Source organism: Poromitra crassiceps (genome assembly GCF_964638095.1).
Source record: "Poromitra crassiceps genome assembly, chromosome: 2".
Taxonomy (NCBI): domain Eukaryota; kingdom Metazoa; phylum Chordata; class Actinopteri; order Beryciformes; family Melamphaidae; genus Poromitra; species Poromitra crassiceps.
The window spans coordinates 49,186,253-49,452,006 of record NC_139624.1 but is presented as its reverse complement, the minus strand read 5'-3'; the positions used below and the strand labels follow the sequence as shown (position 1 = coordinate 49,452,006).

General features: G+C 43.9%; 3 protein-coding genes and 1 pseudogene across 5 annotated transcripts; 1 reads left to right on the top strand and 3 right to left on the bottom strand.

Annotated features, from left to right (window-relative positions):
- Positions 1-70,914: 70,914 nt before the first annotated feature.
- Positions 70,915-207,618, bottom strand: ttll12 (tubulin tyrosine ligase-like family, member 12). 2 transcript variants are annotated; one of them, XM_083653744.1, is made up of 14 exons: positions 207,451-207,618; positions 206,583-206,746; positions 192,245-192,443; positions 183,676-183,835; positions 152,431-152,564; positions 128,200-128,276; positions 126,237-126,353; positions 120,444-120,638; positions 117,106-117,217; positions 105,694-105,857; positions 105,462-105,543; positions 86,618-86,686; positions 72,589-72,727; positions 70,915-71,291 (listed from the first exon to the last, which is right to left on the bottom strand). In XM_083653744.1, exons 1-14 carry the CDS (start codon positions 207,598-207,600, stop codon positions 71,140-71,142), a joined length of 1,914 nt encoding a protein of 637 aa, XP_083509870.1. In that variant the 5' UTR covers positions 207,601-207,618; the 3' UTR covers positions 70,915-71,139. The 2 variants fall into 2 exon arrangements, with proteins under 2 accessions (XP_083509870.1, XP_083509871.1); XM_083653745.1 differs by having other exon boundaries at positions 105,706-105,857.
- LOC310791150 (prefoldin subunit 1 pseudogene) lies at positions 76,611-83,182 on the bottom strand (annotated as a pseudogene). Its single transcript has 2 exons — positions 82,900-83,182; positions 76,611-76,708 (listed from the first exon to the last, which is right to left on the bottom strand). The product of its transcript is annotated as a prefoldin subunit 1 pseudogene (transcript).
- Positions 207,619-216,861: 9,243 nt separating the features above from the next.
- pnpla3 (patatin-like phospholipase domain containing 3) lies at positions 216,862-238,709 on the bottom strand. Its single transcript, XM_083654705.1, has 9 exons — positions 238,499-238,709; positions 237,114-237,346; positions 235,740-235,805; positions 230,769-230,978; positions 228,237-228,297; positions 225,565-225,741; positions 224,046-224,178; positions 219,797-219,901; positions 216,862-218,626 (listed from the first exon to the last, which is right to left on the bottom strand). Exons 1-9 carry the CDS (start codon positions 238,683-238,685, stop codon positions 218,395-218,397), a joined length of 1,404 nt encoding a protein of 467 aa, XP_083510831.1. The 5' UTR covers positions 238,686-238,709; the 3' UTR covers positions 216,862-218,394.
- A 2,212-nt stretch (positions 238,710-240,921) lies between these two features.
- On the top strand, positions 240,922-264,125 carry sult4a1 (sulfotransferase family 4A, member 1; the record flags this gene model as incomplete). The annotated part of the gene is made up of 7 exons (XM_083632291.1): positions 240,922-241,090; positions 250,313-250,443; positions 251,660-251,740; positions 255,245-255,371; positions 255,488-255,582; positions 258,139-258,277; positions 264,013-264,125. 7 exons carry the CDS (start codon positions 240,922-240,924, stop codon positions 264,123-264,125), a joined length of 855 nt encoding a protein of 284 aa, XP_083488417.1.
- Between the last annotated feature and the right edge of the window lie 1,629 nt (positions 264,126-265,754).

Sequence of the window (265,754 nt, the reverse complement as noted above, 5' to 3'; positions counted from 1 at the left end):
GAAAATTGGCACTGAGGGCGGTGCATGTGGGCCCTGAATCCAGTCATTTTGGGCCTGAAGAGACAATAAGCCGCATCCGTAGAGTTTACTACTGGGGAAAACAAAAGGAGGACGTGCGGCGATACTGCAGGGAGTGTGAGGGCTGTGGACCGTGCTGAGTTACACTGCAGAGGACTAACCCCACTGGGGGTTGAGCGGGACTAGTGTGCTTCAGGTGGGACAGAAGCTGTGAAAGGGGGGATGGAAATGGGGTTTAAATGAAAAATTAAGAAGTTGCTGGGAAAAGAAAAGTTAAGGAAAATGTGGGGGCTTGTGTTTAATTGAAATGTGTGTAAAGAAAAGAGGGAAAACGTAACGGGCCATTGTGTTGAATTTAAATGAATGTGTGAAAAAAGAAGGAAATAATGAAAAACTAGACATTATGGAGTGCCTAATGGGAAACTAGACATTATGGGGGTACCTAATGGAAAACTAGACATTACGGAGTACCTGATGCAAACTGGACATTATGACGGGGGTGTTGGGAAAAAAGAAGGGACTAATTGTGGGGAATTGAAATGTTGTGGGGTTTGTGGGAATTAGATTTTGATGTGGTGATGGGAAAAATGTTGTGTTGGGTGTGTTTTGGTACAGGGGGATATGTGTGGGTTGTGCATGTCGCGTGGAAGCGACATTAAAGTTGGGTGGGGGAAATGTAGCGTTTCAGGTAATCCAAGTATTACCTGTAATGTGATGTGCAATAGAAGTGTCTAGATTGCACCTAGGAACTAATGTGTGTGGGTGTGTTCCTAGGGGGAAGGGGGTATATAGGACCAGCGGCCGGGGGCCGGGAGTCAGTCAGGCCATGTGGGCGAGCTGACCGGGTGGTTGCAGAGCTAGCAGCGAAGCTAGCTGCTAGGAGCTATATTGTGAAGACAAGAATAAAAAGCCTGTACCAACTTCAAGTCTCCAGTTCCTTGGACGAATATGCACTTCGTTACAATACTTTACTTTACTTTATTGTTTATTTAGACAGGATAGTGCACATTAATAAGACAGTTTTACACATAGCCTACAGAATCATCCATATGTGACAACGGTAAATGTGCCGGGATTAGCCGAAGCTAATTGTCACCCGCAGTCCTCGGGACATAGACAACTAAAAACTACAAGATAAATAGGCTACAGGATACGGGAATGAAAAAAGCAATAATAAAAATGCACAAGGGATAACAATAGGCTACATACACAAGGGATAACAATACATAGGCTACACAGGATAAAAGCAATACACACAGACAAGATAAACAGATAAAATAATAAAATGATAAAAAGATTAAATGTCCAAGAGAAGGCTACTGATTATGGGTGCAGTGTTGTTTCGTTTTGAGCCATTCCTTGAGTTTGACTTTAAAGGTAGGGTATGTGGGGCATTCCCTATATAACCGTTCCAGACCTTTCCGCCCACAATGGACAGGACGTTTTTTCTGAATGCGGTGCGTCTGTGGCCTAACTCACAGTCTCCTCTTTGACAAGCCCTGGTAGTCATGCCCTCCACAGACCTCCGCTTATACACACTTTACCAATAAAGTAAAACACCAATCTACAAAAACATGCAACATAAAACCTAGATAAAGTTAAAAACACAACCAATAAAACCAAAAGTATAAAGGCTATAATTATATATAGCTACACTAATAAAACTGTTGGGAATGGGAATGGGAATAGACAGGTCACAGCATCCATCTCTGGGGAGAGGAGAGAGGTAAATTACATGAGGAAATATAGTCTTAGTGGATAAATAGAAACATTTTACATTTAAAACTATACTTACTGTGTCTTATCAGTGATGCAGTTAGAGAGCTCACAGGGAGCAGCAGCAGGTGATTTCAGGCAGCATGGCTGGGACAATATGGGAGGAGAGGAAAGGAGTGGAGAGAGGGAAGAGGACAGGCGGTAAATTACACGAGGAAATCATCTCAGTGAATAAATGGAAACTTTTACATTTCAAAGTATACCTATTCAGACGAAGAGGCCCAGTCGCGACGGCAGCAGAAAATGTTTCATTTTGGGTGGCTTTTGCGAGCTGGTGCTCTGACCCTCTTGGCTGGCTGGCTGTAAACATGATCAGGTCCTGTTGTGACCTTTGTGGGGCGTCCAGCGGCAACGCGGCGTCTTCCCCCCCAAGGGTACCCTCCGTCTTGCCACTGCTGTTGGCTGTGCATGGATAGCAGGGCCGGCATGCCTGGCAGCTCTACGGATGGCTCTAGATCTAACAGATGCCAAACCGTTGTTTGTGTACCGGCCAAACATATGTAAGGCTGTGCTGATCTTGGATGGATTGTCTTTGATTTTTTTAAAGGCCTTTACTGCAGCCAGTAATGGGGCTGTGAGAGACAGGTTGCTGTTGACCATTAGCCTGGGTAAATTATATTTACCCAGGCTATGCTATCAGTCACAAGTCTTGTGACTGCACATAAATAACAAAATGTGAAGATTGATATATAGGCCACAGTTGAAAGCGCACATTCTGACTCAATACCTTCCTGTGATTCAGCCTGTTGAACCTCTTCAGCTATCATCACCAGATCTGTCTCTTCTCGCCAGGTGTCATCGGCAGTGTCCACGTCTGCAACTACATCTGTCCCTCTGGATGGCACCGCCTCTTCCCTCAACGGCTAAACTGGAGGGGAACATTATCCTCTGAAAATGAAACAAGATATCAAAATTTATGTCACGCCCCTCCATTAAGTACAGTTTGTGACTATACTACACTGCCATAGCCTGTACTTTGTATTTTACTTACTACCAGTTGCTATGTACAGCTGTTTTGCCTTCATGTCTGCTGTTTGTGGCAGGAAGTTGGTGCTGGGGACACTGTACTGGAGGACGACACCTGCCTGGTGTTTGCAGGGCCCACCACTGCTACCCATGGGACAGGTGCACATATCCAGCTGTATGTCAACGACATAGACCTTTCCAGGAGTGGAGTGGCTGTCGTCAATCTATGTGGATAAGTGACAGCGAAGACGGATAACATAGACCGGAAGCAAACATTCGTATTAAATAACTGCCTGGACATTTCTTTCAGTCTCAAACTTTGCCAGGAGAAATTATTCACATTTACTATCCAATTCTGCTTTGTAAAAAATTTAAATCTAATAAAAGTTTTACCTTGTGAATGTTTCACGCCGTTGTCCTTTACCAGGAACCTGGACTTCTGAAAGCCTTCCCAATGGCCAAGGGCAGCATCTGTTATTCTGGCCTGATAATATGCAGTGAGGCCGGTGGTCAGAAAGTCAAATAACTGTGGACATTGTATGCTTTGGTGCGATGTAGGATTTTGTCTTTCAATATGCGCATTGCAGCCTCGCTGTAGTTGTTGGTGTTGTTGCTTCTCACAGGAATGGTGTCCCTGTAACAGAGAGCCCAACATTCCCTCCGGCTGTACAGCTTCTCCAAATAGCCCCTGAACTTCGGATACCTTTAGAGTCAAACACAGTGCATGGATATTAAAAAGTATTAATAGGTACCATTCCAGTAACTCCAATGACAAACAGAACTGTTCTGAAGTGAAAAAATGCTATGGAAATATGGAGACTAGCTGTCAGCGTCACAGAATTGACTAACCTGTTGAAAGCAGAGCTCTCTAAAGCCTGATGGTAACGACTGTACAGTGAACTTTCTATATGCCCAGGAGGGGCATATAGAAAGTCTTTGACGAGTGCAAACAACGTAGCCCTGTCTCCCATGCTGATGTCATTCTCTTTGCACCACAGCCATCTCCATGCAGCTTGCAGCAGGTGAAAGGAACAGAGGAGAAGTTTGGCTTGTGGGAAGTCACAGCACTTTATTAGAAACACCTGTACACCTGCTTATTCATAAGATCATGCAGATACAGGACAGCAGCCTCAGTTCATGACCTTACATCAAACATCAGAGCGGGGAAAATGTGATGTCAGCATCTGAGACTTTGACCTCGGCGCGACTGTTGGTGCCACCCTTCTGAAACTGCTGATCTCACAACAGTCTCAACACTGTACACAGAATGGTGCGAAAACAACAACTTTGGTCTGCAGAAAAGTATCTCAGAATGCTTATGTCAGCATGCATTTTCAGTTAACTGCTGAGCTGTTCTTGTTGAGTGCAAAGTGGGGGTTTTCTAGGGGTGAAAAGGGCAGAGGTGTTTAGGCCTTTTTGGCAGCAGAGATAGGCAAGTTTCCTCTTGAAGCAAACAGCAGTTGTTGTTGGCAGCAGTTGCCTTAAATGAAAGCTAAGAAAATCCCCTTTAAAATAGATTGAAAAATGCCCTGACCATGTGCCTAAACCAGGATATGCACCAGCATCTAAAATTAGGGATGTACCGATATAGGCACCGATAAAATGGCTGGGTATGTGTGAGTTTGAGGAGACTGTGGTTTATACAGGGCTATACTACAGGGGGTGGTATAGGTCATCAGAAGGCTCTGCTTAGTCCTGCTCTCTCTGCCCGGCTGCCATCTGTGAGGAAAATCATGGGCCCTGACTCTCCCCTGCCTGAAAAAGAGTCTTGATCAAGGAGGCTCTTCAAAAGTTGTAGGCCCTCGAATATGACCTGCTCTTCCTCAGACTGGCTGATGATTATTCCAAGCGGCAGGCCACCAGCACAACTGTGGGTCAACAGCAGGAATATTCGACAATGATGCCGGTCCATGTTACCTGAAGCATCCATGAAGCACATCTCCCCACTGTGCTTGAGGTTGGCGTGCACTCTTTTCATCAAGGGGGAGCAGATGGCAATTAAAAGCTGCTTGCCACTGGATGTTGTTACTTTAGCACATTGGTCCTTGCACTCAGTGTTGTACTGCTCAATCTGCCTCTCCAGAGCCGCTACCATCTGTACTCCATCAGAACTGCCATACTCCTGACTGAATATCTGATGGTAAAGTCTGTCCAAAGACAATAAATTAGTAAGGCAATTGTATACTCAACTTTCAAAATTAACTAATGGTGCTTTTTATTTAGTAATGATATATAGTAAGTATATTTCATTCTACTTTTCATATTTTGTGTAATATTCTATATCTGTTATTGACTGGAAGGTTCTCATTCTGAGTCTGGGCTAGAATGAGATCATTGTTTTTCACTTCTTACACAGGCATATAGGTATCAGATAAAGTCCCTAGAGGAAGGGGGACTCTCTCAGAGCTGGATTGTTTCCAGATGTGTGCAGGGTCTTTGGGCTGTAGGTCCTGCAGGGTACCCTGGAACTGGAGGCAGAGATGGTAACATTGGCACATAGTGAGTAGTGGTCACATTGCAGACCAAATGTGTGGGTTGGACTTCTCAGAGGCCCTATAAAGCTAGCCTGTTTTCATAGGGAAAGCAGAAATGACCTTTGGCTGTTCGTTTCTCCGAATGCCTGCAGACATTCGCTTAACACCACTTGCATTGAGAATAAAGTTTTCTTTGTTACACTCCAGCTCGGTGTTCCAGACTGATCATTTATTATCTCCAGGACTATGAAGAACTCAGCTGAATAAACAACAATATCTTCCTTTAAGAATAAAACATTTCTCTTTCACAGGTTCTGACAAGGTGAATGAAGCAGAAGGATGAAACATTATTCTTTGAAGGTTCTACACAAGTACTAATCCTGTTTCTGGAATGGCAACAAGTGACAAAAAGAGTACATTTATATAGGAGAGTTTAATAAATTACTTTTATCGTGCATTTATTTGAAAAGAAAAAAGTATCAAACATCTTTACCTGTAGCAGTGGATTAGAGTAGGACAGAGTGCTCTGTCTGCTGTGGCGAACACATAATCATCCCCATGTTCCACCTGAAGATCATGCTTGAGCACATCTAAGGCTGAACTTCAAAAAGCTTGGTCAGTTTCTTTTGCCTTGTCCCCCACATCGCGGTGCCGCAGTGCATCAGGCACATAAATGTTGTGGTTGTGGTCACTGCGGATGGTTACTATTGTAGGAAAGGTAAGCATGTGAGGGTCCTTGCTTCTGCGGAGAAATTTATCGACAAAAATGTCATGTTCTTTAGGAAAACAGTGCCAAACCGCATCCTCAATGTCATATTTAGAGCAAGCCTTACCTTACTTACCTAGTCTGTTTGCCTCTGCAGCGCTCAGTGCTTTGGATTGACACAGACATCTGCGCAGGGCAGTTTATGTTCTTGCTCCTGCGTGGCACTGCATTTTCTTTGCCACGAGGTCGTATCTTCTTAAGTCCACTTTAGGACAATACAGGTGTTATTTTACATCAGCTTATAGGTCTTATAATAGACTACCTGCATTTACCCCACCAAAAATGTGAATTTTCCTTCACACACACACACACACACACACACACACACACACACACACACACACACACACACACACACACACACACACACAATTCTTTTTTACTAGAACATCAACCTATAAAAATAGGATTGTAGGATGTTCAATGCAAAGTGTCTTAGCTGTAAAGAACTTTTTGGCCCTTTACTCGACGTGTTTGGTCCACCCTCCAGGTGAATGTGTGAGATTTCAGCCATGCCATCAACTCATCCTTTGTTGACAAGGCCATCCGAAGAGTGGCCCTGAAGTTAACATGGTCAGCTGTCTCACTAAGGGTGTCGTAACGGCACACATGATAAGAATAGCTGTCTGGCATGGAGGCCTATCAAACACAAGAGTAAACCATTTTAATCAAATTAAGTCAAATGAAGCTTGTGCAAAAGACCAGCATAAATGTGCTGTAGCGTAATGCAACCCAAGATATTCTAAATTACATTTAAAATGTATTTACTTTATCTTGTGTACATATCAATATTGAAATCATACTATTTAGCCTATAATATACCATTAGCCTTTTCCACTTCCCACCCAATTGACCCATTTTGTGTCTAAGATGCAAGCAAAACACGAGGGCCCTGGCACTGGACCACCTGTGTTACATAAACTCAATGGGTGAATTGGGTGGGAAGTGAAAATGGCTAATTTATCTATTCAAAGCAGACCTTCAAAACAGGAAACCCAAAATAGTAGACTACTATGACAGTTGACGGTCGGAGAGACGGCATCCGGTACGGGATGGGTTTTAGCACCCCAGCCTGGCTCTCTCGTGAGGGAGAAATCCACAAACGCTACGGATCAGCCTCCTGAAAATCTGCGTAAACAACGGCGCGGCCTGGGGTACTTCAGGCTAGAGCGAGGTGCTCGGCGCAGGTGAATGACGTGCAGCGCACAGGCCTCCTTGAGGCATCCTCCCTGCCCATGGTACGGCATGGTAGGATTGCCTTTTTCCGCGGGAGGTTCTGGTGAGACGAAGGAGGTGCCCGGCCTGGAATCACCCCACAGGGCCTTAAGCTTCTGGCATACTCCTTGCGCCCAGCCAAGCGCATAGAGCGCACGACGATTATGACGTCATCGCACGGGGCGTGTCGGGGGCGAGGCCTGAGCGCAGCGCGGCGCGTCCACGGAGATTTTCTATCAGCGCGTCGGGTTTTGCTGCCTGTGCCTGTGAGATCTCCGTGGTAGGCTATCAGCGGATATCTGCTGTGATTGAGTCCTCACCGTCGTACAGTCGCCTTCAAAAGCATAATGTTCGATTATAACGAACTAGTTGTGTGGCTTAGCCTTCCCAAATGTTGAGGGTCGTTTTTTAGAATTTAATATATAGAATTGGGAACGTTACATTCAATTTCATTCAGACTGCCTTTCACTGATCGCCGCCATTTCTGGAGCACTCACTATGTTGTGTTTTGGCCTGCGCAGAGTGCGCGCGCCCTCCGTGGAGCCCCGCCTCCAGCGCGTGCGCGAAGAGTATGCCAGAAGCTTTAGACCTCCATGCACCGAAGGTCTCTCAATACTGCGGTGTAGCACTAAACTCTATTGCAGCGGATTGGGTGTGATCAACCCTTCCGCGGGCAACGTAGCAGACAGAGTAGGAAGGCTGATCCGTGAGCGGCTGCTTCTGGGATGCGGGTCGGGGTCGTAATCGGCCTCGGCTGGGTCTACTGGGCGAGGGTGTATGATGTTGTCAGACCCGAAACACCCCACGACCCCAGTCAACATCACTGATGACGCGTCCCAGCGCATGCTGTAGCATGTATTCTGAACCTGGTATTTATTATATAGGCTACTATTCAAAGCATACCTTCAAAACAGGAAACCCAGAGATATTACTCTTGGGGTTGATGCAGGTTGATGTGATTTTTTCACAGGGCTTTCTGAGGAGAAATATCATTATTGGCTCAAATATCAGATTAAGAAGAGATGAAAAATAAGAACAATCTAACTGTGTTAGTTTTGCTAAGAAGTTTTGGTAACACTTTACAATAAGGGTACATTAATTAAGGGTTAATTAATGCTTAGTTAATGCTTAATAAGCATGAATTAACATGAATTAACAGGGTTAGTAAAGCTTAGTAAGCCTTAATTAACCCTTAATTAACATTAACTAATGTGCATTAAGTAAGGGTTGGTTAATGCTTAATAAGCATTAATTAACACACCGTAATTAACATGACTAGTAGTGCTTAATAAGCATCCATTAACCCTTAATTAACATTAATTTGAGGTTTGCTGGTTCCGTTTCTTCATGTGGCCCTAATTTATATGCATGTTCTATAAGCATTACTTAACTGTAATTAACCATATATTAATGCTGTTTGCGACCCTTATTGTAAAGTTGCAAACATATATCCCTTAAGTAACACTTAATAAAAGCTTGAGTGTGCCTAATAAGCATTACTTACCTGTAATAAACCATGTATTAATGCTCTTTGTGACCCTTATTGTAAAGTTGAAAACATGTATGCCTTAACTAACACTTCATTAATGCATTAATGTGCTGAATAAACATTACTTATCTGTAATTAACCATTTATTAATGCTCTTTGTGACCCTTATTGTAAAGTTGAAAACATGTATGCCTTAACTAACACTTCATTAATGCATTAAAGTGCTGAATAAACATTACTTATCTGTAATTAACCATTTATTAATGCTCTTTGTGACCCTTATTGTAAAGTTGAAAACATGTATGCCTTAACTAACACTTCATTAACACATTAAAGTGCTGAAAAAACATTACTTATCTGTAATTAACCATTTACTAATGCTCTTTGTGACCCTTATTGTAAAGTTGAAAACATGTCTGCCTTAACTAACACTTCATTAACAGATTAAAGTGCTGAAAAAACATTACTTATCCGTAATTAAGCATTTATTAATGTTCTTTGTGACCCTTATTGTAAAGTTGAAAACATATATGCCTTAACTAACAGTTCATAAACTTATTAAAGTGCTGAAAAACATTACTTATCCGTAATTAACCATTTATTAATGCTCTGTGTGACCCTTATTGTAAAGTTGAAAACATCCCTTGAATAACAACAAGCGTAAGAGTGCTGAATAAGCATTACTTAACTGTAATAAACCATTTATTAATGTTCTTTGTGACACTTGTAAAGCTGAAAACATGTATCACTTAAGGAACATTTCATAAAAGCACAAGAGTGCTGAATAAGCATTACTTAACCGTAAATAACCATCTATTAATGCTCTTTAACAATAACAGCGCCCTGGAAGCCGAATCAACAGCCCTCGGAGCAGAGCTTCCGCAATTCCGTTATGATGCGTTGTGATGTGAAAAGCGTCACAGCTGAACGTTTTGCCAGAGGATGAACTGGAAGCTCTCAGTCTTGAAAACATGTAGCAAAGGTAAACATTGCCCATCTGCTTATATCAACAAGCATTATAATGATACAAAGTGAGTTGATAATCGGTAAATGAATGCTCTTTGATGACTGTAGCATATGTACTGTAATTCTGAATAATAATAATAATAATAATAGAATATTAATATAAATGAGCATGGACAAGTACCAGATTTTCAGAATGACCAGAGCCCTTAAAAATGTATGACAGCAATGAAATTAGACAACACAGAGTTTTGGCTTTTAGCAAGATTATCTTAGTAAGAGTTAGATGAATTTAAAGCCTTTTGTTTGTAAACATGAATTCAGTACTTCAGCTTTTCACAGTTGACAATTTATAATTCCCCCAAAATAATAAAGTGCGCCCACAAATAAAATATGTTGTCCCTTCAGTCCAAAAAAAAAAAAAAAAAATTGTTTGGGGCCAAAAGTCGATGGGTGTCTGTACGCGTCCCGATGAAGTTCATCCGCTGGACTGTGTGTGTAACGACCGCTCCAGTCATACAGCAGGGTAGTCCTTGATGCTACTGCAGTGAATGTGTGGATTGCTCTTCTAGATGCTCAGTGGTGGCTCGCCATCCCAGTCGACTGGGAGATCTGTAGTCTCGCTGTATTCCCCTGAATCCTGGGATTCATCCTGGAAGTCCCCGTCTACAAAAATCTGACAAGGTCACACCATTTCTCTCAATTACTATTCTGTAATCAAATCAATTGGTACAGGCTACAATATTTATAAAATGTGTGTAATATCCCAGTAAACCAATAGTAATTCAATCTACAAGCTACAGTGTAGGGATGTTCATCAATAATCGATAATTGATAGTTGAGGAATGAATTCGATCACGTGGAATTTTTATCGATTTTTGTTTTGTTTTTTGTTTTTTGCGGACTAGGTTTGGGTGGAATTCGTTCCTCCTCGCCCCACTCCATTGCACAGCCGACTAACGTGAGGTGGAGCTTCATATAGCCTCTAGTTTAAAACAAAACTGTTTTAAACATGGGGAATTCACAACGGCATGCGCCGCGGACACAAACAAACGCACCCAGTGGTCTGTGGACCTCAGCGAGGCTGTTATAACTATGACACTTTGCACACTTCTCTCCTAATTTTCAACAAAGTGTGAGTAGCGGTACACGTGTTTAAGTGAATTCAAGTCGTTTTATATGTTTATAATGTTATGAACTATGAAGTAGCAGCAGTCAGCATGGACTCAGCTAGCCTTTAGCTGCTAACGCCCACCTGAATCAATTCACACACATCTCGGCAAATAATAATATCCACGCGTCGGACTCTGAGAGCAGCTGGATGGAACTCGACCATCAGGACAGATGAGGTTTTTGTCGCGAGTTTATAAGCCTGGAAGCCGCAGCCGGTTAGCTGCCTGAGTTCTACTTTCAAAATGTGAGTACAGTAGCCTAGCTAGCTAGTGTAAGGCTGTGTGACTGTGGTTGTCAACGTTACCGCAGGCGCGCTCATGACGTTATAAGGACGCGCCGAGCTCAGGCCTGTTGATTTGACTCTTGTGCTGTCAGCTAAGCTGGAAGACGCCGATTGCCTTACATCAGGGGTGGCCAAACTTTTTTGGTTGTGGGCCGCATACAGAAAAATATAAGGAGTCGCGGGCCAAACACTATTAACACGTTCACTGCCAATGGCGAGTTGACTCGTCAAACACAATCCAACCGTTCACTGCCAACGACGAGTTGAGACGTCAAAAAAAAATCGATTTTTTTTTTGACGGTGGGATGTGCATCTAACCCTTTTACATCTCTTATATAAGTATTGGACGTGTACAACGTGTACAACCCATTCCACCGACCCACTAAGTGGCGACAGTGCTTTCCTGACTAGAGGAAGGCAAGCAAAAAGCAGTGTGACGAAGCCATTCTCATGAAAATGGATTGGCGAAAACGCTTTCGTTTTCGCGCTGATTGCTGGCGGTGCGGGTTTGCACATTTGCATAATAGATTACCGGTGGAACACACTTTGAAACACGCAGCATAAATATGACCAGAATCGCAAAAGCTTCATCAAAGCTCTCAACCAAAACTCCAAGAAGCGAGCGAGTCCATCCAGACTTCCTCAATGAGCGGCCGCGCAGACAGGCAGGAGCAGCAGCAAAGCAGTGAGACTGGTGACAAGCTTGTGACATGCCCGCTGCAGCCAAGAAGAACGCCCACGGAGGGAGGAGTTGGAAGCAGAGGGGGGTTTCCTGCTGTTATGGAGGAAATTACTGTTCAAAACTATTGTTTAGATGTCTGACGTCTTACTGATGCCAAAAATGAATGGTTAATGTGACTGTTCTATCGAATTTCACAAAAAGCCGTTTATCTCAAAATAATTTTTCTGACGCTGAAACCATGCTGTATTCAACTGCTAATGCTTACATAACTACTAACTCTACAAACTAACTCTTTTAGACAGAGAAAGCACACATTCTATTAGTTCTTTTGAGATATTGTGTGTTCACAAAATCTTAGCAGAAAAGAATCCTCGGGTCTTGAAAGATGAGCCCGAATCCTCAAAAAAAACCTCTGGCAGAACCTACCTACAGTAAAAAAAAAATGGCTGGCAGTGAATGTGTTTTCGCGTCAGTTTTCGCGGCAAAAAAATTGGACCAGAAAACCCTTCAAAAATTTTATTTCTACCTAAATAAATATATGACACATAGTTTATTGATGCGCTCACCTATTACAATGGGTATTTCTGTATGTTATCAAATTTTATTTTCCTGTGCCAACAGGTTAAGACAGAGATAATTTAACATAACATTAGTATTAAACATGAATTCAGTATATATATATATTTTTAATAAATAGACCAGGTCAGGGTGCCCAAGTATAACCCATTTTCAATGGTTTTAAATTGAAAAAACGAAATGGGGGGAATCAGTTTTTTTGTTTTTGTTTTTCAGTTTCTTTTTCTTAATGTTTTTGTTTTTCCGTTTTTTCTCCCGTTTTCGTTTTCGTTTTCCGTTTTAAACTTTGAAACAGAAAAACGGAAAAACGTTTTTAGCAAAAAATAAAAAATAAAATAAAAAACGTTTTTTTTTTTTTCTAAATTCATGGCGGGCCACTTAAAAACGGGCAGCGGGCCGCAGTTGGCCCACGGGCCGTAGTTTGGCCACCCCTGCCTTACATCATGTAACCCAGGGGCACTCAATTAAAATTCATAGAGGTCCAGTTAGAGAAAATGTCCTGATTGCAGTAGCCTAATGGTACAATGTCTGTATGTAGTCAACAACTATGTTAAATCAAAATAAACATCAACAATGTTTATTTAGTTTTCATATTTAACTGGATTAATTATAAATAACTAGCCTACACTAATAATAAATACATGTTATTTTCTCATTTCAAGTAAAATAATGGCTGCATTTAAAAATAACATACAACCAGTGATGGGCAAGCTACTTGGAGAATGTAGTAAGCTAAGCTATCAGTTACTCTCGATTAAATATAGCTAAACTACATTGAAGCTATCCCCAGAGAAATGTAGCAAGCTAAGCTACGAGCAACATGGCAAAAGCAGCTTGCTACATCAAAGCTACTTTTTTTTCTCACATTGAATCAACGTCATGTCAAAGAACAACTTTCCACCAAACAAAGGCAGGCAAAAAAAAATCTAATTTTGATTGTTTATTATATTATAAAACACTCACTGGCACAATATTCAAAAACAGACAATAAAACCTGAACGTCTTCTTCACTGCCAGTGGCTCCCTCTGGCTCTGCCATCTTTCAAAGTTAATTGCTGATGTGACTTCGCCAGTACAATGACATATTTTGCCCTACCCTTAACCAATCGTCAGTCTTCATTGCCTAAACCCAACCCAATCAGAGGCAGAGTAGTGCCGGGTCTTGCTGCAAGAGAGGCAAGGATGCTAAAAGGCAAGGATGAGACAACAACACTTGTTGTCCGTCATAATGGAACTGGAAGTGCTTTATTGGCTACACACAGGCACACTTGACATATGCAATGTCTCCTCCTGTTTAATCCAAACCGCAGCAGAAATCTCCACTGCGTGCTTTGCTCATGGCTCTTCTCTGGCAAGTAGCTTGTAGCTTTTGCGGGAAGCTACAAGCTACTTGGGTATGTAAATAGCTTAGCTACTGAAAAATCTACTTGGTTCAAAAGTAGTGAAGCTACCACCAAGCTACTGAGAAATGTAGTTAAGCTATGTAGCTTTGCTACTTGTAGCAAGCTACTGCCCAACACTGCATACAACAGAGTGCTTTGGGAAAATGTGCATCTTAAAAGTGCTTTAATTTGAGAAAGAAAATCTTTTCTTCCCTCAACTCCACCTTTTCTCTTGAGAGAAGTGAGCTCCCTATCTATCTATCTATCTATCTATCTATCTATCTATCTATCTGTCTGTCTGTCTCAATGTCTGTCTCTATGTATCTATCGGTCTGTCTGTCTCTATGTATCTGTCTGTCTGCCTGTCTGTCTATCGATCGTTCGCAATGCAAACGTCACATGCCGTTGGGCAGTGAATGTGTGAGTGTGCCCTCAGTCTGGATTTGAGTGTGTTTGCTCGTGTGACGCTTTCATAGACAGGTTAGGATCGCATCGCACTTCATAATGAGACATACTGCCTGGTTTTGAGCTGCCCGTGAGAACAATGAATGAACATCTAAGAGTCTGCCTGCTCCGGATTAAAACAAAATCTTTGTTTTTGCGGTCTACTCGAGCACGCCATGTGAAATGACTTATATCTCTCGCATATCTCCGAGTCTCTCGTCTCTACTTCGTCCATGTGTCACTGACACTCTCTCACCTGCAGCACTGGAACCGACTGGAACAGGCAATATCGAATCGGATATTTGATTGGCTGAGTAGCATCACGTGTGATGATTTACAGCGCATGCATTGGTCTGTGAGCTTCCTGGCAGATAAACCAGTACCGTAAAGGGTAGAAAAGCATGTGCCGGGTTAAAAAAGAAAAGCTCCGTGAAATGTAACAATTCTCAATGATTTATAGGTTAGGCTGGGTTCACACCAGCGACCCAAGCCTTGCCTATGCCTTGCCTTTACACACGCTTTTAAATAGGCGTCCGTTTTTGGCAACGAGGCTGTGTACACGGGGCGCCTCAGCGTGAACTAGGGATGGGCATCGAATTTCGAATTTTCGAATAATCGTTGTTATTATCAAGGTCGACTTTTATTATTGAAATTCGAAATTCAAAAAAAAAAAAAAAAAAAAAAAAATTGGAGTGAAATGTTGCATTGTCTCCCCTGATTCTAAGTATAGTCAAATCGCTTGGTTTGAGCAAGTAAAACAATTGTTATAAGCATTTTAAGCAAGGTTTATGGAAAAATGAATGGCGGATGAAATCCCATGAAGAGGGAGAGGGGGTGACTTTGGCACCCCTTTGGCACTCAGACCTGAGCCTACTAAATATTTAATGAATCACTCATGATTGTCAAAACTGTTTTTTATTTTCGAAAATGTCAATGTCATGTAACATGTTCTTTACTTCAGTGGTGCAATGCTTGTTTGAGCTAAAAATCCACAGCAGAAGCTTTTTATATTAATTAATAAAGCCGTAGACTTAGAATCAGGGGAGACAATGCAACATTTCACTCACAAAAAAAAAAAAAAAAAAAAAAAAAAAAAAAACATTTTTTTTTTTTTTTTACATTTTTTTTTTTTTTTTTCGAATTTCGAATTAAATTCGAATTTGGCCAGCGAATTTCGAATAGTGTTTTTGCTAGAAATGCCCATCCCTAGCGTGAACCCTGCGTGTACCCACGCCTTGCCTGTGCCTTGCCGATTTTATCGTTTAGGCGTGAGTTCTATTTTCAAGCCGACTAGGCGCGTGCAGGCAGGCTTCTTCTGTCAAGCTTCTTCTGTCAAGCCATGAAAGAAAAACGCGACAATATCCGTGGGAAATGGCAAAGTCAACTGAATTTCAAAATAAAATGGAGTTACTACAACCGTGTTGAGCAGAGAGAGAGAGAGAGAGAGATTGACGGGTGGCTATCACGTGGGGCTTTCTCCCTTTTTTTGCAAACAAATCTTCATGAGAGAGAATAGCGACCGAAGAAGCAAGATGGACAATGTTGTTGTGCCAGCACATATTCTTGCAAGATCATCTCTCTAAAATGTCTCACTATAGTCAGACCTGGTTATACATATCCAGCATCAATAGAACATTAAATATATCAGATTTATTTTACCTAGGCTACCCATGACAATTCTGGACAACACGTGAAAAAATACAGTCGGGAGAGAGGAGAGGCGCTTGAGACTCGGCTCCAGGTTCGGCGTGCAAAAGGCGTGCGGTGTGATCGCAAAAGCGTGTAACAGATTCACGCCCAGCTCGGCGTAGGCGTGGGTTGAGGCAAGGCAAGGCGTAGGTTGTCTGTGTGAACTAAGCGTTATAGGGCTCGGTCCGGATAGGACGGCGTCTGGGTCCGGATGCGGACCGGAGTCCGGACTTTGAGGATCGCTGATGTAACCTGACATGTAACATGTTTGTTTACCTGGCCACAGCGCTAGTGTCTGATATTCTTACTACACAGCGGCATCGCCATTATACCTGGCTGAGAACGCGCAAAGTTATTACCAGACCAGAATTTAAAAACAAAACAAAAAAAAAAACATTATTATTATTATTATTATTATTATTATGCTATCGATAATCGATAATTGATCGTTTATTTTCCCGAATTTCGATTATGGAAATTGATTCAAAATGAACATCCCTACTACAGTGACAATAAAAGGAATGTATTATTGCAGTAAACCTACATATAACTTACATTTGAATCTCATTTTAGTTGTACAACAATGTGTGGATCTATACTCTCAGGTATCAAAAGTGCACTTACATTAATTCATAATTTTATAAAACAAAATGTAAATTGTGTAAATGTAATTAAAGTATCAGGAACTGTAGATACAGAGTAACTTTATAAACAAAATATAAGCATTAGATAATGTGCTTAGTCACAGAACCATAGTTAGTACTGTAACTAGTAACTCATATAAACAAAACAGAGGCATCAATGTGCTTAATCACTCCTTGTACCACCACAACAAGAGGAAATACACCAAAAATTAGCCTCAAACAATCACCACAAACAGTGACAGCTATACCAACATTAGCATGCTAGCTAGCTAGCACATTAGCACAACACACACATGTATCAGACAGAAACTAACTTAAAACTCTAAACGTACCTGGTAGGCTGCTTGTTACTAAAGGGGATAAAACGTCTTGCTTCTAGGTCCTCCTTCCTCTAGGCTGCAGGTTCGGAGTTTAATCTTTTATTTGCTTTCTTTGGTGAGCTCTTGGCTCCGTGGCGCTCAGTTTGCAATGTGGTGTGTGTGTGCTACCGTTAATCTCGCAGTCTAGAGGCGGAACTAGTCTGACGCACCCGTGTTTATCGGACAATTGAGAACGTAACACACACACAGACCACATTGCAAGCTGAGCGCCACGGAGCCAAGAGCTCACCAAAGAAAACAAATAAAAGATTAAACTCTGAACCTGCAGCCTAGAGGAAGGATGACCTAGAAGCAAGACATTTTATACCCTTTAGTAACAAGCAGCCTACCAGGTACGTTTAGAGTTTTAAATTCGTTTCTGTTTGATACATGTGTTCTGTGTTGTGCTAATGTGCTAGCTAGCATGCTAATGTTGGTATAGCTGTCACTGGTTGTGGTGATTGTTTGAGGCTAATTTTTGGCGTATTTCCTCTTGTTGTGGTGGTACAAGGAGTGATTAAGCACATTGCTAGCTAATGCATCTGTTTTGTTTATATGAGTTACTAGTTACAGTAACTATGGTTCTGTGACTAAGCACATTATCTAATGCGTATATTTTGTTTATAAAGTTACTCTGTATCTGCAGTTCCTGATACTTGAATTACATTTACACAATTTACATTTTGTTTGATTAAATTATGAATTAATGTAACTGCACTTTTGATACCTGAAAGTATAGATCCACACATTGTTGTACAACTAAAATTAGATTCAAATGTAAGTTATATGTAGGTTTACTGCAATAATACATTCCTTTTATTGTCACTGTAGTAGGGATGTTCATTTTGAATCAATTTCCATAATCGAAATTCGGGAAAATAAACGATTGATTATCGATAGCGTAATAATAATAATAATGTTTTTTTTTTGTTTTTTTTACTCTAGTCTGTTGCGCGTTCTCAGCCAGGTATAATGGCGTTGCCACTGTGTAGTAAGAATATCAGACACTAGCGCTGTGGCCAGGTAAACAAACATGTTACATGATGTAAGGCAATCGGCGTCTTCCAGCTTAGCTGACCGCACAAGAGTCAAATCAACAGGCCTGAGCTCGGCGCGTCCTTACGTCATGAGTGTGCCTGCGGTAACGTTGACAACCACAGTCACACAGCCTTAAGCTTCTGGCATACTCTTAGCGCACGCGCTGGAGGCGGGGCTCCGAGGAGGGCGCGCGCACTCTGCGCGGGCCAAAACAGAACATACTCAGTGCTCAGCTCGCTCCTCCAGGCAGTCTGAATGAAATTGAATGTAACGTTCCCAATTCTATGTATTAAATTCTAAAAAACGACCCTCAACATTTGGGAAGGCTAAGCCACACAACTAGTTCGTTATAATCGAACGCCATGCTTCAAAGGCAACTTTACGACGCTGAGGACTCAATCATTCATTCTCAAATACACTGCTACCGCATGCGCTAGGACGTGTCATCAGTGATGTTATCTGGGGTCGTAAGGTGTTTCGGGTCTGTCAACATCATACACCCTCGCCCAGTAGACCCAGCCGAGGCCAATTAAGACCCCGACTCACGTCCCAGAAGCCGCTACGGATCAGCCTTACTACTCTATCTGCAACGTTGCCCGCGGGAGGGGTAAGAGAGAACCCAATCCGCTGCAATAGAGCTAGTGCTACGCCGCAGTATTGGCCCTTCGGTGCATGGAGGATCTAGGCTCTGTGGGTTTCTCCCGGCCGTGCTCCTCCTTCGTCTCACCAGACCCCCCTCATGACAAAGGCAATCCAGAGGCTGAAGGGATGCCTCAAGGACGCCTCAAGAGGGCCTGTGCGCTGCACGTCATTTACCTGCGTCGAGCACCTCGCTCTAGCCTGGAGGACCCCAGGCCGCGCCGATCTTGCGCAGATTTTCAGAAGGCTAATCCGTAGCGTTTGTGGATTTCTCCCTCACGAGAGAGCCAAGATGGGGTGCTAATCCCATCCCGTACCGGGTTGCCGTCTCTCCGGCCGTCAACTGTCTCTCCAGCTCGTCACCAAACTATACTTGGTTGTCACCTAGTCTTTCCTAAGTGTCACTGGCCAGAGGCAAGCCAGGATTCTACATTCTCAAATACACTGCTACCGCATGCGCTAGGACGTGTCATCAGTGATGTTATCTGGGGTCGTAAGGTGTTTCGGGTCTGTCAACATCATACACCCTCGCCCAGTAGACCCAGCCGAGGCCAATTAAGACCCCGACTCACGTCCCAGAAGCCGCTACGGATCAGCCTTACTACTCTATCTGCAACGTTGCCCGCGGGAGGGGTAAGAGAGAACCCAATCCGCTGCAATAGAGCTAGTGCTACGCCGCAGTATTGGCCCTTCGGTGCATGGAGGATCTAGGCTCTGTGGGTTTCTCCCGGCCGTGCTCCTCCTTCGTCTCACCAGACCCCCCTCATGACAAAGGCAATCCAGAGGCTGAAGGGATGCCTCAAGGACGCCTCAAGAGGGCCTGTGCGCTGCACGTCATTTACCTGCGTCGAGCACCTCGCTCTAGCCTGGAGGACCCCAGGCCGCGCCGATCTTGCGCAGATTTTCAGAAGGCTAATCCGTAGCGTTTGTGGATTTCTCCCTCACGAGAGAGCCAAGATGGGGTGCTAATCCCATCCCGTACCGGGTTGCCGTCTCTCCGGCCGTCAACTGTCTCTCCAGCTCGTCACCAAACTATACTTGGTTGTCACCTAGTCTTTCCTAAGTGTCACTGGCCAGAGGCAAGCCAGGATTCTACATTCTCAAATACACTGCTACCGCATGCGCTAGGACGTGTCATCAGTGATGTTATCTGGGGTCGTAAGGTGTTTCGGGTCTGTCAACATCATACACCCTCGCCCAGTAGACCCAGCCGAGGCCAATTAAGACCCCGACTCACGTCCCAGAAGCCGCTACGGATCAGCCTTACTACTATTATTACTACTATTCTATGACGTCATAATCGCCGTGTGCCCTATGCGCTTGGCTGGGCGCGAAGAGTATGCCACAAGCTTTAAGCTTCTCGCATACACTTTGCGCCCAGCCAAGCGCATAGGGCGCGCGGCGATTATGACGTCATCGCACGGGGCGTGTCGGGGGGCGAGGCCTGAGCGCAGCGCGGCGCGACCATGGAGATTTTTCTATCAGCGCGTCGGGTTTTGCTGCCTGTCATGTGCCTGTGAGATCTACTCCGTGGTAGGCTATCAGCGGATATCTGCTGTGATTGAGTCCTCACCGTCGTACAGTCACCTTCAAAGCATGATGTTCGATTATAACGAACTAGTTGTGTGGCTAAGCCTTCCCAAATGTTGAGGGTCGTTTTTTAGTATTTAATATATAGAATTGGGAACGCTACATTCAATTTCATTCAGACTGCCTGGCACTGATCGCCGCCATTTCTGGAGCACTCACTATGTTCTGTTTTGGCCTGCGCAGAGTGCGAGCGCCCTCCGTGGAGCCCCGCCTCCAGCGCGTGCGCGAAGAGTATGCCAGAAGCTTTACACTAGCTAGCTAGGCTACTGTACTCACATTTTGAAAGTAGAACTCAGGCAGCTCACCGGCCGCGGCTTCCAGGCGTATAAACTCGTGACAAAAACCTCATCTGTCCTGATGGTCGAGTTCCATCCAGCTGCTCTCAGAGTCCGACGCGTGGATATTATTATTTGCCGAGATGTGTGTGAATTGATTCAGGTGGGTGTTAGCAGCTAAAGGCTAGCTGAGTCCATGCTGACTGCTGCTACTTCATAGGTCATAACATTATAAACAAATAAAATGACTTGAATTCACTTAAACACGTGTACCGCTACTCACACTTTGTTGAAAATTAGGAGAGAAGTGTGCGAAATGTCATAGTTATAACAGCCTCGCTGAGGTCCACAGACCACTGGGTGCGTTTGTTTAGCCTAGGTAAACCCAGCCACCACGTGACCTGCTCTCTCAGTTCCCAGTCACTATCGTCTAGCGAACGGGCCATTCAGAACGATTTCCGCGGCGGTTTAAAGACTCCCGCAGACCCGCAGCCACCCCGCAGCCAATGAGTGACGGCGTGACTGCCAACATCAGTCCTGCCGTGATCGGCCAATCAGAGAGTGCGTCTTTGTCAATGACGTGTAACAGCTGCAGCGGCTTAGCACTACCTAGCCGTTAGCATTTGGCCTCTCTAAAGCATAGCTCCCGAGCTAGCTACTAGCTGGCTAGCTATATGGCTATGCAACTACGTGAGGAAATTCAAGTGAAAACAGCTGTTGAGGTTGAGGTCTGTTGATCAAAATAACACCTAGCGTTATCGAAATCGGATTTTAGCGGACCATACAAGCCAGGGCTTCAGAGCTGATCACCTGGACACATTTTATGGCGAAATTATCTGATAAACTTGTCTGTGCTGCTCTGTGGTGATCAGCTAATGTCTTCATAGCATTGTGATTATGATTTAATGCATTATGGAAGATAAACGCTGGTTTAACATAATTAAAATAATTCCCTACCAAACATGTAAAGTGACGCTTCTGGGCAGTAGACCATTTGGGCATAACATTATGTAATGTGACATGAGATCACCACATTTCAATAAATATAACGTTTTTGCACATTTGAATGCTGCTGGTCGTTTGTTTAATGCTGTATATATTGGATATTTAAAGCTGATACACAACACAATTGTGTTGAGGTAATTCTGCAAAGCTCAGTTAAAAATATAACATGTAACACTTTACACAATCAAATCTAACTTATTCACAGCAATACACAGTCCAGTAGTACAGTGGGCTAATTGTTTGAATTATATCGAAATATATTTGCATGGTGTACGTAGCATGTAATGCAGATAATGTAGCTAGATACTCTGACACAGAAAGGCAGACAAGCTAGCAGCAGGGATCTTGTCACACTGATTCCAGATAAACTCCTCTGTCTAGCCAGCTATACAATATTGATCAAAATAACACCTATATCGAAATCGGATTTTAGCGGACCATACAAGCCGGGGCTTCAGAGCTGATCACCTGGACACATTTTACGGCGAAATTATCTGATAAACTTGTCTGTGCAGCTCTGTGGTGATCAGCTAATGTCTTAATTGTGATTATGATTTAATGCATTATGGAAGATAAACGCTGGAAGGCTGGGTAGCATTAGCTGACGTCATCCAGGCTACAGTAACATTAGGCTATTATAGTTATGAAACGCTGATTCAAACGTTACAATAATAAGACACAATAGGAGCCAGTTACCCTACTGTAGATAGAGAGTAATTTCAGACCACCAGATATCACCATATTTATGTTATTAAATGCTGTAACGTTAACGGTAATTCTCATGTGTATGGTTTATTTATAAGCATTCATTGATTGAAGCAGAGTGCTGGTCGGTTAAGTTTCTCTGTAGTCAATGTCCTCTGCTCCAATCTTCGTTCGTAGTTTCTTCTGTCTCTCGTCCAGCAGCTGCAGATGTCATCATTATCCACGTTATTGATTATTATTTATAAAAAAAATCTCGTGTAAATATTTTGTGAACGCACCAATAGTTAGAGAAGGAAACCTCTCTTTGCATTTTATTTTTTAATAAAAGTAGGCTACTTGTGATATCTCACGTGGTCGATCATCATTGCAAATTTATGTGAACAGCTAGGTTTAATGACAAATATGGAATATCACCCAAGGAAATACCACGGTTTAATGCCAACAGATAAACCATACAGATTTGTTGTAATTGTGAACACATAAGGGAGCAAAGACATGGTTTTCAAGTATAACACAACTTTTATTCAAAGACAGGATTGAAAAATATAGGTCACTTGTATTCACTTCAGTAATGTCAGGTCTCAGTCGCATTCACGCTAACCTCTTAACGTCTAGCTATAGCTAGGTTACATCTGGATTATGTATAATATACAGAATTGCACAGTACACAGTTGCACAGTTACTGCACAGTAACGTGTACAAATATTGAACGCAACAGTCTCGTTCTGGAGCGAACCCCTCAGCTGAATTCACGTTGGAATATGATATCAAGGCTTGATACATTTGATTGTAGCTACTCATACAGCCGTGTGGAGCTTATCTAGCTAGGTTGCATCTGGAATATGATATCAAGCCAGTAATGTAGCTAGCTAGCGTTAAATAGGTTTATCTGTAACCACGCTGAAATGTGAGGGCATTAACGTTAATATTTCAATTAGGTCAAACACACCTTACCGTTATGACTGCGGCCGTTTTGGATTAACATTAGCGTTAAGTCCATGATCAAATCTAGCATTTCGGTATATTCAGTGTGTGTGTGTGAAAAGGATGTTAGCATGCTAGCATTATTAGCACAGAATGTATACAGTCCATGGTACAACGTTAGGCCTTCAAGTCCTGAGGCGAACAGCACTGGAGGATGAAGTCTGCAGACTGGCATTCAGTGTCCAGCATAACAAGCACGCCTGTTTCCTCATCAGGTTGGCAGCAGCTGTATAGATGATGACTGTTCTTCACAGCCACAAATATCTCTCCAGATCTGCGGCCATCTGCAGCAGGGATCGAGGTTTGGGTCCGTGTAGACTAGGGCTGCCAACATTCCATCCCAGCAATACGGGACGGTCGGACCAACGGGGTGGGGGGGGGAGTTGTCCTGTTCCTCTTTCATTCCCTGACCACCGTCACGCGATGTTCTCTCTTCTTGTAGCTGGTTGTAACCATTTGCGTGCTAGCAGTACTGAAATGAAAAGTGTTAGCTCATGCGCTAACAACAAAGGTCGCAGAGTGATGACGCCATCTGCTGCACTGCGCATGTGCTCAGTGCACTAAACTGGTTGGATGATGGTTGCGTAATGGAGTGGTCTATCGGGGGGGGGGCAACAACCGCAGGAAATCGTTTAACAATGGTGGGAATCCAGACCATAGTGACTGAGAACAGGTCTGAGAGCAGGTCACGTGGGGGATGGGTTTACCCAGGCTAGCGTTTGTTTGTGTCCGCGGCGCATGCCGTTGTGAATTCCCCATGTTTAAAACAGTTTTGTTTTAAACTAAAGGCTATATGAAGCTCCACCTCACGTTAGTCGGCTGTGCAATGGAGTGGGGCGAGGAGCAACAAATTCCACCCAAACCTAGTCCGCAAATAACAAAAATCGATAAAAATTCCACGTGATCGAATTCATTCCTCAACTATCAATTATCGATTATTGATGAACATCCCTACACTGTAGCTTGTAGATTGAATTACTATTGGTTTACTGGGATATTACACAAATTTTATAAATATTGTAGCCTGTACCAATTGATTTGATTACAGAATAGTAATTGAGAGAAATGGTGTGACCTTGTCAGATTTTTGTAGACGGGGACTTCCAGGATGAATCCCAGGATCCAGGGGAATACAGCGAGACTACAGATCTCCCAGTCGACTGGGATGGCGAGCCACCACTGAGCATCTAGAAGAGCAATCCACACATTCACTGCAGTAGCATCAAGGACTACCCTGCTGTACGACTGGAGCGGTCGTTACACACACAGTCCAGCGGATGAACTTCATCGGGACGCGTACAGACACCCATCGACTTTTGGCCCCAAACAATTTTTTATTTTATTTTTTGGACTGAAGGGACAACATATTTTATTTGTGGGCGCACTTTATTATTTTTGGGGAATTATAAATTGTCAACTGTGAAAAGCTGAAGTACTGAATTCATGTTTACAAACAAAAGGCTTTAAATTCATCTAACTCTTACTAAGATAATCTTGCTAAAAGCCAAAACTCTGTGTTGTCTAATTTCATTGCTGTCATACATTTTTAAGGGCTCTGGTCATTCTGAAAATCTGGTACTTGTCCATGCTCATTTATATTAATATTCTATTATTATTATTATTATTATTATTATTATTCAGAATTACAGTACATATGCTACAGTCATCAAAGAGCATTCATTTACCGATTATCAACTCACTTTGTATCATTATAATGCTTGTTGATATAAGCAGATGGGCAATGTTTACCTTTGCTACATGTTTTCCAGACTGAGAGCTCCCAGTTCATCCTCTGGCAAAACATTCAGCTGTGACGCTTTTCACATCACAACGCATCATAACGGAATTGCGGAAGCTCTGCTCCGAGGGCTGTTGATTCGGCTTCCAGGGCGCTGTTATTGTTAAAGAGCATTAATAGATGGTTATTTACGGTTAAGTAATGCTTATTCAGCACTCTTACGCTTGTTGTTATTCAAGGGATGTTTTCAACTTTACAATAAGGGTCACACAGAGCATTAATAAATGGTTAATTACGGATAAGTAATGTTTTTCAGCACTTTAATAAGTTTATGAACTGTTAGTTAAGGCATATATGTTTTCAACTTTACAATAAGGGTCACAAAGAACATTAATAAATGCTTAATTACGGATAAGTAATGTTTTTTCAGCACTTTAATCTGTTAATGAAGTGTTAGTTAAGGCAGACATGTTTTCAACTTTACAATAAGGGTCACAAAGAGCATTAGTAAATGGTTAATTACAGATAAGTAATGTTTTTTCAGCACTTTAATGTGTTAATGAAGTGTTAGTTAAGGCATACATGTTTTCAACTTTACAATAAGGGTCACAAAGAGCATTAATAAATGGTTAATTACAGATAAGTAATGTTTATTCAGCACTTTAATGCATTAATGAAGTGTTAGTTAAGGCATACATGTTTTCAACTTTACAATAAGGGTCACAAAGAGCATTAATAAATGGTTAATTACAGATAAGTAATGTTTATTCAGCACATTAATGCATTAATGAAGTGTTAGTTAAGGCATACATGTTTTCAACTTTACAATAAGGGTCACAAAGAGCATTAATACATGGTTTATTACAGGTAAGTAATGCTTATTAGGCACACTCAAGCTTTTATTAAGTGTTAATTAAGGGATATATGTTTGCAACTTTACAATAAGGGTCGCAAACAGCATTAATATATGGTTAATTACAGTTAAGTAATGCTTATAGAACATGCATATAAATTAGGGCCACATGAAGAAACGGAACCAGCAAACCTCAAATTAACGTTAATTAAGGGTTAATGGATGCTTATTAAGCACTACTACTCATGTTAATTACGGTGTGTTAATTAATGCTTATTAAGCATTAACCAACCCTTACTTAATGCACATTAGTTAATGTTAATTAAGGGTTAATTAAGGCTTACTAAGCTTTACTAACCCTGTTAATTCATGTTAATTCATGCTTATTAAGCATTAACTAAGCATTAATTAACCCTTAATTAATGTACCCTTATTGTAAAGTGTTACCGTAATAACTAATGTAATATTTTTTTCACTGAGCCTCCCCTGAAACTGCTTGGAGCCCTCCTGGGGAGTCCTGCCTCCCACTTTGAAAACCTCTGCTACAGACCCCTTTCATGTTAATGTCAGTCTGATAAATTTGCCAGAGTGAAGGTGTTTGGGGGGGGGGGGATGTTATTGTCAGGAAAAGCTGATAGCCAAGTGACAAAATGACACAAGACCGAGCTCAAGCTTAAGATTTTGTGTGTTTCAAAACACATTAAAGCAAATTGTGGTACGGTACTTGTTTTCACTAATACAACTCAGTACTCAGTACTTCAGTACAAGTTACCAAGTTTTAGTTTTTAGTTTTATTTATTTACAGTACATAGTAAAATCATGAACAAAACGAAAGGTTCAGGTTTTGAATCACGTTTTATGCAAGGTCTATGAAACCAAACCAATGTTAACAATTATATCAAGAACATACCGTAAACAAATCAAATGAAAGCAAACAAAAAGTATATTTTTCATTAGATTTACCCATATTGTAAGAAAACACCCATATCACTTTTAATCTATCAATATTTTAATGTCTCTACATTAATTGTTAAATGTGTATGATACATAGCTGTTAAAATATGTCCCTTAGCTATTGTTAGTTTTCCTTTTGATACAAAATATAGTCATCATTATTGTTAGTTAAGGACTGATCTTCTTGGGCATCAGTATAACAAGCTTTTGTTGAACACACAGATTCAAGTATATCTTATATATTTTATTGAGAAGATGGCATTGCATGTTAAAAACTTATGGATAAGATGCTGGCAGAAGGGAGGTACGGTGGTGCAGTGGTAAGCACTATCGCCTCACAGCTCGAAGGTCGTGGGTTCGTGCCCGTCCGCATGTCCTCGAGTGCTCACCGCCCGGGTGGGGTCGGCAAAAGGGCCTTTCTATGTGGAGTTTGCATGTTCTCCCCGTGCCTCCCGGGGGTTTCCTTCATATAGGAACCCCCTTCACAAAAACATGCAATATCCTGGTTGCTAATGTGGTTCCTCCTCTGGTCGTTAAGGGCGCCTGTTCAGAGGGAGGGGAACTGGTTGGAATAGCGTGAACCTCCCACGTGCTATGTCCTACCGGTGAAGCTTCCTCTGTCAGGTGAAAAGAAGCGGCTTGCTGACGGCCCTGTCTCGGAGGAAGCATGGAGCCAGTCTCGGCTCTCCCCAGATCGGCAGAGGATGGAGTAGCAACCAGGATTGAGAAATCAAGTGAGCGCTAATGGGGGATAAAATTGGATAAAAAATCGGGGGGGGGGGGGGGGGGAGAAAAAAAAAAGATGCTGGCAGATGTACGGTAATTTGTGTCAGTATAAAAATACATTTGTTTGATACATCTGCATTTTGCAGACATGATTCAGTTTTCCAATGAATCAGAATCAGCTTTATTGGCCAAGTATGTACACATACAAGGAAATTGGCTCCGGTTCGCTTAAAAACCGGAATCACATAAAACAAGAATCACAGAGGATAATTAAACATTAACTACTATATACAATCTAATAATAAGTGTATGAAAGAGTGTCTATTTTGAAAAAGTGTGTGTATGAAAGGAATATATGTACAGTACATGTAGATATATACAGATATACGTATAGGCTACTGTTATAGGCAGTTACGTATATGAGATGGGTCAACACTCTTGACTATAGGTTAATTAACATTAAGTTGGATTTATGGTTCTGGGCATACATTGTCTCTTTATTAGTTATTAACTCATCAGCTGAAACTGATCAGCTGTGTTTGTATTTAAAAGTATTACGGTACTTCATTTTGGAACAATTTGAAAATGTTGTACACTGAAACAAAAATGTATAGGTCTAATGCAGTACCCTTTTAAAAAAACTTTGGGAAACTAAGACTTGTTTTGATAAGGTGTCCAAAACAATCATGTATGCTTTAATATGTATAGTTAAAATAAAATAGGCTTAGCATCAGCAGTAAAGCAAATCTCAGAAAATACAAAGTAAACACCAAAAATCAAATGTCTGTGCTTTTTAAATGTTACTTTATTTATATTATGAATTTCATCTTACAAACTACATTGCAAAATCATTACTTACTTTTATAAACAATAAAACAAGTATGGGAAATATTACATTAATTCTCATAATGCGCCTTCTCATATTATCAATACAACGTGGCGTATGAAATACTTGTGATCATCACTGTGTCCTTTGCTTCAGGCCCACTTATGATGCTCAGTATGGTGTCTGATTTAGTTACAAGGAGTTTTCCTTTCTTCCCTCTGAGGTCAGGGCAGATACAGTGTGATGAGATACAGTATTCACACAATGGACAATAACCATATAATTTTCCCTGTCATTACTGACCTCATATACATTGTAACCCACTGCTCTGTAATTTTCAGGCTTTTGTTACAATTAATGCAATTATGTTATAATAGCATTTTGTTTGTCTTATATTGAAAGTGCTTTATTCGCCATCAAGTCTTAGGTCTAAACTTTGCAGTTTTCCAAGAAGAACATCTTTAACAACACCTTTCACAAGCGGAAAAAATGCGTTAAAGACAGAGTTGAATGGAGTTAAGGAAATTTGGTAGGTTAGGTCTGATTCTAGTTGCTGTACATTTAAATTATAAATTTAAAATGCTCAAGATTTCTTTTGTTGAATATTATACATTTCTACAGTCCCATAGTGCTCAAACACACACCCACACAAGTAAAATGTAAAACAAAATAACTTCAGTATAAACATTTCAACAAGTCAGAACATGAAAAGTCATGTTTGACTATACGAGAAAACATTTACCGGTACCTACAGACTGGGCAAGCCTTTACACAAAATTCTCACGCATATTATTTGCGCCCCTTTTAGTTGCACATTAGAATTTGTTTTGTGTACCATGAAATGCTGACACCAATTGTCATAAACTGACAAGTCCAAGTATGTTGGTTTGTAGATACGTTGTAGCATTAGCTGTCCTAATATTTGTCCCATGTTGCAAAGGTTGACAAAAAACAATGACAACACATCAAGAGGTATAAAACATGTCATAAGTTAACTTATCTAACTTCAGATTCAGAAATTCATTGACACATCCAAGTTATATGTATGCTGTGGTAATGTCACGCCTCCATGACAAGGTTTTGCACAAGCCAATAAAAAAACAACCCGCTTGAAACACTGTACAAACAAACGCCCACTCAACCTTTTGAGTTGGGATAACTTGCAAGTATGCAAATCTTTGCCTTGTATTTAAAATCCCTCATAACACTGCTCCATTCCTTTACAAGACACCTGAAATTACACATTGTGAAATTAGTACTGCAAATCACCTGCCAAATCCATCTTGCCAAATTATGAATAATGCTTTTTATTGTAGCTGTGTGTGTTTTACGTGATGCGTGTACGCTAATGTAACTTTTGGGTCAGTCAAAAACCTTTTTGAACAAACACCTACATCTACAAATAAACATCTCAATATTGTAACACAACTCATGTACAAACTGAATCAGCTATTGTAAGAAGAGATGTGGCTAACATTAGTGTTACAGGTGCCCCCTTGTGGACACCATGATAAGAGTTTTGTATAAAAATCTGAGACGTTAGTGCTTTTCACCGGGTAGGCATAGTTGCTGTTTTATTAAACAGTTCACGTATGCCCTCATTACTATAGTCTGTTTCCTCTTGTCTTTTCATTAAAATAAACAATAACAAAATACAGTGACCCTTGAATCACATATTTTCACGTTGTCAGGCATCTGAATCAATTAACAATCTCTGTAGTTACTATGAATTTCAATCAAGTGCTTGTGTAAATTCACTCTGGTAGCTAACACACATTCAGTCATTACCCCTTTTTGGCATAGAAATGGTCAAAGTTGAAACTGATCCAAAACAAAATGAACGCTCAAAGTGTTTGCTCCCTTCTGAGTGTGACTACAATGTGGATTAACACATGAAGGTAAAGATTAACACATTGTAACAATGACACACATTATAGCATTTTATATCTTAGATTTCCATTACTTAGAACTCAATCTTAACCATTTGATCAAAATAAAAAGTTTCAATGAGTCTTTTAGTTATTTCCATAAAGTGTGAGGGAAGTTGTAATAATGACAAAGAAAACTACTGACGGCACGAACGCCGTTTTATCACACACTACATTCACCCCATAGTGAATATAAAACTGTAACTCATATCTAATTTAATGCCTGTTTAACTGGGACAGTAAATTAATGTAAATTCCCTGCACATGTAATGCCTATTTAACTCAGTCTGTAAATCTCATGTAAATTCAATGTAAATTCATATTTATTATCCACAGAACACTTCACCACACATGTACACTGTATATATTTACTCGATTTGATTGCACTTGCAACTTTGTGAGTGTCTTTAGTTATCTTCCAACTTCTTATCTCTGTATATTGATGTGACCACTACGCTGCATACAGACACTAAGACAAATTCCTTGTATGTAACTTGCATACTGTGGCAATAAAAGTGATTCTGATAGGCTAACGTGAATGGATGAGGCAATACGTTTTCTAAGTCACTAAACATGTATTTATACCAAACGATTCGACGACCTCAAACGTAATGCTCAGCAAGTTAGACATGTTATCTTGACATTCTGTGCACTGGATGGGCGATAATATCATTACTAACCTTCATGGCTAGCTTGTACACAACAAAGAGTTGTATCCATGGTGACCACTACCCATTATGCAATACACCGTCGTGTCTGACTTTCCACAAAGGATGGCCAAACATTAACATTAAATTATACAATCAACAATTTGTGCCGGAGTTGAATTAAGTTATACAATGTTATTTAGAATGGTGCTATTATTGTCAAACGTATTTTCTTTTAATAATAAGCTACAACAGTCACATTGTTTGAAATCCCTTATCTATAGGCTTGTAATTTTCATCTTAATTTTCTGGTTACTGTAATCCATTAGTCTCCAACCCTCAAATCAAATCTCCTCCTGGAATAACCCATTTTCAATTCAGATATATTATCACCCTAAATCTCATGCAGTCCAGTATGTCACTAACTGAAAGACTATATTAAAAAAAAAAAAGAGGGTCACGTATATTTTGAGAGACAAGCCGAGGGCCGCTTAAGATCGGTCAAAGGGCTGCATCTGGCCCCGGGCCGGACTTTGGACATGACTGCATTAGGCCTTCACCTCAATCTGTACAAGCCCAACAGAATTTGGGCTGGGTCATATGGACCAAAATCATATTTGTATTTTAGGTTGAATGGCGATACACAATAGCCTATATATCAGTGCAACCTATCTCCAGCTGATCAATCTTCACCTGGGTCTGTTCTAAGCAGCTGCTGTCTGGTGGCTCTTTCCATGGGCCGCACAGGAAGTGATGTGTTTTATTTGTTTGTAATAAACAGCAGAAGAAGAGCATGAACAGTGATAGCCACCATGGCTAAACAGACAGAGAAAGGAGATTGGTTTGCTCAAGGGCACCTCAGTGCTGGTAATGAGGGAGGGCCAAACTCTGTTTTTTCACTTTGTCCACCCAGATTTACCCTGTCGGTCTTGAACCGACGACCTTCTGGTCACAAGCTCGCTTCTCAAACCTTTAGGCCTCCACTCTCCCCACAAGAAAGTGTCATATCATTCTTTTATTTTCTTTTATTTTCGAAGTGATCGGAAATGTGTTCCTATAGACACACCATTTAGGCTAACTGTTCAACGCATTAAGGATTTTTTTTTTGGGTCACAAAACCTTAGCACTTTACTTGCTATGAGTTACGAAGCGCTTCACAATTAAAAGAATAAAAACACACAATGAAGAGACATCCATGAGGAAAGGAAAAGTTGCAAGAAGCATTTGAGAGGAAAATGAATTAAATACAATTAACATAAATAATAAATAATATAATATAATGTAAAAATATAAAATAATGACGATAATAATATAATTCATAATACAACATAATAAATAAATAAATAAATAATCAAAACAATACATACATACATACATACACACGTACGTACGTACATACAAAGAAAAATTACCTAAAAACAAAATAAGCAAAACATCACACAAGTTTCTGACTTTTTTATTATGTTTTCTTTCTTATCCTTCATGACCCTGCCTCTCTCTATCAGCCCTCCCTCCCTGTTCCTCTCCTGCTAGTTCTCCTCTAAACAACCAGGATCCAAACAGTTATCTCTCCATCACTCTCTCACCATCTCTCTCTCTCCATCCATCCCACTTCTTCCACTTCAGCCGTTATTCTTTCTGCCTAGGTTTCCATTTACACCTCTCTCTCCCTCCCCTTCTCTCCTCCTCTCTGTCCTTGTCTCCCATCCATCCTACTTCGCTCCCTCTTCTATTTTCTCTGCTCATTGTCCCTTCCTGTTACCCACCGATGTGAGTGGAAATCAATGATATTTTCTGATAAACATGAATTGATGCATTGTTTAACTTAGACAAATCATATTTTCATGTAACTGATCAGTTTTATACTATTCACTGTGTTGTATAGGGAATATTTCTAAGTTATAAGCTGTATTTTTTATGATTAAAAGGAGGGTAGTGAAGATTGCAGCTAAAACAGGGTGTAAATGATGCCTCAAGTCAACTTGGCATCTCAGGGCTTGTGGAGACTTCTTATCAGTTTTATACTATTCCCTGTGTTGTATAGGGAATATTTCTAAGTTATCCACCTTATTTTTGGTGGCCATTTTTGCCTGATCTGCCTGATGGGTGCTTCTTCCGGTGTAATAGACTATAACTTGACAAAAAAAACGTCTATGAGGATTTTACAGCCGTTCGGGTGCTGGGATAATGTAATGCATTATGGGTAGTCGGCTAGTGTAGCTAATGCTAGCGGCTAGCGTTAGTTACTTTACATGGCAGTAAAACGCCACTGAATGACCAAATTGATTTAACTTTTAACCATTTCGAGTAACACTGTTTCCATACGGACCCCCAGCGTCGGTTAATTGTTTATAACGTGACTATATTTATAACTTTTATAACGTGCTCCAGCTTCCGGTTTATAATTCGGTATTGCAGCATAGGTCTGCAGCCGAGTATAACAAAGGAAATGGCAAGCTGCAACAATAAGTCACGTTAAACCAGACCTTGTACCCACAATTATTTTTTTTACAGTAGGGCATTCAAAAATAAGGTGGATAAGCTGTATTTTTTATGATTAAAAGGAGGGTAGTGAAGATTGCAGCTAAAACAGGGTGTAAATATGCCTCAAGTCAACTTGGCATCTCAGGGCTTGTGGAGACTTGATTATGCTAGGAGTATGGAGGCTTTTTTCTTCTTCTCCTGTTGTTGTTATTGTTGTTGTTGTTTTACATTTTTGAGGAGAAAAGGCTTTTGCACACCTACGCGACAGGTGCGTCGGAGAAGGGCAAAACCCGACACAGTGAGAAAGAAGTTACTCCCGCACACTGTCTCCAAATGCAAATAAAAGTTTAATAGAAACAGAACAGAGTAACTTCTTTCTCACTGTTTTACATTTTTGAAAGTTGGTCACCATCCACTTCAATTGTTTGGGAGAATGCTGCATCAGCGTTTTGCTGGACTAAAAAATGTCACCGGTTCCCATTGATCGGGTGTGTAGATAAGACATACTCATTACTCATTTTTGGGTGAACTTATCCTTTAAGATAGTATATGCATCCTTTCCTTCCTCTCTCACTTTCTCTCTCTCTCCCTTTCTGTAACTTCGAGCCCTTTATCATCCTTCTCCTCCCTCTGTCTCTCTACATCTCTCCACATCTCTCTCCCTCTCCCTCTCTCAGACACACACACACACACAGCTTAAAGCAGACAAGCAGACACACACACACACACACACACACATGCATCAGGGTTTTATAGCAAAAAAAGAATTTGGACACGGTTTTGGAATATATGTTCCCGCTATTTTTCTTGGACACGGTAAAGCCGATGCAAACAGCTGCAAATGTATGTGATGGTGTCATTGTTCACTCAGGTCGTCTGAGGACGCATTTCTGCCACGCAGCATAGGCTCTGATCAAAGGACCTAGGGGGAGGGAGGTGGAGGGGGCGAACAGATCCATACAGAACATTCTAGAACATGGAACAGAGCCATAGAACATTCTAGAACATACTGACCACTTCCGGTGACATAATCAGTTCCACGTCTCCGGAAGGAGGCGGGACTTCCGGTTTGGGTGTCTGCCAAAAGCAATCAATCAAAAAAGTGACATATTGTGTATCCCTCATTCTCTCTAAGGACAAAGCTAAGACGGCATTCTGCACACCTTTCGGATTGTTTGAATTCAATCATATGCCATTCGGCTTATGTAATGCCCCTGGAACCTTCCAGCGCTTGATGGAACGGATCTTTGGTGATCAAAGCTTCACGTCTCTGCTACGGTATCTTGATGATGTTATTGTGTTCTCCAACTCTGTCCCACAACACCTACAGCGGTTGGAGATGGTCCTGCGGCGGCTGGAGCAGACAGGGCTGAAGGCTAAACTTAGCAAGTGCCACTTCTTCCAAGAAGAGGTAAAATACCTCGGTCACCTGGTGTCAAAGGAGGGAGTGTCAACGGACCCAGAAAAGGTATCCGCCGTGGCCAACTGGCAGCAACCTCATAACCTCACCGAGGTACGGTCCTTTCTGGGTTTCAGCAGTTCGTACAGGGGTTTGCAAAGCTGGCGACGCCGCTCCATCAGCTGGCTGCAATTCTGGCCAAGGCTCCCACTAGCCGCCGGACCCCTACCATCACCCCTGAGCACTGAACCACAGAGTGTGAGAAGAGTTTCACTCAGTTGAAGTCAGGCCTGGTGAGTGCCCCTATACTCGCCTTCGCAGATTTCAAAAAGTATTTTGTTGTGGAGGTTGATGCGAGCCATCTGGGGTTGGGGGCGGTTTTGTCACAGGAGCATGATGGGAAGCTAAGGCCCATAGCGTTTGCCAGCCGAGCTCTCAGAAAGTCTGAGAAGAACATGGACAATTATAGCTCTATGAAGTTGGAGTTCTTAGCTTTAAAGTGGGCTCTCTCCGACAAATTCCATGAATATATATTGGGGCATAGATGTATCATTTATACTGATAATAACCCACTGAGTCATTTCCAGACCGCCAAGTTGGGGGCGGTAGAGCAAAGGTGGGCCGCCCAGCTGGCAGCGTTCGACTTTGAGGTACGTTACCGGCCTGGCCGAAATAACGGTAATGCTGATGCACTTTCTCGCCAATATACAGTCTAAGCCGGGGGAGTTGGAGAACATCCCGCCAGGGAGCTTCGTGCCACTGGATCTGCAGTTGGCATCCCCCCATCCACAGCCCCTCCCAGTTAACACTGAGTGTACTACCCTCCAGGTCCCGCAGTGACTTGGGGACCCTGCAGCAGGCCGATCCAGCCATCAAGGCGTTTCGACCATTTTGGCAGCGGGGGGCCAACTTAGTTAATTTCTCTTATTGCAGATCAGTGGAATTTCCATGATATATCCAGATATAATCCATTTTTCACAGTTCAAATTCACTGACCGCCCATCTCAATTTTCATGACGTCACAGCCTAGGGTCAATCGCTGTTGTCTTCCCGTATCCCGCGGCGAAAGGCTTTTATTGTTGGGTCGAATATTTCCAGTGTTGCAAATTATTCTGTGATTGCTATATTGTTATTAGACCATTGTTTTTACAGCGCCAGTGCTGTGGTTGTGACCTAAACATTGTGTCAGCCTTTTGTACTCCTTTTTGGTCGACCACTGACTCGCAGCTGGGCCGGGCCAGCGCGTCCTGACTCTGGGTGGGCTGTCGGGTGTCCGCCTCCACCTTCGTCGCAGCTGCCGGTGTGGGGCACTGGTGGGGGGAGCTCTTCTTCATTCTTCCACGTCAGGTGGTATAGTGATACGTCTTAGTCTTAAGTGTGCACAGGGTTGGCGTGTAGTCGATTTTGTTTGTAGTGGTACAACAGGGGAGTGCATGCTTCCCATTTTACTGTAGTGGTTTTTGCATGCTGGCTTGTAGTGCTGTTTTCCCTCCTTCTCATAGGCGGGGCGTGGGAGCGTGCTCGGGCACCCCGGGGGTTTTCAGGCGGAGATGGTAGAGGTGGTTGGCCAAACTGGATGGCTACAGGCAACTGTGCTTTTAGTGATAGGCAATTTTATTTTAACTTTGTAATAAAGCTGATGATTGTTATAATACAAGTTCATGCCTCAGTGGTGATTCCATTTGAAACAAGGTCATTTATCCTTTTTGTCATTGGGTCGAGCTCCTTCCGCTCGTTAAACAGAAGGTGGCGTTGTCATACTGGAAATTCTTAACAGGTGCATGTACAAACTCTTAAAAGGTGCATCCTAAAGTGCGGGTTACCACATTAGGGACTCCAGTATGCAGAAATATTCAAATAAAATGTGGGGGAAATAACATACTGCAGGCAAAAACGGCATTTTCTTTATTTTTTCTATGTTTTTGCATGCAATTACCATAAAGTGGGCCTGTCTGTAAAGGGGAGACTTGTGGGTACCCATAGAACCCATTCTTATTCAGATATATTGAGGTGAGAGGTCAAGTGCCCCCTTTGAAAATGGCCATGCCCCGTTTTTCCCTTGCCAAAAATGTCACCTACATTTTGAGCATTATTTAGCCCCCTTCCCGACAAGCTAGCATGACATGTTTGGCACCAATGGATGACTTAGGTCTTGTAGTTTCATCTTAAATCTAGGTTTAAAAATTAGCCCATTACAGCCTCCGAAAGACAGTAATGTCGGCCCACGTCCACGATTTTTGCAGTGAAAAAGCGGGGGGGGGGGGGACAAAATCTGGATTTGAAATTTCACCCTTGAGTGGTGAGCGAAATGGTACAGGTAAACGCTGCTGTTTCATGAATGATTAGTACTGTATATCCCCAGACCTAGGTCTCACGCAGGCGCACAACGTACGTGCTAGTTGACCGTCGGCATATAGTCAACTTTTTGGCTCTGACAAAAGGCTACATAAGGCGACACAAGAGTCTGCCTTTGATGCAGCCCGGCCGTGACCCTTGTTTGATGTAGGCCGCCGCACAGTGTGGCTGTGGCCTCATGTTTAGTTTGGCATGTGGCTTGTGTGCTGGTTGTTTGTCTGGACTGCAAGGGACCTTTGCTATTGACTAATAGCCCACTTAGTATAATGGCCCATTTCCACGCTGGTATCAGCCCAGCCCCGCCCAACTCGTCTCGCTTTTTTGTCTCATTCCACCGATCAAAAACCTGGACAGTCGGGGTTGAGTCGTGCTGCTTTTGGTGCCTGCTCTGTTGAGGTTCCAGCGCTGTGGACCCGGTACCATACGGTGACGTGAAAACACTTTAGACGACTGATTGGTGAGGCAGAATCGTGTTTACTGTATCTACTGTCAATGCTGGATACCAGTTTAGTGGGGCTTACCTTCTCTTCTGTTATTTCCATCAGTCTTTTGTGTTGCTGCCTTCGGTTCTGGTGAAATAAAATCGATCTCCTTGCTCAGCTTTAACATGACGGTGGTTTTCAATTGTTTTGAGAGAGAAAAAGTCCGCTCCTCGGGAAGCCCTTTGTAGTTGTGTGTAACGTCTGCTCCGCTAGGCCGGAGGCGGGGATTTAGCGAAGCCGCGGTCTGGTGAGTTGCCGCCGGGGTAGAGGCTTTCCTTCTCCCCGTAGCGCAACTCCCGTCCCCCGCGCAGTGCATGCATGTGAGTTTGAGTAACAACAAAGTGATATCCATTCTCCTGGCCGATTGTCACATTAGCTGTTAACCATATGCCCTGTCTAATGTCAAGTCAAGTCTATTTGTATAGCCCTAATTCACAAGCATGTCTCAGAGGCCTTCACAGAGAATTATGTCCAGCTAAATCTAGCTGACACAACAATAACAATTACAGTAATAATAATAATAACATGGTTGAACAATCTTAAGATAGAGAGAGACAGGGGGAAGGGGAGGGTCTGGTTTTCTTTCATCCCTTTCTGCAGCATGCTGCTACGACTGCTAATGCACCTATTTCGCATCCTACCCCAATCAGCCATTTTGTGTCTAAAATGCAGGAAGTAACAGTAAATTAGAGTGCTGGGATGGACCAGCTGTCCCAGCACTCTAATTAGTGTCTTGCTTGCACCCATGTTACTTCCTGCATTTTAGTCCCAAAATGGCTAATTTGGGTGGGATGTGAAATAGAGAGCCCAAGGGATGACGTATTTTTGTAGTCAGAACGCGGAAGTCCCGGACTTCCTGGTTCTTCACTGTTTCTGTCTATGGGATTTTTGAATGGGTTTTTGCCGCGATGCTTCAAATACGGTCTCTGGGCAACGCAAGATTAATCAAACGCGAACCAGAGTTCAGTCGGATAATCTTCACACATGAGGACCACTTTCATGAGTTTTGTAGCGTAAATGCGCAACCCGTTCTCACTCTGAGCGCGTCGCATATTGACGCTTTGTCCTGTCCCTTGTGCGTCGCTTGTTACTAACATGGTACCCTTGAGCAACACATGAAACGACTTGGGCTTTCCGACTAAACTCAATGCAAACCCATGGAAGTCATCTTTGACGCTTATGGCAACTGCTCCCCTATTAGCCTAACTGCTCCACCATTAGTCAACTGCTCGCCCATTAGGGTCTGGAGGAGCTAACCTCTCCCAGACCCTAACCCTAAACCTAACCTCTCCCACCCCATGCCTAAACCTAACCTCTCCCAGACCCTAACCCTAACCCTAACCTCTCCCACCCCATGCCTAAACCTAACCTCCCCCAGACCCTAAACCTAACCTCTCCCACCTCCCACGCCTAAACCTAACCTCCCCCCAGACGCTAATGGTGAGCAGTTGACTAATGGCCGAGCAGTTAGGCTGATGGGGGAGCAGTTGCCATAAGCGTCAAAGTTGACTTCTATGGGTTTGCATTGAGTTTAGTCGGAAAGCCCAAGTCGTTTCATGGGTCGCTCAAGGGTACCATGTTAGTAACAAGTGGCGCATAAGGGACGGGACAAAGCGTCAATATGCTACGTGGTCGGAGTGAGAACGTGTTGAAATGCGAGCCCTAGAAGTAAAAAGCTTGAGCTAAGCTAATCCAGAACTACACACTGTCGCATAGGCTTCCACGTCATGTCAGCACTCAACCTGGACTGTTGTTGATGTGTGCACTGATTACCCCGGGCTGAACGGGGCTGAACCAGGTGAGGGAAAGATCATTTCCGTGTTCGTCCTTTGAAGTGGTGATGTTATTGACATATATATCCCCATCGACTCCAACAGTGTAGTCTCATTTAGCCGTTTGCTAGCTAGCCGCCCTTTTAACGGCACGTAAAAGCTTCAAAACTCATAAAAGTGGTCCTCGTGTGTGAAGATGATATTACTAAACACTGGTTCACGTTTGATTAAGCCAGCGTTGCCCAGAGAGATTATTAGAAGCATCGCACCAAAAACCCATTCAAAACTCCCATAGGCGAAAACAGTGAAGAACCAGGACTGTTAGCATCGATGATTTCCGGACTCGTTCCTGCGGCTCTCTATAGGCTAATTCAGTGCAGAAGGTGTCTCCCCACTAATGGGGCTGGGTGTGGCAGAGGGAGGTACTTTATTACCTCCGCCAACAGAGTTGGTCGGGAGGTTAGAGTTGGCCCCCGTTTGTTTTTGTCTGTCTGTCCGTCTGTCTGTCTGTCCGTCCACAGGATAGGCCTATCTCAAAAGGTTATGGGCCAACTTATAAGTTATTAACTTTATCCGCCCCATAACCAAACCGGAGTGTGGCAATGGGCACGTCCAATCACAAAAAGGTGGCTTCCAAACCGATTCACGTAACGCCACGAAAGTTTGGTCATGGGTCATGGACAAACTGATGAACTGTACACATCTGCTAGCCAAAACAAGGGGGTGTGGCAATGGCCATAGCCAATCACAAAGATCCAAAAGCCCACTGACCAAAAAAAAAAGAAAAGTATAGTGTCAGTCACCATTATCAGGATATGTGCAAAGATGCAGTGACAGTTAAACCACAGAAGTGTGTTCATCGGGCGGTTCAAGGTTGTTGGGGAGTCAAACCACAGGATGTGTTTTCGAAGCAGTTTACTGAGAAGTGTTGTGCAGACAATCAGGTTGGGACATGTAGGGGTAAAGCATAGGTCCTGAAGAGAACAAGGGGGCAAGGGGCATATACTTAATGTACTGTCAGACGTACTTAATGTACTGTCAAAGCATGGATTAATATTACACTAGCTGCTTTAGAGCAGAGGTTCTCAAATGTTTTTCAGCCAGGGCCCCCTCATTCTGATTTGTGATTTTGGGGTAAGCTTAATTGTTTCCACGGTAACGTGCTTGACTTTTAAATTGATAGGTTTGAGATGAGAATGTAATCCATGAACCATTTTAGATTTAAAGTATAAAATATTTTTGTTGAACTATGAAGCTTTTGCACACAAAAAAAAGTTTTTATTTTTATTTTCCTGAAAACTTTTTGCGGACCCCTTGGCGAAATGCCACGGACCCCTGGGGGTCCCCAGACCCCCATTTGAGAACCACTGCTTTAGAGGACATAAAACCAGCGCATTTAATAACCCTCATACTTAATTCATTCCTCATTCATATTTAATTCTTACATTCACAACTGTACCCCACTAAGAGTAGACATGGCTATACTACAAGACAGGCAGTAGATGCTCAATTCACTCTACCTCTACCAAAAACCAATGCTCTGAAAAGAACGGTAATGTATAGAGCAGTTGCGTATTGGAATAATCTACCAAGTAATATAACGGTGGCAAGTAACAAATTTTTGTTTAAGAAAAAGTTAAAACATGCAGTGATGAATAATGTGATAACTTTGGGTTATTAATTATTGTACACATATGTTGAATTGTATTGTATTGTACTGCAATATGCTATGTTATATTATATAACACTACACTGTACTAATTCATGAACTTCTAAAAATGTTTGATTTGTAATAGAGTGAGGTGATTCACTCTCTTTTTGTCTTTGTTGTTATAATTATCAGCAATGTTACTGTATTATGTTTTCGTTTTTATGTTATGTGTTTGGACCCCAGGAAGAGTGGTCTCACCTTGGTGCAGACTAATGGGGATCCACAATAAACAATAAACAATAAACACTTCCTAGTTATCACTCCTCATATTCGTGTATACTGTACATATTGGCTGCACTTGCAATGTTGTGATTGTCGGATATTTTTCCTATTTCTTTATCTCTAAATATTGATATGACCGCTACGCTGCACTAAGCCAAATTTCTCATACTGTATGTAATGCTTGGATATTGTGGCAATAGAAGTTATTCTGATGATCTTACTGTACTAACCTTTATGAAAATGCAGAGAGCAAACAAACATGAACAGTGGTAGCTTGGCGAAAGTGATGTTTTTGCGTCTGACCGCTGCTTGGCCATCCGACCATCCAACGCCTCTTTGTTCCTACCATCCATGGCCTTTTTCCAGATGGGAAACTTGAAAAATCTTGCCTGGCTTGTAGTCAAGTTTCGTGGGACTTATTATTGCAGCTTTTCACACAACACGGTACCATTTTGACAAAGATAAATTACTAACACAAAGAAAAAGCTCTGGCTTGACAAGTCTGCAGATGCTTTGCATTGACCAGGGCTTCAGCTTACTTGTTTTTTATTTACTCATTACTCATTTTATTTACTCATTAGCTCAGCATAAAAGGCCCTATAGGATCTTGCGAGAAATAAAATGTTTTGTTTCATTCTCATATAGAACTAGAGGGCACTCGGTAGAGTGCATAACTCCACAACGGCGTGTTACGTGAAATCGTTTGGAAACTTAGGAGCCTTTTTGTGATTGAACACGCCCATTACAGTGTCGCCTCTTGGCCAGTGGGCATGGAAAGTTAATCACTTCCAAGTTGGCCCATGGCCCAACTTTTTGAGCTATCCTGCTGACAAACGGGGGAGAAAACATAACTTCCAGCCAACTCCTGGCCAGCAAACAACTCTGTTGCGGAGATAAACATGATCTCTGCTCTGTAGGGAGACACTTTCTTTTTTCTGTCTTGCATACCAGAGCACAGGGCTTCTACTGTATATCTTATAGGCCTAATCAGGGTGGGATTTTTTTTAGGGCACAAGGCCACATGCCAGGGCACAAAGGCCATTGCTCTATTGACATGAAGGGATTTTTCTGAAATGTGTGTTAAAATGAGTACATTTCACATCCTTTGCATAGGGCAGGCTACATTAAACTGAGATGACTGATGCTTTTAAAGCAACTGACAGTAGCAGGCTGCTAGCAGGGCACTGCCAAGGTGGCCTTAGAGATTTCAGGGCATCACGGCCAGAGAGAGTGGCAATGGCGGCCATGGCCTCCATGTAATTCCCACCCTGGGCCTAATGGTTAACTTATGAGGTAGAAAATAGCATGCTCGCATTTTCCATACGTGTTTCTGTGTTCCATAATGTCCAAGTAATGTAACATTAGTGGCTGCAGTGTTGTGAAAGTTGCCAGTTGGATGTCCTTGATGGCACTTGTTTACAGTGTATATTAGTGAGTCAGTGCACTGAGCTCAAATATCTTGTCTCTCTTTCGCTCTTTTCTATCCATCGAGGAGGATGGGGAGAACCATTGTTGGATGAGGGTGATAAAGAGAAAGGCCTCAGGCTCCAATGGAAGTTCTCCTTGCCCCATGTCTTATCCTCAGCATACTTGAAGGAAGGGCGCATATTGAAGCCCTAAGCGTGAGACCTTTTACAAGTATTAACATATCATGCTTAATTGTGTTTTTGCAAATTTAACGTGTTATGCTTACTTGTGTCTTCACAAATGTGAAGATCTTGACTGTCACAGTTACAGTCACCGTGACTTGATACTTAGCAGAAAAAACATTACTGTGGTTTGTTTTCATAACTTTGTATGCATATGAAACTATCTAGGCCCATCAGGACTTCCCGTTATGTACACATTATGAAAACTGCTGTTCATGTTTTTATAACTTAGGGATGCATGAGAAAACTGCTTATATCAGAGAGACAGTGCAGGTTTTGTAACTTGTTATTGCATATATGAAACTGCTTGGGTCAGAGGGACTTTCCATGTTCCATAACTTTGTATGCTTATGAAATTTGCTTATATCAGAGTGTTATTGCATGGCTAACGCCCATACTGCTGATTTATGCTGATGATGTTATAAAATGATGTCACATGACCATGACTGTACTAAGGCACGTACACTCGTGCGTGGGTGGAGGCTTAGCTCAATGTGTATGAATAAAACCTTATTTTTGCCCTATTAGTCCATGAGCCAGACAAGATGTCGGGCTCAACTGAGTGGGCAAAACTTTACCTATGCTAAATTGTTTATAGGGTCAATATAAGTAAATGAATATATGATAACATTTCCACAGGAGTAGCTTTTCATATTTCTTTGGACAATTTGTTATTTTCACCTCAAGCCACTATAGGGGTATGGGGTAAAGAAAACCTAATATATATCACAATGAAACTTCCCCAGTTGATTACTTACATTAAGACAATTATTTATTGTATTACAAGTTTTCTGAAATGTCATGTTTAAATATGCAAATGAGACATTATTTAATTAAATATGCCCACATTTGCATAATTTTCTAGGAGATAAATCTGAACATTGGATAAAGCCAGATTCACTAGTCACTAGCCATTAAAAAACATTTGCCATGTATTTAGGAATAAAATGCTAATAAATCAGGCTATGAGTGATATATGAACAAACAGCTGTAAGAAAACCTTCAGAATATAGATATAAAAATAATAATTATTAGGGGTTCAAGCGCCGAAGGGGCTGAAACCCTATTGCTTTTGTGCCGGTTTATTATTCTTGTTCATCTGCCTCAACGCAAATTCCCGTGAGTTGATAAATGGCAGAGACCTCAAATTTGGCACAATGACAGATATTGTTGGCTGGTAGCTGCTCAAGAAAGATTTTTCGAATCAGCCTGAAGGTGGCGCTATAATCGACAGTTTTACGTTAAAGGCCATAACTTCCACGCCGTGGGTCCGATTTTCAAACTTTTTTTTCCCAGATGTTCAGGTGAACCTGCTCTACAAATTTGCCTCAAGGACCCTCAAGGTCCGCCCGGAAATTTTTTGAGATATTTGGAAAAGTTTGGAAAACACATTTTTGACATCTCCTCCTAGACCGTTGGACAGATTTGCACCAAAATCGCCAGGAAGCATCTAGGGAGCAAGCTCTACAATCGTAATATTTGGATTTTTTAAATCTACTTTAGTTTCGGAGATATTGATCGTTAAAGTTGTGAGAGGGCGTGGCCTCACAGCTAAATTGTCATAACTTCATGAGAGATGAACAAATCTCCACGAAACTTGCTGGAGATGTTCGGGGACCATCATAGACCATGCATGTCAAATCTTGTGCAATTTGACCAAAAGTGGGCGCCATAAACCCCAGAAATGTGCGTGGCTTAACACAAAAAAGGCAGTAACTCCGCACCTGTTTGTCCAATGATCTCGAAACTTGGCAGATATATCAAGGAGGATGTCCTAGTCAAAATCAGAAGTTTTGTCATCATTGGTGAAATTGGGCGGGGTCTATGGTCTAAGCATGTAATAGCCGTAAATCAAGTCCATTTGCATCATCGGTTGCAAACTTCTCAGCTTCATCTGGAATGGCAATTCTGGCATGCTATTTCGCAATTTGACCAAAAGGGGGCGCCACAGATCTGAAAAGTGGGCGTGGCCTAACAAAATATGCTATAACTTCACACCCGTTTGTAACTCCCAGGCTGTTTCTTCAATTTTCAAGCAACTTTTTTCCACATGTTCACCTGAACGTACTCTACAAATTTGCCTCAAGGACTATTAGGTGGTCAATTTGCGCAAGGCTTGAACCCCCGCCATTGCCACTTGCGGCTATATTTATTCTCGTTCTTGTTGTTCATCTGCCCCGACGCAAATTCCCGTGAGTTGGTAAATGCCTGAGACCTGAAATTTGGCACAATGACAGATATTGCTGGCTGGTTACTGCTCAAGAAATATCTTTCGAATCGGCCTGAAGGTGGCGCTATAATTAGAGGTTTTACCTTAAAGGCCATAACTTCTACGCCGTTTGTCCGATTTTCAAACTTTTTTTCCCCACATGATCAGGTGAACCTGCTCTACAAATTTGCCATAATGACCCTCAAGGTCCGTCTAGAAAATTTTTGAGATATTTTGAAAAGTTTGGAAAACACATTTTTGACATCTCCTCCTAGACCGTTTGACCGATTCCCACCAAAATCGCCAGGAAGCATCTATGGAGCAAGCTCTACAATCCTGAGTGTCAGATTTTTGAAAGTTTCGGAGTTATTAATAGTTAAAGTTGTGAGAGGGCGTGGCCTCTCAGCTAAATTGTCATAACTTCATGACCGATTAACGGATCTTCACGAAACTTGCTGGAGATGTTCGGGGACCATCACAGACCATGTGTGTCAATTTTGTGCAATTCGACCAAAAGGGGGCACCATAAACGCCAGAAATGGGAGTGGCCTAACACAAAAAAGGCAGTAACTCCGCACCTGTTTGTCCAATGATCGCGAAATTTGGCAGATATATCAGGGAGGATGTCCTAGTCAAGATCAGAAGTTTTGTCATCATTGGTGAAATTGGGCGGGGTCTATGGTGTAAGCATGTAATAGCTGTAAATCAAGTCCATTCGCATAAGCGGTTGCAAACTTCTCAGCCTCATCTGGAATGGCATTTCTGACATGCTATTTCGCAATTTGACCAAAAAGGGGCGCCTCAGATGTAAAAAGTGGACGTGGCCTAACACAAAATATGCCGTAACTTCACACCCGTTTGTAACTCCCAGGCTGTTTCTCCAATTTTCAAGCAACTTTTTTCCACATGTTCACCTGAACGTGCTCTACAAATTTGCCTCAAGGACTATTAGGTGTTCAATTTGCGCAAGGCTTGAACCCCTGCCATTGCTGCTTGCGGCTATATTCTTTACTTACATTTTTACCCAGCAGATACAGAACCATTGCACTTACAATTCGTATTTGTTTGTGCCACTATATGGATACATCTACAGTAGTAGCCTGGGTAAACCCAGCCCCCACGTGACCTGTTCGCAGAACTCTGAGAGCAGGTCACGTGGGGGCTGGGTTTACCCAGGCTACTACAGTAGATGGAACGAGGGAGAACATCAGTTTTGAACCAGTTAATTCTTTGTCATTTGCAGCGAGCCATGTTATTGCTAAGTTACAGTGTCTTCCCTCCAGGGACACGGCAAGTCTTGCCCTTTAGATTTACAAGGACACTAGCGAACGACAAATTAGGTTCTTGTTAACTTGACCCCCCCGCCCCCACACACACAACCAAAACTGGTCCGAGGACAAACCATTTTCTCCTTTTAGACCCTGCATGGTGGCTAACCAGAAACTATTATCAGGTGGCCATCCCTGTTTAATAGTGTCACTTTTACTGGCTAGCCCTCTAAATGCTTACAGTTCCCTCCAACAAGGCTCTTTACACACACACACAAGACTGCAAAATCATTAATTATTACACTATCACTATCATATACTCACATTACATTACATGTGGCAAACAAACAATTGTTAGAATTACTGTACATGTCAGCAAACAAGCGATTGTTAAACTGTACAAGCAAGCAGGGGCGGACTGGGATCATAATTCAGGCCGGGCATTAGATACCAAGCAGGCCAGGCCGATACGGGCCGACGCGTGTGCCGGCGTCCGAAGGGCAGCGGCGAAACATTTGGGCCGTTTGAAGCCCAATTTGGGCCGTTTGAAGCCAGATTTGGGCCGTTTGAAGCCAGATTTGGGCCGTTTGAAGCCAGATTTGGGCCAGTTGAAGCCAGATTTGGGCCGGTTGAAGCCCAATTTGGGCCGAGTCCAATTTTACAATGAGATCCACCCACTGTAACCCTGAATAAAGTAATAAAACCACTAGTAAACCAGTAGGCGGCGCCTAGCCTGCTGTTCAGTGAGTGGCCTGACTGCGGGTACCAATTTTTTTTTTTTTTTGCGCAGGCCCTTAACACGTTCACTGCCATTGGCGAGTTGACTCGTCAAAAAAAATCCAAAGGTTGACTGCCATTGACGAGTCAAGTCGTCAAAAAAAAAAACTAAGTGGCGACAGTGCTCTCCAGACTAGAAAAAGCCGAGCCAAAACTGCAGGGGAACGCGTGAGGAAACCATTCTCATACTGTAAAATGGATTGGCGAAAACTAGGGGTGTCACAATATATCGTCCCACGAAATTTCGCGATAGTAAAACGTCACGATATGTATCGTTGAGATGAAATCTCATATCGTGGGGGGGGGAAAAAAAAAAAAAAAAATTTTTTTTTTTTTTTTTTTCTCTCCAAAAAATAGACTAAGAAACGTCTTTGTTTGTTGAAGTTCAATGTGTGGAAAGTAGTTCAGTTGAACAAGTCTCTGAAGAGACACATGAGAAGTTATACAGGAGAGAAACCATTCAATTGAGTTTCTGGCAAAACTGTTTACTTGACAGGAAAAACTGAAGATGCATAAAAAATAGATTAAGAAAAGTCTTGTTGTTTGAGTTTGAAGAAAAACTGAAGATGCATGAGAATTTATACTGCTGAGAAACCTTTTAGTTCAAAGTAAATCTAAGTGACGGTGTAACTCATTCTATTTCAAGATAAGCCTTATCTCCAATCTCATGTTTTTTCTAGTTGTTATTGTAATAACAATTTCCCACAACAGCATGTTTTGTATTTGTGCATTTCAAATAAAATACTACTTTTCCAGTCATATATTGTCATTATTCAAGTTTAAAAAAGATATTGTTAAAATCGTATCGTATCGTATCGTTATCGTGAACCCAGTATCGTGATACGTATCGTATCGTGAACTGAGTGTATCGTGACACCCCTAGCGAGAACGCTTTCGCGCATTATCGCGCTGGGAGCTGGCGGTGGGGGATTGCAAATTTGCATAATAGGTTATGCGTGCAACACACTTTGAAACACCGGCAGAAAGCCCACAATCGCACGCAGCTTCATTCCAGCTGAGCTCACAACCGAAACGACTCATGCAGACTCGCCCAAAGAGCAGCCGCCAGCAGCCAGGCAGCACAGACAGGCAGAGCCTCGCTTGTACCGCTGCAGCCACGGAGAGAGGAGAACACACACGGAGGGAGGAGTTTGAAGGAGAGGGGGGTTTCCTGCTGCTATGGAGGAAATTACTGTTCAAAACTATTGTTTAGATGTCTGACGTCTTACGCCAAAAATAAATGGTTAAAGTGACTGTTCTATTGAATTTCACAAAAAGCCATTTATCTCAGCATAAATTTTCAGACGCTGAAACCATGCTGTATTCTACTGCTAATGCCTACATAACTACTAACTCTACAAACTAACTCTTTTAGACAGAGAAAGCACACATTCTATTAGTTCTTTTGAGATAATTTGTGTTCACAAAATCTTAGCAGAAAAGAATCCTCGGCTCTTGAAAGATGAGCCAGAATCCTCAAAAAAAAAACTTGGCAGAACCTACCTACAGTATTGAAAAAACGGCTGGCAGTGAATGTGTTAACACGTTCACTGCCGTCAACTCGTCAAAAAAAAATCCAACGGTTGACTGCCGTGGACGAGTTATCTCGTCAAATTTTTTTTATTTATTTTTTGACGGTGGGACGTGGATCAAACCCTTTTACATCTCCTATAAATATATGGGAGCTATTGAATGTGTATAACCTATTTTACCGACCCACTAAGTGGCGACAGTGCTCTCCAGACTAGAGGAAGCCGAGCAAAAACACCAGGAAAAAGCGTGAGGAAGCCATTCTCATGAAAATGGTTTGGCGAAAACGCTTTCGCGCTGGCGCACAACGGTGGGGGATTCCAAAAATAGACTCTGGGTGCAACACACTTTGAAACACCAGCAGAAAGCCCAGAATCGCACGCAGCTTCATCCCAGCTCACAACCGAAAACCCAGAAACGAACGAGCCCCATCCAGACTCGCCCGACGAGCGGCCGCCAGCAGCCAGGCAGCACAGACAGGCAGCAGAGACTCGCCTGACGCCTGTGACAAACGCTGCAAAGCCACCAGAGACACACCCATGGAGGGAGGAGTTTGAAGGAGGGGGGGGGGGGGGTGCTGTTATATTGGACTAAACTATTACGGTAGTTTAGTCTCTCTCTCTCTCTCTCTCTCTTTCTCTCTCTCTCTTAGCTTATGCTTACTGTGGAATAAGTGTACGCACGCACGCACGCACGCACACACACACACACACACACACACACACACACACACACACACACACACACACACACAAACACAATACAGTATACACACTTGCCCAAGGGCACCCATAATCACAGGCACGTGAGGTGGTTCTAAAAATCCATTTATCTCAAAACTCTCTGAAAATCTCTGAAACGTTAGGGTTGTGCTACAACCCGGGTTTTACGAGTGAGAACGAGAGCTCTCACTAGTGCCTAGTTCGCTGCGCACGCAGCACTATGGAAGACTGTCATTTTTGCTCCAAAAATTACTTTACATTAAAACCTGACCACGCCCCTTTAGGTGACGTGGTGCCCCCCTGGGGCTGACTGGGCCACCCACCTCACCCCCGTGACTACGTCACGGCCAGTCAGCCCAGGGTCCGCCACTCATTTCTTCCAGCCAGCTGAGATCCGACGCACCCAGAGACGCATCGACGCAGCAAGGCTGGGTAGTGAGAGCTCTCGTTCTCACTCGTAAAACCCGGGTTGTAGCACAACCCTAACGTTTTACTTCGTTTCGAACTCAAGCTCTCACTAGTGCCTCAATTCAACCGACCTTGCTGCCGGGAGCACCCACAGGGCGACCCGAAAGGCACCGGTGAACCACGGCTATATGGCAACGTTTATGCCTAACCGAATGACATATTAGAGTGGCAACGATACTACTTTCTTGCCACCGACAGCACCGCGTGCGCGAACTGCGAACCGGACACGTCGAGACTGTAGTACCTGACAAAAGTGTGATGAGAGGACCATGAGGCCGCGGCACACATGTCCTCCACCGACACACCACGCAACAACGCAGAGGATGTCGCAACACCTCGCGTAGAATGCGCCTTGATACCCTCCGGGGGAACCTTGCCCACGGCAGAGTATGCCAACGCGATCGCCTCCACTATCCAGTGTGATAAGCGATCCTTGGAAAGGGGTCTGCCCTGGGCCCTTTGCCCAAAGCAGACCAACAGCTGATCTGTAATGCGTAATGAACGCGTCCTGGCCACATAGGCCGAGAGCGCCCTTACGGGGCACAGCATGTGCAAACGTCTCTCCTCACCCGAACTGAACGGCGGGGGACAGAATGCCGATAAGTCTATAACCATAGACCTATAGCTGGCATTAATATTCTTGGGCTGGTACGCCGGGTTAGGTCGCAACGTAACCCTGCGCCCATCGTCCCCAAAAACCATACAGGCCTGCTGCACTGAGAGGGCAATCAGGTCACCGACTCTCTTTCCTGACGATAAGGCCAGCAGCAGCGCGGTCTTTAAGGACAGAAACTTCAAATCGGCGGAGTCCAAGGGCTGAAACGGATGACCCGTTAGCCCGTCCAGCACCGTAACCAGGTCCCATTTGGGAAAAACGCACCGCACCGGCGGGCGCAGTTTACGCGGCCCCTTCATGAAGCGCGAGACCAAAGGGCACACCCCCACGGGGGTCCCTTCAATCCCCATGTGGCAAGCCGAAATCGCGGCTACGTACACCTTCAGCGACTGCGGGGACTGGCCCGCGTCAAGCAAGCTTTGAAGGAAACAGAGAACTGGACGCACGCCGCAGTTCACTGGATCCACACCCTTACTTGTGCACCATCGCGGAAAAACCCGCCACTTGTACGCGTACTGAGTGCGGGTCGAAGCAGCCCTAGCACTCTGAATAGTGCGCACCACATTGTCGGGCAAGCCCCGTGCTAGCAACTGGTCCCGTTCAGGAGCCAGACTGCTAACTTCTACCTGCCTGGGGAGGGGTGGAACACCTCCCCCTCCGCCTGGGATAGGAGATCGGCCCGCACCGGCAATGCCCAAGGCGGGCCCTGCGCCAGGGAGACCAGGTCCGCAAACCACGTCTGCCTGGGCCAGAACGGAGCCACTAGAACGAGCCGGAGACGCTGTTCCTTCACCCTGTCCAACACCTGACGGATCAGGGGGATCGGTGGAAACGCATAAAGCCCCTCCCGTGGCCACGCGTTCGCCAACGCGTCGTGTCCCAACGGGGGGCTGTCCTCCTGGATCGAGAACCACAATGGGCAGTGCGTCGCGCGCCGCGATGCGAAGAGATCGATGCGGGCACGACCGAACCTGGCCCAAATCTGTTCCACCACCTGAGGGTGGAGGCACCACTCCGTATGACGGGGGTAGCCTCGAGACAGCAGGTCGGCGCCGTAATTCAGCCGTCCCGGCAGATAGACCGCCGACACTGACAGGAGACGGGGATACGCCCACAGGTGAATCTCCGCCGCTAACCGGTTCAAAGTCTTCGACCGCACACCGCCCTGTTTGTTCAGGTGGGCGATCGCCGCCATATTGTCCGAGCGAATCAGCACATGGCGTCCATGTATGACTCGCTGGAAATGAAGCAGAGCGAGGCGGATCGCCTCCAGCTCCAATACGTTTATGTGGCGATGCTCCTGAGCCTCCCACCGGCCGTTCGCCGACAGAAGCCCGCACACCGCACCCCAACCCCAGAGGGAGGCGTCGGTGCGAATCACTAGCCTGAGCGGGACCGGGCCCAATCGAGTGCCCCTCGATAGGTAACGGGGGTCTGCCCATATGGCCAAAGCCAGGCGGGCCTGACCTGTCATAGGCACCCTGCGATGACGGTCCCTGGCTGGATCCAAGCGCAACGCAAGGAACCAGATATGGAACGGACGCATGTGTAGCCTCCCCAGGGGGAGCACATGCAGTGCCGAGGCCATCAGGCCCAACATGACTGTGCACTGAAGCACTGACACCGAGGAGCATCGACTTAATGCCCTCGCTGTCCGCACCGTGCGCGCCTGTCGCTCCTGCGAAAGGCGGGCTCGCATGGCCCGGGAGTTCAACTCGAGCCCCAGGAAGATCGCCGTCTGCTCTGGGGCGAGGCAGCTCTTTTTCCAGTTCACCAGGAACCCTAAGGTTTGTAGGTGATCGGTCACCACCTTGGTATGTTTCATGGCACCGATCCTCGAGCCGGCCACAATAAGAGCGTCGTCGCGGTAAAGGAAGATGCGAACCCCTCTCGCGCGGAGGGGGGCCAAGGCCGTCTCCACGCAAGCCGTGAAGGTTCGCGGGCTCAAAGACATGCCGAAAGGCAAGACACAGAACTCGTAAGCCTTCCCCAGGAAGGAGAACCTCAGGTATTTCCTGTGTCTCTTGACCACGTGGACATGGAAGAGGTGGGGAAAAGAGAGCATTCGGAACGGGAGCTTCCTCAGCGTCTTGTTGAGGCGCCGGAGGTCCAGAATTGGACGCATGGAGCCGTCCTTTTTGGGCACGACGAAGTACCTGTGGTAGAAGCCCGAGCGCACCTCTGCCTTGGGGACCGAGCGGATCGCCCCCTTGGCGAGGAGCGAAATGACCTCCTTGTGGAGTATGTCCATGGACTCCCCTTCCACGGCCGTATCGTGGGTCCCGTCGAACCTGGGTGGGGCCCTGGCAAATTGCAGGGCGTAACCCTTCCGAAGGGTGCGTCGCAGCCACGGGGACGGGGAACACAGACGCTTCCAGGCCTCGAGCCTGTCGGGCAACGACGGTCTGAGTATATTGTTGGGCACCGGGAGACCCCGGGACAAAAGAGGCTAAGCCCCCCTGCCGGTTTCTTACGCGGGCTCCGCCTACTGACGTGCCCTGTGAGCGTGTTGAACCGGCGAAACCCCCCAGCCGTGCGGCTTTCGCCGGCTGGGGGGAGTAAGGAGGCAAGACTCTCTTTTGACCGCCGGATGCGGACTCGTCCGCTCGTGCGGTCCCCAGGAGAGCTCCCGACCAACAATGGGCCCATGGCACCATCGATGGTGGGCTTGTCCCGGGGGCCTCCTGACGGCGGATAAGCGATCCTGGGAGAGCTCCCGACCGAACTCGGCCAGGCAGTCTACCATACGCATGGCGTAATCCGTGGCCATCCTGAGCTCTGTAAACAGCTCGGGGGCAGGGTCACCTTGCATCTCCCGCAGGAGCACCGCCTGGTAGCCCTGCAAAATGGCCAGGTTGTTGGTCATGGCGGCGGACTGCCCCGCCGCCAAGTACGCCTTTTCGGCCAACTTGGCTGTAAGTTGGCACGCCTTAGAGGCCAAAGCGGGCCTCACGGGGTTAGGGGCCAGGTGTCTGGCCACCATATCCTCGAGGGGAGGCATCGCGGTTAACGCAAGTTTATCCGCCCCCTCTACGGCCGACCACGGAGCCATGCCCGCGCAGAGCGGCTTGGCCTCCTGAGGCCTTTCCGATCCTGACTGCACCGCGCGCACCACGTCTATACAGACGGGCAGCCGGGGCTTCGGGCGGGGTGCCTGTGGTGCCTGGAGTGGCTGGTAATAGCAACCCCGCAGCACTGATTCGAGGGGCGGAGGTGGTTCGGCCCGAGCAATGCCGAGCTTCGCTGCAGCCCTAAACATTACCCCCAGAAACTGCTTCTGATAGGGCTCGTTGAGGCTAGCCTCCGAACGGGTCCCTACCAGAGAGGTGACCGTGGTAGCGCGGTCCCATTCCTCCCCGCCAGACAACTCCCCTTGGGGGGCGTCCTGGGGGGGAATAATGGGGTCGTAGGGGAAGAGCCCCCCCCTGTTGTAACACAGGGTCGATGGGCTCGTCCCCCCAGTTTAACACGTTCACTGCCAATGACGTGTTAATACGTCAAAAAAAATCCAACGGTTGACTTCCAATGACGTGTTAATACGTCAAAAAAATTAATTAATTTTTTTTGACCGTGGGATGTGCATCTAACTTTTTTACATCTCTTATATAAATATTGGAGCCACCGAACGTGTACAACCCATTCCACCGACCCACTAAGTGGCGACAGTGCTCTCCTGACTAGAGGAAGGCAAGCAAAAAGCAGTGTGAGGAAGCCATTCTCATGAAAATGGATTGGCGAAAACGCTTTCGTTTTCGCGCTGATTGCTGGCGGTGCGGGATTGCAAATTTGCATAATAGATTACGGGTGGAACACACTTTGAAACACGCAGCATAAATATGACCAGAATCGCAAAAGCTTCATCAAAGCTCTCAACCGAAACTGCAAGAAACGAGCGAGCCCATCCAGACTTGCCCAGCGGCCGCCAGCAGACAGGCACAGTAGCAGCAAAGCAGTGAGCCTGGTGACGCGAGGTTACAGCAGCAACAGAAACGAGCTTGTGACACGCCCGCTGCAGCCAAGAAGAACACACACGGAGGGAGGAGTTTGAAGGAGAGGGGTGTTTCCTGCTGTTATGGAGGAAATGACTGTTCAAAACTATTGTTTAGATGTCTGACGTCTTACTGATGCCAAAAATGAATGGTTAAAGTGACTGTTCTATCGAATTTCACAAAAAGCCGTTTATCTCAGAATAAATTTTCAGACGCTGAAACCATGCTGTATTCAACTGCTAATGCTTACATAACTACTAACTCTACAAACTAACTCTTTTAGACAGAGAAAGCACACATTCTATTAGTTCTTTTGAGATATTGTGTGTTCACAAAATCCTAACAGAAACGAATCCTCGGCTCTTGAAAGATGAGCCAGAATCCTCAAAAAAAAACCTTGGCAGAAGCTAACTACAGTATTGAAAAACGGCTGGCAGTGAATGTGTTAAAACCTGCTGCTCGTCAGGTAGCTCCTCTTCCTCCGAGCGGTCAGACCCACCGCATGCGCCTCCGTCGGGAGGTGCATGGCTAAGCCGCGGGCCCACCTGGACAAAGAGCATAGCTCTTTCCCGTAAAACGGCCAGGGTAAAGCCTTCGCAGGCCCGGCAGAAATCTGGCTTAAGCAGGGCGTCGCTAGCATGGTTATGCCCGAGGCAAAACACACACTCCCTGTGGCGGTCCTGGATCGCCAATGTAGCCTCACAGCTAACACAGCTCTTGGCTGTCTCCCCCTGTCTCATGGCAGCCGCCCGGTTCATAGTGCGAGTAAGCAAAGCTAACCCGCCAACAAGCCCCGCCGACTGTACCAGAATTAGCGGGAGTTAACCGTGTAAGCTGGCTAATTACAGTAGCTTGCAACGGTGAAGATGCTGGAGTGCTACAAGCTAGCTGCTAGCTGCACGAGACAACTAGCTAGCTATCTATCTAACGTTACTCCAGCCGGAGAAACGCGCGCGCTCTAACGCTAGTAGCTGGCGCCTAAAGTACCTAGCAAACAGAAGCAACCGCACGGATGCAAGCAAGCTATCTGTGACAACTGTGCTAATTAGCCCGTTGTTCTAGTGCTAACGGTACAAGCTATTCTGCACGTATGCAACCCAGCTAAGAGTTTTGAGTGCAGACCTGAGTCAGCGCCCAAGCCTAACACAACGTTACCCCAGCCGGGGAAAAACGTTCACATGAGCTGCACGGCGGCAGCTAAACAACAGTTAACAATGAAAGACACTCTTAGCTTTGGATGGCTTGATCCGATGCCGCTGGTGAAGAGTACAGGAACGGGTCCCCGAATCCTGATTTATCTCGTCCACGCGAACCTCTTGAGGTGGGCAAATCAACCGGAGCGAGTCTATTTGTCCAAGCTATGAAGAGCGCTAATTTCAGAGCTAACCGCGGAGCTTAAGAAAACGACGTCCTCACACTGGCTGGAAGAAATGAAGAGTGGCGGACCCTGGGCTGACTGGCCGTGACGTAGTCACGGGGGTGAGGTGGGTGGCCCAGTCAGCCCCAGGGGGGCACCACGTCACCTAAAGGGGCGTGGTCAGGTTTTAATGTAAAGTAATTTTTGGAGCAAAAATGACAGTCTTCCATAGTGCTGCGTGCGCAGCGAACTAGGCACTAGTGAGAGCTTGAGTTCGAAACAAAGTAAAACCATGCTGTATTCAACTGCTAATGCCTACATAACAGAACATGATAAAAACTAACTCTTTTAGACAGAGAAAGCACACATTCTATTAGTTCTTTTGAGATATTTTGTGTTCACAAAGTCCTAGCAGAAAGGCTAGGACTAGGCTCTTGAAAGATGAGCCAGAATCCTCAAAAAAACCCTTGGCAGAAGCTACCTACTGATTGGAAAAAACTGTTGGCAGTGAATGTGTTAAGAGCACATGATGCCCTACGCAGTCTGCGTACTCTGCGTATAGGGTGCGGCGGCCCTGGCCGTGGGATATGCTCATTATTCCACACCTAATCTCTCGAAGACAGACTTTGGACTTGCATCGAAAATCTGTCGGCAGGCTCTATCAAAAGGGGTGTTAACAGCGCTCGCACGCATGCTGCATTTTACCCGATCAAAATGAAGTGAACGTGACCAGTTTGTAGTCAAAATTGACCATTTTCAGCGTATAGCAAGTTGCTACTTGCTACTAGCAACGAGCTAGAGTTGTTATTGTTGTTTCATAGCGATGGACTGATTTGAGAGCGACACACAGGGAGCGGAAAATAAATCCATTAATGGGCAGAGCCGGTCGGTTGGAGCCAATGGCAGAGCTTGCAGGGAGTGGAAAGGGATTTCTTCCTCTGTTGACCACGCCTCTTGAGTTCCTGTTGCACCACATTGAAACGGGGCTGCCCCCAGAGGTTAGAGAATTTTTTTTTTGTTTAACCGATGGGTTCCCAGATTGTACCACACCTAAGGGTTGTATGGCATTGGGCGAAAACACCCGGCCTTACGTGTGGAAAAATAAATAAACAAACTTGACCACTATTCCTTCAGAAGTTGTAGCTGTCATAGACTGTGTTGCATAGTTGATTTCTCTATTGCTGACAAAAATGTGTTATTGTAAGTTCGATAAAAGCGTCTGCCAAATGACTAATGTAATGTGTGGTATAATGAGCATACAGTATATCATGGTCTGAAGTGATCTATTGGTTTTATAAAACGGTTACCAAGTATGGCAATATGACAATTATTATTATTATTTAAATGTCTTAAATCACTGTTTAAAAAATGAGAAGAGCAAAAAATCAGATGAGCTGTTGCCACTCACTTTAAAAATATATATAGCCTATATGCCAATATAGGGCCAGGCTATAGCCATTTTCAGGGGAGCTGTGTGGACAAAGAGAAAGATTAGTGTAGATAGAACACTCAAATTAACATATTCTGCCCGTTTTCTGGAAAACGACTTAGTGAAGACTAATCCCCTCTGGCTCAGGGGCTTAAGTGAGTGGCTGTAACTGTGGTACAGTATATTGACTGTGGTATATGCTCAATATACCACAGCTGTGAGCCAATCAGATTGCTTGATTTGAGAGAGCTATTTTATAAAGGCCTATATATCACACTTCAATCACAAATATTTAGAAAAAAAAGCTATGCACAAAATATGTGCATTGTGTGTATGGTGGTATGAAGCGCTGTCAGTCCAATCCTTTCGTCTAATGTGTTTAACCATAGGCCTAGTTGTCTTCTTTTTACTAAGTGGCAGCTGGTATGTGATAAAATTTCAAGTTTGCGCTGTTACTCCTTAGATTCTGGCACCCAACAAGAGGACATTTTCGGTAGCATTAGGTGATAAGGAGATCCGTGTTTGCAGCTGGTTTTTGCCTCCAGCTGACACCGTGACATAGAATGATAGAGCCATTTCTACAGCAGACTAAACAAGTCGTTGGGAAGATGAACAAGTGAGCTAAAGCGAATTAGAACCTGTGTGTGGTACTGACTAAGGGGCCCTTTACACGAGGACAGTTTCTGCAAGAAACGACACAATAGACTCTTTTCACAGCCACCATTTTGTGTCTAAAAGGCAGGAAGTTTCACAGGTGTACCAAAACCTTAATTAGGGTGTCCAACTTCCAGTCCATTTAGGTGTTCCAGTGCTGGGGCCCTAATTAGTGAGTTGGTTGCACCTGCGTTTCCCCTGCCTTTTAGACACAAAATGGCAGCTGTGAAAAGGGCTAATAGCGTTTCCTTCGCACCTTCTCCCTCTTTACATGAGCGCTGTTGAATTTTTAAAACGCCGTAATGTACATGCCAGGTCGCTAGGTGGCAGTGTGATGGTCAATGGGGCGTTGCTCGTCGCTCCACAACTTAGACAAGTTTCCTGGGCACTTCCGGTTTGCTTCCGGATTAACGTTAGGTTACAGTCCTCTCCTCTCTCACAGTCAGTCAGACTAACGTTAGGTTACAGTCCTCTCCTCTCTCACAGTCAGCCAGACGAACATTAGGTTACTGTCCTCTCCTCTGTCACAGTCAGCCAGACTAACGTTAGGTGTCTCTCCATTCAAAAACAACACAGTTTGCCTTGATCACTGCAAAACATGACATGCCGTGTGTAGCCTCCACACAATAGGGCTACACAGGTAAATAAGGGTACGCGCAGCACAATACCCGCCGTGGTAAACAGAAGAAGACTGGGATATTAACTTTAAGGCGACTCACTTCTAGACTTGAATGAAATTATATTCACTTACTATCTGCTCCGTGGATTACCATTTTACAATTTCGGAGCCGAAATTGTAACATAGCAACGTCTACGGCTATGGCGTAATCGCAGGCACGTCAGAGTTTCTGAAATGAGCCGTCTCAAAGCGATTACATGGAGCGATCAGCGGGGAGCGTCACCAAGAATTTCACTCTGGAGGGTGGTTTCAAAATGTGTCGTTTCCTAAGCGCGAATTCGCCGTCGCCGTCTAAAAGGGAGGCACTAACGATAAAATAATTCCCCGTCACCATAGGAAACCGTCCTCGTGTAAAGGCCGGCCCCTTAATGTTACGATGACCCAAAATACAGAGTGAACAGTGGAAATTAATGGAAAAAACTACTGAGTCGAGAGTATAAGCTAAGCAGTATATGTAGGCTACAGGTTTGTCTCAGATTAGGTGGCCTGACACACAGCTAGGGTGACCAGATCCCAGCAAACCAAATGTGGGACAAAGAGTATGTTTGTGTGGGACAATGTGGGACACGTTACCAATGCGGAGTAGGGCTGCAACTAACTATTATTTTCATTATCGATTAATCTGGCGATTATTTTAGAGTCAGACTAATCGATTAATTGTTTGGTCTATAACATGTCACCAAATTGTGAAAAATCTGGATAATTTTTTTCCCCAACGCCCAAGATGACATCCTCAAATGTCTTCTTTCATCCTGACCAACAGTCCACAAACCAAAGATAGTCTGTCATAGAAGACTACAGACATCAGAAAGCCAGAACAAGAGAGAACTTCTTTTTATGAAAACTTTGTCTCGGTCTGTCACTTTCTCACTCTCCCTCTCTCTCTCTCTCTCCCTCCCTCTCTCCCTCTTTCTCTCTCTCTTTGTGATTTCGCTTTTGAAAACTAGAGCCAATCAAAAAAGAGAGATATGCCTCCAAGCTCATAGGGCTCTTTTTCTGTTTTTGTGAGTTTTTATTAAAGCACTATACAAATTTAATTTATTCATTGTAACTAATTAATAACTGTAATACATTATTGAAGCACTATAAGAATCTCACGCTCTCCTGTTATTGAGAAACTAAAGAATCTCTGTTAAAAGACTGTAGGCAGACTAAACTAAAGAATCTTTGTTAAAAAACTGTAGGCAGGCAAACAAACTATCTTTCAATTGTTTCTCAGTCTGCAGCCCTTTCAGAAGAGCTGTGTGTGTCTATTGTGAGCCCATGCACACTCGGCTACTATTTCCTAATAGACATTGGCACGCTAATGACTCCCCATAGGGTGCTGATCATCTGTTGGACAGAAACACTTTGTTCCAATATTTTAATATTCGCTAACCTATTCACTAATTTGAATAATTATTATATAATATATAATATTTGCTAACCTCCCAGATCTTACACCCTTTAAATTTAGTATCATTGGGAACAAAGTGTGTCTCCTCTCCATACAGTACCTGAGCTCTTCTGCAAGAAGGCCCCTTGTCCACAGTAATGACTAATGTTTTGCAAGGTCACAGTGCACATAGCCAAGCCGTCCTCCCCTCCCTTACTCTCTTCCTAAGAGACAAACATAAGATGTGTGAGGAGTGGAATGTAAATGAAAATAGTTTATCTCAGCCTAACTATAGACTTTGCTTTCTCTTCTCCAGACTGTGCAGCTTTCCTTGCAATATTGTGATATTTAGCTAAACCACTACTGGTTTGTAGGCTTCCAATGGGACCTACAGACAGTATACGGACCTGAACTAAAATAATTGTGTTTCATTCTCATGTAGGATCTCTGCTCTGCAGGTAGAAGTTTTTTGTTTTTACTTTCGTCCTGCATACCATTGTATACCATACTGCCCCAATCTATATGGTTATGAGGTAGATTAGAAAGCAGTTGCAGGTCTATCGCCTCCCTTCACCACAACTAACGAGAGTGAAAATGTAGAAAAATGGTCACACTTGTCTTAATATGAGGTAAATTGTGGTGTGTATGTGTGTGTGTGTGTGTGTGTGTGTAAAGAGCCTTGTTGGAGGGAACTGTAAGCATTTAGAGGGCTAGCCAGTAAAACTGACACTATTAAACAGGGATGGCCACCTGATAATAGTTTCTATAGTTAGGCTGAGATAAACTATTTTCATTTACATTCCACTCCTCACACATCTTATGTTTGTCTCTTAGGAAGAGAGTAAGGGAGGGGAGGACGGCTTGGCTATGTGCACTGTGACCTTGCAAAACATTAGTCATTACTGTGGACAAGGGGCCTTCTTGCAGAAGAGCTCAGGTACTGTATGGAGAGGAGACACACTTTGTTCCCAATGATACTAAATTTAAAGGGTGTAAGATCTGGGAGGTTAGCAAATATTATATATTATATAATAATTATTCAAATTAGTGAATAGGTTAGCGAATATTAAAATATTGGAACAAAGTGTTTCTGTCCAACAGATGATCAGCACCCTATGGGGAGTCATTAGCGTGCCAATGTCTATTAGGAAATAGTAGCCGAGTGTGCATGGGCTCACAATAGACACACACAGCTCTTCTGAAAGGGCTGCAGACTGAGAAACAATTGAAAGATAGTTTGTTTGCCTGCCTACAGTCTTTTAACAAAGATTCTTTAGTTTAGTCTGCCTACAGTCTTTTAAAAGAGATTCTTTAGTTTCTCAATAACAGGAGAGCGTGAGATTCTTATAGTGCTTCAATAATGTATTACAGTTATTAATTAGTTACAATGAATAAATTAAATTTGTATAGTGCTTTAATAAAAACTCACAAAAACAGAAAAAGAGCCCTATGAGCTTGGAGGCATATCTCTCTTTTTTGATTGGCTCTAGTTTTCAAAAGCGAAATCACAAAGAGAGAGAGAGAAAGAGGGAGAGAGGGAGGGAGAGAGAGAGAGGAAGAGTGAGAAAGTGACAGACCGAGACAAAGTTTTCATAAAAAGAAGTTCTCTCTTGTTCCGGCTTTCTGATGTCTGTAGTCTTCTATGACAGACTATCTTTGGTTTGTGGACTGTTGGTCAGGATGAAAGAAGACATTTGAGGATGTCATCTTGGGCGTTGGGGGAAAAAAATAATCGCCAGATTAATCGATAATGAAAATAATAGTTAGTTGCAGCCCTACTCCGCATTGGTAACGTGTCCCACATTGTCCCACACAAACATACTCTTTGTCCCACATTTGGTTTGCTGGGATCTGGTCACCCTAGCTGTGTGTCAGGCCACCTAATCTGAGACAAACCTGTAGCCTACATATACTGCTTAGCTTATCGACTCAGTAGTTTTTTCCATTAATTTCCACTGTTCACTCTGTATTTTGGGTCATCGTAACATTAAGGGGCCCTTTACACGAGGACGGTTTCCTATGGTGACGGGGAATTATTTTATCGTTAGTGCCTCCCTTTTAGACGGCGACGGCGAATTCGCGCTTAGGAAACGACACATTTTGAAACCACCCTCCAGAGTGAAATTCTTGGTGACGCTCCCCGCTGATCGCTCCATGTAATCGCTTTGAGACGGCTCATTTCAGAAACTCTGACGTGCCTGCACACGTGACACAGGCGATTACGCCATAGCCGTAGACGTTGCTGTTACAATTTCGGCTCCGAAATTGTAAAATGGTAATCCACGGAGCAGATAGTAAGTGAATATAATTTCATTCAAGTCTAGAAGTGAGTCGCCTTAAAGTTAATATCCCAGTCTTCTTCTGTTTACCACGGCGGGTATTGTGCTGCGTGTACCATTATTTACCTGTGTAGCCCTATTGTGTGGAGGCTACACACGGCATGTCATGTTTTGCAGTGATCAAGGCAAACTGTGTTGTTTTTGAATGGAGAGACACCTAACGTTAGTCTGGCTGACTGTGACAGAGGAGAGGACAGTAACCTAATGTTCGTCTGGCTGACTGTGAGAGAGGAGAGGACTGTAACCTAACGTTAGTCTGACTGACTGTGAGAGAGGAGAGGACTGTAACCTAACGTTAATCCGGAAGCAAACCGGAAGTGCCCAGGAAACTTGTCTAAGTTGTGGAGCGACGAGCAACGCCCCATTGACCATCACACTGCCACCTAGCGACCTGGCATGTACATTACGGCGTTTTAAAAATTCAACAGCGCTCATGTAAAGAGGGAGAAGGTGCGAAGGAAAAGGTGTGAAGGAAACGCTATTGTGTCGTTTGTTCCAGAAACTGTCCTCGTGTAAAGGGCCCCTTAGTCAGTACCACACACAGGTTCTAATTCGCTTTAGCTCACTTGTTCATCTTTCCAACGACTTGTTTAGTCTGCTGTAGAAATGGCCTTGCTCTATCATTCTATGTCACGGTGTCAGCTGGAGGCAAAAACCAGCTGCAAACACGGATCTCCTTATCACCTAATGCTACCGAAAATGTCCTCTTGTTGGGTGCCAGAATCTAAGGAGTAACAGCGCAAACTTGAAATTTTATCACATACCAGCTGCCACTTAGTAAAAAGAAGACAACTAGGCCTATGGTTAAACACATTAGACGAAAGGATTGGACTGACAGCGCTTCATACCACCATACACACAATGCACATAATTTGTGCATAGCATTTTTTTCTAAATATTTGTGATTGAAGTGTGATATATAGGCCTTTATAAAATAGCTCTCTCAAATCAAGCAATCTGATTGGCTCACAGCTGTGGTATATTGAGCATATACCACAGTCAATATACTGTACCACAGTTACAGCCACTCACTTAAGCCCCTGAGCCAGAGGGGATTAGTCTTCACTAAGTCGTTTCCCAGAAAACGGGCAGAATATGTTAATTTAAGTGTTCTATCTACACTAATCTTTCTCTTTGTCCACACAGCTTCCCTGAAAATGGCTATAGCCTGGCCCTATATTGGCATATAGGCTATATATTTTTTTAAAGTGAGTGGCAACAGCTCATCTAATTTTTGCTCTTCTCATTTTTTAAACAGTGATTTAAGACATTTAAATAATAATAATAATTGTCATATTGCCATACTTGGTAACCGTTTTATAAAACCAATAGATCACTTCAGACCATGATATATGCTCATTATACCACACATTACATTAGTCATTTGGCAGACGCTTTTATCAAACTTACAATAACACATTTTTGTCAGCAATAGAGAAATCAACTATGCAACACAGTCTATGACAGCTACAACTTCTGAAGGAATAGTGGTAAAGTTTATTTATTTATTTTTCCACACGTAAGGCCAGGTGTTTTCGCCCAATGCCATACGACCCTTAGGTGTGGTACAATCTGGGAACCCATCGGTTAAACAATTTTTTTTTTCTCTAACCTCTGGGGGCAGCCCCGTTTCAATGTGGTGCAACAGGAACTAAAGAGGCGTGGTCAACAGCGGAAGAAATCCCTTTCCACTCCCTGCAAGCTCTGCCATTGGCTCCAACCGACCGGCTCTGCCCATTAATGGATTTATTTTCCGCTCCCTGTGTGTCGCTCTCAAATCAGTCCATCGCTATGAAACAACAATAACAACTCTAGCTCGTTGCTAGTAGCAAGTAGCAACTTGCTATATGCTGAAAATGGTCAATTTTGACTATAAACTGGTCACGTTCACTTCATTTTGATCGGGTAAAATGCAGCATGCGTGCGAGCGCTGTTACACCCCTTTTGACAGAGCCTGCCGACAGATTTTCGATGCAAGTCCAAAGTCTGTCTTCGAGAGATTAGGTGTGGAATAATGAGCATATCCCCACGGCTTGTCGTGATCTATTGCTTAAATATAAATTGGTGTGATTAATTGTGATTAGAATTTAAGAACATGGAAAGAAAGAATAGTCAAATAAAGTTTAAAAATCAAGCCTCCACCTAAGCTCCGCCCACCTGAAAACGTCATTGTGTTTAGAAACAGTGGTGGCCCAACGGTTAGAGAAGCGAGCTTGTGACCGGAAGGTCGTCGGTTCAATCCCCGGGACCGGCAGGATAAATCTGGGTGGGGAAAGTGAAAAGGCAGCGCTTGCCCCTCCCTCATTACCACCACTGAGGTGCCCTTGAGCAAGGCCCTTAACCCCAACTGCTCCAGTGGAGCTGATCAGTGGCCAGCAGGTCAGACTGTGGTTGTACTGGTCAGCTTCCAGGTATGAATGTGTGTGTGAATGTGAACAGGGCACTCCTGAAAAAGAGAGCATTGCTCTCAGTGAGACTCCCCCTGTATAAATAAAGGTAAAAAAAGAAAAAGAAAAAAGAAACATGAAGTGGCCCATTCAGACAGACTAGTTCAACCTCACTGATCAACATACTGTACTGTTATTATGCAATAATAACACTTGAATACTAAACACAAAAACACAGCTACTGTAGGAGCATTTCTTTCCTAAACACCTCATGGGTGTAAGTTTGTGTTTGTAATGGATCCAGGTTTTGCTTGTATAATAGGCCTACAATGCTATTGCTAAATGATTGCTAATGAAATCATAATCATGGGATGGCAGGTTGCATCCGATCACCTTCTCAGCACAGCGGACGATGTGCTGCAATCGGTTGATGTCCTTGAGTGTCAGCAGCGTACCAGACGGTGATGGAGGTGGTAAGGATGGACTCAACGATGGAGGTGTAGAAGTGCACTATTGCTGCCTTTGACACATTGAATTTCTTCAGCTGCCGCATAATCATAATCATTCGTTTCATATTGATGTATTCCTATCATATAGTATATGGAACAAGCAGAGTATGAAACACAAGCTAGATGCTGTTGACAGAGTGATGTGAATATTATGTTGCAAAAGACAAGCAAGATAGACTGTCAGACAGAATCTTCAAAACAGCAGTATGTCCCCATTCCACATATACTGTAGTACCCAATGAGGAGAAGCCCTGTCAATCACTCCTGTCACTCACTAGGAGCAGCGGGAGGCTTCTTATTCCTTGTGTTGGTTTGAATTCCCCCAAACTTGCCCACAGCAACTTTAAATGCAGGCAGGACACTAATTCACAGAGTGATTAGTTCCATATGTATTTTGGGTCCATGTGTGAGCATACGTATGTATGTTTGTACAAGTGAGCTACAGAGGTCAGATGTCATGAAGTTCTCAAGAGAAGAACATTTTACCAAAGAATGAGGCCCTGTTCTAGATAATCTAGTTATCTAAGGATTGGTGATACAATTAATACTACTACTATTACTACTACTAATAATAATAACAACAATAGATTGGATTTAAAAGCACCTTTCACGAACTCAAGGACACTGTACAATTGTAGTTAAAAAAAGAAGCATGAAAGTTGAAATAAAAAGGGACTAAAAACAGGGAGGGATATCACTACTCAGGACCCTGGCTGTGCTGTGGGAAGGCGAGGCTGAAGAGGTGTGTTTTGAGTCTGTTCAGAGCCCTGTACCACGAAGCTCGATTAGTGGTTTAGCGAGGTAACTTCAGGTTTAACCCTGGTTTGGCCGTGCTACAAAGCTAGTTAACTTCTTACCGACATATATTTCCATAGCAACTTATGCTTCACACTTAACCTGGTCCGCAGCAGGTTAAGTTGCAAGGATAAGATTAGACCTTAAATACACCGCCCACGAACCAATCGAATCAGCAGCAGCAGCAGCAACCCATCGAGGAAGGAGCACGAATTGTAATGTTGAATTAATCAAGGACTAAAGCCTTGCACTTGTTGCAGGCTACATTTTAATTAAGCCCTACTTACCACTTTGGAATATGTTTTTATATATTCATTTTTGTGCTCTCAAGTAGCCTAGATACGTTGTTTGACCCCGCTGATCGATTGCAGCTGAATAGTGAGTGGAGAAATATCACTAAACTGGCATAAAAAGGTTACATAAACGTCTCCAAAGCGCACGGTGCCGTGTGCGCAACGGAGCTGAGACTGACGTTGGGTTGGAATTGAAATGGTCATACATGCTAGAATAGCCTACTACATCTAAGCAATTTAATATGGGATCACCTGCACACAGGCGATCCCATATTAAGATGATTCATATCTAGGCTACTCCTGCATTTTGCAGCTGCAACTGTGTTGCTTTTGGCCTGTATGATGTGATTGAACTTCATATTTCCCACATCATTATATGAAATATGGAGATATGCGACTCTGCTGACAATAGCCTATATATGTGACCACAAAATAGGCTATTTTTTATAAATGAAATCTATGCCCGCACGTACCGTGTCGATTCAGTTCAGAAGCATTTTTTTATTTTATTATCATTCTTTTTTTTATTGATTAGCCTATAGGAATTATTCAATCAGTGCGACTAAACACATCATGAGATCATTATTATTCATTGAGCCTAAATGGTCTATACATACGGATTTTGGACTGAGATAGATTACACATTGCTTCCACAAAAGACATGCCAGTTTTGAGTTTATTGAGAGGGTGAATTGAGCTGCTGTAGATAGCCTACGTGGAGGTAGGTCTTCAAAGAAATTACTGGTGTGGATAAAAGTGGTCACTTTAGACAGTCATTCGGGAACAGACTAATAATATCCAACGCGGATTTTTATTTGCATTTTTTCATTCAATGAGGAAATAGGCGTGTCTGGCGCTGTCGGAGTTGGAGCAGTCCATATTGCATTGTGATTGGCAGTTGTTAAAAACCACGCCTCTTTTGCGGGCACGAGCTCCAGTGCACGGGCATTTTCATGTGCACGAGCTCTCAGCTTGATTAGAAAAACCTGGTTCGAGTTAACGAGTGGCAACCGAGGTTCGTAGTACAAGTTAACTACAATCGAGCTGATCTGGTTTAGACAAACCAGATCAAGGGACAGATCCTGGATCTTCTTATAGAACATTCGTGGTATAGGGCCCAGGCCACATGAGCTTTCTGTTTGTTATTCAGTGGATACCACATGGTTTTGGCTATTTTAATCTGATGATCAGGGTCAGGGCAGCCGAAAGGGGGGGACATCAGGATCAGTTGTCCTCTGCCCTGCAGGGCCATATCTAATTTATTTGGATGAAGGGTTTGGGCCATATGGGATCATTTTGTCCCAGGCCCGGGCCCGATACGTGACGGGCCTGCTTAGGGTGAAAGGCTCCATTATGCCCTGATGATCAGGGTCAGGGCAGCCGAAAGGGGGGGACATCAGGATCAGTTGTCCTCTGCCCTGCAGGGCCATATCTAATTTATTTGGATGAAGGGTTTGGGCCATATGGGATAATTTTGTCCCAGGCCCGGGCCCGATACGTGACGGGCCTGCTTAGGGTGAAAGGCTCCATTATGCCCAAGAAGAAAGTGGAGGTTTCAGTCATAATATGAGGGATCAGCCTAGCAGCATTTTAGTAAACAAACCACGTTTCCGGGGGGGAACTGCAATGGGACCCTATGGGGCCACCTTGAATGTCTCACTCTAGCTCCGTCTATGTTGTTTACATTTTAAAAACTGCGACAGTTCACACAACCTTAACACAACATGCATATATTATACATCAAACTCTTGAGCTACTTCTGCTCTCACTCAGAATGTCAAAATATAAGCGATGTCATGTATAGTTTTTGAGATATTAACAACTTTATATCATGTTCTTTTGTACTCCTAATTGATATAGTTGCCATGTTCTTTCCTGTTTTCCCTTTTTTGGTGATGTATGGGCTAAGCCCTCTGATTGGCTAAATGCACACAGTCTGTGGGGGTGATTGCTTGCCAGCTGAATCCCTGATTGGCCTCATCTAATGAGGTGTAGGCTATATCTACCTGTGTTGTCATTGTGTTCTTCATTTCACCTGATGAAGGCCCTGCTCATCTGCTCCTGTATTGTATAATATTGAAGTGTGCCTTTATTACTTTTCAAATTAGTAATAATGTGATTTCTTAGTTATTTCATTTAAATGCTTTGTCCAATCCAAATTGCTGGCGCTGTTCAATGGCGACCCGGTTTTGCTCGCCGACTCTTGAGAGGGAACCAAGCAGAATTTCGCTCGTGATACTTGTACCATGTAGTGACAATAAAGTTGATCTCATCTCATCTCAAAAACACCCTCTCAAAAGTTCATAACACCACCAGCCCAAACATCATCATTGACGGCTTCCCTGTTCCCTTCTCCACCCAAGTCAAGAGCCTCTGCGTCATTCTGGACAGCACCCTCTTCTTTGCACCCCACATAAAAAACATCACCCGGGTCTGCTTTCTTCCACATCCGCAACATCTCCAGACTCTGCCCATCCCCATCCCAACACAGCACTGAAGTCCTCATCCACACATTTGTCACATCCCGGATTGATTACTTCAACTGTTTTCTCTCTGGCCTACCCACCAAACTGCTCAACAGACTCCAAATCATTCAGAACTCAGCTGCACGGATCATCACCCACACTAAATCATCAGATCACATCACCCGTCCACTGGCTCCCCATTCCCCACTACCGGATTGACTTCAAAAACCTTCTGCTCACTTACAAAGCCCTACACAACCTAGCCCCGACCTATCTCTCTGACCACCTCCATAAATACACACCTTCCTGCTCCTTCCTGCTCCCTCCGCTCTTCCTCAGCTGGCCTCCTGACATCCACCCTCCCGCCTCAGTACTATGGGTGCTAGGGCCTTCAGTTGCTCTGCACCCAGACTTTGGAACTCCTTGCCTCTACACATCCGACAGTCCGACTCCATAACCACATTCAAATCCCACCTCAAAACCCACCTGTTCAAACTGGCCTACTCACTTTACTCGCATACAGCACTCTATCTGTCATCTGCCTCCCCTGTGTATCTCGTGTATTTTCTTTTATCTACGGTTGTCATATTTTAATTATGCTTACCATGCCTGTTGTTTTTATCCGAGTATGATCTTTTAGAATATTTGTCTATTTTATGAACTGTACGATGACCTTGGGTGTTTTGAAAGGCGTCTCAAAGTAAAATGTATTATTATGATTATTATTAAGGACCGAAACGTTTGTTAATAACGTTTTTTTGCAAGTAAAGGACAGTGTGTGGGAATCCTCTTTTCTCTGGCCTATGAACTTCTCCTGTCCACAAGAAACTGAAGGTGGCATTAGTTTCTATTGTCAAATCAAGGAATCAGAAAGCAGCAATCGGCCCATGCCGGACAGGCCCGTTTGGAACAGGCAAAAACACACAAGCCGTTTCCTTTAACAAAGGATTTGGGAAAGTCCTGTTGTCGTGTAACAGGTGGTGGAGGTGTAACTGTGCGTTCACACTGGGGCAGTTCAGATATTTGCGTGATGAGATGACATACAAAGTCAAAGCAAACGCGCGAGTCGATGAGATTTTTTTTACCACAGGCGGCGCGAATAAAGCGAGAGACGTGAATTTTTGCAATGCAAATAAGGTGATTTTTGCCTCATTAACTCGAGTGAGTGAAGAGTTCCTTTTACCTTGGTGTGAACTTACAGTAAGAGGACATCTATTCAGGGCTGGCAAAGAGGAAGTAACATTAATTTCCATATTACTTCCACTTGTAAACATCTGCTCGCTTCCACTTCCCCTTTCCACGACCACCTTACCACCTCTTCCAGTTGGACACCAACCACCATAAGTTGTTACAGATGGATGCACTCTGAAGGTCTGCCCCTTGGTGGATCAGGAGATCTTGAGGCGCTACACTTTCCTCAAGACAACACAACCAACATGCCAAGCAACTGTCACGGTCAGGGTGCTCAGTTTTATCAATAACAATAGCGAGGCTCCTGTCTAGGGGTGAAACTAGCACCAGTGATTGTGTAACATGTAAAGTAACAAGAAACAAGGCTGTCATCAACTGATCGACGTCTACTCACCTGTAGCCGACATGCGTATCTCATCGGTCGAGGCTTCTACGTCCTCTCGGACGCTCCGTCGGTTTGAGTTCGAGGGCTCCGTGATGATATCCCTCGGAAGTTTAGGTTGGGACGAACAGTTGACAAACAAATAAATTGATAAATCGGCTAACATGCACACCATTGCGGCTCGGCCCGCCATCTTGGGTGAGGGCAAACGGAGAGATGCCCACGTGACTATGGGAGCCCTACATAGACAGAAAGGCTTCTGTTCTAGAACGTCCCCTCCTTCGATAGACAGCCAAACATAAATACCTGTCCTACAAGGGCCTAGAGGGGTGACTGTAACACAACCAACAGAAAGAAGTGTCGGGAAAACTTTGAGCCAAGGAGAGAGTAAATGTTGCAAACATTAGTTACAACGAAACATGTATTATTTGTTAAAAAATGGAAATGCAAGTTGGTCAGCGATTTGCGATTAAAGCACACCAGAGATAATGTTTAAATAATCAATTCAAATTGTATCCAAATTACTTTTTAAAGGGGCTACATTACATTTCATTTGTACATTACAGGGGTTCACAGTTTACAATGCTGAATGTTGTGTACAGTAGCAACCTACTCACTTCATCTGTAATGAAAGAAGGGAACTGGCTGTGTGTGGGGAATTCAGCGAGAGAGAGAGAGAGAGAGGGAGAGACAGAGAGCGGGAGGGAGAGGGGTGAGGCAAACATCACATAATTTATATTCTCCATTTTTCTTTTTTGGAACGTACTGTAGATGTAAAATGTATAAGAGATACAAAATAATGGATCAACGACTCTCTCAACTTCTCAGAGGATCTGTGTGACCAGACATTCCTCGGGCTGATCCAGGAACAGCGTCTGGAACATGTGGTTGTAGAAGGAGGGGTGGTAGAGGCAGGCCCGGGCGCAGTCTGGGCTGAAGTTCACCTCCAGAATCTGAGGCTTCATGGCCCGCTCACCTGACCCAGGAGAAGAGCGGACACCGGTTAAAAAGTGGCACCAATTGCATTGACTATATACAGTATATATATATATATATATATATATATATATATATATATATATAAATAATACATTTGTGCAATATTTTCTCTTTCAAATCCAATGCGCTCTCCCTGTGAGTGGATGTCATGAGATGACATTAAAGTCGAGCTGAATCCAAAAATGATTCCCCCCCCCCGTTTTAGTTCAAATACCTGGGTATTCAGTGCACCTATTTATTAATTAACAACACGCTGAATCCCACTCGATTTGGGGGCGGAACATCCCAGGATTGGCCAAAGCCCAATCCAGTCCCCAGAATTGTAATATAAAATCATCGACATGACCATGGCCTGCCTCTTAACCTGTCATCTCAGACAAGTTATGTTTTCAGTCTGAAACGTGACTCCGACCCACGCGCCACTTGGGCTTCGTTGGGTTCATTTCGTCTTTAAAGTCATAAGGAGACAATATTTCAGTGGTGTCTTGCTTCCATAATTCATCTTATTTCCAGTTTAAACATATTTTTTAAGTGTTAAAAATGAAGCATAGCAATAGCTGCGACCAGATATGCGAATTTCCGAAATGCACTTTTTGTGGACCAACCAACCAACCAACCGAGTGGCTTATAGAGCTGCTGAAAAATCTGATAATCTTATTAGTTGGAAATTTTATGTACACAATGAAATAAAACCTAAAACATTTTTTTTTCAAGAGGGAAGATTTATGGTATTTTGAAACTCAGTAAATGTTTTGTGCATTTATTGTTCACAAATAAAAAATTGTCAATTTTGATCTCTACAGACGTAAAACATAAATGGCATTGTAATGAACACACCCTGGGATTAGAGTTGATGGAGTCAGAGTTTTGCCTTATTTGAGTATATATTCTAGTGTTGATCAATTACAAAAGCGATGTAATTATAAAAAAAATATTACTATAGTGTCCATCTGTATATCCTGTATTTTGTACAATATTATTTTGTATGTCCTACTTGTTTGTGTTATGTATGCATGCCTACTGGGTAAAAGAATTCCGTCCTTGAGGACAAATCTATATACGTATCTGTCTGTCTATCTTTTGATTTTTATTATTATTCTTGTGTCACTGTTCATCATTTTCATATCGTAAGTGGGCCGTATCTTGTACCAACCAACGCATATTATGACTTTTGAAGACAACAGATATTAACACATAATATTATTTCATGCCGCGTACACGTTAGCGGATGTTCCATCCCCGCTGACGAACTAAGGTATAGACCCCAGGCTCACCATTCTCCCCTGTGCTCCAGCTGAGCATGAGGTCCACAGCATAAATGGCCCGAGACGACGGGTAGGCACAGAGACCGTACGGAGGAGGACGGGACGAGGCTGCCTGGAACAGCTCCCCAAACGCCTTCAACAGCTCCTCCTGTGTGTGTGTGAGAGTGAGAGAGAGTGAAGAAGAATGATCAGTTTGATCTACATGTATAGAGTTAAATACAATTAAGCACTATCATCAAAAATGTGTACCAAGTGTTGGCCACACTCTGGGTGTGGCTGACACAGGCTTTCTCAGAGTGAAAACAGCCTCAGACCAGAGCCTCCAAGTAGCTGTCAAGACTGTGATTTATCTTCCTCCTGTGGTCATGTTTAGCTGGGTAGTAGTGACCTTTTTGCCCTCACACAGGCTGACATGGTTATAAAGTGATTTTTTGGTATGCCAGAAATCCTCACAACAGGGTCGGAAATTAGCGGGGGCTGGGGCCTTTTTGCCCCTACAAAAATCGAATTACCATTGGAATTGGGATGACGGGGGCCTTTTCTGCCCCTGTACAGGGCTGGATGAGAAATCATATGAAGAGAGGTTAAGATATTTACAATGACCAACTCTAGTATACAGGAGACATAGAGGCGACATGATCGAGGTATACAAACTTGTTCATAAAATATATGATTTCACAGCCGAGCCTATTATCCATTTTTGGAACAATAAATATGTGTTAAGAGGGATTTCCCTGAAGCTATTTCCAACAAACTGTCGCTCTCAAAGGAGGAAAAACTTTTTTACAGTTCGTGCTGTAAGAGAATGGAATGAACTACCAGACGAGGTGGTGCAGGCCCCTTCAGTTAACACGTTCAAAAACAGATTAGATAAACACTGGTTAACAAAGGATTTCTTGTATAACTATAGGGCAGGCTGTTGATTTATTATTAGACCACGTATTTGGCTCTGGTACTTTGTTTTAATGTATGTTATATGTTGTTGTGTTGTTTTGTTTTTTAACTGTATATTACAACGTGACTTCTTTTTATTATTGTACTGAGTGTGAGTCTGGTGTAGACCAGAAACTTTCAATAAACTTCAATAAACTGTAAAATAAAGTAACGTGTGGCTCGAAATGGCCAGCAAGGCATCCATCCGCAGCTGCAGCCCGCCCCGCAGCCCACACCTCCTCCTCCTAAGCTAGCATTAACGCAGGTAGCATAAGCTAGCTGGCCAGCTAGTTTGAACATGGAGCATTTTGTAATACGAAACCCACATGTTGAGTCACAGCTAGAAACAGAAATTAAAATGGAAACAGATCGTGATGAAATACAGTCGCCGAGCCTCTCCCGGTCATACAGAGGATTCTCAGCAGACTAAAGAAGGAACCAAGCACATAGCATTTTATAACAGTTTAACAGTTCTTGCCCTTCTACAAGCAGTAGTAGTCATCACCCATAAGATAAAAATAGTGACAGTTGGGGTAGCAACTGTCTGGAACACAATAAGAGGAAGAAAATTCAGATTAGCCAAGGTGGTTAGGTCAGGACTTTCACTCAGGAGGTCTGCTTCTTATCAGTTGGGTCAGGACTTTCACTCAGAAGGTCTACTGACAGTGTGCTTCTTATCAGTTGGGTCAGGACTTTCAGTCAGGTCTACTGACAGTGTGCTTCTTATCAGTTGGGTCAGGACTTTCAGTCAGGTCTACTGACAGTGTGCTTCTTATCAGTTGGGTCAGGACTTTCACTCAGGTCTACTGACAGTGTGCTTATCAGTTGGGTCAGGACTTTCACTCAGGTCTACTGACAGTGTGCTTATCAGTTGGGTCAGGACTTTCACTCAGGTTTACTGACAGTGTGCTTATCAGTTGGGTCAGGACTTTCACTCAGGTCTACTGACAGTGTGCTTATCAGTTGGGTCAAGACTTTCACTCATCAGGTCTACTGACAGTGTGCTTCTTATCAGTTGGGTCAGGAATTTCACTCAGGTCTACTGACAGTGTGCTTATCAGTTGGGTCAAGACTTTCCCTCATCAGGTCTACTGACAGTGTGCTTATCAGTTGGGTCAAGACTTTCACTCATCAGGTCTACTGACAGTGTGCTTATCAGTTGAGTCAGGACTTTCACTCATCAGGTCTACTGACAGTGTGCTTCTTATCAGTTGGTCAAGACTTTCACTCATCAGGTCTACTGACAGTGTGCTTCTTATCAGTTGGTCAAGACTTTCACTCAGCAGGTCTACTGACAGTGTGCTTCTTAACAGTTGCATAACAGCAAGGCATGAACTTAATATCAGTACAGAGTGCAGACCTCATTAGCATACTTATGCTAACTGGTGCTAATGAGGTCTGTACTGACAATAAAGTTCATCGCTTTATGACATCACTGATGATGAATTGTGGAGGGCTGTGTGAAGTGTGTGAAATATGTAATACTAGCAATCGATTCATAGGCTCGACCCCACTGCGCATCACCTCTGACATCACTGATGACATCATCACTGAACTTATATAGCCTCAGCCAGGAATGATGGAACTCTCTTCCTCCCCATATTTGTACACTGGACTGGATTTCTGAATTTGAAACTGCTATCAAAACACCTCTCTTTAAACTTGCCTATTCCCTCTAATCCCATTAACTGACCTTACTGATCTCACTAAGCTCTCCACTCATAACTGCTGTTTTATTACTGTTCATTGTTGTTTATTATATTACTATTGTATATCTTGCTGTTTTATTATGTGTTCTGTTGTTGATGTAAGGTGACTGACAGTGTCGTGAAAGGCGCCATCATCAAATAAAATTTGTTATTTATTATGACATCACTGATGACATCACATCATTAGGTAATTAAGGCAATCACCTAATTAAAAAATCCGGCTCCGTCAGGTCACCCGCACGGGTGCTCTTTACACTTCTTGAAAGTTTCAGCCCGATTGCACGAAAAATCGCATAGCTGTGGCCGGACAAAATTCTGCTCTCACACAGACGGACACTTCTCATTCTTATAGCAAGACAAGATACTGCTGGTGCACACTGGGCACGCTTTATTTTTGTGTGTGTGTGAGCCCACACATGTCAGAGCCCTGAACAGTGAGTGGTTTGGCAAATTTTGGAACCGATCGGCGCAAGGGTGCACACTTCACACAGCCCTTCCTCCTTATTATCATCATTCAAATTGCTCAAGTGGGCGGGCGGTGTTAGTCACGATTTTGCGGGCTGTGTCTGATGTCATAAATCAGTGAATGTCATCAATTGTGATATCATTAGTGATGTCACTCAAGCAATTGTGATGTCATCAGTGATGTCACTCAAGCAATTGTGATGTCATCAGTGATGTAATAAATCCTTCTGTGGTGTTTTACGGCAGTTGGCATCCTTTATATTGCATTACCACCTCCTTCTGGATTTATCCTTCCCTACATTCTGTCCCTTTCTTTCCTCCGATAGGCTGAGAGGCACTCTCCAGTCTTTCTGTCCCTGCTCCGAATTTTTTTTTTTTTTATGTGTTTTTGTTCAAGGGATCGATTCCTAGGCTCACCCGCTACGCGGCCTCGCTCGTCCTGCAGCTTGCCGAGCTCGCATTCGCAGCTCGGCCGCTGCGCGGCCTTGCCCCCTGCTCGGCTGCTGTGTGGCCAATAAGACCAGCATCACTGATGTCAGATTTGACATCACTGATCAGTGGGATCAGTGGGATTTTGTCAGTGGGATTTATGACATCACTGATGATGTCACAGTGGGATTTATGACATCACTGATGTCACAGTGGATTTATGACTTATGACATTGGGACAGAGACACAGAGCCCCAGCTCCCATTTACTGTATATACTGATGATATTTAATTCTGTACTCATTGACTTGTTTATTGTTTTGCATTGTATTATACGTCAATGGTTTGTATACTTGGCTCCACCGAAAACGAGGTTCTCCCTCAGTGGGCTCACAGTTGAAATAAAGGGTTGAAATTAAATGAAAATAGTATTGAGATCTTTACAGTCCATGATTGAGATAAGATACAATCAATGTGTGCGCATGTGTGCTGTGTGTTATTTGGTCGTCCTGGACATCAGCATTTCTCTGATGTCGTCTTCAGCTTCCTTCATGCTGCGTTCAAGATAGGATTTTGTCTGCTCCAGCTCTTTAACTCATTGAGTGCCAATGATGACTATCGTCGTCAATTCAAATACTAACGTAGAGTTCCAATGACGACTAAAGTCGTCAATTGCGTTTTTTGATGGTGGGACGTGGATCAAAGCCTGATCCATCTCCTGTGAAAGTATGGTGGATGTTGAATGTGTAAAAGCTATTTTACGGACCCATTAGGTTAGCCTAGGTAAACCCAGCCCCCACGTGACCTGCTCTCTCAGTTCCCAGTCACTAGGGTCTAGCGAACGGGCCATTCAAATCGATTGCTGGGGCGATTGAAAGACCCACGCAGACCCGCAGCCAATGAGTGATGGTGTGACTGTCAACATCAGTCCTGCCGTGATCGGCCAATCAGAGAGTGCGTCTTTGTCAATGACGTGTAACAGCTGCAGCGGCTTAGCACTACCTAGCCGTTAGCATTTGGCCTCTCTAAAGCATAGCTCCCGAGCTAGCTACTAGCTATATGGCTAGCTATATGGCTATGCAACTACGTTGAGGAAATTCAAGTGAAAACAGTTAATGTTAATGTGGGAATCATGGTGGAACCGAATAAAAATGTTTTTGTTTGATACTCTATTCTGTTGTATTGTCATGTGAGAATGAAAACAGCTATAGTAATAGTACTTCAAAACAGTGGTTCTCAAAATGTTTCCACATAAGGATCCTTAAACTGAATAATGTGATGCTAGGTCTGTTGATCAAAATAACACCTATATCGAAATCGGATTTTAGCGGACCATACAAGCCGGGGCTTCAGAGCTGATCACCTGGACACATTTTACGGCGAAATTATCTGATAAACTTGTCTGTGCAGCTCTGTGGTGATCAGCTAATGTCTTCATAGCATTGTGATTATGATTTAATGCATTATGGAAGATAAACGCTGGTTTAACATAATTAAAATAATTGACGCTTCTGGGCAGTAGACCATTTGGGCATGGTCTCATGTGTATGGTTTATTTAGCCTACTCAATCTCTCCTGAGATTATAAGATTAACCTGTTAGGACGCTGTGAGCTTGTGTATATAAGTCCAGAGAACTTGATGAAAACAAAGTGACAAAATATCCTGGCATCGGGTACACGAAAATTAATGTTATTAAATGCTGTAACGTTAACTGTAATTCTCATGTGTATTGTTTATTTAGCCTACTCAATCTCTCAGCCCATTTTGATGCTGAACCAAATGACCAGTCCGGCTGCAATGATTGATTTGTGAGGCAGCATATGCCAATGGAAGGCTGGGTAGCATTAGCTAACGTCATCCAGGCTACAGTAACATTAGGCTATTATAGTTATGAAACGCTGATTCAAACGTTACAATAATAAGACACAATAGGAGCCAGTTACCCTACTGTAGCTAGAGAGAGTAATTTCAGACCACCAGATATCACCATATTTATGTTATTAAATGCTGTAACGTTAACGGTAATTCTCATGTGTATGGTTTATTTATAAGCATTCATTGATTGAAGCAGAGTGCTGGTCGGTTAAGTTTCTCTGTAGTCATGTCCTCTGCTCCAATCTTCAGTTCAGTTTCTTCTGTCTCTCGTCCAGCAGCTGCAGATGTCATCATTATCCACGTTATTGATGATTATGTATAAAAAAAATCTCATTGTGTAAATATTTTGTGAACGCACCAATAGTTAGAGAAGGAAACCTCTCTTTGCATTTTATTTTGTTTTTTAATAAAAGTAGGCTACTTGTGATATCTCACGTGGCTTTGATTCATCATTGCAAATTTAGCCCAATTTGTAGAAAATGCAGATGTGAACAGCTAGGTTTAATGACAAATATGGAATATCACCCAAGGAAATACCACGGTTTAATGCCAACAGATAAACCATACAGATTTGTTGTAATTGTGAACACAAATAAGGGAGCAAAGACATGGTTTTCAAGTATAACACAATGTACAACTTTTATTCAAAGACAGGATTGAAAAATATAGGTCACTTGTATTCACTTCAGACAAGACACTACGTTAAAGTCTGAAATTTACCTAGATTTGCTATAAGAATTGACATTTCAGCTTGTCACCTGATGTCATTATTAATGGACAGTACAGTAGTAAAGATTTTGAACATTTTGATTAATCAATCCAAGTCAGAAACAACATGTGCTGTGAGCCTTTTAGAATTCAAAAACCTTACTTCCAACAATTAACTAGCCTGCACTAACTACTGCACAGTAACGTGTACAAATATTGAATGCAACAGTCTCGTTCTGGAGCGAACCCCTCAGCTGAATTCACGTTGGAATATGATATCAAGGCTTGATATATTTGATTGTACTCATACAGCAGTGTGGAGCTTAACATCTAGCTAGGTTGCATCTGGAATATGATCTGGATTATGTATAATATAACCAGGGCTGTAGTAGCCTAGGTAAACCCAGCCACCACGTGACCTGCTCTCTCAGTTCCCAGTCACATAGTGACTGAGAACAGGTCTGAGAGCAGGTCACGTGGGGGATGGGTTTACCCAGGCTAGGGCTGTAGTGGTGGCTAAACGCACGTAAACGGCGTTTACGTACCTTTTTCAATGCTCTGCAGCGTTTAGGCACCTTTTAAGATCGTTTACTCACATGTTTAAATCGTTTATGCACACTTATTATTGCACGAGTTTTAACACGTTCGCGTAAACTCCGTTGATGCGGAGACCACGCCAAGCACGTCACACACCAAAAGAAAAGAAAAACGATTACACATGGGCATGGCACTGACCAGGATCTCCGCGAACCATAGCCTATTTTTGTGGAGCGCTCCGCGGTAAAGGTACACGGCCCCAGTCACGTTGGTGCCTTTATCGAGCTGTGCTTGCCTGTCCAGACAGCGCTCCCTTCAAACAACTTAACGGTGCCATTGTGCCAGCGATGCGCAATGCGCATTGGAGACGTGCATTTGGAGACCAGCTCATGGTGAGCTGAACATAGGTTGGTTAAAAATGTGTGTCCGGAGTGGGGAAAATCATATAGGCTCACCGTTTTACAACTGAAGAGTGAATCACTGGTGTAAGAAACATGATTGATTTCCCTCTGATCAAGTAAAGTTTGTAACATTTGGTGCTTGCGAGTCGACTTGAATAGTCCAGGTGCTACTGTATAAAGCCAAAATAATACGACCATGTTGAAAACTATCTAGAAACATACTGGTGTTTGTTGTGCCGAGATCTGTATAAATAAATATTGGCTGACTAAAATTTAGTGGCCAGAGTGGCAGAACCACTTTTATTTCCATGTACAGTATGTTGTCTACCTATCCTTGCCCAATGTGTTTGTGGACAGTTTGAATTATATATTGGTATTCAAGAATCACAGATTCAATCTGTCTACATCTTCTTCTTTCGACTATTCCCGTCAGGGGTCGCCACAGCGGATCATCTGTTTCCATCGGTTTCTGTCCTCTGCATCGTCCTCCGTCACGCCCACTGCCTGCATGTCCTCTTTCACTGCGTCCATGAACCTCCTCTTGGGCCTTCCCCTCCTCCTCTTTCCTGGCAGCTCCATCTCCAGCATCCTCCTCCCAATGTACCCCACCTCCCTCCTCCGCACATGTCCATACCATCTCAGTCTTGCCTCTCTCACTTTCTGTCCAATTCAATCTGTCTACATACTTTTAGCTATAAAGCTGAAGCTGACAATCACAGGCACAGTGTGTGTGAGAGAGAGAACTATATTACTCTTCAAACTGTATATACTGGGTTCATACAAGGTCCTTTAAAGTAGGCTACCTACTGTATAATTTAACTTTTCATACCTGGAGAAATTCAACAAATGTTCAAATACATTTTATATTGATTGTTTAGGCCTAATTATTTGTAAAGTCACAACACATTAGAGATGTGTGTAGTTCATTTTGCTCTCAAATGCACCAGGTTGATGAATTTTACTTTAAAATGTAAAAAAAAAATCTTCCGGGGGAGAATCCCCCCGGACCCCCCTTGAGGGGCAAGGCCCATCCCATAGCCAGCTACTTTTTCTATCTGGCTGGCTACTCAGAAATGTGGGGGAACCCCCTGATATACCTTATAGGGCTATATGATTCAGATTAAGTTGTTCTCTATACTCTCATATTTTGTCTTGTATATCGGTCACGGAAGCTTATTTATCCGCCGTTATAACACTGCCGGTGCCGCGTGAGAAAGCTGCCTGAGTCAAAAGTATAGTTTACCCACCTTTTTTTTTACCACTACAGCACTGAATATAACACTACGCTCACTATGTCATGACATTCACGTTAACGCTATAGCCTCCAAAAATCTACTGTAGCTAGCTAGCGTCAGCTACATCTGTAACCACGCTGAAATGCGAGTGCATTAACGTTATTTCTAGCTAGGTCAAACACACCTTACCGTTATGAGTGTGGCCGTTTTTGATTAACATTAAGTCCACGATCATTTCCAGAGCTTGATTTGTTTTGAAGGTTTTGTCTGGTACTATTCAATATGATTTATGCAGATAAGACAGCATGTCCCTGATAACTAGATCATATCACTGTATAGATGATGACTGTTCTTCACAGCCACAAATATCTCTCCAGATCTGCGGCCAGATCTGCGGCCATCTGCAGCAGGGATGGTCCGTGTAGACAGTTGTCCTGTTCCTCTTTCATTCCCTGACCACCGTCACAGGAGTCATTGGCAGAGGCGATGTTCTCTCTTCTTGGAAGCTCTAATAATATAAAACGTAGTAGTTACTGTATGTTACACGTGGCTAACGTTAGCTAGCTTCTGACATGTTTTTCTAGAATTCATTAGATCGTTAAATGCTCCCGTAATCTAGCTAACGTTACCTCGCTAACCCACTACAGCCGATGAGGAAAAGTCAGTCATTTATCGAATGTCTTTCTTACCAAACACAATTACGCTAGTTTCTGAGATAATATATAGTGTGGCATATCTTACCTGGAAATCACACATCGATCCGTAGGCCAGCTCTGAGTCTGTTTACATTTTGGGCGGAGGGGGGCTTGGTTGGTTGTAGCTGGTTGTAGCCATTTGCGTGCTAGCAGTACTGAAATGAAAAGTGTTAGCTCATGCGCTAACAACAAAGGTCGCAGAGTGATGACGCCATCTGCTGCACTGCGCATGTGCTCTGTGCAGTAAGCTGGTTGGATGACGGTTGCGTAATGGAGCGGTCTATCGGGGGGGGGGGGGGGGGGGGGACCACCGCTAGAAATCGATTAACATAGCTGGGATTCCAGACCCTAGTGACTGAGAACAGGTCTGAGAGCAGGTCACGTGGGGGATGGGTTTACCCAGGCTACCATTAGGTGGCGACAGTGCTCTCCAGATTAGAGAAAGGCGAGGAAAAAAGAGAGAAGAAGTCATGGGGAAACGGAAATCGCATCGGTATGCATCGATATGCATGAAGCATAACGTTAGCTGTGCCTGCAGCAGCCAATCTGCTGCCACAATTGAGCCCCTCCGTGTCCGCTGCGATAGCCCATCCACACGATTAGTTGTGGAGTTGTTATTATTCTCAACTGGAAGCGATGGGAGTAGTTGACAAATACACGCGGAACGCTGTAAAAAACCTGGATGTAGCGCACTTTTCAGTGCAGAGCAAACTCAGCAGAGAGCCACCAGAGCCACGCCCACGGAGGAGGGGTTTGCAGTTGAGGGGGGGGGGGGCACGCAGGGCAGCATACAACACCGACCCAGACAGACCCAGACAGCAGGACAGGATTGGTAAACACAAACTAGAATATCTGATGCCCACCAGCAGTAAATCAAGACCAGCAAGAAGCTGCAACCAGCAGCGCACGCAGGGGCCAGCGCTGCTGGTTGCAGCTAAAAAATATTATTTTGCCAAACAAAATTCCTTTGTTTTCACTGTTTTATTGAAGGAAATTATTTTTGGGGTGTCACTACATCAGAAAATATTAGCTTCAGAGTCAGTCATGTGCTTGAAATGCTTCATTTCACAAAAGGCTAATTATCTCAGCTTCTAATTTGAAACGTCTCTTTTTGGTGAAATCAACCTATCTTCTCCGGCTCATAACTAAAGAACGGAAAATTATATCAATAAACTTTTTTTTGCTGATGATAGAAGAGAGTCTCATCGTTCTTTGGGCGTGTTCGGTGTTTACATAGTAATATCACACAATATTCTGTGGGCCTTGAGAAATCACTGAAAACGCTCTGAAACTCTGGCACTGGGAGCGTCCCTTCTCCAAAAGTGGCTGGCACTCAATGAGTTAATCTTCTCATCAGCTGTCTTCTGTTTGTCTGTCAGCTGGTTGTTGATCTCCTCTTTAGACTGGAGGATGAACATGCGTCCGACGCCCTGGTACATGCGTGTGTTGTCTGGCAGAGCCATGACCTCTGCATGTGTCAGCTTGGCATGTTAATCTGAACTGACAAGCTGATTGATCTGAAGGTCAACCAGCTTCACCTTCTGCTGCCTGTCAATCTTCTTCACCTTGAGCTCCCCGAATGCCTTCTTCAGCTCCAGATCTATGGGCAGCGCCATCGTGAAATATAGTAACTCACACCTAACACAGATGCTATCATCGGTCTCACCTACTTATAGCCTCTGCAGGGAAGGATTTATGACATCACTGATGGATGACATCACAATTGCTCGAGTGACATCAGTGATGACATCATCACTAATGACATCACTCGGCTCGTGTTTACCGTGAATACGAGACTGGAAGTCATGTACATGCTTGGAACATTCAAGTGCCACCGAGGCTAACAATTTAGCTACCACAAGCTAGCGAGCAGCTAGTCTCGCTAGCCAGCCTCTCTTCCTTTCTGTCAGAGTGTCTGGCGTCGCAGGTTTCCATTGTGGGATTGCAAAAAAAATGCTCTGTTTGGGTTAACCAATCAGCCTCGTCTTGGGCGGTGCTTAGCGTTAGTGCCCTTGGAAAATAGTTTCGGGGTGGAACTTGTGCCGAGCAGGCCTTCTTTATTGCACAATCCAGATTTTCTTCAAAACTTGCCATTTTCAGCGTGTAGCAACGAGTTAGCCTGTAGGTTTCTGCCGTTAGCTTTCTACGCTAGCTAGTTAGCGTTCGGCGGGAGCATTACAGCGACACACATGGGAGCGGAAGTCGCTCTGATTGACATAGTCGGAGCCAATGAACAGAGCGTGAGAGCTTGCAAGCGGGGGAGCGGATATCCTGCTGCCACCGAAACAGCCGCTCGAATGGGAGAGCAGCTTTAGAGCAGGGGCGGGCTGATCCCTGTTTCCACAGCGCCAGACTCTCTGACAGAAAGGAAGAGAGGCTGGCTAGCGAGACTAGCGAGCAGCTAACTATGTTAATGCAGAAAATGCTAAAGCATAATGAGAGGAAACAAGAGGAGACTCTTAACGGTGAAAATACACTGCACGCGACTCCTGCACGTAAGCTGTGCGGCACGACCATTCGTGACCTTGTGCGCAGCCAGTTTTCATTAGGACACCATGTTAACAGATCTGTCAGTCCACACCGAATTGCGCGCAGCTCAGCAGACGCTCAGGGCGTGCAACGGCGGGGACACACCGGTACGCGGAACTTGCGCGCATGCCCGCGCACCTCCGCACAGAAGTCGCTTAAAGTGTCCACACAGAGAGCGCAGCTCACTTTGCGTGCTCTGCTCGTCCGCTATATATTTTGCCCCAGATCTACTGTCTTCGTTATCATGGGTAGTAAATAACGACATAAATATATAAAGTAATATGTTTGGGATAACTGTTAATGGCTACCTTCGGCGTTATAAAATGCAATTGCATCATATTTAATTTAATTTAATTTATTAACTGTTCTCCTCCTGTTTTCCCAGTGCGTGCTGTTGTAGAGAGAAGGCGAGTCCTAGCTCTCTACTTGTTGCTCCGCAGGCAACGAGCCCCTAGAAGCCGCTCCCCCTCTCCAACTGCTCTTTCTCTCTTTTCACACTTCCAAAGGGGCAATCAACAACGTAAATAAACATTATTTCACTTTGAAATTGGTTTTATTTGACGAATGTCTGGTTTTGGAGTTCCTGTCTGCCCTGATCTGATCTGCTTGACAGAGTCGCTCACGGGTGCAGACGGCCATGCAGGAAAATAGAAATCCAGGCTGAAGGCCTAAACATGGTCGTCCGTCCGCCTCGAATTGGAGCCGTCTCGCCGTTTGCCGGCGCCAGCTAGCCCTACATGCTCGGACGCCACTACGCCCTCCCTCCTGTGGAAGCTCCGTGTGAAAATGGCGGAGATTGTGTGCCAGGCAGTCTGAATGAAATTGAATGTAACATTCCCAATTCTATGTATTAAATTCTAAAAAACGACCCTCAACATTTGGGAAGGCTAAGCCACACAACTAGTTCGTTATAATCTAACATCATGCTTTGAAATGCGACTTTGCGGCGATAAGCCAGGGCAACGGCCAATCACAACTCTCCTGCAGCTGACGTCACGCACGTATCGTCGCCGTGAAGTCACATTTTCGAGCAGCCCCCGTCAGCCGACGGCGCCCCCTCCCCGTAGGACGGCGCTCCACCCACCGTCATACGGGGAGGGCGGGGCGAGGCTCTGACGGACGACCATGTTTAGGCCTTGAGTTGCGCGCCCTGAGCGTCCGCTGAGCTGAGCTGCGCGCAATTCGGTGTGGACTGACAGATCTGTTAACATGGTGTCCTAATGAAAACTGGCTGCGCACAAGGTCGTGAATGGTTGCGCCGCGCAGCTTACGTGCAGGAGTCGCGTGCGGTGTTTTCACCGTGACGGCCGGGACACACATCTTGCGACTGCGTGGCGTGTGCGTGGCGTGCTTGCTGCGGATGGCACGCCCGCGGCATCCACACAGGCAGCGTGGCTGGTGCGTGCAGCTGCTGCGCTGCTGCCTGTCTGCCAACTATCTTCCTATAGAGTTTACCTTTTATTAAATTTGCTATAAACAATACAATGATGATTTCAACTGAAGATCACTTGGGCTCACTTCAGAATCGAGGCAGTATCATTTGTGTGTGTGTGTGTGTGTGTGTGTGTCTGTGTGTGTGTGGTGGGGAGGGGAGGAACGAAGCCACTTGTAGCCATGTGGTTTTCAGAGGGCAGGAGAACTGCAGCTGTGAGCTCAGCTCATCCTCTCGTCTCAAATCAAAACGAGCCTTGATTGGCTGTGGCTGCCCCTGTAAAATATAATTTTAATGTATTTTTGTGTCTATTTGTGGCGAGACACGCTAGAGACACGCTAGAGACACGCGCGCGGTAAAAGGAAAAAATAGGCTTCGCTTCTATTCTCTAGATGACGCGCGTCTCACGCTCGCAAGACACGCGCTTGAGACGCGCGTCTGATGCCGGTGGTGTGGCTGCTATAACCTGTTAACATGGGCGCCGAAATGAAAACGACACGCAGACGCCACGCAGACGCACAGCACACGCAAGATGTGTGTTCCGGCCGTGAGAATATCAAGATGTTCCTCAGACATAAAATTACTATGAAAAGCTATACAGCTAAAATGTCAATATACGGTATTTACTTTCCATGAATGTCCATGGGATCCGCCATTTTGTGAAAATGTCACAAGTCCTGAGCTTTCAGAAAGATTCCACATACCAAGTCATGAATACCACATGACAGCCCGTTCAATTGGATTTACGTCGTATTCATGTTAAACACAAGCCCACTTGAAGGCAGCAATAGAATTGGTGAAGTCAGATGTCACTTGAGCAATTGTGATGTCTAGTGATCTCATCAGTGATGATGTCACCAGAGATGTCACTCGAGCAATTACAATCTTACTACTATAATAGGGTGCGTTTACTACTATAGGGCGGTGTTCTGAGCATGCTCAGTTGAGCAATTGTTGGTCACGCTGCCCTAATAGGCTATAGTAGTTTGATGATGATTATTGCTATTTCTTTATAATCCGTTAATTTTCCAGGTTTTCCATGACCGCGGGAACCCTGATTTTCCTAATCGGAAGCTCACATTTAGCCTACCTGTACCTCCTTCCATGGATACTGTGGGTACTGCTCCTCAAACATGGGGATGAACTCATCATAGTGCACCTGGAAGCAGACAACCAGGCAGAGTGAGGGAACCCAAAAATCCAATTGGGAAACAGTTGACTCATTCATAACATCTGAACAAGAGCTTCATAATAGCTACATGGCACATTCAGAAATACTTTCTCCTACCATGCCTTATCACATTTTTCATGATCATTATTGTTCATTTCACATGTCTATTTCATAAAGTGGGAAAGGTGGGAAACCGTACAATGCATAAACATATTGAAGTATATTTCATATTCTGTGTTATATTCTGTGTTATACTATATCTGTAATTGATTGGAATGTTCCCATTTAGAGTTTTGGGCTAGTATGAGATCATTGTTTTTCACTGACTTACACACGCACATACAGGTATCAGATAGTCCCTAGGTGGTCAAACAGGAAGGGGGGCCTCTGTCAGCTGGATTGTTTCCAGCTGTGTACTGTGTATCTTAGCAGGAGAAGGCGAGAGGCACCTCTGGAGTTGCGTGCCTATAGCTGGTCACATTGCACGCAATAGCTGGTCACGTTGAGTGTTATGTAGGACCATATGTACAGGATTGATTTCTCAGGAATACTAGCACATTACTCGGAAGGGATATTCAATAATATGTTTGTGTAAGGGTATAAAGGCTTGTCTCCTGTTGTGTGAAAGTTAGAACGAGACCCTGCTCCTTCTCCAGATGAAAACTGCAGCCATCTGTAAAATACCACTTTGTTGCATTGGAATAAAGTATTTTCTTGTTGCATCCAAGCCTGGTATCCGGACTCCTTCATTCATCTCAAAGACTTTGAAGACTCAGCTGAATTAACAACAATATCATTTGCTATAAATAATGCTGGAAAAAAATACAAGCACTTTAAAGCAATAAATTAAGACAATGTTTGTAGTAGTGATGACCTATACCACCCCCTGTAGTATAGCCCTGTATAAACCACAGTCTCCTCAAACTCACACATACCCAGCCATTTTATCGGTGCTTATATCGGTGCATCCCTAATTTTAGATGCTGGTGCATATCCTGGTTTAGGCACATGGTCAGGGCATTTTTCAATCTATTTTAAAGGGGACTTTCTTAGCTTTCATTTAAGGCAACTGCTGCCAACAACAACTGCTGTTTGCTTCAAGAGGAAACCTGCCTATCTCTGCTGCCATAAAGGCCTAAACACCTCTGCCCTTTTCACCCCTAGAAAACCCCCACTTTGCACTTAACAAGAACAGCCCAGAAGTTAAGTGAAAATGCATGCTGACATAAGCATTCTGAGATACTTTTCTGCTGACCAAAGTTGTTGTTTTCACACCATTCTGTGTACATTCTTGAGACTGTTGTGAGATCAGCAGTTTCAGAAGGGTGGCACCAACAACCATGCCGTGTCAAGGTCAAGGTCACTATCATCACATGATTCCCGTGTTAATGGTAAACATGTTGACATAATTATTTCTGTGCTGACAAATGAAGCAATATATGTATATTGTGTGCACATTGTGTTTTTCCTCCAAACAGCAACAACAGCACCGTAATCTTTGGAAGCAATCAAACGTTTATCACGTTGCAAGAAATTATTAAACAATCAAACAGACATGTTGAAATTCTCCAGCATGGTGGATCATCTTAACTGATTAAGCAGTATTTTGAGTGGTTCTCTGTAAAGCTCCTGGATGAACGATTGGACTAATAAGAATAAAAGGTTTATACAGTGGCGTGCCGTCCATTAGGCGAACTAGGCAAATGCTAGGGGCGCTTGAGCCGTTAGGGGCGCCAGAGAGGGTATTTTTTTTTTTTTTTTACAAATACTTTTTCATGATAATAGGCCTACTATTATTTTACAATAGTAGACAAAAAATAAGCAGAACAACGTCTTAACACATTCACTGCCAGCCGTTTTTCAATACTGTAGTTAGCTTCTGCCAGAGGGTTTTTTTGAGGATTCTGGCTCATCTTTCAAGAGCCGAGGATTCGTTTCTGTTAGGATTTTGTGAACACACAATATCTCAAAAGAACTAATAGAATGTGTGCTTTCTCTGTCTAAAAGAGTTAGTTTGTAGAGTTAGTAGTTATGTAAGCATTAGCAGTTGAATACAGCATGGTTTCAGCGTCTGGAAATTTATTCTGAGATAAACGGCTTTTTGTGAAATTCGATAGAACAGTCACTTTAACCATTCATTTTTGGCATCAGTAAGACGTCAGACATCTAAACAATAGTTTTGAACAGTAATTTCCTCCATAACAGCAGGAAACACCCCTCTCCTTCAAACTCCTCCCTCCGTGTGTGTTCTTCTTGGCTGCAGCGGGCGTGTCACAAGCTCGTTGCTGCTGCTGCTGTAACCTCGCGTCACCAGGCTCACTGCTTTGCTGCTGCTGTGCCTGTCTGCTGGCGGCACAGCAGCTTCATCAAAGCTCTCAGAACCCCGTGGCGGGGTTCTGAGAGCTTTGATGAAGCTTTTGCGATTCTGGTCTTATTTATGCTGTGTGTTTCAAAGTGTGTTCCACCCGGAATCTATTATGCAAATTTGCAAAACCCCACCGCCAGCTCCCAAGCGCGAAAGCGTTTTCGCCAATCCATTTTCATGAGAATGGCTTCCTCACACTGCTTTTTGCTTGCCTTCCTCTAGAATGGAGAGCACTGTCGCCACTTAGTGGGTCGGTGGAATGGGTTGTACACGTTCGGTAGCTCCAATATTTTTATAGGAGACGTGGGGGGCATTGATCCACGTAGCACCGTCAATTTTTTTTTTTTTTGACGTCTCAACTCGTCATTGGCAGTCAACCGTTGGATTGTTTTTGACGAGTCAACTCGCCATTGGCAGTGAACGTGTTAAGTCTTTAAATAATAGTGAAATCATTTTTCTAATTCTGGCTTTCTGGCTGCCTGGGCTGCAGCACTTTCACCATGGTCCCTAATCCATACCACCCCAACCCCTGCGCGGCCGCGCCCCCTTCTACCTGCTCGGAGCTTTTTCCCAGAGTGGGGGAAGGGAGCTGGAAGGTGGGTGCTGAGGGTGCTGCAGCACCCCCTGGTGGCAAGAAATGGGATTTTCGAAATTGTTGGATTTGGCTGTCTTGTGTTTATACCACCAACAAGATGCATTAAAAAACAGTTTGTGCTTCCCAGCTCTAATCTTATTTCATACGCTCTCTCTTCAAAAGTGTTTGATTTTCATAATAATCTGGTTTTCCATAATAATAATAATAAGTTTAGTGTTTATGCCTGTGTTGCTGTCTGTTGTAGTGTAAAACGACTAAAGGGAGAGCAGGTGCTTACATGAAAGTGAGTGAGAAAAGGAGAAGATACTGAATAATGACATCACAACAGTATAATTCTAATGTTAATTTAAAATTAAATATTCTTCTAAATATGGATGAAAGTCCAAAAAACGTCAAATTTTCTTCGGCCCTGCCCTCGCGGGCAGCACCGAGAGTCCCTTCCTTACAGCCCCCCTACCTAAAAGTACTTCCAGCACCACTGGGGGAGGACGATTCTGAACCTGCACTGCAGTGGTGGAATTAGCTGTGATATCATTTTTATTTCTTTGGGGGAGGGGGGAGGGGGGGCACCAGCAAAAATCTTGCCTAGGGCACCAACTTGGTCAGGCACGCCACTGGGTTTATAGTAAGATGTTAATAAAAGGCTGATCTGCTGGCTAGCTTGTAAACTGTAAGGTCACATGTTTTTGATCAGGAGGTCCGGAATTGGGTGGCAATTAGTCACGTGGGGGTTTTCCAGAAACTAATAGCCAAAGCCTGGTTGTCCCACCCACACCTACCTGAGCATGGAAAGACCAATCGCAAATTGTGCATTGTGCCAAATAATGCTGTATAAAGGGATATATTTATCCCTTTATAATATAAATATTTAAGGCCTGTCTGTCTGTCTGTCTGTCTATGAGTCTGTATGTCTCTATCTGCTGTGTCAGTGCATTTCATGTCTGTGGGAAATGTCACATTTTGAAAGTGCAAGTCATCTGCCTGTTCCTGTTTGATGGGGCCTCGAGGAGTCTCATCTGGGGGTGAAGTCTCCCGGGTCAGGAGAGGTCACCCCTCCCCAATTGGCAGAAAAAAGGAGAAGTGACAGTCACACCTCCCCAACTGGCAGAAAAAGGAGAAGTGACAATCAGAAAGACAGCCCAGGAGGCAGCATAAAAGAGGGCTTGGGGAAGCAGTTCGGGGTAGAATGAACTTCTGCCTCAATGCCGACGCCAGGTGTGAATCTTGGTCAATACTGCACCAATTTCAAAGATTTCTGCTAGTGCTCACATTACTTAGTTATACATAAAAAAAATAAATATATATACAGTATATATAGCATCCAGGTTGAAAAATACTGAAATTCTCCTTTAAGCTCTATTTATTGCAGGCTGCTGCTGACTGGGTGTTTATATAAACAGGTTATGCTGATTAGGCTCGGAGGTTGGCTGTTGACACTGTCACACACACACGCACACATAATGCGCGCGCGCACACACACACACACACACACACACACACACACACACACACGGCAAAAAATATCTTGGCACGTCATTTATTTTTGTAAATGTTAATTTTCTTAAAGCAGGACTAAACCCCCCAGATTTCTTGCAAAACGGCACTCCACTCGATCGAAAACCCCGCAGGCAAGATGGCCGCCCACACTCCCCTCCTTAGCTGGCAGAATTCGTCCCCCATAAAGTAAAATATCTTGACCAATAAGTATGTAACATACAAAATAAAACAACCCGTAATATCTTAATTTTATGTAGAATGCAGAGGACAGAGGACTTGCATTCCAGGCATATTGTGCTCTAAAGATAACGTTAGTGGCTCGAGACTGTTTCGTCCTGAAACCCACACGCTTTGCGCCAGCGTAACCTATGTGGGATTCGAAATAACGCATCCGAGAAAGAAAACGTTATGAATATAGCCACGTTATAAACAACAAACTAACGCTGGTGATCCGTATGGAAACAGTGTTACTCGAAATGGTTAAAAGTTATATCAATTTGGTCATTCAGTGGCATTTTACTGCCATATAACATAACTAACTAGCGGCTAATATTAGCCACAGTAGGCATTACCCAGGGATGCATTGGTCTTAAAGGGCTCGCGCCGCGTGAACTACAGTAATAATCAATGGGGAATTTTTTTTTTCTTTCACATGAGCGTGCTAAACCCACCGTGACGTCACGATGTACCAAATATCCCATTCATTTGAGGGCACAAAAAAAAGCAGTGTTCAACCCATAGAGGGAACTTATGCTGCTGAAAATGATACAAATGGTACAATGGTAACAGTTTGGTCTCAAATGTGGAAATTTTTACTAGAATTCTTCACACACCACCCCCAAAGCCATAAATATTGGTTAAAAGCTGAAAAAAAGTGTTTTGGGGTTTAGTCCTGCTTTAAAGCAGCTACGAGCAAGATTTTCGATTGTTATTAAACAGTCTAAATTTAATATCGATGCATCACATCTTACCTGTAATAGTAGACGATACCAACGCAGAGTAGTCTCGCTTGAACCCCGAGTGAATCGGCCAGTGTTAGTCTGTCTGTGGCCAGGGCAGATCAGGAAGTGAAATGAAACGGTTTGCAGCAGCCACTTTGGCCATAACCACAAAATAACTTCCAAAAAACCTGTTAGAATATAACGAGAGATGTTCGCGAGAGTAGCAAGCGTTCTCCTTGTTTATGTTCTGTTGCTAGGCAGAGCGAAACGGCAGAAGGCAGGCAGCTGCGTTTCACTTCCGGGTTTCACTTCCGGGTTTATCCGGTCCGCCGGTAGACAGATTGAGAGAGAGCCGCCTGGTGATGCGAGGTTAGACAGACACAGACTCTATAATCATCAAGAGAGCAATCTCCGATTCACACGGCTTTGGTCTCAGCTACTATTATAGGTAAGATGTGATGCATCAATATTGTAATTATACTGTTTAATAACAATCGAAAATCTTGCTCGTAGCTGCTTTAAGTTAATGTCTGCAAATTAAGCGAATGAGGTGGTCACTTTTTTCCAGTGAAAATCAACTTATTTCAACAATGTTTTGGAATCAAATGTCGTTTTCTTGATACAAGCAAGGTCACTTATCCTTTCAAGACAATGACACTTCATAATAATAATGTTGTTGTCCCTAGAAAATCTCATTGAATTCAAGTGAAACTGTGAAACAAGTGGAACTAAAGACCATGTTGCAATGGAATCACACCAGCTGGCGCCGGAAGGCCCCCGACTTAAAACGAACGTGGTCCAGGGGCGTAAAGTGGGGTGGCCAATGTGGGAGCGACCCCCTTGCTCGGATCACGGCCATTTTCTAGCTCGACCTTCATTTTTATGTCAACTACAGACGCGTAAAGTTTCGGGACTGCATCCGCAGTTCTGACGCTATCGTGTTCGTAAAATCAGACAGATAAACAAAATAGAAAATACAAAATGCAGGTTTTTACACCTGTCTTTAGGCCTACCCAACAAGTTGATGAACCAACTAAACGTCCTGCATTAGCTGTCATTGTGCTTGTAGACTATACTGTATTTCAACATTGTATTACAATGTTTACAATGAATATTGTTGTCTTTTTGGGTGTAATTCTCCCAGAATGGACTTTCTGCCTGCTAGCTTGGCTTTCTTCTTCCTCTGTATGAGCAGTGAAAGATAAATTTCACCCTTGGGATGTTAAATCATTTCAGCAAAGAAAATAAAAATTTGAAAATAGCACATAGCCTACATTGTCGATTAATCAGTTAACACATACAGTAGTTTGAACGATCAAATTCTTAACGATCGATTAATCGATTGTCGATTAATCATTAACATCCACACACACTAGGGGTGTCGCGGTACATTTACCGTATTTCCCCAAATAGTAGCCCGGCAGCAAATTGTGGCCGGGAACCTAATAGCCGCCGGGGGTTTGACCCCATTTTGCTTATTAAACGCCAGTCCGAGTAAACGCCGGGGCCATTATTTGCATTTTCTTAAGGTAACCCCAAAATTACTACGTTGCTGACAGCACTTAAAGGCAACGTGGAGTTCGAACGAATACGGAAACAGACGAATGAGAACGAACGTAGGACAGAACATGGCGGACGCGAGAGAAGTAAATTTAGAAGACAACATGGAGGAGAATGAGGAGAATAGACAGGAGAGGGACGAAAACGATAATGTAAGAGGGAAGAAAAAGAGAAAGTTTGACTTGAAGTTCAAGCTAGCAGTTGTGAAATACGCGGAGCAGAACTCTGGAGAAGCAGCTGCCAGAGAGTTCAACGTGGACCCGAAGCGCGTCCGTGAATGGAAAAAAAAGAAAGGTGAACTTACCCTTATTGATATTTACAGGACAGCCCATATTCTAATCAATAGAGTGATTATAGGACAGCCCATATTTCTTAAGTATACATATTTACATGTTGCTATTTCCTATGTGCAGAGTCATGTGGGAATAAAGTTTGTCTAAAGTGAAAGTAATCATCCCTCTCCAGTTCCCATCAAAAAACTGTTGATGTCTGGCCTAGAACAAAGACGGCCTTATTTTATTATCAAGTGCTGTGTAAGAAATTACGTATTTCGACCTTGCAGGTGGCCGTGCTATCTGGAAACATGAAGACGGGAGTAGATTTCCCGTCAAACTTATAACAGACCATTGTTTAAAAGTTTGAAGTAATATAGGCCTACTCATGAACATTATGCAATTTGGTTGAGATATATTTGTATGTAATGTTTTTTCTAACCAATTATGAAAATGCAGTTTGAAATATATACGTATATATATAGTGTTGTGAAGAAGAAATGTACTAACATGGATGTGTGTGTGTCAATCCTGCGCGGACACACACACACACAAGCACACCACCGGCCCCCCCCCTTCTTGAGCTCTCTCACACAGAAGACATGTCACTGCAGAGTGTACATATCATCATGACACACACACACATAACCCCCCCCCCAGACACACACACACTCTCACTCTCTCTCTCTCTCTCTCTCTAACACCCACATGGCCTGCGTCGGGATACGCCCACTCGAGGATCCCAGGAAGTCCGGCAACGGTGGCTTTGCCTCAAGACTCAGGGCTTCTGGGAAATGATGTTTTTGGCTTCAAGACTCCTCCTGCTTTCAACTTCAGGACCAATCAGAAAGTCACATTTACTGTATAACATCTCAGAGTGAGAGGGGTGCGGTATCCTTTCATCCCCTGACACTTGGTGTTGAGGAATGACAGGTCACTGCTGCAACGATCGTTGGAAGCTGGGAAGAACTTCACATTCTATCCTCTTTGGGTAAATGTATCGATGAGTTTATTCAATTGTTTCTGACTTGTACCAATTTTAATATAATGCTTTGATATAACTATTCATGTCTGATAGTCTTAAATAAACATGTGACACTGTGCACTTAACCTTATCCACCTGTCTTGTTGTCGAATGTGTCCTTGTCTCCAGCCTCGCTGTGTTTTCCTCCCACTCAACGAACACGCCTGGGTTTTATGTGATTAAAACCCTAATAATTGGTGACCCCTTGACGTGGGTGGGAGTGTGGACCGGCGAGAGGACGGAGAGTGGACCCGACACATCAGGAGTAGCGCGGCCGTAGCGGGCCGGACACTTGCTTGGGATTGCAGACACTCACCAGGCGCCTAAAAACAAGGTAAGACGCACCTTTTTTAATATAAAGCGTCTAGGGCTAGAACTAGTAATTTAGGGTGAGTGCCTGGAATTAACAAGTAAGTATATCTTGATTGATGAATGGTGAAAATTTGTAGGGTGCAGGTCAGAGACAATTGAGCTCCATATAGGGTAAACTGAGTGTAGTTTAACCGTCTCAAGCTTGAGCGGGGAGGAGTGGAAATACCGTAAATTCCGGACTATAAGGCGCACCGGTGTATAAACCGCACCTGCAAAGTTGACTATTTTTTTCTTATATAAGCCGCACCGGACTATAAGCCGCGGGTGTTTGCCCAAAAAACGGGAAAAAAGGTGCGGCTTATAGTCCGGAGTTTACCGCCAGCTTGGACCCTAACGAAGGCGTGGCTGCGAGCGGGGAGGAGTGCAGTATCGAGCCTAAGGTATCAACAACCAGGGTCGATCGTTGGGGGCCAATACGGGGTAGTATTGAGCCTGAGATATTATCGATCAGTGGCCGGTTGTGGTGAAGCCGATATTGGGCGCTCCTTCAAGTTTAGCAGTATTGTGCTTAAGATCAGCGACCGGTCGTGGTGGAGCACAAATACTGAGCCACTCCTTCAGGTCTAGATAAATAAAATATTAGAAATGTATAACTACAGAGGTGTTTGAGGAAACAACTGCACACGAAGTTGTCTACTCTTAGCACAAAACTCAAGCACACTTGAGATGAGTGCAGCCACTGTAGAGTGTAACTGTTTTGGGGAAGGGTGGGTTTTTCTCACTGACAATTAGCGGATGTCTATAAAACTGCCAGAACCTTTGCTACTTTTGAATATTAATTCTGAGTGGAAAGTCAAAGGAACTTATGCGTTTGTCATTCGGCTTGGCAGCCAGTAGACATCTTAGCAGGAAACCTATCTGAAAAAAATCATTGCAAGTCTCGAAAGAGCAAGTGGGTTGGGTAAAGAAAAAGTATTTAGAGGGCAAAATAAGGCACAGCAGAAATGAGAAGCATAACATTTGGAGACATGCTCAAAAGAGCAGAGGTTTTGAGTGATGAAGTCAGAAAGACCGGTAAATGCCAGAAAGTAAAAGGAGTGAACAATGCCATTATTGCTCTATGGCATAAGGACAATTTGGGCACGCAAACACATGAACCACCTATCAACAGTAAGGAGCTGTTGACCTTGAGCAAGGCAGAAAAAATACTGTAGCCAGCAGGCGACAACCGCCTGGCAGACACAGGATGGTCACTAGGTCACAGATCAGAATTGGCAGGACCTTCCCCAGGAGAGAGTTTCTTGAAGATCATGGGGAAAAACAGAAAAGAGCAGAGGCAAGACAACATCAGGAGTCAGAAAGGAGGAGAATAGCGTACAGTCTGAACGAGATAGAGATGGTAACACTAGAGGGATTATTGTTGGACACTCCTAACCGAGGGAGGGGCCAAATGCCCCCCCCCCCCGGGAACAAAGGAGGGAGGTAATAACAAAACCCAGATATGTAGGTGCACCGTCATCGTATTAAGCAGAATAATATCCGCAAATTAAATACCATACGTGCATGCCCCAAACCAACAACAGTACAAGAGATGCTGAGCTTTCTAGACCTAACAGGCTACAGCAGAAACTTTGTCCCAGAATATGCCTCAACGGTAGAACCACTCCGTTGCATGGTAAACGACGCGGGAGGGGTAAAAAAAACCTCCGGGGAATGTTTACTTGGGCTAAACAAGCTGAAGAGTCCTTCATCCAGTTAAAACAAAAACTGGATCACAAGATACATCTCTGTGTTCCGAATTATGAACTCCCATTTCATTTGGATGTTTCTGAGGCAAAAGGCATTGTGAATGCTGTATTGTTTCAGAAAAAGGAGGGAGGGAGAAATGTATTGATGTATCACAGCTCCAGATTGGACAACACGGAGCGGGGGCAAACTTGCAACATTCATAAACTCAGCCGCAGTCTCGTTCGGCCAATCACGCCACAGAAAATTTCAAAAACAGCTTTTACAAGATAGATTTATAAGATTACGTTTGTCACAGACAGAATAAACATGAGTAAAGGCATGAACGAGGGAAGAACTCAAATTGAGAAAAGCCATGGAGGGCACCAACCTAAATTGGCTTGATGCTCTGCCACAGGTATTACATTCAAGGCCAAGCGAGCCATGTGAGAGGACAGGATGGTCCCCTCACCAGATGGTTACAGGAGGAGTAATGCCTGGACCTGTGTCCAAAACAAGATACACTCGCCCAGTAGACACAGGACAAGTAACAGAGGAAAGTTACATGCAGGCAATGTCTGAAATTAGTTGAGTTATGTGCCAACAGGGTTTCACAAGTGGAGAAGAAGAAAGAGAAAAACCACCAGCCGTGCTGAAGGCCAGAGACTACGTTAGAACCAAACAGCACGTGAGGGCACGGTGGTCAGACCCAAAGTGGTCTGAACCCCTAAAATATCTGAGTGCTCCGATTATACAGTCCACCTAGAAGGAAAAGAAAGAGCCCATTATATAGGACATTGTCAGCCAGCAGTGGCTCCAAAATCAGCTGTATCGGGCACATTAGAAGGTGGGAACTAGGTTCCACACCGTGGTGTAAACCAGAACTGCCAATTGGAACAGTATGGTGGGAATACACCCCACCAGGAGGGGAAGAACCCCAATACTGGTGGTAATGGGATTGTTGTTGATCACTCTCCTATCCAGGGGAGAGACCCAAACGCCCTCCCCGGGAACAAAGGAGGGAGGCAACAACAATACCGAAATAATGACTACAGAAGCCAAAGAATAGACCCCCGACTGACCCCCGTGCGTATGACCTCCACTTGATGTTGGTACGGGACTGGGACGACGTTACCGAGAGAGGATACCAATGCCATGCGACTACTCAGACCGAATTAACTATAGCAAATAGACACCCTGTGCCAACAGTCTTGGACTATGGCTCGTTTCCCCATAATCTTTTCCATGACGGGGAACCATGTAAACATAAAAGAGAGGGTAATATTAAGCCCCGACATGGGCATGACCCCTTAGGAGCTGACTGACGGAAGACTGACCGCGATAGGGCCCAGACCCCCATTAAAATGTATAGCCATATGCTGTATTTTGGCCATAGGATGCCCAGTGGAGGCCACCCAACATTGTTTCAAGGGAGACGGGAAGGTATGTGAATTTAAATGCTACCTTGACCGGTTCTGTGCAATGGAGATAAGAGGAAGATGGTGCACAGATTATTATTATTGGGGATAATATGGGGATTCGCATAATGCATACCTATGTGCAAACTGTTGGTACACGTGTGACATGTTTGCACATACGTGGCAACTGCCTGAACTAAAAGAAGTGTGACAGAGGACGCGGGGGCTAAAAATCCGGGGTTCAGATTTGTGGACCCTTGGACCTCCAGGGGAAAAAGCACCACTCTGTCAGTATTCTTCCCAATAGGCGTAAGTGAGGCCCTGGGAAAAATAAACACACTGGTCTACTTTAATCTGGAACTAGTGAATGCCACCCGCGATATGAGATTGGCCATCGCCCTCCAAAGTGGAGAGCTGCAAATGATGCGTGCCACAGAGTACGAAGACCGTCTGGCACTGGACCTATTAACGGCCCAGAGAGGAGGTGTCTGTAAGATGTTGAACCGCAGTTGTTGTTTCTACATCCCAGACACCTTCCAAAACGTGACAGACCTATTGGAGCACTCTCGGACACAGATTGCAAACATCCAAGGGCCCCCTCCCGCAGCAGATCCATGGGGATGGATGAGGGAGTGGGGACTGGGATGGTTGACCTGGGTAATGACATTGGTGGCGCCCATTTTGATCCCACTAGTGCTCTTGTGCTGTTGAGGACTCCCACTGCTCAGATGTTGCCTGAACAGAATGATGAGTGCCCGCAAGTGGAAACTTAGAGACTCAAAAGCGGAAGATGAATCCATGTTGCTGGCCATGAGAACAGATAAGAGATCAGAGGATGGCAATTCACCTCTCGACCAGGACCTATTGGACCTGGTCAAAAAACAGCAAATGCAACCATGAGAAAGAGGGCTGAGAAGTTTATTTTATTTTATTTTGAAGAATAAATGTAAATAGGATGCTAGCTTGCTTGCTAATAGAATGGACGGTGAGGGGGGAGTGGCAGACAGAGCGCCCAAAACGATTCAGTGGGGTGTGCTGTCTCTGACTCCGGCTCCCAGAGTCCACAGCATCTGTACGGTCCATGTTTTATCGGGAAGGCCAGCATTGGGTGGCAATTAGCCATGGTGGTGGTTTCCTGGAGACTTATAGCAAAAAAGCACAGGTTTCCCATCATCCCTTATCCGTCATGAGATCAGTCGCTACTTGCTGAAATGTGCTGATAAACTGCTGTACATATGTACGCCAAGAGGATACATTGAAAGGGTTTTTCTCTTGAGAATATAAATCCCAAAGTGGTTTGCTCCAAGAGTTTAATCTGATCAATGTGCTCTGGAGGTTGTGTAAATTTGTGTGTATTAAGCAGTGTTGGGGGTAACTCACTACAGAGGCAACATATTGCATGTAATATGTTGCTCTTGGCAGTAACTCAGTAATATCACTTATAGGATTTCAGTAAAATTATACCATTTACTTTGTCAAGTAACTCAAGTTACAAATAGAGTTATATTTTATTAAAATTAGAGCACATACAAAATATACAATCATAGCTTAATCAAACTGTGTGTTTTTAAACAAAAAGCCACTTAGATGACCATGACAAAGGAAAAGAATAAAAATTTAGAATTTTGGAGGGTTTACACTGACTCCAGGATGCTTGAAATTAGTTTTGGGGATGGTTCACGGGCAACGATGTTGACGCCTGGGTGGGCCAGTGCCACCCTCACAGGCAGCTGAGCCATTCAGACCAATAATGTTTTTGGGGTTGCCAACGTCTTTCTGCAGCTCATGTTCTATGTGAGAACGCGCTAGACGTGCTCCTCTTTTAATGGACGCAACTGGCGTTTCAGCGCTGGTGGCGTCTGTTGATATTGGAGGAGCACTGTGTGCTTCTTTAAGCTGAAAGAGTTGAACATGGCAGAAAAGCGCCCTGATCGTTTCTTCCCCTCTTCCTACCATTTTGAACCTCTGCTGCTGCCAGAAATAACAATAATTTGGTTTTCATGTTGACAGTGAACAACATCAAACAGACAAAACCAGCAGGCTACCGTCTGTGTGCACCAATGGAAGCACTCTCAACATGATGTCTGGACAGTGGACAGACGATGATGAAGATAAATGCAGCCGTGGTTTGTGCAGAAAGCAGAGTGAGAGGACACTGAGAACACTACAGATCTCTGCAGTAGACAAACCTGCATGCCAACCAAACTTACATTCTTTCCGGAATAGAACACACATTTGAAAAAGTAATGCAAAAGTAGTGTAATAAGTAACAAGTTATTCTACACAAGAAAGTGATATTGTAAGGTAACGTATGGCTTTCAAATGAAAGTGATTAGTAATATGTAGTATGTTGCATTCTGCATTTTGAGAGTGACTTACCCAACACTGGTATAAAGGTTATGTAAATTTTGTTTGTTTTGACACCACAGTTTGTGGCGTGAAAGGAGGGATTATTGATATTTACAGGACAGCCCATATTCTAATCAATAGAGTGATTATAGGACAGCCCATATTTCTTAAGTATACATATTTACATGTTGCTATTTCCTATGTGCAGAGTCATGTGGGAATAAAGTTTGTCTAAAGTGAAAGTAATCATCCCTCTCCAGTTCCCATCAACAAACTGTTGATGTCTGGCCTAGAACAAAGACGGCCTTATTTTATTATCAAGTGCTGTGTAAGAAATTACGTATTTCGACCTTGCAGGTGGCCGTGCTATCTGGAAACATGAAGACGGGAGTAGATTTCCCGTCAAAGCTTATAACAGACCATTGTTTAAAAGTTTGAAGTAATATAGGCCTACTCATGAACATTATGCAATTTGGTTGAGATATATTTGTATGTAATGTTTTTTCTAACCAATTATGAAAATGCAGTTTGAAATATATACGTATATATATAGTGTTGTGAAGAAGAAATGTACTATCATGGATGTGTGTGTGTCAATCCTGCGCGGACACACACACACACACCCCCCGCACCCTACACACACACAAGCACACCACCGCCCCCCCCCCTTCTTGAGCTCTCTCACACAGAAGACATGTCACTGCAGAGTGTACATATCATCATGACACACACACACATACCCCCCCCCCCAGACACACACACACACACACACACTCTCTCTCTCTCTCTCTCTCTCTCTCTCTCTCACTCAAACACCCACATGGCCTGCGTCGGGATACGCCCACTCGAGGATCCCAGGAAGTCCGGCAACGGTGGCTTTGCCTCAAGACTCAGGGCTTCTGGGAAATGATGTTTTTGGCTTCAAGACTCCTCCTGCTTTCAACTTCAGGACCAATCAGAAAGTCACATTTACTGTATAACATCTCAGAGTGAGAGGGGTGCGGTATCCTTTCATCCCCTGACACTTGGTGTTGAGGAATGACAGGTCACTGCTGCAACGATCGTTGGAAGCTGGGAAGAACTTCACATTCTATCCTCTTTGGGTAAATGTATCGATGAGTTTATTCAATTGTTTCTGACTTGTACCAATTTTAATATAATGCTTTGATATAACTATTCATGTCTGATAGTCTTAAATAAACATGTGACACTGTGCACTTAACCTTATCCACCTGTCTTGTTGTCGAATGTGTCCTTGTCTCCAGCCTCGCTGTGTTTTCCTCCCACTCAACGAACACGCCTGGGTTTTATGTGATTAAAACCCTAATACCCTGCAGGCGGCTACAGGTGGCAAGCGGGCTCGCTTGTCAGGTGGAGGGAGAAAGAAAGTGAGCGAAGAGCTGGAGAATAACTTGTCCCAGTGGATACACCACACTTGTGGACGGAACCTCAGAGTCTCCCGCAAGATGATTAGCGTGAAGGCCAAGGAGTTGGACGCCACGGCGAGTGACAAGAGAGATGGGGAGGTGTTTGGAGCAACTCACGGATGGCTTAACCGATTCCTCCGACGTAACAATTTTTCCCTCAGGAGGAGAACAACTGTAGCTCAGAAGGACGCTCCCATTGAGAAGCTAGTCAACTTCATCGTCTTCTCCACTCGCCAGATAGAGAGCAAGAAGATCCGGACGAAGAATATCATTGCCATGGACGAAACAGCTGTCTGGTCTGACATGGTGGGTGCAAGTACAATCAACGCGAGAGGGGCCCGCACCGTCTCGCTCAAAACCCTGGGACGCCCTGGATCGGGACAGTGTGATCAACTCATTTAAGGTAGGTGTGTGTGTGTGTGTGTGTGAGAGATACAGGTTTGTCGGTGTGTGTGTGAGAGAGTGAGGTGTGTGTGTGTGTGTGTGTGTGTGTGTGTGTGTGTGTACATGGTAGCCACGGCTGATTGCTGATTTTTGGTATCCTCCAAGGTGTGTGGGCTGACGGTGGCAGTTGATGGGAGTGAGGACCAGCTCATTCATTGCTTCAAGGAGGGACAGCCATGCCAGGCAGGGAGAGAGCAGCTGGTGAAGGCCAGAGAGCAGGCTGCGATGGCTGAGGAAGAGGATGAGACCTTTGCACTAAAAAACATGCTGGACAGGAACTGTCACCGAATAATGGCCTGGTGCAGGTCGGTGCAAAAATAAATAAACGCCTGCAGCAAATAGCCGTCTGGTTCTTTTAAACGCCTGGGATCCAAGTCGATTTTGTGAAATAAACGCCTGGGCTACTATTTGGGGAAATACGGTATTCATCCCGTGAGTTCACGGTACGGCCATCACGGTACGGTACGTGAAGCGACACGACAAATACGTCAAATCCAGAAGGTGGTAGTAAAGCACCTAAACGCTGTTTGAATGCCATTGAATTGAATTGAATTAAACGCCACAGAAGAAGACACACCAAAACAACACAAGGGCCATAGAAATCCGCGTTCACTGAATGGAACGTTTTGTGGAGAGGAAACATTACCGGGGGTCGCTCCAGAACAGACAGAACAAACCACAACAATATTGAACTAGCGTCCAGCTACTCTCCCGTTACCGTGGTCAAAAAAGTGCAGCGCAGTATCCTAATGACTTTTATGACTCAGGCGATAAGCTGTTTTGCAAATTCTGTCAACATCAAGCCAACGACAGTCCTTTATAGTTGCGCGTTGCGGCTAAACATTACATAACACTGACAAAGCGGTTAACTTGTAAACAAGCAACTTGCGAAGAGGGGATGACTCCTTGTCATGTTCCAATAATCCATTAGATGACCGAACATAATCATTATGGTAAACAAAACTGGCATTCAATAACGTTAAGGCGCTGACACCAGCGTCAAATGAGCAGGAATTTCTTACTTCCGGTCAGGATTTTTCAGAATAAAAGCGATCATTCAAACTCGATAAAATACACAAATTGAAGTGATATCACAGAAATTGAATATACATACCCATGGAAAAGGTTATATTGCATTTAGATCTATATATGACAGGGTTCTTTCCCGTACTTACTGGTAAAGTGAAACCCACCCGCTGTCTGTCAGACAGTGGGGGAGGGGTTGGTGGGAGTATTAGGCTACTCCACACATGCGCTCTGTTTACAAACTTGTGTACAATAAAGATTTAAAGTCGGGGGAAATGCCTTTGCCCTGTCAAACAGCTGGAATACAGACATCTGAGTGGGAGGGGCACCCCAGACTTTGAAAATCACTGCTCTAGAGCAGTGGTGACCAATTTGGGGCCCACGGGCCAAGTTTGGCCTGTTTGTTTTGGTCCGCCCCCCCCCCCCCCCCCCCCCGATTTTTTATCCAGAATGCAACTCGGGCAAGTTATCAGATATCTGCACTGATTGCAAAGGGTGGACGAGCTTCTTCATGTGGTGACTTTGTGAAACAGTGTCTGAATGTGGCTGCGGATACTGTGTTCACTACTGAGATTGCATCCCTGCAAATTGTCATGGCAAATTGTTTACAAAAGATGGACAATAAAGCTGATTTTCAAAGTACCTTGAGGATTTTTCAAGTTGTGAATTAAGTCAAATTTCTCTCTTGATTACAAAGGTGGAAAATACAACTGTTTTTAACTGGGTGTTTACTGATTAAATGTTTAAGCTCCTCACAAATGCAGATGTTTTTTTAAATATATATAACCAATTGCAACTTATTACAATTACCAAACAGATAAAAAGTAGATTATTATATTGAAATGTTATTTTAGATTTAGAATGTTAATTTTCTATAAAACACAATACATTCACGGCGTTTATTTTTGGCCCTCGGCCCTCCACCCAGATTGAGTTTTGGCCCTTCATGGGAAAGAATTTGGGCACCCCTGCTCTAGAGTAAAACCTTTTTGTGTGGATTGCCTAGATCTTATTAAATAGTGGACATTTATTCATTCCCACTTATTAGACACTATTTCTGATGGTAAAATGAGCATAAAAGAACACAGAATTCAGAAAAATTCCAAGGGAAAAAAACAGAATTTGGGATTTGTTGCTTTTTTCCCGTTGTACCGTATTCGTACCGAACCATGACCCCAAAACCGAGGTACGTACCGAACCGTGACTTTTGTGTACCGTGACACCCCTAACACACACACACACACACACACACACACACAGGTGAAAACAATACCAGCCCATGCATCCGCGGCTGGTAACAATGCTGTCGTGGCTGGTAATTATCTCCTCTTTAGCAGAATCTTTACTTCTTTTTTTGCTGAATATGAAATATGTCAGAAAAACTAAATGACTTGATGGACATGTTTTCTTGGGGCACACACTGTAAAATCAATAACTTGCCCTGGTCTACAGTTGTCAATAACTCATGGACCCCCTCTCTCTCCCTCCCTCCAGCTGTGCATGCCCAAAGGCCTGTCATTCTGGACGCAGGTGGACCAGCGTGACCCTCAGTTCCACTCCTTCATCATCACCAAGGAGGACAGCTCTCGAACCTATGGCTTCGTCCACACCTTCTACGAGGTGACCAGCTCGCAGATCTGCTCCGCCATGCAGACGCTCTACCAGATGCATCAGTCGGGTCAGAGCCAAAGTAGGAAAGGTTAAAATAGGGTCAAAGCCAAAGTGTTCTGACCCGAATCCTGTGACCATAAAATGAGTCATGTTTTATCACCCAACAGCTGATCTCTGATCACTGAAAAAAACAGTACCTGCTTGAGCGCCACTCCATCTGCATAGTTCATGACGGTGAAGTGCTTTTGGTAATCATCAAAATGGTCCAATGAGAAAGGCCTGGACCAGAGAGACAACAGACATCAAGACACTGCTGAAGACAAACTATTTGCCACTAAAGACAAGCAAGACCAGTTTAACTGCTGTTCCCAAAACACTTCTGTATGCACACATGCGCGCGCGCGCGCACGCACACACACACACACGCACATATCCAACCACCTGTTGGCAAATCGCAGCCAGAAGACATTGTAGGCATAGAGGCGCAGCGGCTCCACCGAGCGCAGCATCAGCATGTAGCGGATGTCAAACTTCACCATTCCCACCTCTTCCCTATGGAACAGGACTGGATCCTCCAGGTACTTACACACCACCTGAGAGGAGACACACACACACACACACACACACACACACACACACACACACACAAAATAATACATAATGAGATGATACAATAATAATTGGTCTATAAGATGAGTCTGAGTGGGAGTATTACAGATAAGGTACAGTGTGGGATATTATAGCTAAAAGTGAATGAGTGAAACTGTGATGAGAGAGGAACATGTTAACATAGTTTGAGTGTATTCAAAATGTAATGGTATAAGATCAGGTGTTGAAATGTATGCATCCTGCAGGCAATGGAAAAATACTGAAACCACAGAGAGCGCTCGCGTATGACACCTGTCATAGTGGGGAGATGGGACCTCATTGTGGGAACAGGAAGCCAAGTTAAGTAACCAACCAACGTAACAATAAAACACGATTTCAGACGGCAGCCCGTCTTTATTGTCACACGAACACACTACAACACATGCATGCGGCCACTACACACACTCATGCCGACGGTGGCCGGTGAAATATGTCCTCTGCATTTGACCCATCCAGGCTTGTCCTTTCCTCCAGGGGGCAGGCCAGGAGCAGTGGTCGCTATTTCTTTCCAGCGCCCGGGGACCTTCATTGGTCCATCATTGGACCAACTTCAGATGCTGTTGTCACTGGTCGGATGACGATCTTCTGCATGTTTTTAGAGGGGGGTTATGTACGGAGGAACCCCCTGGGGGGTACGGGGAGAACATGCAAACTCCACACAGAAAGGCCCTTTCGACGAGATAGCCCACCTGGGCAGTAGGCACTGAAGATATGGGGGGGTCACAACTCCAGCGCCCACAGTGTCCCAGGTGAGAATCGAACCCAGGACCTTCGAGCTGTGAGGCGACAGCGCTTACCACTGCACCACCGTACCCCGTACAATATGCATGCTGGATTAGTGAAACAGGTGTTAACGTAACAATATGATGCATGCTGGATTAGTGAAACAGGTGTTAACGTAACAATATGATGCATGCTGGATTAGTGAAACAGGTGTTAACGTAACAATATGATGCATGCTGGATTAGTGAAACAGGTGTTAACGTAACAATATGATGCATGCTGGATTAGTGAAACAGGTGTTAACGTAACAATATGATGCATGCTGGATTAGTGAAACAGGTGTTAACGTAACAATATGATGCATGCTGGATTAGTGAAACAGGTGTTAACGTAACAATATGATGCATGCTGGATTAGTGAAACAGGTGTTAACGTAACAATATGATGCATGCTGGATTAGTGAAACAGGTGTTAACGTAACAATATGATGCATGCTGGATTAGTGAAACAGGTGTTCGCCACAATTATATTGGGAAACAAGATGATCACCGAATATTGTGTAAAGGTAGAGACAAAAGCACTCGCCAACCACCACGGAGACCCGGGTTCAATTCGCGGCAACGCTACTTCCGGCTTGGTCAGACGTTCCTACGGACACGATTGGCAGTGTTCACGGGTGGCTATGAGTCCTGGTCGCTGCAATAGCGCCTCCTCTGGTCGGTCAGGGCGCCTGTTAAGTGGTGAGGGGAACTGGGGGGAATAGTGATTGCGATTGCGCATGTATCGAAGGAAGCATGTGCTAGTCCACGTCTCTCCCCACATCGGCAGAGGGTGTGTAGCAACGGCTGGGACAGCAGGGGGAATTGGCCAAGTACAAATTGGGAAGAAAATGAGAAATCTCTCTCTCTCTATACATATATATACACACACACATATAATATACACACACACACATATATATATTAGGGCTGTCAAAGTTGACGCGATAATAACGAGTTAATGCAAATTCCTTTTAACACGTTCACTGCCGTGGACGAGATATCTCGTCAAAATAAATCCAATGGTTGACTGCCGTCGACGAGATTATCTCGTCAAGCTGTTTTTTCAGGGGTTTCCACTAGCTGGCGCCCTTGGGCAATAGGTGAATGTGGATCCGACCTCTCCCGCTGCTCCGGAAGTACTCTAACAAAGATTTGTATATAAGGAAGGCGGGATCCTTTGTTCGGGGTGGGTTTATAGTAGGTTGGTGAGATTTGAGAGACATAGCATTACATAGCGATTTATAGATAGAGAAATTCAGCAATTTATAGTCAGATTTAGAGCGAGTTGGTTAGCGTAGTTGATTTAGTTTGTTAGTTGTTAGTACAGTAGTAGTGTTTAGTATAGTCTTTATAGTAGATCTTTAGTTTAGATAGTTAGTTAGCACGTAGTTACAGTTAGTGTTCATTGTAGTTAGCTTAGCTCATTTAGCGTTAGCGTTAGCGTCAGTTCATTTTAGTATTTAGCGTTTATTCTAGTTCAGTTTGATCGAGTTGGTAGCCGGTAGATTAGCCTTATTTCAGTTCAGTTTGATCTAGTCGTAGCAGTAGTTGTTTTATTTCAGTTTAGTTGGGAGTGGGTGCGTGTTTGTGCCATGCCGGCCAAACGCAAGCGGTCTTCGGCCAAACGCAAGCGATCGGCGGATCAGAGATCATTGCTCGATTTCTTTTCCGTCCGAAATGAGCTTGTGCCGGAGACCGATTCCGAGGTCTCGGATGATGAACGGGGTGAGCCCATGCATGTCGCGGCTGCGGCTGCTGGGCTGAGTGAGTCGAGTGACCTCACGTCTTCCCCAGACGCGGAGGATTCTGGAGAAGAATGGGCCCCGTCCAGGAGCGAAGCTCCACAGAGCAGTGGTAAGACGATGTTTGAGATGACTTGTGTAACTTGTGTAAATGTAATTACTATGACTGTACAAAAGCCAGCAGTCAGTCAATTCATTTTACTGAATTTCAGACTCTGAAGATGAGCCTGTAGCCACCTGTAGCGGTACAGCATCTGGTGCCACAGCCTCTGGTGCCAGGAAAATGGGTAAGATCACACTTCAGAATCAGGTTTATTTTCACATCACAGGTTCCAGCCAGAATTCCAGAAATTCTAGAACTCCAGAATTCAGTACCACACATATAAAAAACACTATTTTATGGTAATTATGTATTTCTATAATTTGCAGATTGTGGCAGTGGAGCTGGAAGTGGGAAACGTCCTCAGCCTGCAGGTCCTCCTGAGTGGTGTGACCTTGACTGGGAGCCAACCCACATCCCCTTCACAGCAGAACCGGGTCCTCATAGTGGTGGTGCTGCTCAACCAGTGGACTTCTTCCAGATCTTCCTGAACGATGAGCTGCTCCAGGACATTGTAGAACAAACTAACCTGTATGCCCAGCAGTGCATCAGTCAGGTCAGTGAGGCTCTGCCACATTCAAGGCTTGGGAAGTGGAAGGACACTACAGTGGCAGAAATCAAGAGCTTCTTGGGACTATACTTCCTCACTGGGATCGTCAAGAAGCCTGAACTGTCCATGTACTGGTCCACAAATGAACTGATTGCTACCCCCCACTTCAGCAGAACCATGTCTCGCAACCGCTTTCAGCGGAGGTGGGGGGTGGCGGGGGGGATGGTGGAGGAGGTGGGGGGGGGGGGGGCAGTGACCAACCTGCAACCATTCCCCGGGCACCATACCTGGACCCTCAAAGCAGGCTGCAGGTCAAACTAGCGGGCCATGTAATGGTCATCATACCAGCCACACCCAAAAAAGATGCCCCAACGAAGAGGTGTAGGGTTTGTGCAAGGAATGATGTTAGAAGCGAGACACGCTACTATTGTATCAAATGTGAGGTCCCATTACACAGGGCTCACTGCTATGAGGTGTACCACTCGATGGAGAACTACTCAGTGGCGCTGAGTAGGCATGGGTCGTAAAAAAAAAAAAACCTGCCAGGGAGGTTTTGTTTTTGATGCTCTTTGTTTGATTGTTTGCTAGCTAGCAGGAATACATAAAAAGTACCTGCCGATTTTCATGTAACTTTGTGGATGGGTGTAACATGGGCCAAGGAAGTACCCATTACATTTTGGAGCAGTTCTGGATTCGGTGTACGAGCCCAAACCGGTTTGATCACGAACCGAAAAACCTATAAAAAAAAAAAAAACCTATAAAAAAAAAAAAGCTGAGTGACCTGTGGTCTGCTCTTGTTTTGTATTTATTTTGACATTTATTTATTTTATTATTGTATTATTCCTCTATTATTGAAAACAACTATTGTTCAGATGTCTGATGTCTCACTGATGCCAAAAATAAATGGTTAAAGTGACTGTTCTGCCTGTTTTTTTTGACGCGCGATTAACTCATGCACTTTCTGTGATGTTTGAGCCTTGGTCCGCCCTAGTTTGGGAAATCAGGAAGCGATGTTGCAGTAACGTTGATGGCAAGCAGAAACAAACCTCTGTGAGCAGAAAGGAGGAAGTTCAGCTTCAAGTAGGGTGACCAGATGTCTCGCTTTGTGCGGGACTGCACAGCATTTTCATGATTTTTCACATGTCCCGCTAATTGAGAAGATGTCCCACATTTTGGGAGAGAGAGAGGGAGCGTGATCAGACCAAGGCAGAGAGAGAGACAGACGGAGAGCGGGAAAGGTGGGGGGGATTTTGTAGTGGTCTCTTAATTCTTTCCAGAGCTGTATATATAGTCATATATCTGTATAGTTTTTTTTAGAGTGACAGCCTTTCCCTCTGTTTATTGTCTTATATGTGTTATATACTTGTTTGTACATATCAGAAAATTCAATAAAATAGAGAGATATATAGAAAAACTTGCGACACCCACTGGCTAAAAGGAGGTGTGGCAATGGGGGTAGCCAATCACAAAAAGTTCCAAATGCATCCACGTCAGGGTGGGAATTACACGGAGGCCATGGCCTCCGTTGCCCCTCCCTCTGGCCGTGATGCCCTGAGATCCCTCAGGCCACCTTGGCAGAGCCCTGCTAACAGCCTGCTGCTGTCAGTTGCTTTAAACGCATCAGTGGTCTCAGTTTAATGTAACCTGCCCTATTCAAACTAAGGATGTGTAATTTGCTCATTTTAACACACATTTCAGAAGAATCGCTCTTCACGATGTCAATTGAGCAATGGCCTTTGTGCCTTGGCATGTGGCCTTGTTCCCTAAAAAAATATGTGATGCGGAAGGCCAAATGGCCTTGCCCCTAAAACAACGAAATTCCCACCCTGATCCACCTAACACGCTGTGGCGGAGGTATGCGCTCTACCGAGTGGTATAGAAAGATATAGTATTGTATAGTATAGTATTAAATCCTTCATAAAATATCAAAATTATTCCCAAAATCCTAGTGTGCTTAGAAGACATTAACAGTGGTTGAGAAAACATGGTCATTAAAGACTAAATGAACCCAACAAGTATGTAGCGCGAGGGTCAGACGTTTCAGAGTCTGAAAACAAATCTTGTCTGAGATGACAGGGTTGAGAGGCAGGCCATAATAGTGTGTCGATGATTTGATTTGACAATTCTGGGGACTGGATTTGGCATTGGCCAATCATGGCGTGTTCCGCCCACAAATCGAGTGGGATTCAGCGTGTTGTGGTGCTACGCGAGTGGGATCCGCAGACTACCAGGCAGCCAGATGCTTCTGTGTGGAGCGGAGCGGACAATCCAATGCATGAGTGCTGCCTGCCCGTCTGGAATCTCCGAGGGGAGACCCCTTACACCAACGTTATCCTGGAATGCGAGTTTAACGAGTCAGTTACATGTCTTTGCATTCTTAGACATTGCCGTTTGCTTTATTTTGTATGTTACATACAATTGGCCAAGTTATTAGATTATGGGCTAGAAATTCTGCCAGGTTACAGACACTAGGCACCATTTTCTCCTTAATTTGGAGGAGAACATTCTCCTGAAATGAAGATTGATTGACAGCTGCCATGTCGTGATATGATTGGTTGAAATGGGGTAGAAATTTGATAGTGCAATGTGACATTACTGTTATGAATGAAATCTTGAAAAATGAACTTTTGGTGTCAAAAAGTGTGAAAAACTAAATAAATTAGATTTTTGTGATTTCTTTTGGCATACATTATCAAATAGGTGCACTGAATACCCAGGTATTTGAACTAAAATAAAAAAAAGTCATTTTTGGGTTCAGCTCGACTTTAAACTTATCTAGAGGAAACAGTCCAGGAAACAGTTCAGGGCTGTAACCAGGATCGGGCCCTGGACTTTTTTACCCAGACCAGCCCACCTCAACCAGCACGCGGCGCGGATACTCCGCAACCCCCACCCCATCGACGCACAAACACAAGAACAAGCCAAAATTCGGAAGGGGCAACAATTTTTTTTTACGGTAACCTTAGCTCGCAGCCAAAATTTTGGGCTGTTTTTCTAAAATGTTGGTCGTTTGAAGCCAGATTTAGAGGAATATCTAATAATAAAAAAAAAAAAGCATTCCCAAAGTGGGCCGCTGGGGTTCACTGTCTTAAAAAAAATATATATATATATATATATATACTTTTGCCTGGTCAAGCGGCCCACCAGCCCACCGGGATTTGTCCCGGTGCTCCCGATGGCCAGGCCGACTATGGCTGTAACAATGGATCTTGATGGGTGTTTGCTCTGTGCGCGTTTGTCCCAAAGTGATGTACTATATAAGCGCCTTAATTCTAAGTAAATGTTCAGATCATTTCCCCAATAGCCTGCGTCTGTGTTGTCATTGATTAACACATTGACTGCCAGCCGTTTTTTTTTTGCTGTAGGTAGCTTTTGCCAAGCCGTTTTTTTGAGGATTCTGGCTCATTTTACAAGAGCCGAGGATTCTTTTCTGCTTGGAGTTTGTCAACACAAAGTTCACAAAAGTACTAATAGAATGTGTGCTTTCTCTGTCTAAAAGAGTTAGTTTGTAGAGTTAGTAGTTATGTAGATATTAGCCGTTGAGTACAGCATGGTTTTAGCGTCTGAGAGTGAAAGCTGAGATAATCGCAGTTTTGTGAAATTCAATCAAACAGGCAGAACAGTGACTTTAACCATTTATTTTTGGCATCAGTGAGAGATCAGACATCCAAACAATATAGTTCCGAACGCCCTCTCCTTCAACTCCTCCCTCCGTGGGCGTGTCTAGTGGCTTTCAGCCTGCGTTTGTCACAAGCGAGTGCTCTGCTGCTGGGAGTTTCAGCAGCCTCCCTCCCTGGCAGCGAGTTTGAGCAGCCTCCCTCCCTGGCAGCGAGTGTGGATAGGTCTCACTCGTCTCTTGGGTTTGAGAGCCCCGATGAAGCCCCGTGCGACTCTAGGCTTTATGCTGCCCACACAGTCCATTTCTGGAACCCCCCACCGCAGCAGCGCGAAAGCGTCCCCGCCTACAGTATGAGAATGAGGCTCGTTCGTTTCTGACTGTAAAATCGCCAAGCCATTTCCTTGAGAATGGAGGAAGCAGCCGCGGGAGGCGGCTGCTTTTGGTTGACTTTATCTCTGTCGGGAGAGGACCGTCGCCACCTAGCTGGTCGGTAAAATAGATTATACACATTCAATACTTCCAATATCTCCATAGGAGACGCGGGGGGCATTGATCCACGTAGCACCGTCAAAAAAAAAAAAACGATTTTTTTGACGTATTAATACGTCAATGGCAGTGAACCGCTGGATTTTTTTTAACGTATATATACGTCAGTGGCAGTCAACGTGTTAAGTGTATTTTCATTAATTAACCACGACAGTGGCCCTCTAGTTTAATGTTTCTTGGAATCGAAAATTCAACTTCCTGCAATAGCTTGGCACAGCTATGCCTAACTTCCTGCCTGTTGCTTGCTAACCTACAGTCTCTTGACATGGGTATGTGGGTAACTGTGATAGCATTAACGCTAGGAGGAAATTCAGATCCACGTGTTGTTTTGTTGTTACAACGTATCTTAAAGGCAACGTTTCACTGTCCGGTGATAGATCTAGCTCTACTCTAGACTCTAGCAGTCTTAAAGGATGGGTTTTCCATGGGGAATATGAATATATATTAAATCTCACGCCCCTAAGGTTTTCGAATCCGTTGAAATTCTTGAAATTGGAGCTTCACTCCCAGAGATATCAAGCATCTCTCACATATTTTTTGGGCCAGCCGACGCGTTTCGCGTCATCTGGCCTAAGTCCGCCTTGCGGAAGTCGTGCACCTATGAACTACAACTGTTGTTGGCCATGGTCCCGCCTCTAGAGGTCCTCCACGCCCCTTCAGAGGCCTTGACAAAAACCAAAAGGCAGCCATCTTTCCAACCGCCTAGCCTGCTGTAGCTAATATTAGCTTCCCATAGTTCCTTGCAAAGAGACCATTATCTCGGGAACGGAAGCACTAATCGACACGGGACTGGCGGCATTGGAAAGCTCGTCAAATTTTACATCTAGTAGTAGGTGGGTTGAAGTAACGAAATCAACGCTGAGCAATGTACCCGTTTTTACACATTTTTACAGAAAATAGTTACAACATCAGATGCGCGTAACTCCTACGAAAATGCCTTAAAATGCATGAATTTTTTTTTATGAAGACATCTCCCGACATATATACTTCAGTTTAAATGTGGTGCAATTTGGAGGCAATTTATTTTCGATTTATTTTCGATTTATTTCTTCTTCTCTCCATATATTATTGTCGAAGCCTTCTTCTTCTTCTTCTTTGAGTTTTATGGCGGTTGGCAAACATATATGTGCATTACCGCCACCTACTGGAGTTTGATATCAGCCAAATGCCTGAGGGGTGGGCATAAAAACGAAGGCCACGCGAGCCCAGTGCATTGTGGGAAATGTAGTATTTCGAGTCCCCGCACCCGCACCTCCCCCCCACCACCCCCCCCCACACACAGAGTGGATTTCGGTTGATATCTCTGTGAGTAAACCTCCAATTTCAAAAATTTCAACGGATTCGAAAACCTTAGGGGCGTGAGATTTAATATATATTCATATTCCCCACGGAAAACCCATCCTTTAAGAGGAGCCGGAACAAGACCAGAGGACAGAGAGGAGTTGATGAGGATAGTGAGGAAAGGAGCTATATCAGTGGAGATGGTTTGGAGAAGAGGAGGGGATGGGATCAAGGGGGCAGGAGGTGGCATGGTTGGACCTCACAAGTGTAAGGACATCTTCAGGGGAGAGGGGGGAGAATAATAATATATTGTTCAATCCTGTTTATTGATAGTGCTTAGCTAGACATATTCTCTTATTTCTATTCCTATTTTATTGCTTGTGTGCTGTATTGCTGCTACAAAGGAATTTTCCCTCTGGGATTAATAAAATAACTACCTACCTTCTCTGTAAAGCCCTCTGAGACATGCTTGTGAATTAGGGGGCTACACAAATAAACTTGACAGCGTTACTGTTTGTCACCGGTGCCGCCCCTCATTCTGGTATTGACTAAAACATATTAGGCATCATTTCATAATTCCCATCTCTCTCATGGCTGTGAGGCTCACAAACAAGCCCCCTGCCCCCCTTGTGTAGTATATTTTAATCCATTGTTCATTAAGCACACACATGCAGCATGTAAAGTCCAAAATGGAGAACACTCTCTTTTCTCTCTAACTCCCTCTATCTGCTCCATGTGTGCACACACAAACATAAACACTGTTGCATACCTGTTTTCTTCCTCTCCCCAAGCTCCCATTCTGACACACACACACACACACACACACAGCGCAGCTGCCAAAAATGACCACTCTCTCAAACACGCGCACACACACAGCCGAGGAGCCCAGCACTCCTCTCTCCTCTCGTATAGGCTCCCCTCTCCAGATGAGCACACTCACACATACTAAAGGATTCCATGCTACATTTAAGGACATATGGTTGCTGTGTCTGTGTGTATAATCATAACATTACCATGTTTGGAAATGCAAGCTGAACTACTGTAATTGGAGATGTTTAGATCATGCTATGCTACGTCACTGCACACTATAAGACAGGATTACTGTACATTGTAACGCAGTTCATTTTAGATCCAGTCTGGCTATTGGAACTCTCCATCTTGCTGCAGAAAGATGTTTTTTCTGATGCTTTGTCTATTCAATAAAGAGATGTATTGAATGAAGGAATCAGGCGGTTTCTTTGACATTTTCCTTCTCCTTTTGAAAAGTGAAATTTTACTTACAAACATTGTGCTCCTGCACTGATGTTGCACCTCCCACCTCCCTATACCGCTAACATGTGCAATACAATGCAATTCATGCATATAACCTGTGAATACAACCTGTTACTACTCTGCACCGTGTATATAGTTTGCTAAAATTGCCATCTCTGACAACTGTACTTATGCCAACTTTGTACTTGTACCTGCCACTTTGCACTCTGCCACACTTGGCTGTAAATACTCTGCCCATATCTTGCATAATGTTTAAATTTAGGCATATTTATAGTGTCATTGTGTTGTTTATGTCTCATATAATATGTGCTTCAACTACACCAATTTCCTTGTATGTGCAAAAATACTATGGCCGAATGAAATAATTCTGATTCTGATCTGGTCATGCGATCAAATTAGAAATAGGTTTGTTTGTCTTCAAGCGGCTGTTCATGTAGGCAAAAGGCCAGGGAATTATGACACACATGGTCACAAGTGCAACACAGGCTTATATTTCACTGTGCAGCTGTGCAACTTGACGCACAACACTGCATAAGTGAATGCGTAACATGACTGTCAAATATTTAACATAGGTGTTCCACCAGATTAGCCAGGAATTCACACACCTCACACCATTCAGGCAAAAATAAAAACAAGGGAGAGAGAAAACAAAAGACAAAGACACATAAGAAGCAGATAAGCTGTTGTTCTGGGTTTGGGGAGCAGAGAAAAGGGGGTCCCCCCTCCCCTTTGAGGAGTTTTTCCCGGGAGTTTTCCTCGCTTTGTTTGAGTATCTATGCAGACTTAGTAGCCTACCCGGGACCCAGGTGGGGTGGGATACTGGTGCTGCTCAACAACGTGCGCTAAAGGTTGTCTATCACACATTTTTAACGCTGTATTCTTCTTTTATTTTTTTTTATTTTAACAAATTGCATTGCATTTACATTTTGCTAACTTGCATTTGGTGGCCAAGATGGCATAGTCCCTACTGTATCCACCTTATTTCTAGCTGCCATGATGCCTATGGGTGCTTCTTCCGGTGTAATCCTCCCAGCCTTGTTGCTGACAGCTTGACACCCGTCTGTAATGTTTCAAAGCTGCAGGCGAACGGAGCAAATTACTAATCAGGTCCAGCTTGGCAAAAATCTCGTTGATAAATATCCAGAGTTGCTCAAAGAGCAACAGAAATAGCGGATGTGATAGATAAAATTATTACATTCCCTCAAATAAGTCGTCAAACCAGTCTTATTTATTGTGACAAGCAACTGGATCCTGATGCATGTAAACACTTTATATAATAAGTCACTAGAGAAAGTTTTGTGTGTGTGTTTTGTGTGTACCTTTGGTGTGCTCTCCCTCTGTCTGATGATGTAGTCCAGGTTGTTAGTGATGTGTGTGTCCAGTCCACGGGCCAGGTTCCAGGGTTTACAGATCCAGTGGTTATCCTCTCCCCTGAAAAACACACACACACACACACACACACACACACACACACACACACACACAAAATATTTTTTGTTTGTTGGCAACTTAAAATAAAAAACCAGAGGCCATTCTGCGTGTGTCCTTCTGGAACATGGAGAGAATTGTTATTTATCGTTTACGTATTTGCATCGGGACAGATACACATACTTATGACATTTAGCATGAAACATCTGATGTCATGCATCACAGCATATGTAGCCTAGCCCTAGCCCTAGGCTAATTTAAAATGCAAGAAACTTGATGACTGAAAACAGAATGATGACTTCATGCTATGATCATATGTGAACATTGTATCGCAACTGTGGGGAAAACTCAGGCTGAGAGAGTGGAAATCTAACAGGTTGGGAGGCATATTTCTGATTATTTGAATGCAGATGGAATATGTAATAATTAAGCTCTTCATTAAAAAGTACAAGGTCAGATCAACAAGAGTGAGCAAGGAATAACAATTGCCGTGTTATCACTTTGAAGAGTGAAAGTTATAGATAGTATTCAATCAGCATCATCATCATCTCGCCGCGGTCATATTGTTGACATACCGTCCTGCACGCACAGCGCTGCAGCTGACAACTAGTAACAGCCTTATTGTCATTTCTGTTGCGTTAAGGTCTATTACAAAATAGCGATGGCGATGACAGCAATAAAAAGCCCAGGATTGTTGTTTGTATGCTGCCATTAATGCCTGTAATAAACAAAAGAAAAAAGAGGTGAACAGAGTTTGCTGTGAGGAGCTGGCATACATAGCTCACATAGGCTGTCACTAGTTGAGGCGTTATTTCGAATCCCACATAGGTTATGCCAAAACCACGCCCTGTGCCCGCCTACGCAGCAGTCAAGCGCCGGGATTGGCCAGGCGCTCAGGCTCATGTTGGGCTCTCTGTTACAGGGACACCATTCCTGTGAGAAGCAACAACCCCAAGCGAGGCTGCAATGAAGATATTGAAAGACAAACTCCTACACCAAAGCATACAATGTATTTTAATGTTATTTGACTTTCTGACCACCCGCCTCAGTGCTTATTATGAGGCCAGAATAACAGATGCTGCCCTTGGCCATTGGGAAGGCTAACCCTTTACTTTTGGTTTTATTTATTGTGTATGATTCAACTTTTTATCTATGATTTTATATAATTGCATGTTTTTGTAGATTGTTGGGACTTCACTGGCCTGGAACAAACGGCTGGACTGGGGGGGGGGGGAAGCTAGGCCTATGTGCTGTAGCCTATTGTATTTTTCATTTTATATTTTTCATTTGCAGGTTAAACTGTCAGCTGAGCTCTGTTATTGAAGCTTTGGCTAAAGGCCTGAATTTTACGATGTTTTGAAATAAATGTTTAAAAATCGATTGTGTGTTAAGCTTGTGTTACATTTTCATTGGCGTTATTACAGTAATTTATTTTCAATGTCCGCTATCAAGAGCAATTTGGTTAATAAAATCGCTGGGCTGGGCACAGTGTTTGTGGTGTGTGGGAAATGTGTTAAAAGCTTGTGTGTTACGTTTTTCATTAGCGTTAATACACTAATAATTAATTTCAATGTCCGCTATCAAGAGCAATTCAGTTGGTTCATGAAATCGCTGGGCTGCGTGCCGTGCAGTGTTTGTGGTGTGGGAGATTCCAGCTGTCAAAAGAAGACAAAAGACTTGCTCCTGGCCAATCCCGGCGCTTGACTGCTGCGTAGGCGGGCACAGGGCGTGGTTTTGGCGTAACCTATGTGGGATTCGAAATAACGCCTAGTTGAGAGCTGCGGCGCTATGTCGACATTAACAACATGGCCGCAGCGACCGTGATGACGCTGATCAAATACTATCTATATTGCCAAGGCCATTTGGTCAGTGTTATCTTGAGTTTCGGGGTCCTGCACATTCCAGAGCCACAGTTCTGTGGGAAACACACAGGATGTTATTTTGGTGATAAGAGCTGAAGCTACTAATCTTTCAATGGTGAAACAGACTTCGTATTATTGAGGGTCTTAAAGGTGTTGAATATGTAAATATGGGTTAAAGGTTGCACAAGTGAACAATGTTGTTTGGTAGTGGTACTTTTTCATTTCTTACTCAACACAGTCACATGCATGAGTGTGTCCCTTACGTGAATGTAATTGGGGAAGCAATTATACTATTATTCGACAACTACAGCATTATTATAGCAGAGCTAGATGCAGTGCACTTTATTAACCTTCTGTGTGTTATAGCAAGTAGGCCTGGTTCAAGGCCTCACTCGCTTCCATAAGGAACTCCTTATTTGGTGTTTCCACAGCTTTTCTCTGGTTTAAACTGCAGATACAACATGCTCTCCGTTAACAAATATCAATCTTGAATGCTTTAGTTAATTAACTCTCTTTTGCCGGACAGGAGGGACATAAATTTAGGGCTGCAACTAACGATTATTTTCATTATCTGTCGATTATTTTCTCGATTAAGTTGTTTGGTCAATACAATGTCAGAAAATGGTGAAAAATGTCAGTCAGTGTTTCCCAAAACCCAAGATGACGTCCTCAAATCTCTTGTTTTGTCCACAACCCAAAGATATTCAATTTACTCACATAGAGGAGTAAAGAAACCAGAAACTATTCACATTTTAGAAGCGGGATTTGGAGAATTTGGACTTTCTCCTTAGAAAATTACTCAAAACGATTATCAAAATAGTTGTCAATTAACACATGCCCTTAATCTGGCTTCCCACCCGCAGACACAGCCAATCGTGGCTGTATGGGCGCCCGACCAAACCGGAGGTAACACGGGGGCGTGAACCTGTACGTGACCCTCGTGTTGGTAGGCAGGGAATCTACCGCTAGACTACCCGGATGCTCAGCACAAAGAAAGTTATCAACCAAAACCATTTTCCTGTTAAACGTACCTTCTACCTACAGTAAATTTTGTCTGCTCAACAGCCTCTCTGATAATCCAGATCCTGCCTGGAACACAACCTTGAGGTGGCTGACACAGGCCAGCACTTGCATTATGCACCCAAAATGCATTTTGTTCCACACACTTGCTTGGGTAACATCTTGCCTGTTTGAAAGTAAGTAACTATCACATGCCATGGCGATTCATTTTGCAACATGTTAATATGTTTTTAATAATATTTCATCAAAACACACCAGCCACAGCAATAAAGGAAACGGTATTAACACGAAAACTTCACTGATGATTAAACAAACAAAAACAAAGAAACAAAACAGCAGACTCAAACCTCTCTTGTCTCTGCTGGTAATGTCTGATAAACTGGGGCAGTTCTGTCTGGAGGTTGAACGTCTTTGGCAGCCAGTGGGCCCCCCGGGCGCCCCTGGCTCTCCGGCTTACGGCGGCCAGGCAGTCCTTCACCGTGAGGATACTCTCACAGGGAAACTGGTTGACCATGACGTGAGGTCGCTCCTCGCTCAGCTGTCTGTCAGAGGAGAAACAGAGCCCGTTCACTGTGATGTTAAAGTCGAGCTGAACCCAAAAATGACTTTTCTTTTCTTTTAGTTCAAATACCTGGGTATGCAGTGCACCTATTTAATAATGTATGCAACAAAAAAAAAATCACAAAAATCTAATTTCTTTAGTTTTCCACACTTTTTCACATCAAAAGTTCATTTTTCAAGATTTCATTCATAACAGTACCGTAATCTACAGTTTGCTGACGTCACCTAGTACTATCAAATTCCTACCACATTTCAACCAATCATATCACGACATGGCAGCTGTCAATCAAATCTTCATTTCAGGATAATTTTCTCTTCCAAATGAAGGAGAAAATGGCAGAATTCCTATCCCATGAACATGAACAAAAAACAAAAACGGTACTGTCTAAGAATGCAAAGAAATGTAACTGGCTCGTTAAAACTTGCATTCCAGGAATATTGTATTTACCGCAATAGCGATAATGGCGCGCGACTGAAAGCCTGGTTGTCAGGGGTCGCCCCTCGGAGATTCCAGGCGGGCGGGCAGCACCCATGCATCGGATTGTCCGCTCGTTCCGCATGAAGCAGCTGGCTGCCTGGTACTCTGCGGATCCCACTCGCGTAGCACGACAACACGATGAATCACACTCGATTTGGGGGTGGAACACGCCAGGATTGGCCAATGCCAAAGCCAGTCCCCAGAATTGTCAAATCAAATCATCAACACCATATAATTATGGTCCGCCTCTCAACCCTGTCATCTCAGACAAGATTTGTTTGAGTCTCCGACGCTCGCTCTATTGCATTCGCCTCTGGTTCACTTCGACTTTAACAATGGTGATTTTTAACACATTCACTGCCAACAACGTGTAAACACGTTTTCAGAATCCAGCTGTTGACTGCCAACAACGTGTAAACACGTTCTTGGCATCGATTTTTTTTTTTTAACGGGGGGTTGTGCATCTAACCCTTTTACATATCTTATATAAGTATTGGACGTGTACAACGTGTACAACCCATTCCACCGACCCACTAAGTGGCGACAAGGAAGTAGGAAGGCAAGCAAAAAGCAGTGTGATCCATTTCCATTCTCATGAAAATGGATTGGCGGAGGCGCTTTCGTTTTCGGTGCGGTGCGGGATTGCAAACTTGCATCGTGGATTGCGGATGGAGCACACTTTGAGGCACGCAGCGTAAATATGACCAGAGTCGCAGGGGCTTCATCGGAGCTCTCGGCCAGGGCTCCGGGAGGTGGGCGAGTCCAGCCGGGCTTCCTCGGGGAGCGGCCACGCAGACAGGCACAGCCAGGCACAGCGGCAGCGGGGCAGTGAGGCTGGTGACAAGCAGCAGGCCATTTTGCCTTGCAAAATTGGAATTGGAAACAGCCATAAAAGGCTTTTAGAATGGGATTTTCAACCCATTCTTTTTTGTTTCTTTTTCGCTCTAATTTAGAGTAATTTAATTTCTATTCAGAAATTTATTTGAGAGGTCGAGAGTATGAGAAAGTGAATTTGCACAGGTAGGAAAGTGCTTGTTACACGGCGCTGCAGCCAAGAAGAACGCCCACGGAGGGAGGAGTTGAAGCAACTCTCCCTCTCGCTCTCTCCCTCTCTCTCTCTCTCTCTCTCGCTCTCTCTCCCTCCCTCCCTCTCTCTCTCTCTCTCCCTCTCCCCCTCTCACTAGGATTAAACCTAGTGCGTCTCCCTCCCGAGAGGGAGGGAGAGAGAGAGAGAGGGAGGGAGAGCGAGAGGGGGAGGGAGAGAGAGAGAGAGAGAGAGAGAGAGAGAGGGAGGGAGAGCGAGAGGGAGGGAGAGAGAGAGAGAGAGCGAGAGGGGGAGGGAGAGAGAGAGAGAGAGAGCCAAAAATGAATGGTTAAAGTGACTGTTCTATCCAATTTCACAAAAAGCCGTTTATCTCTGAATATTTTTTCTGACGCTAAAACCATGCTGTATTCAACTGCTAATGCTTACATAACTACTAACTCTACAAACTAACTCTTTTAGACAGAGAAAGTACACATTCTATTAGTACTTTTGAGATATTGTATGTTCACAAAGTCCAAGCTGAAACGAATCCTCGGCTCTTGTAAAATGAGCCAGAATCCTCAAAAAACGGCTTGGCAGAAGCTACCTACAGCAAAAAAAAACGGCTGGCAGTCAATGTGTTAAGAGCAGAAGTTGTGTTCTCTTTCAGCAATGTTGTAACTGAATTGAAAATGGAATCTAACACTACAAAAACTCATTTGGTCATTATATGTTAATGTCATTCTGGTATGTTAATAATTGAATTTCAAGAATTTGAGAGTCTAGTGAATGAATTCATTTAAATGTAGTCACATTAAATGCAATAACGACCAAATTCAATTTCAAACCATTACATTCGGTTTATCCTCCACCCACAACACGGGCACATGCATCCCTAGAAAATAGAAATATAGCCTTTTCTATGCATTTAAACAGGAATTTGTCCTTTTACTTACGGGTAATGAATGTTTATTTAAAATGAATGTCACATCTGAGGAACTTGGGAATCATAGGTAATCCTCATGCACTTTCCCTCACATGTCTCATCTTTTCATGCAGCACAACAGACAGAACGGACACTTGTTTGCAGTGAAGTCTGCTTTAGCGTAACAAAATAAAAAAATAAATTAATCATTTTGTGGCATTTGCACACATCTGCCCCAGAAGGGATTTTGTTTTTCTTGTGTGTGTGCCCCTTTTGACAACACTAATGACATCATCAGTGATGTCACAATGCCTCCTTGCGTGTGTGCCCCCTTATGACATCACTGATGACATCATCAGTGTGTGTGTGTGTGTGTGTGTGTGTGTGTGTGTCCCCTTATGACATCACTGATGACATCATCAGTGATGTCACAATGCCTCCTTGTGTGTGTGACTCACTTCCGGGACAAAATTGAAACAAACAAACATTGCCCACATTGCCAAATTGATATACAGTAGATAGATAGATGTTTTAATTGATGACCAGTCTGTTAAAACAGTAGAGAAGTTTAAATACTTTTTTGAATCCAATCTAAGTTTCACAGCCAACGCAGAATACATCTTTAAAAAAGCAATGCAGCATTTGTATCTAATCAGGAAATTGGATTCATACAAAATCAGCAAAGCTATTCTGGAGACTGTCTCCAGGAGTCTTATTGAAAGTATTTTGACCTTTGACATGTGTACATGGTATGGGAATCTAGGAGCTAAGAACAGAAATAGACTGTCCCGAATTATAAACATGGCAAGTAAAATTATTGGGAAAGAACAAGAACAACTTGGATGAATTTATAAAACATGGGTGGCACGAAAAGCCAGACAAATTGTGTCTGACCCTGTACATCCCCTTTTTAATGAGTTCACAAAACTGCCCTCGGGAAGATGCTATAGAGTTCCTGCAGCAACCAAGAACATCTACAAAAAATCTTTCATACCAAACGCAATAAATCTGCTAAGTTCATAAACGTCAGACTCATCCACATCAGAACCATGTCCGTTATCGCTGTATGTATTGTGCTGTTGTCCTGTTGTCTTGTTCTATGTTGTATTAACTCATTCACCGCCAGTTTAGGACTGCCAATATTTAGCACAGGCCAAAGATTTTCATAATTGTTGGTCATCTTTCAAGACCCACAGTAAATTATCTATTAGCACCAGAGTGATTTGCAATACCTCAAAATGAAGATGTACGTCTCTGGGTTCACCAGGAAAAAAAAAGTGAGCTTTTAGCATGTTCTGTACTCTACTTATAGCCATTTATATACACCCTGTTTTCACCCAAAAGGTCTCTCTGAGAAAAGAAATTGCAGAAAATGGCATTTATGTACAGCACACAATCTCAGGCAGAACTCGCTCTCAATTCTTTTATTTTGAACTGTATTGACATCAGACATGTAAATATTATTCATTATGACACAAATGACAAAAAAAATATATATATATATATATGAAGTGCTTTTTTTACATTCAACAATACAGTTTGCTCAGTGTGAGTGAGTGTGCAGACAGACAGACAGACAGACAGACAGACAGACAGACACACACAGACACAGACACACACACACACACACACAGACACACACACACACACACACACACACACACACAGAGAGAGAGAGAGAGTTCTGTCCACAGCTGCTGCTAGATCGCACCTCCTTCCCCCCACCTCCTTCCCCCTCCTTCCCCATCAGCGTTTTGCCTCCTCTGCTCGTTTTCCTCCTCTCGTTCGGGCTGGGACGAATGCTGCGACACGACTATATACAGTCCATGGACACGACACAGGAACGGGTCCGGCTTGGCTTTGGGACCAGGCGCTGCTGGAACCGGATCGATCATGTTCGTCACGGGTTTGACTAGGCAGTCCAGTCTTCCTCGCCAGGAAAGTGGCTGTGCTGCTCTGCTGCTTGACTCTGTGTGAAAGCCATTTCTGTGGCGAGGCTGCAGCTGTTCTCCTCCTCCACACAGTTGTGACTTTGTCTCGTCTCTTTCGGGCTGGCACATAGGAACGGGGTCCAGGGACCAGGATCGATCATGTTGGTCATGGGTTTGACTACCGCGGTTTCGATGTCCGCTGCTCTGCAGCAAGTCGATCAGCTCTGCAGCGCGGCGAGGGGGCATTTTAATGGCGTTTCTCCTCTGCAACAAGGAAGCGCGTTTCTCCTCCTTTCCACCTTCTTCCTAATTTCAAACAACAGCTGCGGTATGTGTTTGATAACGTGCTGTCGGCTTGACTATGAGGTTAGGGACCTGAAACTATGTCACAGGCTGGGTAAGTGTTTCAACTATGCGCTGCACTCATAAAAACAAAAACACGTCAAACACGTCATTGGCGGGGAGGGCTATTTCTGATAACACGTCAAAGACGTCTTTGGCGGTGAATGAGTTAACATATCATTTCCTGTGCTGTGTACTGTGTATTCTGGTGTTTGTTGCATGTACTGTACTTTTCATGTGTGTAAGCAAACCTGTGAAGCCAAAGACAAATTTCCACATTATGGACAACAATAAATTGAATTGAATTGAATTGAACAGATAGTAGGTAGGCTTGGGCGGTATACACACGGTATATACACCGGTATACCAGGGTATTTAGGAAAGAAAGGAAAAAAATACCACATTGCATACATGGCAACGTTTAATTGCCATTCTCATAATTTAAGGACATTTGTGAACATTGTGCATGCAAAATAAAGTTTTCTGAAACATAGAAGTTGCAACCTTTTTTATTGATGGAAAATAAAATATATAAATGTATTACAGCAGGAACATAGCCAACAGGAAAATTGGTTTGGATGATAACTTGCGCAACACCAATGCCTATGCAATCCAATTCTGCCTGTTCATAATGTTTGTGTGTTTTTGTATGAAACCTAAATGTATGTTTTTTATGCTGCAAATGCCAACTTGACCAGGTTTTTTACCTGGTTAAATGTAGTAATAATAATAATAATAATAATAATAATAATAATAATAATAATAATAATAATATAAATCGTTCATATTCAAATATTCTTTTAATTTATATATTCGAATATAGAATATTCTTTGACAGCCCTAGTCTGGACATGTGTTTGTGTCACGCTTGTTGCTGACCTGAAATCCTTGAGGTGACCGAAGGCCCAAATGATATCCGCCGCCTCCTCTTCGTCTGTGAGCTCGAAGCGCGCATGAGTGAGGTTGTTGATTACTTGCTTCATTACGGAGAAAACTCTGGAAGACAAGGGACATTTATTTATTTACTTAAAGGGGGACTTACCCCCCCAGATTTCTGGCAAAACGGTATTCTACTTGATTTGAAAACTCTGCAGGCAAGATGGCCGCCTATACTCCCTTGTACCCTGGCAGAATTCCTAGTCCATAAACTAACATAACTTGGCCAATAAGTATGTAACATACAAAATAAAACAAACAGTAATGTCTTCATTTGATGTAGAATGCTGAAGACATGTAAATGGTTTGTTAAACTCGTATTCCAGGAATATTGTATTTACTGCACTGCTCTAAAGAGAACGTAACTGGCTCGTGCCTCAAAGAGCCTGTTCGTCCTGGAACCCACTCGCTTGGCGCCAGAACACAATCGATTTGGGGATGGAACACGCCAGGATTGGCCAACGCCAACGCCAGGGTTTGGGTGGGTAACAGAAGAACAATACAACAACCATTTCACAGTGGAATGTGTGTCCCCGGCATTAATGTGTGAAAAGGATGCATGGAGAGTCTGTATGGAGAATGCGTGTCCCCGGTGTTAACTCATTCACCGCCAGTTTAGGACTGCCAATATTTAGCACAGGCCAAAGATTTTCATAATTGTTGGTCATCTTTCAAGACCCACAGTAAATTATCTATTAGCACCAGAGTGATTTGCAATACCTCAAAATGAAGATGTACGTCTCTGGGTTCACCAGGAAAAAAAAAGTGAGCTTTTAGCATTTCTGTACTCTACTTATAGCCATTTATATACACCCTGTTTTCCCCCAAAATGTCTCTCTGAGAAAAGAAATTGCAGAAAATGGCATTTATGTATTTATGCACACAATCTCATGCAGAACTCGCTCTCAATTCTTTTATTTTGAACTGTATTGACATCAGACATGTAAATATTATTTGTTAGGACACAAATGACAAAAAAAATACATATATATATATATATATACACATGAAGTGCTTTTTTTTTTACATTCAACAATACAGTTTACTCGGTGTGAGTGAGTGTGCAGACAGACAGACAGACAGACAGACAGACAGACAGACACACCGACAGACAGACAGACAGACAGACAGACAGACAGACACACACACACACACACACACACACACACACACACACGATCCCCCTTTAAGATTTCTAACCCCACATAGGATAAGCAATAACCACGCCCTGTGGCGCTGGGATTGGCCAGGAGCAACACTGGAGGGCACGCAGCCCAGCGATTACATGAACCAACTGAATAGCTCTTGAGAAAGGACAGCGGGCTGCTCTGACTCCCGCTTCTGCCTTGTGCCTTGCTGTTGTGTGTTTATTTTGCACCCGTCCTCGTCCATGTCTCCCTGTCATATCTTCCCTGCTATCTGATCGTTCCCATTTTCCCCTCGGCTATTCAACACGTCCTCACCGCCCTCGCAAACTGATCGATCATTTCCTCATTCCTCCGATGATCAAACACATCTCTTGATTACTTTCTCCCGGCTGGCACAGAGGAAGTCGACTCCAGCTCGTGCAGCGCGCCGAGGCGCGTTTCAATGGCGTTTCTCCTGTCTGCACAAGGAAGCGTTACCAGTTTTCTGCTTTTCCTCCTGCTCAATTTCAAAACAACAGCTGCGGTATGTGTTTGTTCACGTGTTGTCTTAGATGATAGGGACCTGATACCATGTGACAGGCTGGGGAAGTGTTTAAACTACGCCCTGCAGTAATAAAAACAAAAACACGTCAAACACGTCATTGGCGGGGAGGGCTATTTCTGATAACACGTCAAAGACGTCATTGGCGGTGAATGAGTTAATGTGTCAAGACACGCATCGAGAGTCTGTTTTGAGCTACAGAGATGATATGACTTACTTGAGGATTTTGTCCTCGGGGAAAGTGTGGGGCTGGATGTCCACTGGAAGCTTTTCCTTGTTCTCCTGTGAAATGGTCTATAGAGGAACAGAAGGAGCACAGACCATTAGATATCATTAGACATCTAAACGATTTGAGTCTTCAGCTTGTGTCAAAATGATATTCAGTTTTTTGTCAGAATGAGGCTGCGGTCACTTTTTTGGAAAAAAGAAAAGAAGAAAAAAGAAAGAAAAGATCCTGCATATGTGATATTACACCAAAGTTGAAAAGTAAACACATGATGTGATTAGATTTTGCTGATGTAAGGCATTTCATCTCCCTCCCTCCCTCCCTCTGTGCCACATTCAGTGTTTCTGGAGGGGGGAGGGGGCATGGCTACTTTCACGATGGAAATAAAAGCATTCAAAACCCAGAGCGGCCCGCCGCTGTCCCATGATGACCCTTCACCCATCTAACCATTCATCTGCCCCTTCCCCCCAATGTGAGGGGGTTAGGGAGCCTTTTAGGCGCTGGGGAATACCAGTGGGCACTTAGGGACCGTTCGTTATTTGGGGAAGGGGCCACTGGAGGAAAATAGGGGAGGGTAATCGTATTTTAAATTTAGTTTGAGGGAGGGTACACTCTCTTTAATTTGAGTCCAGGGGAGGGGTATACAATTTTGATTAGATAAAAATATATAAACTTTTTTTGTGTGTGTAATGTTTGCTTTTCGGACTTCAACAACTACTGAGTTGCTTCATTTACACCCCTCCTGTCCAAACTGTTTGGTATGTCCCGGTGCATTGTTTCTCTTTGGCGGTCCTATCTGTCGATCTTTGTGCTTGGCCTATCCAGACAGTAGGCGTGTACAGTATCTGGCGAATCAGTGGCGCTTTTCTGGTGATTCCGCGGCTGCTGGGCTCTGTGGGCTGGGGTCTCATACGCACCGCTGGGGTAACCTATACGTTCATACCAGCGAGGCTGCGACAGGCTGGTGTGCTGTTGCTGCTTTCTTTCGGGAGCGCGAGCCCCAGTGTTGAGGAGGTGTCTTTCGTAACGAGTGGCCGACCACAAACGTGTGTGATATGCTGGCGGACCACCCGTGCAAGGGGCTTCTTGAGCGTGCGTGAGCACTGTGTGCGCAGTGGGGGGGATCCGAGCCTGGGCTGTGATGCTATGAGCTGTTTTAATTAAAACATATAGCTATATATATTTTTGTCGATAATAAAGATTCCTATTTTAATATTAAGCTGCTTCTTGGTGTGTGTGCCTTAACGGCGTTGGAACCTGTGGCTGTGGTCTCTAGGTGCCACAATATGGAAGTAGCCTACATTTCCAGCACGAAAAGTCGAGCAAACAAACAGACATGGCATCACAAAATATATATATGTCGAGCAAACAAACAGACATGGCATCACAAAATATATATGGGCTCTATCGTTGCGCCAGATAAGTTGTCTAGGAAGTCACAGTAGAACCGAGTTATGCCTCACTCATCTCCTAAATTACGTTAAGTCTACAAGGGATATTTATACCACCAGGATGACATGTGAGGTCTCTAGACCATATTTCAAGCAGAAGGCCATTCGTGCATAATCTAATCCGATCACCCCCTGACGTCAGTCAAGTTCTAGTATGACGTGGTCAGTCAAAGTCTTAGTATGACGTCTGTAATGACGTCAGATATGACGTCAGTTAATTCTCATATATATAGCAAGGGTTCTACGTCACCTCTCTCTCTCCGGCCGATCATAGCAGCAGCTAGCTTCACGGCAGTCCATCTCCCCTGAAGCCGTCCTCCAAAGCGTTGTTTTGCGGCTGTTTTGTACCACATCTGCAGACCGAATCAGCACCCCCAAGTCCTCTTTACCGGTGGATAATTCCCGCGGACCTCTCAACGCTCCCCACCCCACTCCTGGCATGTCGGATCCCGAGCCAGAGCAGTCCACGGACAGTGACGACAGCTTAAACAACGATACCCCGTTCCGGATCAGCCACGGAGCGTATTTGCCCTCCGAGACGCCTGACGACACCGGCGAAGCGGCCGTGCCACAGGCCGCCAACGTAGCCACGATGAGAAGGCACGGTGCGCGCCACTGCGACGGGCCGCGCCACAGCTCAGCAGCCGATCCTGTCCCGGGTGTTCAGGCGTCCAGCTGCGTCCGCACCCAGGCTTCTTCTCCAAGCAGGCATCACAGGCCGTTCCATTCCACGTCGCTCGTGGTCAGTTGCACGGCAGGGGCGCGGATCCCTCTGCTATCACCGGGCAGTTAAGTCTTTACTTTAACCGTAAATAAACGGGAGGTTGCGTGAGTAAAAGATGTCACGTCGCTGCCTGATGACGGTGACGTTATCACCGCACATTGTATCCACCTTATCTTTGAATGCCCCACTGTAAAAAAGAACCGTGGGTACAAGGCCCGGTTTAACGTGACTCATTGTTGCCGCTTGCCATTTCCTTTGTTATACTCTGGCTGCAGACCCGAATTATAAACCGGAAGCTGGAGTCCGTTATAAAAGTTATAAATATAGTCACGTTATAAACAACTAACCAACGCTGGAGGTCCGTATGGAAACTCGAAATGTGTGTTACTCGAAATGGTTAAAAGTTAAATCAATTTGGTGGCGTTTTACTGCCATGTAACATAGCTAGCTAGGCGCTAACATTAGCCACAGTTAGTAGCCGACTACCCACAATGCATTACGTTATCCCAGCACCCGAACGACACGGCTGTAGAGCAGAATGGCTCTGCTGTAAAAAGGGTAAAATCCTCATAGACGCTTTTTGTCGGGGCTGGGGGGTTATCTAAATTGGTTACACCGGAAATAGAACCCATAGTTAACGTAAGGCAAAATGGCTGCCAAAAATAAGGTGGATATTTCATCCATAATTCTGTCAGCATGTTGTTGAGATCATGTGATACGCCGGTCAAAAATCACGCAATGGGTTATTAAAAAAAAAAAAGAAAAAAAAAAAAACTTGGCTCATGGAGCATGTCTGGGCATCAGTTTGAGTGTTAGCTAATCATAACCTTAAGACCGAAGTCAGACGGCCCAGGGGATGTTGACAGATCATCATCATTTTTCTTTACAGCAAAGCTTGAAACGTTTGCATTGAGGCCATGTTGTTTATCACCACTCTGACAGTAACAGCGCCTTCGCTTACATTCACGCTGGCTGTCTTATTTCACGTTTTTCCGCGTCAAGCTACCCAGTCCTAACTCACCACCTCCTGTTAACGAATTTCAAGGTAAAATGCCCTTGGCGTTCCTGTTGACCATAAATAATACCAAAGCTAAAACAGTTAATACAGTGACATGCTAGTCATGTAACAAGAGGCTGCGAAACCCACCGTTATATAACCATATAACCAACCATAACATATCACTGCGAGTTGCAACTAGCAGTATATGGTGCATTTGCAAGGGGGTGAAACTATTTTATTTGTTTGTTAACCAGTTTCTTTATATCTCATGCATTAAGCATTTCATTTCAGCTCTAGGGTTGCGCCAGAATGAACAGTTTGCCCCATGGATCTCTTGGCCTGCCCAGAGCGTCCGAGATGATATGGCACTCCCGCATCAGTGCTGCAGGCGGGTCCCGTCAATCCCTGTGAATCTGCCCAGACTTCCCCATGGTCCGGCCTCAGCTGCGCCAGCAGGGCTATGAGCAGTCCGTAGCAAACAGGTGTTTGTTGGGGGGAAAGATGGTCGCTATCTGATGACATCATCACCGGCCGTCACCACTTCCTGTGGGCGTTTCCGGATCCGGCTTTCAACTTCCTGCTTCCTGCCTGCTGCTGCCCGTGAGCTGTTCTCCCGTCGTCTCGACTTGGGAAATCATTTTTTCGCCCTCTGACGAGGGGAAAATGGTTTTGCATCTTTTCAATCGGCCAATTCCGGATGTGGTGGAAAGACCTTAACAGGTAGCCATGTCTGGGTTGGAAATTAGTAAGTATATCTGCCATTCTGGGTCCCTATAGAGACAGCACGCAGTTTGGTGATCGCTTTTGGCTCATGCGATCTTAAAAGAAACCAAAAGTCTTTTACTGAAGGCTAGCTTCAAACATTACAACAGCCCATTACACGACACATTGCATCTATTTCTTTTTCCCTAAAAAGTTTCTTCAGAGCCTTAAATAGGGAGTGTGGCGTCTCGGGAGCTCTTGGAGTGGGTCAGATGTGCGTTATTTGATGCTTTTCAGACGCATAAACAAGACAACTGGGCCATCGACCCCTACAGAGACCCTCTGTATGAAATTAAATAACTGGGAAAACTATGGCTCGCTACATCAGGCCCGGGCCTCAGACTGGCCCCGGCTCCCCTGTTCCTCATCGCACCTCGTCACCACACGTCAAGATCCTGGTTCACCCTGCACCTCCTTCGGGATCGGGGCGGCCACCTCAGCCGCCATGCAAGGAGTGCCCTCCGCCTCCCTCCAGCAAATGGGCCGCCGGTCTTCATCAGCATTCTCCAGCTACATCCGCCCGGAGCGGGCGGCCATACCGGCGTCCCAAAGAACCCTCCTCCCTTCATCGGCAAGCATGGCAACGAACAGTGTCCCGGACTTCCGTGCCAAAATGTCTCGTTGGTGGTGGCTCCCCGAAAAGCACGGCGCCCAGTAAGGCACAGTAAATCTCCCGGTTGATTTCCCCGGGGGCGAAGAGAGGAAAGAGAGAGAGCCAAGAGAGAGAGTCAGGGTCAGTCAGAAAGCCAAGTTGAGCGACGCGCGCCAAGTCGGGGGCCAAGCTAAATGGCGAGGTGCCAAGGCTGCCAAGTAGGCCAAGCTGGGAAGCGCCAAGTTAGGTAAAGGCGAGGCGCCAAGGCGGCCAAGTAGGCCAAGCCAGGAAGCGCCAAGTTAAAGCGGGAGGTGCCAAGGCGGCCAAGTAGGCCAAGCCGGGAAGCGCCAAGTTAAATCGTGAGGTGCCAAGTAGGCCAAGCTGGGAAGCGCCAAGTTAAACGTTAATGTACCAAGATCGTAGGCCTGACCGAGTTGGGAAGCGCCAGCCGCAAATAGCTGTAAGTCGCTAAAGGTCGAAGGCCAGAAAAGTACAGTCAAACTACCGGTGCCCGCAGATCTCAATTAACCTCCGGTAATCGGATCTTCCTTTTGGGGGATCAAGATCGAAGGGATCGAAGGCCCGACCGAGTTGGGAAGCGTCAGCCGCAAGTAGCTGTAAGTCGCTAAAAAGGTCGAAGGCCAGAAAAGTTAGATCGAAGGCCCGACCGAGTTGGGAAGCGTCAGCCGCAAGTAGCTGTAAGTCGCTAAAAAGGTCGAAGGCCAGAAAAGTTCAATCAACTACTAATGTACCAAGATCGAAGGCCCGACCGAGTTGGGAAGCGTCAGCCGCGAGTAGCTGTAAGTCTAGGGCTGCAACAACTAATCGATTAAATCGATTAAAATCAATGATCAAATTCGTTGGCAACGAATTTGATTATCGATTCGTTGCCTCGCGATTAGTTGGACCGCAGAGCCATCTGTTTTGTTGATAAAAAACAACAGCTGATCGCAGCTGCTGCGGCGCAGTGCTGGCTACGTCACTCCCTGGCCCCGCTGTCGCGGAGCCGACTACGTCACTCGCCTTGCGCACGCGCAGTAAACGACAAACAACTTGGAAACATGGCTGAGGAGAAAGCAGCTTGACCCAAAACGTAGCAAGTTTGGGAGCACTTCATATTAACTGGAAATAAAAAGTCTGTTACGTGCAAAATGTGCAAAGCCGATCTTGCATGGCATGGCACCACAACGGCCCTGCGTGAACACCTTAAACGCAAACATGTTGGATCATTGGATGGTGCCAAGGGAGCTCAGCAGCGGGGTAAGTTAACGTTATTCTACTACAAACTCGATATGCATGTAAACTAGTGTTACATTATTAGACCCATGTGTATTGTTGTTTGAAGTGGAAATGTTCGTCTCACAGCAGATAGTTTGTTTTGTTTATCTAACGTTAACAGTCGATGCGCATTCCGCCCGCATCCAGGTCGACAACATTAACGTTATAGCCGACCGGCTAGTTAACGTTACGTTAACTTGCTAACATTAGTGGTAGAGCAGACAGCAGATAGTTTGTTTTGTTTATCTAACGTTAACAGTCGATGCGCATTCCGCCCGCATCCAGGTCGACAACATTAACGTTATAGCCGACCGGCTAGTTAACGTTACGTTAACTTGCTAACGTTAGTGGTAGAGCAGACAGCAGATAGTTTGTTTTGTTTATCTAACGTTAACAGTCGATGCGCATTCCGCCCGCATCCAGGTCGACAACATTAACGTTATAGCCGACCGGCTAGTTAACGTTACGTTAACTTGCTAACGTTAGTGGTAGAGCAGACTTGGTCTGTAAACTAAGGCTGAAAGAGATGTTGTTGTCCCTTGTTCATTGGTGTGTGTGTGTGTGTGTGTGTGTGCGCGCGCATCTTAATGTAAGGAGTGAGCTAAGACAAATTTCATTTGAGGCTTCTGTTATATAAAGGCCTTCTTTACATAAGCAATTATCAACTAAATCATCAATGAGTGAGTTTTATGTTAACACATTGACTGCCAGACGTTTTTTTTTGCTGTAGGTAGCTTCTGCCAAGCCGTTTTTTGAGGATTATGGCTCATTTTATAAGAGCCGAGGATTCGTTTCAGCTTGGAGTTTGTGAACATACAATATGTCAAAAGTACTAATAGAATGTGTACTTTCTCTGTCTAAAAGAGTTAGTTTGTAGAGTTAGTAGTTATGTAAGCATTAGCAGTTGAATACAGCATGGTTTTAGCGTGAAAAAGAATATTCAGAGATAAACGGCTTTTTGTGAAATTGGATGGAACGGTCACTTTAACCATTCATTTTTGGCTCTCTCTCTCTCTCTCTCCCTCCCCCTCTCGCTCTCTCTCTCTCTCTCCCTCCCTCTCGCTCTCCCTCCCTCTCTCTCTCTCTCTCTCTCTCTCTCTCTCTCTCTCTCTCTCTCTCTCCCTCCCTCTCGAGTTGCTTCAACTCCGCCCTCCGTGGGCAGACAAGCTTGTCACCAGTCAGTGCTTTGCTGCTCTCCTGTGCCTGCATGTCTGGGCCGCTGTTTGAGGAAGTCGGGATGGACTCGCTCGTTTGGAGTTTTGGTTGAGAGAAGCTTTTGCGATTCTGGTCATATTTATGCTGCGTGTTTCAAAGTGTGTTCCTCCACCTGTAATCTATCACCCGATCATAGTAGATCGGCTGAATCTATTATGTAAATTTGCAATCCCGCATCGCCAGCAATCAGCGCGAAAAGGAGAATGGCTGGGCTGAGAATGGCTTGACAAGTTAAAAAAATGCTTTCCTTTCTCTAGCCAGGAGAGCACTGTTGCCACTTAGTGGGTCGGTGGAATGGGTTGTAAACGTTCGGTGGCTCCAATAATTATATAAGAGATGTAAAAGGCTTAGATGCACAACCCACCGTCAAAAAAAAAAAATCGATGCCAAAAACGTGTAAACACGTTGTTGGCAGGGAACAGCTGGATTCTGAAAACGTGTTCATACGTTGTTGGCAGTGAATGTGTTAATAGTGCTGTTAGGCATACTCGCTCATACTGTCTTTCTCATTTCAGAAAAAAACAACTCACCATGAGGCGTTTCGTTGTGGGGAATGCGGCTTGTACACCAAGGCAAGCAGCCATCATGACAGACAGTGTCCTGAACATGCTGGTCACCGACATGAGGCCCATGTCAATGGTTGGAGATGCAGGCTTCATTGCCATGATTAACACCCTCCACCCTGGCTACACTCTTCCTTCAAGAACATTCTTCACAAAACTGATGGAGCGAAAATATGAAGACACATTCCAGGAGCAGGTCCGTTAAAGCACTTTATTTAAGAAGATATGAAGATATCTGGAGGGAGGTGAAGTGGTGAAGGGCTAAAGGAAGTAGGCAGTGAAGGAGAGAGGAAGTAAAGTGGTGAAGGGCTAAAGGAAGTAGGCAGTGAAAGAGGAGGTGAAGGGCTGAAGGAAGGAGGCAGTGAAGGAGAGGGGAGGTGAAGGGGTGAATCTGTTATCTTCAATTTAACTTTTGTGTTTTAAATTTAACTGTGATTTTGTGATTCCCATTTTTCTTTGCAAGTTTGAAAGAAACCAGTGTGAATACAGTATACTATAAACAAGAGGGGACAAAGAAAAAAGATGTACCACCAAAAAAAACTCTTCATTTTCTTTGCAAGTTTAAAATAAAGTTTACCACTGAATACAGTAGAAGAGGGGACAAAGAAAAAAGATGTACCACACTGATGGACAGTCAATGTCAGAAAAAAGAAAAATAGCACTCGTTCGGTTCATGTTCTTGAGTAAATAAAAACAGTTTTCTACAATTTAACTTGGTTGTGGTTTCCCCCTTTTTGTATGCAAGTTTGAAGTGTTCCAATATAAACCACTAATGAATACAGTATAAACAAGAATGTTTTGATGCAGACTTATGTTGCAGGGACTACTAGAATCATCGTAATGTTGGAATTGTATGCATCAAAGGGTTAAATCGAGCATTTCTGAGCGATTTCAATATATCCGATTAATCGATTAATCGACAACTAACCCTACTGATTAATCGATTATCAAAATAATCGTTAGTTGCAGCCCTATGTAAGTCGCAAAAAAAAAGGTTGAAGGCCAGAAAAGTTCAATCAACTACTAATGTACCAAGATCGAAGGCCCGACCGAGTCGGGAGCGCCAGCCGCAAATAGCTGTAAGTCGCTAAAAGGTCGAAGGCCAGAAAAGTACAATCAACTACCGGTGCCCGCAGATCTAAATTAACCTCCGGTAATCAGATCTTCCTTTTGGGGGATCTCCTAGCCTATGCAGATGCCCTCCTCTTGCCTCAAGAGCAGCGCCACTGGCTAATGGAGTCATGCGCCAAAGTATTTGCCATGCATGCCGATTGCTAAATAAAGTTTGTTAAATCCTACCAACTGGCCTCTCATGATTGAAATATGTTTCTTTCACATAGGGTTGTGTTTTGATTTCGAGATTTTATTTTGTCCAATATTGAAATGTTCTACAATTGCATGTTGTGTTAACATTATTTCTATCTACCTTTCTATCTATTCAGGCTAATTTGGATGCTATTTGTCATCGAAATGTATTACCCCAATGCATGCTGGGATCTGCTGAGGGAGTGAGAGAGAGAGAGAGGGGGGACAGAGAGTGGAGAGTCCGCCACAATAATAGAACCGGCTAACTTTTTTTCCATCAGTCATTGACCGCTATTTAAACACAAATATTGATATACACAGACTGAAGATTGTTTCACAAGCGAAAATAGCATTATGTAGCGACCGGAGGAGGCGGTCGCTCTGATTGGTGACAGTTCTGCTCTAAGAAGCGCAAAGGATTATGGGAGTTCATGTTCTTGTGGGAAGCTTGTTACTGTACAGTTAAAAACGTGGTTTAGTGATGTTGTGCTCATGTTTTGATTGCATTATGTGGTAATGGCAATGTTTGTGTGGCCAGGATAATGTTTAGTTTTACTATCAATGTAGCCACCACGACTGAGACTGTTAGTGTGTTCGATCACCTCTGGCCGGAGTTTCTGCTAATGTTTGGTTAAAAGTAAGATATCTTTGCCAGTCTGCATTCTTCCACGCAAGCTCGCCACAATATTGTTTGGGGAGGGTCAATCATATTTTTCAAATCACTTGGGGAGGGTCAAGGTAAAATATATTTTGATCAGGGAAGGGGCACAGCTTTTTATTTCAGAGCACACCAAATCCCTCCAGTGACCCCCCTTTCTAAATAACGAACGGTCCCTTAAGGCTATTTTAAGGGTAGTTGTGGTTCTTTTCAGTCCTACTTAACACATTCACTGCCAGCCTTTTTTTTTTTACTGTAGGTAGGTTCTGCCAGAGGTTTTTTTTGAGGATTCTGGCTCATTTTACAAGAGCCGAGGATTATTTTCTGCTTGGAGTTTGTGAACACAAAGTTCACAAAAGTACTAATAGAATGTGTGCTTTCTCTGTCTAAAAGAGTTAGTTTGTAGAGTTAGTAGTTATGTAGATATTAGCCGTTGAGTACAGCATGGTTTCAGCGTCTGAGAGTGAAAGCTGAGATAATCGCAGTTTTGTGAAATTCAATCAAACAGGCAGAACAGTCACTTTAACCATTTATTTTTGGCATCAGTGAGAGATCAGACATCTAAACAATATAGTTCTGAACGCCCTCTCCTTCAAACTCCTCCCTCCGTGGGCGTGTCTGGTGGCTTTCAGCCTGCGTTTGTCACAAGCGAGTGTTCTGCTGCTGCGAGTTTGAGCAGCCTCCCTCCCTGGCAGCGAGTGTGGATAGGGCTCACTTGTTTCTTGGGTTTGAGAGCTTTGATGAAGCTTTGTGCGATTCTAGGCTTTATGCTGCGTGTTTCAAACTGTGTTTTCCACCCAGTCTATTTTTGGAATCCCCCACCACCAGCTCCCAGCGCGATAATGCGCGAAAGTGAAAGCGTTTTCGCCAATCCATTTTACAGTAGAGAATGGTTTCCTCGCGCGTTACCCTACAGTTTTGGCTCTGCTTTTCCTAGTGTGGAGAGCACTGTCGCCACTTAGTGGGTCCGTGGAATGGGTTGTACACGTTCGCTGACTCCAATATTTTTATAGGAGACGGGGGGAGCGTTGATCCACGCCCGACCGTCAAAAAAAAAAATTTTTTTTTTTTTAAAGACGAGATATCTCGTCTTTGGCAGTCAACGGTTGGATTCTGTAAGACGAGATATCTCGTCATTGGCAGTGAACGTGTTAAAAAAAAAAAAAAAAAATTATCTCAGGTCTCGCACTCTGTTTGCAGGTGCACAAGCCAAGTGCAAACTCTGGGAAAACTAGCTTAGCATGAACCTACTGTAAAATGGATAAAGAATGTAAGAAACACAAATGAAGAGGAATATTGATCATTTAAAGAGGACGGAGAACTTGAGTGCTTCTTTGTGTCCATGGGTTCAGGAAATTGCATCTGTCTGCTTTGTGATACCGTCATTTCACAATTCAAAAGGTCCACTTTGCATCGACGTCATGAAACAAAGCAGCCAAAGTTCAGTAGCCACTTTGTGAAGCGTGGAGCTCTGAGGGCTGAAGAGCCAGAGACTCAAACAGAACCCAACTGGTTTCAGGGAGGAAAGAGACGTTAGTCAATGTCAAGGTTGAGTACCACTGCTACAGTGTAGCACCTTGCAAAAGCAAGGCTTACAAAGTGCTTCACAAAATGAGCAAAAGCAATGAAAGAATAATAGGATAATAGAAAAGGAGCGACAACAATCTATTAAAAGAACACAATATAAAAGATCACCAAAGCAAACAGACATAAAAGGAGTTAAACAGAGATGATAAAGAAATGAAAACAAGAAAACACTGAACAGCCAGGATAAAGACAGATTTTAAACTTTCAACTGAGTTTGCAGCTATGGGATATAAAAACCATATAATAGCATATTACAGCATAGTACAGTATAAGTACCAGAAATGGCAACCAGAAACCAGAAATGGCCCTGGTGGTGACTGGGGACTTTAACAGGGCAAACCTGAGAGGGAGAATGCCCACGCTTCACCAGCACATTCACTTCCCCACCCGAGGCAGAAACACACTGGACCAGTGCTACTCAAATATCCGCCATGGCTACAAGGCCGTCCCCCGCCCCCCCTTCGGCAAATCGGACCACGCCTCCATTCTACTCGTACCCAGGTATCAACAAAAACTGAAAAAACAGCCCCCAGCATTCCGAACCGCCCACTGCTGGTCAGACCAATCAGACGACATCCTGAGGGACTGCTTTGACCAAGTGGTGTGGGAGGAGTTCAAAGCTGCAGGAGACCTGGGCAAGTATGCAGAGATGGTGTCATGCTTCATAAAGAAGTGTACCGACAACATAGTCCCCACAAAGAGAGTCAAAATAATGCCAAATCAAAAGCCCTGGGTCAACAGCGACGTCAGGGCTGCCCTTCACGCCAGGACCACCGCCTTCAGTTCTGGCACACCAGAACAACACAAGCAGGCACAATATGCCCTCCGGACCGCTATAAAAAAAGCACGGAGAGATTATGGAAGGCAGCTGGAGTCAAAATTGGACACTAACAACCCCAGACACCTGTGGAGAGGGCTCCATGCTGCCACAGACTTCAAAGAGGTGAAACGACAGAACCCCAGCACGTCACCCACCCTACCGGACGAACTCAACGTGTTCTACGCTAGGTTCGACCCCTCTGCCAGAGCGCCTCCCCTCCTCCCCCACCCCTCTCCTCCCCCCATCACCCTCCTCCTCCCCTCCACCCCCCCCACCTCCTCTCCCCCCCACCTCCTCTCCCCCCCATCACCCCTCCCCTCCCCCCCCTGCCACCTCTCCCCCCCATCACCCCTCCCCCTCTCCGCCCCCGACCACCTCCCCTCCCCCTCACCCCTCAGCACCCCCACCCCCTCCCATTCCCACCTAACCACCAACCCCCCCCCCCACCTCCCACCCCCCACAGATCCAGACCGCCCTCTCACCATCACTGAAGATGAAGTGTGCCGGTCGTTCCTGCGTATCAACCCACGCAAGGCGGCTGGCCCGGACGGCATCCCCGGGCGGGTCCTCAAGGCCTGCGCCCACCAGCTGGCAGGCGTATTCACAGACATTTTCAACCAGTCTCTCTCCCTCCGACGAGTTCCCTCCTGCTTCAAAGCAGCGACAATCATCCCCATTCCCAAGCAGCAAAAAGTGACCAGCCTCAATGACTGGCGCCCAATAGCCCTCACGCCAATAGCCAGCAAGTGCTTTGAAAAGCTGGTCATATCAAAGATCCGCCCCACACTCCCCCCGGACCACGACCCGCTACAATTTGCATACTGCCCCAACAGGAGCACAGCGGATGCAGTAGCACACGTGCTCCACACCGCCCTGTCCCACCTGGAGGGGAAGGACACCTATGTAAGAATGCTGTTCGTGGACTACAGCTCAGCATTCAACACCATAGTACCCTCCAGGCTGGTACGCAAGCTCAAGGATCTGGGACTAAACACAGCAATGTGCGACTGGATCCTGGATTTCCTGACAGACCGCCGCCAGGTGGTGAGGGTGGGCAACCTCACCTCCTCACCACTGACTATCAGCATAGGAGCGCCCCAGGGGTGCGTCTCCAGCCCCTTCTGGTATGACCTCTACACCCACGACTGCGTGGCGACTCAAACTTCGAACACCATCGTGAAGTTTGCAGACGACACAGCGGTCGTGGGGCTGATCTCGGGGGGCGACGAGACGGCCTACAGAGAGGAGGTGGGGGCCCTGGAACAACGGTGCCAGGACAACCACCTCTCTCAGAACGTCTCCAAGACCAAGGAGATCATTGTAGACTACAGGGGGGGGGGGGGGGGGGGGGGGGCACACACCCCCCAATCACCATCAATGGCACAGTGGTGGAAAGGGTCGACAGCTTCAAGTACCTGGGAGTCAACATCCACCAGGACCTGACTTGGGCCGTCCACACCGCCACAGTTGTCAAAAAGGCCCAACAGCGAATACACAGACTCAGGCGCCTGAAGAAATTTGGACTAAGGCCAGAAATCCTTACGGACTTCTACAGAGGCACCATTGAAAGCCTGCTGACTGGCTGCTTCACCACCTGGTACGGGAACTGTACCACCATGGACCGCAGGGCGCTACGGAGAGTGAGACGCGCGGCCCAGCACGTAACAGGAAGTGAGTTGCCAGAACTGCATGAACTGTATAAACAGCGGTGCCTCAGGAGGTCCCTGAAGATCATCAAAGACACAAACCACCCCCACAACAGCCTGTTTTCCCTGTTACCCTCAGGGAGAAGATACAGGGTTCCAAAAGCACGCACAAATCGCTTGAGGAACAGTTTCTTCCCGCAGGCCACGAGACTCCTTAACATACACAAATAGTGTAGTAGCCGTACTGTACCGCACTGTAGCTGCTACCATAACGTATGTCTAATGTTTAATTGTATGTTTAATAAGGAATATGCTATTTGCACCTGTATGTCAAATACGCCGAATTTAAAGCGCAGAGTTTAATTGTATGTTTAATAAGGAATATGCTATTTGCACCTGTATGTCAAATACGCCGAATTTAAAATGTTTAAGCACGTCTAAAGTATGCACATGACATGTGCACCTATGTGCAGTGAATATGCCACTGTCTCTGACTTGTCTTATCACTATACTGCCTTATTGCTTGTTGTGTCTCTTGTTGTTTTTGCACTCATATGCCCTGTCACATTTGTACTATGTTGTAAACGGAGTCCTCAGCACAAGAATTTCACACGTGATACTTGTACCATGGAGTGACAATAAAAATCTTGAATCTTGAAGTATAGTTATATATCTCTGTAGTTAGTCTGGTTGGAGTATTAGTGAGAGGTTAACTAACAAAGTCAGCCTGGGTTTCACTCACACAAAGCACAAAGGGAGGAAGAGGTCATAAGGTCAGGCTGCAGAGGGGAGACACAGACATATGTGATAACATTTTGTGCCACACAGACCAGTAACGCACACTTCAGCAAAAGACTAGTGTGGACCGGGTGACCTGATTAGTACCGTTTACATACATGAGAGAGGTACACAAAAAGCCAAGTGCACACGACACATGTACTAACATGAACGCGTATGGAGTAGAGAGGCATCAGTTCAATCAATAGACATTGAGGGGCCCTTTACACGAGGACGGTTTCCTATGGTGACGGGGAATTATTTTATCGTTAGTGCCTCCCTTTTATACGGCGACGGCGAATTCGCGCTTAGGAAACGACACTTTTTGAAACCACCCTCCAGAGTGAAATTCTTGGTGACGCTCCCCACTGATCGCTCCATGTAATCGCTTTGAGATGGCTCATTTCAGAAACTCTGACGCGCCTGCACACCCGGAAAAGTCACACAGCAGACGTGCTGTGGATTTCTGACGTCCTCTGACGTTAATAGATAAATAAAATGTTTTCCAGTTAGGCTGCAAACTTGTTTTAACATGCAAATCGGAGTCGTTTCTGACGAGAATAAAGTAACGTTAACGCTACGTTATGTCAGACTGTTCTCACCCCCCATGCCAAAGCCCCCGCCTCGGCCATGAGAGGCTCAGTGCACTGCTGCTGCTGCTCCTGCGTGCGCCCCCGCGGCCCAGAGCTTGGGGCTCGTGCATGAGCCCCTCGTGCGACGAGCAACGCCCCGTTGACCATCACACTGCCACCTAGCGACCTGGCATGTTAGGAGGCTGAAGAACTACACACTAGGTACACACTAGGGGTTAAGAGGTTAATACTGAGAGAGGATTCAGATGCCAAGGGGGGGCTCTAGGGGTTAAGAGGTTAATACTGAGAGAGGAAGTCAGATGCCAAGGGGGGCCGTTAAGTGATGATTGAGTGAGTCAAATGAGAGCCACACACACACACACACACACACACACACACACACACACACACACACACACACACACACACACACAAAGTGAATGAGCAATGTGTGACCTTTATCTTTATTGTTTATTTGACAGGGACAATGCACAATAAATATATTGCACCAGAAATAGCTAGTAGCTAATTTGCATCTGTTGTCCCTGGGCGGGAGAAGACAACCTTTTGACCTTTAACCCTGAAAGACCGAGTCAGAAACCAAAATAGGGTCTAGGGCAGCGTTTCTCAACTGGTGGGTCGCGGGGCCGTTTTGATTGGGTCGCGGACATTGGCCAAAAAACCCCAAAACAAAACATTTTTTATTTTATTTTTAAATATATATTTCATTTGAGTTAAATTCAGATTATTGAAACTGGATTAGCCTGACCAGTTTTACTTGTTTAACAAGCTGAAGCATATGCTCTGCCTGTAATTCAAGAGAAGTCTGCCTTTTCATTTCATATTTAATTTTAGTTCAATTCAGATGATTGAAACTGGATTAGCATGGCCCCAGTTTAATTAAAAGTTATGACCAGTTTAACTAAAAAGCATATAGCCTGCCTGTGATTCCTTTTTATTTCATATTACCGTAAATTCCGGACTATAAGCCGCACCTTTTTTCCCGTTTTTTGGGCTTTTTTGGCCCCTGCGGCTTATATAACGGTGCGGCTTATCTATGGATTTTTTCCAAAAAAAAAAAAAAAAAAAAAAAAAAAATCTCTCTTTTTTAGCACTCTTTCTAACTATAAATCCTATATAACTATAATAAGTTTTAATTTCCTCTCTTGCCCTCTTTTCACCACACTGTATGACACTGTATGACACTGTGTGCACTGTAAAAAACAACACAGGTGGTGTTGTGTTATGTTGTTTTGTTGAAATGTTAATAAATGGGAGCTTCCTCAAACAGCCATCTCTTTCCCGACAATCCCCTCTGTGCATGAACCCTTACATATGGTAATTAAACATTAAAACACAAAAAAAAAAAAAAAAAAAAAAAACATTAACACATTGACTGCCAGACGTTTTTTTTTGCTGTAGGTAGCTTCTGCCAAGCCGTTTTTTGAGGATTATGGCTCATTTTATAAGAGCCGAGGATTCGTTTCAGCTTGGAGTTTGTGAACATACAATATCTCAAAAGTACTAATAGAATGTGTACTTTCTCTGTCTAAAAGAGTTAGTTTGTAGAGTTAGTAGTTATGTAAGCATTAGCAGTTGAATACAGCATGGTTTTAGCGTGAAAAAGAATATTCAGAGATAAACGGCTTTTTGTGAAATTGGATGGAACTGTCACTTTAACCATTCATTTTTGGCTCTCTCTCTCTCTCTCTCCCTCCCCCTCTCGCTCTCTCTCTCTCTCTCCCTCCCTCTCGCTCTCCCTCCCTCTCTCTCTCTCTCTCTCTCTCTCTCTCTCTCCCTCCCTCTCGAGTTGCTTCAACTCCGCCCTCCGTGGGCGGACAAGCTTGTCACCAGTCAGTGCTTTGCTGCTCTCCTGTGCCTGTCTGGCCTGTCTGCACGGCCGCTGTTTGAGGAAGTCGGGATGGACTCGCTTGTTTGGAGTTTTGGTTGAGAGAAGCTTTTGCGATTCTGGTCATATTTATGCTGCGTGTTTCAAAGTGTGTTCCTCCACCTGTTATCTATCACCCGATCATAGTAGATCGGCTGAATCTATTATGTAAATTTGCAATCCCGCATCGCCAGCAATCAGCGCGAAAAGGAGAATGGCTGGGCTGAGAATGGCTTGACAAGTTAAAAAAATGCTTTCCTTTCTCTAGCAAGGAGAGCACTGTTGCCACTTAGTGGGTCGGTGGAATGGGTTGTAAACGTTCGGTGGCTCCAATAATTATATAAGAGATGTAAAAGGCTTAGATGCACAACCCACCGTCAAAAAAAAAAAATCGATGCCAAAAACGTGTAAACACGTTGTTGGCAGGGAACAGCTGGATTCTGAAAACGTGTTCATACGTTGTTGGCAGGGAATGTGTTAAAACACCCGCGGCTTATAGTCCGGTGCGGCTTATATAAGAAAAAAATAGTCAACTTTGCAGGTGCGGCTTATACACCGGTGCGGCTTATAGTCCGGAATTTACGGTAGTTAAATTCAGACTATTGAAACTGGATTAGCATGACCAGGTTAACTTGTTTTATTATTATTATTATTATTAACTTGTTTAAAAACATATAGGCATGTAATTCAAGATAAGTCTGCCTTTTATTTCATATTTCATACAGTTCAAATAAGACTTTCTGAGCATGACCAGTTTGACTTGTTTAAATTTAAAAACATATAGGCCTGTAATTCAAGTCTGCCTTATTTCAATTGGTTTTTAGCCCTAGTTGCACTTCTGTTGCACTTTTTTGTTCATTTGAGGTTTATAACAGTGCATGAAGGCATTGTGTATTAAATGAATGCGCTATTTTTTGTGCAATAAATTTGAGTGGTTTAAAAAAAATCTGAAATTTGGGTCGCGACTTCATGACAAGGAAAATAGTGGGTCCTGAGGCTACACCAGTTGAGAACCACTGGTCTAGGGGGCCCTTTACACAAGGACAGTTTCTGAAAGAAACGACACAATAGCGTTTCCTTCACACGTTTTCCTTCACACCTTCTCCCTGTTTACATGAGCGCTGTTGAATTTTTAAAACGCTGTGATGTACATGCCAGGTCGCTAGGTGGCAGTGTGATCACCTTATTCTTTGCCCATACAAGGACGTTCTGCATGACGTAATTTCGTAATCGTCTTTCCTGTTTTAAACGCGGAAGTAGAGTAGGCTTTCCGCAGTCATTTAGACTTGCCAAAAAGCTTTTTTCAAGCAAAAAAACCCCCAAACTGTTTTAAAGTTTTAATATTTGTCAGGTGAGAACGTAACATATATGTGACCAGTTTATCAGAATATCGCCTATTGGAAATCTTTAACGAGCAGCGAGGACCGGGAGCGCTGGCTGTGCTGACACCGGTCGGACTGTCAAACCCTACTGTAGTTAGGCTACTGGCAGTGAGAAAACACTGTCGATGTGCTTTTGTAACTAACATTAAATGCCGACCGGGTACAGCCATCGGCTCCTCGCAGCAGTAACGTTCTGAACATGTAACTGAAGTTGGCCGCAGTGTAGCTTAATTCTGAATGTTGCCAAACTTCAGTCATACTGATGTTTTATTTGGTTGCCAACTCGCGCACGGCTATGGCGTAATCGCGTGTGTCGCGTGTGCAGGCACGTCAGAGTTTCTGAAATGTGCCGTTCCAAAGTGATTACATGGAGCACTCAGCCCCGCTCAGCGGGAAGCGTCTCTAAACAATTCCACTCTGGAGGGTGGTTTTAAAATGTGTCGTTTCCTAAGCGCAAATTCACCGTCGCCGTCTTAACGGGAGGCACTAACGATAAAAGAATTCCCCGTTTCCATAGGAAACCGTCCTCATGTAAAGTGCCCCTAGGTCTTTGAGGTTTAACCAGAAGTGTGCTAAAGAGACGAGGACGCCCCATTTACATTCCAAAGGCCTGTGGAGGGATTCTCCTTATCTCCTTCTTAAGGGCTTATCGTGCATTCCTTTATAACTGGGGACTGGTAATCTTACGACTTCAAAGGTCATGAGCTGGGCGGTGACGTCATCAGAGCTGGTATTTCCCATTCCAAACTCGTAGGAGCATCAGCAGCCCCAACCTAAAAAATCCAAGATGGCTGCGCCGCGCAACAACAGTAGTAGTAATTGTAGTAATATTGTTTAGCACTTGTGTTTTGTTTGTGTCTCATTAAATCAGCTGTACACACAGCACTGCCTAACTTCTATCTGTGTGGACATGATGCTGCAGTGTTTGTATGCGCAAAATGCCGTGAAATGCCATGTTGTCAATTGTTATTGCTAACAATGGCTAGCCTGGCTAGCGACTGGATCTGACCAATGAACAGTGAACTTCCCAGCTCAAGTTTTCTGCAAATGGAACGCTAACAAAACGGATATGATGTCATTTAGCCTCCACATCCCAGTTATTTTGCGATAAAGGAACGCACGATCATTATACTCGAGCAAGCTCCGTGGGGGTGGAGCTCCGCGAGTCTCCGTGAGTCACCGTGCGGACCTCGCGCTGGGGCAGATGCTATTATACTCAGAAGTGATCAGCCAAGTGATCAGCATGTATTGTACAATGGTAATAGTGAGAACAGCCCGTGAAAATTCGCAATGAAATGCTATTATGTGCAGTACTGAGTGCGCTTTCACTCTCAAACGACTGTACATCAGCACATGAATGAATCACCAAACTTGTTTTTACTGAAAGCCGTTTTAGTTCTCAGCCCTGATAGCCTACTCTGTACTGCTTTTAATCGCTCTCAATCATGCTCTCAACACAACACATTTACTTGGTGAAATGACTAAAAATGAACAGTTGCAAATCAAAGTTTATAGCCTACCACATGGGTCAAGAAATGTGGGGAAAACACAGCTCAGTGTTCAGGGCTCAGTGGCTTGAAAGCAGCCATGTTTGGAGAGAAGCCGTGCGGAAGTCGCGCTGTGAGAAAAAAAATCAGGCACACGGTGGGCGCCCTACGGAGGTAGCGAATAACCACGCCCAACAAATTTACGTAATTTGACGCGCCCGGCCCTCGCTCCACCCGCGCGCCCTTCACGGCATGGTGAGCATAAAGCAGCCCTTTACTTCTCCTGCCGACTGAGGAGGCGATAGACTAGAGAGAGTTTTTACATCCTAACGGTCTCGTTATAGTCGAGTCTCCAGACTCTCTCACACCTACAGGTCTGAACCAAGAGTATGATCAAACATTTTCTCTAAAAGGATAACAATGGTGTTAACTCTCTCTATTTTATCCAACTTATTTTTGAATGCCCCACTGTAAAAAATAATTGTGCGTTGTCGAGAAGGTCGCCATAGATGAAAGGTCAGCGACCTAGGATTACGAGGTCAGCTCACTGGGCACCTGTTAAGAACCGCAGTCGGGCTGATCCTGTACGCCATGTGATCAAAAGGAAATGAACAATCCCACAAGAACTGCCGTATGGTAACCAAATGCTTGATGCTAGAAGCTAAAATGTAAGCGAGTAATTAATGATGATTAAACAAATGTAATAACCTCTTAAATAATTAACAAATGTAATATCCTCTTATAACCGATGTATTAAATATATCCCAAGGAGATGTAATGGAAATAATCAACTGTACCCATGAATGAAATTCAGAGAACAGAGTTAAAAGAGTCAAGCCATGTGATTGATCCCAGATGTGGGGAACTGTATGGAGTACATTCCAATGCTATGTTGTCATGCAAGCTGTAACAAGGAACAGTGTATGAGGAGCTGGGGTTCAGTGAGCTACATTCTCAATGTATGATTCTCTATTGTGGGGAAAGTGGGAAGAAGGATGTAGCCATTCCCAGTAGTCCATAACTAACAAAGCAGGATGTACCATATGTGGGGGGCTGAGTCGCACAGGAAACACGAAAGAAGGAAAAGCCTTACAAAGTATTATATGAGGCGCGTAGGAGTGTACGAGGAAGGAATGGCCGAATATGGGCGAATGAGTCGCGATGACTTGCCATAGGGCGGTATATAACCAAGAGACTTTGGCTCAAACAGGGCCAGTTCGCAAGCTGCTATGAAGAGCCCCTGAAGAGGAGACTTCACTTTGGACCTTGTAAAAGGAATAAGGATTAAGTAATAAGGAGAACCAAGGTCCGGGTTAACGTGACTTATTGTTGCAGCTTGCTATTTCCTAAATGGTATTCTACTTGATTTGAAAAGATGGCCACCTACACTCAGTCTCTTGTACCCTGGCTGAATTGAACATAACTTGGTCAATAAGTATGTAACATACAAAATAAAACAACCCGTAATATCTTAATTTTATGTAGAATGCAGAGGACATGTAACTGTTTAGTTAAACTTGCATTCCAGGAATATTGTGCTCTTAAGATGACGTTAGTGGCTCGAGTCTGTTTCGTCCTGAAACCCACATAGGTTGCGCCAGGCGTAACCTATGTGCGATTCGAAATAACGCATCCGAGATAGAAAACGTTATGAATATAGCCACGTTATAAACAACAAACTAACGCTGGTGATCCGTATGGAAACAGTGTTACTCGAAATGGTTAAAAGTTATATCAATTTGGTCATTCAGTGGCGTTTTACTGCCATGTAACATAACTAACTAGCGGCTAATATTAGCCACACCAGGCGATTACCCATGAATGCACTGCGCTCTTAAAGGGATATTTATCGACAAGATGATGCCAAGCTGGACCTGATGATTTGCTCCGTTCGCCCAGACGGGTGTCAAGCTGTCAGCAACAAGGCTGGGAGGATCACACCGGAAGAAGCACCCATCAGGCAGATCAGGCAAAAATGGCCGCCAAAAATAAGGTGGATAGGTTTTCTTTTTCCAGACCTTGACATGCATATCTGTAAATGTGTTTAATTATACAGGAGGTGAGCCGGTGCCCCCGCCCCTTTTTTTTTACCTGATTGTCTCTTTTTAGCTGCGACCAGCAGCTCTATAAGTCACTCTGTCGGTTGGTTGGTCGACAAAAGGTTCGCCACCCTTTAGCGGGCACAGTTTTCGCCCTAGAGCCCCAAACGGACTGGGAGCGAAACTTGACACACGTCACTTGACACACATCAATTTCTGCCCCTATAGCGCACTGCAAGCATCAGATCTGAAATGGTATACACCACAGCATGACAGAACTAGCAGGATTTTTGGGAAAAGGCCACTAATTTATATGTAGGCAGGCACAATGGCCGATGAATAAAAAGTTGTTATACTGTAGTTTTGCGCCGCTGTCAGTCAGAGGCTGTAATTAATCGTCCTACCTGTCCATCATGCAGTGCTGCGGGAGGATGAAAAAACGAAGCAATTCAGTCTGTCGAAACTTTTTACCGATCTAATCTCATCATGAGATGCAGGGAAATATATTCTAGTAATGTATGTGTTTAGAAGAGTTCTCTCTTTGATCACAGTCTTTCTATAGTGTAGTGTAGCATTATATTTTACATGCTTGCTATATTTAAACTGCAGTGAGATTTGTTTGCGGAGCATATGGCGGCAGGGATGAAAGTCCCTGCGTGGAGAGAGGGGGTGGCTCAGAGCACTTTGGTCTGCTGGATCCTCATTTGACGCTCCAAAATCGAAACAGGTTTGGACTACAGCGTCAAGGCAGTTTGATGCGCATCAGAACACTCTTTGTACGCGTTCGTCCGTTTCAAACAACGGGTGGGCTTCAAAACGCAAGCGTCAGACGGGGCTTAGGAGGCTGAAATTTAGCATGGAGGTCAAGTGTGTGTGTGTGTGTGTGTGTGTGTGTGTGTGTATTTCCGTTCATGCAAACCGGCTAAAAATGGGATGGGGAGGGGGGGGGGCACATTTGGAAATGCAGGATGGCAGGGGCAAAGGGCTGAAATTTGGCATGGAGGACAAGTGTGCATGTGTGTGTGTGTGTGTGTGTGTATGTATGTGAAGGTGTGCGTGTGTGTTCAATTAGCTAATAGGGGCGGTGGGCAGCAAATTAGGGGGGGGGGGGGGGGGCAGAGCCATACTACTGATATCAGCTGAACTTTGAACGAGCTCTTGTGAAGTGTGAACTTGCACAACACTGGTTTGGGTGGGAGTACCTCAACAACATGTCTAATTATTTTCAACATGGAAAATGGCCCTACCCTTACCCCAAAACCACCCACATCCCTTAAACACTCCCCCTAGCCACCCCTCAAGCCTCGATTCTCTATGACCTTCCTATCCCTAGCTACGGCCCCTATCGGTGTGAATGGCAAGGCTCCTGCCCGACACTTCCGTGACGTGCTGCTTCGGAGATGCTTCTGGTGTGTCCCAGCCATGACATACATGTCTTTGATGGTGGGAGGAAACCGGAGGACCCGGAGGAAACCCACACCAACACGGGGAGAACATGCACACTCCCCACATAAAGGACCTGGGATGGACTGGAGTTCGAACCCGGGTCCTTCTTGCTGTGAGCCAACAGTGCTAACCACTGAGCCACCGTGCCGCAGAGATGCTCACAAGTAATTTTTTGCAAGTCCAAGTCAAGTCTCAAGTCTTTGAGCTAGAGTCCAAGTCAAGTCTCAATACTTTGGTCACAAGACCAAGTCAAGTCTCAAGTCTCTTATGGATGAGCGTTCTATCATCTGCTGCATGCCATCCAGTCTGCTTAGAACACTGCATAGCGAAATCTAAGGAATCCAAAGCATGTATAGTATTATATACTCACTCCTTTATCTATTAGCATACAGTATCAGCATTGATTAGTTGACATTATTATTAGTAGACCTTTTCTTAATGTTAATACACACAAAAATAAAGATTGTTCACAAGTCCCAAATCTCAAGTCCAAGTCACGTCTCAAGTCTTTGAGGACAAGTCTCAAGTCAAGTTTCAAGTCACTCTGTGTGTGACTTAAGTGCGACTCAAGTCCAAGTCTCAGGTTCATGTCCCCATCTCTGCCGAGCCATCAAATTAGATGCGCTATAAGATTAAAAAGAGTACCTGGTTTTTGTCATTGATGTTATTTCTCATTTTGTTCATTGGTATGAGACATATCACTAGGTGAAAAAGTGAACAGCGAGCACACTCCAAGCAAGACATGTAATACCATGTCACAGCAGAAAAGCCAGCACAAAAAAAAGAAAAAAAAAAACACTGAAGAAGGCCTGCGTGCCCAAACCGTTTGTTGCTGTGCTGCTGCCCTACCCAGACTAAGATATTAAAACCTCTAAAATGACTTTTTTGAATATCAATAGGTGCTCACACTACACCGGTTATGATTTGCCCTAAACATCACACCTGTATGAGTAACCATCTCGCGTCAATGCCAGTGAACAAGGTAAATTAACTTACGTACCAGAATAAAAGCGACTTTGATTGCCCTTACCTCCCAGTACAAGTCAGATGGCTCGGGGGTGGCAGAGCTGACCCCGTCCAGGTCAGCTGGTACCCATGGCAACAGACGGCACCGCCTCACCAGGGGATTCGTCTCACCGTAAGCGTAATCACGCGTTACTTCATCTGTGAGAGTGGTAACAAGGTGACAAAGACGAGACAATGACAATGGGGATATGTATAACCATTTAGGGCATCCTCCTCATTCAGAGGTTTAGCTGTCATTCCTCAGTCCAAGCATTGTCAGTTGTCATGTCTCCTAGTAAACCATGTCGAGTGTGCTCTGAAACACCTTCAGTCCTCACACAAAAACGCTGTCATTCTTCCTGCAATACTGTTTCACTCCTCACACGTCAGTCATCGCACAATACGGCTTCACTCGTCAGTCATCAGTCCTCACTCGTCAGTCATCACTCGTCAGTAATCAGTCCTCACTCATCAGTCATCACTCCTCACTCGTCAGTCATCAACTTATCACTGAAACTAGCTGTCAGTCATCACTCCTCACGTCTCACACGAAAACGGTGTTATTTCTCCTGCAACGTGCCTCAGTTATCACTCAAACTAGCTGTCAGTCATCACTCCTCACGTCTCACATGACGTCATTCGTTGTTTTTGGTTGTTCTTCCGTGTGTGATGAGTTTGAGTGATAACTGAGGCATGTTGCAGGAGAAATGACAACCCGATCTCCAATTTTTTTTTAAATAGCAACGTTTGTGGACCAACGTTGTGGTTATAATTTCGGCTCAGAAATTGTAAAATGGTAAGGGTTTAGGGGTAGGCATGGTTTGGGCATGGTTTACGGAGATTTTCTGTTTCTAAGCCCTCCCCCTAAGATCTCAGAACGTTACCATTTTACAATTTTCGAGCCAAAATTGTAACATAGGTTGGTCCAAAACGTTGCTATTTTACAATTTTCTGTGAGCGTTTTCGTGTGAGACATGAGGAGTGATGACTGACAGCTAGTTTGAGTGATAAGTGATGACTGACGAGTGAGGAGTGATGACTGACGAGTGAGGACTGATGACTGACGAGTGAGGACTGATGAATGACGAGTGACGCCGTATTGTGCGATGACTGAGTGAAACAGTAATGAAACAGTAATGCAGGAAGAATGACAGCGTTTTCATGTGAGGACTGAAGGTGTTTCAGAGCACACTCGACATGGTTTACTAGGAGACATGACAACTGACAACGCTTAGACTGAGGAATGACAGCCAAACCTCTGAATGAGGAGGATGCCCTAAAATGGTTGCCGTAGAGATGCTGTTGGGAAACCAAACCACCAACTGCTTCGTTTGGCAACCTGCAACAATAGAGGCAAAGGTACGCACGCACGCACACACACTGCAGACATGTAGTCGTTAGTATTGATTTGAGTGTTCAAAGGATTTTTACCAGCCGTGACAGCAGGGGTGGTATCAGAATGAGAATCAGAATCAGAATCACTTTTATTGCCACAGTATGCAAGTTACATACGAGGAATTTGTCTTAGTGTCTGTATGCAGCGTAGCGGTCACATCAATATACAGAGATAAGAAGTAGGAAGATAACTAAAGACAATCACAAAGTTGCAAGTGCAATCAAATAAATATATACATAGGCCACTATTCTCCCACAGGCCTTCGGCGCTAAAACGGGCCTTCGGCGCTAAAAAACGTGCCTTGCCCCTGCCTCGGGAAGATATCAATATGGCTTTACGCTGCCAAATGCGCTTTAGGCCGAATGGGCGTGGCGCACTCCCTGAATGGGCGAGAATGGGCGTTTTCGGCGTTAAATATCGGCCTAATGATATCTTCCCACCTGGCGTAAATTTAGCGCTTTGCGCTTTTGAAAACCAGGCCTATTCAGTGCGCTGGTTGCGTGGAGCGCTCCCCTCTGGCTCCCCTCTGTCACCCTTCTCTGTGTCACTCTCTCCCTCTCTCCTCAGTCTGACAGGCACAATACGACTCTCTCTCTCTGACTCCCTCGCTGAGACAGACACAACACACTTCCCATAGGAAAAATAAGTTGTAAGTTCACTGCCTGGCATGTCCCAGCATGCATTGTGGTACTCCATTTCGCTACTAAATAGCAACCAAATGAGCCGAAAACCTATATAAAGGTAGATCTAAATAATGTGTAATGGTAACACAACCTGCAATTGTAGAACATTTCAATATTGGACCAAATAAAACATCGAAATGAAAACACCACCCTATGTGAAACATATATGTCCTCCTGGGCCTATATATATCCCTTGTCGATTTAACGTGATTTAGATAAGTGACAGCGGAACGCGCTTCTACTGTCATCTGCTATACTGTGATGTCCGCTCCAATAACTTGGCCCTACTTCACATTTAGTTTTACAATAAAAACACATTTATGCAATGACTTTACATAATGTAGGGTATATTTATGTGCATCATCCTTCCTGCAGCAGGCGAGAGAAAATGAATCTTTCTGGACAAACTTTCACCAATCTAATAGGCTATATTTTTCTAGCTGATGCATTTAGAACATTCTTTTCACTTTGATCTTGCTATAGTGTAGGGTATTTACATGCTTGCAGTATTTAAACTGCAGTTAGATTGGTTTGAGAAGCATAATAATATGGAATAATAGCCTATATATGGAGACAGACAGACTGGATGAAGGGAGGGGGGGGGGGGGCAGAGCGCTTGGCTTTGTCTGGTTTTACCGGATTTGTCCAGGAATTGGAGCTTAAAAGGCAAGCGTGTGACTCTTTACTGCAATTCTCCAATGAGCGGACTATGCATAATTTTACGCTTAAAAGGCGTGGTTATAATGGTTGAGGCTGCGTGTAGCGCCGATACCAAGATAGCGAGTGCGCTGGTCCACACCCACTTACTGCGCCAGGCGGCCTAGCGCTAGGCCTTAAACGCAGTTTCTACGCCGATTGCAACGATAGGGCCCAATATGTACATGAGTGGTGAAGTGTTCTGTGGATGATAAATATGAATTTACGTTGTATTGTTTTCACCTAGTGAATGTGTGTGTGTGTGTGTGTCATCATGGCAAAATGCGGTCCTGGAGACACCTAGGCTGAATCCAAATGTCCAGACTTTACTACACTTGCAGACTCGTGGACTTTGCGGGTGATGTAATGAATACGCAATTTAGCCATAGCCAGGTCCTAATTTACAAACACTAGTGCAGTGCCTGTTCCCCCTATGCACCACCCCGTGGGCACCCCCCCCCGCGCGCACACACACTGCACTCTGTCAGGTCCCCCTAAGCGCACTCCCCAGTTTGAAGTCGATCCGACAAACGGTTCTCGAGATACGCGAAGGACAGGCATACAGGCAGTCCTGGAATTATTGTATCGATTTGAACAGGCGCCCCGACCGACCAGAGGAGGTGCTAGTTAGTGCAATCTAGTGCACTTTTGAGAGCAAAATTAAGAAGCTAGATCTATGAAGAACGTTGTGCACTTTTAAACAATGTTGTGCTTCCGAAGAAAAGGAAGAAGTTTACAATGGTTAGTAATTATCTGGCACATTTGACAACAAATTACAGTATGGTCAGACTATGGTCTAGACAGGCAGGCGTATTCAACTGGCGGCCCGGGGGTCAAATCCGGCCCGCCAATCAAGTCACACCGGCCCGCGGACCAGTTCTGAGGGGGGAGAAAGAAAAATCTCTTTCTCTCCCTTCTCTGTCTGTCTCGCCTCTCTCTCTCTTCTCTCTCGGTCTCTGCCCCCTCTCTCTCTTCTCTCTCTGTCTCTGCCCCCTCTCTCTCTTCTCTCTCTGTCCCCTCTCTCTCTCTCCCCTTCTCTCGATGACACAGAGGCTTCATCAGCACATAACAATAAAGTCCTGTTTCCATTTTTCATCTGTAGAATGATTTTGATGTGTAACTATTTTTTTTAATTTCCATTTCTGAAAAGAAAATAGAATTATAAAACAAAATCAAAACATGGACTATGAGGCTATGATGAGGCTACTTTTGCAATGTAGTAAAATCTAAAATTTTAAGATGTGGTGGCGCAGATGATAATAATAGCTCATGGAAATGTCTGGCCCCTGGGCCCTTAGCTTTCTGACAATGTGGTACCCTGACAAATATAGTTGAATAGGCCTGGTCTAGAGAGTCTAGACTACGGTGATAATAGTGTAGGTAATTAATGGGAAATACTGTGGTGGAAATGATACCATTCTATTCAATGCATATTAAGCACTATCTTATTGCTCCATTGAGTGCTCTCTGTATTCAGTACTTTTCCACAAACTGTGGGAATAACAGTGGTGATAAACACCTGTTCTCAGATGACCCTGAAAACCCAGTGGCAACCAGTCCTGGCTTTGTTATGCATACAGACATCCTTATCGCAGAAGGCTAAGGATGCCTTGCTATGCACAGAGAGATCCTTATGCGCCAGGCTTCTGATGATTACTTTTTTTAATTAACTGAGAGTAAGGGTCAGGACAGGTTAGATACAGACAAAACACAACTTGACATTGTTAAGTTGTACATTCACAAGTATGCGATCCAATAGTCAACACAACATGATGTACCCGCCAAAACCATTATCCCCAAACTATTCCAACACCTACGCATATCAGTTCAGTTCAGTTCAGTTTATTGAAAAAGGGGACAGAGCATATTAATCAACAATTCAATGTACCGTAAATTTCGGACTATAAGCCGCGGCTTTTTCCCCGTTTTTTGGCCCTGCGGCTTATATAACGGTGCGGCTTATCTATGGATTTTATCAGCTAACGGCCGCTCGGGGACCTCCAAAATCTATGGATGTTGGTATGAGGCAGAACGAGAGCAAGACAGACATTACGAGAGCGAGACCCTGATTGGATGATGTTGCAAAAAATGTGCCTCGCGACCTGATTGGAGCACTGTGCCACTACGCTCTCTCAGCCACTACAGTAAAACACCCTCCCTCGCTCCGGGGGGAAAATGGCAGCGATTGAGCCTGAAAGACAGTCTGAATGAAATTGAATGTAACATTCCCAATTCTATGTATTACATTCTAAAAAACTAACGGCAACATTTTGGAAGGCTAAGCCACACAACTAGCTCGTTGTAATCTAACATCATGCTTCAAAAGATGGAGAACTGGCTGTGTTACGACGATGGCGGCGAGAAGAAGAAGGAAAGAAGGAAATCGAGCAGCAGCACGTAACCTTGGCATCAGGGTGTTGACACAGAGAGCAGACGGCCGAGGTGTGTCCACCGTTCAGATCCGACTGAAGGCTCAAGTTTGCCAGTGGATCCTGACAGCGTGGAGGAGTGTCAAAACATCCACGATCACCAACGGGTTCCGAAAGGCTGGACTGCTGCGTGATGAAGAGGAGGACGCCGCCACAGCTGAGGGCCTTCAGAGGCTGTTAGATTCCGACAGTGACGAAGAGGAGTTCGTTGGTTTTGAGAGCGACAACGAAGGAGAGAGGAGAGTGGCTGACGAAGCCACCCTGAGCCTGTTCGTTTCCGACACTGAAGATGAGGACTTTGGTGGTTTTAGTACGCAGGAAGAAGACGAAGATGAGGATTAATGACTTGACTTTTCTGGTTACAGCCGTGTACTGCACCTTAGCCTAAAAGATGAAGACGAGGATTAATGACTTTTCTGGTAGGCTGATTACCGTATATTTTAAGCAGCCGTGTTACTGCAACTTTAGGCTTACGCGCTTACTGTCGTGTTACAGGCACTTTATTTTGCACTTTAAAAAAAACACATTTAATTTAGCCATTGATATTGCCTCGTCAAGCGCTGTAAGCTTTGTTTTTTGTTATGGTACTACTGTAGGCTATAATGTAGATCAGTGGTTTTCAACCTTTTTCATGCCAAGGACCCCTAAATTTACACAGCACAGTACATGTTCTGTAGCTACTATTGCACTAAATGGTAACACTTGAATACGTTATGCAAATATGCAACTTGTTTTGTTGAAATGTTAATAAATGGGAGCTTCCCCAAACAGCCATCTCTTTCCCGACAATCCCCTCTGTGCACGAACCCTTACATATGGTAATTAAACATCAAAACACCCGCGGCTTATAGTCCGGTGCGGCTTATATATGTAACAAACAGGCAATTTTGCTGCTGCGGCTTATACTCAGGTGCGCCTTATAGTGCGGAAATTACGGTAAATACACCAGGTTTAGCAAAAAGGCTAGTCCCCGCCCCGGCCAAGGTGTTGCAACAGGCTTCCTAAAAGAATAAAAATAGAAATAGAAGTCAACTGTAAAAACACACAGAGCAAAGCTATAGCGCAGGTTAAAAAGGACACGAGTAAAAAGACACAGCAGTCTCAACAGGTACATGCATAGGAGACAACAAAATAACAAACAGGATAAGCCAAGCAGACAAGTGTTAAAAGCAATTACACATAGGCCACAACAGTAAGCAGACCAGACAACACAGAGGGACATAGACAATGTTTACAACCAAATGTACAGACATACAGACGTGGCTTTCAGTGCTGACAGGTTTGTGTGTTGAGCAGAAACTGTTTTAATTGATGGCTGAAGGATCTGTAGGTGTTGAGATGTGTGATGCGAGTTGGAATAGAGTTCCACTCTCGTGACCCTCTGACTGACCAGCCAGACTGACTGAAAGCACTTTTCCTTAGGGGGATAATGCAGTCTCCTCTATTAGCCCCCCTCGTGCTGTGGAATGTGCCTGTTTGTTGGTTGATGAATGCTTTGAGTGGGGGTGGAGCCAAGTCATGGATTACTTTATAGCAGGGGTGTCAGACTCATATTAGGTAGAGGGCCGGATTTGTTCAACTGAGACCTCATGGGGGCCGGATTTTTTTTTTTACTAAAATCAATTCGACTCATTTACCCATTTACTTCACAAAAGAAATACTGCTCTTTCCATTTCTCTTGAAACTCCCTGCATTCCGTGTCAACCTTTCTCTTTTTCGACAGCATCTTGTTCAGGGGCGGACTGGGATCATAATTCAGGCCGGGCATTAGATACCAAGCAGGCCAGGCCGATACGGGCCGACGCGCATGCCGGCGTCCGAAAAATTTGGGCCTTTTAAAGCTCAATTTGGGCCGTTTGAAGCCAGATTTGGGCCGTTTGAAGCCCAATTTGGGTCGTTTAAAGCCAGATTTGGACCGTTTGAAGCCCAATTTGGGCCGTTTGAAGCCCAATTTGGGCCAAGTCCAATTTTACAATGAGATGCACCCACTTTAACCCTGAATAAAGTAATAAAACCACTAGTAAACCAGTAGGCGGCGCCTGGCCTGCTGTTCAGTGAGTGGCCTGACTGCGGGCACAATTTTTTTTTTTTTTTTTTTTTGCAGGCCAGGCCAGGCCACCGGGCATTTGCCCGACGTGCCCGATTATGCAGTCCGCGCCTGATCTTGTTGATTCTTTTGTTTTTTGGTAGGTAGCTGAATGCGCGATTCAATTCCAGCGTGGCATCATGGCGGCTTTGTTTACACCTGATGACCTACTGACATACTTCCTTGTAGTGCAGGTTAATTAACTTATGAATGAACTCTTAGCTTGCTTATTAGCCACACGTAGTTCATGATAATGGGGTGTGAATTTAATAATAATTAAATTTTTTCTTTTTTTTTTCTTTTTTCTTTTTTTAATATTCCAAAACATCTCGCGGGCCGGATGAAACCTGCCCGCGGGCCGGATGGAACCTGCCCGCGGGCCGGATCCGGCCCGCGGGCCGTATCTCTGACATCCCTGCTTTATAGACAAGGCAGGTGTTTGCAAATGTAATGAAAATCATCTGGAAACTTGCCTTAAATATTGCATATTTAATGTGCGGCCTCCCCAGAGGTCACACGAACTGACCTCTGGCCGTACCCTGCTCATCTGAAAGGGCGGGGGGGGGGCCCGAAGAGGCGCCAGCCTGTCTGAAGACACCTCAGAAGTGACTTTAACGTGACAAAACACACACACACACACACTGTGTAAGCAAAATGTCCAGATGGGGAGAGATTTAGTTCACAGGTCACACGGACGGGACCCCGGACAGGACTCTGGAAGCAAAACAGTCATGCGCATGCACGTGAGGCTGGAAGCAAACAGTTTAGGAACTTGTGTACCGTACGTGCGACTCATGGGGTGTTTGGTATCAGTATTCTCAGAACATGTACATAACACAAATGTGATGTTGTTCTCCCAGCTCAGTGTGTTATATTTGTCCAGGATTAAGCAGTGGTGGAAGTGTCTTGGTTTTTTATCTAGTGTTTTGAGTGTCTGTTTGTATAATGATTCTAATGGTTTGCATGTTGTTTGGTTGGCCTGTGACCAGCTTGTCAGACAGTAGTTGAAGTGAGTGAAAATAATGGAGTGAACAAACATTTTAGCAGCTTCGGTTGACATGAAATTTCTGACAAAACGGAAGTATATGCACGCACACACCCACACACACACACATAAACACTAACACACACACATAAATATGGGCTTAGAACTTTGTTTCGCAGTTGTATTTCGGACTCACTAATGCACACAATCTGTTTCGCAAATGCACACGCTCTGGTTCACAAATGTAATTTTTATGCAAACTTGTAATATAAATTCGGAAATGCACACGCTCTGCTTCACAAATATAATTTGTATGCAAACTTGTAATATAAATTCGGAAATGCACACACTCTGCTTCACAAATATTATTTTGAGGCACACTTGTAATTTCACAGATCATGCGAATTGCTCAATGTGCATTACAAACTGCTTCTCATTTGTGAACCTCTGTCTACATTTGTGAGAGAAATTTCTGTGGTGGCCATTTTGAGACTCCCCTGACATGCAGGTCAACAAACGTCACCATTGGCTGATAAAGCTGTATGATTCTGATTGACAGATTCATCAGCCAATCAGGTGTGTTTGATTTGAGCCAATCATATGGCTCCTTACATTTTCTCCACACTCGACAACAGCTCCAGAGCTAGATTACACTATGAAGAAGACATCAAACTCCAGCAGGTGGCGGTAATGCACATACATACGTTTGCCAACCGCCATAAAACTCCAAAAAAGCTACAGAGCTAGTGGCTACATCCCTGAGATGGGATGTTAGGTCGTTTTCACACCGCAACGTTTAGGTCGACTTAACTGAGTTTTGGGGCCAAACACGGCGCGACTGGGTCACTGTGAACATGCCACTCGAACTCGTAGTCGACGTAACTCACTCGCTCTCAGTCCAGCTGGAGAGGGTGGTTTCAGAGCGGCTTGCGTCGCCCTAATCCTACCCTAAATACGGCGCGAGTGATGTGTGAACGCGCGCCGACTTCAGCTCGTTCTAATGCTGTATTTCTAATGTTAACGTCAATTCGGCGTTCACAAACATTGCATAAACAGTTATTGGCCAAATTACCACCAAGGGCATAGCAAGCCTAGCGTTACAAACGTTAATGTTTACAACTTACCTGGCTGTTCGCCGATAATATCTGCGTATGGTGAGGGCTTCACGATTCAACAGACAATCTGCGCCTTGTCCTGCTTTGTCTGGAGATTCGCATCCGCCGCCTCCAGTACATGAAAACATTGTTTTCCAGACGCAGCCGTGCCTCGTTTTCAAATTCAACACTTTCCCGATATTGAAAGAGACAAACGATGTAAAATGCAAAAAGCAGTACCAAGAGCAAACGGCGTTGTTCATTCTCCATTCTCCATCTAGGGACAAATATTGCAAACTAGCTTAGGCTATAAATGTCAGGATATATAACAAAGACTGTGAATGCTCTATGTTTATGTATCTGTCCCTATAGAAATAAACTTTTCAATCAATCGTTCAGTTCTGTTTACAGCCCGGGCTTCCTTTCCGGGTGGAATTACGCTATACGCGTCTACTTCCATGGATACATGACGCTCCACTCTGTAGAACGACGGCCTGGGCGCGGTGATAAAAAACACATGTGAAACGAAGCCGCTCTAGTTGAAAATTGAAACATTGTATACTTTTCACTGCTGCGGCAGCGCCTGGCTCGACCCAAATATGTGTGAAAACGACCTTAGTGTCAACTTACTTTCAAACGGCATCCTGGACAATTTATCGGTCTCATCAGCCTCGAGACGGACGGGAAGGATTATGGACGAATTACTGGATGTTACTGTGGCATGTTTGGTCGTGTTTTGGCTTGCGATGGCTGCGGGGAGCGGGGAGTAGAGACGTTACCTTGAGCCAGACTGTATAGCTACAAGTCTATGCATTGGGCTAGTAGAACATTTGTCGTGCCTGCCCTGGACTGTTGGTTTTTATCAAGCTCTGCTTGAACACTTTCCCTACCCGATCGCTAGATTTACGGTGGTTCCATACCTGCTACACCAGCTAATGGAGCAGCTACACCGGGTCCCAGTCCCAAGCCTCAAACCTGGGCATTTCTGAACACTTTATCTGTTACTGCAGTCAAACAATGTTCCATAAGCACGATGGTAGTAACGTTAGGCATATTTACAACTGTTCCATTATCCACACAAGACTTATGTTAGCGGAGCTTCTGGGTGGTAAATGCTCTATATTAGCTAGCCGCGTTAGCAAGTAAGCTAACGTTATCTAGTTAATTATAGATCACAGCCCACACAAGCCAACGCTAATGTATTTACAGCTATTTCATCAATCCACTCTGGACGAATTAGCGGGTGTCATTGTGGCATGTTTGGTCGTGTTTTGGCTTCGGCGAAGTGGTTAGTAACTAACGTTAGCATGAACGAGGAGCTATAAACATGGGGCCTGCCTGGGTGGGCTGATGTGAGCTAACGAACGCTAGACCAACCGAACAGGGACAACTGCAGGCAAACAATATGTTCCATAAGCACAGCGTTAGGCATATTTACAAGTTACATTATCCAGACAAGACGAAACGTTAGCGGAGCTTCTGGGTGATGATGATAAACCCATTAGCTAGCTGTAGCCGCAAGCCAAACCTTATCTAGGCAGCAGCTAGCTAAAACAAGCTAACGTAAGGTCCCTCAGAGTCCATCAACCAAAAACACAGCCCGACTCTAATTTCCCCCCGATATCGGTCACATTGATAACGTTAGTTACTAACCACTTCGCCGCAGCCAAAACACGACCAAACATGCCACAATGACACCCGCTAATTCATCAGAGTGGATTAATGAAATAGCTGTAAATACATTAGCGTTGGCTTGTGTGGGCTGTGATCTATAATTAAATAGATAACGTTAGCTTACTTGCTAACGCGGCTAGCTAATATAGAGCATATACCACCCAGAAGCTCCGCTAACATAACATAACCGCCTTGTGTGGATAATGGAACAGTTGTAAATATGCCTAACGTTACTACCAGTGAGTGAATGGGAAGCGCTGTGCTGTGGTCTTAGCCTGGAACGGGAGCCCGGTGTAGCTGCTCCATTTAGCTGGTGTAGCAGGTATGGAACCACCGTAAATCTAGCGATCGGGTGGGGAAAGTGTTCAAGCAGAGCTTAATAAAAACCAACAGTCCAGGGCAGGCAGGACAAATGTTCTACTAGCCCAATGCATAGACTTGTAGCAATCTCAGTCTAGTTCAAGGTAACGTTAACGCTAGCTACTCCCCGCTCCCCGCAGCCATCGCAAGCCAAAACACGACCAAACATGCCACAGCAACATCCAGTAATTCGTCCATAATCCTTCCCGGCCGTCTCGAGGCTGATAAGACCGATAAATTGTCCAGGATGCCGTTTGAAAGCGAGTTGTCCGTTAAACACTAACAACCCATCTCAGAATGGGCTGGGATCATTGCTGGGATGTAGCCATTAGCTCTGTAGCTGTTGTAGTCAAACGCAAATGTAAGGAGCCATATGATTGGCTGAAAGCAAACACACCTGATTGCCTGATGAATCTGTCAATCAGAATCACATTTGATTGACAGCTTTATCAGCCAATGGTGACATTCGTTGACCTGCACGTCAGGGGAGTCTCAAAAAGGTCACCACAGAAAATTCTCTCACAAATGTAGACAGAGGTTCACAAATGAGAAGCAGTTTGTAATGCACATTGAGCAATTCGCATGATCTGTGAATTTATATTACAAGTGTGCCTCAAAATAATATTTGTGAAGCAGAGTGTGTGCATTTCCGAATTTATATTACAAGTTTGCATACAAATTATATTTGTGAAGCAGAGCGTGTGCATTTCCGAATTTATATTACAAGTTTGCATAAAAATTACATTTGTGAACCAGAGCGTGTGCATTTGCAAAACAGATTGTGTGCATTAATGAGTCCGAAATACAACTGCGAAACAAAGCATGTGCATTCGGGAAAAACCCTGCGAGAGTTCATTCTATATGAGACTGTTCTGGCCTCATACATAAACACACACACACACACACACACACACACACACACACACACACACACACACACACACAAAATAATACATAATGAGATGATACAATAATAAATGGTCTATAAGATGAGTCTGAGTGGGAGTATTACAGGTGAGGTACAGTGTGGGATATTATAGCTAAAAGTGAATGAGTGAAACTGTGATGAGAGAGGAACATGTTAACATAGTTTGAGTGTATTCAAATTTCAAAATGTAATGGTATAAGATCAGGTGTTGAAATGTATGCATCCTGCAGGCAATGGAAAAGTACTGAAACCACAGAGAGAGCGCTCGCGTATGACACCTGTCATAGTGGGGAGATGGGACCTCATTGTGGGAACAGGAAGCAAAGTTAAGTAACCAACCAATGTAGCAATATGATGCATGCTGGATTAGTGAAACAGGTGTTAACGTAACAATATGATGCATGCTGAACAACTTAGAATAAAATACAGAACAAAAAATAAAATAATTAAATTAAGGAGTGCTTTGTAATAATTCATAAATGCTGGGTGAAATTTGGGTGGTTTTGCTGCCCACCTCAGGCTACAAGGCTTCATAAATTGAGTTACATATAATTTGAAATTGTTTCTCTTTATTGCTGTCTTCCGACATTGTCCTCTCAATACTCAAGTAATATTTCATTTACATTTTTGAAGTGATGGCACTTCTTTATTTTTCCAATAATACACCAATGATGCAAAAAGAATTTGCCACCCAGCTGGGTATCTTACATTCCCAACGTCTTGAAAGATACAAATCATCGGAGAAAATGTCACTATGCGCTTACAAGTTTTTGTCATCCAACTTTCAATGTTATCCCAGATCTTTCCAACTTTCTCACAATACCAAAAGTATGAGGGAGTCACTCTGAGTGCCACATTTTAAACATATATCTGAGGAACTGGGGTAAAACTTATGGATAAGGCTTCTGATTAATGAGTAAAAGACGGCGGACAAACTCTTGCTTTTCGCTCTTTGCTTTGCGCACTCATTGTGTGAAGACATTGTGCTATCCTGAATTGTCTGTGTAGCAGCTTGCAACGTGGCCGTGAAGGCTGCCAGAAGATACGAGTGTGATGCACTGTGGACAAAAGTGTGATGTAGCGCAGGCATTGACCTTGAATGACGAGGCTGCAGAGAGATAAAACTGATTCCCTCAAAGCACCTGCAATGAGGTCATCTTTTCAAAGTGCAACATCTCACGAGGGGGGAGAGACACTTTTTGCTACATGGCGTTGTGAGATTATGTCATTTTGCATCATGGCTTCAGCTACGACATGAGACAACATCCTTTCTGATTGGTTCATACACCCACCTTCACATCCCCCATTACTAGGTATGTAGTGCTATCTCAGGAACTGGGGGAGCACACCTATATGAGGAACAACCCCCCCGCCCCCGCATTTTACTATTGTAAAAACTAACCCTTGGAGGAAAAGTGTGGGAGCTCCGCTCCCCTGCGCTCCCACAATGCAGCTGCAAAGGGTTTGTTTCTTGCGTGATCCTCCCACAATCTACATCCTGCAGGTGAGTTTCCTCGCTGCCAGGTGAAAAGAAGCAGCTGGTGACTGCACATGTATCGGAGGGAGCATGTACTAGTCTACAACTCTGCCCAGATCAGCAGAGGGGGTGGAGCAACGACAGGAGAGGCAAAAGAAGAAGCTTTCATTAACTGATAGTAGGTTTTTCATGATGAAATTTATCTCATGTTTTACAACATCTTCATACTCTATTTTCATGTACTATGCTCTATCCCAGGGCTTTTCAAAGTCTGAGAGTGTGGGCCTCCCAGACAAAGCTTGGGAAAAGGTGCCCCCCTCGCTCAATTCCTGGAGGCCTATTGGATCATGATTATGTTATTTGATCCCATAGACACTCGACAATGGAGCCAAGATAGTTTGATATTGCTGTTTGACATACTTCAGAATACATAAAAAGGTCTGTTTGAAGGCATTTATTTGTTTCGGATTCTGGGAAAGTGGAAAAAAACACTAAAGTTCCACAAAACTACTGTATCTCTGAACTACCTCTTGAACCAAATCACACACATTTTGGGATATTCTATGTGACCTCCTTTTGGTAACTAATGTAATAATAACTATATTTTTTTCACTTCCATTCACTGAGCCTCACTGCTTGGAGCCTCACTGGGGAGGCGCGCCTCCAACTTTGAAAACCCTTGTTTTATGCTGCACTGTTCCTCACCACACGTTCTCTCATTGACAAAAGCAGTAGTTTGGTATAAGAGGCCCCTTTTCCTGGAAAACCTCAAGATCGGTCATACAAGTCACATGTTCATGCATGTGAGTTTAATGCACATTCTCCCATCACATTTGCCACGTGATGGTAGGGAAGGGTAGAAGGACTCCGAGATCGACATCCTCTCACGCATGTGGGCTTACACAATGTTTTCCACATCCTCTCATATTTCCCTCTTGGCAGAAGTCGAGTGTTATCTTGGCAATATTAACGGAAGTTTCTTCCAAAAAATGATTTATATTGTTTCTCCACATACTCAGCATTGCTCATGAGTTCTCCATCTGGACCTTGTTTCAAGTGGGATTTTTCACCAAATTAAAACGTGAAATGTAAACATTTCCTTTGTAATTATAGCAGGAGTGTAGTAGCGACTAAATATCGGCAAATGAAGACTAAATATCAAAGTCTCGCTCTCTTGTAACAACGAAAGTAGAGGAGGGCGCCGGGAGAGAGAGGGCGACCAGCTAGAGAGCTCCGTAAACTTCGTAGGATATAGGCTTTTCCCTGTTATATTTGTACTATGTTGTAAACGGAGTCCACAGCACAAGAATTTCACACGTGATACTTGTACCATGGAGTGACAATAAAAGTCTTGAATCTTGAAGTATGTAATGATTAAATGCTGAAAGATTGATCTCATCTTGAAATGAGTTCAACTGATTTAAGACTGTGGTGGCTTGGTGGACACTCTCTTGGTCAGGGTGTAACTGGTGATATAACAAAAAGCTAGGCAGCTATGCTGACATTGGCAAAGACCAGCAGTGGGTTACACCAGCTGTGCGTAAATTCAAACTTAACCTAGTTTGAGCATAAAATCTCACTAAGTCAGAGTTTACGCACTACTGAAAGAATTACAGTTGCACCAAGTGCGTGCCCCGTGCGAGGAGAGAGAGAGAAAAAGAGGGAGGGATCGGGAGAGAGAGAGAGAGCGGGAGAAAGTTATTTATTTATTTATTTATGTAGGCTATGTAGCCTATTTAAGCCTATGTATTTATTTAGCCTATTTAGGCTATCGGGAATTTGGAGATAGAAGATCAAAGACCCTCGCAACTTCGATCTGCTATTACTATCACGGAGACTTCAGAGGATTAGCCTACACATATGCTATATGAACACCTGTCCTGTCAGGAATAAAATATTAATAAATAATTTAATAATAGCCTACGGACATTTCGAGGAAGACATGCAATCAGTCTGATTGTCTGATTGAACCAGACAATCTTATCACAAAGAAGGCTGCCTCTGATTACCACGACTTGTTTTCATTTATTGAATGGAGACCAGACGTAAGTTGATTGAGTTCAAACTGCTGATGTGATGATCCAAAAATCCCCCAAAGTTTATCCATGCAAGTCACAAGTCGCCAAACTAGAATCTGAATGAAGATGTTTTTAAACGATAAAAATGCTCGTTCTTCAGGCCATTACGCACAGCGCAGCTGACTACGGCAGCTGGTTTATCCAAAAATGCGCACTGTTTCCTGCAGTTGTGGCGGATCGAGGTCGGATCACGTTCTCACCACAAACGAACCGCACCAGAGTTCGTTTAAAGCGGACCGAGAGCACCCTTTCTTGGCAATCTCAGTCCGCTTGTTTTGTCCCGCATCAGAGTGCGATTGCTGTGTTCACACTCCCCCAAACGAACCGCACCAAGGGGGAAAACGCTCTGTGTTTCGGAACAACTGCTCCAAAGCTGTTTTCACACATACAGACAGGGAAATTACCTGTAAATCAAGACTGGCTATTTCCCGGAATTTCCCTTCACACCTGAGGGATCACATGTGTAAAAACAGCAGCGAAAGTACCTGTATTTGAGGGGGGTCGGGAAGGGGGGGCACTGCAGAGCGGGTGGGGAGTGACGTGTGCACTTGGATGGGGAATCGTCCTTATTTTATCCCTATCATATCAATCGTGGTCATTAGGGACAGTTCGTCAATAAAATCATAGGCAATGCAAGGCGGGCATCATGCACGTGACAAAATTAGGCAAAGCACACAAACTGCTCGACTTGCACTATAAGCTGAAATATAAAATTAGGATCAAAGCCTTTCACACTTTTGGATTAAACAAGATCCCGTTGCGTATAGGCTGAGGACCAGCATTTTATGGTTAAAACATCTTCACATGCAGCGTTTTGGTGACTGGTGAATGCGTGGATTATTCATTAGGCTATTATCACACACACACACACACAGACACACACACAGACACACACACAGACACACACACACACACACACACACACACGACATGAGGGAGACGAGATGAGAGCAGGATCATGCAGTTCTGCGTGAACGATTAGATTAATGATCGATACTCACATTTCTCAAACTAATTATTATATCAACCATGTCGGTTATAGTGTAAAAAAATATTCAGAAAAAGCTTAGACAATTTTCAGGACGGTCAGCTGTTACTGGGAAACGAATCTACCAAAAGTGCATCACTCATGGAGCACAACCTCCTTCAGCAGCGCATGAGGTAGGCTATGCCTGCTGGCAGGGAAAACATATAGGCCGCAAGTCTAATTGATTATTTGAGTTAATAATAATGTAGGCTATGAAGTAAGCTACTTTACTTTTCATTTAAAAATATATATACAGTATATAAACATATGCCTTGTGTTATTTCAGGATGGCAGTGTGGATAAAGAGAAGGATTAGTGTAGACAGAAGAGTTCAATTAACATATTCTGCCCGTTTTTCCAATAGGCTACTGTTTCATGTTAATTTTGGATGATTTAACATTGCTCTAAGGTAATTTAACTGTTGCACGCTGCGCTGTGCAGCAGGTATGGGGAGGAGGAGGTATAGGGACAAGAGGAGACGAGAAGATCATTTCGCCAGTTTGCTTTGATGTGCGCGAATGATTAGATTATGCACACTGGAACGTTAAGCAACGTGTGTAGACCTTGCCCATGAGAGAAGGACCGGCAAATGACTTGACTCGTTTCACACTTGAGTCACTCTGCCAGCATACCGGTCCTGTCACTACCTAGGAGGTAGTAAAAGATCAGCGATCGTGGGGGCGCGCTTGTGCCGGGAAACCAATTTTCACACATGAAAGGCATAGACCACTTTCTGGTCATTTCCCGGTATAAAGCGCATGTGTGAAAACGCTAGCTCAGGATACACAGAGGATGCACAGCATTTCTTGATTTGGTTAATTCCTTAACTTATTCAACCTCTTCCAAACAGATCAACAACAATTACTGCAATAATTGCTCTCAATAAAGTTACCAAAATAAACTAAACAAAATAAAATAAAGTGTCAGGTTTGTTTAATGCCTCAGAAAAACATGGAGCCTGTAAACAGTAACACTAGCTCAGGAGACAGGATGAACATTTCTTGCTCTGCTTAATTAGAAACTTGATGAAAAATCAAACTGAAGTGAAGGAAAAACAAAAGATCCACACACTGTGGTAGTCCAGTAAATATAATGTGCAATGTTTCAGTTAGGGCTGTCAATCGATTAAAATATTTAATCGAGATTAATCGCATGATTGTCCATAGTTAATCGCGATTAATCGCAAATTAATCGCACAATTTTTTATCTGTTCTAAATCTACCTTAAACCGATATTTTTCAAGTTTTTAATACTCTTATCAACATGGGAGTAGACGAATATGCTTGCTTTATGCAGATATGTTTATTATTATTGGAACAATGACAAATACTGTCCAGAATATTCTTCAGAATAACCTCAAGGGTGTGCATGCTGAACCATACTGTATAGCACACATGGGCAATATACGGCCCGCGGGCCGTATGCGGCCCGCAGGCGCCCCCTGTGTGGCCCGCAATGGAATTGCAAAAAAAAAAAAAAAAATGTTTTACAGTGCACCTGAACGCAACATGCAAGATACCCGCTGAATAAGTGTCCAAATGTTCATGTCATTCTGGCCAATACTCTTCTGTTATAGCATTTCAGTCTGGAATATGGAATATCTTTCAATAATATTAATAATAATAATAATAATACTAAAAGGCTAAAAGTAATCTCATGTGTAAGAAATGACTGTTCTACATTGTAGTAGAAATTTAAATAATTAACTTGTTGGTTTTGGATTTATTTAGCTTCAAGAGTGCATTTTTATTCTTGTGTGACCCTCAACACAGGCTTTGAGAATCCCGGGCCACTTAGGCTACTACTTATGCTTAAATTAACCCACTCATATTCTGGTTTATTTCAAGAAAAACATTTCGGCTAGTGGACATTCTAATTGGCTGGTAACTTTAAAATCTAGCAGCCATATTGGCAGGTGGTGAAAAAAGTTAATTTCAAGCCCTGCAGGCAGAGCAGGTGGTGACATGGGAGTGAAAAAAGGATCAAATATTGGTGGTTAATCACAATTGTTAATTTAAAATGAGTTATTCCTCTAAACCTGGCTTCAAAAGCCCCAAATGTTTCGCGCTGGCGCCGTTCAGCCCTCAGCAAAATCTGGTAGCGAGGACATTTTTTTGTGGCCCTCTCTATCATCAAAGTTGCCCATCCATGGGTTACGGCATGACAATATTTGTTCGGCCCCCGGCAACAATCTGGGTTTCTCATGTGGCCCCCCATGAAAAATAGTTGCCCACCCCTGCTGTATAGTGAAGTAGAAGCATATAGGCTACTGTAGTAGGCTGCATAATTAGCCTACTGGTTCATCTGAACAAAACAAACTAAGCACAGCTTAAAATTGCATTTATAAATGTCTTTTGTTATAGCAGCAGTGTAGTAGGCTAGTGAAGACTACAGTAAATATCGGCAAATGAAGACTCGGTGCGATTCGGGGGGATGAAGTTGCAACATTGTTCCGATTTTCATTTGGTCTGGTCTGGTCTATTGGACAGAATAGAGAAGGGAAATCTCTCCTCTTCAGCAGGCTTCTTGTCTGGCTGAGGGCTGACTGAACAACACAAGTGAATCCGCAAAACACAAACCATGGAGCAACACCGCGTGATTTCTAACCCCACATAGGATAAGCAATAACCACGCCCTGTGGCGCCGGGATTGGCCAGGAGCAGCACTGGAGGGCACGCAGCCCAGCGATTTCATGAACCAACTGAATAGCTCTTGAGAACGGACAGCGATTTCGAGAGCGGACATTGAGAGCGGACATTGAAATTAATTATGGTCACCTACCTTCCTTAGCATAGTAATAATAATAAGCATAATAATTGTAATCTACACAATGTACACAATCTACAAAAACATGCAATAATATAAACGGTGTTGTGTTCACGTTCATAGATAGCTCATATAGTATAATGTATCATATCGTTAATTTCAAGCTCAATTCTTACCCAGAGAAAAGGTACAGCACTGAAAATGTAACAAGCAATAGTTTTTTAAACATCTTTATTTTAAAAGATGAAAAACCCCAGGTGCTTTAGTCCCAAGCTTCAATGCTCCTGGCCAATCCCGGCGCCACAGGGCGTGGTTATTGCTTATCCTATGTGGGGTTAGAAATCACGCAGCAACACCACCTGCGATATTGGGATTTCTGGTTTTACTTTGGTGTTACTATCAAATAAATACTTGACAAGAATGTCCCCAATATGAGCAGCAGATGAGGCAGAAAGCTGTTGAACATTTCATTCTGCAGATGAGAGTAGCCTACGTACCGAAGGATAGCCAAGCCAGCTGTTGAGTGTTGTTGTTATGACGACGTACGTCACGCGGCGTGCAGGTACTGTAGTACACGTGTGCAAACAGTGTTTGTTTTGCTCCCTTCTACCGTCTTCTACTCATGACATCTGCTCACCCTACTTGAAGCTGAACCCTTTTCTTCCTCATTTTCTGCTCCTCACGGAGATTTATTTGTGCTTTACTTCCTGAAACCGCTGCGAACGGCTTGACTACAAGTACGGGTGCGACGAATGGACAAAATAGCGGCATGCGATTAACGCGATAAAAAAAAAATAACACGTTATGGTCGGCCCTTGATTAACGCTTTAACGCTAACAGCCCTAGTTTCAATCAGACATCTTCAGGCATTATTGCATCACAAAGCAAACCAATAAATAAATCACATCAAAACTTGATTCAAATATACAGTCATCAATGAAAACCAATACATAGAAAAATACATTAGCTAGAAAGAGTAGACAAATATAAATATCTATACTATAATTGGAGGATCGTCTGTCTCTGTCTCTGTCCTCTGTATCTCGAGAACCGTTGGTCGGATCGACTTCAAACTTCGGAACTGCTGTTCACATGTTCAATATTTGAACATTTGTGTTAAATTTTGTGCTCCTTCAAGCTCCAGCTGAGCTCTGTGACAGTAAGTGAGAAAAGTAAACATTCCTGTAAGTAGGGTAGTTGAGAGTGAATGGTCGAGAATGAGGTTGGGGTAAAGTAAACATTGGAGAGAGGGCAGCATGAAAGAAGCAGAAAATAGTAGGAGAACATGTATTTGTAAGCTGAATAAGCATTAGCAGCATTAACAATCAAGTCTGTCATGAATAAAATCAATGGGAAATAATCAGTAGAGCTCAGTGATCTTAGTTAAGTGAGATTTCTAAGAGATTTTTACAAGGCTATAATGGTACAGTGGTAGACCGATCAATAAACGTGCCTTACCGCAAGCTGTGTATTGACGCGCGGCGGCATTAAAACCAAGGGAGGTGTAGTTGCACTGTTAACCACCAGGTGTCATCTGTGAGCATCCTTGAGATTAAGTGTTGCGGGAGAATGTGACACAATAGGGCGCGCCGGGAAGAAAACAAAGGGTAATTACGCCAGCTAAATAGGCCCCAATATAGAGTTAAAATAAAATAAAAATGTATCATGCAAAAAGTAGCCTATAATGTTAATTTAATTTCGGACCGTCTGAATATGTTTTATTTATAGAGAGCGAGGTGAACCAACAACAAGCAGAGAAAGAGAAACGGAGATCTGAGAGTTTCTTCATTGCACACAAAGGCCCAACTGTGACAGCAGCGAGAAAAAGGGAGCTGGATATATAATTTTTCAAAATGATTTACATGGACTATGAACCGCTAACTAAAGGAGAACTTGAAGGGATGCGACAGTTTGCCAGCGCTGCCCAACCAGGTTACACCCCCCCCTGCTACAGCACTGTGCGGGACACGCTGATGCCACACGCCCTGGATAGGAGAGGGCACAGCTTCCTGGGCATCGTGGCCAGTTTCATTGACGGGACGTTCAAGGGGCACACCGTTCTGTTAGGCTGTGATCACATACAGGGTCACCATACCACTGATCGCATTTACCAAAAGTATGAAAGTGTACTGAAGAATTGGAACGTGCAACGACGTGGTGCTAGGTGCTAAATAAGGTTACATGCTGCCACTCCGACGTGCTGCCACTCCGACGTTCTGCCACTCCGAAATATCGGCACTCAGAAAGGGGGTCTATATTCCCCGTTTTTCACTAACCTCTCCCAGCCCCCACGCCAAACCTAACCTCCCCCCATGCCTAAACCTAACCTCCCCCAGACCCTAACCCAAAACCTAACCTCTCCCACCCCCACGCCTAAACCTAAGGTCGGCATTGCGGCTTCTAAGGTGAACGACCGCCAGTCCGAATAATGGAAGTTAACGTTCGGAGTGGCAGCATGTCGGAAAGGCAGAGGAACCCCGCTAAATAAATGCACATAAAGGGAGCTTTAGTGTGCTGACTTTTTTCCTCTTTTTTTTCCATCACGTAATCACACACACAGTAGCCTACAATGTCATGAAATTGCAGCAGGCTGAGGAAGCAGAGAAAAGCGAGGACAATAAAGTTATTATTTTATTTGATAGAAAATACAAGTTCACCCTTTTATTAGCGTATCCTTTTTTTGTCAACTTGCAACATCACACAAATCGGATTTAAAAGACTGCCTATATGGTACGCATGGTATGAAAGATGCGTACTAGGGATGTCAATTTTCGGTTAATTTCACTTTCGATTAACCGACGCTAATAATCGATTAACCTATCGGTTAATTCATAATTTTTTAATATTAAAAAAAAAAAAAAAAAAAAAAAAATTTTTTTTTTTTGTCTATTTACTCAATGAACTCATGCCCAAACAAGGCGTGTCTATTTAGATGCTGAAATGTTAATGCTTTTTGTGTTAGAATTTCTAACACAAAAAGCATTAACAAGCATTAACAAAAAGCATCAACATTTCAACACAAATTCTTTTTGTGTTAGAATTTCTAACACAAAAAGCATTAACATTTCAGCATCTAAATAGACACGCCTTGTTTGGGCATGAGCTCATTGAGTAAATAGACCAAAAAAAAAAAAAAAAAAAAAAAAAAAAAAAATTTTTTTTTTTTTTTTTTTTTTAATATTAACTGATAGACCGACAGCAATAACCGAACAACGACGTTAGCGACGGTTAATCGATTAACGGTTAACCGTTGACATCCCTAATGCGTACTGATGCGCACAATCTCACCGCTCGTGGATGTTTATAGCCTACATTCGGAAACTTGCGTGAATAGTGGCGTAAGTATACTTTCCATGCGTACGCATGGTTTATACATCTGGCACCTGCTGCTAGTTTCCTCCACAGAGGAATTAAAACAAGAGCTTTTCGCTAGATATCCACATAGCAACGGGTGCCAAAATGGGCATGATTTGCGCTGTGGGCCGCGCACACACATGTCTAGGCTCTGAGCGCTACCCCGCAGCGCTGAGAGAGGGAGAGCCCTAAAAGGCCTCTACACATGATCAGCAGGTTTCTTTCTCTTCAGAAAGAAATTAACAAAATAACCAATCCTTCCTCCAATCCACATCACTAAAGTCTGATAGTTCTCCGCCTGGCTCTTTTGATAGTGGCTGGGTTTCCCAAAAGCTTCTTAGCGCTAAGAAGCTAATTTAACCCTTCTTAAGGCCCCCTTAAGAAGCAAACGCTTTTCCCAATTGCTTCTTTACGAAGGCATTCGTTTCCCAAAAGCTTCTTAGCACTAAGAAGCTTCTTTGACCCTTCTTAAGGCTCCCGTAAGAAGCCAACGAAGCCAACGCGTTTCCTGATTGCTTCTTAGATGTAGCCTATCATTTCTTAACACATTGAGTGCCAGCCGTTTTTTCAATCCTGTAGGTAAGTTGTGCCAGTTTTTTTTTTGAGGATTCTAGCTCATTTTATAAGAGCCGAGGATTCTTTTCTGTTAAGACTTCGTGAACACCAATCATCTAAAAATAACTAATAGAATGTGTGCTTTCTCTGTCTAAAAGAGTTAGTTTGCAGAGTTAGTAGTTATGTAGATATTAGCCGTTGAGTACAGCATGGTTTTAGCGTCTGAGACAGGGAGCTGAGATAATCGCAGTTTTGTGAAATTCAATCAAACAGCAGAACAGTCACCTGCCTGTGATTATGGGTGCCCTTGGGCAAGTCTGTATACTGTATTGTGTGTGTGTGTGTGTGTGTGTGTGTGTGTGTGTGTGTGTGTGTTCGCGCGTTGCTCCGCGGCTCTGAGAGGAAGAGATCTCTGTCCGTTCTTTGCCCCCACAGCGTGTCTGTCTCCCACTCTGTTCTCTCTCTCTCTCTCTCTCTCTCTCTCTCTCTCTCTCTCTCTCTCTCTCTCTCTCTCTCTCTCTCTCTCTCTCTCTCTCTCTCTCTCTCTCTCTCTCTCTCTCTCTCTCTCTGGACTAGAGAGAGAGAGAGAGAGAGAGAGAGAGTGTGTGTGTGTCTCCAAACTCCTCCCTCCGTCTGTGCTGCGGAGGGAGGATTCTCCGCGGCCGTCTGGACTGTAAAACTGTTTCTTGAGGTGTCGGCTGAGAGCTTTGAATAAGCTTTTGCGATTCTGGTCTTATTTATGCGCAAAGGTACTCGAGTGTGTGTGTGTGCGCGCGCGCGCGTGTGTGTGTGTGTGTGTGTGTGTGTGTGTGAAATCGAAAGAGTTTTCGCCCAGCTACTTCCTTGAAAATTACACTGGCTTTCTCCAGCGCGCTGGCTGGCTGTGGCTCTGGCTGTGGCTGGCTGTGGCTTTCTCTCTGTCTTGGGAGAGAACTGTCGCCACTTAGTGGTCGGTAAAATAGATTATACACATTCTCTTCCTCCAATAGTGATATAGAAGACGTAAAAGGGGTTGATTGATGTCCCACCGTCAAAAAAAAAAAATGTTTATGTAAGACGAGATAGCTCGTCTATGGCACTCAACCGTTGGATTATGTAAGACGAGATATCTCGGCTAAGGCACTCAACGTGTTAAATACATAACATATTACTACATAATTTTTAGCAAACAAAATCTTAATTTTAAATCATTTTTTGATTTCAAAATAATTATCTTAACTATTCACTGCGGTCTGCACTTGCAAGTGCAAAGGGAGCAAGCTGCACACTGCTCCTTATTTAATTAATTAATTCGGTTTGGGTTTGCAGACCCATTAACTCATTCTCTGCCAAAGACGTACCCGGACGTACTTTTAACAATGGCGTTCTGTGCCAAAGACGTACTCGGACGTACTTTCATGTTTTGGCTGTTTACATTACATCAGACACTTTCCCAGCCTGTGACATTGTTTCAAGTCAAACTGATAAAAGGAACCCGCTAGTTTAGTATTTATGGGTGGAGCCTGTGGTCGAAACAGAGTCCGACCCAGTCGTTCTCGGATGGCGACGATGGCGAGGAAGACACCGGCGTTTTTGTTGTTGCTCCACGACGGAGTGCCATGGCGACGAAGGCTCCCCTTCACAGCGTTCTGATCCGTCTGACACAGATGAATCGGAGGAGGAGAAATGGGTGCCACTTGGAGAGAGCGATGACGATGGTAAAAAGTAGCCTATTTTTTGTATCGCGTTTGAGATGAAATGATCACACACACAACATTCGAGTATAATTGTCACGCATTGTTTATAACTTATGCCGCCGGCATGACTCGCTTCACGTTTCCTCTTGCCAGCTCTCCCTCTCAAGGGAGAGCTCTGTCACACTCAAGGGAGGGGGAATCACATGGATACGTCAAACGCGTCAAACCGCGTCACACACCCGTCCCCAGCAACCAAGGCGAAACATGTGTCACATAAACATTTCAAAGTTTACAGCACTAACGTAGCTATTGTGTGATCTTCTGTGCTAACGTTAGTTATGAGAGGTAACGTGACAGCAGGTAACGTTACAGCACTCGTTATTCCTGTGTGTGTGTGTGTGTGTGTGTGTGTGTGTGTGAGAGAGAGAGAGAGAGAGAGAGTGTGAGTGTGACCACATAAGGGTTCGTTCCATTTGTTTATGCTTTTATCAAGCTAAGCTAAAAATCCACATGGCAACTGTAAAAGTAAATTATTTATTTGATTTTGTGCACATATTTATCATACTTTGATAAATACTGCGGCCAAGCCTCATCTGTCAAGAAACCCCAGGGGCCAGACTCTCTCTCTCTCTCTCTGTAGCCGCTCACTGGGCGGGATGGACCGACACAGCTCCCTCAAATACATTCTCTTATTTTTTATTTTTTATTTATTTATTTGGGAAAACAAATACTGTATAATGTGTCTGATGTGTCACTGAGGCAAAAAATAAAAGGCTCAAAAGAGAGTTCTGCTTGAAACGGTGTCCTTCACTAAAAACCTCTTTTTCTCATATTTCTGTTCCAAGGAGGGCATTTTTAGTGAAAACAAGCTAACTTCCACTGCTTGTAACTAAACAAGGAAACATGGTAGAGTTTCAGTTTTTTACAAGGGGTAAGAAGAGAGTCTCTGCTTTATTGTGAGATATGTTGTGTAATTTTATTCCTAGCACAGAATATTCTGTGGGTCCTGGAAGATCAGGAAATATGCTCAAAATCCTGGCACTGGGAGCACACAGACCGAAATGACCCTGGCAGAGAATGAGTTAAGATTAATCAATAAAACACAAAAAACAAAAGCTATTATCCAATCGTCCAACAAATGTATTTTATTATAGTGAATTAACTCATCACAAACTTTGAGAACTGAGTTTGTCATATAGGCTATTCCCGTTTAATTAAGCCTAAAGAAAGACACTGGCGGGCCTATACATTAAATCGTCTCTCTCTTTCCTTATATTAAAAAAAAAAAAAAAAAACCTAACCAACCTTGTACCACTAACCTAAACTTGTACCACTGTTCCTTCAGAAGTTGTAGTTGTCACAGACTGTGCTCCATAGTTGATTGTTCTATTGTTGACAAAAAATGTGTTATTGTAAGTCGCTTTGGATAAAAGCGTCTGCCAAATGACGTAATGTAATGTAATGTAATGTAAATGTCTCTTTGCATCCAAGAACATGAAATTAAATAACTTGAAAGATATAGTAAAATTAAGAAGTTGCCTACCTGCAACAAGCCAGAGATGAGACGTGCAGTCAGTCAAACTTTATAGACTATATTTTCTGAAGTGGGTCTATATTGACAACGATGGACTGCAGCTGGTTGACATGCGGGCGGGCATCTAACTCGCTTTCAGAATGGACTTATAGCCTACTTCACAAGATGAGAATATTTGCCTATCTTAGCCTATCTGACTGAGAGAAATACTACAGGCGATTAGGCTATAATGTGGGTTTGGCTGCTCAGTTAAAAACAACAAATATACATTTTCTCCGTTTCTGGGATAGTCGGACAAGTGAACATGAAGGAAGAGAGTAGAGACTCATGGAACCCTGACTGAAGACGTTTGTTTATTCATGTAATTAAAAAAAAATACAATAATAGCCTGAGGAGTCTGACTGTTTTTAATCATTTACAAACGAAATAACCTTAAATTTGAGCTGAGTTGGTACTTGGTTCGTTGTCTGTGTTTCAAATGAAACTATACGCTATTATAGGCTATTGCTTTAAGGGATGCGGCCGCGCGCCGGTGAAGCCGACTCTGCTGTTATTTGTAGTAAGCAATGCCCAGGCGTTCAAACACATTAAGCGAGCGGAGCGGCCCGGTCTCCAGTGTGCCAGCAGAGAGAGGCTTCTCCCTGCAAAACAGAATAAAATCAGAGGAGCGAAGTCGGCTTGGGGAGGTCACAAGGCTGATGCGCATTTTAAGAGACACTTGGGATGGGGGTGGAATGTTTCACAAGTCTATTGTCTCATGTGGCCAACCTATTGAAATGGAAATAAAGGAACGGGAGGCAGTCCGAGGGGCAGTCCCGATGATGACAGCGCTCCGTGGATACGCGATGATGACAGCGATCATGACAAACAAAACAGATATATAAAGATCTGTTTTATAATAAATATCTGTATTATTATAAATAAAAGAAATAAATCCCATACACCTTAATCATCAAGAGGGGAGACAAAACACGATTGATTGATTCGATTTCGTAGGCTAATATGAGAATACAGTAGCCTATATTACAATATATATAAAATAGTGAAGGCTATGGTGAAAGGTAGCCTACTATTATTATAAAAATGTACACTCTCTGCTGTGTCTGTGTCCTTTGTGTGTGTGTGTGTGTGCGCGCGCGCCCCGTGCCCATTGTCTGAAAACTGTAATTCACAAAACATATTTTTATCAAACAATATAGGCCTACTCTGGTTAATCTATGTTGTTACTGTAACCTCAAAATCATGACAGTTTGCTCTCAGCCGCTGCTGAGAGCGAGTGGCTCTCAGCGAGCTATAGGTAGTTGTGCGCTGCTGCCCTCTAGTGCGCCCACGGGAGTGGTGCATGGGGGAACGGGCACTGCACTAGTATATATGAATATAATATAGAGCAGCAACAATGGCCGATTGTTTTATTTTATTTTACAGGAATGTCTGGTTACATCTAGGGACTGGCATTGCAAACTAGCCCTGGGCTATACATGCTTTGGTACAACACATCATAGGTTTATTGACATTTTATGTTGTGAACACTATATGTACGTGTACCTGTCCCTATTCAAATAAACAAATAAATTAAATTAAATTAAATTAAATGAAAATGACAAACATCTATCGAAACGTTACACATTACATTTACTGGAACGACCACAGTATGCAGATCTTTTGTTTTTCCTTAACTAGCTCTGGTTAATTCCCTAAATTATTCAACCTCTTCCAAAGAGAGCAAACAGTGGAAAACATTCCAGTGATCAACTACTATTACTGCAATAATTGCTCTCAATAATAATACAAATAAAATATATATGTATATATATATTTTTTTAAATGCCTCAGAAAAACATGGAAGCTGTAAACAATAGCTCAGGAGACGGGATAAAAATGTCTTGCTCTGCTTGATTAGAAAGTTGATTAAAAATCAAACTAAAGTGAAGGAAAAACAAAAGGTGCATACTGTGGTACCTCCCAGTAAATTGTATGTGCAAAGTTTCAGATAGTGAATGAATCATCCATACTCTCCAACTCTCTGTGTCTCCCCTTGTGCCTCGTCTCTCCTCCTTCTGCCCCATGTTGTCTCTGTGCAGCTCAGGCCCGGCGCCACGAGGGGGCCTAAGGGGGCTTTGCCCCCTCAGTTCAATTTTATACCCCCTCACGAAAAACATGGGGGGGGGGGGGGGGGGGATATAAATCAGTTGAATTGTTTGGCTTAGTGACATTCTGTATCAATCTAAACAAAGAATAGTATATTGGTTTGTATTATAGCCTACAGTAAGCGCTCTCTCTCTCTCTCTCTCACTCACACACACACACACACACACACACACACACACGGCTATTTGCAGGCTATGCTAATGATGCTAATGCTATCTGCAAGAATATAATATTATAGCTAGAATATGCCATGTTCCAACATTGCTGTTCAGCAGATAAAATACATCGCAGTTTAACGTTGTGGAAATGGATGGGTGGGGGGCGACCTGAGATGACAAACGTAGTGTTAACATTGCCCCATGTTAGTTGAACCATATATATAACCATAACCATATATATAAGCCACATGCACATTGCTGCCGACTCTGGCAAATGTATTTCTTTCATTTGCTGCACTCTCTTACGTCGTGGCATTGTTCTGGAAATGTTGTTAGAAAGCCAGATAATCTACACCTGGCTAAAGGTAATGCTAACATGAATGAACCAGCAAGCTAGCATTAACGTTGGTGGGAATCACGTTACGTTGTGTTACAGAGAGGTTTGATTCAGTAAACTAAGTCAGCTATCTCTATCGCTAGCTCATGCTTACCTGTATAAAGTTAACATCCCAGGTCCCACTCCATTCGGTTTTCTGTGTTGAGCTAGTTGTTTGTGAATGAATGAAAGACGGGGCTCCAGGTGTCCGCCGCAATCCGCATGCGCGTAACCAACCCCCTCCTTTTAGAGAGAGCTTGGTGACGCGAGGTGAAAGAGCGAGCCACACGGACGCTTGCTTTTGAAAGCAATTATGAAGGCAGGGCACAGCTGCCAAGTTGGCCGTAGGAATCTCAGGGCATTGCGGCCAGAGGGAGGGGCAAGAGTGTTCTAGTCGGGAAAGAACGCAAGTTTGGTTGGCATGCAGGTTTGTCTACTGCAGAGAGATCTGTAGTGTCCTCTGGCTCATGCTAAAAGGACCCACCTCCATTTACGGCAATTGTTTGGAAGCGAGCTTCTCTGGCAGTGAGCCTGGAGAACTCCTGGTCAGTTGTATGAAAGTAAAAGACTACTGGCATGATGATGAGTAGATAATGACAGAATTCACATTTTTAGGTGAGCTTAACCTTGAATCTCCATTGTGCAATGAAACAAAGACACAGTTGTAGTGTCTAACTTGTTTCAACATAATGTTTCGTTTCGTAATCAAACTCCTGCTGGTGCAACAGGCTAATTTCCTATTGTGTAATAATGTGTGTGTGTGTGTGTGTGTGTGTGTGTGTGTGTGTGTGTGTGTGTGTGTGTGTGTGTGTGTGTGTGTGTGTGTGTGTGTGTGTGTGTGTGTGTGTGTGTGTGTGTGTGTGTGTGTGTGTGTGTGGGGAAGGGGGGGTAAAAGTTTTTTGTTTGTTTGTCTGCAAAACACATCAGCTGTCATGCCCAGCCTGTCATGCGTAAGTGTCCGACTGTCCGCTATGCCTCTGTCCCCCAGAGCATCATGGGAAACTAGCTGAGCTCAGCAGCTGTCTAGTAAAGTAAACAAATACATGGCCATGGCTTTGACTCATGCTTTCGTTTTCCACAAGTGGCGGCAATGCATACACATTAAAATAACAGCAATTAAGTAGCGAGGCAGGATAGTGGTAAATTACAATGCATGATGATGAAGAGCTCACCACAGATAAACGTTAACAGTCTATCAACCTAACAAACGTTAGTCAATAACGTTCTCATTTGGTTAGTATTAATGAAATATGAAAGCACTAATTTGCAGTGGGCAACATGTCCCAGACCATCAGCCCAACTGTTTTCATTCAGCTTAATTAAACAATGTTTCCACCGTGCTTTTCACTGATTAGTCACAGGAAGTGAAAATTACATTTTCCTCGACAATTTTCAAAATGTTCATGTCATTCTGGCCAATACTCCACTTCTGTTATAGCCTATCAGTCTGGAATATGGAATATCTTTCAATAATCTATGCTGCTAAATTGTCAAATACCGCCGTCTGCTCGCTATCCAGGCACTTATGTATGTACTTAACCTAACTAACTATCCGGTGTGCACAACATTGTCAGACTAAACTCCGGCTGACCCCCTAAAAACCTACAATCCGCTACAGAAAAATGGATATAGTTTATTTATTAACTGGCCCCTGGCCTTCTATCATTTCACGAAAGTGGCCCCCGGGCAAAGCAAGTTGAGTATCCCTGGTGTAGTGTGTGTGTGTGCGCGCGCATGTGTGTTTCGTTGGCTGCTTCGTTTGGAAACCTAAGCACCAACTGGTTCATTACCTCCTTGGTGCAGGTCGTGCAGGGGCCACAGTACGCTGTAGGTCAGCTGACCCTGGAGGTAGAAGAAGGGAGCCATGCAACAGCTGGGCTGGTCTGAGTGCTGCACCTGAGCGCCAAACTCATCCATGATGTACCAAACCGGCACCTTCTCCTCCGCCGTCTGGGCCCCCGAAGACACAGCGGGAGGGGGAGAGTAGAGCAGAGCAGAGGAGGACAGAGAGAAGGAGGGAGAGAATTAACAGTTTTGATTTGATTTAGCTTTATTGTTGGAAGGTTCCAAAATGTGTTGTGCGACCCAAGACACGCTGCTTGAAAATTTGACTCAAGCGTTTGACCCACGGAGCAGATCAGCATCAGCCTACCCAGTGGAGCTTTCATCTGAAGAGAGACTGTACTATAGATTGGAAAAACAGCAACAAAAGCTGTTTGTTTGCTCCAAATGACTCCAAACTATTAGGCAGCTAGACTTGGCTTCCACTATAAGTTTTCTCACACTTGTAGCCATTTTGCAGGGGACATAGCTCCCTTCTTATTAGTATTCTATTAGTATCCCCTTCTTATATATTATTAGTATTCTGTTTAACATTCCAATATTTCCGTTGTGGCGATGTGTTTTTCCAAAGTGGATATAATAAGTACTATATAGCGTAAATAAGTGCATAGAAGATACTGTTCAGCATCCGCTGTCACAACTGAGCACCTCCGTGTATGCTGCAACAGCACATTCACATAATCAGCCTTATTATTCCGAACTGGAAGCATGCGAGCCCGTGACAAACACACGCGGAACCAAAAAGCTGAATGTCGCGCACCATTCACTGTGTGTGCGCAGCAAACTCAGCAGAGACTGAGAGCCACCAGACACATAAGACACACCCAGGAGGCGTGTGCAGTTGAGGGGGGGGGGGGGAGCACGCAGAGCAGCATACACTTCACCCAGACAGACCCAGACATCAGAAAATTAGCTTCAGAGTCAGTGATGTGCTTGAAATGTTTAATTTCACAAAAGGCTCATTATCTCAGCTCGTAGAAAAAAAGGGATGTTTTTGCTTCAATCAAGCTATCTTCTCCGGCTCATAACTAAAGAACGGAAAATGGGATCAACAAACTTTTTTTTGCAGGTGATAGAAGAGAGTCTCATCGTTATTTGTGCGTGTTCAGTGTTTACATAGTAATTATTAAAAAAATTATATGACTGTTTTAAAATGCATTGCGGCCTATGTGGCACAGCAAGCAACCTTTTGCCCAAGGGCCGTGGCACTCAAAGTGTTAATAGAAGAAAAATTTGAAATAGATCCATGAGAAATAAACTGGTAGCATCAACTGGGTTTCACCTCTTCCACCCTGGTATCAGTATCATACCCATGAATAAACTGGTAGCATCAACTGGGTTTCACCTCGTCCACTCTGGTATTGGTATCGTACCTATGAGATTCATGGGGGTCGCCACAGGGTTGTGTCTTTGTGTTGTTTTTGTTGGCGTTTTCATTGTGATTTGTATGCATACAAGGTAAAACAATAATAAAAAGTTGATAAAAAAACACCCTGGCCTGCATACATACTCATGCATCATTACAAACGGGATGCACGATATGGATTTTTTCAACCGATACGATAATCGATAAATATCTGCTTGTCCTGGGCAGAGTTGGGGTCCGTTACTCAAAAAAGTAATATATTACACATTACACATTACTTTAAAAAAAAGTAATGCCTTACTTTACTTGATTACTCCCTGGAGAAAGTAATTCGTTACACTACTCGTTACATTACTTTTGCGTTACTCCGTAACATCGCCTGAGATGCATTGTCACGTAATTTGCCAGTTAACAATACAACATTAATCCTTACATATATGCCCATATATTAGCACAAATCTCTATCGTAATAAGGTAGGTTGCAAAACTTTTCCTGTCTGATGGTGGCTGTGCATTCGCTGCCATCTGTATTTTGCTCAATATGTTTCTGAAAAATGGCGATTTCATTCTACTGTTGAAACTGACAACATTTCCTCTACCATGTAGGAGGAGGGAACAAGCCTGTCCATCTCTGATTTTGATGTTACCTGGTGAAAAGAAAGCTTTTGCTGCTTGCTTGGGGTCGAGGCAGGCGACTCAGCTTGGGTCTGCAACCAGCTTTGTGTTAGCATGTTTCCACTGCAGATGGTTTGAGAGGTTTATGTCGTAGGCTACCGTAGCTAGCTGCTTCTGTCCAGGGCGTTTGCAGTGTCACATTCTTGTCCTTCCGCGCAACAAAAAGTTGTTGTAGAAGACGGCGCTTTTTGGCAGATTGCTGGCAGACTATTACGGAACATACCGCACTGCGCCCACTTCACTAGAACACGTTGTATTTACAAGGGGTATTTACAGACCCCATCGCTGTATGTGGGATTCTCTTATGGTTTACGTTTACATTTAATTTAATTTAATTTTGTCCAATATTCAGATATTCCAGAATTGCATGTTGTGTTAAAATACATATTATTTATATCTAACACTCTTTAGCCTGATTTAATTGTAAAACAGAGTGTAAAAAGTTATGCAAAGCCTTCTGTGAAATTTAACGCGTGGAAGAGGAAAGTGGGCGGAGTTCCCAGCATGCCCTGGGTGTACTGTGTTTTTGTGTCAATTGTTTGTTTGTCAATGTGTTTTGGAGGTTAAAATGATTTTTTGTTCTATATGCATGATGTTAGTTATCTGATAAGCTATGTGTCGACTAATAGTGCTGTTCTGCATGCTAATACAAAGTTGAAATATTGGCACCATGGGTGATTCTGGTGTGAAGTTAAATGACCCATCTGATGGGACACAGGATCTGCTATTAAAACGGAGATCTTTTCTCTCTATACTTATCTTGCTAGTACGCATGTAACGAGGTAAGCGTTTGATTAGTAACTGTAATGTGATTACTGCACTTAGATACAGTAGTGCCTTACACTACTCGTTACCGACAAAAGTAATGTGATTACAGTAACGCGTTACCCCCAACTCTGGTCCTGGGTGATAACCGATATGATAATCGATAATTATTATAATAAAAATATATTATATAATATATATATTTTATTTTTTTACCTGAATTTTATGCACACCTGGGGTTAAAAAAAGGCAGATGTAGTGAGCATAGCTCTGACCTAACCAAATCTTACTGACATCACTGTGAACACAAAACAAAGAAAACGTCTGATATAATATGATTGTTTTAATAAAGTGTATCACTAAATTATAGTCAATACAAAAATAAAGGCTTTTATAGAACGGAAAGCCAATGACTGCTTAGTCTGCAGATAAAACACAATGACAAAAGGCATAGTAATTTAGACTCTTATTGTCATGTTACCGATCTGTTCGAATTTTGCATTGGTGCCAGCTCTCAGTGAATGGTAGCCTGGGCCCAATGAATGGGGCAGGCACTAAACCATCTGTGTTGTTTCACTTTTTACTGAAAAATGCTGCCACCAGATTCAAGAAAAGACACAATGTGATATTGACTGATGCTTTTTATGTAGCCTAATGTGCGCGACTGCGCCTTTGTTTTCCTTATTATTGGCTCTGTTATGGTTGTGTCCAGCAGCTGCAGTAGCTAGCTCAGGGGTGCCCAATACGTCGATCGGTAGTGTGGTAGATCGCATGGCATTGAGGGGAAAAAAAAATAATAAAAAAATCACTGTTTTTCCACTATTTCCACTGTTTTTCCACTGTTCCACTGTTTTCCACTGTATACTCAGTGTATATATATATAAATAAATATGTTTGGTAGATCACTTTGACTTGGTCATTTTAAAAGTAGCTCCCAAGATGAAAAAGTGTGGGCACCCCTGAGCTAGCTCAACTGTAGCCTCAACGCAAGACTCTTCAGTTATTCTTCCTTCTTCCCTGAATTCTCCTCGTTACTTATGTGCTCATTGCAAAAGCACAACCCGCACAAATGAGTCCAAACACCCCCATTCAGGGCAGACCTTGAATGTAAAGCAACGCATTACTGTGTAACTAGTGGGGTGATCGATGCATGTGGGAAAGACTAAAGTGGTTCCCAAGCACCGGGCCGCGGACCAGTACCGGGCCGCAACGCATTTGGTAGCAGGCTGCGGTTTTACAAACATTTTTTTACAAACTACAAACATAAATAAACGTCAACTTGAAACTATGTTTCAACTACCACACAGCATATAATATTATAGCCTATGTTTATTAAAAAAAAAAATCCTGAAACAAGACCTAACCTCTCCTGTTGCTAAACACTTTCTTGACCACAGCCACGCAATCTACAACCTAAGCTTTCCAAGGAATTGAAAAAGTGCATTGATAGCAGTAAGTGAGGTGGCAATCTAGACGTACTGCTCTTGAAACGTGAAGCATTTTGGATGCACAGATGCACACACTGCCACCACATGGACTTATCGTGCATTCCATCTAAACTGGGAGCCTATAGGATTTCACGCTTGAGTGACGTCACACCCGAGTTGTCGGCGTACCATTTAAACCAGTGCTGACCAATTTGGGGCCCGCGGGCCAAACTTGGCCCGCGCTCTGTTTGTTTTGGCCCGCCACGGATTTGGGGGAGAAGGGGGGATGGGGAGGGGGGGAAGCCAGATTTTTTATCCAGAATGCAACTCGGGCAAGTTATCAGATATCTGCACTGATTGCAAAGGGTGGACGAGCTTTTTCATGTGGTGACTTTGTAAAACAGTGTCTGAATGAGGCTGCGGATACTGTGTTCACTCCTGAGATTGCATCCCTGCAAATTGTCATGGCAAATTGTTTACAAAAGATGGACAATAAAGCTGATTTTCAAAGTACCTTGAGGATTTTTCAAGTTGTGAATTAAGTCAAATTTCTCTCTTGATTACAAAGGTGGAAAATACAACTGTTTTTAACTGGGTGTTTACTGATTAAATGTTTAAGCTCCCCACAAATGCAGATGTTTTTTTAAATATATATAACCAATTGCAAATTATTACAATTACCAAACAGATAAAAAGTAGATTATTATATTGAAATGTTATTTTAGATTTAGAATGTTAATTTTCTATAAAACACAATACGTTTTAATGTAATTCCACAACGTTTATTTTTGGCCCTCGGCCCTCCACCCAGATTGAGTTTTGGCCCTTCATGGGAAAGAATTTGGGCACCCCTGATTTAAACAGTCTGGAAACCAGCCAGGGTTAGCTGTAGCCAGGCTAGCCATTGTTAGCAATAACAGTTGATAACAACTAGAGGTCGACCGACCGATATGTGTTTTTCAATGGCCGAAAAGAGAGCAGGGCGGCCGATGGCCGTTTTCTTTTTTTCATTCGATAAAATAATGAGTATTTGGGTAAAAAATAAATCAAGTAGCCTATATTTCCATTATCCATTCATGCACATTGAAAATATAATATAACCGTATACTGTAGGCCTACATCAAATATAAGATGGTTATCTTAGCCAGTACAGCAACATGTTTCTGACTTTTTTTTTATGAAATAGAACAATAATAACAATAATAATATAAATAACAATAATAATATAAATAATAATAATAATAATAATAATAATAATAATAATAATAATAATAATAATAATAATAATAATAATAAAAAATCGGCCTTGTGAGTGGAGGCAGTGGCCGATGCTGATTAATTAAAAATGCCAATAATCGGCCGCAATTAATCGGCCGGCCGATTAATCGGTCGGCCGAACGATGCCCTGGGAGTGCCACACCACCCCTCCTGGTGTAAATCACATTATCATGGGTCTGTTCTAGGTTCTCTAGGCGGGCCATCAAATGTAACGGGCCTTTAGCTCTTGGGACCATGTTGCTAGAGATTCGGGTATCTGAGGGTGTATTCACACACCTATCTCGTTTGGAGCAGTTGTTTCGAAACAGAGAGCGTTTTCCCCCTTGGTGCGGTTCGTTTGGGGGAGTGTGAAGCGAACACAGCAATCGCACTCGGATGCGGGACAAAACAAGCGGACCGAGATCGCCAAGAAAGGGTGGTCTCGGTCCGCTTTAAACAAACTCTGGTGTGGTTCGTTTGTGGTGAGAACGTGATCCGACACAACTGCAGGAAACAGTGCACATTTTTTAATAAACTAGCTGCCGTAATCCAGAAGCCTGAAGAACGAGCATTTTTATTGTTTAAAAACAACATCTTCATTCAGATCCTGTTTTGGCGACTTGTGAAACTAACGTTTGCATGGATAAACTTTGGGGGATGTTTGCATCATCACATCAGCAGTTTGAACTCGATCAACTTATCTGGTCTCCATTGAATAAATGAAAACAAGTCGTGGTAATCAGAGCCAGTCTTCTTTGTGATAAGATTGTCTGGTTCAATCAGACAATCAGACTGATTGCATGTCTTCCTCGAAATGTCTATTATTAAATGATTTAGGCTATTAATATTTTATTCCTGACAGGACAGGTGTTCATATGCGTAATCCTCTGAAGTCTCCGTGATAGTAATAGCAGAAGTTGCAAGGGTCTTTGATCTTCTATCTCCAAATTCCCGATAGATAGCCTAAATAAATAAATAGTAAATAAATAGCTTTCTCCCTCTCTCTCGCGATCCCTCCCTCCCTCTTTCTTTCTCTCTCTCTCTCTCCTCGCATGGCGCACGCCCGACGTACGACAAAAATCAACCAAAAATCACCATCAACGGCACAGTGGTGGAAAGGGTGGACAGCTTCAATTACCTGGGAGTCAATATCCACCAGGACCTGACATGGGCCAACCACACCGCCACTGTTGTCAAAAAGGCCCAACAACGACTACACGGACTCAGACGCCTGAAGAAATTCAGGCTAAGGCCAAAAATCCTCAGGGACTTCTACAGAGGCACCATTGAAAGCCTGCTGACTGGCTGCTTCACCGCCTGGTACGGGAACTGCACCACCATGGACCGCAGGGCGCTAAGAAGGGTGAGGCGCACGGCCCAACACGTAACAGGATGTGAGCTGCCAGAACTGCAAGATCTGCACAACCAGCGGTGCCTCAGGAGGTCCATGAAGATCATCAAAGACACAAACCACCCCCACAACAGTCTGTTCTCCCTGCTACCCTCAGGGAGGAGATACAGGGTCCCAAGAGCACGCACAAATCGCTAGAGGGACAGTTTCTTCTCGCAGCCCACAAGACTCCTTAACATACACAAATAGTGTAGTAGCTGTACTGTACCGCAGCTGCTACCATCACGCATGACTAATGTTCAACAGTATGTTAATTAGGCATATGCTATTTGCACCTTTATTTAAAGGTTAAAGGTTAATTATGGTTAATTATGTTTAAAGTATGTTCATGCCATTTGCACATATGTGCCACTGTCTGTGGCGTGTCTTACTGCTTTATTGTTTGTTGCCTCTTGTTTTTATTTATCTTTTTTTTAATTTTTTGCACAGATTTTTTGCATGTTGTAACGGAGTCTACAGCACAAGAATTTCACACGTGATACTTGTACTACGGAGTGACAATAAAAATCTTGAATCTTGAATTATTTTGTATAATATAATTTTAAAATGATCTTTGTTTTTACTATATGATAATGGGATATATGACACTCATAGCCTATATGATAATGTTATGTGAACTCATTGAACCTGGAGTGAGTTGTGAGCACATAGACAATAGTGTTGCCTCACAAAGTGCACACCTCATGCCACTGGTCTCATGCTCGCGCATGAACTAGACTTTCTTGTGCCTTGCCGAATGACCTACATTCAATGAGAGTGGGACAAAACTACACATTCGAGGTTCAAGTAATTCATCAAGTTGGTATCCTAAGCACGTTTAGATTATGAACAGCTGTGATTTAAATATGTTTTTCCACATTCCATAGTAAATTGAGCTAGTGTACGCCTTTAGAGGTGGTTTTGGGTTAAATGATCACACAGTTTCAATATTGTTCAGGTTTCAGCATATGGAAGCAGTTTACTTGTTTTGCTCAAAAAAGTGATGTCGTTATGCCTATATAAGAGCGGTGAAACCAGAGATCTTTGTCTGTCTTCATTCAGCATGCATGGCTGCTGTTATGTAAAAAGAACCGGCCGACTTCATCTTTTATTATTTTCAATAAAACTTGCAAATCAAGGATCAGTCTTTGCCTGTCGTCATTGAGAGGACCTGAGTAAATCTGACTCCACACAGCCTCTGAGGAGCATGCAGAAAACACTGAATAACACTTATATAGGTATTGTCTTGCCTAAACATCACTCCAATCAAAGTTAGGAAATTCCCCTTTTGTTATTTTATTATTTTACTTTTGTTTATGCCTACAAAGCAAATATTACTCTGTACTTGAGTTCTCCCCTGGAAGTGATTTTGGTATAGATGGGCCACCATTGTATTTAAGCAAGCAGTATTCTAGTGACCTGTATAAGACGTCATGTGACTGTTCAGTTCTATAAACAGATAGACGTAGGATTAGATTGATTACAACTGTGTCACAAAATGATCAAATTATCGTACATTTGGGGGATTTGGGGATTATTGATCGTACATTGTACAGAGGTCGACATTGTACAAATACGATAATTATCATACGTCTGGCAATGCTGTATGGGAGGTTGAAGGGTGTTTCTCATCATACCCCCTGGGACAGCTGGTAGGTCTGGTTGTACTTCCACATGCGCTCCATCACCAGCTCCACTGTGTCGGGGTCGGGAGCCTCGCCATGGAAGTCCACGCCCATGAGGGCAGCCATCCTGGGCAGCAGGCCGGGGATCTGCTCCAGCTGCTGCCGGGAGTGTTCCACACGGTAGGTCCATGCATGGTCCACCAGGAAAACACTGCAGGGGGAAGATGGACAGAAAATAAAAGCAATGATTATTATAAAGACTGTCGTGTAGAGTAGTAATTATCAATTTAGAATTTAGTAAAGGTATACCGTCCTTATACTTATATTATTATGATATACTACTTATCTTATCAACTCTTTACACTTGTTTACATTTGGGGCACCACCTTCTGAGATGAAGGAAAAATAGATCTTTACTATAGATGGTTTTAACTCGACAACATAAACATTCTAAATTGCCCCCAGCTTACTTCCTGTTTCAGTGTTTGATAGTACAATAACTGACAGGACAGAAGCTAGCTTTTAGTAGTGTAGCACTTCAATTCTGTGTATATCTGTATATTCTGTCTATATTGTTTATATGTTTATTTGTACATTCTGTCTATATTTGTACATATACTGTTACTTGTCTATGGCCCCTATCATTGCATCGGCGCTGTTTCTAGGCCGAGCGCCTGGCGCAGCGCAAATCAGTGGGCGTGGACCAGCGCACTTGATATCTTGGTCTTGGCGCTAGACGCAGCCTCAACCATTACAACCACGCCTTTTAAGCGTAAAATTATGCACCGTCAGTTCATTGGATAAGTGCAATAAACGAATCGCATGCTTGCCTTTTAAGCTCCATTCCAGTGGTCCAGCAAAACCAGACGAAACCCAAGCCTCTGATCCCCCCCCCCCCCCCCCCCCCCCCACCTCCCTTCATCCCGTCTGTCTCCATATATCGGCTATTATTCCATATTATGATGCTTCTCAAACCAATATAACTGCAGTTTAAATACTGCAAGCATGTAAAAACGCTACACTATAGCAAGATCAAAGTGAAAATAATGTTCTAAACGCATCGGATAGAAAAAAATATAGCCGGCTGGATGTCATGAGATTAGATGAAATTTGGCCAGAATGATATCGTTTTCTCTCTTCTCCCCCACTGCACGATGCAACATCCTCTGAATGACACCTATCACTTTTACTGGATCTGATTACTTTATTCTATTTTATTTAGCCTACTGGATTTTATTATTGAGTATTTGTATTTTATTTGGCCTATGCTTTATTTGGCCTATCCCCAGGTCCCGGTGGAGGGGAGGGGGAGTGGATGGGAGGAGAGCCCTCGCCCTCCGACTCAGTGGTTTCCACTGCTGTAAATAAAATAATTGTATGAGCACTCAATCTGTTTGTCAGTCAGCTCCACTGCTGCACGACCCGCCTGCACGACCACCAGCGCCTCATAGCGCACCAGCGCGGCTCCGCTCCCCGCATCTCCTGCGTGATGCCCGGCGTCCTGTGAGGAGGAGAGGACGGCCCCGTGCAGGGAGAGGAGAGAGGACGCCCCTATTAAATTAATCTTTTGCTTTGTCATTGTTTTTCATATTTTATTTAGAATTGTAGCCTAATTAAATATCCCCCTCTCTCTTTCTCATTCTTTCTTGCACTTAATGTAGGCTACATGGCACCTCGGACAGCTCCGCTGCCACAGACGGGGGAAACATTTGGAAATAATTCTAACTACTCTGCTTTGCAAACAGAAAATATAAATACAACAGACAATTCTGTAATGAATAGCTGTAATGAGAGTGGGGTTTGAAGAAGCGCTACACAAAAGTTTATCCAGTTTCTTTCTCTCTTTCTTTCTCTCTCCCTTTCTCTCACATTAAACGATATACATGCCTATAATGTCAATTATCTGAATGAAATAATAATACATATTAATTAGGAATATTAGTAATATTAGAAGCCTAGCTAATTTCGGGGGGGGGGGGGGGGGTAATAAAACGTTGAGCTATATTAATACAAAGTTAATATTGCTAATCAAAATGTTCCAAAACGATTTTTTTATACATCAAATATGTGTAGTTAGACAGCTATCCCATTTGAAAAATATCTGACAGATATAACTCTGCTGCTGTCTGGATGCTGCACATAAATGGGGATTATTATGATAGCCTAAACTAAATAAATGAAACTGTGCATTGCAGCTTCACCCAAAGCCTGAGAAGGGTTGCCACTGCATGCTGTAATCTTCCAATCTTATATTCTATTGTGTTCTAAACTATTTTTTTCTATATATTCTATTCTCCATTCACTATCCTGTCCCCGGCACTGAATAGGCCTGCTTTTCAAAAGCGCAAGGCGCTACATTTACGCCAGCTCGGAAGATATCAGTAGGCCGGTATTTAGCGCCGACACGCCCACTTTGGCCCATTCTGGGACTGCGCCACGCCCATTCGGCCTAAAGCGCATTTGGCAGCGTAAAGCCATATTGATATCGTCCCAAAACAGGCGCAAGGCACGTTTTTTTGCGTTTAAGGCCCGTTTTAGCGCCGAAGGCCTGTGGGAGAATAGGGGCCTATATGTTTATATATTTTTTTGTCTTTTTGTTACTAGACTTTGACAATGTATCTATTCCCACTGGGGAAGGTCATGTTTGCAAATGAGAACTGGTTCTCAAACAATTCACCTGGTTAAATAAAGGTAAAAAAAAAAAAATCCAAACTGTTCCCTAGCAACACAATTGCGTGAAAACAGTTTATAATCAGTCCAAGTATGTGAAAGGTGTGTGTGTGTGGGGGTGTGGGGGTGGGTGGGCGGTTCGCCGGCGGTGGGAGGGGGGATGGGGGTCCATAGTAAAAGATGGCTGTAAAAGTGAGAGCAGTCCTCTAAAGTAAGGCCTTTTATAATAAACTAAACCAGTGGTTTTGTGGCCAAGCCAAGGCACACCAAATGGCAAGCCAAAATCTCAAGGCACACACCTGTATTCATATCCATGCAAAATAGTCTGTAAATGCTTTTTATTTACTTAACAAAATAATTAAAGAATCCAGTTGAAACTTTGTAAAATGACATCAAAGCATCAACATACCATTTAATCTTAAGCAAAATATCAGAGCAATTTAAATCTAAACCTTTCAGTTTACTATCGGACCTATTCTCCCAGCTTTCCATCCACCTGTTACTCTGTCATCTGTGCTGTCTGACCGACTGACTCATTCTGTTTTCATGGGGGTTTGGGGGGGGAGAGGGTCGGTGCTCCCATCAGCAAAGGAGAGTTCATGCGAGGCAAAACAGTTAAAGTACGTGAAAGTAAAATTATTGCTTTACTTTTCACCCCCCCCCCCTTTTGAAATTGTTTAAAATGCACCCTGTGTTGAAATGCACCTGGAAGTTCTATAAGGGGGAGAGGATGATTTTATAGAAATATTTCTCTGAAAAGATGTGGTTTACTTTTATTTTTCAATTTTGCAGTTTTATTATTTTTATTTGTCATGTTTATTGAAAGATATAGTCTTAATTAGCCTATATTTTACAGATTGTAATACCTGTTAAAATAAGGTCATGTATTCCAAATTTCCAATATAACATTGATGTCCATGTTTGATGCATACAGTACTGTATGTGCGCGCAAATACAACCCAGGTGTGACCTTTAGTTTAGTTTAGTTTATTTCAATAATGAGAGACTAGTAGAAAGTATAACAAGCTTTAATGATACAACATTAATTTTGGCGTATGACTCCATGATATGATGACGCTCTCCTGAGATGATGAGAGGGCGTCGTCAGTGAAGAATAGGATAGGAAATCCCCCATAGGGAATTCTTCGATCAGGAGTCATGACCGATGGTGGTGGTCAGGGGAGGAGGTGGGGCGAAAACAATTGCTTCAGCGATGATGATCAGCAACTGAGAATGACACATACACAGCACATAGCAAACAGAGTAAACATGGACCCTGATATACTACGCTGATTAGGTGATTGGGATCAGCTGGAGAGGAATACCTTGGGCTGATTGGTTATTGCCACATGTGTGGTAAACTGTGAATGGGTGAGGAGACAGCATCAGAGAAAGGGGGCGAGCCTAACAATGAATGGGTTATACATCCTCAAAGAAAGGGGGCGTGCACTGTGATATGACGAGACTGGGCGTTGGCTGTTAAGTAGTCTTCATTATTGAAAATAGTCCAAGACTTCATTAGGATCCCCATTAGCCATTACACAAGGCAACAGCTACTCTTCCTGGGGTCCACCTTTGTTAGTGTCAAAGGGAGGATATGACGGGAATTTGCGAAGCACAGAACATGGAACATGGAGATCGTGCTAAGGAGTAGTCAACATCTTATCTCAGGAAGCAGAGCTAAGGAGTGGTCAACATCTTATCTCAGGAAGCAGAGCTAAGGAGTGGTCAACATCTTATCTCAGGAAGCAGAGGCTCTCTACAGACCATCAGGGTGGACCTCTGTAAACTTCCTGAGCGAGAGATGGCGTGCGAAGCCGACTATAAATACTCATGTGTGCTTACAATAAAACAGACCAAGTATCTAATCCAGTGACTGAGTGACTGCATCTTTCTTAGAGGGTTTTGAGGGTCTCTTTGAGGGTTTTCTTAGATTAGGTTTTCAGCCACAACAAAGTTACCTGGAAGAGTTCATGTTTGCTATCCCTGGCTATATGAACATGAATTCCATTTTAAACTTTGGGGTCCTGGTACTCTGACTGGTTTCTCTCAAAAAATGAATTACTCGTGCCCCTGGTATTCCAGCGAAGAACCAGGGAGAGGGGGTTGCCCTGTGCATACTGACCCAGCTCAGGGCCGGTGGATGGACTCTCTTCATGCCCCTGGTAGTCAGTGGAGAACCATGAGCCAGGGGAGAGCCGTGTGCACCCTGCCCGTGTGGGTGCACCCCAACCCGGCCCCAATGCACCTGGCGTTTCCCAGGTTAAATTGGCACAAAGGAATACAACTGAACCGCTTGCTTGGCTGGAAATGATGGTGGTGTCCAGGTGGTTCCAGGACTTTACAACATACTAGGGATGTCAACGGTTAACCGTTAATCGATTAACCGTCGCTAACGTCGTTGTTCGGTTATTGCTGTCGGTCTATCAGTTAACACATTCACTGCCAGCCGTTTTTCAATACTGTAGTTAGCTTCTGCCAGAGGGTTTTTTTGAGGATTCTGGCTCATCTTTCAAGAGCCGAGGATTCGTTTCTGTTAGGATTTTGTGAACACACAATATCTCAAAAGAACTAATAGAATGTGTGCTTTCTCTGTCTAAAATAGTTAGTTTGTAGAGTTAGTAGTTATGTAAGCATTAGCAGTTGAATACAGCATGGTTTCAGCGTCTGAAAATTTATTCTGAGATAAACGGCTTTTTGTGAAATTCGATAGAACAGTCACTTTAACCATTCATTTTTGGCATCAGTAAGACGTCGGACATCTAAACAATAGTTTTGAACAGTAATTTCCTCCATAACAGCAGGAAACACCCCTCTCCTTCAAACTCCTCCCTCCGTGTGTGTTCTTCTTGGCTGCAGCGGGCGTGTCACAAGCTCGTTTCTGTTGCTGCTGTAACCTCGCGTCACCAGGCTCACTGCTTTGCTGCTGCTGTGCCTGTCTGCTGGCGGCCGCTGGGCAAGTCTGGATGGGCTCGCTCGTTTCTTGGGGTTCTGAGAGCTTTGATGAAGCTTTTGCGATTCTGGTCTTATTTATGCTGCGTGTTTCAAAGTGTGTTCCACCCGTAATCTATTATGCAAATTTGCAAAACCCCACCGCCAGCTCCCAAGCGCGAAAGCGTTTTCGCCAATCCATTTTCATGAGAATGGCTTCCTCACACTGCTTTTTGCTTGCCTTCCTCTAGAATGGAGCACTGTCGCCACTTAGTGGGTCGGTGGAATGGGTTGTACACGTTCGGTGGCTCCAATATTTTTATAGGAGACGTGGGGGGCATTGATCCACGTAGCACGAGTTGAGACGTCAAAAAAAAAAAAAAAAAAAATTTTTACGTCTCAACTCGTCATTGGCAGTCAACCGTTGGATTTTTTTTGACGAGTCAACTCGCCATTGGCAGTGAACGTGTTAACACATTCACTGCCAGCCTTTTTTTTTTTACTGTAGGTAGGTTCTGCCAGAGGGTTTTTTTGAGGATTCTGGCTCATTTTACAAGAGCCGAGGATTATTTTCTGCTTGGAGTTTGTGAACACAAAGTTCACAAAAGTACTAATAGAATGTGTGCTTTCTCTGTCTAAAAGAGTTCGTTTGTAGAGTTAGTAGTTATGTAGATATTAGCCGTTGAGTACAGCATGGTTTCAGCGTCTGAGAGTGAAAGCTGAGATAATCGCAGTTTTGTGAAATTCAATCAAACAGGCAGAACAGTCACTTTAACCATTTATTTTTGGCATCAGTGAGAGATCAGACATCTAAACAATATAGTTCTGAACGCCCTCTCCTTCAAACTCCTCCCTCCGTGGGCATGTCTGGTGGCTTTCAGCCTGCGTTTGTCACAAGCGAGTGTTCTGCTGCTGCTGCTGCTGCTGCGAGTTTGAGCAGCCTCCCTCCCTGGCAGCGAGTGTGGATAGGGCTCACTTGTTTCTTGGGTTTGAGAGCTTTGATGAAGCTTTGTGCGATTCTAGGCTTTATGCTGCGTGTTTCAAACTGTGTTTTCCACCCAGTCTATTTTTGGAATCCCCCACCGCCAGCTCCCAGCGCGATAATGCGCGAAAGTGAAAGCGTTTTCGCCAATCCATTTTACAGTAGAGAATGGTTTCCTCGCGCGTTACCCTACAGTTTTGACTCTGCTTTTCCTAGTGTGGAGAGCACTGTCGCCACTTAGTGGGTCCGTGGAATGGGTTGTACACGTTCGCTGACTCCAATATTTTTATAGGAGATGGGGAGGAGCGTTGATCCACGCCCGACCGTCAAAAAAATTTTTTTTTTTTTTTAACACATTGAATGCCAGCCATGTTTTCATTCCTGTAGGTAAGTTGTGCCAGGGGTGTTTTTGACGATTCTGGCTCATTTTAGAAACAGACGAGGATTCTTTTCTGTTAAGAATTCATGAACACCAATCATCTAAAAATAACTAATAGAATGTGTGCTTTCTCTGTCTAAAAGAGTTAGTTTGCAGAGTTAGTAGTTATGTAGATATTAGCCGTTGAGTACAGCATGGTTTCAGCGTCTGGAAATTTATTCAGAGATAAATGGCTTTTTGTGAAACAGTCACTTTAACCATTCATTTTTGGCATCAGTAAGACCGTCAGACATTCTAAACAATAGTTTTGAACAGTAATTTCCTCCATAACAACAGGAAACACCCCTCTCATTCAAACTCCTCCCTCCGTGTGTCTTGTGTCCTCCTGGCTGTACAGCGGGCGTGTCAGAAGCGCTTTTGCTGCTGCCTGCCTGTGTGCCTGCCTGCCTGCTTGCCTGCGTGCAGACGCTCCTTGTGCGAGTCAAGATGGGCCGGGGAATGCGTGGGCGATGGGCAGATGTTGATTCTGGCCTTTCTGAGGTGTTTCAAAGTGTGTTTCACCTATGATCTATTTTGCAAATCGCTCTCCGCTCTCTGTGTGCTGCTGCCGGTGCGCGGCCGCTCTCAGGCAAGACAAGTCTTGAATGGATTACTGTGAAATCGCCACGGCATTTCCTTGAACGGCTTGGTCCCGCGGCAGTTTTTTCTTTGATTTCGGTCGTCTGGGGGAGCACTGTCAACACTTAGTGGGTCGGTAAAATAGATTATACACATTATCTTGCTCCAATAGTGATCTCGAAGATGTAAAAGTTGTTGATTGATGTACCACCGTCAAAAAAAAAAAAATGTTTATGTAAGACGAGTTAGCTCGTCCTTGGCACTTAAGCGCTGGATTATGTAAGACGAGTTAGGTCGTCTCTGGCACTTAATGTGTTAAGACGAGATATCTCGTCTTTGGCAGTCAACGGTTGGATTCTGTAAGACGAGATATCTCGTCATTGGCAGTGAACGTGTTAATATTTAAAAAAAATTTTTTTTTTTTACTCAATGAGCTCATGCCCAAACAAGGCGTGTCTATTTAGATGCTGAAATGTTAATGCTTTTTGTGTTAGAATTATGCCTTTATTTTTTGTTGGCTTTGCTGAAATGTATAAGTTTATTGCCACATTTTGATCAGGTAATTGTTGTTGTTGTAATGTTTACATAAACAGGAAATAAAGCTCTCAAAAATATATTTCCTTGTCATCCATATAAGAGCCAGAATGATTTTGGAATGATTACCTGATCAAAATGTGGCAATAAACTTATAAATTTCAGCAAAGCCAACAAAAAATAAAGGCATAATTCTAACACAAAAAGCATTAACATTTCAGCATCTAAATAGACACGCCTTGTTTGGGCATGAGCTCATTGAGTAAATAGACCAAAAAAAATATATATATATTAAAAAATTATGAATTAACCGATAGGTTAATCGATTATTAGCGTCGGTTAATTGAAAGTGAAATTAACCGAAAATTGACATCCCTACAACATACCCATGACCGTCCCCTGGTCATAACCAGTGTTTGGAATAACGCAGTTTAAAAGAACGGCGTTAGGTAACGCCGTTATTTTTTCAGTAACGGGGTAATCTAACTAATTACTGTTTCCGTCGTTACAACGCCGTTATCGTTACTGAACGCTAAATGCGGTGCGTTACTATGAAATCATTGAGTAAACTACCCGTAGCCTACACTAGTGTTGTCAAGTGAGGAGACCGGGTGGGTTATAACGAGATAAACGATTATGATTGGCTAAGGCAGAGTCATGCGTTTCATGGTAGCCAATCGGAGCCAGTGTTAGACACGAGCCAGGAGTCAGGACACGGGCGACACACACACACACACACACACACAGACACACCAAACAGATTCGAGGAAGCAGCAGAAATGGCGAGTCCGGAGTAGAGAGCTGCGCGGGGCTGAAATTTCGGCCCGAGCCCTCCCCGGCCCGTGACATGCAGACCCGTGCCCGATCCAGCCCGTTGCGAGGCCCGAAGCCAATATTACGATATAATGACACATCTCTCTCCCTCTCTGTTCCGCGTGCTGCGTCGCCGCGCGGCCGTCCTGCGCAGCCTCTCTCTGTCTGTCTCTCTGACTCTCTCTCTCTCTCTCTGTGTTCGGGTCGGGAGCTGTCCGCTCGCTGTACATGGACGGACAGGGTCTGTGTGTGGCTATGGGAGTGTCTGTGCACTCCTCCTCTTTGTCTGACTGTGCTCCGCTGTGTAAAATCAAGCGAGTACGCTAATACAACATTATTTAATTGAATTATTGAAACGGCCCGACCCCGGACCTATTAATTAAAAATAAATAAAAAACAAGCCCGGCCTCGGCCCGTTTTGGTCGGCCCGAGGGGCCCGTGAGGGTACCCTCAGGTTTGCAGCAATCCATGAAAATTTGGCATTTTCAAGGTGGAGATAACGCAAATAGTTACTTTCCCTGGTAACTAGTTACTTTTATTATAGAGTAATTCAGTTACTAACTCAGTTACTTTTTGGAACAAGTAGTGAGTAACTATAACTAATTACTTTTTTAAAGTAACGTTCCCAACACTGGTCATAACACACATTTTCAGCCCAATCCGACCTGGAGTGTGGGTGTGAGGTGGTTCCAGGACTGTACTCTAGGAGATGACCATGACCTTCCCAGATCATAACCCACCGCATGCACATTTTGAACCCAATCTGACCATGTGTGTGTGTGTGTGTGTGTGTGTGTGTGTGTGTATACACACAATTAACTTCTAAATACATTTCTCGAAGTCTAGCCATCAAAACATTATCAAAGCTACGCTAATCAATAAGCAATCCATCCAAAGTCCAAAGTCAGCCATTGTAGGAGAATATAAGTGGCCCATCTGTATGTATTTAGTCTCGCTGGCCAGCCTCCCCTCCCTTCCGTGAGAGTCGTCTGGCTGCATGGAAACAGGCAACTGGGATAAGCCCTCCCCTGCTCTACAGCTGCTCCCCATTGGAGCGACTGTTTCAGTCGCTGCCGGATGTCCGCTTCCGGCTTATTACAAGCTCTGTCATTGGCTCCGACCATGTCAATCAGAGCGGCTTCCGCTCCCTCCTCCCTGTGTGTCACTGTAAATAGTGCCCTGCCGCCTCAGTGAAAACAACAACGCTAACTAGCTAGCAAGCTAACGGCAAAAACCTACATGCTAGCTCGTTGCTACATGCTGAAAATGGCATGTTGGATTGTTGGAAACTATTTTCCAAGGGCACTGCCGCCAAGCGCCGCCCATCGCAATCCCAGTATGGAGACCTGCGCCACCAGACTCATCTCACGGTAGGGAGGGGAGGCTGACCAGCGAGATTAGTATGTATTTAACATACCTCATTCAATTAGCTGACATGCCAGACAATTTAGTAAGTCTAAGCACTGTATTTATTAGGAATGGGAAGTCCTGTCTGGTGTGATGGATCCTGTCGAGAACCTGGATGTCATAAATAATTGAACGTTCACTGACTACGTTTACATGCACACAATATTCCGCTTTTTGACCAATATTCGGAAAATGACAATATTCTGACTAAATGAATAATCCACTAATATTCCCGTTTACATGCAGCCGTAGCTCGCCCTCCCCGACACGTGAGTGAGGGGGGGAGAGAGAGAGATGCAGGTAGGCGGAGCCGCGGAGTTTTTCTGTTGAGAATAAACAGAGCAGCACTATTCTTATGAGCATCACTTGGTCCATTTCAGGAGCTTGCTGCTGAAGTTTGGTGTTGCGCATCCAAGTCTTTTATAAAAAGTATAGGGGTGCTCCGATCCGGCAAAGCCACGATCCGATCCGATTCCGATTCCTGGGGTCACGATCCGATTCTAGAATCGATTCTCGATTCCAACGATTCTCGATTCCAGAATCTAGAATCGATTCTCAATTATGTAGTTTTATATTGCAATAACACACAAAGGTAAATCTAAGACAAAAAATGACAAATGTATTAAAGCTGAACTTCAAATTAAACTTCTGAAGTATTACAGTCAGGGCCTAAATTCATTTTGCAAACTAGGGGGGAATTCCCCCCTTATGTTCTTCAGATAATATGGATTCATAGGCTGGGGGGGATCTGTAGACTTTGAGAAGGATTTATAGATTTTGGGGGGAATACATTAACCAGAGTTCTTAAGTGCAAGAGGTGGTGGCACCGTGGCAGTACAGTACACAAATGACATGAACATTTGGACACTTATTCAGCCGGTATCTTGCATGTTGTGTTCAGGTGCACTGTAAGTAAAAAAAAAAAAAAAAAAAAAAAGAAAAAAAAATTACATTACATTACGAAGAAGAATCGATTCTTGGGAGTTTGGAATCAATCCAGGAATCGTGGCATTAAGAATTGCGATCCTTTCAAGAATCGATTTTTTGGAGCACCCCTAAAAAAGTAGGCTAGTAGCCTACGTTATTACCTCGCAGGCTCACAAGCATTGTGGACTTCCGTTGGCACTGGGCACTATAGGCTACTCTCTCTCTCTTTAAATCGATGTTTCTCATCTCCTCTCGATCAGAAATGTCAGCTTTTCTTTTTGTATGCCAGAGATGATGGATTATTATGATTATATCGCCTGTTCTAGCGCTTTCTAGCACACATCAGTTGACCACAAACAGGCACAAAAGAGCAAATAACATTTCGACAGTCACATTTGTGTTATATTCCGTGTTGTATTGCTATATATAATGCAACCGGGTGCACTTAAAAGTTTTTTTGAATCGCTAATTTGTCATCTGCCGTCGTGCATTATTATCGTTTATAGCGTGACGGTCCGCATGTGATCATAGTCCTTCATTTACCATCGATATATTACGTTTTGTGTTGCTAATGCAACCGGGTGCACAAGTTAAAAGACAAGTGATGGACATCACGACGTTTGCAAACGGGATTTTGGATGTTTGTGTTGTCGCTTCTGCTGACGTAGCAGTCAGCTAGCGACAAAGTTTGATGACGTAGCGGTAATCGAGTGCTGTCCCATTTCTTAGGGGTTTATCTGCACCCCTAGCCCTTGGCACTCTGTTTTGAGGGGCAAGGGATAGGGGTGAGGGGTAGGGGTACAAATGAGAATTGGGATTGGGCTGTAGGCTACAGGTAACACAAGGCTAATATTCTTACCTTTGCCCTTCAGTTTAAAGTAAAGCAAATATTCTCATGTTGTGAAGTAGGCTATAAGTCCGTTCTGAAAGCGAGTTGGATGCCTGCGTGTCAACGAGCTTCAGTCGGCTTTTAATAACCTTGTCATCCTTGTCAATAGACCCGCTTCAGAAAATATAGGCCACTTTTAAAAGTTTGACTGACTGCACGTCTCATCTCTGGCTTGTCGCAGGTAGAGAACGGGTTCTTAATTTAGATTACTTTTCAAGTTATTTAATTTCACTTCTTGGATGCAAAAAGAGACATTTAATGTACGCCAGTGTCTTTCTTTAGGCTTAATTAAATGGGAATATATGACACAACTGTTGAGTTCACAAAGTTGAAGAGTTCATTCACTATAATAAAATAAATTTGTTGGACGATTGGATAATAGCTTTTGTTTTTTGTGTTTTATTGTTTAATCTTAACACGTTCACTGCCATTGACGAGATATCTCGGCTTACAGAATCCAACGGTTGACTGCCAAAGACGAGATATCTCGGCTTAAAAAAAAAAAAAAAAAAATTTGACGGTGGGACGTGGATCCAACCCTTTTATGTCTTTTATACAAATATTGGAGGTATTGAATGTGTATAATCTATTTTACCGACCCACTGAGTGGCGACATGTCTCTCCAGAGTAGGAAGAGGCGAGCCAAAACTGGAGGGAAAAGCTCGAGGAAGCCGTTTTCATACTGTAAAATGGATGGCGAAAACGCTTTCACTTTCGCGCTGACGCACAGCGGTGGCAACGGTGGGGGGTTCCAAGAATAGACTGGATGCACACTTTGAAACACGCACCATAAATAAGCCCAGAATCGCAAGAGCTTGATCAGAGCTCTCAACCGAAACGCCAAGAAACGAGCGAAACCCATCCAGCGAGCCCCATCCAGACTGCCAGGCAGCAGCCAGGCAGCAGCAACTCGTTTGTCACAGACCCGCTGCAGAGCCAAGGAGGGCGGAGGAGAACGCCCACGGAGGGAGGAGTTGGAAGCAGAGGGGGGTTTCCTGCTGTTATGGAGGAAATTACTGTTCAAAACTATTGTTTAGATGTCTGACGTCTTACTGATGCCAAAAATGAATGGTTAAAGTGACTGTTCTATCGAATTTCACAAAAAGCCGTTTATCTCAGAATAAATTTTCTGACGCTGAAACCATGCTGTATTCAACTGCTAATGCTTACATAACTACTAACTCTACAAACTAACTCTTTTAGACAGAGAAAGCACACATTCTATTAGTTCTTTTGAGATATTGTGTGTTCACAAAATCCTAACAGAAACGAATCCTCGGCTCTTGAAAGATGAGCCAGAATCCTCAAAAAAAAACCTTGGCAGAAGCTAACTACAGTATTGAAAAATGGCTGGCAGTGAATGTGTTAATGGGCCTGCAAACCCGAACCGAATTAATTAAATAAGGAGCGGTGTGCGGCTCGCTCCCTTTGCGCTCGCAAGCGCAGACCGCAGTGAATAGTTAGATAATTATTTTGAAATCAATGCCAACTAAAATGATTTAAAATTAAGATTTTGTTTGCTAAGAATTATACAATAATATGTTATGTATTTAGAGATGATTACATCTATCTTCTTTCAATACATTTTGACTGGGCCAGCAAATATTCTATAAGGCCGGAATTCTGGAATGTTGCTGGCTCCATTGGCCGTTTAGAAAAAAGCCTAACGGTATCCCTGATGGTGAGTGAAGCACATGACATGACCAGCTACTTGCATACCAGCTGGTGCTAATCTTGTGCCCTGACACTGATTTATTGATTTACTTTATTAATAGATAGAGAGACAACAAAAGATCCAAGGGATAGCATGTAAAAGTGTAAACACTCATTTCCCACATGGTCCGTGATGTTCTAAAAACAGGACAGACAATAACACAAAACACTGAATGTAGTAATGTGAATTAATGTGGATAAATACTTCCATTATTATTCTTTCTTCTGTGTGTGATCCATTATTCTCCCTCATATATTATCTTTGACCTTGTGAGGATTATGCCACAAATATTTGCCTGTGCTGTAAGAATTAGTATAAATCCAAATTCCTCACACTCACCTGCTCCTCTCATTATTTAGAAATAAAGGCCATATTTTGAAATTAGCTTTAGACAAAGGTAATATCGCTATTTGGTCTGCTGTTTTTGTAACCTAAATAGCATGATAGTAAAAGTCAGGGTGGATTTTAAGACTCTAGCGCCCTCACCTGGTCGGCTCTAAGGCTTGCAGGCCACTGTCCCGGGTCACCACCACCTTACAGGTGATCTCTGCTGCTGGGTGGTCCCTCTGCCTCTCCCCGTCCTCTGCATCCTCCTGCTCGCCTTCTGCCTGGACCTGCATGATCCCAAACACTTCCCCGGCATCATAAATCTAGGACAGACATCACATCACTTTATGAATGAGAATAAACAGGAAATAATTCATATAAAGTCCATTCAAAAACCTATCAAAAACATTAAAGTTGCATTATTTTCCTCTGTGTGCCCGTGTTAAATCAAATTTGCAACGTTTTTAGGGAGAGTTAGGGCCAAATGATAGGGCCCACTCTCCAATTCGGCATACATTCTATACTCCAAGCAGCACATGTTTAAATAAAATATAAGTTTTGGTCTGCCTCCTATTTTCCAACGCCCCAAATAGCCAGTCAGTGTAGCCTAACCTCGCGTCACCAGGCTCTTCTCGGCGAGTGTTGCCTACTGTGACTGTCGGTAACGTTAACGTTACTTGTGAACCAACTAAAGGTTGAGATTGACATGTTGTATGCAGAATTTGCCAGAAGGCCCTACCAATTCGGTAAAGTTCTTAAGTCATGTGCTATCCGGTGTGTACATTTGCCGATAATAAGCATGAACACTGAGCTGTCAGATTTTGAATGGAGTTCGGCGCTGCAGCCAGGAACATATGGAGGCTCGTGCACTGCAGCAGCGTCACGTCACGCAAATGTCAGCTAACATTAAATCCAGTCGTAACACAATGACCCCTGTGGCATCAGCGTGTCTAGTGTTTTGCACAGCATTGTTTCGTTGTCAAGTCTAACTAGGTAGCATGTTAGCTTTAGCTAGCAGGGTTCAGACCTCGTTGACAAGTTTGTAGTACAGGCTCTTCCAGTAAATTTGAGGTAGGCCTATCCCGGAGGCGTGCAGTGCCGCAGCGTGCAAAGCCACGAAAGCATTAAACTCCTCGTCCTCGTCTCCATTCATTATCCCAGTGTGTGTTGTTGGCATTGTGGCTAGCTGTGGGTGTTTTTCACGTGTTGGCAAGGAGCGAAACAGGAAGTCGGGAGTTTAACGTGTCCCTCGCTCTTCTCGGCGAGAAAGAGCCTGGCCTCCGTTTACAAGTGATTTTGTCACCCGGCCTGTTTCCGGCCTAGAGCCCGCCCTAGACAGGAAACAAGCTGCGGAAATAGCTCGTTCACTTGAGAATCAGACACAACGAATAAGGAAATAAAACGGCAAACAACAAAACAAAAGATGGACGTACCGAACGAAGTTTTTGAAGTTATTGAAACATCGCGGATTCACATTATCACATATTTTAGGCCAATACAGAAGCTTTACTTTTCAAACAATTTGCCAGTTGATGGAATAGTTATAGTTGTCTGTCCGATAATGGAGGATCAAGTACAACAGTCAATCAAGTACAACATCTCTGCTGCCTGGCCTGTGCTGGGAAAGACATGGACATTGATCACAAGATTTCACATGGCGAGTAGGCTACTCCATTGTCTTTGGCTATCCAGAAACCTTCCTCAGCAGTGACTAGAGAAATGCGCTAACGCTACTACACGACTTGTGTTGTTGTTCTTTTCATGCTCAGTCTAACGTAACCTCGCCGTGTCAAGCTAACGGCAACAAATACATTTCTTGGCGCACTTATTTCCGGTATTGTTTCCTGTTTCCTTGGTTTACGCCCCCATGACAAAAAGCGGAGTAAAGGGTGTCCACTCCAGACTACACACGTTCCTTTATCGCAAAAATAACTGGGATGTGGAGGCTAAATGACATCACATCCGTTTTGTTAGCGTTCCATTTGCAAAAAACTTGAGCTGGGAAGTTCACTGTTGATTGGTCAGATCCAGTCGCTAGCAATAACAATTGACAACATGGCATTTCGCGGTATTTTGCGCATACAAACACTGCAGCCTCATGTCCACACAGATAGAAGTTAGGCAGTGCTGTGTGTACAGCTGATTTAATGAGACACAAACAAAACAGAAGTGCTAAACAATATTACTACGATTACTACTACTGTTGTTGCGTGGCGCAGCCATCTTGGATTTTTGAGGTTGGGGCTGCTGAGACTCCTACGAGTTTGGAATGGGAAATACCAGCTCTGATGACGTCACCGCCCAGCTCATGACCTTTGAAGTCGTAAGATTACCAGTCCCCAGTTATAAAGGAATGCACGATTAGTCCCGGTTGGCATGAGCAGCAGAGGGGCAGCCGAGCAGCATTTTGGTAAACAAACCGCGTCACTGGGTGGCAACGGCAATGGAACCCTATTAGCGTGAGCTTTGGGAGGCTCGAGTGTCTAGCCGGCTGAACCTGTTTACATTGTAAAAACTGCGACAGTTCACACAACCATAACATGACATGCATATTGTAGCGGGCTGGATTTGTGTGCTACTGTATTTGTCTGTGACTGTTCTGTGCATGTGGGTTACCTGTGGGGTTTGACATGTCTGTGGGGATTTACGGGGTTCTGTGAAGGCGGCATATAGCCAGTGGGTGGAGTGAGAGAGAGGGGATCACCTGTGATTGGGTGGGGGGAGGGGAGAGATGGGCGAGAGGGAAACAGCTCGGGAAGTTGGAGGGAGCCTGGAAGAGACGGCTGGGTGTGGAAGAGAGCTACGAGGCTAGTACGCTAGGAGAGCTAGCAGGGTTTTGTGTGTGTGTTGTGGGGTTTGGTTTGGCGTGGGCACGGTCTGTCGATGACGGCTAATAAAGAGATAATGAAGAAGAAAGCCTCAGTGTAATTCCTGACCCGTTACAATATTGTAGCGATCCGGGGTTTTACATGTAATGTGGTGTTTCCGTGTTTAGCTAGGAACTGATGTGTGGGGGTTGTTCCTGGGGGGAAGTGTGTGTAAGTGGCCTTCCTGTCTCGTGGCAGGAGTCAGTCAAGCTATGAGAGAGAGCTGGCTGGTTGTGTAGAGCTAGCAGCGAAGCTACCGCTAGGAGCTGTGTGTGAAGCCAAGAATGAGCCTGTACCAACGACAAGTCTCCTGGTTCCTGGACGAATACCAGATTCGTTACATTGGTGTCAGCAAGTAAAGCGGTATCGCCTCTGCGTTGGCCGAGAGGGGAGAGGGTGAGAAGGAACGGCAAAAGAGACTGTGTGTGAGACGGCTTTTGGGCTCGAGCGACCTAGCGGTAGTAGGTTAGCTACCAGGGGTGCTAACTGCTAACTGCTAAGAGCACCACGTGCGATGGTGCGCGACGGAGAATGGTCGTCAGTGGACGGGGGGGGGGAAGGAGCTTATAGACAAGTTTCCTGGGCCGTTCCTAGGGCGGCGCCATAGCAGCCTTTCGTGTCCCCGGCTTCCGTTTAAGTCCACATTGCGTCCACAGCAGCGAGCACATCAGAAGGCAGCAGCCGAAATATCCAAACTTTTTTACAACGATCGATAACATCAGCTACACTAACGTTAGCAGACGTTATTAACAATGGGTTATTCTGGAACACATTGTGCAGTGCGTGGCTGTCACAAAACACAGTGCGCGTTTCCATCCACTGCTATTTTGCGAATTATAGAGCTGACAATTACCTCGTGTTTGAGGCTGTCTGAGCTGCTGATCAGCTGCTAGACCCGATATACAGCTCTGTTAAACACATCTAACGTTATTAATTTAAAGTTTCTTGATGATCTACTAGTAGACAAAGGTACCATAACGCCATTTCTGGATTACCAGGTGCGACTCAGCAAACTAACGTTATAATCCCAACCCGATCTCCCATTTTTTTTTTAAATAGCAACGTTTGTGGACCAACGTTGCTATGTTACAATTTCGTCTCCGAAATTGTAAAATGTTAATCCACGGAGCAGATAGTAGGTGAATACAATTTCATTCAAGTCTAGAAGTGAGTCGCCTTAAAGTTAATATCCCAGTCTTCTTCTGTTTACCACGGCGGGTATTGTGCTGCGTATTTACCATGATTTACCATGTGTAGCCCTATTGTGTGGAGGCTACACACGGCATGTCATGTTTTGCAGTGATCAAGGCAAACTGGGTTGTTTTTGAATGGAGAGACACCTAACGTTAGTCTGGCTGACTGTGACAGAGGAGAGGACAGTAACCTAACATTAGTCTGATTGACTGTGAGAGAGGAGAGGACTGTAACCTAACGTTAGTCTGACTGTGAGAGAGGAGAGTACTGTCACTGTAACCTAACGTTAGTCTGACTGACTGTGACAGAGGAGAGGACAGTAACATAACGTTAGTCTGACTGACTGTGAGAGAGGAGAGGACTGTAACCTAACGTTAGTCTGACTGTGAGAGAGGAGAGTACTGTCACTGTAACCTAACATTAGTCTGACTGACTGTGACAGAGGAGAGGACTGTAACCTAACGTTAGTCTGACTGACTGTGACAGAGGAGAGGACTGTAGCCTAACGTTAGTCTGACTGACTGTGACAGAGGAGAGGACTGTAACCTAACGTTAGTCTGGCTGACGCTTCGGAGCTTTTGAGATAGTTCATCGCATTGATTCCTCAAAATACGCTATAATCCTGCCTGTAGTTACGTTCGGCCATTTACACATATTATCTTCCCATGTGTCCACTGTCAACGGGTGTGGGATAGACACTCTTTCATTAGATAGGAGACTCGCAGAATGATCCCAAGTTTGCATTTTTTCGGCGGTCGCTATGGCTACTACGGTAGTACCTTACGCTTCTCCGTATTCACAAACACCGGAAGCGACAGACACGATCGCGGCCGAGTCCGGAAGCAAACCGGAAGTGCCCAGGAAACTTGTCTATACTGGCTCCCCTTATACTGACGTTCAGCTCGATGCTGGCGGGCATGGAAGCCCGTGTGTTGAAAGAGGTCAGACGGCTGTTGGAAGCTACGCCTGCCTGGGCAGAGGAGCTGATGCGGATGCTACGAGAAGTCATGCAGCGTGTGGACTTGCTGAGCGCGGTGGTGGCGCAGCGTGGAGAACGGCCGGAGGAGCCGCAAGAGAGACTGTGTTGGACATGCAAGGAACCTGGGCACCGAGCGAGGTGGTGTCGCAGCGGTCCCGGGGAACAGACCAGGTACGCGGGACAATGACATGGACAGCAGGGAGCCTGCTGGGCATGCGGCGCGATTGGACACCTGGCCAGAGAGTGTCGAAAGGCTGTCGGGGACCGGAGGAGCGGGAGAAGAGAGACGTGCAGGCGGAGGGCAGGTGAGACTCTGTTGGACGTGCCGTTCGCCGGAGCACTTAGCCAGAGACTGCACTGAGAGTGTGGAGGCCGGAGGAGAGACACAGGCTGGGGAGGATGTGAGCGGCCGGGGAGAAGAGAACGTTGGTACGGTCAGGAGAACGGTGCTCCACGGGAACAGCCAGAGGGAAGAGAGGGACATTAGCTGCAGCGTTGTTACAGTCGGGAGAGCGACGCTCGTGTCTCCGGGTGAGCGAGAGGGGTTACCGCCGGAGGAGCCGGCCCAACCAAGCCGCTACACACCCCCCACGGTTGCTGTGCAGAAAGCCGAGGTGGAGATGGATGCCGGTGGTGTTCGCCCTGCTGCCCTGAAAACGCCGCCCCCTAGGGGAGGGGGACGGGAGGACGACGTCATGGCCATCTGGGAGGTCGACGGGCGTGAGTGGAGACACAGGCAGGTGGAGGACGCGGATATCGGTCCGGTGCTCGCGGGGGTAACGGCCGGACGCCGGCCCCCTGTGGAGGAGATTCACACATGTTCCGGTGCCACGAAGGGACTGTGGAACATGTTTACCGACCTGCGTCTGGATAAAGATGGGCGTTTGGAGAGAAAGGTGAACGGGAAAAGAGGGTGGGTGGTACCCGGCTGCCTACGGGAGTTGGCGCTACGGTGGGCACATAGGGACCTCGGACCCGGTCATCGGGGGGTTGAGGAGACGCTCCGCCGTGTTCGTCTGGTATTCTACTGGGACAAACACGCGGAGGACGTGCGGAGATACTGCAGTGCGTGCGAGGACTGTAGAGGACAGAAAAGGGGGCCGATGAGAGTCACCCTGCAAAGGACTAACCCCACTGGGGGTTGAGAGGGACTAGAGTGCTTCAGGTGGAACACAAGCTTTGAAAGGGGGGATGGAAATGGTGGTCGAAGTGAAGTGTGATAATGTGAGTAAGGAAATGGTGGTGGTTTAAATGGATGGGAAAGAAAAAAAGGAATAATGTAAATGTGGGGGTTATTGTTGAATTGAGATGTGGGGCTTGTGTTGAACTGAAATGTGTGTAAAAAGAAAAGGACTGTTTGTTGGGAAATGGAAATGTTGTTGTATGGGAATGTTAATTGAAAATGTGGGTAAAGGGAGTACTTGGGGAAAAATGTTATTGGTGTTGTTGTGTTTTGGTACAGGGGGATATGTGTGGGTTGTGGGTGTCAGCGTGGGAGCTGACTAATGTTGGGTGAGGAGTATGTAGCGATCCGGGGTTTTACATGTAATGTGGTGTTTCCGTGTTTAGCTAGGAACTGATGTGTGGGGGTTGTTCCTGGGGGGAAGTGTGTGTAAGTGGCCTTCCTGTCTCGTGGCAGGAGTCAGTCAAGCTATGAGAGAGAGCTGGCTGGTTGTGTAGAGCTAGCAGCGAAGCTACCGCTAGCTGTGTGTGAAGCCAAGAATAAAAGCCTGTACCAACGACAAGTCTCCTGGTTCCTGGACGAATACCAGATTTGTTACAATATATTATAGGCTACATCAAACTCTTGAGCTACTTCTGCTCTCACTCAGAATTAGGGGTGGGACAAAATATCGATACTCACGGTATCACGATATTTCCACTTGCGATACGTTATCGATACACTGGCACCAAGTATCGATATGTTTATTTTAAAAAAAAAAAAAAAAAAAAAAAATGTAATAGACAGGCTAAAATATTATGCTGTGTGTGGTAGTTGAAACATAGTTTCAAGTTGACGTTTATTTATGTTTGTAGTTGAAACAAAAACATAAATACTGTAGGCTACATGAATGGAAATGTTTGATCATTAATATCAACGTTTAGAAATTATATAGGTAGGTAGGTTATATAGGTTTTCTTGTTTTAATAATAATAATAAAAAGACTTAATGTGTAACTTTTCCTCCGTGGTATCGAAAATGGTATGAGTGAGTGAGTGAACTCTGAGAGAGTTAATGTCAATTCTGCTAATAAATACATAATACCTGCATGCTTCTTGCCTTTTAGGGGTATTTTTTTCTCTTCAGTTACACAGGTATCGTGATGTATCGTCTTCCAATATATCGATTATCGCAGTATCGCTGTATCGTGATAATATCGTTATCGAGGGCCAAGTATCGTGACGATATCGTATCGTGAGCTACTCAGCGATTCCCACCCCTACTCAGAATGTCAAATGTCAAAATATAAGCGATGTGATCATGTATAGTTTTTGAGATATTAACGTTTGTTTGGCACAACTCATAGGCCTACTAGTTAACTGCCGCGGGGTTCCGCATTTCTGGGTGGCAAGTGACGTCACGCTGATTCGTCCTATAAACATCACACGCTGAAATTGATATATAGCCTAATTGATCATTGATAATAAAAATCACAATCTTATAATTATATATCTCTATGATGACAAGCATGCAGACAGTAGCCTACCTCATCTCTGTCCGGTTTGTTTTCAGCTCAGAGAGAAAATGTCTTGGAGATTTGAGGAGGATCTCTCCTGTCCTTTTCGCTGTGACATCTTTAAAGAGCCAATCATCCTGTCATGTAGTCAAAACAGCTTCTGTAAAGCCTGTCTGCAGGAATGGTGGAGAAGGAAGCAAGTAGATATAACGCTACATCTTCTCAGAGTGAACCACCTTGTAACTTGGCGTTAAAGAACCTGTGTGAAGCTTTCTTACTCAAGAGAGATGAGCTTCAGCAGGATCTGAGCTTCTTCTGTCTGGACCATCAGCAGCCAGTGTGTGTTGTATGTCTGCATTCAAAGACATACACCAACCACAGAATCAGATCCATGGATGAAGCTGCACAGATTCACAAGGAGGAACTTCAGTTATCACTGAAGCCCTTACAGGGGAAACTGGAGCTCTTCTATGATGTCAAAGAAACGTGTGATCAAACAGCAGAACACATTAAGGTCCAGGCCCAACGCACAGAGAGGAAGATTACGGAGGAATTTAAGAAGCTTCACCAGTTCCTCCAAGAGGAAGAGGAGGCCAGGATCGCTGCATTGAGGGAGAAAGAGGAGCAGAGTCAGACGATGAAGGAGAAGATTGAGGGTCTGAGCAGAGAGATAGCAGCACTTTCAGACACAATCAGAATCAGAATTTTTGTATTTGCCAAGGTATGTTTTCACATACTAGGAATTTGTCTTGGTGTGGTTGGTGCTCATGTAGGCTAACATTGATAAGAAGGGGAAAAAAGAGACACAAACAAATAAGATATAAAGGATCTAAAGAGATTATATATTATAAAAGGATTTAGATATTAACAGATATAGACAGTATACGAGGGATCAGCCGAGCAGCATTTTGGTAAACAAACCGCGTCACTGGGTGGCAACGGCAATGGAACCCTATGGAGCACAAGTGGCGCGTGATGTATAGTTTTTGAGATATTAATGTTTGTTTGGCACAACTCATACTATTAACTGCCGCTGGGTTCTGCATTTCTGGGTGGCAAGTGACGTCACGCTGATTTGTCCTTTAGACAGATATGAACAATATTCACAGATAAACATTCTTGACAGCTCAGAGAGGTAGCCTAAGTTTGCTGTTTGCAGGAAATGTACAGTGTCAAAAAAAGCCATCAGAGCCATAGAGAATGAACTGAAAGCTGAAGATGTCTTGTTTCTGCAGAAGTACAAGGCGGCTACATTGGAAAGAGTCCAGCGCCCCCTGCTGGAGGATACACAGCTGTTCTCAGCAGCTCTGGTAGATGAGGCCAAACACCTGCAACCTGAGCTTCACAGTCTGGGACAAGATGAATGAAATGGTCTCTCTCCTACACTCCTGGACCCCAACACTGCCTATCCAAGATTCATCCTGTCTGAAGATCTGACCAGTGTGAGTCTGAGATGGCGAGTGGCAGCTGCTTGAAAACCCAGAGAGGGTTATCTCCTTTTCTGTCCTGGACTCTGAGGACTTTAACTCAGGAACTCAATGCTGGGATGTTGAGGTTGGAGACAATACACACTGGGAATTAGATGTGTTAGCCAAGTCTGTCCACAGGAAGGGAGAGGTAGAGTCTGGAGGATTATGGAAAATAGGGTTATATGATGGTCAATAAAAAGCAGTCTACCCTCCAAATCCAGTCACTGTTCTCCCAGTGAAGAAGAAGCCCCGGAGGGTCAGAGTGCATCTAGACTGGGGCAGAGGGAAGCTGTCATTCTCTGACCCTGATACTGACACACATGCACACACACTTTCACTGACAGGCTGTTTCCATACATTGCCACTGGGTATGCAGGTTCTCTGAAGATTTGACCAGTGAAGGTCTCTGTAACAGTGGACCAGCACAGTTAGGGGGCGTGTCCACCAACCAACATGTTGAGCCCTTGAAGCGCTGGTGCTATGTTGAAATAGACTTTCTTTTTTGCCTTACCTCAAAGTTCTACTGTACTTTGTTGAAGTAATTTCACTATATAGACTGCAGGCAAAAGTTCGGCCTGTCTTCATCTGAATAGTTACATTTATTTGATCTAACTTTATTAGAGTTTCTTTCCATTCTAACTAGTCTTATCTTTGAAGTCCAGTGATCACTCCTGTTCAGGTCGGCGCAGTCTCACAGCAAAATTGTGTAATGGCAATGTTGGTCCACAGCACAAAACCATTATATTTTCACAATAGCTGTTCTAAGATTGTTACATGCAGCGTTTTTGTTTTGTTGTTTCACCATAGCCTAACGGCCGTAAAATTGTTACATTTCAATGTTTTCTTTGGCGGAATAAAACGTTTGCACATTGCCTTTTATGTTTCTTTCATTTTTACAATCAGCATTATTTCACAGAACAACATTTGTTCATCATAGAAATATTTGCAAGCGGGCCTTGCTAACCCAGAAGCCTGGACTACTACTACTACTACTACTACCACCGAGAGGCTTCAGCTTATCCAGAACTGTATACAAAGCTCTTAAGGGCTTAGGACCATCAGGATCCCTCCTCAACTGCAGGTTTGTTGTACAAAATCCCACTAAAAAGAAGATTGAGCTTGCTTTTTTGTTGTTTATTTAACTCTTTAGCTCTGGAACACCCTCCCAAAGAATATTAGACAGGCTCTGTAAGCATTTTCAAAAGACTGCTAAAATATATCTTTTCAGCATAGCTTTTAATTAGCCTTCATTTTAACTGTTTAATTTGATGTAAAGCACTTTGATACCAAAAAACCACCAGACCATTTGGAAATATTTAGTTTTAAAACAGAATATCACAGTGTATGAACAAATAATTATATTAAAATGATAAGCAACAAGAAAAATAGGTTCACAAGTTGAAGGTCAGGCAATGTGCACTGATAACATTGACATACAGAGAAGTAGATGCCACACTGCAGACATTTCCAGTGATGCACCTTGCTAGCTGCACTAAGTCTGGGTGGCACCAGTGTTGGGAATATTCAAGTCACACAAAACAATGAACCCATAAATAGAGGCTTCGTGCTGCAGTTGTCCCACAAATCTCCAAACAACCACATCTGGCACCATCATGGAGGTCCATTAGAGTTAGAGAACTGACTTAGGTCTAATGCGCAAATGATGGCTAAACATAAACAGTTGACTAGAAAAAGAAGGATACTTGTGGTGTTGGTCAACTGAATGATGTTATAAGTAAAAGTGAGTGGTCTAATAAAATAGATGTTTCCAAATTTATATAAGTTGCTGTGACAGTAAACTGTTTTGTCAGCTCGGTTAACCTGAACCAAATGTTTCTGCCCGAACAAACTAGCTAGCTGGACAGCAAGTTAATCTAGCAAAACAGCCAATGTGAATGTTATTAACATGCAACTAGTTGCTGCTGCTAACGCTAGCTTCTAGGAGCTACGTTACCTAGTGCACAGATGTATTTAGCACAGTGATAGTTGACCAGATACTTTGGTTTACTCGCTAACAAGCTGACACAAGATGGATCATTTTATCAGTGGGAAATTAACAGTTTCCTGTAAACTGAGCACAGGCATTCACTTTGTCTGTTGAGATGACGTTGTATCTTTAGAAACGTAACCAGCAGTTCACAAGAGCTCAGGACCTCCAATATGGCCGGCAGAAGTTGCACTACATCACCTGAAAGCCCTCTATTGGCACCTGGGGGTATTGCGTAACTGTGACGATCAACATGATACAGACAGACAGACAGAGAGGCACTTCAGAAGAAACAACAGACTTGGTTCAGTAAGGTTATACGTCAATTTGATTTGTCAAAGATAAAGTTGGCGCACTGGAATGCGGAATGAATGCTACATTTGAACAAATTTAATGCAGACAACTAGATGGGTCAAGCTGTAGTTAGCTGGTAAAACTAGAGCGTTTCTGTGTCACATGAGACATGATCAAATGGGTCATAAAACATCCTGAGAGTAGTGACACTGGCAGCACTCATTAACACAAGGCACTTGGTGCAGAGGCTGCGTGTTCAGAGTCGTCACGGTGTCCTTCACACCGACAAAACCAGTGGCCTTTGCTTCAACCACATGGATTCATAAGTTCAATCTCGTCTGTCAAATTACTGTCATCCCTCAATCAGCTCCTCACAGATCTCCTCTGACCAGACGTCAGGACTGATCAGGAGCGGGAGAGAGCTGGAATCCGTAAAAGTCCTAAAAGCGTCCGGCCCTGTGTCTTCTCACTGAGTGGGGGGTTCGTCCCGGTCCCGTGTCTTTTCACTGAGTGGGGGGTTCGTCCCGTGAGCCGACAAAGAAGCAGACCTGTGGAGGGGAGGGGCTGGGTGTGAGGGCGGTGCTGGGAGGAGAGGAGGATGAGGTAGAGTTGTGGATTTCCCAGTAGTTGCTGTGCAGGTCCACGGCAGAGAGAGCTGGGAGCTTGTCTCTCTCCATGCGCTCGCCACTCTCTGCAGACGGGGGCAGGCTCAGGCACTTTCTCAGGTACGGCTCACTGTGGAGACGAACACACGGACGCTTGTTTGTTTGTTTCATTCATTTCAAAAAGGCTGCTATAGGAAAACTGCCGCACACACACAGACTCTGAGATGCTGCAATTAAGGCAGTACTGAGCAGGGATGCTGGAACTAGGGATGCTTAGGGGGCTGCAGCACCCCCTCCTGGTGGGTAGCTGTAAGCCGGTAACTGGAGGCTAATGGCTCATTTCCACCACATATAACAGCACAGTACAGCTCTACTTGACCTGGTCTTACTCGTCTCTACTTGATATAGACTCTGTTTCCATAGCAAGTTTACTCGCCTCCACCCACACCTGGTCGTCATAGCGACCGCATATCTGCCCTCCGCCCAAAGCTGAAGTAGGCTATAACGTATAACGTTAAAATTAAATCCATACACAGAACTTTTAAACTGTTTATGAAATACTGGTGCCTCTAAATGACCTACAGTGTACATGGGCAAATGTGACAATCGGCTAGCAGAATGGATATCACTTTATTATTACTTAAACTCACATGCATGCACTGCACGGGGGACGGGAGTTGCGTTACAGGGAGAAGGGAAGCCTCTACCCCGGCGGCCTCTCACCAGGCAAGACCGCGGCCTCACTAAACCCCCGCCTCCGGCCTAGCGGAAGCCCTACAAAGGGCTTCCCGAGGAGCAGACTTTTTCTCTCTCAAAACAATTGAAAACCACCGTCATGTTAAAGCTGAGCAAGGTGATCGATTTTAGTTCACCAGAGCCGAAGGCAGCAACACAAAAGACTGATGGAAATAACATTAACAGAAGAGAGGGTAAGCTCCACTAAACTGGTATCCAGCATTGACAGTCAGTAGATACAGTAAACACGATTCTGCCTGACCAATCAGTTGTCTGCAGTGTTTTCACGTCACGGTATGTACCGGGTTCACAGCGCTGGAACCTTAACAAAGCAGGGACCAAAACTAGCATGACTCAACGCCGACTCAACCCGGGCTGTCCACGTTTTTGATCGGTGGAATGAGACAAAAAAGCGAGACGAGCTGGGCGGGGCCGCGCTGATACCAGCGGTGGAAATGGGCCATAAAGGGTTTACTTAACAAATTAATAAAACGTGTATTTTCTCTACTTGTTTAACATTTTTATTGTATTTCTCTATTTGGATATCAAAATAGTCATCTCTTACCAGTTGGCGTTTGCAGCTCCTTTCCAGGTCTGTCGGTACACGTCGCCCGCCACCCCAAACAGCCAGCGCACATCAGCTGGCACCTCGGGGATCCACTCCACAAACCTGGGGCAGGGCAGAGCGGGAATTCCAGACTGTCATGGTACAGGTGAGAACTGTTAGCTGCAGCCACAAGGTGGCCTCGTATCCAGCCCTTATGAATCACAGTTTTCAGCACTCTTAGGATTTGCATATGGGCTGGAAACCAGGCTAGCCACAAGGCACAGAAATGGAAATGTGGGGAAAGTTTGTGAAGTGCGGTGCTCTTTTACTTAAAACGGAAATATTTGTAAGTAGGGCAAGAGTGTCAATTCGGTATGGCAGCCGCCATACCTTGGATTCTAGCTAAAGTTGAGAGAGAGGGAAGGGGAGGGAGAGAGAGGAGAGAGCGAGGGGGAGAGAGAAAGGAGAGCCAAAACGGAGAGAGAGATATGTGGACGGAAAAAAAACTTGCGCCCCATCCACATGTGCGCTCCCCTCTCTCTTTCTCCTCCCCTCTGCTCTCTCTCCCCTCTCTCTTTCTCCTCCCCTCTGCTCTCTCTCCCCTCTCTCGCAGATGCCGAAGTGTGCAATAAGCTGTGACACTTGTGATTAATTCTGCCTTAACACATCTCCTTACTTACATAATTCTACCAATTATGTTGTTTGTTAAGCATACAGTAGCTAGCTACCTTGCAAAGTCTTCCTTGAATGGCGGTTAAAGTTTGTAGACAGTTACCTTATCCAGGGGCAGCTGGTGCATTTTTGTCCAGGGGGCTGTATAGCCTACTACCAAAAATTGGGCTGGATCTGATTGAAATCAGTATCATGATAATAATCGGGATTTTCTTGATATCATTACTATTGTTCATGCTAGGTTATTTATGGAAATAAACACTCCAACAACAATGAATAAAGTATTCTCTGGCAGGGATAATTACCATAGTGTAACTTCCTCACACCATAGGCTATAGCCTATTATTGTTTTTACTGCTGTAGTGTGTTGGTCATGTTAATGTAACTGCTTTTGCAGGCTAAACAATAATATTTTTAGAGGTTAGAGGGTTCCTTGTACAATTTACAGCATTCGTTTTTATGCACAGCCAATGAGTCCTAGTGCTTATCACTAAAAAATAATATAAAAAGGGTAATGTAATATTGTATTCTTCCCTGGTATCACGCAGTTGATTCTAGTATTAAATTGTCCCTTAGCTTTGTATCACTCCACTTCTGTTGCACATCTATACAGAGTTCACAGGAGGCAATCAGCTTTTATGGAACTTTATCAACTACTCAGGTAACAGGTACAGTTGTACACCTTACACACGTCTGAGTCTAAATCCACAATCCTACTCCCTCTCCCACTCTTCTTCTTCACTTTCTGTTCCCCTCTCTTAACTCATTCATGGCCAGTTTAGGACTGCCAATATTTAGCACAGGCCAAAGATTTTCATAATTGTTGGTCATCTTTCAAGACCCACAGTAAATTATCTATTAGCACCAAAGTGATTTGCAATACCTCAAAATGAAGATGTACGTCTCTGGGTTCACCAGGAAAAAAAAAGTGAGCTTTTAGCATGTTCTGTACTCTACTTATAGCCATTTATATACACCCTGTTTTCACCCAAAAGGTCTCTCTGAGAAGAAAAACAGGAGAAAAGGCGATTTTTGTAAAGCACACAATCTCAGGCAGAACTCGCTCTCAATTCTTTTATTTTGAACTGTATTGACATCAGACATGTAAATATTATTCGTTATGACACAAATGACAATATATATATATATATATATATATATATATATATATACATGTACATACATATACATACATATACAAGTGCTTTTTTTACATTCAACAATACAGTTTACTCAGTGTGAGTGAGTGTGCAGACAGACAGACAGACAGACAGACAGACAGACACACAGACAGACAGACAGACAGACACACAGACAGACACACAGACAGACACACACACACACACACACACATACACACACACACACACACACGATCCCCCTTTTATCTTCGTTACGTTGTTTCCGGGTCTGAGTACTGCTGGCGTCTGCTGCTGTGACTGCCGCTTCTGCCTTGTTAGCTGTTCGTGTGTTTATTTTGTTTTGTTCTGGTCTACCCGTCCTCGTCCATGTCTCCCTGTCCTATACTCCCTGCTGTTTGATCGTTCCCGTTTTCCCCTCGGCTATTCAACACGTCCTCACCGCCCTCTGGATTACCCGTCAAACTGATCGATCATTTCCTCATTCCTCCGATGATCAAACACATCTCTGGATTACTTTCTCCCGTTTTCTCCCGGCTGGCACACAGGAAGGCGACCAGCTCGTGCAGCGCGCCGAGGGGCGTTTCAATGGCGTTTCTCCTCTCTGCACAAAGAAGTGTTTATCCGTTTTCTGTTTTTCCTCCTGCTCAATTTCAAAACAACAGCTGCGGTATGTGTTTGTTCACGTGTTGTCGGCTTGTCTTAGATGCCAGGGACCTGATAACATGTCACAGGCTGGGGAAGTCTTTGAACTACGCGCTGCACTAATAAAAACAAAAACACGTCAAACACGTCATTGGCTGGGAGGGCTATTCCTGATAACACGTCAAAGACGTCTTTGGCCATGAATGAGTTAAAGGAGACGTGCTCACAATATTACTTCTCCTTCTTACAGTAACACTACATGTACTACATTCACTGGAATTAAAAAATATGTACTATACATGTCATATAACTAGGGATGGGTACCGAACTCGGTACTTTTACAGGCACCGACCGAATTACGTCGGTACTGCCCCGTACCAGTTCACATAAAAACGAACGGTACCAAATTTCGGTACTTGAACGCATCTGAGTAATAGAAAGAGAGTGGTGAAAATAGAAATTCCGACGGAACCTTAAGGCAACACGCAAGAGCGCGTTACGTCACTACGTCACTCTGGTTCTGAAAGCAAAACAGGACCAGCCGAAAGCTGTGGCTACACTTTTTACCAAGATAGACTCAGACAACACTGGTTGCAACATGTGTGATGTGAATTGCAAAGCTGGCCAGGGAAACACCTCAAACTTGAGGAAGCATGGTCAAACACAAGATATATTTAGCTAAATGCTGAAGACTGTAACGTCTTAGATAGGCTGAGGGTGAATGAAGCAGATAGCCTACCGCACCGTTGCTAACGTTAGCAGCACCTCCTCAGCTGTAACGTTGAGAGAGGCATCGACTTCTACAACATCAAGTAACGTTATTTAATTAGCTAGCGTTAGCTGTATTAGTTGTTTCACTGCCGTTGTGGTTGTTAGATAACGGGGCTTTTCACTGTCTTCACAACGACTGCAAACGTTACTACGTTAAACGTTAAACGCTAACGTTACTCTTGCTGCAGTAATTGTCAAGGGTTCAACAGAATGTATTTCCTCAGCCTGTATAGTAGCTATCAACATGAAATAAAAAGCATTTGAGAGCTTAAACCCGTGGGTTTTTATTTGGAAGGGTTACATTTGCCATAATCTTTATTAACATTTCTTAAAATGCATTAGAATATTTTAATTTTTAATTTTTGGGGTTAAAGATAAAAAATTTTTTTAATGAACATTAGGGCAAATATAATACGAAAAGCCAAAGGGTTAAGCTCTCAAATGCTTTTTATTTTATGTTTCTATGTGCTACAGAGCCTGAGATATGAAGGCTTTAGTGAATACTGACCGCTCTCTCTGAGAAGTTTGGATTTTTTTTATTTTTTACAACTGTAATTTTTTTTGTTATTAGAGCGTGTAAAGTACCGAAAATGGTACCGTTTTGGGTACCGTACCGAATTCCAGGTACCGGTATCGTACCGGTATCGGTTCAAATGTGAACGGTACCCATCCCTACATATAACTGAATTGCATTTAGAAATAACTCACCAAAATTGACTATTGCACAACCGATTAAAAAAACAAAAACACGAAGGGGGGGGAAACCCCTCCTTCACCCCCCCCCCCCCCACACACACACACACACACACACACACACACACACCACCTACCTTGCCATACCTTGGCTGTTGCTGAAATGACGCCACTAAAGTAGGGATGTGCTGATATATCACAGCAACCATTTTGAGGTGGTAAAGCAGGAAGTAAAGCAGGAGTAACCGATAAAACATTCTCAGCCAAGTGCCTCTATACCTTGACCACTAGAGGGCGTCTGTGTAAGTGAGGAAACTGCATTGAACATTGCGTGTGACTACACTCACCTCTGGGCCACTGAGTAGGCCGACTGGACTGGTAGTGTGTAGGGCATGAGCATGTAGGAGGCCACTCTCATGGGCAGCATCTCCGACATCTTGGCGTACAGGCCGGACTTGTCTTGGCAGGCTTCACAGAGAACTGAGACACGCGCGCGCGCGCGCACGCACACACACACACACACACACACACACACACACACACACACACACACACACACACACACACACACACACACACACACACACACACACACAGAAACCAGCATATAAATCACCAGCTGGAATGATTACATCATTATAAAGATATCAGTTAAAGGGGCATTAGGTAATATATGACTTTCGACATCTATTGGCGATCAGTAAGTTAGGATGAATTGAACTTGAATAAGTTAGTTACTAGAATAAGTTAATTAATTGTTTTTTGACATATCAATTGTATAGGCCTATAAGTATGATTAGTGTCATTTTAATTTGTTGACTTTGCTTTGGCAATATGTACTTTTGTATTTCCTGCCAATAAAGCACCTTAAATTGAATTGAATTGATCAGTAGGAATTGCAGCAACATTGATATAATAGATTTATCTCCTCCTACACAAGTCTGCGGCAGGACTTGGCACAAACTGGCACTCGAAGAGTGCAGACCTCGGTTTGTGCTATTATTGCTTGCGTGAGTTGGATCCGGATCTGCTCCAAAATGGAAGGTTCTTCCTTGGCCCATGCTACACCCTTCCACAAAGTTTCATGACAATCAGCCCAGTAGTAGACAGACAAACAGCACCAAAAACATAACATCTTGGCGGAGTTACCTAATTATTAGAGTGGTGCATGGTGATATACAGTATCACCAAAATACTGGAATAATAATACTGTTTTGTCACTTGCATTTTTGGCTTGAGGACAAGGCCTTTATGTTTTTGTAGCTGAAACGCCGTGCTGTTTCACTCTGCTAGACGTCGCAGGGGATTGGGAGTAAAGTTGGACGATATGGCTGAAATCAATATCACAATAATTGTAAGGAATGTTATATCACGTGTTAAATAATCAAGCTGATCTTCATTTCATTGAACTGCATGGTAATGTTATATTTGATGCAAAAAAAATCGAATAAAGTATTTCAGACCTCATTTTGTTCAGTTTTTGCTCATTTTGCTCATTTTTTAAATATAATTTGCTCGCTATCATCAATTGAGACAGCAGACTTGTGTATCACCCTATGACAATATCATGGTTCTACTGAAAAATGATAAATGATCATATTGAATTATTGATCAGCCATAATTGGGAGGATTTGACTTGAAAGCCATAAATCTCAGCACTTGGTCAAGAAGTCATTGAGGTATAGATCAACAACCCTATCAACCCCCCACAGATATATTATGAGCATTTTCAGCTATGGAGAATAATAATAATAATAATACAGTAGTAATAATAATAATAATAATAATTATTATTATTATTATTTACTGCCCCAGTGACATTAATGTGCATTTAAACGTTCCTCAGACTCTGAGACATCCTCCCACCTTTCTTGATGTGAGTTGGCAGGTCAAGCCGCTCGTCCAGCCACCAGTGTTGCTTGCGCAGCAGGTGAAGCCGCCGCAGCACCCACTCCTTCCTACTCTCAGTGTGTCTGCAGCAGCAGGTGGGCGGAGCCTCAGAGAGGGCGGGGCCAGCGGTCGGACGCTCCAGCAGTAGCAGGTCTGCCGTCACAAACATGACATCACTCACACGTTGCAAAGGTCAAGGTATTTATAACGGCAATGCAAAGATAGAGGCTGATAGGGATAAAAACGCAATTGGGTATGATGATTTGTAATCACAAAATGATACATTATTGGAGAGTCATCATTCAAGCAATATCACACATGCTGTTGTGCTCTATCAGCACAGGTGTGATATGGTCGTAGTCATAGATAATCACAGCCGTCCAACAGCACGACCTCGAGTGTGATATTGCTTTCATACAACAGTTGTATAAACAAAGCTATTCATCATTTGTAATTTGAGACAACAGATGATTATTGTCTGTTATTTGTGTCCTCTGAAAAAAACCTGTTCCCTCAGGATTACACTACCAAGTGTTGCCAAGCAACAGGTAAACCGTTTCCTGACTGCAACACAAACGATTTCAGTGGATATTGCAGGAGTGTACTCCCGGCCACTAGGGGGCAGTGCAGTACTGCCTTTGGAACAGTGTAGGTTAGAGTGAGTTGTTGTTGCCACGTCCTTTTCCTTCCGGTCGTGTGAGAGTGTGCACTTTGTCTCTCCTCTCTCTTCAGCATGTGATTGCTTGTTTGATGTAAGTCTGCTAATATTTATATGCTTTATGTTACAAGATTTATGTTAACAGTGTTCACTCATGTTATAGTGTTATGTCATGCATTCGCTCATATGTTGTTATGTCACCCGCAGGGTGTTCTCATCTTTGTCGGAAATAAAATTGCTAGCAGACATTGAGGAGTCTTTCTTCAGATATTCTTTCCAATTTTCCACCTTGGCCGACCATTCATAATTAAAGTCCCTGGAAACCAGAAATATTTCTTTATTATTTAGCATTTTGAGTTCATCACATCACAGGACCCTATGTTAATAAGCCACCAGCCAAATTTGAACGATGATGAACGTCGCAAAGTATATAAATTTAGGTTTGACAGTCGTGGCAAAACTCATGAGAATCAATTATTTTTTAGAGTGTATTTTCTCCCGCGGACTGTGTGGGCGTGTCCCGTCTGCAGCAGGTTTTCCGAGAGAGAGAGAGCGCGAGACAGAGGGGGGAGGGAAACGCAGAAAGAGATCGAGTGCATGTGTCGAACACACACACACACACACATGTGTGTGTGTGTGTGTGTGTTCGTTGCTCGGAGAGGGAGAGAGAGAGACTTGCTGCGACTGCACAGCGCTACTGTGTCTGTGTGTGTGTGTGTGTGTGTGTGTGTGTGTGTGTGTGAGAGAGAGAGTAACCTCGCGTCACCAGCCTGTGTGTCTCTCTCTGTGCTCTCTCTCTCACTAGTCCCGAGAGAGAGAGAGAGAGAGAGAGAGAGAGAGAGAGAGAGAGAGAGAGAGAAGCATAGCACTTGGCACGACGGCACACAGAGTGGGAGGCAGACGGACAGCGAGTGAGCGCTGTCACTGGGGGCAAAGAACGGACAAAAGGAGGGTGGGTGCGGATTGCGCGCGTGTACAAAGGTTATATAGAGCTTATGACGTCATAAGCTCCTGCATTTTAGCACCTCGCGCACTGCTGTCTTCAATGAGTAAGTACCTTGTACAATCTTGTAGAAAAGTGTCGATTTTAAGGCTTTGGGTTGAAAGTAATGTATAATAATTTCTGAGGGACACAATTACTAACATAAGACCCTAAATAACATAGTTAGAACGTTTTTGTGGATTTTGGTTTCCAGGGACTTTAAGGTAAAATGTATCCATATCGCATAACAGGAAAACACTGTGTGAACGCAGTCTCATCAAAGTTACATTAGAACACCTGTGTAGCAGAGTGATTCGTAGACAGTGAAGCGTCCCACACAGTGCTGTTATCATGTATATCAGCAGTCATGGAATGTTAGCCTGGTAAACCAGCCGGTCACGTGAACTCATATTTCATTTCATTCTGCGGGACCGTCTGGCCTCAAGCCCTGGGAGGGCTTTAAGCAGAAACTGCAAAGTGGAAGAACCAATCAGCGACTGCGCTCAGTGACCTGTGATTGACAGCGCAAGTTGGCCAATCAGGAACGGCACTAGCACTGCACTAACAAAACAATAATGGCCGCCTCCTTGCCTGTCCGTCTCGAGGAGTAATGTCAATGTTTGTCGAGTTTAAACAGCCATAAAGTGCAGTTATTGCAGTAATAGACTCAATAACAATTAAACAAGTACAGGAGTATGCAACAGCAGAGTTTCTCTGCGGAAAATGGGTTTTGTCATTCTCCCGAGTGGATTTGGGTTTGACTGGATCCAACGCTGATTGGCTTAAGGAGTTGTCTGTCAAGGCAAGTACACCCGCCCAACTTCCGCCCACTGCTAAACACTGGGAGAAAGCTTAAGGCCAGATGGTCCCGCAGAACGAAATGAAATGTGAGTTCACGTGACCGGCTGGTTTACCAGGCTAATGGAATGTGTCTTGTCCAATCAAATTGCTCGACCGGAACTAACTGATATACAGTATAAGGTGCCATAATACTAATAAGATACTCACTGTTGTCTTCAAGGAACCGCAGAGCATCCTTGTAACCATTCTGACACATCTCTGCCATTACCTGGCGAAAGAAAAAAGTAAATCTCATGTGAGAAAGACACCAAATCAATAAAGAAAGAAAATATCCATGACCTCTAAAAACAAACAAACAAAAAACATGGGAAATCCATGGAAATTACGGGAATATGTGGCCCCCGAAAGACTTTTAAAAGAAGTCTAATTACAGAAAGAGTGCTTCCATTTGTTTTTCATATTTCATTTAAAGATGTTATGTCTTTTGAAGTGCTGCCATTCCCATCTTTTTCATTCAATATCAGTTAATTTAATAACTTAATAATTAACTTAATATTATTATTATTATTATTATTATTATTATTATTATTATTATTATTATTATCTTCATTATTGTTATTATTGTTATTGTTATTATTATTATTATTATTATAAGGGACATAATGCACATTAATGAACATTTACATGAAGTTCACATGACATGTAAAATATATCAGATTTTAGCCAGAGGCAATTTGATAGGGGCAGATGCATTTTAAGCATAGATAATTGCACAACAATTATCCACTGCAATGTATCACAGCATTTATAGCTACTGATAATTTCCAATGCCCATCCTGTTTCCGTAGATTAGATTCTATAATCTGTTTATAGTTCTTGGCAAAGCACCAAGGAGGTGACATGAAGAGATGCACGTGACATCACCTTAGAAATCATCTTATCGCTGAATGACATGTCTCGTCCCTGTCACTGTGCTACTGTAGCATCCTCCTGCTCAGTCTGTCACTGTGCTACTGTAGCATCCTCCTGCTCAGTCTGTCACTGTGCTACTGTAGCATCCTCCTGCTCAGTCTGTCACTGTGCTACTGTAGCATCCTCCTGCTCAGTCTGTCACTGTGCTACTGTAGCATCCTCCTGCTCAGTTTGTTATTGCACAAGTGCAAACGTTTCAGTGAAAGAGGTAGCCCTGACATCAGCAGAGGTTCCTACAGCTCCCGCATTGGCCCAAACAGTCTGACTATGGGACGCAGGGCAGAATAGACCGTTCACTCTGTTATTTGAGGTTCAAACGCTTTGTATTTCTACATCGATATTGCATGAGCCAAGATGTGTGTGTGCGCTTGCAGTGAGTAGTTGGTATGGGCTGATTAAACGTCATTATGGTGTGTGTGTGTGTGTGTGTGTGTGTGTGTGTGTGTGTGTGTGTGTGTGTTTTGACAGCTTGAGTGCCTATGAGCAGAGATTAGTCTCCCTGTATTTTTCAGTTTGTGTGGTACGTGGAGAGGCAGTTCCTCGCTGCAAGAATGTCACAAGAACAAACTGAGATTTGTGAACTGAATTACATAATGTAGAGGTCCAGACAGCCCCCCCCCCTACACACACACACACACACACACACACACACACACACACACACACACACACACACACACACACACACACACACACACACACACACACACACACACACACAGAGGGAAGAATCAGGGGAAACATAGAATATAATAACACAAAAAGGTGCACCGAGCTTCTACTGATAACTGACAGCTAAAGGGGAGGCACATTTAGAAATGCAGGGTGGCAGAGGCAGAGAAGGGTGGGCTGCTCCTGCAATCCTGCCTTTCTGAAATTTGCACATGTAGTCGCAGCTATTGCGAATTCACACTTGTTTTTAAGAGTCCTACCTTTGGTTTTGGTGGGAACTTGTTTTTAAGAGTCCTACCTTTGGTTCTGGTGGGAACTTGTTTTTAAGAGTCCTACCTTTGGTTCGGGTGGCAACTTGCTTTGAATTGTCCTACCTTTGGTTCTGCTGGGAACTTGTTTTGAAGAGTCCTACCTTTGGTTCTGGTGGGAACTTGTTTTTAAGAGTCCTACCTTTGGTTCTGGTGGGAACTTGCTTTGAAAAGTCCTACCTTTGGTTCTGGTGGGAACTTGTTTTTAAGAGTCCTACCTTTGGTTCTGGTGGGAACCTGTTTTGAAGAGTCCTACCTTTGGTTCTGGTGGGAAGTTGCTTTGAAGAGTCCTACCTTTGGTTCGGGTGGGAACTTGCTTTGAATTGTCCTACCTTTGGTTCTGCTGGGAACTTGTTTTGAAGAGTCCTACCTTTGGTTCTGGTGGGAACTTGTTTTTAAGAGTCATACCTTTGGTTCTGGTGGGAACTTGCTTTGAAAAGTCCTACCTTTGGTTCTGGTGGGAACTTGTTTTTAAGAGTCCTACCTTTGGTTCTGGTGGGAACCTGTTTTGAAGAGTCCTACCTTTGGTTCTGGTGGGAACTTGTTTTTAAGAGTCCTACCTTTGGTTCTGGTGGGAACTTGCTTTGAAAAGTCCTACCTTTGGTTCTGGTGGGAACTTGTTTTTAAGAGTCCTACCTTTGGTTCTGGTGGGAACCTGTTTTGAAGAGTCCTACCTTTGGTTCTGGTGGGAACTTGTTTTTAAGAGTCCTACCTTTGGTTCTGGTGGGAACTTGTTTTTAAGAGTCCTACCTTTGGTTCTGGTGGGAACTTGCTATGAAAGACCTACCTTTGGTTCTGGTGGGAACAAGGCCTTGCTGAGGCGGTACATGTTGCCCAGGTTCATCTGGATGCTGGTGTTGGTGAAGCGCAGCTCGTGGAAGCTGCTGGAGTTGTCCCGCGGACAGATGTCGCTCTCGCCCGAAAATGGAGAGACAGTGATGGTGTTCTTCAGCTCCGACTGGGGGAGGTTGTTGCTAATACCGCCGTCCACGTAACGCTGCACAGGAAGACACTGAGTTAGTTCCCTGTATAAGGTGGTGTGTTTCCCACAGGATGTAGTGAGACTGTGGTGGGTGGACCTCGGGCCCTCTAGGGGGGTGCAGCGGGATGTTCCCCCACAAGAAAATGTGTACATTTTAAAGTTAAATGCATCAATCTGGTGTACTTTGAGAGCAAAATTAACAAATTAGACTATGGTGGGACAAATTATGGGAAACTGGGACATTTGGCATCTGTCAACTTCAGAAACAAGTCTGCATTGACACCAGCTAAGCTGTGTTGTTGTGGGCGGGCGGGGCTCCAAACCTTTTGAAACAGTTTCATTGGTTAATATAGTCCCTTAGGGGTGATGTTTACCTGTAGTCTCTCAAAAGTTCAACAACTTTAGACTTTTTTGACGGATTTGGTTGTAATATTTTCACGAAATGCATCTTCTATTTTTATTGATTTTATTTAACGATTTTCAAATGGAATGCATTTATAGCTACTGTACTGCTAATTTCCCAAGCTTGTCCCCAGCGCGCGTCTCATTGAACTAAATTGGATATTGTATGTTTTGTTTTACTCATACGAAGCCCCTAACTCGACACAATTTGTATTTAGAATTTTTGGTCACAAAAATGCTTAGAGCTTGGAGTTGGGATCCTCACATGACATTAACATCTTTGTAGGCATGAGTGACATGACGTGACTAGACAGTTTGTCCATTGTGACACTTTGATGTCATGAAATCCTCTGGTTGCATTACAAAGTCTGATCAGAAAGTGGAAGGAAGGCTTTCTGATTTAATGTGCTTAAAATGTCATACAGGGCGGGGTTAAATTTTTTTTCAATATTGTATTTTTTATTTTTATTTTATTGGAACAATACATAAACAGGACAGACGGACAGGCTCAGACACAAGAAAAGAAAAGAAAAAAATCATATATTATTGACATTCAATATTAAAACGTGGTGCTACCAGCCACATAAGGTGCTTATGTGCTTGTAAGAGATATTGTGGATGGGATCCCACGCAAGGGGTCCATGAGAAACCAGCCAGGCGAGTCACCTGTCTCCCCTAACCTCATCGAGGTAGGCTAGGAACAGGTCCCAGACAGCTGATTTTTTTAAAGTGAGTTGGTCCTGAGGAACCTGAGTCTCTCCATCCGTATAACAGAGATCATGTCCGTCAACCACAATTGAAAAGAAGGTGAAGAGTGGGACTATCATTCCTATAGAATTAGTTTTTTGGCAACAGTTGTCGGGTTAGTCTTATTTTAAATGCCAGCTCTAAAATCCCATTCAGCGTGACACAGACGCCGGTAGACGACAAAATGGGTGGACAAAAATGCAGCCTCTGCGTCCTTTGTTTTCCTGTTTGAACGGCCAGTCTGATGAAATATAGATCCATGGGGAAATAGAAGGAAAGATAATCGAAAGTGTATATTGAGATTTACCAGAGCGTCTCTTGAGGCATCAGGGTGTGAGGTTGTCTTACTGCACACTGCACGGTTTGTTTTTTTATTGTAAAGAACCTTGTTTCAAAGAAAGTGTTACACAAATTAAGTATTATTTTTAGACTATTATTGCTTCGGTTAGTCTATTCTCCCCTATGGTATCAGTCCAGAGGAAAACGTGCCAATACGTGCAGAGTTAATGCCCATTGAGGCACAGAGGTAATGAGGCTTTAAGCCACTAACGAGATCCAGGAAGTGAAAAGTACACAATGTACAGAATTCATTACCAAGCCCCTCAGCGGAGGAGGAGTTCTATTAACAGCTGACTGTAAAACTGCATCCTGTAGCTACTTATAGGACGCGCTGCAGGCACTCGTGCACTGTGGTCTTTAGGTTGAACTTTGGCATCAAAGATCCGGACAACAGCCTCCGAGAGAGTACTGGCATGTGTTAAATACAGTTAGATGCCCGCAGAGAGAGAGAGAGAGAGAGAGAGAGAGAGAGAGAGAGAGAGAGAGAGAGAGAGAGAGAGAGAGAGAGAAATTGAGAGAGAGAAACCTCTGAAACATGTTGCATTCCAGCCTGGACACTCTCTCTCCTCTCTCTCTCTCTCTCTCTCTCTCTCTCTCTCTCCTCTCTCTCTCTCTCTCTCATCTCTCTCTCTCTCTCTCTCTCTCTCTCTCTCTCTCTCTCTCTCTCTCTCTCTCTCTCCTCTCTCTCTCTCTCTCTCTCTCTCTCTCTCTCTCTCTCTCTCTCCTGTCCCAGTGACTCTTTCTGCCTGGACCCAAGTGTCCAAATGGATCCAATCTGGTGGATTTATTTATGATTCTGCCTGACCTGCCATAGGACATAGGAAGTAGGTCTATGCACGGATTGACTACTACTGGCAAACAGATAGAAAGACACACACACACACACACACACACACACACACACACACACACACACACACACACACACACACACACGCACGCACCATTGCACAATTTTTAGATCAAGTCAGTCACCCCTCCTGTTCACCGTCAAAGTCCAATAGCAGCTGATAAGTCAAAGTGAAGGCAAAAGTGGAGATAGAAACTAGGGCTGCACACTATGGAAAAACAATAGCAGTGCACATTATATTTGCTGATTGTGATAACAATTATCAGTCGTGATTATTTGGTTCTGTTTCAGAAAACAAAATGACTTTGCTTTCTAACATTTATCTTCACTTTTTATCATTGCAGTGTTTGTAGCAGCAGGGAGCCTAGAAAGTCTTGTTTTGACTCATTCCTTCTGGATCTCATTTGACAAAATTCAAATAATACATAAATTACTACATTATTACTTTGGGTGCAGTTACAACCCTGAGGCAAACTTTGAATCTGAAGTTGTTTTTGTCATCTGGTTTAAAAACAAAGTATATCATAATGTTGCCAGGTACAAGGTGTTATTGTGGCTGTTGCTGCTGTTTATATAACACCAAGATAAATTCCTATCAACCACCTGTTGCATGGCAATGAAAAAAGAGACTCTGATTCTCCAAATGACAGATAATAATCCACTTTCAGGAGATAAACCTACACTCAAATTACTAAAACAACACTATGTAAGGTTTCTCTCTTTCTTTCCCATTGGAGCTACCTGCTTCTTCTCCATCTTAACTTTTGTTTTGTCACATGGGCTACATGTTGTGCCCATTCAATGGTAGTGATTGGTCACATGTATTTAAGATACAGGCTACCACGCCTTTAACAAACACGTCACTATCGCTAAATGACATGACTATTAATCGTGGAAACATAAAGTTGTGATATGTGAATTGTGCAGCCAAAGCAAGCGCGTCGATTTGGGTAGGGTTGGTTGGGACAAGTCACAAGCAACATTTCAGGGTGTCCAATTGTCCCTACCAACTTTTAAGCAACCTTATTTGCATTATCTTTGGAGTGCAGTTATATAGGTCATTTAGATTGTCTTCCCATATTTTGCAAGGATAGAATTGACCTGACCATTATTGAGTGAAATTAGTTTGCAATATGTTCAAAGTTACATTTACCCCTGTTTTTCACAACTGAATGGGCCAGTCCAATTTTTTCCCCCCAAACTCACGTTTGATTGGCTCATTTGGCTGATGACCAAACAAACGCCCACCCACACACATGGCTCTGACACACACTACTGACACGCCGACATGCCGCCGCCGCCTCCTCCTCCTGCTCCCGCTCGGAAAAAGAGGGGTCCCCCTGCAGCAACTGTAAGTAACGTCGTTGCGTTAGGGTAGCAAAACGAGACGTCATTGTTGGTGGAGGTGGAGGAACACACCACTAATTTTATTACTGAAAGTCCGACGCGCATCACGCGTCGCATTTGTGCCCCAGGCTGTCAAACTGTGACAGGCTAGAGGCTGTAGACAGGGACTTAGGAAGCGCTGCAGCCTTTATTCTTGTCTTTTGTTATTGTTATTGTTTTGTCTACTATGCACTTTGAGGATGGTGTTGGTTGTCGTTTTGCACTGTTGTATGTATCGATGAGAAACAAGTGTCTGAGGATGCAAGACAAATTTCGGACTCTGTCTGACAATAAAGTAATATCTTATCTTATAACGTTAAACTGTGTGAACCAGCAGAGTATCATTTTACATTACAGCTGCTAACCTGCAAAACGCGAGGAAGAAGATGCTAGAGAAAAGGGTCCTGTCCAGTTACATGCATGTGTACATGTTACATGCATTGTTACACCCCTATTTTGGATGCATGAAATGAGAAAATTTAAAATGAGGCATTCTATAGAACAGAAAGAAAACAAAGTAATGTAGCTATATTTGGACTGGTGGGCTTACTGATGAATGTGAAGATGTTTGGATGCATGCAGAAAACCAGAAAAGGAAGAATACTATAGAACAGAAAGTTGTAATAGGCTGAATGTTGTGTATATTTTGTTGAAATATATTGATGGATATGAAAATGCACTTTCTGTTTCACTGTAATATTACTGGTAAGTGAAAGTTAGTATAAGTCAGTGCACATTCTTTTATGCATGGTGTGTGGGTTTCAGTGGCAATGTTTTCTTTCCAAACCGGCTGTTTGTGAAAGAACATGATTAGATGGCTAAACCTACAGTTTGTGTTTGTTAGTTACAATTATGCTGACAGGACACATAAATATGGCTAAAAAAGGTTAAAAGAAACCTAATTTTTTTTATTTAAAATTAGATATTCCTCTAAATATGGCTTAAAAAGGTTAAAAAAAAAAGCTAAAATTTTTTCCGGCGGCGCCCGCTAACTTTGAGACCAAAACGATGCCCTTGAGCCAAAGGGAAGCTGGAATGTTGATGACACCTACCACTCCTCTGAAGGATGGAGGGATCAGGCCGCAGTAGATGGGGATGAAGCAGCTACAGACCAGGGCCTGCGGACAGACAGAGCACAAGCTTAAACCACCACAAATCCGTCTCTCTTCACAGCAGCCCATATACAAATAAACCAACAGAAAGGTGTCATTGCATTTGTACTGGGAACTCATCATCCCCGACTTCAAAATCCAAGATGAAGTGAAAGTTGTAGTAAATACTGTTTATTAGCACTTCTGTGTTATTTGCGTCTCATTAAATCAGTCATACACACAGTACTGTCTGACTCTGTGGACATGTTGCTACAGTGTTTGTATAATACCATAAAACCATTCAAGAACACTCTCATCATAGATGTAACCATTTATTGCATAAATGAGAATACAGTTATGTTTGGCATTGAAGGCTCCGCTCTTTACAGAAGATGCTCCTCCCTGAACCGGCCAGCAGCATGCTACGCCGAGCAGGGAGGGTCGCAGAAATACCCCATAGGGATACAAGATTCCAGATAAATTTAAAATACAAGGCAAAAAAAGGAGCTACTTGGAGTTTGAAAAGAATATATTATTTAATAAGAAGTAATTGTATCTGCGTACTGCAAAGAGTTACAAACCAGAATACATCTTCAATTGATACGGGCAAACGCAAAACGCAACGCGTTTCAACCGTTGGTCTTCGTCAGGCTGTATAGCTGGGTGTCGGCTGTCGCACCTGTATAAAAGGCATACGTGGCACAGGTAAGGTGGAGTGACGTGCCACGTATGCCTTTTATATACACTTCACCGCAGTGTGAAGTGTCAGTGTAACGGCGTTGTGTAGGTGGTACTTGCAGCAACCCATGTTAAGGGCTTGTCCAGGGGTGGATTCGAACTGCCGACCTTTGGCTTGGGAGTCCGACATGTTAACCGCAACGCCAAGAGAGCTAGCTCCCTTGGTGGAGCTGATTAACATGCCTTTATACCTGGGGAGTGAGTTTAACCAATCCACTCGCTACCACTCGGGACTCACGAGGAATCCGCGCTGATTCAACTCGGTTACATCAGCATAGGTGAAGCGCAGAACAGAGTGAGAGAGGAGGCCATTTTTAAACGGACCGCCTTGTTGTGATAATGGCTGTGATTGGCGAATGGTTAAACGATGATCCAATCGGCGGCTGTCAGCTGGTTACAGCTGGGGCGTAGCCTATGACTTCCATGTCTTGAATGAACTAACGCAGGCTACATTTGTTTATCAACTGTTATTGCTAACAATGGCTAGCCTGGCTGATTTCCTGACTGTTTTAATGGAACACAATCAACTCGGGTGTGACATCATCACTCTACCGGGATATTCCTAGTTCCCAATACAAGAGGAATGCCCCAAAATACCTGGATGAGCTCTTCTTTGGAGGTGAAGTCGGACACCAGGACGTTCTCCCCGTCTGACACGCGGGTGAGGGAGACGCACAGCCGGCCCGCGGCCAGCGTGTGGGCATCCGCTGGCAGGTCGCGGCTCAGGCCTGACTTCAACACCTTCACCAGGTTGAAGGAGGGGTGGAAGGGGCCCAGGTTCCTCTTCCTGGCATCCTTTGCCACCTCAATCACATCTTCACAGCATTTAGCTGGGAGAGAGGGAGGGAGGGGAGAGAGAGAGAGAGAGAGAGAGAGCGAGAGAGAGAGAGAGAGAGAGTGAGTTAGGGGATACAGGACTTTGAAGATTCCCATTCAATCTACAGCCAATAGACTGTTTTCACACCAAGTGTTTTGAGGTTGTTAAGCAGGAAGTAAAGCAGGTGTAACCAATACTATTAATGACAGTTTCATTCCATTGAGGTGTTCCAGTGCCAGGGCCCTCAATGTTATTGGTTACACCTGCTTTACTTCCTGCTTTACAATCCTGTGAAAAGGGCCTATCACTGTCGAATATGGAGCCCCTGTGTTTCCCATTGGTTCCAAAGGCACAGGAGCCAACTCACGCGGTTCCCCAGCTTCCCGGTGACATCATGTCACTCATTATGATTGCTTATGTATGCAGAGCAAAACGTTTGACCAAAACTCTTGCTGACTCACGCTTTCCACGGCGAGAGCGGGCATGTTGGCTCACGATCCTGTGGTTTCATTCCCAAACTCAAACAGATACACATATACACTTACTGTACATTAAAGTCGGCCCTGTTATGCTCACATGTCTGTCTTCAGATGATCATTAGGCCTATTTTATTGTATGTAGAGGTATTTTTTAAGCATTGCTGTTCCTCACTTTGGATAGTGTCCAAATAAATCTGATCTTGGACAGAGAAATTAAAATTCAACCATTGGTGATAATTACATTGGAAGACTGAAAATATGATCACTAATAGTCCAACTAGCCTACCTTCTGTAGCCTAAGTGAACTTACAGAAATACAAAAAATGAACCCATATTGCAATAGCCTATTATTTCACACTGACTCCAGAATATGTTTCAAGGATAGATTTGAAAATATATTATAGAAAAGGTGATTAATGTATTTTGGCAGCTCTACATGCCTAAATACTTTTTTCTCCAACATGCAGTCCAGAATATGGTTAGTGATATGTTTGAAAATATAAAATAGCCAAACATGTAGCTATTTCTGCATTGCCCTAAAACATAGCTATAGAAACGTAAAAGTAAATACATATGTTTTGGTTAACTCTAGGCATATCTCTAACTTGTGAGTGAAATCTATTTTAAGGGATGACTTGGAAATCCTCAGCTGCTGCGTAAAAGCGTGCGTAAAAACCTGTCTTTACTTATGGAGGCTTGGCTGGCGAGCACCGCGGCAGTGAGGGCGCCGGCTGAGGCCCCGTACACCCGGCTGGCCCCCTGGACAAGGTAGGGCGCTTTCTCCAGCAGACAGCTGGCCGCTCCGATGTGGTAAATCCCCAGGAACCCGCAACCGGCGAAAGACAGGTTCCATCCTTCGTTTAGGTCAAACATGCCCCGGCCGGCTGGGGAGCCTCTTCTCGGGACAGATCGCTGACTGTGTGCCGCTGTTGTGGAAAGATCGCACAGGCATAATAGGAAGGCTTCCAACGATGAGAGCAGATCACTGGCTGAACCACTGTAAACAACTGGTTTATCGTGTGGAACGATAATGCTACCTTCAGGTGCTGTCGGACATGTCAATACAGAAGTGTAGGCTACAATCATTCTTGTTTCCCCTTGCTATGCAGTGTGTCATGTCGTCGTTTTTTTCTATAGCCTAGTGATTTACAGTGTGACAAATTCCTGGATGATGATCTGTGTATTTTGAGATAATGTTAGGTGATCTCCGTTCATTACAATATTTTCGGTGGCTACTTTCATTCTTTATGATCCCGTGAAATGTTTTTAATTTCATTCAATTTAATGATGATAAGATAACAGTCCTCAAATAGCCTATTAAAATGATCAAATTCTCAAAAAAGACAAGGAAAAAAGAAATGTTATTTTCAGGCCTTATGGTGCATTTTTATTATAGGCCAGCCTATTGTTTGACATAGCATAATAATAATATATAGCCTATATATATTTTTAATCATCATCATCATAATCATTATTATTATTGTTGTTGTTTTTTAACCCCCCACCCCATTTAAAGGGCATGGTGCAGGTTGGAGACCACATTGCATTAATATGTGGAAGGGGTATATTGCAATGGGATTTGGGGGATTTTTTTTTCCAATCACACATAGCTGCGTTTAGACTAGTTTTTGTAACCAGCAGGGGGCACTGGTCCATTTCATGGAACTACCTTTTGTGATGTCACAGGGATGCAAAATAGTCACATTTAGGTGACAGTCACATTTTTCAGCCCAAAATATGAGGATTTCTGAGTGGTTTTATGTCTGCCCTGGTATCTGTCACCTTTTTTCACTCTCCATGACTTTGCATCCAGCCCCAGCAGAACATTCTCCTCTTGTGATGTCACTCCTGTTGTTATGTCACATGCCCATTTATAAAATGCCACCTTTTCCTCCATATTTTATACCATGGGGGGGGGGGGGGGGGGGATCTTTGTCTTTTTGGAGTGTTTTCACTGTAATCATGAGCCCAAAATGTCAATTCAGATTTTTTTTTAACCTGCACCATGCTCTTTAACTCTGTGGTCATGCTTATTGCCTTCAACAATTTTAGTTTATATGTCAGTGGTTGATACATTGAATACAATGTAATTTTAATGCCTGATGCAGACTTTCTCCTCTTCATTCTCCCTTATAAAGATCAAGCAGTAATGGCTGCTTGATTTTATATTAATGACTTTAAGACTTTTTTACTGGGATTCTACTGTATTATATAGTTACACATTTATTCATATGTTATATAAATATGTAGAATTTACGAGGAGAGTATAAAGGCAACATCATTTACGGGGCGCATGATTGGCTGAGCGGCATTACTGTCACTTCCCCTTTCTCCGTGAGAGCCAATCAGCAGTAGAGTGCTGGATGAAGCGCAGTGAAGTCATGATCTGACTGACGCACGAACCAAAATAGTACAAAAAACACAACCTGTATCTTCTTTGGCCCTTGTACTCCTGTCCTGTCTATCAGGGCTGTAAACCCACTTAACTCAGTTCACTCACCTTTGTGGAATGGAGTTTACACTCCTGTTCATGCTTACATCTGTATGACATAAATTCAGAGTAGGCTATCCTAGTAAAACTGTAGGCCTATAAAACTTGCTGCATGTTAGGCTCTATGGAAACATGGGCTAGGTCAGGATAAAACATAGTCCATTAGTCCTAAACTATAGTCTACCATAAATTGTGAAAATATAATAAGGCCTGCCACAAACTCAATTTTGAGTGCCAGAGACACATGTAGTAGGCCTATAGGCATACGGTCTTTATATAAATAAAATAGTATAGGAATATTAATATGTTGTAAATATCATGTAGCTACATTAAGTTCACTACAAATCAATAGAGCTGTAACGTGTAGGCTAGTAGGCTAGTAGGCTATTATTCCTACAAGAGCGTGGGCGCGCGTGGTCCTGATGCTGACTGAGGGCGTGCACGCGAGCATTACATCACTTCTCTCCTGCGTGATTGGCTGAAGGTCAACTCATTCGCCAGCCGTAGCATCCAAAGCGAGCCTAAACATCCGAAACAGTCTTCCTCCTCCTCCTCATCACCAGAAGCTCCCCAGTGATTTTAAAATCCTTTATTTTTTTTTAAATCTCGGTGTCGAGGATGGCCGAGAGCGAGGCAGACACGCCGAGCACGCCGATCGAGTTTGAGAGCAAATACTTCGAGTTTGATGGAGTGCGGCTCCCGCCCTTCTGCAGAGGGAAGATGGAGGAGATTGCCAACTTCTCCCTCAGAAGTAGCGACATATGGATCGTCACCTATCCCAAGTCAGGTAGGCTAGACCCCCGTCCTCTGTCTGCTTCTGTTCTGGTGTTCTCCGACCCACCCCCTCCCAATAAACTTTAATCTGATCTAGCGTTAATGGCAACAATAGCCTACACTACATTCATATGACTGATGGTATAAGTAGCCCATCAGAGCAACATAACAGAATATAATAGAATAGACCAGACCGACCAGGCCATCATTTATCGCCTATAGCCTTCCTCTCATTCTACAGTTAGCCTGATATTGCATCACTTATGCATCTCACACTGATTAGGCTTATTTGGTGTTTTAACCGGGTCATATCCTTCAATAACGCACAGACTCACAGTTAGCCTATAGCCTACGGTAGCCTATGTTTTATTGAGCTTGTGGGCTAGAGGCTACACCTTTTGCAAGAAGGCTAGCTTATTCATCGACAGACACTAATGAAGCTGATAAGTAGATCGATTGATGCAGAAATTAGCCCGCATCACTTGATTCAGTCTATTCTTATATTGCCCAACGAACGCCATCAAGCCGCGCTCACCGCCCGCCCAGCTTCATCTGCGCTAAACAGACGGAGAAGCAAGTTTAATGTTTACATTCAGACTGTCACTGCGCATGCGCAGCGCTGCTGCAGGCTGCCTGCGTGGATGCATGGTGCCCAGTCTGTGCCATGGGTGTGTTCTGCCTGGGCTGCATGGTGGGTCTGGTCACGTGACCGGTGGGCGGCTGAATCCCAGATGCAGGGAAAAGGGATTTTATTTTTAATGGGTAATAGCCTTATCTTTTAGTTCAGTCACTTCAGGGTCTGGGGACCCCCAGAGGTCCTTGAGGTTGAGGTGGGTTCCAGGGGGTCGGGTCCCCAGCAAAAAGGGGAATTTATTGTCACCATAATTCTATCCATAAGTAGCCTAGCACTGTACAATGACCGAATGATGGGGACCCTCGGACAAAATCTTGTCAAATAGGGGTCCATGCTCTGTGCGTGGTATAATGCAGTGGTTCTCAAAGTGTGGTCCGGGGACCCCGGTCCTTGAGGGGGTTCCAGCGGGTCCCCAGCAAAAATTTTATAATTTATTTTCACTACAATTCAAAGTAAAACAAGGAGAGAAAGTATCACTATTTTGGTCATGGGTTTCACACAATTTAAACATTGCAAAAGCAAAATAGTTGGGGAACCTGGGACAAAATCTTATCAAATGGGGGTCCGTGGTCTAATGTGTGTCCGTTTAGGGGTCCTTGACGTGAAAAAGTTTGAGAAGCAGTGGTCTAATGTTTCGGGGTCCTTACTGTGAAAAGGTTTGAGAACCATGCTTGTGCTTGCTTGTGTGTGTGTTAAAAAAAATCTAATTTTGACATCCTTCATCTGTTTCATACTTGCATCTGTGCTCGTTTAATAAACCTGTTTGAAAGAAGACACATGTGCGCGCACACACGCACGCACGCATGCACACACACACACACACACACACACACACACACACACACACACACACACACACACACACACACACACACACACACACACACCTCATTGATATATATTCAGTTTCTACTAAATTCTTCATCACTTCCTGACTCAGAGACCTATAGCGCAACATCTGCATCAGTGATAGAGGTATATAAAAGGTGGCGGCTCCATTGTGAATAGCATAAGGCAAACAACCACAGGCTATATGAACTAAAATCTTATTGTACTTTCAGATAATCATTCATTTATGCCATTTCCCCCTCAGAAGACCCTCTCATCATTTAACATACTGCAATTACTACATTGTATCCCATGAATATGGCCTAACGATGTATATCAGCCTAAAAATCATTGCAAACTCTATCCTGCATGTAAAAAGGTGGGTTATATTACACATTACACATGACTTAAAAATATGTAATGCCTTACTTTACTTAATTACTCCATGGAGAAAGTAATTCATTACACCACTCGTGACATTATGTGTTACTCTCCGCAACATCGCCTGATATGTGAGGTAATGAGCATATCTCCACCCATCAAAAGTTGTAGACCACACTGCCATTTCCCCCCATCTGCCTTGAAGTCCTATGAAAGTTGGTGCCACAATGGATCGGCCGGAGGGACGACTGCCTCTGATTGGCCTAAACCAACCAAATGTCACTAAACCTAACCAATCACTCCTCCCCGTCCCACCAGCCCATCCATTCTAGCAATTAGCGGCTTTTACAGTCAGCTGTTGTGCTGCGCAATCGTGCATGTTTGATGTATTTTCCATAACCCTGCAGATTCAATCCCGATCCTGCTTATAATTGAAGAACTTATGTAATGCAAGTAATGACATAGTATTTGATTTAGTAACTGTAATGTGATTACTGGAATTAGGAACAATAATGCCATACTCGTTACAGACAAATGTAATGTGATTACAGTAATGCCTTACTTGTAATGCGTTACCCGCAACACTGATTATTAGTACGTAAGTGAATCTTGCAGCATCACACTACGCACTACTAGAGTCATATGACACTGTGAGAGAAAACAGTGGAGCCATGCAGCATCTTCTCTGTAGTAGACCGTGAAATAAAACTTGTTAAGATTTTGCCTTGTAAGCAGTAGTTCTGCTGCCAGCCTCCCATTTCACAGCATCCAGAGGTTTTCAGCTCACCCGCCTCAGATTAGATAAAATTACACTTTGCTGGCTCACTCTCCCTTCACTCTGACTGAGGAGAGAGATACAGCGGAGGGTGAGATGTTATCTTTGAATTTAAAAAAATCACTTTAATTATTGCACCCCCAGCAGATCACTGTAGCTTTTTTAACATCATGAACACAATGCCCAAATGCATCATCCCTCCAAGTTTCATCCAAACCAGGCCAGTGGTGTCTGAGAAATCACCTGAGATATCATGTTTGAAGGATGGACAGATGCAGGTGTCATTTTATGTCAACATCTTATGTCATCATTCTATATAAATAGTTAAGTGTATAAAGACAGAGGTTCCTGCTGCTGCCTTGCACGGTTAAGAGGTTCCAGCCAGTGTGTCATTTTCTCAACCCTGGACTCAAGTTACCACTGTCTGTAAATAATAATAATAATAATAATAATAATAATAATAAATTTACATGTTTGTGCTATTACTCATTTTGTAGTCTCGCTGGCCAGCCTCCTCTCCCTTCCGTCCGAGGAGTCTGCCGCCGCAGGTCTCCATAACTGGGATAAACCCTCCCCTGCTCTACTCTGCTCTCCCATTGGAGCGACTGTTTCGGTGGTAGCTGGATGTCCGCTCCCGACTTATTACAAACTCTGTCATTGGCTCCGACCATGTCAATCAGAGCGGTTTCTGCTCCCTCCTCCCTGTGTGTCGCTGTAAATAGTGCCCTGCCGCCTCAGTGAAAACAACAACGCTAACTAGCTAGCAAGCTAACGGCAGAAACCTACACGCTAGCTCGTTGCTACACGCTGAAAACGGCAAGTTGGATTGTTTGAAACTATTTTCCAAGGGCACTGCCGCTAAACACCGCCCATCGCAATCCCACTATGGAGACCTGTGGCGGAAGGGAGAGGAGGCTGGCCAGCGAGACTACTCATTTTGTAGCTAGATTAGATTATCTTTATTGCTGGTTATGGAAGCAGTATCGCTAAGGGGGGGGGGGGGGAGGAATAGCTCCACAACCATAAGGCCTAATTGAACTTTATTGAAGGGAAACGTCTTGAGATTAATCATCTTATCTTCGAGGGGCTGCTATAGAGTAAATGGAGATAATAACAAAGGAAAACATATTTTCATCCTTGCCTAGTATATAATCTCAATTTAAAAGGCAATATCACCATTATAACCAAGCTTCCTTAGATACTCTAAACTGTCAATTTAATGAAAATACGCAAAAATAGCTACACCATTTACAATGCAATTCTATAAAGATATACTCATGTTTTGACAACGTTGACTGTTACATGTACAAAACACAATTTATTTAAATATATCCATGTTACAAACAACATAAATCTCCCCAAAACATTGAAATAGTGATAAAAAAAAATCTGTACTGGGTCCATAGGGCTTGCGATTGTGACATTATTCCAAGACTTTCTTTCTCTCAGTTACGTTTCTTAATATGATTTTATTATCACAAATATGTAACATTTTGTGACATGTGATGGCTCTGAAGTTAAAGTTCAAATGGATTCTTAGTTAAAGGAAAGTGCCTGTCAACAAACATCACGGCCAGTTTGTGAAATGTGCACAGACAGAGCCACATAATATCAGCTTCTCAATAACAGTCAGATAGTCTGACACGCGAGGGGATGCCAAGAGTGTTTTTGTCAGGCTGACATTCTGAAGCCATGACTCCTCTCCTGCTGACTTCACTTTTTAAGTTAAATTATCCCTTATTTAACCCCATGGGGAAATTCATCCTCTGCATTTGACCCATCCGGGGGAGAAAATGCAAACTCCACACAGAAAGGACCTTGGACGGGCCGGGGATAGAACCTGGGACCTTCTTGCTGTGAGGCAACAGTGCTAACCACTGAGCCACCGTGCCGTCCTACAAGCAGTTTGACGAGCCTCAGGCTGATGAAAACCTCTCAAAACCTGTAAAGTAAACAGAAAATGCATGAGGTCCAGCTAAATACAAGACAGGCAAGTTTACACTTACCAGTAGCTGCGTGTGCTCAGGAGTGAAAACCTCGAACGTAAAAAGGCAGATTTGAATTATTTTATTTTATTTACTCACATTGACAAACACATTAAACATTGTTTCATATATAAAATTAAAATAGATACCATGCATAATGGGTTTTTAGCCATGGCTAATTTGCAACCCCTGTCTCAGGTTAGGCTTTTAGAATTAAAACAGGAATTGAGCATTCAACTTAAACATAAATAGGCTACAGCAGGGGTTTTCAAAGTGGGAGGCGGGCCTCCCCAGGGATGCTCCAAGCAGTTTCAGGGGAGGCTCAGTGAATATAAGTGAAAAAATATGACATAACTCAGTAAAAGGAGATATCATACCGTAATAGCCTAAATTGTGTGATTTGGTTAAAGATAGTTCAGAGATACAGTTTTGAGGAATTTGACATTTTTCTCCACTTCCCCAGAGTCAGAACAAATAAATGCCTCCCGACAGCCCTTTTGATTATGTATTTGGTGTAGTCTAAAATATGTCAAACTGCAATATCAGGCTATCTTGGCTTAACGTGTCTATGAGATCAAATGACATCATGATCCCATATGCATCCAGAAATTGAGCGAGGGTCTCCTTTTCCAAGCTTTGGAGGAGGCCCACAGTCTCAGACTTTGAAAACCCCTGGGCTACAGAAACAAGCTAGTCCGACTGCTATCAGACCTCTTAAGATGCTATACAATCGTGCAATAAAAACCAATTAGGTTCCACCACCGCCTAGTAATCGAAAAACTAATTATGCAAAGTTTTGATGACTTCATTGGTTTTGCAAATGTAAAACTCATCATGCATCTATGATCAGGCACTGCGGGTCCTCTCCGACATGGTAAAACCTCTGCGGGATTCGGGCACAGCCGCTCCGAAGAACCGCCCTAGGACAAACACCCCTCTCGGTACAGGGGGTTAAAATGTGGAAATCACTCCCCACTCACATGAAACAGGAACATAGCTGGGAGCATTTTAAACCACTCACATAAAACAGGAACATAGCTGGGAGCATTTTAAAACCATTCTAAAGCAGTTCCTGAAGAGTAATTACAAATGCTGCCATGTATGACTGTTATGTTGCTTTATGATGGACTGTTTGACCCATTTTATGATGATGTTTATTGTATTTCTTTTACTGTATCTTACTGTACTTTGCCTTTAACTGTTCTATTAACATCTAGGGACAGACGGGCATTGCAAATTTATTGGGCTATAAATACTGTGGTACAGGACGTTACAGATGTTTTGGTAAACATATGTACGTGTATCTGTCCCTACACAAATAAATAAATGAAATGAAAGAATGAATGTGGTACAGATAAGGTCAGAGACAAATAGCGCTATCATAAAAAGTAACTGTCACTTTGAGCTCTCTCTCTCTGTTATCTCCTTCTTTCTGCTCTGCATTGGTATGTCTGTTGCCATCTGATGCAGAGGCAAAGGAAGCACATGGCAGGCCACATGGCCAGGCTTCGCTACAGGACGACACCATTGGCTCACACATGCCAATCTTGGCCAATGGGATTCGCGTTATATTCTGTAATCCAAGAAGGTGTTTCTGCCTCAAAAATACTAATTAGTAATGATTCAGAGCACTGCATGGATCTGCCTCCTCATAAGAGAGCAGATACCATTGAAATGAGAGGGGAGAGGGGGGGGGGGGGGGGTATTATGGATTGTCCTGTAGTCTGTGATGATGAGTTTGTGAATGAACCTCTCAGTGTTGTTTTGCCTTCAGCCATGCACTCAGTCAGTCAGTCATGTCTCCCTGCACCAGGCAGTACACAATGCACATGCACGCCCCACGCGCACACACACGCACGCGCGCACACACACACACACACACACACACACACACACACACACACACACACACACACACACACACACACACACACACACACACACACACACTGGCCTGAGCCAATGTCCATTGATCAGAAGCTCCGAGGTGAGAAGGTCTTCCTCTCTGCATGCAGGCTGTGCACTTTCTTTGACAGAATAGAGATAAATGGGATTCCTGTCAACGGAAAATAAAGTGCATTTTACACCCTGTAAAACCAAAATGATGCCCCCTCGTAACTTGTATCCTACTGTAGCCCTTCTTCAGCTCAGCTCAGTCCAATTCAGTTCAGTTCAGTTCAGTTCAAAACTTTGTCCCATAAGGGGAATTTAGTCTAATTAGGAATTGAGCGTGCGTAGCGCGCGAGATTCGGGAGATGATGTGCCATGCCTGCAGTTATGGAAATCGCGATCCCAAAATCGTGACAGACAAACAGACAAATAGAGACCACCAAGGCACCATCGTGCAGCTGGCGCCATCAGCTCATACTACAACACAGTTGCTTGAGTGACATCACCGATGCTGATGACATCACAACTGCCTGAGTGACATCACAGTTGTGCAATCTAGTTGCTCGAGTGACATCACTGATGATATCACAATTCTCATGTAACATCACTGATGACATCACTTTCGTCATAAATCTTGACAGACACCGAGCCCACAGACAGAGCCCACTTCCCCAATTTTGATGGATCTCGCGCGCTCAATTCCTAGGTTCGCCCGCTACGCGGCCTCGCCCGTCCTGCAGCTTGGCTGCTGTGTGGCCAATGAGACCAGCATCACTGATGATGTCAGATTTATGACATCACTGATGATGTCAGTGGGATTTATGACATCACTGATGATGTCACAGTGGGATTTATGACATCACTGGGATTTATGACATCACTGATGATGTCACAGTGGGATTTATGTCATCACGGATGATGTCACAGTGGGATTTATGACATCACAGTGGGACAATCACAGTGGGACAGAGAAACAAACAAACAGAGAAACAAACAAACAGACAGACCCCCAGCTCCCATTTATATAATGATGATGATGATGATTCAATTAAATTCAATTTTATTGTCCACAATGTGGAAATTTGTCTTTGGCTTCACATGATTTTTTGTAGATGTTCTTGGTTGCTGCAGGAACTGTGTAGCGTCTTCCTGAGGGCAGTTTTGTGAACTCTGTGAAAAGGGGATGTACAGGGTCAGACACAATTTGTCTGGCTTTTTGTCCCACCCGTGTTTTATAGATACATCCCAGTTGTTCTTGTTCTTTCCCAATAATTTTACTCGCCATGTTTGTAATTCGGGACAGTCTATTTCTGTTCTTAGCTCCTATTCCAATACCATGTACACATGTCAAAGGTCCAAATACTTTCAATAAGATTCCAGAATAGCTTTGCTGATTTTGTATGAATCAAATTTCCTGATTAGATACAAATGCTGCATTGCTTTTTTAAAGATGTATTCTGTGTTGGCTGTGAAACTTAGATTGGAGTCAAAAAAGTATTTAAACTTCTCTACTGTTTTAACAGGCTGGTCATCAATCAAAAGAGGTGTAAAATCATGACCTGCATTGCGGTGACTCGCAATAACCAGCTCCCTAGTCTTAGCTCCATCATCATCATCATCATCATCATCATCAGTATATAAATGGGAGCTGGGGCGCCATCTGTTTCTCTGTTTCTCTGTTTCTCTGTCCCACTGTGATTGTCCCACTGTGATGTCATAAATCCCACTGTGACATCATCAGTGATGTCATAAATCCACTGTGACATCATGAGTGATGTCATACATCCCAGTGATGTCATAAATCCCACTGTGAGATCATCAGTGATGTCATAAATCCCACTGTGACATCATCAGTGATGTCATAAATCATCAGTGATGCTGGTCTCATTGGCCACACAGCAGCCGAGCTGCGGGCAAGGCCACGCAGCAGGCGAGCTGCGAATGCGAGCGAGCTGCGAATGCAAGCTGCAGGGCCAGCTTGGCGAGCTGCAGGATACGCGGGCTCGCCCAGGAATCGAGTGCGCGAGATCCCTAGTTAATGAAAAGGGCACTATCTTCACACCATTTTACAAGTTCTTCAATATGGTGGAAATATGTAGATTGATTAGCTGTGTCCCCTGTCTTCATAAGGCCAACTAGCACCATATCGTCAGCATATTTATACAATTGGCAGATTGCATTCATAATTTGCATTACATTAGTGTACAAGGAAAATAAAACAGCAGAAAGGACTAAAACAGCAGAAAGGACGCAACCTTGTGGTGCTCCTGTATTCAGGATAACTGTCTCAGAAGTGATACCACTGAACCTCACTCTCTGTGGTTGATCTGAGAGGAACTCTTTAAGATGAGCAAGATGAGCAATTAAGTATCTTTTTATGCTTCCGCCGGCGATAGCGGGCCGGAGGCATTATGCTTCCGGGTTGTCCGTCCATCCGTACGTGCGTCCGTCCGATGGTCGTTAACACGATATCTCAGGAATACCATAACAGAATTGAGTCAAATTTGGCTTAAACATCCACTCAAGGATGAGTTGATGACCACATGTTTTCTCTTATACTTGCTTGCACCACCTTTTATTCAAAACAGTACAACAATGCAATAGACACTGCTTCACTTGAATGCTGTAGTGCTTCTCCTGCACATACAGATATACCACTTTCTCTGTCCCATGTTCCTTCTTGTCCTCTACCTGCTCTGGTTTGTCATCTGTCTCTCCTGTCTCACCTGTCTCTCCTCATAGGTACCAGTCTACTGCAGGAGGTAGTGTATCTAGTGAGCCAGGGAGCAGACCCAGACGAGATCGGCCTTATGAACATAGATGAGCAGCTACCTGTCTTGGAGTATCCCCAACCTGGCCTAGACATCATACAGGTAATGTAACTGATGCCAGCTTACGATTAGGCTATAATGTTCATTCACTGATTTATTCATTTCCTCACTCACTTAATAACTTTCATGCTTTGAATATATTTATTTATTTTTTGATCAAGTGCCCCCGCCAATTCACCATCGTGTCCCGGTTGGTGCTCCACCCCCTCTGCTGATCTGGGGAGAGCCATAGACTAGCATACTTCCTCCGATACATGTGTTGTGCAGTCACCAGCCTCTTCTTTTTACCCGACAGCGAGGAGTTTCACAGGCAGGACATAACACATGGGAGGGTCACGCTATTCCCCCCAGTTCCCCTTTCCCCCAAATAGGTGCCCCGACCGACCAGAGGAGACACTAATGCAGCGACCAGGACTCATACACCACCAGCTTCCCACCCACAGACACGGCCAATTGTGTCTGTAGGAACGTCTGACCGACCAGGAAGTACCGCTACCGGGACTTGAACCCAGGTCTCCGCGGTGGTAGGCGAGTGCTTTTACCTCTACATTACCCAGATGCCCAGACTAATATTTTTAACAACTAATGGAAAGGCATCAGTGGATATTAAATTCAATAATTTTCATCAGCCTCACAAATGGTTTTAAAGATTGGGCTGTAGGCTAGTGGTTTGAAGGGACCACAGTCTGCAAGCTCAAACTAAAAATACAACAAAAACAAAGCATATTCCTCCTTGGTGGAGGTAATGTAAAAACAAGAGAAGAAGTACATCACAAACCCAAAGAAATGGAGATTTCTGTGTACCGGTATGTGTCTTTTTGTATGCATGTGCTTGTGAGTGGATAGAGAGCACCTGGCAGTGTCAGACAGTCTGTGTGAGTATAAGTGAATGACTGTAGTCAAGTGATTGACTGATGATCATGATAATATTCACCTTATGTAGAAGAGACCGTCTGGCTTGAGAGACTAACAGGAAGTGTAAATACAATCAGAAGTTCTGTATTGTATTATATTATATTATATTGTATTATATTATATTGTATTTACACTTCCTCACAAACCTAGTCTGACTCATAAACCTAGTCTGACTCATAATGTGAGTCAAACTAGGTTTGACCAGGTGAGTCAGACCAGTTGGAGCAGGTAAAACAGCCGGCGTTTTGAACCGGAAGTCGTGATACAATGGGTCAAGTGGGCGGGGCTACATAAGGTGAATATAAATGTGTCTATATTTGTTGACCCCATCGTGTTTTCCCAGGAGCTCACGTCCCCTCGCCTGATCAAAAGCCATCTGCCTTACAGCTTCCTCCCCACAGCCATGCACAACGGCGAGGCCAAGGTCAGCACACAGACGGGAGCCATCGAACCCAGAGTCTATCAGTCTGATGACTAATACGACTCTGGGACACACGGCCAATATTTCGGGGTTTCCGGTGTTGAGCGGATATGTCCGCGCTAGTGTCCTCGAGAGAGAGTGGTGTCAGCGGAGGACCAAAATGCGAGACTCATTAGCCAATGAACAGCCAGGAATGGGTCTCGCGCTACTTTTGCATGCTAAAATATAGCTGATAATGTACAATTTGATTCAAGGGATGAAAAACCCTTTCAAAGTACAACACAAACTGTCTATTTTGCTGCAACTCGACAGTGCTGCTTTTTTTACTCAAGAGTTCCAGGACCTTACTTCCTGGAAAAAAACTGGTCCATTGGAGTGAATGGAGATGTCGGAACTCTTCTATTACACGGCTCTGGTCCGCGCCAATACTTCCATTGTTTACAGTCCAATTGATGCGAGAACGAAGTTGGACCTGATTGATTATAGGTGTTTTAGCTACAGACGCCATTTTGGCTAATAATAATGATAATATATACTGTAGCTGCATGAGATGTCGTCGGACTGTAAACAATGAAGGAAGCGGAAGTCTTGGGGTGGACACTGGAAACCCTGGAATATCTGTCCAAAAGTCTGATTATTATTATTATTACGGTATTATTATTATTATTATTTTACCTTTATTTATACAGGGGCAGTCTCTCTGAGAGCAATGCTCCCTTTTTCAGGAGTGTCCAGTCCACATTCACACACACATTCACACCTGGAAGCTGACCAGTACAACCACAGTCTGATCTGCTGGCCACTGAGCAGCTCCACTGGAGAGGTTGGGGTTAAGGGCCTTGCTCAAGGGCACCTCACTGCTGGTAATGAGAGAGGGACAAGTGCTGCTTTTCACTTTCCCCACCCAGATTTATCCTGCCGGTCCCAGGGATTGAACAGACGACCTTCCAGTCACAAGCTCACCTCTCTAACCTTTAGGCCACCACTGCCAGTCTATCAGACTGATAGACTCTGGGGTGCCCAGATTGGTGCCAGAGTAGCTTCGTCAGCCGTGGCTTTTCACTGCTTACATCAGCTCAGTTTCAACGGAGAGACCTAGAATGTATTCTCTCTGCAAGAATTTAGAATAAAGAGCCTTATTTTCAGAGATGACAAATGAACTTTTGAAAATTTACATGGTTTTTGAATCTCATTAAAGTCTCGTGAAATTGGCTCAACCTTTAACGGTCCATATGATGCTGTTTTTAGGTGTTTAAAACACTTCTCAGTGGTCTTTAAAATAAGCTTATGAATTATGTTGCAAAGAAACAACACACAAATCCAGGCTCTGTGGAGCCGCTCCATCCTCTCAGTTTCTCCCCTCATTAATTACGTGCTGTTCTGAGTGGGCGGGGATGCGGTGCTCTGATTGGCCGCCTGATCGGCTGGGTGAAGGAAAACTCCTGAACCAACATGGCAGCTTCTTGTAGAAGAAAACTCTGTGATTGAACATGCAAAACCAAATTTCAAATATGCAAATTACGTGAGCCAAATCAAAACGGCTTGTAGAAGCACATGTTTTCCCAAGAAGGAGGCTAGGGCAACAATCTAGAGACATCCACCTTTCACATTCTGTGGGTTGTTAGATTGAAGGATGACTAAAGTATGGTTAAGGAAAACCTTTTTCCTCATTGTTCTAATCATGTCTTCAAGGCACAGGTCACAGTCATGCCGTCAGTCTGAGAGAACTTCCTTAATATATAGAATATATTTTCCCACTTATTTTCATATATTTATTAGGTTTTTGCTGTAGGCTATATTTACAACTGCTTGCAGATCTAGGTTGATAGAGATCTAGGGAGAGACTGACATTTCACATCTGGGGTGAAGGGTTAACCCTCTCCATAGCTTCCGGGTCACACCAGAGTCAGGGGGAGGGGGGTGGGAGAGGGAGAGGGAGAGAGAAGAGTGACCATGGACTGAGCTGAACTAAGCCACTGGCTTAGAGACACCTGGGAATGTTTGGAACACAAAAGGCTAACTGGCTGTGTGTGTGTGTGTGTGTGTGTGTGTGTGTAGGTAAAGTCCCACACCTGAGTGTGCGAAATTTGTTTTCCGCATTTGACCCATCCCCTGGGGGAGTGGTGAGCGGCAGCAGTGCCGTGCTCAGGAATCATATGGTGATCTAACCCCCTAATTCCAACCCTTTGATGCTGAGTGCCAAGCAGGGAGGCAAATGGGTCCCATTTTTATAGTCTTTGGTATGACTCGGCCGGGGATCGAACTCACAACCTCCCAGCCTCAGGGCAGACACTCAAACCACAAGGCCACTGAGCTGGTGTGTGTGTGTGTGTGTGTGTGTGTGTGTGTGTGTGTGTGTGTGTGTGTGTGTGTGTGTGTGTGTGTGTGTGTGTGTGTGTGTGTGTGTGTGTGTGTGTGTGTGTGTGTGTGTGTGTGTGTGTGTGTGTGTGTGTGTCAAGACACGGGAGACATACAGGAGCGCTATGGAGCTACTGGTGGCTAGCAGGGCTAATGGCAGCATGCCACATAAGAGACATACTGATAGAATGATAACTCTGGAGACAACAACAAGATACCAGAACTTTAACACACAGCTCATCATATTTGGGGAATGGACTTGCAGGATTGCAGCCAAACACCCTCTCAAGACAGCGGATCTGCTAGGCCCAGTTGTCGCAGCCATTGCAGCCTGATGTCAGGGTCTCCGGGAAACTGGCACTGCTGCACTGCACACCGTGTAGCTTTTGCACCCGGGAACACAAAACTTTCGACCCATGACTATCCCTAACCTGTCCCTGGCCACTAAACTGAACTCAACAAACAAACAGACGAACATTTATTATTATTATTCTTTTACAAACCCACAACCTAGGTTATCTGAGGTACTTTAAAACTAAACCTAAACTACTAAATACTACAAACACACAACTACAATGCACTCTAATCAAAATGCTCCACAAATCTCTCTCTATTCAACAATTCTCCACACTCCATAGGCCCAGCGTGGTGTGCAGGCACTTTTATAAACTTTGGCTGGGAGGGGCGTAGGCGCGAGAGATGGGCGGGCTGGGTTTGGTGACTTCACTGACCGAGCTACGTCACTGATCAAGAGCTTCGCCAATAGAAAGAGAGGGAAATTTGAGTCTACGCCTGGCCTTTTTGCCTTTCCGGGATGTATGGATCTGCATAGGTATGTGAGAAGAGATGAGGAATTACTCAGATTTACAGTAAATGTCAGGACTTTGACCTGGATTCATCAAAAACACAGCTAATTTCCAATATATATTGATTTTCAGCAGAGAAAAGTGGAAAAAGTGTTGAGTATCTCTTATAGCTTTGAGTCAGGTTTACATCCATAAAGATTGGGTGACAGCGTAAGGGCATTTTGTAACACTCATTATATGGGACCTTTAAGTAGTGTAGTATTAGTTAACAGCATCACATGAGGTGCTACATGAAGTACGCTATCTCACCATACTGGGCGGTGTGGCTGTGGTTCCCCTGTAGGTGATCTACATGGCGCGTAACCCTAAGGACCTGGTGGTGTCGTACTACCAGTTCCATCGCTCTCTCAGGACCATGAGCTACCGGGGAACCTTCCAGGAGTTTTGTCGGCGCTTCATGAACGACAAGCGTAAGTACCGGAGGGCTGGGACACAGCCTCCTTTCATCTGGTGCCGTTCACAAAGCACGTGCACTGTTTTGTCCTAACTCTGTTTCCGTATCTCTCCTTCTGTTTACCTCTTGCAGTGGGATATGGCTCCTGGTTTGAACATGTTCAGGAATTCTGGGAACATCGTATGGACTCAAACGTCCTCTTTTTGAAATATGAGGACATGTATAAGGTGCGAGTAACCTTCCCTATTGAAGCTGCTCCATAGCAGAAAAGTGGAAATTGTCATTTAGATGGGCGTGCAATCACTTGTATAAATGGATACATATTTGTTGTGTTTTCACTTTTTGCACAAATATCTCAGCCTACTTTGCAAACATTTCACATTTGTCAATACCGAGTCTAATCTCTTAAAGGGCTGATGCAAAGAGGTTACATAGACATAAGTTGACAGTCAGATAAATCCACATTCTGTCACGGTGGGTAGATGATGTGATGTGTGGACCCAAGTGCAAACAGCAGGAGGCGGATGATGAGTAAACCAAAACTGGGTATATTTAATTAAATAACAGGTAACATAAAGACAGGTAACAGGGACAGAACACACGTGAACTTGATGACGACCAGACAAAGACTGAGAGGTGAACAGGAACCTAAATACAAGTGATTACACATGGGAAACAGCTGAGTGATTACAAACAAGACACAGACTGGAGACTAACATAGATCTGCTGGACCTAGACAGTGAAACATGAGGAACCTGAGGGGACTTGAGACATAGGGAAAGTCTGACAAAGTCACAATCGTGACACATTCAGAAGCTGCCAGTCCAGCTCCACCGGGACAGTTTGGGTGTCTTGCCTTGCTCAATGGCAGCTCCATATAGTAGGAGGGAACAGTATTTCTTATTCAGTTTCTCTGCCCCAGATTTTCCCAGAATGTGTGTAACGGTAGCAGGGCCTTGTTGTAGAGAACATGCAGTAAGCATTCCCTGGACTGATAAAAACCCTAATCTATATACTTGCCCCTACTTGTACATGTTATCTAATCCATATTATAACAAACAAGCTCGCACACCCCCCAAAGCCACCCTCCTCCTCCTCCTTTTCCTATGGCCATAACTGACTGTAAACTTGTGTTTTCTGCTCCATATACATTTTCCAACCTGGCTTCCAATGCGTCCTTCCTATAAACGTTTCCTGTGGAAAACCCTCGAATCACAGAAACCGAGCAAAATAGGGTAGAAATCCATATTCGCTGTTTGCTTTACCAAAGGTCTCTTTACATTATCTGGTCTTATCGCAGTTACGAGGCACAGACGCACATAAACACACATGGGTACATCCGCCCTTTCATAGATAGGCTTTTACTGATGAAGAACGATGAGAAGATGGTCCAAAAAAAGACAGTCACTATGAATCAATTATGACTGTGTTCAAATCAAATGGTTTTACAGATTCGCAGTGTGTGAATACAAAGTGCTGCTGAAGCATGTTGGATTATAGATTAGCAGTGTGTGAATACAAAGTGCTGCTGAAGCATGTTGGATTATAGATTAGCAGTGTGTGAATACAAAGTGCTGCTGAAGCATGTTGGATTATATATTAGCAGTGTGTGAATACAAAGTGCTGCTGAAGCATGTTGGATTATATATTAGCAGTGTGTGAATACAAAGTGCTGCTGAAGCATGTTGGATAATAGATTAGCAGTGTGTGAATACAAAGTGCTGCTGAAGCATGTTGGATTATAGATTAGCAGTGTATGAATACAAAGTGCTGCTGAAGCATGTTGGATTATAGATTAGCAGTGTGTGAATACAAAGTGCTGCTGAAGCTGTTGGATTATAGATTAGCAGTGTGTGAATACAAAGTGCTGCTGCAGCATGTTGGATTATAGATTAGCTGTGTGTGAATACAAGCTGCTGCTGAAGCATAGAATGGGCCTCCAAGTGTTCATCTTAAACCAGCCTGTTACATGTCGTTTGAGTGTGCAGAGGTCAAAGTAGTCACATGCATACGCACACAGACATACAGGCAGGCAGCCAGGCAGGCAGACAGACAGAGACAGACAGACAAAGATATCTGATATGTGACATGTGACATGATGTGTTTAGCCTGTTCTTAGGTGACATATTCCACTGCACACACAAAAAGACAAGTGATTGTATCTTGTTTCCAGACCTATTAAGCTGATTTCACGATATTCTAGTCAAATCATCTTGCTCGTTTCAATAAATTTCACTTGATACATGCCAATATGACTTCTTTCAAGGAATCATAAAACAAGTCTTGAAACGAGAAACTTAAAGAGAAAGTAAATGTGTTGAAACAAGTGACATTATCCTGAGAAAATACATAAATCCTAAAATAATATACGATACGTGTGAATGGACAATAAAGTAGAACTCATCAAGTCTGTCAGTTTTTGCAGTTAGTCTTGTTCATTTGTCATATGTGTGGAGTGTGAAGTGTTTGTCAACCTCACGCCACATGGATGATGTAAGCACAGCCAACTGACTGTCTGCCTCTGTGGGCTGCTGGTATTCGTGGAAACAGAATCAGTTTCCTTTAGTAACAGGAGGGATGTGATTTACTCAGTATTTCTTAGCGTCATTGTAAATGCCACAATTTACTCTCCTCTGCTCTTCTCTCCTCTCCTCTGCTCTTCTCTTCTCTCCTCTCCTCTGCTCTTTTCTCTCCGCTCTTCTCATCTGCTCTCCACTCCTCTCCTCTCTTCTTCTCCTCTGCTCTCCTGTCCCCCCTCCCCTCTCCTCTCCTCTGCTCTGCAGGATCTGGGGACGCTGGTGGAGCAGTTAGCAAGGTTCCTGGGTGTTTCATGTGATAAGTCTCAGTTGGAGAGCATGGTGGAGAGCTGCAACCAGCTCATCGAGCAGTGCTGCAAGTCCGAGGCGCTCTCCATCTGCAGGGGTGAGTGGTACAGAGAAAACAGAGGAGAATACAATAGAATAGCACAATATTGCTCAGTCGGCGATCCTGAGGTCCCAGTTACTGACAGGGGTTTTCAAAGTTTTGATGACTGAGGGATGACTGAGGGACATACATACATTGGATTGAGGGCTGCCCATAGAACACAAAATAATTCCTAAACAAGTCTTTTCTTTTCTTTTCTTTTCTTCTTTCTTTCATTAGGCTGTGAGAAGACCCCTTTGAAAATAATTTTTACCTCGCCAAAATTTAGCCTAACTTTGGAGCATTGTTTAGCCACCTTCCTGAGAAGCTAGCATGACATAATGGTTGATGCCAATGGTTGCCTTAGACTAGATGACTAGATGACCTATAAGGCTTAGGTTATCTAGTTTAATATGAAACTTCACTCTGGCCTTAAAGCTGAGCCCGCTACAGCCTCTGAAAGACATACTGTAAACCTATCAAGACCAGAAACGTTCTTGACGGCTGCAATTGGCCCGCAGGCCCCACTTTGAGGAGCCCTGCTGTAAGACTTATGAATGATAGGGCTTCTGCTGTGGCAGGATTATTGTTCTTTTACTCTATTGCTTTTTTGCTCATTTTGTGTTTTAAGCTCACTTTGGTACAACATGAATTTGTGTTGACTTGTCTAATAGAATAGAACAAAATAGAATAGAATAGAATACTGAATTTGACTTAATCAACATGACTTGACTTGCTAGATGCATAGAGAGAGGGTTATCATCAAGGGGGCATGGTTTGCTATTACAACACACACACACACACACACACACACACACACACACACACACACACACACACACACACACACACACACACACACACACACACACACACACACACACACCTCTGACCACAGTACATTCTGAACTCATAAACTGCACATGCTGAAAACATGTCAGCAGCTGGTGTAATGTCACAATCAGTCCTGTAACCCCCTGAGGCCCCATGTCATGGGCGTCAGAAATAGGACGCTTATATAACTGTTTCCTCATTCTACCAGGGAAACTCTACTTTCCACACATTTAATAATGGAGGCATTTCTGTATCAATCATCACAAATATTTATAATAAAATTAATAGAAATGATAAATACATAAATACACACATATATGCATGTGTGCCAGGAAACATTTGTATAAATCTGATTTGGGAGCAGTTGCAAGAGGATAAAACTGGATATTAACAGTGAGTTTGGCTTGTGTATCAGATTTATGAATATATTAAATCAGGAGAGTCAAGTCAAGTCAAGTCAAGTTTATTTGTATAGCCCTAATTCACAAGCATGTCTCAGAGGACTTCACAGAAAACATGTCTAGCTAAATCTAGCTGACACAACAGTAGCAATTACAGTAGTAATAATAACAAGATTGAACAATGATAGAGAAAGGCAGAGAGAAGGGGAGAAAAGGGGGGTGGAATGTGGGGGAGGAGAGAACAGGGAAGGCAGGAGATGTGGAGGGAACATGGGAATGTGGGCGAGGGGAGAGCAGGGAAAGGGAGGAGATGGGGGGGAGCAAGGGAGGGAGAGCGGAGGGAATGTGGGGGAGGAGAGATCAGGAAAGGGAGGAGGTGGGGAGGGAGAGCGGGGGGAATGTGGGGGAGGAGAGAGCAGGAAAAGGGAATGGATGGGGAGGGAGAGCGGGGGTATGTGGGGGAGGAGAGAGCAGGGAAAGGGAGGTGGGGAAGGAGCAGGGGAAGGGGAAAGAGGAGAGAGCAGGAAAAGTGAGGAGGGGAGCAAGAGAGGGAAAGCGGGGGGATGTGGGGGAGGAGAGAGCAGGGCAAGGGAGGAGGTGGGGAGGGGACAGGGAAAGTGGGGGAGGAGAGAGCAGGGAAAGGGAGGAGGTGGGGAGGGAGCAGGGGAGGGAGAGGGGGGATGTGGGGGAGGATGGAGCAGGAGAAAGGGAGGAGGTGGGGAGCAGGGAATGTGGGGGAGGAGAGAGCAGGGAAAGGGAGGAGGTGGGGAGGGAGCAGGGGAAGGGGGGAAGAGAAGAGCAGAACAGATATAATATACTGTGGCTAGGCGTAATTACTTACAAAAAAGAGCGAAAAGAGCCAATGAATACCGTATTTCCTCTAATAGTAACCGGGGCCTTTATTTACTGAGCCGCAGAGAGCCCCCGTCCTATATTAGAGCAGAGGCCTGTATTCGAGTGAGGCCTTTATTTCTTAACACATTCACTGCCAACAGTTTATCCAATACAGTAGGTAGCTTCTGCCAAGGGTTTTTTTGAGGATTCTGGCTCATCTTTCAAGAGCCGAGGATTATTTTCTGCTAGGACTTTGTGAACACAAAATATCTCAAAAGAACTAATAGAATGTGTGCTTTCTCTGTCTAAAAGAGTTAGTTTTTATCATGTTCTGTTATGTAGGCATTAGCAGTTGAATACAGCATGGTTTCAGCGTCTGAGAAGGAAAGCTGAGATAAATGCATTTTTGTGAAATTCGATAGAACAGGCAGAACAGTCACTTTAACCATTTATTTTTGGCATCAGTGAGACATCAGACATCTAAACAATAGTTCTGAACAGTAATTTCCTCCAATATAACAGCACCCCCACAGCACCCCGCAAACTCCTCCATCCGTGGGTGTGTCTCTGGTGGCTCTGCAGCGTGTGTCACAGGCGAGTCTCTGCTGCCTGTCTGTGCTGCCTGGCGGCCGCTCGTCGGGCGAGTCTGGATCGGGCTCGCTCGTTTCTGGGGTTTCTGTTGTGAGCTGGGATGAAGCTGCGTGCGATTCTGGGCTTTCTGCTGCGTGTTTCAAAGTGTGTTGCACCCAGAGTCTATTTTTGGAATCCCCCACCGTTGTGCGCCAGCTCCCAGCGCGAAAGCGTTTTCGCCAAACCATTCTCATGAGAATGGTTTCCTCACGCTTTTTCCTGCTGTTTTTGCTCGGCTTTCTCTAGTCTGGAGAGCACTGTCGCCACTTAGTGGGTCGGTGGAATGGGTTGTACACGTTCGGTGGCTCCCATATTTTTTATAGGAGATGTAGGGGGCTTTGATCCACGTCCCACCGTCAATTTTTTTTTTTTTTTTTTTTGACGAGTTAACTCGTCGACGGCAGTCAACCGTTGTTGTTTTTTTGACGAGTTAACTCGTCCACGGCAGTGAACGTGTTAATATTAAACTCTCATGGACATACTCCTTTATTTTCATGACTTTTATTGCAAAATATTGCATAAAACCAAACAACGCAAATAAATATTGGTCACTCACTCACTCAGTATCCTCCTCCTCCTCATCTAGTATGTCGGTATCCTCATCGTCGCTATCCTCATCGTCGCTATCCTCATCATTCAGAACAACAAGTTCATTGTTGACCAGTTCCTCTTCATCTTCCACATCCTCGGCTGCCTGTCTGTTCTCCTGGTCCCGCTAACGCAGCTGGGCGAGAGCCTCCCGTCCAGCGGCGCAGGGCTGTCGCTGCTTGAAGCAGTGGATGAGGTTGTCTTGACTCCCGTCAGTTTTCACAGACTGTCCACAAACTTGGAAGGACTTTTTGATCAGATCCTTGTCCAGCTTGTCCCAGGCGGCGATCACTCAGTCCACAAGCAGGCGTCGAGCAGGCGCTTTTAGGTTTCCACCTCCAGCAGTGTACTGCTTATCTGCGTCCCCAGCTATCCACTCGTCGTAGGCATCGTGCAGGCTCTGCTTGAAGGGCTGATTCCACATCACACTGTACCAAATGTTCCGCTGCATATTGCACAACGCTCTCTTTAAACTTAACGTCAAACTTTCGTCTGGTTCGTTTGGTCTCTGCGTTACGTCCGGTTACGTCACACGGTAGATGCGTTGTGTTATGGGAAATTTACAGTACCGTATTCACCGTAGTTTTTGCTCCTTCGTTTTTTTTTTTTTTTGACCCGGCCTGTATTGAGGGAGGGGCCTTTATTTGTCCGAGCAGGCCGTGCCCCCGTCCTATATTAGAGCAGAGGCCAGTATTGGAATAGAGGCCACTAATAGAGGAAATACGGTAAGCAAGAAAGGAATGACTAGTATGAGAGAATGAGAGACTAGTATAAAGCTTCAAAATAAACATTTATTGATACAACAAACAAGATTAAAGATTAAAGAAACTGGGCTTGGATAACTGAATGAATAGGGAGGAATTTGAATGAAATAGGGCGTGGGCGAAGTAGTCTTCCTGATTGAAATTGCATCTAGACTTTACTAACCAACAGAGAAACAAGGAAAGATGAAAGATGCTGGCTCTGCTCAGATGAATGTCAGCTGTGATGACACAGGTGCCAGAATCAAATGATTGTAAACTAGAAAAATAGGACAATAATTCTGCAAAGCACTTTCGTGTAAAGTATTTTAAACACTGTATAAACCAAGTTAAGTTGACTTGTAGAATAGACTAGAATACACTCGACTCAACCACTCGCTTAGACTACAATAGATTAAGTTCTCCATATTTGAATAGAATAGACTTTAATTTGACTTTGTTACAACCTGGGTCAAGGAAGCACCAATGAGGGAGCCATATGCCAAAGTAAAAGTTATAACAAGACTTTATTAACTAAAACTAAGGGGTAAACGAAGTACACCAAACCAAAATACAGAACAAAAGGTGTGGAATGGAATACATTCAACTTGACTTGAATAGATTAGAATTGGCCTTTTTCACAGCAACCATTTTGAGGTGGTAAAGCAGGTGGAACCAATAACATTAATGAGGGCCCTGTCAATGGAACACCTAAATGGAATGGAACCATCATTAATATCAGTATTCATAGTATCAATATTAGTATCATTAATATGTTATTGGTTACACCTGCTGTACTTTACCACCTCAAAACCTGTTGTTGTTGTGATTTGGGTCTATTGACTTGGCTAGACTAGACAGTTGTGATGACGCAGGTGCCAGAATCATAATATTGTAAACTAGGAAAATAGGAAAATTCATGGCACACTGCAAATAAAAGGTTCACACAAAAAGAGTCTAGTCTAGTGTAAAACAAAATAGTGAAAAAATAAATAGTAGATAAGGAACTCAGGAGCAAATGCCTTTCCATTTGACTGTTGTTTTTTGTGTGCTTGCTGCGCAACCTGTTTCTAAGTTGAAGATGACTTCATTTGCATGAATATATTGACCTAAATAATTGATCATATAGCGCTACTGTGTGGCAGAAAGGTGTAACTACACCACAGATGTTATGCACCAGTCGTTCTTGTTTTATCATCCCATTTTATTATTATTATATATTTTTTCATGCTTAATGAGTTATAAGTTATGAGTTTCTTTAATTTTACCATCCTTGTTTTGATTTTGTAATGTGTGTCTCTGGTTTCTGTTGTCAGTTTTTCTTCTGTTTCTCCATCTGATTTCTCTTAGTGCATGGAAGCCTTGTGTCTGGGCTGGTTTAGGGTTAACACACAGCTGACAGACAGTCAGTCAGTATGATCTGTCTCTCACACACCACAGGTGAGTCACGGCTGCATTAGGCCGCATTCACACTGCAGCTACTGTAAACCGCCCTAATTCAGTTGTTATGTGATGTGTTTTAGTGCAGTTTGAACACAATAAAACACATAATCTGATCTCTTCATTTGTGATCACGACCACATTCATATAAATTTGACATCCTAACTCAGTTTCACTTGTTTGTGTGTGTGTGTGTGTGTGTGTGGGTGTGTGTGTGTGTGTGTGTGTGTGTGTGTGTGTGTGTGTGTGTGTGTGTGTGTGTGTGTGTGTGTGTGTGTCCCGGCAGGTCGGGTGGGTCTGTGGAAGGACATCTTCACAGTGTCTATGAATGACAAGTTTGACGCCGTGTACAGACAGAAGATGGGCAAGTCCGACCTCACCTTTGACTTCGGCCTGTGAGGAGTGCCTGCCCCCCCCCCCCCCCCTCCACACACACACACTCCAACTCCAACGAGGTCGACAACAATCGCACATGAGCTCACAAATTACTGTGAAATAGCAACGTTGGTCCACAGCGCAAAACATTCTAGTTTGACAATAATGGCTCTAAAATTGTTGAATGTGAACCTTTTGCCTCAGTGCGCTGCTACTTCCTGGTTAGCATGACCACCGAGTCGGGTCAGTAGTGACTTTGCTTGGCTCCCGCGACTCATGACTACTGGCCCGGTAACGTGTCACAGTGTCACGCAGCTCAACTCGCCAGTCAAGTTTAGGCAACTGAAACAACTTGGTTAGGTTAGGATTATGGTTAGGTTAGGGTTATGGTTAGGTTATGGTTAGGTTAGGGTTATGGTTAGGTTAGGGTTATGGTTAGGTTAGGGTTATGGTTAGGTTAGGGTTACAAACTGAAACAACTTGGTTAGGTTAGGGTTATGGTTACAGTTACAAACTGAAACAACTTGGTTACGTTAGGGTTATGGTTATGGTTACGGTTACAAACTGAAACAACTTGGTTAGGGTAGGGTTATGGTTAGGTAAGGTTAGGGTTATGGTTATGGTTATGGTTAGGTTAGGGTTATGGTTACGGTTAAAAACGTGAGGAAAACACAGGCCAAAAACACGAGACACATCAGGTCTTGAACGAGGTCTCGAACCAGCTCTCTCGCAACGAGAAAGTTGGAAGTCGGGAATGCTACACATCCACCAATCCAATCCCTTCAACCTTACACGTCACCGACCAACTTAAATCAGATTGTCCTTACGCTAAAAGACTACGACGCAACCTCTAGTGTTCACCTCTAGCGGCAGAACCGTTACCTTGTAACAAGTTTAAATACGTTTTTGTGAAACTACGCGGCTTTGTGCTGTGGTCCAACGTTACTATGTCACCATTTTTTGTGAGACTAGGTTGACCGCACACATCCTGCCAAAAAAAACACCAACACTCTCCTTTGTCTCCATTCAGTCAGTCAACAATTTGTCTGATGATTAATTATACATGAGGCATTAGATTTCTCCCAGTTACAAACTCTCTCTCTGCTGATCAAGTCAACAACACATCCTTATGGATTGATCGACACAAAAGATTTATTATTTGTTTCTCTATCGATAGTTAAACCAAACCTCCTTCAACCCCCTACCTCCTCAGTATGTACCCAGTATGTATGTTATGTATGTACTGTATGTATGTAAATATTGAGTAGGGTTCGACCGATATGGGTTTTTGAAGGCCGTTAGTGATGTTTTTTAGACTGTATTAGAAGCTGATATTTTGTGCTGATGTAAATTTGACTATTTTCATGCCAAAAACACAAAAACATTACAAAGATTCAGTGTTTTCCCCCCAAAGCCTGTGAAACAGCACACTCCACTGAAAAACGCAGACTGATCAAATTATTTCAGGGTTAGCAGCGTTTTAAGGCAGGCATCTATTCAATTAATGGCATGAGAAACTCTAGGATAGTCAGATGACTGCCTTTAAATAGGAATGTATCTCCAAAATAATTATTGAACAACCAATGAAACAATAAATTAAAAACAATTGCAAAGATTGCCGGTTTTACAGACTGCATTTTTTTTTATGCATTT

Bases quoted from the DNA above. Each gene is read 5' to 3' on its own strand.
- ttll12 (XM_083653744.1), bottom strand. From the start codon at position 207,600: ATGCCAACAACACACACTGGGATAATGAATGGAGACGAGGACGAGGAG. The intron at 192,444-206,582 runs GTGAGGGCGCTA...TTCCCCCTGCAG, and splicing joins CAAGCCTTAGAGCCGACCAG to TGTTTTCCTGGTGGACCATG. The intron at 105,544-105,693 runs GTGCGTGTGTGT...TCTCTGGTCCAG, and splicing joins GCCAACAGGTGGTTGGATAT to GCCTTTCTCATTGGACCATT.
- pnpla3 (XM_083654705.1), bottom strand. From the start codon at position 238,685: ATGTTTGACCTAAACGAAGGATGGAACCTGTCTTTCGCCGGTTGCGGG. The intron at 235,806-237,113 runs GTATTTTGGGGC...GTCTGTCCGCAG, and splicing joins CCAAAGAAGAGCTCATCCAG to GCCCTGGTCTGTAGCTGCTT. The intron at 225,742-228,236 runs GTGAGTATCTTA...TTGTGACGGCAG, and splicing joins GCGGTTCCTTGAAGACAACA to ACCTGCTACTGCTGGAGCGT.